The sequence below is a fragment of the Thamnophis sirtalis genome, unplaced genomic scaffold (assembly GCF_051295495.1).
Source record: "Thamnophis sirtalis isolate CommonGarterSnake01/CBP01778 unplaced genomic scaffold, rThaSir2_p1.2 scaffold_10, whole genome shotgun sequence".
In the NCBI taxonomy this organism is placed as follows: domain Eukaryota; kingdom Metazoa; phylum Chordata; class Lepidosauria; order Squamata; family Natricidae; genus Thamnophis; species Thamnophis sirtalis.
In genome coordinates this window covers 19,907,124-20,173,206 of record NW_028261390.1, presented here as the reverse complement: position 1 = coordinate 20,173,206, position 266,083 = coordinate 19,907,124, and the positions used below count along the sequence as shown (strand labels likewise).

Genomic DNA, 266,083 nt, shown 5'->3' with positions numbered 1-266,083 from the left:
TTCTATACCATTCATAGTCATTGAGTCCTCTTGATTTTTAAACTCTCTTTAAAATCAAAGAAAACATGCGTTGGGTTAATATGTCATGCTAAATCCTGATTTGTTTTGAACCTGATTCATTGAACAAGTTATATAGCCATGGTGGCAAACCTGGCACACAGAGCCATTCCGTGCAGGATACGTAGCCTCACTAGCTCCTGTTTGGCGGTCCTTTGCGCACACACACACCAGTCAGCTGGCATTCTTGTGCACGCATGCCATAACCCAAAAGAACAGCATTTCGGCATGCATGCGCGTGCCGGCACCCGAACTTCCGGGTTTCTGTCACGCATATGCGCAACGGGCAGCTGTTTGTCAGGCGCACACCTGCGCCAGAAACCAGAAGTTTGGGTGCCAGCGCATGTATGCTGCTCTTCCAGGTTTTAGCACTCTCGTGTGAGCAAAGGCCAGCAAGGCTGCACAGTCCAGGCAGGATGGTTTTGCATGTCATTTCCAGCACACAGGTTGACACACGGTGACGTAAAAGGTTAGCCATCACTGTGATAGAGGTCTTATAACCATATTTTAATTTTGATTTAGCCATGGTTTATTTGTCGGTTACTAAAATCGATAGAGCATAGACTACCTTGTGTCTCAGGAGCAAGGAATCTCTAAGTCATCCTTTCTTGCCCTTCAAACAAGTGGAAATCCACTTCCATAATCCCCAGTCGGCACAATTTTTCAATGGTCAATGGTTATCTGGGATTATGGAAATGACTACATAGAGCTGAGGCCACTTTAGATTCATTAGTCCACTTGTAATACATATAATAGAAAAGATCAAAGAACAAAATCAACCTTTGTCATTTTCTTTGTTCAAAAGTAATTCTATGATTTTGGAAACCAGCAGTTTATGCATGTCTTTATTAAGAGTAATTTTTGAAATCACCCAAGTAAAATGTCATAGTAGAATCATTATGACATACACTCCAGAGTAAAGTCTTTTGCCATTAGGAAACTACATAAGGGAGAGCTCAATTAAAAGCCCAAGTTTGCAGCTGTTCTTCCCCAAGTGCCTGCATAAGATACTTGAGTCCTTTTAATCTTTCCTTCCATGCCAAATATCAGTTGCCCTTTCATTAAATGACTGTAACCATCCACATTACATCTGTCTAAGTCCTAATGAATAGGCAAGTGTGAATGCCACCTAATCTGAAGAGAAATTTTCTCCTGGAAAATGTAATAACTAAGCATCAACAAACTTGGAGCAACTGAAAACACAACTCTCAAAACTCAAACTTTTTTCCATTCCTTAATGGAACACAATTATATGTTGTAGTCTTCCAAGACTTTTTTTTTGGGGGGGGGTGTTCAACTTAGTTTGTTTATATCACACTAGTTTAAGATTGATGGCCCTGTGCTAAATTAAAGTCTAACAGATCATATTAAGGGGAAACGGCCCCTTGTCAGTCAACAGGAGTGCTGATTTACCACCAGCTTATCAAGGACTTAGGAGGCCAGGGCTTGGTAACAGAAGCAAACAACAGCCAATGACTTACTAGCTAGCCATCAACACCTAAAAAGCCACATACAACAGGCATCATATAAATACCACACACAAAGCAGCCCAAAGCACACATTCTGCTACAGAGAAGTTCCCTGAAGATCGGCTCAAATCCAAAAGCTTGGAAGACAAAACCTCTGGTCCTGGTCACTGACCCAGATTGCATCCTGCAACACTACCCTGGGACAGGTATATGTACCTTCAATCATATTCAAGTTTAGCAGAACTGTGAGTATCCTCAGCTTATGACCGTTGTTTGGGATTCGTTTAATGATGAAACACACAGTGACCATGACTACTGTGTTTCCCCAAAATTAAGACAGGGTCTTATATTCTTTTGAGCACTTGGCCTTATTTTGGGGGAGGTCTTTTTTTTGAGGTGCAGGAGGAAGCGAGCATGGTCACCTCATGGCTGCTGTGTGCTACAATATTTTCGGGAAGGGCTTATTTTCAGGAAAACAGGGTATTGCTGCATTCTAGTCCTTTTTTTGTCTCATTGATAATTCCCTCCCTTGCCTTTGGGGAAAACAATTATCGTTTTCAAGTGTATGTGGGCTGTGTAAAAATTAATGATATTCTTCTACCCAATATAATCAGTTCATAATTATCCATGTTCCTGTATTTTATGGTGTGCTTCCAAAATAGATGAGAGGAAATTAGGTTGAACGTATACAACAAAAATAGCAAAGGGCTATAATCAACTCAACCCTTTATGGTATCTTTTCAAGGATGTTGGTGTTTTCTGCACAAAATTCAAAACTGCAACCAGGGAAATTAAGATCAAACCTTGAAACGTGGCTTCTTAGTGGCAATTGTAAATTCCTTAGTGGTCTATTAGAAAAAAATGGTAACCATGATTAAGCAATTGCTTGGATTCTTAATTAAAGCATAGCAACACTTAAACATTGTACTAAGCCATAATGTGGTTTGTGGAGTCTGCCCAAATGTATTATGTGTTTAACCATTGTGGTTTATAACTGTTTCTGGTTTTGCATGATTTTATGGATCCAGTAAACCTTCAACAAAGTTTAGCACAATATATGAAACCAACCACTTGACTCAAGCTGTATCACCTTGATAACATAATTTCCATAATAAGATGCTCACTGATGTAGTAATGCTGATGGTGATTTTTTTTGTCACTTTCTACAGCAAACACAATATAAGTTTAGGATTCAACTTAATTGTTTCTTTTTGACTAAACTTAAAACCCTTGCAGATAATTTTTGATTCTGTGATCAGATATGTCTCTTTCCTGGACTTTTAAATTCAGCATATTTTATGACATTCTTCCATAGAACAGCTCTGCATCTAGCAGTAATTTTTGGTAATGTTTTGGATTTGCAAAGATTTCCAATGAAAGAAGCCACAACTGAGCTCAGGGCTGCTTTAATCAGACAGATTCCAAAATTATGCATTCTGAATATAAACTTCCTAACCGTCTCAGGTGTCTGCCTAAAGCACCTAATCTCTTCAGAAAATATCCACTGAGCTACATAAGTGGACAAAGAGATTTTCCATTCCAAATATGAAGGAGAAAAAAAATATTCTCAGAGCTCTGTAAAAATGAAAAATGATATAAAAGAAATGGAAGTCTTTACTGCAGCAACCCCTTAACTTTTAACTTAAGGTAGAGCAATTTAAGCATACCTAGTTCTTTATTTACAATCTAAATCCTGTGACACACTAAACCTTCATGTTTTGTTCTGCTACAGCATATTGTATGAATCTTCCTGTGGTGGTTTATAAACAATGAGTAAGGTCTTCCACTGTCATGTAAACTCAGCCAACTGTGCTTTATTTATCAGGCTGTTGGTTTGAGCTCGGCAATTTGGTTGCAAACATTTCATCACCATTCAAGGAAACATTGTCAGTGCATTTTGAGTTGGGCACATCTGTCAGAACAGAGGTTTTTAAATACTTTTTATGAGGTGCAAATTAGTCTGCATCTCATAAAAAGGTATTTAAAGACCTGTGTTCTGACAGATGAACAAAACTCAAAATGCACTGATGATGTCTCCTTGAATGATGGCAAAACATTTGCAACCAAATTGCCAAGCTCAGAGCTCAAACCAACAGCCTAACTACCAACCCAAGCTACTAATATTCAAACACACTTCATTTATCACTCCATAGTTAGCCCAGGGAAGGTTTAGTGCAGCATGTGAACCCAGCATTAGTTTGGTGTGCATTTTCTTGCACTTACCTTTCATGTTAATTTCAATTAAATCTTCAGTCTGATGTATGCTACCAGTGGGATAGGATCTAAAACTTCAATTATCTGGATAGGCTTCTGATTATATTAATATTTGCTCAAAAAGTAAGTATCAATTTTTTCAGTGGATCTCTCTTCCCAAATGAGTTTTCATAGAATAGCCATCTGGATGCCAACTCAGTTGGTGGTCTAGAGACAAAAAAGAAAAGGGTAATCCACAGATAAATTAGATGTAGTCCTAATTAGCAAAACACACTGAACTATAGTTAACTATAAAATATGATATAAGTCACATTTGGCTAAATATTGATGAAAAATAGCACCTTAGAGATCACCTTTGGCTGGTTGTGCACCATACACAAAATAATGGTTTGCAAACCATAATGTATGGGTTGTAAAATTCCAGACCACCAAGCGCTGGTAGCAAAAAAAGGTCTATTGGTCATTTAGAATTTTGCAATCCAGGTATTCCTAAATATAGTATAATAAATGTTCTTCAATACAGCAGCTGGGGAAAAAGCTGTTATCACCCTGACTAGGCAATAGCAATAGCAGTGCTTTTACAGCCCTCTCTAAGCAGTTTACAGAAGCAACATATTGACCCCAACAATTTGGGCTCTCATTTTATCCACCTCGGAAGGATGGAAGGCTGAGTCAACTTTGAGCCTGGTGAGATTTGAACTGCCAAATAGCAGGCAGCCAGCTGTCAGCAAAAGTAGCCTGCAGTACTGCACTTTAACCACTGCACTACCATGGCTCTTACTAATCCATATGGTGATTTGTTTGATTTAATGTGTACAAACCTGATCATAGTGGTCTGTAAAGCAAGATGAATCCAATGAATGATGATTAAACAAATTATGGTGTGCTATAATGCCCTGTTTCCCTGAAAATAAAACCTCCCTGGATAATAAGCCCAATTGGGCTTTTGAGCGCATGGGCTAAAATAAGCCATCCCAAAAAATAAGCCCTCCCCAAAAATATTGCAGCACAGGAGCAGCCATGAGGTTACCACACTCACCGCTTCCTGCACCTCAAAATTAATAAGACCTGCAAAATAAAAAAAAACTTTATATATAAAATAAATAAATAAAATAATAAAATAATAATAATAAAAAGACCTCGCCGAAAATAAGGCCGGAGGTCAAAAGAAAATAAGAAAATAAAATAAAACATAATAACTTTCCTAATATAGTTATTTGCTCATTAAAAAAATAAACAGATGGCAAAGTTACTTCCCGCAGTTATATTTTAAAAGCTTTCTAACTTAAATGTGTGCATATACTCTATGCCTCTGAGACATTGTTTGCTGAATCCCTGCAGTTTTCTTGGCAAAATTTCAGAATTTGCCTTCATAAGACAAAGAGATTGGCTGACCCAAAGTCACCCCGCTATCTTCATGCCTAAGACAAAACTAAACTCCCAGTTTTCCAGTTTGTAGTCTGATATGTTAACCATTGCATCACATCTCTTAAAGTAAAGCATGCTACCTTAAAGCAGTATGAACTGTGCCTCCAGCCTCATCCTGAATATGAAATCCTGGACTCAACTTCATTTAAATTTCTCTTGAATTTAAATTCAAACTTAATTTTTAAGTTTTAACATATTTAAACTTAAATATCTCTTGAAGAATGCTCAGATCCAGAAACACTATATTTAAATATCTAAACAGTGCACGCTTTCTGATTGGATGTATGAACAAAAATGAAATTAGGGAAACTAAGAATCTGTGCTGCATATGAATTATTCTTAAGGCTGTTTTGCGTTTGCAATCGGATTTTTGTTCACTTTATTTTTCCACCATCAGTTTTAAGGAAGGTTATTTGCAAAAGTTTCCAGATCAAGGTATCTCTTTTTACATTTCTAAGTTGTTAGTGTTAAAAGAGAGGCATCAGCACTCAATGCGATTTGAGTAGTTAGATGAATGTAAAGGCAGCTTTGCTGTCAAGTTCCAGATCACTGGTAACTGCCATTTGCTAAATAAATAAATGAATGGTAACAAAGGAAGTCAGAACAACAGATTTCATCTGCTTAATCAGTGGTGGGTTCCGGCCGTACAGCGGTACCGGTAATAGTCAGGAGCAGCAGCCACCATACTGGTATGGTGGCTCGTTTGGCCCACCCGCCCGCCTGCATTCCATACCTGTTTTTGAAGCAACCAGGCCAATTGAGCACGGAGCCTGCATGACCTCCAACGAGCAGCTGGGTGTTGCAGGGGCAATGGCGTGCACATGCCTACGCAGTGCACGTTGGGCGCATGCACAGCGCATGTCCAGCATGTGCACAAACAGACCACGAGCAGCGTACTGTAGCGACTGTAAGAGCAACCCACCACTGTGCTTAATGCTGCTGTTGAGTAAAAGTGGAATCTTGAAAACTGCTAGTAAATTCCCAGCCTTCATTGTAGTGAGTTAATTAAGGAAGAGCCTTTGTGTAAAACTTGCTTCAAGTTTTTATTTTCCAACTTACTGTACATCTGATCAATCAAGCCATGTTTTGGCCAACCTCACTGTAAGCAGTTCTTGGGACAAAGAACTCATACAATGCCAGTGCCCCTCAGCTGGGTAATTCAGTTCATACTTCAATAACTTTTATAATTCAATTTTAATTGATTATATTATTTGAATAACAAGTATCAATCATTTCAAATATTCAGCATACTTCATTGACGGGATCCTAGGCAATCTCTTTAAAAAGGCCCTGCATCAGTTGAGCTTAAACATCCAAATAATGGTTTGTTATTCCATGAGTTTAATAAATTGCTACTCAGTGGATTCACACAATATACTAAATTACATATAGCCATACATAAGGCATGGCTTAGAAGACATGCTAGTTGTATCTACACATCCCCGGAGCCTTTTCAGTTAAAAAAAAAATGAAAAATAAAATTAATATGAGATTCAATCCAAGAAAACTGTGTGTTATGAGCATAGCAATTATAATTAATTATAATTATAACTTAACTGGCTGTAACATAGTTATCTTGGCATGGTATAGGGCAGGAATCCAGTTGTCTGAACAATTCTCTCTCCATTTCACATCCTGGGATAACAGTGAAATGGGAGGTTTTGAGGACTGCACAACAACACGGAGCAAGTTTGTCGTTCTATGTTGATCAAACCATGTGACAGGCATCTTTGTATGTGGGATGAGTTAAAGACTTGGGGAGATCCTTCTTCTGATGCAAGACCCCACCCTCTGTGGTGAGTTGGATGCCATAGCACCTATTATGTATACCCAATACCATGTAAAAATGAATCACATCAATTATCAGTTTCCTAAAAGTTTTTTTTCCAAAGCCATACTGTAGGAGGGATCCTTGGTGCTCTCTGAGCTTGCTTATTTTTTTACAGATATTTCATTACCCTAACTAAGTAACATCAGCAGTGCTAGAAAGGAGTGCTGTTTGCTCTCAGTTTATATTCTGGTCTTTGTTGGTGGGGGCAATCTTAGAGATTCTTTGGTCGGGCTGTTTACTATTTACTGGTGGCTCTTTGTCAGTTTCTTGATAGGGGTATTGTTTACCTGATTGTTGATCTGAAGTTAACCTTGGAGTTAATCCATCAGCATAGATCTATGATGATAGATCGATGTTCTGACCTAGGCTTCCTGAGAAAGCATAAATCACCTCCCAGGTGAAATCCTCTGGCCCATAACCCTTCCACTCAATGAGATAGCAGAACCGTCCTTTCAGCCACCAGAAGTCCCAAATGCTGGCAACCTCGTACTTGGGCAGTCCATCTCTGTCATGTGGTGCTGGCTGGGGAAGATCAGGTTGGCGGACCTTCTGGAACAAGGAGGGATCTATGGAAGACTGGATGGATGCGGATCAAGCATGGCAATGTCAGATGACCAGATTGATGATTGCTTCAATGAGGAATGAGCCGAGGTACTGGTAGTCTAGCTTTCTGATCAGCTGGTCTGACTGAAGGTGCCTGGTGAACAACCCCCTCACTGTCCAAATGGTGGGCCACAACAATTGACAGCAAACACCACTCTTTACTAGCACTGATGATGTTCCCTAGTTAGGGTAATGAAATGCCTGCAAGAAAACAAGCAAGGTCAGAGAGCACCAAGGACCCCTCATTTCAACCCTGAGCTACAAATATTCTCCTTTATTGGAGAATACATACTCTATGTTCTAAAATAAATTACAAAAAAATGCAGTCCATTAAATGAGCAAAGTTTGAGCAAAAATATTAACATCTTTGAGAACAAGTTTTGTCCATGTACAGGGGCTTACCTTGAATACTACAGTGAACTGTGTCACCTGGATATGATGGATGACTTTGGGAATCAGAGACAAGTTGCTTGATTTGTGTGTGTATCTTTTTATTGCATTGTTTGTTGGGATATTTGCTATCAAAAACTGAAGCACAGATGCCATTCCATCTTTTCACTGGAAAAGGTCACAGCTGGCTTCTTAAAATAGGAACAGCTTTGAATCCAATATAATTAGGTTGGCCAAATAAATACATCCTTAGCATTCTGCCCCAGTTCTTGTCTAGTAAACAGGTTGATTCATAACCAGTAAACTATGAAACTGAGATCAATAGGCACAATGCATCATTCAAAGATTTTTCAAAGCTAAAAGACCAATTCCATGATTCATATAATGATGTATTTAAAAGAACATTATGGTCTCATTATGATTTAATGCTACTGTTGTTTCCAATATATGTTGTCACAACAGAAGCAGCTATTTAAGAGGCGCTTATTTTAATTAATCCTGGATTTACATTCAGTTTCTATTCATTTTTCGCTGCTGGACCTCACTTTTAACTTTTGGTGTAAAAAGCAAAGCTTTTGAAGAATAAAATTATAGAAGAGAATGTCCTTGAAATGAATGGGAAAAGCACTTGTTTCTTTGGGGGTTAGAAAGCAATATTCATCTAGTTGAATAACCGATATATCAAGAAATGCCTGTAATTAACACTGAATTTGGCACTAGAATATTACTTGTCCATAATATAGGGATCAGTTATATTTTTTCCACTTGTGCCCAAGTAGCTTTCTCCATCCAATTTAACTCCATACAGTTCCATACAGCATGGTGAAAATACTATGTATAGAACATGGAAATGCTGTAGGAGTCTAACTATACAGGGCGGGGCATAACCTTTTCCTAGGGGGTCACAGCAACACTTGTAATAACAACACAAATAATTCATACACCATTCGAAAGCCCATCAAAAACTGAGTTTATTGACACGATTTAATAGTCAGTATGACCACCATTAGCCCTTCGAACAGCATTCAAACGAGGTGGATAAGAACACAACAAATCTTCAAACAGTTCCGTTCGATTTTCCAGATTTTCCAGAGGGCGGGGCATAACCTTTTCCTAGGGGGTCACAGCAAGATCGACAGCAGTTTACAACTTCCGCGACACCTCATTTTAAAGCCCATAAAAAACTGAATTGAATGAGCTATTAAATGTTAAATTTGTTTCGGTTGAAACTTTGAGAATGAATTTGGAAACTGTGTTGAAAAATCTGGAAAATCGAACGGAACTGTTTGAAGATTTGTTGTGTTCTTATCCACCTCGTTTGAATGCTGTTCGAAGGGCTAATGGTGGTCATACTGACTATTAAATCGTGTCAATAAACTCAGTTTTTGATGGGCTTTCGAATGGTGTATGAATTATTTGTGTTGTTATTACAAGTGTTGCTGTGACCCCCTAGGAAAAGGTTATGCCCCACCCTGTATATTATGTGGAATTGTTTCAGCAGCAATGTCATATGACCATTTCCCCACAATAAATAGTAAGTAGAAAATAACCCTTTGGGTTTGATATCAAAATGTGTGGAGGGGAACATCAACAAAACCAAAGGAGCAAACATTGAATTAGCAATTGGAGAATTCTTCCACTGATGCCAAGAATTGGAAAGAAATCAATGGAAGAGCACATAATACAAAGAAGAATAGAATTTAGAATGTTGCTTTTAATATTCTCAAAGTTGATCAGAACAGATCTTCAGAGATTCATCTAGGGGTGTTTTCAGTCTTACTAGCTTACTGCCATGGCCACCTCACTCAGAAGATGAAAAGGGATCATGGGAGGGTCATCAGCTTGAGAAGATTCAACTGGAAGAGTTGCAGGTAGGAAAAGCAGCATTTCCTAGCAATCAGGAGAAGCAGCAATCACTGGTCTCAGAAAAGGTAGAGCTAACACCTCTCCAAAGGAGGAGTCCACCAGGAAAAGAGGAAGATTGAAGAAAAGCAAGATCATAGACCACATCCCATCCAGCAAAGGAACAGATCAGGGTCACATTTCCCTATATAAGGGGACTCATACACCACACAAATCAGTTGGTAACAACTCTCCATTTACTTCAGAACAGAGGTGGGTCGAGCGAACTGGAAGTAGCAGTGGCAAGAGGCACCACCCACCCACCCAGACATTTCTGCGCATGCACAGAAGTGTCAAGAGCGCATCCGAACTGGTAGTAAAAAAATTTAGCAACCCACCTCTGCTTCATAAGTATGTTTCCCAACTCCTTAGCCTGCATCCTTAAGTAGTGAGTACCTTAAGTACCTTGTTTACAATCTGAATTCTATTCAGATATAATTTAAGCTAGTTGAGTTTTTGTGTGCTGGAAATTTTGGGTATGGTAGTCTATAATTGTTTATTTAAATCTTTCTGCAATTAGAATTCTATTTGATTTTTTAAAAAAAATAAAGATATAAGACTTTCCTGTGTGCATGTGATTTCTGTCGGCCAGGGCAGGACACTTATTTAAGTATGGCAGAGGATAACCTGAAATGTGAATCCTATGCTCCTTACTGTTTATCTTTCTTATAAACATGTTATTAAATGTTAGACATTTAGGATGTATTGGAATGATGCTTATACCCCACCCTTATTTTCACCCTTTGTTGTGGTCTAATTGCAATATGACTTTGACAGAGAAGTTATCAATTACATAAATTGGCATTCTGCCTTCAAAGCTGGATTTTAGCCAGCTCAAACTGTGCATGTACAGATTAGATTTTATTATTAAAATCTGGACTTGCTATTGAAGACCTGATATCTGAGCTATGTCTAAAATCTAAGATGACTCAAATACTATATTCATATGACACACAGAACCACAAATTAACTAACCATGTTTTTCTTAACATGTTGTGCAAACCCACCTATGGGATACATAGAGGATAAATGCAACCATTGCTATATAAACTCTGAGTGTCCAAGATACTTGAATCTTTTGTTAAATTAATTTTAAGATTTTTGGTACTAGTTTGACATTCTTGAAGGCCCTAACCCATTGATTTGTTACAGCAGTATATTCTATGTCATTATACCAAATTACCTGCAAATTATCTACAGTACATCTAACTTAATACAACTTAATTGTATTATAGGAACATCATTTTAATGACATTAATAGTTTAGGAACCTGATCTGCAATTAAAGCATCAAGCCCAAATTGAACAATGAAGAGAGGTTTTAATTGTATACATTATATTGCAACTGAGCAAGCTTAGATTGTCTAAATTGTTTGCAAAACTTCAAATATTTTTGGAAAGCAAAAAGCTAATGCTGATCTAAAGTATCACTGGCAATTTTAGTCCATGAATTTTTGAAAACTAGTTTACCAGCCACCATAAATATTGAATTATCCTATAGTATCAAATTCAATTGGATTTCAGATCAAATTTAACATTTTAAACATTTATTATTGTACGTGGTTATTGCTGTGTTTGCTTGGTCTTCTGTTATAAATTAAGAAGCATTTTAAATGCATATTTATTGCCTGTTTATCCTAATTCCCAGAACTTAGCAAGTCAAATTCATTAAACAAGAGGCAAGTAAAGGCTGGGCAGCCAGGCACAAATAACAATTAACCCTTAACATCTACCACTCTCTACCTTTCACTTTATTGCAATCTGTATAAAAGTAAAAATAATAGGGGAGATATTGACCTGATATTGGTGAGACATCATCCAAATGTTTCTTATCAGTGGGAATACTAGAATATTTTTCTTAGAGCAATAGTAAGGCTGAAATAAAATTGTTTCATTTCAAAGCAAATGGATAAAAAATATTGAAAAGGTTTTGGCTGATGCCGTTGTTCCATTTCTCAGCAGGAAACAATGAATGGGGTTGTGTGCCATATTATCTACCCATCACCGCATTTTGTATTACAATTTTAGTTATATCTCTACTCTAAACAGGCAATTGAATACAGTGTATCTAGATAGGAAACGTTTATCAAACGTTTATTTAGAGAGCCGAGATGGTGCAGTGGTTAGAGTGCAGTACTGCAGGCTACTTCAGCTGCAGTTCAGCAGTTCAAATCTCACCGACTCAAGGTTGACTCAGCCTTTCATTCTTCCTACATGGGTAAAATGAGGACCCAGATTGTTGGTGGGGGGGAATAGGCTGACTCTATAAACCGCTTAGAGAGGGCTGTAAAAGCACTGTGAAGCGGTATATACGGTAAGTGTTAAGTGCTATTGCTATCATTGAGACCCAAAAGGAGCAGATCAATTCAGGCTGAGAAAAGTTCCTACCAGTCCCTGTTCATATTATAAGGCTCAATCAGAGTTATTCAAACTTTACAGTGTCATATACCTTCAAATGATAAAATGGACCTCCACTCCCATGAATAAAACATGTCATTGCGTTGACGCTACATTCATTCATGATCAATATATTTTTAAAAAATTGTGGAACTCTATCAATTTGCAAAATAAAAGCACTTCATTGGAAATGAAAGAGATTAAAATCATGTATTTAAAGGAAAAGATGACCCTGCTTATTCTGCATAATTCCTGAAATGTGGGTTTCAATCTGAAGACAGCTTTCCACCAGAAATATTGGCGAGGGATGAGAGGGGGTGTTTCCTTGCCTTAGATCAGTTTTATCACTGATTTACTTTAAATGCTTTAAAGTTTAAAGCAGCACTTTAAATGCTGCTGCAACTATCTTATTGAAAGCTGTCTTTGGTCCTCGCTCCCGGTATAGTCCAATATATTAATTCCGCCCCTCAAACCTCCCCTCCATCGTATTTTACTCTGCAAAGCAAGGGGTTTTGTTAGATGATCAGACCCTCCCATGGGACCTATGCCCTCAGGGTGTGATTACCTGTCCTTTGAAAAGCAAATGCAGGGTGTGAAAATAAAAATAACTCTGACAACAACAAAAAATTGATGAGAGGCTCCAAGGATCAGCAGAGGGAAAATTTAGTTGTGGGCACCTATATTGCTCATTTATGGTTTAAAGAAATTAAGGGTCTGGATGTAGGATGGCTCTGACGTAAAACAAGAGCCATTTGCTGGGTAAATTTGCTGTCAAAACTGTAAGCCCCATAGCAGTTGTCTCTTCTTGCAAAATGGGAATTTTCTTTATATCTTTATTGTTATTCAGCTGCTGTGAATATATGGGAAGACAAACTAAACACGAAAGAGGAAGAAACTCTGAAACTTGTCTGTGTGTGAGAGAGAGAGAGACAGGGGGAGAGAGAGACTGAGTGAGCGAATGACAATTTTGACAAGTTTGCACCAAAACAAAAATATTTTGTTCTTTCAGTCTTTGAAGTTGAGCATGTGCTGCAGCTTGAAGAAAAACCTGATCCAAGAACAACCAACGACATTTTGAAGCGCTGTCAAAATATAAAGCTAAATTGGATACAAATGTTTCATGTTGCCTGAAGAGGGGTAACAGTTGAATGGAGCAACTTCTGAAATGGAACATCAATAAGTCCCAGAAGATTTTGTAATGTGTCAATATCCCTCCATCAATTTTCTGGCAGTGCTTCCAAGACAGAACACATTGGTATTTCTCAATCTGGAACCAATATTTGGGCTTTGGGTGGTTATTTGTTTGTTTCTATGTTAAATTTATGCCACATTTTTCGTGCAGAAGATCAAGACTTAGCAATAGCAATAGCAGTTAGACTTATATACCGCTTCATAGGGCTTTCAGCCCTCTCTAAGCGGTTTACAGAGTCAGCATATTGCCCCCACAGTCTGGGTCCTCATTTCACCCACCTCAGAAGGATGGAAGGCTGAGTCAACCTTGAGCCAGTGAGATTTGAACCGCTGAACTGCAGATAACAGTCAGCTGAAGTACTGCACTCTAACCACCGCGCCACCTCGGCTCTTCATACTTCAAACAGAACGTGCTCTTCTCCCATTTTTGCTCTCAAAAACAACCTGTGAAACAGACACAGTGACTGAACTTGTCTCCTAACAGTTTTAACTGTCTCAACACTACAGATACTTTGCACACAAATTCTGTCCCATGACAAAAATATTTCCTCAAAACTCAATGATTTTATGTATCTTAAATATTTAAGCCAACTTAGTGTAGGGAGAAGTATCTCAAGAATTAATCCAAATTCCAAGTGATCAACCAGGCATTTTCAAAATCAAACTTTGAAATTTCATCGATTTTTCCAAAAGAAGAGTGAAAGAATAGTCCTCTGCGAATTCAGATCTTCTCCAAGAGTGACTCAACACGCAACATAGTTAGATGTATTAAAATTAATGGAAATAAATCAGATGGGAAAGCAATATTATACATGTGTCATTCAGTTTCAGGAAAAGAATGGGCAGAACCTCAAGAGTCCCACTTAACAGCCACACCTTTACATTTCCAAACTCAAGAATTACAAATGTAAAGGTATAGCTTTCAAGCTGAGAAACCACTTCTCTTTCATATCCCTTTTTTTTCTGTGAAAAAAAAAGTAGATTAGTGAAAAGGAGAAATACCATATTTTGGAGTATAAGACGCACCTAGATTTTGGGGAGGAAAACAAGGGGGAAAATATCTACCTCTGCCTCCCAGCAATTTGCCTCCTTGCAACAAACAGCACAGACAATATACACTGTTTGTAGTGTTATATTTCAGACTATACTTGTACAGATGCTGTTAAAATGTGCTTTCTGGAAGTATAGTTATTCTCTGCTATTTAAAAGAATAGCACTTTTTAAAACAGTAGCACTGGGCCTCTTCAGATTTATTTTTAAAAGCTTCTTCATTTTGTTAGGTCGTCTAGACTCTAGAACAATAATAAAGCAGTCTTTTAAAAAAATCAGTCTAACAATTTCAACATTCTATAGGAATTTCTGGTTGTTGACTTACCTCCTTGCAGCAAACCTCTGGTTAGGGCAAAAAAAAAATCTGCCTCCCAGCAATTTGCCATGTGGAGCAAAAAGCTAGTTTCACTTTCAATTTCTCCCGATCATCAGCTGTTAGAGGCTGCAGGGATTACTATAGTTTATTGAAGCCTCGGTAAGCCCCCCCCCTTGCTGCAAAGAGGTAAATTGCTGTGACCAGAGGTCAAAGGGTGGGGGCTGGTGGGGCTACATTCGGTGTATAAGGCGCCCCCAAATTTTCACCCTCTTTTAGGGGGGGAGAAAGGTACGTCTTATACTCCGGAAAATACAGTAGGTAAGAAAGTTCAGCAGCATGAGTTCATAAGTGCTTCTATCTAACATTGAGGATCTCAACAGATGCCCAATTCTACCAATTTAGAAGCAGGATGCTTCTAAATTTGGTAGAATTGGGCATCTGTTGAGATGCAGGATGCTTCTAAATTTGGACACTGGAATTATGCTAAGTGGTGAACCCAGAAAGATCATCACTGTTAAGCAGTGACATGCGTTTAGGTTTATGGCTGGTGAGACAAAAAGAAAGAAAGCGGCTTTTGGCCGCCCCGCCGCTATGTCCGACATAGGGGCGTCCGCCCCTGGGCCTTGAGCATGACCCCCCTGGGCTAGACAGAGAAATAAAACATAAATCCTGAAAGAATGCATGGGTACTTACAGTATACACTGTTTGCAAGAAACCTGAAATGGCCTATCCTTAAGTCAGCATCAAAGCTGACTTAAAGGGTATTATTTCATTTATAATAATGAACAATACAATGGTTGAAACTTTTACATCTAGTTTAATGTAGTCTGAATTTTGCTTGGATCACCAATAGAATGCATTGAACAGTTTAGAGCAGTGTTTTTCAACCACTGTGCCGCGGCACACTAGTGTGCCGTGACATAGTGTAAGGTGTGCCGTGGGAGAATTACTTTATATATAGTCAATATAGGCACAGAGTTAATTTTTTTTAACATTTTCTAATGGTGGTGTGCCTCGTGATTTTTTTCATGAAAAAAGTGTGCCTTTGCACAAAAAAGGTTGAAAAACACTGGTTTAGAGACAGACTTTCAATGTAATATAAAAAGTTAATCCCAGATAAGAGTTCACATTATATTCAATAGAACAAAAGTACAGTCAACTTGCAGACTATCCTGTATGTATGTATATAGTCAGGAGGCTTCATTTAATGCCTTCTACCAGATAACAGGATGGCAACCAATAGTGAAACAGATTTTTTTTCCATTTCCATCACTCCAATCAATTCCATGGGTTTGTCATATGAGAACCTGAACCTGTTAACTGGAAACAGGGCATTTTAATGGATGTCAATTATATTGGTTCTCTCATATTTGTTCTCTCATAAATGTATAGGATTGCTAGTTTAGTGGGGATTTGATCCTTAAATACAGAGAGTCCCTGCCTTTAACAATCTTTACAATACCAAATTTAAGTCCTTGCAGCTTTACTTAACAAATATAATATTAATATTCTGGTCAGATTATCTTATTAAAGTCAAGTAAATTTTATTGCAGGCCTTGAATTAAAATTGAATACTTAACTTGCTTTGGTCACAGCACTGTCCATTAGATTGTTTTAACAGTATTTGAGCTCTTTCTGTGGAATAACTAATGTAATGTTATTTCACCCCAAGACCCGAGATGGAAGGTTCCTTATTTTGTATTAAATGCAAATCATTCTTCTCTCTCTCTTTCTGCAAAATTAATGCACTCAATTTTAAGGCAATTTTGTTTGCCTTACTTTGATTTCATTATCTTAATTGTCAGTGCCCACATGGTAAATTGCAGAGTTGATAAGGTCTTTGTGGGAAATGCTTTGGACCATGGCTGATACCACTGAAAGAGAATGTGGGAGGATACATCATTACCTACAGACAATGTTATCATTACTGGTTTGATCCTGAGACCATTAGGTCTGTTCTACTTACATCAACAGACCTTTTAACATCTATATGCTGCATATTTTGTGTTTTATTCACAGTTTTCATGTAACAGAATGCTAATAAAATGAGAGTTGGGAGATAATTAGTCAGAGGTCATCCAGATTGAGGACCCAAAAATATATTTCAACGCTTGCATATTTAGGAAGTCTGAAAGGCTGTGCATGATCAAAGACTTTTTATTAAGCACAGGAAATGAATCCAAAATCTTCCTGAATCGGTTTTCCTTGTTTTCCATATATATTAGATTCCACTGCCCATCATCCCCAATCAGCATGATGATTGGTTATAAATTAGGCCTGTGTGTTCTTGCTCATTAAAATAATTGAGTTAGTCCCATGAAAGCATATATTAGATTACATTTTCAGTCAACATGTTCATGCATTAATCCCACAGATTTAGACTAGAGTTATTCTATATTCTGTTTATTAACAGACAGAATAACAGAGTTGGAATTTGGAGAACTTCTAGTCCAACCCTCTGCTCAGGCAGGAAACCCTATACCATTTCAGACAAATGGCTGTCCAGTCTCTTCTGAAAAATGTCCAGTGTTGGAAGACCCACAACTTCTGAAGGCAAATCATTCCACTGATTAATTATTCTGTCAGGAAATTTCTCCTTCGTTCTAGGTTGCTTCTCTCCTTGATTAGTTCCCATCCATTACTTCTTGTCGTGCCTTGAGGTTCTTTGGAAAATAGGTTGAGCCCCTCTTTGTCGCATCCCTTATTGCCTCCTAAAATGGAATGAAGGCTGAATTTAAGTTGTTCTGTGGGTTACAAAGAAGTATGCTGAATTTTTTTTCACTTTTCTGAAATTATATTTAACTCAATCCCAAAAACATATACAAATGCCCAAAAAATCATATTCTGAAAAAAATGATTTTTCCATTGTCACAGAAAAATAATAATTGCAAAGGGCAGTTTAACAAATAGCACCTGTTTTTTTCTGCCATCATTTTTGGTGCAATGGAAATGATTATTTTTTTATTATGTTCATCCTCCCCTTCTCATTCCTCCTCCCCCAGGCTCTCCAACTCATTAGTAGTAGCCTTACACATATTGCAATCTAATTACTAGATTCCAATTTGATTTTTAATTCACCTACATTAATAACATGAAACTGCCTTTATGAGTTAACTTATGTCATTTACTGCTTCTTGTGATCAGTAAACTCTACTTATTTATTCATTAAAAGATATCTATTATATCTTACTAGATACTGCATGTTCCTGGCAACAATACCTAATGTATACATAAATCATCTAATAGAGATGCACAACATTTTTTTAGGCTGAGTGACACATTTGATTTTGGATGATGTGCCATGGGCTACATTATTATAAGCATGATTAGGATAAAAATATGATTTAATTTACATTTAATTTTGAGTATATTGTTCAAATACAATCAATATAATTACTCCCAGTGTATTTAATTCCCACATTCTACCAAATTTTTGTCACCAAAAATGACAATTTGAAGAGAACATTGAGAAGCTTTTCAAAAATCCGGTAAAGACCTAACTGAGAGGTGAAGTGTTAATATCATTTTACAATGCCTTGGTAATATTGGAATAATACCACACTTGGAATATTGCATCCAGTTTTTGTTGCCACGATATAAACAAGATATTGAGACTATAGGAAAGACTGCAAAAAAGAGTAACAAAGATGATTATAGGACGGGAGGATAAAACATACGAAGGATGGTTGCAAGAATTTGATATTTCCAGTTTAATGAAAAGGACTAAGGGTAACATGATAGCAATGTTCCAATATCTAAGGGGCTGCGGCGAAGAAGAGAATCTATTCTCCAAAGAACCTGAAGACAGGACAAGTAGCAGTGGATGGAAATAATAAAGGAGGCAAGCAACTTAGAACTACTGAGAAATCTCCTGACAGAACAATTAATCAGTAGAATGACTTGCCTCCAGAAGTCGTCAGTGCTCATATATTGGAGGTCTTTAAGAAGAGATTGGAAAATCGTTTGTCTGAAATGGTATAGGGTTTCCTGCTTGAGTTGGACTAGAAAATCTCCAAGGTCCTTCCAACTCTGTTATTAAGAAAAAATTGTGCAGGCATGGGACTTCAGATGGATCATCACTGTCCTAATAAGAAAGAACTTTATTCTCTGTGAAGTTTGCTTCTACAGCCTTACATTATCACATCCCTGATATATGGAAGTTATTAAGCCATAACTGTGAACATGGAACAGTGTAACACATCAGTGGTGGGATTTGATTTTTTTTTACTACTAGTTCTGTGGGCATGGCTTGGTGGGCATAGCTTGGTGGGCATGGCAGGGGAAGGATACTGAAAAATCTCCATTTCCATTCGACTCCAGGGGAAGGTTACTGCAAAATCCCATTTCCTCCCTATCAGCTGGGATTCGGGAGGCAGAGAATAAATGGGGGCAGGGCAGTCAGAGGTGGTATTTACCGGTTCTCCAATCTACTCAAAATATCTGCTATTGGTTCTCCAGAACTGGTCAGAACCTGCTGAATACCACCTCTGTAACACTGCCACTGTTAAGCCAACTAAGTGTTGAGAGAGATTCACTATTATTTACAACCATTTACAGTAAAAAAAATATTTTCCCTTACCATCTACTCTGGATCAGTGTAGAGGTTATACAAAGGTTACGTACAGGCATGAGCAGCAAACTGCCATGCGCCTTAGTAACCGATTACCTCAACTATCTATGAGCTCTCCTAGTTAGTAGAACCAGGCACTACCAGGAACTATTGTGTTATGTGAGATTCTACCCTGGCTGGGATGGTCTTAGAGATTGACAAGAAGAATAAGCCAATAGCGATGCTGTTGCTACCTATGCTCTTGCTTTTCTTGTTAAAACTGTATAAAAGCCAAATAAACTCTGCAGAGGCAGACAGACATTTTGGACACCTGCTATGATAGATTTCTGAGTCCTACAGATCAGTTTCCTTCTCCTTCTTATCTTGACCTAGATAGAACAAGTTTACATAGTATTGTTATATGAATTAAATTACCTAATCCAGTTCAATATTTCTTGTACAGAATAATATGGCATGCTGTCCACATCCTACCTAATATATATCTTATTCATGAGTTGTATATCTGAAATAATTCCATTCTTTCTTTCTTTTATTTTGTTCTTTGCCTTCTTTTTGCACAGCTTCTAGTACTATACATTTAGGAATATAGTATACTCCCCCCCTCCCGATCCATCCAATTCTCTGTTGTCAACATTTACCAGCAATGGCCTGTCTCTTTCAAGCATGGATTTTGTTCAGTTCAACATGCAGATCACAGTAGATTTGAGACTTTCTGCATGCAGATTATCAGCTTGGCCACTAAGCTACAGCTTTTCCCTTAAAACAAATGGATATGTCAGGTTGAAGGCATAACTACGGTAGAATTTCCTATATACAAATTCAAAAATTGCACATTACAGTCAACATTGACTCTTAAAAACATATTTCTTGAACAAAAAGCAACATTGTGGCTTGCTGAAAAATTTCATGAGATGATCTCACTGAAGAAATTAGTTTTCCCTAAGCTAATTAAGATCTTAATTATCTGCATACCTAAAAATAAATTTTTTTTTTAAATCAGCTCAAAGGCCAATGACTACATCTACAAATAAGCAGTTTTCGTGGCAGCATTATGGAACAGGTTCCCCATAAGCTTTTTCTAGAATATTTCCCATCTTTCCAATTTAATCTACAGCTATGGAATTTCCAACTGGTCTTTATCCATGTATTATCTTGGGCCAACCTATGTTTCTAAAATCAGCCAAGGTTGACTAGGAAATGGTCCTGCTGAAATGCTTAGATAAATGTGCTCTTAAGTCAAACTGATACCTATATAGACCAGTGTTTCTCAACATTAGCAACTTTAAGATATGTGGTCTTCACCTCCTCAAATTTTCAAGCCATCCAGGCTTACTAGGGAATCCAGAAAGCTGAAGTTCACACATCTTAAAGTTGCCAAGGTTGAGAAACACTGAGATAGACAGAATCATGCACATTTTTTAGGCAACGGCAAGGGAAAAGTTTGCCATGGTCTTCTTGATTTCCCATCCTAGCCTATCCTAACCAAACTTGTGTACACAGAAGAAACTCATCCAGGTATTAATGATACCCAATCCAGACAGGCATTTCTAACAACACTATTAAATTTTAAACCCCATATTTTACATTTGTGCAAATTCAAAAGAATGAGGAGTAGGAAAGCTTACCGTACTTCATTAAAGAAGTTACTCAAGGAAAAAAAGTTTATTATAATAATCATTGCAAAGTCCTTTCCAATCAGAATCCATGTATTTCCATCATGCAAACCAAATGGATTCACACTTCAGCTAATGGTGATCTGCACCCATATCTACTAAACTGGATTCAGTATGCTCAATCAAAGCTTGGAAGCTGGAAAGAGGAATATGTTCCAGAATTGTTCAACTGTTATTAAACAGTTTTAGTTATTATTAGTACAGTTTAACTTTTTGAATGTCCTGACATGATGTCATAATACAAAATCCCCATCTCTTTTTCCCAACTCACATATAAAATAGTCAGAGGTTTGATCAGACAAGTCCCATCTTGACTTTTTGATCCCTTTGCAAACTCCTGTGCATATATTTATTTATTAACCAAATTTATGTAGCCACCCATCTCACAAAAGGCAACTATACTGTATACAGTATACTATAAGGGCTGTGCAATTTTAATTGGGCAACCATTTGATTTACCTTGAATAAAGAGCCCAAGCCACATGAAAAACTGTTCAGAAGTGCACAGAGATGACAACTAAATTATATTTATTTTATTTGATGCAGTTAACCACTACATTTTCACACACTTACATCTTTATAGTGCGATCTTCATTTCCTGATAGCTGCATGATTCCCACAAAGATGGGTTCCTACTGGTTTGGACAGGTTCAGCTGTGTAGGTAATAACTCGGCCATCCACGCCCCTGAACTGGTCCTATCAGCATCACCATAGGCACCGCCATCTTGTTTTTTGCTTACTGCACATGCGCCAGAAGCATGTGTCCTGAGTGAACCAGCAGTAGAAGAAGCCGGAACTCTCCCCTGGATTCCCAGTTTTAAATTAAAGTAAGAAATATGTAAAGCTCAAAATTTATCCAAAGAGACAGATCCAGATCTCATAGATGGAGGAAATAGTAGAACAAGTGAGAAAGAAGGGAGAGTTTGTTGCAGATTGGCAACACAATGTGGGTCATCAGGGAGGAGTGCAGTTTTTTTTAAGTTTTTTTTTTTAATTTTCAAAACAAACACAACACATAAAATCTTCCTTTTTTACATACTGTAGAAAGTGTATCAGTTGGTTACAAAAGACTTTCGTGCATCTCTCCCACAGTCATCAAGCATAATTCATATTAACTCAAGTATTTTAACTCAGATATTTATACATGTTACCATCATCATACCTCCATTTTCATTTGACTATAGTTGTTTAAACGTTCCATCATAAAATATACTAAGATTTAATACATAACCACATACTGGCATTTCATATTTAATAACAAAGTTTTCTATCCTTCTTTCCAAATCACTGTTTACAATTTACATCCCATTTCCTTATGTTGTACCCATACACACACACACACACAGACACACACACACAGACTTATATATATATATATAATTATCATTATCCCTCCTTTATTTGACTATATCCTGCATCATATCATTTTCCCCCTAGTAATCAAGACTTAACTGAATCTAACTTAATTCTTTTTTTTATTATCATTAACTTTTATATATAATCCAAAAGGGTTTCTAATCTTCCTTTCATGGGTACCATTCAATATTCATATCCAGTTATTACTTATCATAACACTACACATTGTATACATTATTATCATTATCAATTATTTATTTAACTATATCTATTATCACTAAATTTCGCTAAGTTTAGCTAGTTTTAAATTATACTTTTCCATCTATCAACCTGTATCTTTCCAGTAACAAAACAGTGTCATATCTTCTGCCATTTGTGGCGTCAGTCCTCTAATTATCTCCTTAATCAACTTTGTATGGACTCCTCTTAGCAACTCTTTGCTTATAAAATCTTTCATGTAATTTCGATGCCCTTCTTCTATTTCCTTAATCAGCTTATCTTTGATTGTCGGTGGTGTTATCAAAACTATTGCTAATAAGATTCCTCCCTTTAAATCCATAAATTCTTTTACTTTTTCCTCTTCTGTATCTTCCCATCTGGGGTAGATTTCCTCTCCATTTAATTCCTCTTTCAGTATTCCACTCTTTCCATTATCAGAAACAAACCAATCACCATAAATATCAGCAATTTTAATTTTTTTATATTCATTTTCCTCTTCAATTTTTTGGATTTAACTGCCACTTTTTCCATTTGATGAACATATTCAACTTCTCCATCATATTTTGCTGTTAGATGCACTTAGTAATCCAACTTCTTCTCTATCCTCTCACTTGTATTTGATAATTTCTGTATTTCTGAGAATATATTTTGCAGACTTAAAACTTCTTTCTGGTGTTGAAATTGCACTATGATTTCCAGCTGACAAACACTGCTGCTCTAGCTTAGAAGATTTTAACAGAATTAAGCATCTCAATAACATTTCAGCTTTCTCTGGTTAAAAATCTACTTCAAATTAACATCTGTGTGCTTTTCTTCTTCTTATCATTCTCTATAAACAAGCTGTGAATCCTTGAAGTGCCAAGCCAGGATAATCAGTGAAAAAAGTATTTCGTTTCCAATACAAAAATTTCTAGCCTCTGAGTAGCAGTGTTACAATTTTACCATTTCTTTGTTTCTTTTTGTATCTTTTTGTATTTCAAGTTTTAAAAAAAGGTCCGATTCTTAAATGAGTTAGAAAAACACCCACAGTAATGAAAGAGGAGAATTTAGTCCATAGAGTACAGAGAATAGTCAAAGAAAAAAAATAGAAGGCAACTTAATCCATTCATTTTAAAAGGCTTACATAAATTCCATCCATAAAGATAGCATTTAAAAGGTAGGATAACCCACTGTTCAAAACCAGTCCAAATTTAATTCTGCTGTTTATTTCTTCTGTTCTCCAATTTAAATTAATTTTAAGGTTTTTTTATAGGCAGTCACTTTTAAAACAGTAAAAATTCCTCACCAGCTGAAAACACTTTCTCTTTCCATATCCTTCCATTTTGGAGCCGCCCCGACTTCATCAGCCATTTGGCTGGATTTTTGGTCACCGGCTTGAAGAGCTTCTCTTGGATCAATCAGAGACTTTGCGATGTCCCTGTGATCAGCAAGATGTATTCTTCCTGTCCACTGTTTCTGCGGGACCACCCAGGGGCAAAAGTATCAACTGCGATCTCAGAGCATTGAGATTGCATGTCGTGTCGTCGTGACTTCGGCTCCTCCTCCTCTGAGGAGTGCAGTTTTTGAATTTATGGTTTACAGATTGCAATCATAACGCAGAATCTTAATATTTGGCTATTCAAATAAAAATCTCAGTTCAATGAGACTTATTGTCTAGTGAGTAGGAATAGGATCGCTAACTCACTTTTTATATGAAATGTAGCAAAACACACATTTTTTTCCTGTTCAATACAAATTGTAATTTTTTAAAAAAAAAAACCCTATAAGTCTACAATTTATTCTAAATCAATTCCTGCTGAAAAAAACCAATTATTGTTTTAGAGTACATTTTTATGCTTGACAGTTAGAAAAGCCTTAGATTCCAGATTTAAAAGCCTACCCATGGCACAGGGAAATAATTGCTATGTATATGGTTATTTCCCCCTTCTGGTTGTGGTAGTGGATTTTACACATTTCAGAATGAGCTATAATGTTGTTGTTTTTTCGGGTTTTTTTACTGTTTCTCAAAAGACCAATCAAAGTGTTGCTGAAGCAATTTTTCACATTTCTGAATGGTTCGTAAGTTAATGGCCTCCTATTTCCTTCAAAAAGAACTCCCTTCTTTCTAATGAATGACTTGCAGGAATCTTCTTGAGATGATCAAGTGATTCCTTAATTAGGCTTGTCAGTGGTGACTCTTCCAGAAGAGTTGCTGCATGAAGAAAGGAATGGAGTCCTCTGAATTTCCCTTTGAAATGTAATAGTGATTGCATAGGATTCTTTTGTATTTTAATTATATTTTATAATGAATAATCTAAATGCTACAAACCAAAAGAAATAACTATAAAAGGACATAAATAATTCTAGAATTTATAAAACACTATGAAAATATACAACTTTGGTAACTTTGTTAGAAATTAAGACAATTGTGTTCCAGCCAATTATTCTAGAAGAAGCTTCACTTCTTCTGACCTTCCCTTTTAGGGATTGGATTTAGGGTGTCCATGAGCCAGTGGAAAACAATTTCTAGAATTTTGAAGACCTGAACTTAGTTTCTCAACACCATTATGACATTCACATTTGTCACCTGTGATTGCATCTAGAAAATTTCTTTGAAAATTTGTAGGGGGGGGAGGTTCCCTAATTAACAACTGAATCATTGTCTATGCAGTAGGAGGCAATTGATTTTAGGGCTTTCCTAAAAACTGAAAGATGTAGAAGTGATGGTCACATCAACTGCCTACAAGGGAAGTGCAGTAGATCTACTAACTAGGTTTGGAGGTTTTTATTTATTTAGAGGTTTTGCAGTATATGACTACCCACTCACTCTCAATCACTCTGGATAGCTTACAAACATAAATTAGGAAATAAAGAATGATGATCTAATTTCATAAATCTTGCCATCAAATCATTAATATAAAGTAGAAATTAAATAGTAAGGGAGCTAGAATGTGACCTCTAACCTTTATAAGCAGGTACCAGGTCAGAAAGATATCTTTGGTTGGTAACTCTTAATGGGATGTAAGTATTATTATGCTCACTGGTATGCGTGTGAGTGTGTGTGTGTGTGTGAGAGAGAGAGAGAGAGACAGACAGACAGACAGACAGACAGAGACAGAGACAGAGACAGAGACAGAGACAGAGAATATCAATTACAGTGAATAGAATAGAGACCAGACAAGACAAGACTAAACTAGACTAGACTAGGATAGGATAGGATAGGATAGGATAGGATAGGATAGGATAGGATAGGATAGGATAGGATAGGATAGGATAGGATAGGATAGAATAAATTCTTTATTGGCAAAGTGTGATTGGACACACAAGGAATTTGTCTTTGGTGCATATTGCTCTCAGTGTACATAAAAAGACAAGATACATTCGTCAAGAATCATAAGGTAAAGCACTTAATGATAGTCATAGAGTACAAATAAGCAATCAGGAAACAATATCAATATAAATCATAAGGATACAAGCAACAAAGTTAGTCATGCAGTCATAAGTGGGAGGAGATGTGTGATAGGAACGATGAGAAGACTAGTAATGCAGCCATAATGAATAGTTGACAGTGTTGAGAGAATTATTTGTTTAGCAGAGTGATGGCGTTCAGGAAAAAACTATTCTTGTGTCTAGTTGTCTTGGTGTGCAGGGCTTTATAGCATAGTTTGGAGGGTAGGAGTTGAAACAATTTATGTCCAGGATGTGATGGGTCTGTAAATATTTTCACGACCCTCTTTTTGACTCGTGCAGTATACCAGTCCTAGATGTTCTAGGACCAAGCCTCAGGTCCATGGTTGAGCTCTCTATCCTGAACCCAAGTTGCTTGTCTGTAAGAATGGTTCCCTCATCCAAGCAGACCATTAATTTCCAGTAAAGTCATCTTGTCAAGAGCTTACGGATAATTGGATAATTGGATGATAATTGGATGGATCAGACCTTTCTTCCTTTTTAAATATAGGGACAATAAAAGTGTTACATTCAAGGGACATTTTTAATGGACAATTTATAGCTGAAAGAGAACAGCTACAAATTGTATTAATGCTTATTTTAATCAGGTCTGGTGGGACAATGTCTGTTATGGGAGGGGAGTTTGCTATTTTTCAATCGTGCAATTAGTTTGGAGATTTTTGGCGATTATAAAATTATAACTTTCAGAAGCGTAAAGGGATCAGTAACAAACTTCCCACACAGAAGCTGTAATTGAAACTCAAATTTAGAGCTAGTTTCTCTAATGTGATCAAGATAATACATCAAAACCAGAGATGGTATTAAGCAGGTTCTGACTAGTCGTGGACAATGAGTAGTGAAAATTTTGAGTAGTTCAGAGAACCAGTAAATATCACCTCTCACTGGCCCCTCCCCCATCTATTCTCTGCTTCCCGAGTCCCAGATTATCTGGGGGGGATGGGGATTTTACAGTATCCTTCCCCTGCCTTGTCCACCAAGCCACGCCCACAGAACCAGTAGTAAAAAAAATTGAATCCCACCTCTGACAAAAACATGATATTATCCCTGATGTTGAGGTCTGAATCAATTTTTCCCAGAAAGCTTTCTACATGTCAATTATGTTAGTCATGTTAATCAATCATGTCATATCTCTTTCTCTCTCCCTCTCTCTCTCTCTCTCTTACTAGCTTTATTCTTCTCTCCATTTTACATGACTATAATTAGCAGTTTGATGGGAGTTCTATTTAGTAATATTTTTGCATTTACATATTTATCTTTTAAAGTTAGACACAGATTTAGAGGAAAGTAATCATCGCTCAAGAATATGCCTAATCAGGCATGGCTCAGCTGTTGTTAGCTGTCAGTCGTATGTCGAGGACTTGCGGCTGGTTGTAAGTCGAGGACTTAAGAGCAGTCGCAAGTTGTGGACATAACATGAACGAAGCAATTCAATTGCTCAGAGGAGTTCCCCATAAGTGAAATAAGTTGTTCTCCCAACTGCCACTTAAGGTTAGCAGGTCTAAATTATTAACTATCTGGGTCAGAGGACACTCTGCATAATTTATTTGTCTGCCTCTAAAATTGCACATTAATGGGAAACCGGCTCTTGGACTAAACCAGGGAGGCCACAATATTGTTCATAAAGAATGTAATCATTTTTGTCACTTGTTGCATTAAAGCCTCCAGGTAATATTGCTAAGGCCTTTGGCATGTTTTATATTAAGAATGTCTCATATAATTGCAGCATAAGCCAGTTTTCTTCCACTTGTTTTTGTGATCCTTGTAGGGAGAGACAGGTATTTATAACAAGAACATGGAGATGCCAACCCAAAGCCATCACAAATTGACTACAAGGATTGAGGCTGATCATCTGGATCTTGCATGAAACACCAATGCATAGAGACCATCACTTCTCTATAATACGCCTATTGATTTTGTTCTTCATGTTCACTTCCCAGTGATAAAGAATAATAGTGCATTATTCTAAACCATGGTTTAACTAAGCATGAGTTAGTCAATAAATTACAATTGAATGGTTTCACATAATGCACTAAGATGTAGATCAAATTTTGGTAAACATCAAACACAGCATATTATGATTTATCCAGGGATTTTGAAAAAAAATTCCAAACCTGTTATTCTATGATGCTAACTGCCCACCTTTTGAATAAAACAAATTATTTAATTAGGGTAGGGTTTGTAACAGTTGCAATTTAGCATATCTGGAAAGAAGCAGATTCAGAAGACAGAATGCAGATGCAACATAAGAAATGTATCTCTTATCCTCCATCCTTCTTTCCTTGACAGATAGGAGTATCACAGATATAACAGGTGCAAATTCAAAGCAATTTTTTATTGGCAACGAAATTAGGCTCATCTTAATCTTTGACCAAATGTTACAGTAGAAAGCAGAATCAAAACTAATGAACACTGCAAACACTGGTAATACTGAACAACTTTCAGCAAGGCATCTGCTATTTGGATCCAAACCAGGGGTGGTATTCAGCACGTTCTAACCAGTTCTGGAGAACCGATAGCGGAAATAGTTCGGAGAACCAGTAAATACCACCTCTGACTGGTCCCACCCCCATCTATTCTCTGGCTCCCAAATCCCAGCTGATTGGGAGGAAATGAGGATTTTGCAGTAACCTTCCCCTGGAATGGGGAGGGATGGAGATTTCACAGTATCCTTCCCCTGCCATGCCCACCATGCCAGACCTACCAAGCCACAGCCACAGAACGAGTAGTAAAATGTTTTGAATCTGACCACTGATCCAAACTTAAGAAGCCTTTTATGGTTATTCTACCAGCAGCATTACACATATTGAGAAATTTGGGTATAGAAGAATTATAAAATAACTTCCTGCTGCATCTGCATTAAATATTTGAAATACTATAATTATAGTAGGGAATGTCAAGAAATAACATTAGAACTGTTCTTTGTTGATTTAGCAGTGCACATAATACAAGTGACTATATTGATTCCAGCCATGAACTGAAATATAGAGACAGTGAAAGGTCTTCATTCAAAGAATCAAACGAAGGCACCTGAGGTATGAAGTCTGTATAGAGGAACTGTCCTCAATAATGCTGTGCACAGATACAAGCAAAAAATGAAAATCACAAAGAACGAGTAGTTGTCATAAATGGAAATGGTTTCCATTTCATTTAAATGTCTTGCAGAAATTAGAAATAAGAATGTTCTCTTGTGCTCCTTGTTAGATATATGTCCTTATTCTATGCCTTAGTCAGTCATAACTAATATGCAAGTTCATCTCTACCTTCATTCAGCCAATACGTGTGCCAAAATAGAGAATGAACTGAGGCAAAGATTTTTGGAATTAAATTAATAGACTGCTGTAGATCTCCCATATGGGCAAGACCTAGAAAACAAGTCAGATGATCATATCGGTGCCAATGAAGAGCACTCTATCTGAATAAACATGACCAGATATAGGCAATCCCCAGATGCTATGAGGGATCCATTCCAGGAACCTTCATGTAGGACAAATTTTCTGGATGATGGATTTTATGGACCATCTGCATATACAAAATGAAGTCTGCTGTATTAACATTCTTTGGCACTACTGATTATAGCATCTTCATAAGCATTGCTTAGCCATTTTAAAGCCTGTCCAGATTATGTTATTTTGGCACAATAATGGTTGAAAAATCTCTAGAAAACACTGTGAATTCAAATCATAGCAAAAGGCTGAACTGACAACTTCTGAGATATAACTTGGAAGAGGGCGAGGAGTTACCAACCCTGAGGAGTGACAACAAGAGCAAAACCAATCACGTAGAGCCTCCTAGTGATCAGAAGTGAGTATAATCACTGCAATATGAAGTGATGTAAACCCCTGTTGGAGAAAGAATTGTGCCTTCAAGTACGGAGCCCACATAAATTAACATTTATAACTCTAGAGGGTATAAACAAATAGAAAATGAGGTGCATTATTGATAGCATAGTTCATTAATAGTGGTGTTCTCTAGTGGGGAAACAACCTAAGTCAGGCCTATGGAGATTCTCAATCATCCAGGTCATGGTTGTCCCAAATGTGCTTTTCAAAAAGTAACTGGACTTTCTTGGTTTTTATTTGGGAAGATTTCACTTCTCATCCAAGAAGCCTCTTTAGTTCTGATTGAATCATTCTCCACCATTCAGTCCGAACTGAAAAAGCTTCTTGCTTGAGAAGCGTTTTCAGCAAAGTCCTTTTGAAAACTACCTTTTGGACAACCTAACTCAGTGTTTATATAGCCCAGGCATTGCCTATAAACATAACTTCCAATTAGGTACAGCACAAAAGAAATATATAAAGCTGTTTGAGATAGGAATTCCCTCCCAGTTTTCCAGTTCATTCTCATATATAGCTCTACAGCAGGGGTGGGTTTCTCGCCCCGTTCCAACCGGTTCGGTTGGAACGGGGCCGGCAGCGTCCTCGTGCACGCGCGCGGTGCACGCATGTGTACTAGCGTCTGTGCAATGCTCCAGCTGCTCCTGGAGGATCGTGCAGGCGCTGTATGCGTCCTGCGCATGCGTGGAAGCGCAGAACTCGTCAAAACCGGGTAAGGAGCGCAGGTGAGCGGGTGGGCCCTTCGCCGTTCCCAGAAGTTACTTACTTCCGGGTTCGCCAACCAACTAGTTCGCAGGGACCGCCGCAAACCGGTTGAAACCCACCCCTGCTCTACAGGGTACAAATATTCTCCAGGAATCATTTTTATGTGATGTGCTTTTCTCAACATAATTTTTGTGGTGGGCACACTCCACTGGAAATCTGGTCAGGGCCAGGGATCTGCTTAGCTGTTATTGGTTGCTAGAAATTGCTGTGGACATGCTCAATCCTGTCCAGTGGCTGGGCTTTGCTTTCCATACTCATATTGGTTTGAGCTGCAGAGAAGGACTGACACTAGTTTTCTGCAGAGGCATCTGTTGCAATAATCTCTAAGCAGGGCTTTCCAAACAACTTGTCAATGTGAATTTCTTATATAGGTGTAGTTAAGCATTAAAGCACTATTGGAACAGTTTTCAAAACTTGGATTTAACCTTTTCAAAGCTTTTTAGGTCTTTAAAAAGGGAGATGGGTTTCTCTTGAAAATGATGGTCCTGAGCTGTCCAGAAGATGGATTTAGGTTGGAGAAGATCAGCAGGTTATGCCAACTGTATGTTCCTGGTTCTGTCATTAGTGAACGTACTGCCGTTGTCCACTTCTGTCATTTCCTCTTCTGGCTCATGTCCACTGTTTTTATTACTTCGGGAAAGATGGCGTCATTATGACTACTCTTATGCCAATTTGTCTACTTCATGGACTACTTTCAGGTGTTTCCAGTCACATTCAGTTGTTGTTAAAATGCCATTTCCTTGCAGAAAGTAGAGCTCATTCATTATTAAGTATTATCTCCCACTTTTCCCTGCATCGCTTCTTCTCATCTATTGACAGATCTTAGTTACAGCAGACTGCCACAGAGAATAAAGCAGAAGGGACCTTTCTCCATGCCAATCAACTGACTATTTTGAGACATGAGTGTCATACTTTTGTTGATTCGGGGCTATCGGTTTATTGAATAACACATTATTTACTGAATTAATGCAATACATAAACCACAGTTTACAAAGCACAATAGAATTTGCACAATATGCTTATTCAAATTTAAGCACACCATAAGGCAGAGGTTTCCAGCATAAAAATAAATTCTGAGATTGTGTTTCAACCATATCTGGAATGCCTGTGCTGGTTTGATGCACTGTGTGAATCATAGTAGAATGTGCTTTTTCTCTCTATTAAATAGAAGACGTTTTCCCAAGTTTTCAACTGTGTTGCTAATTAAAATTACAAGACAACTAGATTAGTCATAACAAATTACTTCTGACAAAACTGCACTATATATGTCTGTCAGCAGCAGTTCAAGTTTAAGTAATTAATATCATCAAATTCAATTTTTAGGATCAAAGAGTTTCTCATGGCAGTTTTTATTTCATCTGGGCCAATAGAAAACAACAAGACATACCAAGGGTATGCCCATTAGCGGGGAAAAGAAATAACTTCATATTCTGAAAACTGAAATGAAAAACATCACTCATTTTGACTTTCTGGGCTAGAATCCTGAACAGAATTCAAGTAATTATAATACTCATACCACACATTGATATTGGTTTTAATATCATTTTAGTGTGTGTGTTTTTTAAAAAATGTGTTAAATCTTTTTATGGAATTCCTTTCTTGTCAATTTTTGGGAGTTTTGTAATTGATTTTTCATTTTTAAAGTTGACCTGTTGAAAATTAAATAGCTATAAAAACATTCCGCGACCACAATATTAAAATATGGAAACTTGGCTTTTTATACAACATGCTATTAAGCTGATCATTACATTTTGTCCCTAATAAAAATTCTGAGTTTGCTTCTATACGTTTTCATTATGGTAATCAAGATTGAATTTCCATCAAGCACCATCATATCCATATTTTTCACTCAGCTAGCCTCAGTTTGAAATAGATTTAAAACTCAATAAAATTACCGGTACCCTTCCATAAGGTGGTGCTTTTGGATGTGTTAAATCATAGCTGGGCTATGGCCACATTGATTGGGAACCCATGGAGTTATAGGCTCCCAAATACGAAGGGCACCAGTTTGAAGAATGCAGAAATTCAGTTTCATAATATCAAGTCTCTCTTTGCAACCATATTTTATATGCCGATCACTGATACATAGAGCAATTGACAGGCTATATTTTTCCATTCTTTCTGTGATAGCTGTTAGAATTTTACATTTGACTAGTATTTGCTATTTAAATATAATTGTTGGAATGTCAATTACTTATTGGTTTTTAATATCTCTTACTTTATATGTGACAATTATGAAATCTTGGGGGAAATGTATTATTCTTAGCACATAGGTTTTACCTTCCATGTTTCCTAACACATTAATGTTTAGTCCATGGATTATTATTTGTCATTAGTGGAGAACAATAACATGTAACAAAATGTTACTATACATTTGCTTCTTCCCAAACGTTCCAAATTATTCCACAGATCAATTAAATTTTCTTTTTCTTTTTTCTTCTCCAATGGCCATCAACATTTCCCCATTATGTGTTCTGACCTAGGCTTCCCAAGAGCAGGAAGCAAATTCCTTGTCCTGACAAAAACCCCTTTTATTAATTTACTGTGAATTCTGCTCATTCATATCCAGTAAAGTCTTTCAAGGGAGGATTTACATTTACAGACCTTATCTGGCTTGGAGAGCGGACAGGCTGATATCTGCAAAACCTGGCAAGGAGTCTCAGAAAGTCACGAACCAATTAAATGAACTAATTGTCTCCTGCAAACTCCACTCCCCTTTCAATCCTCTTTTATTTCCTCTGGGAGGGCGCATTCAACGTTCACCTGTGGCCTTACTCTCAAGTTGACCCTGTTCTTTAGCTGTTCCCTTCATATGGCAACTCTGTGTATATGCACATTGGGAATAGGCTCCAGCTGTTTGCCTGCTTCACTGATGTCTGACTCTGAAGGCAGATGATAACTGGCATATGGCTCTGGACCCCTCTCTGCCTCCAACACTGAGCCCTCATCAGAAACTTCCCCAGATTCCAGGACTGGTTCATGTTCCTCCCCAACCTCCTCACTGTGCGAATCTGCTGCCAGCTTCGCGGGCCACAACATTATGCATACTCAATATTGATTGATATTAAATCCCATGATTCATCTCAGAACTGTCTTAATCCTGTTGATAGGATGATCATTATAGATTGGTGCAATATTTTGTGTTATGATGAAAGTTTTACTTCTCATAGATGGTAGGAAAAAGTCACTGTATTATTCTAGAGGTATTAACATTATCTATGCTAATACCTTTGATAGGTTTCTCTCTTATTCCAAACATGAAACCTCAAAGATGTTGGCTTACTGTCCAAATGCATGTTAATTGAGTTTGTGCATCATTGTAAACCATGATATCTTCAACCATTGAATAAGTCACATTTGTCTGAATTTTGACATACTAATCATAAATTATCTTTCATGAATACTACAGGCTATGTTAACATAACACATTAAGACAAAATAAATTTCACTATGGCACCGGGCAATATATGTGAACCCAGTGAATTAATTCGGTAAGAACAGGCTTTTCCATGTGTCTCAATATTTGGCTTTATCTAGTTATAAATATTGTAAGATGAGCTTCCTGCAATAGCTTAAATTTTTATTTTTAAAGAATCAAACTGCATGCTCGCCTGAGGAGATCTGACAAGATACCTGTGTGAACAATTGGTTCTTTATAGTTGGTTCCAGAACTGAGATTTTATTCCTGATCTTTTCTTATTTCTCATAAAGGTTACTATGTAGAACTTTCAATATTTTTAACAGAATACTGTGTAATAGCTTCCTATGGGCTATACTGACAGTAAGAAGGGTATTTTTTTTCTGCGAAGGCTTTAGTAAGGATGTTTTCCTGTCTTTGTTCAGAGAAAGGTTAATATTATATAATAATTTTAACCTCTTCGTGAAATTGAGGGGACTTTTCCTTTTTCTTCACTTTTTGTGATAATAATTTCCAGATAGATAGAGTGAGATGTGCTGTTGAACCACAAATCATTTCATCTGCAATTTATACCCAAGGTGCTATGGGAATTCACATCCTTATCACCATCCACAGATCTGAAATGTGATCTATGGGTTTAAGACTTGCAAAATGGACTGCCTATCTAATGAGCCTTGAAAACCCAACCAATCAACCTGCACTCTCTCCGCTTCAACCCACCCAATCAGTTTATTCTCTTCCTGTCTCCTCTCACTGATCTTCCAATGAAACAAAAGGCTGAACAAAAAAAGGCTTTTAGCTCAGTGGAGCAATTCCACTGAGTTCTATAAAGTTATATTTTTCAGAGTATAAGACGCACCTTTTTCCCTCAAAAAAGAGGCTGAAAATCTGGGTGTATCTTATACACTGAATACAGCATTTTTGGCCTCCTGAAACCCCGCCCCCTTCACCAAAATGCTTGTAGGAGGCTTTCAGAGAGCTCCTGGGGCTGGGGAGGGCAGAAATGAGTGAAAAAGGGCCGTTTTTTGCTCAATTTTGCCACCACCCCCCAGCTCCCAGGAGCACTCTAAAAACCTCCTAAAGGCTATTCATGCCTCTCCTTTTTTTGAAAAAAACTGGGCCCTTTTTTGCAAAAAAAACGGCCGTTTTTGGGAGGCTTGCAGAATGCAAAAACTTTTTTAAAAAATTTGCCTCTTCAAAACCTTGGTGCATCTTATACGCCGGTGCATCTTATACTCCAAAAATATGGTAGTTGTCCTTACAAATCCTGAGTGTAACAAACCAGCAAAAGTGGTCACTTGAGCTGGGCTGACTGAAATAGACAAGGGGCTCCAGGGAGTGTGGCGAACAGCATATCCAGAGTGGATGAAAGTAGTCACCCATTCAAGGATATAAAATTCCCTAGCACAGCTCCCTAGAAATTCCAGCTGATCTGTTGCTCAACATTAGCATTTGTTTGAAATATTGAATCAGAAATTCTACCAAATTTGAGAAGACAGTTGAAACATTGGCTTGATTGTTCAGATTCAAAACCAATGCAATATTGATGCATTTTCAAGAAAGCTAGAAGATAGATCTATGTTCACTAAGGGAGAATTGTTAATATGCCTACTAAACAGCTGAGGAGCCTGCAAGCCAAAATGAATTGAGAACAAGATCAGAAATTGCAGGTGAGTACACAAGAATTCAGACAGCCTTTAAAAACAATTAATTCAAATCGCTTCCTTTACTACTTAGTTTCGCCCCTCCCTTTTTAAAGTTCTTTTGATTCACTTAGGGTAATACATGTAAATTGTTGGTGGTTTATTATCAAAACAAAAGCCAAATGATATTTTTAACATTTTTACATTTTTCATGTAATTGTACTACTCAGATAGTGTTATGTTGGCTCATGCACACAAAGCAGTTTTTTGTTCATTAGCAATTATGAACAATATAGATATTAGATTAGGTATTTGTTGATAACAATGGTATTTTTGAGATAAGATATAGAGCTCATAATCAGCCTTAAAATGAATGCAACTATTCTGATCCAGGCTTCCTTAAAAAGTAAGAAGCTTTTTGGTCCTGGTAAAACCCCTTTTATTTACATGACTGTGAATTCCTTTCATTCACCGTCAGCAAGGCTTAGCAAACAGTCTTTCAGAGGAATGTTTATCAACACAAACCTTATCTTGTTTGGAGAGCTGCCAAATAACTAGTTTCCAAATGCAGGGCAAGGCAAAACTTAGCAGAGTCTCTTATAGTCACAAACAGAACTTTCCACTCTTGAAATGACCGAATGAACAAATTGTTTCCTGCAAAATCCCACTCCCTGTTCGCTCCTCTTTTGTTTCCTATGGGAGGGGCCAATCACCTGTGACTCTACTCCTAAGTCGACCCTGCTTTCTTAGTTGTTCTTGTCTTCTGACAGCTCTGCGCATGCGCACACTGGGAACAGGCTCCAGCTGTTCCTCTGCCTCGCTGCTGTCTAGTTCCCTCTCTGCCTCTGACGCAGAGCCCTCGTCTGAACTTTCTTCAGCCCCCAGGATTGGCCCATGTTCCTTTCCAACCTCCTCACTGTCTGACTCTGCTGCCAGCGCCGCAGGCTGCCAACGGGCCACAACAACAAGAAGTATGACAGATGATGTGACAGGTTACATTTAGCATTTGGAGGTAAAAGATGGTGTCTGCCATTCTGCCTAACTTTGACATCACAAAAGCCACGTGTCCCCAAAATAACATATGAGACCAAAATACATTCTTTGTGTTAGCAAGGCCAGGGGGTACCTATGAATGCTGTACTAGGTAAAAAGGCAAATGATGTGTATTAACTAATGATTGGTTAACTAATGGTTATCATCTCCTTTTAATGATCCCATAATCCCTTGTGGGGTGGAGTCAGGATGCCCTTCCTGTCATCAATGGGGAGTTATATTCAGGAGATATATTCTCATTGTGCACAGGGAGAAATATCTGCCTCTATCAAGGATTGAACTCATAGCCTCCTGATTGTGAGGCAAGAGTTTCACCTAATAAATAGTACTAATAAATATAACCACTTTTGCAAATCTGACAGCTTAACATTATTTGGTTGCCAACAATGGCAGTTACAGGAAAATATAAACTGAAAGTGTTTAATGTTTACTTTAGGATTAGTCTAGGATTTTTTGTAAGTAAATAAAAAGCAGATCAGGGTAGGATAGGGTAGGTAGATGACATACAATGCAAAGCCACAGAAATAAATATTTTTTTCTAGCAGGAGAGAAACAGAGTCAATAACTGGTTTGAACTAAAATTGGTAGAACAGGCAAACAAATAGTAGAAATTGTTTTCCTGAAAAAGCAATTGCACACATTGAATCATTTATTTTTCCGGAAAACACAATGGTTAATTATTAAGAATAAATAATAAATTGCATGTAACAGAAGCTAAATCACTGCAGCCTAGTAAAGGTGTTATAAAATCCAGATCCGATCAATATCTCTCATCTTTTCTTCGCAGACTAATTTAGCAAGAGAGAAAACCCAGCCTATGAATAATTTTGTTGCTCTTGCTTCCAATCAAATGCAGTTCATTTTAAAATGAAAAGGAACAATATCATTATTCATAACTTTGCCCTAATCCCTGGCAACTTTTCATAGCAATCTAGTATCTTTCTTAATATAATTAAAAAAAATCTTTATCACCCACAAAAGTTTATATTATAAATGAGAGGAAAGGCTGAAAGGAGAGGAAAGGTATGGAAAAGCTATGAAATTTGTGTGCCACAGGCACAAAGAGAAAAACTGAAGAGTGAAGGGCAATTTCTGAAAGTGTAGCCATTAAAACAAAGATGGGCACATACGTCAGCGAGGCAGCACAAAGGGCCTACAAAGAGCATGGCGAAGATAGCACTAGACAAGGCAGGATAAAAGTAGTTGGGTTTCTGGTAGGTCAAACTAGAAGATGAGCAATAATTTTGTTTTTAAAAACCAATAACAGTGCGTTGTGTTTGCTTTGAAAAATCACAATTTTGATAGTAACATATGTTGGCATTTTTTAAAACTTACTGGTGATGCACCAATAAGTAACAACAGATACTTACTGTAACAACAAAATATAGTAACAAAAAAATATAGTGCATGTATGATTGTAAGAGAGCCTGCTCATTACAGTCACATGTTACTAAATGACCCCCATCCCTTGCTCTTCCTGGTGCATCCATTAAACAAACATGAGGGTCATTAAATGGAGCATAAAAGGTAAAGGTAAAGGTTCCCCTCGCACATATGTGCTAGTTGTTCCTTACTCTAGGGGGCAGTGCTCATCTCCGTTTCAAAGCCGAAGAGCCAGTGCTGTCCGAAGTTGCCTCCATGGTCATGTGGCCGGCATGACTAAATGCCGAAGGTGCACTGAACGCTGTTACCTTCCCACCAAAGTGGTCTCTATTTTTCTACTTGCATTTTTACGTGCTTTCAAACTCCTAGGTTGGCAGAAGCTGGGACAAGTAATGGGAGCTCACTCCGTTACATGGCGCTAGGGATTCGAACTGCCGACCTTTTTGATCGACAAGCTCAGCGTCTTAGTCACTGAGCTACCACGTCATAAATGGAGCATAGAATATCTTAAAGGGCGGGTCCTAGGAACCCTAGGCCCAGGGTTGCCTGTCTCTGGCCATAGTCCTTAAGCTTCCTACCCAATGAGCAAGGAGAGTTCGCAAACTGCAGCAAGCAAAGGGGGATCAGGCCACCTTGCCTGGGTGGGAAGGCAGCTGGAGGCTTGCAAGCACCATATGATTCATGCCAGCTACAACTGGCCTAGATGGATGAGTGGCTGAAGGGACCCACATGGGTGAGATGGATGGGTGGGTGGGTGCTGCAACATCCCTGTGGTTGGTCATTAGGGCTAATGAATCCACAGGTGCTGGCAGCTGCCATAACTTTGAAACCAGATGATAAATAGCTTTAGGGGAGTCTGTCATAACGTCAAACAGTCACTAATCAGACAGTCATAAGTCAAGCATTATCTGTGGGGGAGAAGAAAAGAAAGAGATCCTCAAACACACATGCACATACATTATTTATGTCTATGGAGTTTCTCAATCATCCAGGTCATGGTTGTCCCAAAAGTGCTTTTTCAAAGGCAATCGGACTTTCTTTCTTTGTTTTTTGAAGATGTTTTGCTTCTCATCCAAGAAGCTTCTTCAGTTCCGACTGAATAGTGGAGAATGGAAGGATTGATATTTTTTAAGTCATCTCGTTGTTAGCACTCTCTCTGAGAGTCGTTGAAGCCACTTGGAGGTTTTTCGGTGCCCTCAGGGTCACTTGAATACGGGTGTGCAAATGGGTGTGGTATCTTCTTGGAAGTTTTGAAAGGGCTATGTTTTAAACAGGAGATAGGGGGTGACATATCCCCCCCCCACATTCTGTTGAAAGAGGGCTGTTCAATTTTAATGTTTGCCCAGAATGTGGGCTTTGCCATCTTCAAGTAAAAGCAGAGAAAGTCCAATTGAAAAAGCACTTTTGGGATTGTCTGTCTGTCTGTCTGTCTGTCTGTCTGTCTGTCTGTCTCTATCTATCTATCTATCTATCTATCTATCTATCTATCTATCTATCTATCTATCTATCACACATACAGACCCAGATATAACCCTACATACAACAAATGTTGGCAACATCATTTTAGATGTTTCCAACCAAGAAAACAAGTGTAACTCCTGGATCATGTTAGGAGATATACCTTGCTTTAAAAGTTGTATGTTTCATTGGATGGTCCTGATGCACCATTATAGAGCCAATCTATAGAGTAAATGGACGGTAAACAAATTTAATAAATAAGTCAGATGGTCAGAGACCAAACACTGAAATGGACATTGGCTGTGGGCATGTGGGGACTCTAAATCCAAACCAAAGTCAGCTTTTGAAAAGTTTGGAGACTTTAAACTGGTGATTAAATGTTAGAATATTCATGACTGGGAGAGACATGGTAACAAGGTCAGCCAATGAATAGGCATAGCAACTACCATATTTTTTGGAGTATAAGATGCACCTTCCCCCACCCACAAAGAGCGTGGAAATGTTGGTGTGTTTTATACAATGAATACAGCCATTTTTGCCCACCCAAAGCCCCATCCCCTGCATCCTATTTTTGCAACAAAAAAAGGGGGGGGGCATTGTTTGCAAAAATGGAGGCTTTTTTTCCTTTCCTCAGCCTCCAGCAGCACTCTGCAGGCCTCAGCAAGGCTGAGGCAAGGCAAAAATGCCACTGTTTTTGCAAAAAACGGGCAAAATTGGGGCATTTTTTGCAAAAACAGAGGCTTTTTTGCCTTACCCCAGCCCTGCTGAAGCCTGTAGAGTGCTGTTGGTGGCTGAGGGAAGGCAAAAAAGCCTCCATTTTTGCAAAAAACGGCCCATTTTTTACAAAAACAGGAACATTTTTGCCTTGCCCCAGCCTTGCTGAAGCCTGCAAAGTGCTGCTAAGGGCTGAATACTTTTTTTTCTTACTTACTTCTTCGAAATTTTGGTGCATCTTATACACCGGTGCGTCTTATAGTTCGAAAAATACGGTAAGTCAGCCAATGGGAACTTAAACAGATCTGAGTCTGTGCTGAGAACCGAAACTGAAACTATTCTGTCTGCTCTGAACTCTGAGATGAAGCTGTTCTCTCCTGCTTGTTTTCTGCTTGTAACTTTTACCACATTGAAAGAATCTACTATTGGTATTGTACATTTATTCATCTGTTATTATGTAGATAAAGAAGTTAATGAATCCAACCGAATCAGTTATCTGTGTGTGCTTTCTGGATTTGATTTTTCTGCAACAAACTCTGATATTAATGGGTGCCTTGACAATTTACAAGCCTTGAGACAATCATTCGGTCTCTAAAATTCATCCTCAGCATCTCTTTCCCAAAAAGGGCAAAGAAAGGCCTCGCTTCCAAAGGCTTCTGAAGCGATATTGGTAGGCTACATCTCTGACCTCTTCTATTTCCACGTAATTTTCTATTTTAACATAGAATGATGCAAGTGTAATCACTGCCGGCACAGAGGAGCCCACGCTAGGCAAGATGGAAAGTAATTTGATGTGACATTGCACAGCTGTGCTCCCATATATTTGCACTGATTTTTGATTGCCTTCAAAAAAGAGACGTTATATTTCTCTTCCTGTCACTTTTTCACTGATGAGTTTCTGCCACGCTTGGAATAGGCCTTCTTGCCTGTGAGATAGAATCTTTTTCATTTTGAAATTGAGCTTTCACATTTTCCTTTTAAGGAATTGACCCACCTTTGGAAGGATATCAAGATTTCCTCCCAAATATTCCATAAATAGCACTCAAACTGTCCATGTGAGGAATTTTTGCCAGCCAGCCATAAAGCAGTTGGCATTTTGAAAATAGGGGCATGAATAAAGTGGCATGAATTCTCTGCAGCTGTTGGCCTTATGAACGAGAAATAGATCAAATGGAGCTTTTTGCTGGAATTATAATAATCCAATATCTACCCTATAATTAATCTTCTTCTGTCTTTGAAATACAATGATTGATCATTATTATGATTGAAAGCCAAATTTTCGCTAGGACAATTCTGGCACACATTCGTAGAACTATAATCTCAAAGAAAGACAAATTAATCAAATCTATAACTGTTGTGGCCCGGCAGGAGCCAATGGAGCTGCCACCAGACTCCAACAGCGAGGGGTCCTATGAGTCGGCCCTGGAGGATATGGAGGACCCTGGACAGGGTTTCGACTCCAAGCAGGGCACAGAGAGACTGGTTGGCCATCAGGTGGCGCCTGAGCCTTGGATCAGTGGGGAGGAAACAAGAGAGAGTGATCCAGAAACCAACAGTGAGTTGTTCCGGGATGCACACCGTAGAAGGGCTACTCGGCGTCAAGAACAACTACGTAATTACAGGAGGTAATTACGCTTAGCTGATGGTCATTAAGCTCCTCTCCAGACTATAAAAGAGACTGCTTGTGCCACGCCCTTCTTGCAAAAGTCAACGCTTGGACTAAAGAGAAACGAACTTGGCAGGCTGGATTGCTGCCAGAGTTAGTCTGAATTGCTGCCAAGGTTTGTTGGACTTGCTGCCAAGGCCCTTATCTGTTTGTTTATTTGGCTTTCAGCCACCGAGATTCTGGTCTTGTTATTAAAGGACATTCCATTTTACGCTTGTCTCGGCTTTCGTTACTGGACGGAGGAGGGGGTCAGAACAATAACTAATGGACTCTTACTGTTTGCTAGCTCACTTTTGGAACAGTGCAGGGGTGAAATACTCTGAAGTCTGCTACTGGATCGCTTTGCTACTGGTTTGCTTTCCGTGAGCAAGTGTGTCAAGTGCACGCTTCACGCGCATGAGCACCACAGGTGCTACTGCGCAGCAGAGAAAAAGGAGGATTAAGAAGCCTTTTCTGAGTCTGTAAATAGCAGAATGGGGATGGGGACAACTGTGCCGCAGGACTTCCTGCTTTCTAGTGAATATAAATCGTGCGGCACAACTGATTGTCACACAGCTGATTGTTGGAACTACCAGTTCACTGGAACGGTTCCAACGATCAGCTGTGCTGCTAAATTTCTAGCATTTTTTTACTAACCTATAGCATTTCACCCCTGGAACAGTGTCATAATTTCCAGATACTTGCTCTTTCTGAATAGTGAAACTTTGTTCTTTTATACACAATCAGGTTGTTATAAAAGTACCTTTGGCATTAGACAGCAAACAGATAGACACCCCTTGTTTGCGTGTTGTGGATCGTATTGGAAGGCTGTCAAGTCAAATGGCTATTGTAGGCAGGAAAGGTCAAGCATTTGCTAAGCAACTGTGTTTTTCAAAGAGGATAAAAATACCCAAGTGGGTGCAATAGTATTCTTGATGAGAAAAAATGGTAATTTAAAAAGAACAACTGAGGATACGCCCCTGAAACCTGGATTAGAGTGATCCTTTAATATTTGTTCATTTTGATCTACTAAACTAATATTAAAAGGCTAGTGAATAAAACCTAAAAGAAGAAAAAAAGCAGAATATTCAACATTTATATTTTCTGCATCTGGACAGGGTTAATATTATATTAATACTGACTAATATCAATTTACTTCAACATCTTCCAAAACAAATTAATTTTAATCAGCTATTGTCTTATAATTACATTGCTTATTTTGGTATATCTGGATAGTGTTCTTTCAAAAGAAAAAAAGTCAAAAAATTCAACTGGCCTACATATTTATTGAACTGGGCATAATAAAGAGTTGAATATATACTCCTTTAACAGGGAATAACATAGAACAACGTGATCTACCCTGATTTTCTCCAATAAGACAGAATAAGCTGAACAAAAGGAATATTTTGTTATCTTGCCTGGCATTAAATTGAGCCAGTTTGAAAGCCCTGAGAGTAATGTTAGGTTTATTTATTTTTATTTTTGTCAGATGGGAAAAGGTGTTGTTGTTGTTAAATGACAGGATTTAATTGACAGTAATGTTTTTTCTTTTCATCCCTCTAAACCTCCGTGGCTACCTACAGGGTGAGAAATGGCTTTTCTGTTGAAAGGCACATTTCCTTAGTGTGACTTAGAAATCATCAGAGTTAGAGTCAACAAACATTTCAAGTTTATGTGGCTTTCTGCCTGAGAAACTTCATATCCAGGAATCGTGAAACCAGTGGAACTCCGAAAACTGAAAGGTGGAACTATGGTCAGGCTGCCATGGACTAGTTCCCCACCATCAGAGGTGGGTTTCTACCAGTTCAGCTGAACCGGTAGTAACTTGGCGGCCTGGGTCCCTGGAACCAGCAGCGACCCAGGCCCGCCATGCCCCCAAACTGGTTCTCTCAGATGCACCATTGACACTGCCATTTTGCTTTTGCCTTCTGCGCATGCACAGAGCAATTTTTGTTGCACTGCGCTTGTGCACCGCATCCCTGAGCAAACCAGCAGTAGCGGCAGCTGGGACCCACCCCTGCCCACCCCCATGCATCCCTTGAGGACCCTAAATCAGGGGTCCTCAACCCCCAATCCATGGATAAGCACTAGGCTGCAGCATGCCAGAAACCAGGCCACACAAACAAAGCCCCATCCGCAAGATGCAGGCAAAACCACATCCCCTCCAGTCCATGGAAAATCATCTCTCCATGGAACTGGTCCTGGTGCTGAAAAGGTTGAGGGCAGCTGCCCTAAATGATCTTTGAGGGGGCCTCAGTATTTGAAACAAATAGTTCTCAACTATTACCACAATTGGGACCAGAATTTCCATTGCTAAGCAACCTTTGTTAAGCAAACCATTGCAGCTAAGGGAATCCTGGTCATTAAGCATATCTGACTTCCTCCATTGACTTTCCTTGTTGGAAGCCAGCTGGGAAGGCCACAAATGGTAATCACATGATCCCCAAACACTATAATCATTGTAAATACATGATGGTTGCCAAGGCCCAAATTTTGACTGGTGAAAAGACCACTCATCAGTTGCTCTCTTTTTTAAGTGTTGCTGTAACTTCAAATAGTCACTAAACAAATGACTGTAAGGACAACCGAGAACCAGTAGAATAGAGTCTGTGTCGGGGTTCCGAGTAACACCCCCAATGAAAGAAGGCTCCAAGTCTTGAATTTCCTCCAAGTTAAATTTTATTAGAGATGCCATATTGGCACATCTGGGAAAACCCGAATCTAAAAGCTTCCAGGTTTTCTCCACCGAAGTGAAAGTTCAAGTCCCTACCCATCACATGGTCCAATCAGGGACCGTCCCAACTGGAGATGCCTCCCAGTCACGCCACTCAAGGTGCAGGGCAAAATGTCCTTGACTCTCTGAGAAAGGAATATTATTTAGACTATATATCTCCCATACTCCATATTATCCCCCCTCCCATTTTCCCACAGTAGAAAATGTGGCAGACCTGAAGGCCCAATGTAAAAGATGGCTTCCAGGCCTGACTGGCTGTTTACCTCAGCAACCTGGACCATTTTGTAAAGTACTGATATCGTTTTATTATTTGTACGTCTAACATTTGTACATCAAAATCACATTTCTTTTGAAGTTGTATTGTATTGTACATCAAAATCACATTTCTTTTGAAGTTATAGCTTTAGGCAATCTAAAGGCCATTAAATCCTAACTAAGGGCCATGATCACTCTGACAGAATTTGGCCAGTGTTTTTCAAACTGTGGGACACGAGCAACTTGAAGGGTGCTGGAAAAAAATTGATCAGATTTGTGCAAACAAAACGGGAGTGCTGTCAAATCTCACTTTCAATTTTGCAAGCTAGTGGCAGGCAGTTGAAACCCCGTGAGAGAGGTTTTTTAAATTAAAGAAAAAAGCTGAACCATCTATTTTTTTTCTTCTTGCCAAGATTAACTTTAATGAAATTATTGGTTTTCTTCATGAGAAAGGGGTTTCACAGAAATTCATTTTAGGGCTTCAAAATAGCCTTGGTTTGAGAAGTGATGTATTAGTTCAAGGACAAAGAACATATATTTTCTGTTTTGTTTTTTCTGTATTACTTTGCCATTTAGGCCCTTTGTCAACAATCATTTTAAACTGTCCAGAATCAGTTGCTTGTTTCTCTAAATGACTTCTAACAGAAGCACTTCCAGCTGTGCTTGTATCTGCATATGCCCAGAAGCTGGGATCACATATGGCTGTTTACAATTGTGGTAACTTATAAAAAAAAAATCCACTATTTGCTTCAAGCTTCTAACTATTCCATGTTTCCTTTAATGAGATTATCTCTGTGCATGCCACCCACTATGTCAGAATTGCTAACATCCATAAGTCAAACTATTTTATTACCTTTCTGGTGGTATTCTAAATTGTTTAATAAAGTAGTTTGTTTTGCACATATTTTAAAAAACACACAGAAGGAACAATGACAATCAAGTTCCTGCCCTTAAATGAATCAGTAATGTGTGTAAATGTGCACCTTTTTAATAATGAAAAACAAGATTAAACAACTGTTTCATAAAAAATCAAGAAAAGGGCTCCCTGAGGCTTTTTAGCCTCTTAACTATATGCTAACAAAACATAATAAATGGACATGTCTGAAATAGAGAAAATAAAAATGGAAGCATGAAACCAATTGGAGCTAGATTTATAAATAAATCCCAGTGAAAGATACAACATCATTATTTGAAAAAGCTTATTTCATTACCCCTCTTGTTCCAGAATTTTCCTTGAGTCAAGGATTGGGTACTGCATATTGTCCTGGGGATTATTTTTAATGGAATAACTACTAAAATCATCAAGGGCACAGAAATCATTTGGGAATTTTAACCAGTATTTCTTAATCAGGATATGCCATCTCCATTCTCAGCTTTAATCATGATTCAGTTATTCCATGAATTGACCTTTCAACCAGTGTTAATACTATTCATCACATTCACTATCCTAGTTACAAGACTTCCCATTGTAACCTTTAAAATTAATATGAAATGTTAGTTGAGGTAAGGAAATACATCTCTATGAAAGATTGGGAGGAGAGAAATATATATGAAGCTAAATGGCCTGGGGAGGAGTTTTTTAATTACAGTAAAAATTGCACAACTTTATGACTGAATTCATGTGATGACTGAAAACTGGCCCAGAATGGAAGTCAACCATTTTGTTATGCAGAACAGCATCAGAGGAATGCAAATCATGGAACAGCAAATCATAGTAATATCATTACATACATACATACATACATGCTGGAATTGTAGCTTGTGAGTTGATGCAGGTCTGAAAGTCATTGTCCCCATTCTGCACAAATACCTCTGCCCTCTGGAGTATGCTCACAAATAACTCACAAATAACATATGAAGAACAGTTGCAGGAACTGGGTATGTCTAGTTTAATGAAAAGAAGGACTAGGGGAGACATGATAGCAGTGTTCCAATATGTCAGGGGCTGCCACAAAGAAGAGGGAGTCAAACTATTCTCCAAATCATCTGAAGGCAGGACAAGAAGTAATGGGTGGAAACAACTTAGAACTAAGGAGAAATTTCCTGACAGTTAGAACAATTAATCAGTGGAACAACTTGACTCCAGAAGTTGTCAATGCTCCAAGTTATTAAGATGTTGGATAACCATTTCTCTTAAGTGGCATAGGGTTTCCTGCCTAAGCAGGAGGTTGGACTAGAAGACCTCCAAGGTCCTTCCAACTCTGTTATTCTATTCTATTCTAACTTACAAAACATGATTGTATAACTCACTTTATAAAGAGGAAATAAGTAAGAAAGGAAATATGTTTACAAGTAATACAAAATATTTTTACATGTGATGTGTACAGGTAGTCCTTGACTTAAAACCACAATTGAGTCCAAGATTTCTGTTGCTAAGCAGATAGTTGTTAAGTGAATTCCTCCCCCCCATTTTACAATCTTGTTCACCACAGTTGTTAAGTGAATCACTAGTTGGTGAGTAGCACAGTTGTTAAGACAATCTGGCTTCCCCATTGATTTTGTTTAAATGATGAGCACAGAACACTACAACTATCATAAGTATGAACCAAAAATGGAGCTGAGGAGGGCCACACCTGGAGGCACCATGGGCTGGTCCTTCACTGTTTCCAGGGTGGTCCCATGGGCCACATCTAAGCACCCCGCGGGCCAGATTTGGCCTACAGGCCTTGAGTTTCACACAACTATTTTATATACTCACTATAGTAGCCAGCTTTCAAGCAACGTATACTATTGTTCTTTGAGCCCTTTTCTTGGTCTGGGTATGCAGCAGTGGTGGGATATGACTGGTACGGCCCTGTACAGGCGTACCTGGGAGCACCAGGTACCGTTCCGGTATGGTGCTCCGGAGGGCCTACCTGCCTGCCTGCCGTCCTTACCTGTATTTGAGCCAATCAGGACTTCTGTGCACGTGCACAGAGCATACGGTGCCAAACAGCAGGAGTGTCGCAGGCAGTAAGTACGCATGTGCATACTGCGTGCTGCGCATGTGCATGTGGAGGACATCCAGCCCCGTTGCACCGTACCGGTTGCAACGGGATCTGGAACCCATCACTGGTATGCAGTCACCATGCCAGATGAACAGATGTGGTTGAGACAGGGCACATGGGGGTCATTTTCTTAATTGGCTGCATGGATCACAATTCAGAAAAGATACAGTTGTTTCTATAGTATGATGATAGCTATCTATTAGACACAAACATAGAAAGCCAGTGAAATAAGTTGCTGAAATCTGAATAGCAAACCAGTTGATCATGGAGAGAGAGGTAAATTCAAATTCTGCCTGAGTCTGCATTGTTATGTGAAAGTAGGCAGGATAGCATTTTTCACCCTTGCATTGGGTGGGGGGGTGGGGGTAAAAAAGTGCCCTAAACATGGTCTGCCCCACAATATCTGGCTAGTTAACCATGGTTAGCAGATCATCTTATCCAGTGGTGGGATACAAATTTTTTTACTACCTGTTCTGTAGGTGTGGCTTGGTGGGCATGGCATGGCATGGCTTGGTGGGCGTGGCAGGGGAAGGATACTTTAAAATCTCCATTTCTCCCACACACACACACTTCAGGGGAAAGATACTGTAAATTTTCCATTCCACCACCCACCCACCCCCACTCCAAGGGAAGGTTACTGCAAAATCCCCATTTCCTCCCGATCAGCTGGGACTCAGGAGGCTGAGAAGATATGGGGCGGTGCCAGTCAGAGGTGGTATTTTCCGGTTCTCTGAACTACTCAAAATTTCTACTACCAGTTCTCCAGAACTGGTAAGAACCTGCTGTATTCCACCTCTGATCTCATCAGAAGTCAAGCCTCCAGAAAAACGAATAAAAAAAATTCATTTTCAGATGCTGGAATGTGATGTACCTTGTTGGATAGAGACTAGGTGTCAACACAGGATGGAGGAGAAACTTTCCAGAACAGATTTGAGGGTGGAGCAGGCTTGTTGGTCATAGTATTCTGTTGAGAATGGAAAAACAGAAGGACAAAAAAATGAAAGAAATATGCAAAGAAGGCATAACTGGCGGGAATGCTGAGCAAAAACACCCAATGCAGCAACATATTTTACAGAAGTATCTCCAAGCCTTGTCGTTACCAAGGTCACTTTTCTATTTGAAATGTCAACTTTTAATTTCCTGTTCCCACATGTTTAATTTTGATCATCCAGAGAGGAATAATGGTACAAAGATGTACCCTTTCATATAAAAACATTTCTAAATGCAGCGTTTAGAAGGTCATGTCCTTTTTTTTTCTTAGACCTGATTTACTGAGAAAAATAACTTTCGCCAATGAATGAAGCTAAATTAATGGAGTGCACTCAGTCTATATGAGGACCATAGTATCTAATTACTCCTATGTCAGGAAATATATATTCGTTTCTTGGAAACTTCTCACTTTCTCTCAAGATTAGTTTTGTTTTTGTAAGTACAGATGGATGCATGTACCGGGAGTAAAGTGCCAGGACTTAAATCTACATGTTGAACCCTATTCATTCTTTTACAGTGTGGGAAGTTATCATCCAGCCCTCTCCCAGAAAAATGAAATATCCTAGGAAATATTGAAAAGGCAGAATATTTCTCTGGATGTGAAAAGAAAGAAACATGTTTTAAAAGACAGAATAGTTGCCTGTAGCTTCCTGCCCATCCCCACTGTTAATGGGCCATTAAGATGGCCAAGCTAGTCCACTTTACATAATAAAGACTTCACCAGCAGCTACAGGAAAGCATGATAATATTGGACCTTTTACTTAACTGACCACATGGCATCTGAGAAGTCATCCATACCTGGATTCAAAACGCAGCCTAGAGAGTAGCCCCTGCATGGCCCCATGGGAGTCTGACAACCAATCAGAATACATTTCTTACACAGGAACAAGAAACAGAGAGGTGGGACTAAACAGGTTATAAAAAGCCTAGCAAGCCCCTCCTTCAGCCCTTCTCTTCTTCTCCACCAACATTGAAGCATGTGATCACCTTTTCTGTTCAGTGCTCAAGCCATGTGGCCCTGTCCAACAATAAACCATCTTTCCAAGCAGCCTCCATGTCTGCAGTGTCTTTTTCCCCACTTGGAGCTGAACCCAGAAGGACATTTCTTTCATCAACAGGAAAAAAGCAAACTTTACACACAATTTAGTAAAGTTTGTGGAGGCAGGTTTGTTTACTGTTGGAAACACATACGTTGAAACAGTTCCCCCCCCCTTTTTTTGTGGTATATTTTAAATGCAAACAATGAAGTTAAATGGCTATGATGGGGGGGGGGGAGATGCCAAACAGATTTTGACTCATTATACAAAGAACTAGCTCTCTTTTAGATGCCTAAATGCTGGGGAAGGCAGAAGGAAAAGATAAAGATGCTGGCAGCAATGTAGATAGACTTAATTACAATGACAATGGATGCACAGTTGAAAGACCTAAACGATAAGGTAGTTTTGGTTGCTAAAAGTTGATGCTGACCTGACAGCACCGAATCAGTCAAGACTTTTGTACAATGAAATTTCATAAACATGTTAGTTTCCTCTCTTCCTCCCCTTTAAACATTTAACTAAAACTGGACACAGGTTATTTTACATCTAATAAAGCCACAACTCATGCCATTCTACAATAAGAGTAGGAAACGATATTGAAGATCATCTCTGTATTATTTATGAATCTACTGCAAAAGCATTCTTTGCCTTTAAACAAATCACATGGAATGGAGTCCACACCTCACATTGCAGATTGTTCCATTGTTGAATAACCATGAGGAAAGATTATAACCAAAACTTATTTTCTTGTAATTTAAACTCATTGTCTATAACAGTGGTCTCTAACCTTGGCAACTTTAAGACCTGTGGACTTCAACTCCCAGAGTTCCTCAGCCAGCTTGCTGGCTGAGGAACTCTGGGAGTTGAAGTCCACAAGTCTTAAAGTTGCCAAGGTTGGAGACCACTGGTCTATAGAACTCTGGGAGTTGAAGTCCACAAGTCTTAAAGTTGCCAAGGTTGGAGACCACTGGTCTATAGAACTCTGGGAGTTGAAGTCCACAAGTCTTAAAGTTGCCAAGGTTGGAGACCACTGGTCTATAAGAACTCTGAACCACTTGAACTTCCAAATTGTCCAGACTTCTTATCTAAAAAGAACTGTTGGATGGGATTAAGGAAAGCGTAACAACCAAAGGAAAGGAAAGAAATGATAATGGGTCACCCAGCCATCATGAACAAAACCTTAATCTCTAAATCCAGCAATTATATCTGAGTTCTGAAAGCTCTGTTCAGTGAATCCCTCGGAAGCTGCTTTACTTTTATTTTCTGGAGCTGACAATTACTTCAATGTGCAAAGTGTGCTGGAGTCCTTGTGGCGAGGCACTGTCCACTCACAAGAACACGAGTAGCACCAGGACATCATGTGAATCAGGAAAATCCCAGGAACAGTTGCAAAGTTTTAACAACCATGTTACACGAACAGGACCAAAGCAGCTAAATAACACCCTTGATATTGGTTTAGGTCAGAGGTGGTATTCTGCTGATTCGCACTGGTGGCGCCTGGCTCCGCCCACTCACCCAGACGTTATCATGGACCTTCTGCGCACAGAAGGTTCCGTGCATGCCCAGACATGCCCAGGCACGCGCACTCCCGCTACTGAACTGATAGTGAAGAAAAGAGGATACCATTCCTGTTCTAGGTGACTGTAAAAGATGATTTGACAAAAGTACCCTTTTAGATAAATGGGTGTCTGTTTTCCAGAATTTTACAATTTCTGTCACAATTGAATTTTGTATGATTTGTAAAAATTCCGTTACAAAAATAGATTTTTTTTTGCATTTTTTTTTTTACAAAAAGTTCTATTCCTCCATAGCTTCCAAATCCAGTCGTCATCACCTTGCTCCAGCCACCTTCCTGTCCCAAAATGGCAAGAAACTAACATTCATTAATGCAGATAAAATTCTATATGCTGGCTGACTGGGAGCTGAAGTCTACACATCTTTAAATTGCCAATTTTGAAAAAACACAGATTTAATGCAAGAAATCAGCAACCTCGTGCTTTCACATTTCTGGTTGTATTGTCAATAGCCATGCTAACTGAGACTAGTAAGGGTTGCTCAAAACATCTAGAGACATCCGATTAAGTTAACAATTTGGTTAGAGTATACAGGAGTTTCCTCATCAAGGCTGAGCCACAGGAGCAGTTCAAGATGCTAGTGATAGAAGAGAATATTTGAAGCTCAGGCTGAACTGTGGGGCCCTTGGTGCTCTCTGTTTTGTGGTTTTGTTGCAGAGGTGGGTTCCTACCAGTTCGCACCTATTCGGTAGAACCGGTTCGTCAAATCTACCGAAGCGGTTAGAAGAGGTTCCACCAGTGGACCCGGAAAGCAGGCCACACCTACAGAAGAGGTTCCAAAAAATTTTGAAACCCACCACTGCCACACACACACACACACACACACACACACACACACACACACACACACACACAGACTGACACAGAGAGAGAGTAAAAGAGAAAGAAAGGAAGGAAGGAAGAAATAAACAAATACAGAAAGAAAAAAGAAAGAAAAAGAATGAGAGAGAGATGAAAGAAAAAAGAAAAAAGGGACAGAGAGACAAAAGAAAGGAGAGAGAGAGAGAACACATGGCCGGCAAGCCACTCCCACCAGGTCACATGGCTGGCAAGCCACTCCCACAAAGGAGGCCACACCCACAGAGTAGGTTCCAAAAAAATTTGAAACCCACCACTGTTTTGTTGTGTACTGATGATGTTAGCTAAATTGGCAATGGAGTGTCTTCCAAAAAAAAACCACCAAGCTTAGAAAGCCCCAAGGATTCCACAGTTCAAGGTAAGCTGTGAGTGTGGAACCATGATTTGTACCAAAATATGAGGAGAAAATACCATTAAAGGATGAAGAAAAAAAATCATACAAGAACAGTAATTCCAAACCTAGTTTTCATTTACAAACCATCATACACAGAGATCTTGTATAATCCCTGACCAAGACTAAAGTCAATGAGTGTCTGTCAAAAAAAGGGAATAATAAGGAAACTCTGAGCCTTCAAACATACCTGAACTAGATACCAAGTATTTCTTTCTATTACCCATGCTGTTTCATTAGAACTTGTGGTCATAAACATCCCTCCTAATTAGAGCAACACTGGATACTGACCACTGTTTCTCTACATGCAGGCATAACATTTAAAAATATAACTCCTAATTAGAGTGTTAAGAAATCAGAAAGCCAAATTCAGCATTAAATGCAAATATTTTTTCTTTCTTTTCAGATTCTTCTTTTGAATTTTAGAAAAATGAGAAATTGTGCTGCGTTTTAATCAAAGCTTATACCATTACATCATGATGAGGGTTTCTACTGGCCTTGAAAGAGTAGTCATGAAATAATTATTTACTGGAAGAAATGTATACATCAAGAGCTTTGGAAAGCAGCGGCTGCCTCTTCATGAACTGAGATGCTCTCTAAAGTTATTCAAAATTAGAAGTTGTATTTTGAATATAGATTTCTTTTTTTAAGAACTTATTTACAAAGTAATTATTTCCTGGATTAATTATGGTGCTTTCTTCTGTTCCTAGATGCACTGTGCTAATAATTCACCCAATACATATTGATGAGTGGCCTGTCGGTTCTTGTTTTCTCCATTCTAATTTTTTTAATTTCTAATCAGAAGTGGTTTAATTATATTTAAGTGAAATTGAAAATAAATTGCATCCTTCTACAGGAGAGAAATACAGAGTATGCAATGTTATGCAAATGTAGAGAAATACAAGAGTGTGACTCTCATTATAAAAATACTCATTTAATATTTGGCTCCCAATCTAATGTAGATAAATTTGAAGAACATATCATATTTTTCAGAATATAAGACGCACTGGAGTATAAGACACACCAAGATTTTGAAGAGGTAATTTTTTTAAAAACGTTTTTGCACTCTTCCAGCCTCCCAAACCCTCTGCACACCTCATTTTTTGTGAAAAATGGGGCATGCAGAGAGTTTGAGAGGCCTGCAAAGTTAAGGTGACCAATCAGCCTCCTTTAGGGAGGACAATCCTTCTTTTGTAAGTTCTGTCCTCCCACGAAAAGTGTTCTCCTACATGTCCTCCTTTTCGATATTTGAAGACTAATCTGTTGTGCATTATGTGATGTATTTATATTTGACATAACGATTCGTCAAGGCTCGGTATAGTGTAGTATAAGACGCTATTATGAGACGCATGCCCTCCGCACGTGGCTTTGTTTACTTCTTACCGAAACACGACACAGCACATACGCACGCAGTAGACTCACGGCACATCGGCAATTGAATGACTCACGGTAATTATTTCTTTCTCAGTGAATATTCAATTATACAGAGGGAAGTACAATTCATGTTTTATTAATTCATTATCTATTTAATAATTTCCAAATATGTATAATTTTATTTACACGTTTATACAACCCTGTTGTCAACAGAAGTGTAAAATAATTTAAATTTAAATTTTAGTGAAATTTATTCGCTTATGTTATTAAAGTTTCAGTTGTAATAATTAATTTTATTTATTCATAATGTGCTTGCATCGTTCGTGTAGCTTTATATTTTATTTTAAAATTTAAAATTTCATTTAAGGGATGGAAAAATCAAAAGGAAATGCCATTTCAACAATCAGTTGAAAAAGGAATTTCCATTCCTCATATCAAAGAAAGATGCCATTGTTTTCTGCAATATTTGCAGAGGAGAATGTTGTATTGCAGTTGGGGGCAGAGCAGCTATAACGAAACACTTGTCCACCAACAAACATAAGCAATCATTAGATGCATCAGCTTCCAGTCGTAAAGTAACAGGTTTTTTTAAAAACTTCAAATTATTCTGAAGATGAAAAACAGTTAGCTGCAATGGAGGGAACATTTGCATTTCATACCATAATTCACAATCAAAATTTTCGTAGTATGGATTGTACAACTAAATTATTGAAAAAGTTTCACAATGCTAAATTTTCATGCGCCAGGACAAAATGCTAGGCTATTATTAAATCAGTATTTAAAAATTACTGTGATAAAATACTTACAGCAGACTTGAAAATTGCAGCATTTGTAACGGTTTTATTTGATGCATCAAATCATAATGAAACCAAATTGTATCCAATACTAGTAAGTTATTTTAATGTTACCAAGGGGATTCAAGTAAAAATTTTAAATTTAGAATCCATTGAGGGTGAAACTGCTGAAATTTTGTCAAATCATCTATACAGAGTAATAAATGAAAACAATTTGAAATCCAAAGTTGTTGCACTAGCAGCTGATAATACAAACACAAATTTTGGTGGGTGAAGACGTAAAGGGGTGAATAATGTGTATGTAAAATTACAAGATTTACTCCAAAAGAAAATACTAGGAATAGGTTGTAATGCACATATTTTGTCAAATGCAATCAACACGGCATCATGTGCCATGCCAATTGATGTAGAAGTAATAAGGACATGCATAGCCTTTAGGAGGCTTATAGAGTGCTCCTGGGGGCTGGGGGGGGGCAAAATTGAGCAAAAAATGGCTCATTTTTCTCTCATTTTCTGCCTTCCCCCAAGGAGTCTTTGCAGGCCTCCCAAACCCTCTGCACATCCATTTTTGTGAACGGGGCAGAGTTTCGGGGGGCCAAAAATGCTGTAGTCAGTGTATAAGATGTACCCAGATTTTCTCCCTCTTTTGGGGGGGAAAAGGTGCCTCTTATACTCTGAAAAATATAGTATACAATTATAAAAATGAGATCATATTCCCTCCAAAAAGATAGTGCCCATGTTCACACGTAGTCTAAACCCCATGTAATGTAGCTCAATGGGATATAGTGGATTTAGTCCCACTGACACCCTCAAGTGAAGTGCCTTAATCCTTCCCCCAATCCCAATTGCTGCTTATTCCCAAAATCATGACATAGGGGGTCGATCTAGCCATTGTGATCACCCATTTGAGACGTTTTTCTACTAACTATTGATTTAGAGGTGACAAGTATGACCTCTTTTCTGGTCTCGGCTTTCTACGGGTAACAGATTGATTGGATAGCATGGCAGACTACATTCCCTTATCAAAATGATTTCAGAGGATACAAGTTATTCATATGAAAGATTAAGAATGAAATTGAGTATTGAAGACAATGAAAAAGGGACAAAATCTTTATGAGAGTTTAGGGCTTTTAATTCACAAGCAATTTTTCAGGAATGAAAACACCTCAGATTCAACCTACCATACAATTATTTAAAAAAAAAACACCAATAACAATACAAAGATCAGTTTGTGCCAATTCATATTCTAAATAAGCAAAAGTATCCCAATTCACATCATATTTCTCTGGATGGCTCTTAGCTTCTGAGTGTCCACATCTTATTCTGATTGGAGTACATTTCTTATCTGAAAGAAGGCAGACTGGGAAGCGGTGCCATTTCTCTCTCTGACAGAAGGCAAGACAAAATGGAGCTGCCCATTCAACTTTTAGGAGCTCACTTATGAAAACCTTCCTACTCTTGATTGGTTGGTTAGAGTTTGAGTTTCCCAGACTTTGTTGGACTCTGCCTACTATCTGTATAATTAACTCTCAGTTAATGAATAGAGGGCAGAGGAAGGAAGAGTTCCATATAACAAGGAGGTTCCAGATAAGGGAAGATGGAGGGTGGTGTGGAGATCACATAAGAATCCTTGGCTGTATCATCCCCTACTTTGCTTGCTTGCTATCGGCTGCCATAGAAACAGGGAGGGTGGGGGCTTAAGATATTTTTTGGGTGGGGGATTGCTGGTACTGGAGGAGTTATCATGAAGGGAGTTTTGTTCTCACCATCTTCTGCGCATGCTGATGGCTCGTGTTTGCACTTGGTCAAGGTCAACCGTCTCTGCATACCAACTGAATGAGGCCTCTTGAAGATGCACCCCACATGACACCTCTGGGAGTTGCAGATTGGACATTAGGTTGGGGTAATTGGGGAGAGGGTCCTGGGCAGTGATGAGTTTCAAAAAAAAATCTGCTTCTATTAATGGCAAAAAAAACCCCACAATCTTGTTGACTATGTGAATTTAGACTGCTGCAAGACATTTGATAATGGCTGCAGGAAATCATAGATAATTTGTTGCAGCAGGGTCTGCAGGAGGGCAAAGAGATCAGAATGGTACATGACTACCCTTACCCTTTTCTATCTGCATTACGTGCATGCCAAAAGGAGTTGAACCTAGAAAGACAGTTGTCACTGGAAGGACAAAATTAATAACTTCACCCCTCCTGCAATGGAATGAGCCAACTTGTTGTGGCCAACTTGCCAAGGGGCAATTCAACAATTCAATTTAATTATTTTAAATTATTTTAAAAAAATATTTTAATTTTGGTAATTTGTATTTGCACCTAATGTGTCCCTGGACCTGAGAAGATTATTCAACCAAGTTTAAAGGTTTACATATTGAAAAGGTTATTGCAGACCAGTGAGTATAGTTGCTGATACATTTAGAAGCATGACTTATTAAATTTATGATTTATTAAATCATTCCCTCCCTACAGTGCCCCATTCAGCTGCCATCTCAATTTTCCTTTTTGCAACATAGTTTCTTTAATTTTCTTGAATTTGATCAATTGCTGTATCTTCTCAGAGTAAATTAAGTTGGAATTCTACATCAATAGACTTCATAGCAACTAACTTTATTAACATAGATTTGGCTGGCTTTGGGATATTATCTTCTAAAATTTTACGTTAGGTTGCCACATTTTGAAAAAAACATACTTTTGACTTTATTTTATATAACTGTAACTCAGCTTATTATTTCTCTCATTTTATTATTTTTTTAAAAGACTAGAAGGGTGAATTCCAAGCCTGTACAATTTATATCCTCCCAAGATTTCTACTCAAAAGGAGGTTGATAAACGTTCTACTTTGCTGTCTATCAAATAAAGAAATTACCAAAAATATATACTCCAATGCCATATTTGCTTAATGAGGCAAATATTCAGAGCAGCAGTTATTTAAAAAGGGGGTTGGTTAATTCTACCTCACCATCATTGTTTCTTTTACTCAGTCCTTCTTTCCAGCCATTCAAAGATTTGGGGGCCATATTAGTTGGCTTTCTTTTTAAAAACCTTGAAGTTAGAAAAAAAGTAGACAAAAAAGTATAATATGAAACAAAAGCAAAGGAAAACCTCCCGACATAATATTTGTTTTATTACTACCTTGTTTCCCCGAAAATAAGACCTGCCCGGATAATAAGCCCAATCAAGCTTTTGAGTGCATGCGCTAAAATAAGCCCTCCCCCAAAAATAAGCCCTCCAAAAAATATTGCGACACAGCAGCAGCCATGATGTGACCAGGCTCACCACCTCCTGCACCTCAAAAATAATAAGACCTCCCCGAAAATAAGAGAGTGAAAAGAAAATCAGACCCTGTCTTATTTTCAAGGAAACATGGTATTATTAGGGCTATAAATATAGTAAAAGATGCATCAGAGACTATGAAAGCTACTTGTACTATTTCCAATTTGTTTCCCACAGCCATGTCTTCAAACACTCTGGTCAGTGTCTCTTCGCACTTCTACCATTGGGCAGAAGACATCAAAGCATAGCCAGGGGAACAAATAGGTTTAAAAATAGTTTCTATTCTTGGGCTGTCAGGCACTTAAACACAACCACTCCACGTACAACCGGAAACATATGACTAGTTTTTCTTTTGCTTTCTTTCTTCCCCCCCCCCCAATTACTTGCATAGGGATTATTCTTTGTACTATTCATGTTGTTTGTATTTGTTGTCATGGATTGCACCAGTGAGGCTAAAACCAATTTCATTGTATACATGATGTACAATGACAATAAACACTATATTATTAGCCGCATAAAGTAATTCAGATTAATATACTCATCAGATGAAGGAGACAGATTTAGGATAATAGACAAATAATCCAGGTGTCAGCGTTCCAAATATCATGCAGAATTAAATCAGAATCCAAGGCAGAGCTATCCTTAAAGTTCCAATTTAATAAGTCAGACATGTTGGCATCGTACTGTGGAATCCCAATTCTGGAAGTTACATCGGATTCTCACCCAGTTGAAAGTTCATGATCTTGTCCCCACACCCACAAATCCATCACATGGTCCAATCTTCTTCCACACTGGCATCTCCACCCAGCTGGTTCAGGTCAGGTGCAGAGGTGCGGAGAAAAAAGATGACCTTGGGCTTCTAGAAAAGAATGACAACAACACATTCCACAATTCTACTCCTATCTATTCCCCCCTCCCAACTACTACACTAATGAAACAGCATAATGAAATAAGAGAGAGTGTGGCAGGCCAAAGATCCTAAAAGGAATATAACTGCAGGCCTGACACCAGGTTTCTTATCAGTCAATAGATTCATTCTTTAGGGAAATATATTGGGATGGAGAATGAAGTTAATTATAATAGCAGTGCAATTAATTAGCGGCCAGGGCCATAATTTATGTATGGAAATATTAAATACGGTTTCTAATGTTCCTTTCATTTTTTTCCCTTCCTTCTCTGCCTTAGGGAATGTTTTGATATTCAGCATTTTCTCATGTATATGAAGACCTCTACTGTGAAGATGGATGATTCTCTTGTAGGTTACCCAGAGAGCACAAAACTAAACCAGGGCTGTAAACTAGACAAAGAGGCATCGCTGAAGGATGTCAGAGATAGTATTTATTCATTTATTTATTAGATGCATATCCTAGATTTCCCTCCAAAATGTCATTCAGAGCCACTAGAAATCCCTTGAACTGTGTTTTGACTCCTCAGGAGCACTTCAGTCTCATCAGGATTATGTATTAATATGCTTTCCTTCAAAATAAATATCAGGTACTATTATGACCCGTGTTCAGCTTTAAGCTTGGAACTTCTTATCAAGGATTTCCACAACCCTGAAGGCATGCTAAGGCCTGAATTTTATTTCTATCATTTCAACGTAAGAATCTTTAGGCCAAGCATCAGAGTTATCAGAATCCTGATCAATGGTATTTAGTATTTGTATAGTTAATGCTTATTTCTCACACAAATATATGATAACCCACTAACACATTCTTATTTTCTTTATAGCCTTAGTTTATGAATGATTTTAAAACCAGAGAGTTACTGCAATTCAAATGTAGACATTACTGACTTGGATGAACTAATGATTTACCATAAAACCAATTTTCCTGATCTTGCGGGTGGGGATCAGAGGTGGGTTGCTACCGGTTCGCATCCATTTGGGCGAACCAGTAGTGAAAATAGTGACTGGATCGCCAAACCGGTAGGGACGGCAGGCTTGCCATGCCCCCGAACCAGTTCCCAGGTCACCACAGCATGTTTGGGGGGGGCATTTTTAATGTTCTGCGCATGCACAGATCTATGTACAGGCTACTGCACACATGCACGGATTGCACACTCAAAGCGCACTTGCACTAAACCGGCAATAATGCTGGCAGCAACCCACCCCTAGTGGGGATAGTGTGTGTGTGAATTGTGGGGACTCAAAAAAGTCAAGTTTGTGTCCACACACTTGTGACTGAAACTCCATCTCCTTTTGCATGCATCGCAGCACTCATTTTTAAAAAGGAAGGCGCGTCCATTGCCGCTGCCTTTTTGACACGTTTAATCTCCCTGTGCAGACATCTCTGTCTGCTCCCATTTATAAAATGTTATATTTCCCGATGGAAAGCACTACACAATAACAGTACACTTACCAGAAAAATATAATATATTCCATGCCTAAATTAATAATATTACAACATTTCTTGTACAGCTCAGATAAATTCCAGTAGACAATTCACAACTTTTGTCAAAACTCTGATATTCTTCTCGTCAAATAGATACACAGAAATCCTTTTCAAATGCAGCCAGGCTACCACGCAGTCTGATTAAACCCATTTTTCTCATCAGGTAACCAAAGACTGTTCCCTTTTTGTATCTGGGATATTTGTGGCAGAACAATTTTTTTTAAAAAATGTATCTGGGATGTATGCGGAAGAACATTTTCAACCACTTTTTCGGCCTAAGCCAGGAGGAGACAATCTCCCCAGCTCAAATTCATTGTTAATTAGGATTTCCAGCATATCAGAGGTGTTCTGCATAATCCGTTTCCTCATGCTGCCTTTCTGTATTTAGGATATAAGCCACCCAGGCAGCCTCCTCTGTGAATAAATATTTTCAGAGCTGCATTATTAGTAATTTCATGAAAAATCATTAAACTCAGGGAAAGTTCTGGTCTTCAAAGAATAATGATTTGTGGTTGACTACATGCTCCCCACTCCCGACCAAGATTAATACCGGTAGCTAAAAAGCTTCACACAGCTAGAAGACATCCTGTGCTACAGCTTACAGAATCCTTTCACAGAAAGAGGGAAATATTGGTGAACTTCAAGTATTTTCCTGCATTGTTTTCTTTCTGTTTCAAAATAATCTCTCTCATCTATCTAGAGATCCAAAAGAGGATTAAGATGAATGCAGATGATTAGGGTGAAAGGAAGGTATTTGGTATTTTCTGGTATATGAGACAGCTACCTGACAAAAATAATTCATAAAGTAATTCATTCTTGATATCCCCTGAGTAAATTTATCCTCTTTAAATTATAAATCTTTGCACACTAATTTTTTTTTCCAAAGCTCTGAAAAGTTTATTAATGCTACCTCTACACAAGAATTGGATCAATTAACAGTGATGACGTTATCCATTTAGTCATGCCAAAGGTGGTTTTTTTCAAAAGGCAACTGAACTTTGTTTCTCTTTGAAGATATTTCACTTCTCATTCAAGAGGCTTCTTCAGTTCTGACTGACTGGTAAAAAAAATGGAAGGATTTATATCCCTTGAAAGCATCTGGTCATTGGTACTGTTTCTGACAGATTGTGCCTAATTCTTGGTGAATTTCTAGACCAGGTCTCTCCACACAGATACAGATTAACAGAGTTAGAATGGACCTGGTAGGTCATCTAGTCCAACCCTCCTACCCAAGCAGGAGACCCTACACCATATCTGACTGATAGTTTCTTCTTGAAAGCCTCCAGTGATGAAGCTCCCACAACTTCTGAAGGCAACTTCTGTTCCATGGGTTGATTGTTTTCATTGCCAGAATATTTCTCCTCATTTCCAGGTTGAACCTCTCCCCAGTCAGCCTCCATCCATTACTCCCTGCCCAGCCCCCAGGTGCTTAGGAGAACAGCCTGACCTCCTCCTCTCCAGTGCAGCCCCTCAAATATTGGAAGACTGCCATCCTGTCTCCCCTGGTCCCCCTCCCCACCAGACCAGCCACGCCCAGTTCCTGCAAATGTCCACCATGTGTTCCAGCCTCCAGGCCGCCCATCATCCCGGTCACTCCTCTCTGCACCCTCCCCAGAGTCTCCACATCTCTCCCACAGTGTAGTGACCAAAACTGGATGCAGGATTCCAGGCGTGATCTTACATCATCTGATCTTGCACTAATTCTTTGTTCTATGCTCTGGATGGTGTCAGCTTTGATGGTGGACCAACTAATGGTCAAAGCCAAATTGTCACCAGATAGGGGTCAACAGAACTCATGGGAGGGCCGGACCCAGGTTTCCCGGGAAATATTTTTGATATTAACCGTGCTTGCCATTCCAAGCCTTGAAATGAAATTCTAAATTCTGTATCTTGGTTCTTTGGTTGTTGAACATTACTAAAAATTATTGTGAATGTAGGAAAACATTGCGGTTTTTTCCAATCTGTCACCAACAATTAGGACCTTTGAGTGGGAATTCTGGGCACTGCAATTTTTTTATACTTCTGAGAGATGACTAATTGTTATGAAACATAGCAAACATCTTCCTGTAACAGAAAAAGTACAATAATAGGGTAAAGGAAAATATCTAAGCCTTAATATACAAGAAAAAAAGAGCTAAACATGCATTTTTAATTCATCAAGTTTTATTTAATTTGTGGGCGTATGTGTGTGTGCATGTCTTTATCATAAAGGGAATTGTCACAAGAAAACTCTAAAATTAAACATTTCATATCATAAATATTGCATATTGAAACTGAGTCAGAACATCATATATTATTAATTTGAAAAGTATTAAAATCTCCAGCTCTATTCATAAATATTCTTTCATTTATTTCATTGTATGTTAGGGCCTTGGATTACTTGGATTATTTTGCTGTCCATTGACACTAGAATACATATCTTTAAAAAACCTACCACCAGAGGTGGGTTCCTACCGGTTTGGACCAGTTCGGCCGAACCGGTAGTGGTTTGGCAGCCTAGGTCACTGGAACTGGCAGCGACCCAGGCCTGCCACATCCCCGAACCAGTTCTCATGGCAGTGCCATCTTGTTTCTTGCTTCTGCCCGTGTGCAGAGCAGTTTTTATTGTCCTGCCCATGCGCATGCGGCGCTGCCATGAGCAAACTAGCAGTAGTGACTGCCGGAACCCACCCGTGCCTACCACCACCACCTAGCTATCTGGCAGGCTACCAACCAATTAGTCTTTCAGAAGACCATTAAAACTTTATCTAGGCATTGGGATAGTGTGATGGAATCTCTGGAGAGTTATTGAGGCATCATGGGAGGCTGCTCAACACACTTTTTTAGTTTTAACACATGTCATGGTTTTTATAGTTGTATTGCTGTGACTCATTAAAGAGCTGCTTCAAAATGGAAGCCAATGCAATCTTTTGAAATAAACAAGTTTCCAATGATCATGGAATTAAAATGAATATTATCATGTTTTGGATATTTTATGGGAAGATCCAGTTTCCTTCGGAAATCTTTAATGCAGGAAAAATTGAAAGAAACAGAAGAGAACAAACTCGGCAAGGTAGATTAATTCAATTACCACGGTGATGGGTTCACCATTGTGAAACCTGAAGGGGTAGACCTGGGGCAGATCAATGGCAGAAGACCTATTTATCTTTGGCATTTATCTATGTTTGGTAAGAATTGACATTGACTTGAAGGCACCTAATTGATCATCAAATAAAATGCCACGTGGCACTAAACACCATTATTTCTGAGCTTAAAGAATATATTAGACCAATTGTGTAGCTATCTCACACATACCAGGCTGTTTATTGGAGTCATAGCTGCTGCTGAGGTAACAATAACAAATCAATACAGCACCTGCCAATTTGGAGGAAATATTCTGAAAATGAAATCTGTGTCAACATACGGCAAACCAGCATGAAAATATCTAAAGAAAAGGGCAAAACATACAAATACCATGGAGCTATCAATTATAACAATACTGGCTGCCTCCACAACCTACAGCATCAGTTTAATATTGGTCCTAGCAGGCAGCTCTTTTCTTGTGCAATAGTATGGGTTCTGTTCCCACAGAACATTCATAATGTCACTTTCTGTGTCCAATGAAATTTATATCCAAAGTATCATGATATGCCAGGGAAAGGCTGTTTTCTCTCTTGCTTCCAGCTTTTGGGGATGCTATAAATATTACAGCAAGGACAAAGGAAAATACTTCTAGCTTTCTTTTACAGATGCTACTCAACTATTATCTTATTCTTTCGTAGCACTGTTCCAACATTACTGACCAGTGGGATACCAAATCTCTCTTATTTGGTTGACATTTGGACACAGATTATGAAAAGCCCTCCATCACAGTAGCTTTCCTCTTCGTTGTTAAAAATAGAGGGATGGAAATTGGCCATGCCACTAAACTGAATTTATAGTTGCCAAATTACTGCAGAAACTGCAATGCAGTTAATAATCACACTTTGATAAAATTTGAGATGCAGTTCTCCAATCAAAATATGCTGATAGTACACGGAGATAGTCCCAGATTTGCAGCAATTTGTTTGACTGTTTGAAGTTACAACAGCATTGGGGGGAAAATCACTTTAGAATAACTTTATTGTTACTTTGAATGTACACTAATCGAAAATGAAATTCCGTTGCATACAGTTCTCACCTCCAATATACACTACATAAATATGACTAAATAACTAAATAAATACCCTGTTTCTCTGAAAATAAGACCTCCCTGGATAATAAGCCCAATCGGGTTTTTGAGCGCCTGTGCTAAAATAAACCTTCCCCTGAAAATAAGCCCGCTCCGAAAATATTGCAACACAGCAGCAGCCATGAGGTGACCATGCTTGCCGCCTCCTGCACCTCAAAAATAATAAGACCTCCCCAAAAATAAGGCCAAGTGCTTATTTCAGGGGTCAAAAGAAAATAAGCCCTTGTCTTATTTTGGGGGAAACACGGTACAAAATTATGCATATACCCACATATATTATCTGACAGAGAGAAACATCACAGTCTAGTTCGGATGTATACAAGTACATGAGGAGAAAAAGGAATCTTTTGAGTTTACCAAACAAATGGCATAGGAAACAAAGCTGTTACAGAATCTGGTAATCCTGCTAGAAATAACTCCGAAACCTCCTTCCAGAGCAGGGGTGGGTTGCTGCTGGCATTATTGCTCATTTGGTGCACAATTTTTTTTTGTGTGCTCCATGCACAGACGCATTTACACATAAATAGGTTTGCACATGTGCAAAACATTTAAAAGGGGGGGGGATTAAATTTGTGCCGTGAAAATTGTTCTGTGCATGCACAGAACCGAAAATCAAGATGGTGGCACTGTAAGAGAACCAGTTCGGGGGCGTGGCAGGCCTGGGTCACTGCCGGTTCCAGTGACCCAGGCCACCAAATTATTACCAGTTTGGCCAAACTGGTCCAAACTGGTAGGAACCCACTTCTGTCCCAGTGGGGAGCAACAAAATCAGAACTTAAAGGGTGTAAATGCTCTAACAATGCTTTGAGCTCTAAGCACATAGTGCTTATAAGCAGTATCTTCCTATAATCTTCTCATCTCACATCTTCAGATGTTGTGGCTGAAGATGCCAGCAAAAATTCTCTGAAACTTCAGGAAATCTGTTGTCTACACCCTGGTTACTAACCCCTGAAGCCCAACATGGCCTAATATATACTATGAAAGCCTACACCAGTATAATAAATTTATACTTATAACATTCAATCTTAATCATGCCACATTTCCTGCTAACAGTAATAGTATTGATTCCTTTGGGTATGTTTTGATCATTATGCCCCATGTATAATAAAACTCTAACTCCAAGTATTCTCATACTATTCTATGTATACCAGGATTTCTAATTTAGAGAATTCTTACCAGCCAACTCATTGTTCGTTGCATCTCCCCAACAAGAAGAGCTTGTGGTTTAGAGGTTAATACAACTGCCTAATATGTAAAAACAGCCCAAATTCAAATCCCACTAAGGGTATGGCTAGCTGATGAGAGCTAAATAGCTTGAAATAGATCTACACTAGTCTCCCTTCATTTATTTATGAGCAAAAATTATATATGTGTGTGTGTGTGTGTGTGTGTGTGTGTGTGTGTTTTATTTGTGCTGATAAATAAATAAAGGGAGACTAGTATAGATCTATTTCAAGCTATTTAGCTCTCATCAGCTAGCCATACCCTTACTGGGATTTGAACCTGGGCTATATTATATACTAGGCAGAAATCTTAGCCATTAGGCCACAGGCTCTTATCCGTTATCAGCGAAGCCAGGGTGAAAGGTATCTATTAGATTTTTTACAACCCCTGGTAAGCCCCAATTATGGGAGGAAGCTAACTGCTTCCATTATCTGTCAATCGGCTCGTCACAAGAGTCCATCACGACAGAAACCCAATATTTTTACTGTTGCCTTTGTTATATTATAAAAATATTGGGTTTCTGTCGTGATGGACTCTTGTGATGAGCCAATTGACAGATAATGGAAGCAGTTAGCTTCCTCCCATAATTGGGGCTTACCAGGGGTTGTAAAAAATCTAATAGATACCTTTCACCCTGGCTTCGCTGATAACGGATAAGAGCCTGCGGCCTAATGGCTAAGATTTCTGCCTAGTATGTAATATAGCCCAGGTTCAAATCCCAGTAAGGGTATGGCCAGCTGATGAGAGCTAAATAGCTTGAAATAGATCTATACTAGTCTCCCTTTATTTATTTATCAGCACAAATAAAAAAAACCACAAATATAACAAAGGCAACAGTAAAAATATTGGGTTTCTGTCGTGATGGACTCTTGTGACGAGCCGATTGACAGATAATGGAAGCAGTTAGCTTCCTCCCATAATTGGGGCTTACCAGGGGTTGTAAAAAATCTTATATATATATATATATATATATATATATATATATATATATATATATATATATATATATATATATATGTGTGTGTGTGTGTGTGTGTGTGTGTGTGTGTGTGTGTGTGTGTGTGTGTGTGTGTGTGTGTGTGTGTGTGTGTGTGTGTGTGTGTGTGTCTGTGTGTGTGTCTGTGTGTGTGTGTCTGTGTGTGTGTGTCTGTGTCTGTGTCTGTGTGTATATATGTATATATGTGTGTGTGTGTGTGTGTGTGTTGTATTTGTGCTGATAAATAAAATGGAATAAAATGGATAAATAAAATGGAATGGAAAAAGAATGGAAGCAGTAAACTTCCTCCCATATTTGGGCATACCAGGGGTTGTGACTCTAAATACATATATCTATATATCTATATATATATACATACATACATACACATACATATACATAAATACATACATACACTCAAAAGTCAAGGTGAGTCATCCCTTCTTGGAATGATGGTACTTCATATGTTGCTTAGCATTCTGTCAATTACCTGTGATCTTCAACCCATTCTGGGACATTTTCATTGTTTCTCTTTCACGAACTGAGGATTTTGTGTGCATGGAAATCAGGAGAATCAATGTGCACATCTTTTTTTTTTTCATTCTTGCTTCCGAGAATTGCTGCAATTTATTCAGCTGTGTTGAGTGCCATTCAGATTGCTGAAAGAGTGGTAAAGCAATGGGAGGTAAGGGAAAGAGTCCCTACCGCTAAAAAAAAAAAAAAAGCATTATCTGAAATGGATAGGCAACCTGCAGCTCTACTGTCCTTGCTGTCATGCCCCACTGAGAGGTTTCCAACCAAAAAACAAGATTCTCACAGATTGAAAGTAGTTTCATTGTAGGACAGGTTACAAAATCTTGGTAATTGGATAAAGGTAATGTGACCCTCATTTATCAGTGGATACATTAAGTTCAAGCCTCCCAATTACCTGTGATCTTTCTAACCTAACTTTAGGTTTAATGGAGAAGTTAGTCACCTGTTTGATACCAAATTTACAGGACTACTCCCAGATCAACTGCAACTCTGTACACTGTGTAGTATATAAAATTTAAAGCAATGCAGTCCTCATCAGAGCCAAGAGCCAAGGTGGCGCAGTGGTTAAATGCAGCACTGCAGGCAACTGCTAGATCAGCAGGTCAGCGGTTCAAATCTCACCGGCTCAGGGTTGACTCAGCCTTCCATCCTTCCGAGGTGGGTAAAATGAGGACCCAGATTGTTGGGGGCAATATGCTGACTCTCTGTAAACCGCTTAGAGAGGCCTGAAAGGCCTATGAAGCGGTATATAAGTCTACTGCTATTGCTACTGCTATTGCTATCATATAATAGAAAACATCTGGGGGGGGAAATAGCAACTATAGTTTCACAGATCAAGCAACCCATAAGAATCCAAACTTCCCCTTTAGACCATTTCTAACTGCTCTTGTTCTCAATATTTTGGAAACATTCAATTTTATTATCAGGATGAGTCAGAGAATTCTATCATATTTGCCCTGACTTCAAAAATCATCTGAAGGAAAATATTCTACATCACTTGGGAAATGATTCGGTTCTCTGATTTTTGCTGTTTAGAAGAGTTAGGGTGAGAAGGAAAAGGGTATCAAAGAATAAAGGGGTGTGGGGGAGGTGTCACAGGGAAAAAAATTAAGGTGGCGAGATCTTGGACACCCCATTCATATCCATGTTGCTGAATCTGTTTCTTCTGTTTCCTTGGGGATAATACCTATGATAGGGAATCATAAAAGTTTAAGAAAGGACTTTCTCGGTTTTTGCTATTGTGTAATAACAAAACTCAATTTGATTTCTTAGCTATGTAAAATTGGGGATAAAAGAAAATGGTTAAAAGATGAATAAGGGGGGGAAAGAGTTATATTAGTAGACGAAAGAGAATAGTAATAAGATTGTTACTGTTACATAACTAATGAAGAAATAAAAAATAATAGTATATTGTTAATGGTAGAAAAAATTTGAAAGAAATGCTCTCTGTGCTTACATTGAATTAGAAGATGTATGCTGTTTATAGCAAAATATACCAATGGAGAAAATAAGAAATGAAAAATTGGTGTAATTTTGAAGGGGCAATTAAAGACATTGTTTATGTATTAAGAAAAAAAACCTATAAAGATGAAAAATAATGGAAGAGAATAATTTGGCTGAAAGTGAAAACAAAACTATGGTGTGAAAAAGACTATGTAATTGAGAGGATGTAAAAGAAAAGACCAGGACAACTCCTTGTTTATATAATGTGAATAATTTGTATCAAAAAATAAAAAACCTTGAATGGAGAATAAAATTGGGGATAAGGAATTAAATGCAGTGGAAATCTGTGTTTCTTCTTTTATCTGAGATGAAGCATACTGGAAACAAACTTAATTTCCAATGCTTTTCAATGACAGTACCTTAACAAGAGCTTAAATCATGAAAGATGTTGTGATCATGACAACAACAACAACAAAATCAGCTGCCAGTTCAAAGACTGATAAACAAGATAGAGTAGTTCCTTTCACTTCTAGTAAGAGAATTCAAAGACAAACAAAAAAAGAGGAATAAAGAATTACATAAAAGAAAAACAATTTACTGAAAACTAAAAAGAAACTTATCTACTTGTTTGGGAATTAATATAAACATTTAAATAAAATAAATAGGATCAAATGAGTCTCAATGGTAGTAAGAGAATTGAAGATGGTCTAGATCAGGGGTATCAAACTGGATTTCACTGAGGGGCCCATCAGGGTTGTGTTTGACCTCAGGGGGTGGGCAAGGTGGCTATGGCCAGCTTGATGTCACTCATACACAATTCTTCTTCATCTGAATAATGGTATCAAATATTGCATTGAAAAGCATCACTTTGTGCTAGAAAACTAGCTAAAATCCAATAACCTCATAAAGCAAAATTTGTATGGCATGCAACACACAGCCTATAAAAATCACATTGAGCAATTTTTAACAAAAATCAAAATCTTTTCATATAACATTATGTTCAAGTAATCTAATTTAGCTGAGATTGAAATTTAGAAAGAGAGAGGAAAGGGATACAAAAGTTGGTGTCACAATTAATGATTGATGAACCTAGTCTCTGCACCCTAAATTAGATAATTGATGAAGTGCATGTTCCCAGTTAAGGGATCAAATTTTCAAATGTCACTTAGTAGTAAGAGCACATAGTTTTTCCTCAGCTGTTCTGAAGTATTTGTAGAAAGTAAAAATAGATGACCCTGCACAGATACGCAGGGTCCATTACCAAAACAATTAAGTGTGAAACATCTCTTAAGTGCACAGCAGACAAATAATATTTGGAAGAGGCTCACCCAGACACCTGTCTAATTCACTAAACCATAAGGAGGAGGAGGAGGATTGCATTATTGCAGGATTCTACTATTATAATTAATCTCAAGAAAAGCAGGGTTTTTTTTGTGGAGCAAATCCTCCTGGCCTGCTATATCTAGTGGGATTGACAACATTGTCACAGTTTTTTCTGAACATACAGAACTTTGAAATTAAAAAGTAACAATAAAAATTATATTTATCCATTCATGTAATAGCCATTCATAATAATTCATTCATCACACATCTGGGATTAGTTGCAGGACAGTCTTTCCAAGTTTAAGAGTTTAGCTGCCATGGAGACTTCTGTGGAATTGGGTAGGGTAGGGTAGGGTAGGGTAGGAAACGGAAGGGAACGGAAGGGAAGGGAAGGGGAAAAGGAAGAGAAGAAAAGAAAAGAAAAGAAAAGAGAATTTTAGGAATAGAATTAAATAGAATTAAAAACAGAATCTGAAGGACTACTTTTAAGATATTATTAGAGGCATCTGCAGACAAGTAGAATAAGCTAAGAGCACTATATTCTGAAGACAAGGACATGAATTATTCACTGCAACCATAAAAGTCATTGGTGAAAATTTGCTATGTTGTCTAATAAGTTACTATCTTTTCTATCATCTGAAGAGCACAGACTCTTGACTGATGAAGGAGCAACGTAGACATTCACTTTCTTTTAGGCCAGGCCACACTTGAATAATTACACTAACAATGCACAACTACCAAGATAATGTGTTCCATTGCACACAAGGCATATACTAATGCTGCAGGCAATCTGGCCCTCTGGTACCCTTCTAATATCTTTTACAACTCACTATCAGATGTTCCAACTGTACTTGGCCATCGTTTGCATTTTCCTGTTCTCTTAGGAATGGAATGGTTCTTAGAATGGTTACATAAGGTAGATGCCTCTTCACTAAATTAGATCTTGGGGGATATTCATATGAAGAATGGTAATTTAAACTTTGAAAACATAGTAATGGCTATGGTTATTTGGAGATGCCAATCATTTTCCAAAGTTCCATAAATCAATTTTTTTCATGATTTGCTAGACACATTTTAATAATTTATCAGAATGTTGTGCTTAAAGACTCTCTTTTCTACATGGAACATGTTTGCAGATCGAAGTTTTATAACATCTCTGAGACAACAGCCTACATAATAAATTGGAAAAATACATATTTTGATCTGCCTGTGTTGGACTACTTGGACACCATATTTCTTCAAAAAAAAGGTAGTTTTGTTCAGTTGCTAAGTGTTGTGTGACTCTTCATGAAACCAATGGACATGCCAGGCCCCTGTCCTTCACCGACTCCCAGCATTTGTCCAAATTCAAGTTCATTGTGTCAATGACACTATCTAACCATCTCATCTTGGGCTGATCCCTTCTCCTTTTGCTTTCTGTCTTTCCCAACATCAGGGCCTTTTCCAATGAGCCCTCTCTTCTCATTAGGTGGCCAAAGTTTTCAACTTCAGCTTCAGTATCTGTCCTTCCAAAGAACAGTAAGTGTGGTCTATGGAGATTCTCAGTCATCCAGGTCATGGTTGTCCCAAACTGAAGAAGTCAGGACTGAAGAAACTTCTTAGATGAGAATTGTCTTCAAGGGGGAAAGAAGTCCAGGTACCTTTTGAAAAAGTTCCTTTGGGAAAACAGTCAGGGTGATTTGACCTGAGCGTAGTATACAAAATTATCTGCTACAATGTCCTGTCAATGACTACTTCAGCTTCAACTGCAACAATACACAAGCACACAATAGATACAAATTTAAGGTAAACCACTCCAAACTCAATTGCAGAAAATACAAAATTGCAGACTTCAGCAACAGAGTGGTCAGCGCCTGGAATACACTACCTGACTGTTGTTATAGCCTCAAACCCCCATAACTTTAACCTTAAACTATCTACGGTTGCCCTCACCCCATTCCTAAGAGGGCTGTAAGAGGCATGCATAAGTGCACCAATGTGCCTACCGTCCAGGGGTGGGTTGCTAATCCCGTTCCAACCAGTTCGGTTGGAATGGGGCCGGCGGCGTCCTCATGCACGCGCGCAGTTCACGCATGCATCTTAGCGCCTGCGCGATGCTCCAGCTGCTCGCGGAGACTCGCGCAGGGGCTGTATGTGCCATCCAGCTGCTCGCGGAGAATCGCGCAGACGCTGTATGTGCCATGCGCCTGCGTGGAAGCGCAGAAGCCTTCAAAGACTGGTAAGGAGCGCGGGCGGGTGGGTGGGCCCTTCTCCGTTCCTGGAAGTTACTTACTTCCGGGTTCACTGACCAACCGGTTCACGGGGACCGCCGCGAACTGGTTGAAACCCACCCCTGCTACCGTCCCTGTCCTACTGTCCCCACTTATTCATACCCATTTCCTGTATTCATTATCATGTTTATACTTATAAATGCTTGACAAAATAAATAAAATAAAATAAATAAAAAAGACTGACTGATTTGATATTGTTGCAGTCGAAGGGAATCTCAAAAGTCTTCTTCAGAACCACATTACAAAAGCATCAGTTCTTCAGTGCTCAGTTTTCCTTATGGTCCAACTCTCACAGCCATACAATACTACTGGGAAAACCATAGTCTTGACTATACGGACTTTGTCAGCATCATGATATCTCTGCTTTTTAGTATCCTGTCTAGGTTTGCCATCGCTTTCCTCCCAAGGAGCGAGCATCTTTTAAATTCATGGCTGCAGTCACCATCTGCAGTGATCTTAAAGCTCAAGAAAATAAAATCTGTCACTGCTTCCATTTCTTCCTCTTCTGTTTGCCAGGAAGTGATGGCACCAGATGCCACAATCTTAGTTTTTTTTTTACTGTTGAGCTTCAAGACAACTTTTGCACTCTCCTCTTTCATTTTCATCAAAAGGCTTTTTAGTTTCTCTTCACTTTCTGCCATTAGGGAGTACAGGTAGCCTTCGACTTATGTCCTCAATTGAGCCCAAAATTTCTGTTGCTAAGTGAGACATTTGTTAAGTGAATTTTGCCCCACTCGACAACCTTTCTTGGCCAGAGTTGTTAAGTGAATTACTGCAGTTGTTAGGTCAGTAACATAGGTATTAAGTGAATGTGGCTTCCCCATTGACTTTGCTTGTGAGAAGATTGCAAAAAGTGACCACATAATCTTGGGACAGTGCAATTGTCATATAAACATAGGTCAGTGGCCAAGCATCTGAATGTTGATCATATGATGGGGGTGCTACAACGGTCGTACATGTGAAAAATGGTCATAGCAATGTCAGTGCCCTTGTAACTTTGAATGGTTACTAAACTCACTGTACCTGTAATTAGTTAGATAGAACAAAATTTCTATACCCAGTGTGTGTGAAGGAAATTTACGCAGGAGAAAGCAAAATCATAAGAACACTTTGATGGACATTTTTGGGGTGTTTACAATGATCCACCTTCTCTTTGACTTTTGGCAGCTTCGTGTCCATGCAGAATTTAAAAATTACATTTCATTCTGCCAGATTTGTCCACATGCCAAACTTTTAACTCAATTGTGTAGGGGCCTTGGGATACAGTTTTCCCCAGACTTCATAACTGAGCTACCACTGAGTTTGAGCCAGGGAACCTGACATCAACTGAATTATTACCTGAGCTCCATCCCTATTTCTAGATAATCATATTATCTGTCAACCTCTCTGCTCTAGATAAATGTGAAAAGGGTAACAAAGCATTTCGTATGCCACAAAGTGTTATTAAAATTACTTGAAATTATTTAAAGTGGCGCTGCTTTTTCCCAGTAGAATACTGCTGATGGTTTGTTTTGACTTCAGATTTCTTTCTTCATATTCAAATGCCTAATTAAATGCTAAACATGTCCTCATTGATGAAGCAAGTATTTGTCATTAGAGTTTCAGGGCTGTAAAACTCCTGACAGTAGTAATGACTAAGAAGACAATTAATCTTTCTTGAAGAAAGAGGAGCACATGTGAAGGTAATCAGATGATACTTTAAGTATAATTTTAATATCCTACAGTCAATCTAACCTTGAAATGCATATCAAGGCGGTGAAGTGAGTCCTTCTGTTGCACTGACTACCGGTGGTAAATTGGCAATACAGCATATCATTTTTACTTTTTTTATTCCATTCCTGCACATTCCCAATTAGTGAATCATTCTGCCAGAGATGGAAAAATCTGTGGCCTTTCAAATGTTACTGAACTGCAACTTTCAGCATTCCTCATTCCCCTTGCTAGGGCTGCTGGATTTGATATTCAACAACAACAGGTTGTTTGCAGAATTCTATTCCATAGTTTAATATTGGAAACAATTGGATTGGATTTTACAAATTCTATTATAATATATGCACAGATAGAGCATACACTGGCTCCAATAAAGGTCCTTCTTTAAGGTAGAAGAGCTTCTATCTCACATAAGACCACATTCAAGACAGAGTGCAGTCACTCCAATCAAGTCTTTATAGAAAAGAACAAAGGCAATTATCCTCTGTCCAAGACATGTAGGGAGCTTATCTTATCTAGAGTATATTTATGATTACAATGGGATATAAAAATGGTAAATAAATAAGATCAGAGGCCATTTGGACCATCTAATCCAACCTCCTGCTACATACAAGAATCCACACTAAATTATCCATTAGAGATGTCTGAATGAAAGCCCATATTTTTCATTATCACACTATTCTTACTATTAAAATGTTCCCCCCCCTTTTCAACAGGAATCTGAATCAACCATTTCATCAAAGGTGGTATTCAGCAGGTTCTGACCAGTTCTGGAGAACTAGTAGGAGAAATTTTGAGTAGTTCAGAGTACAGGTAAATATCTCTAATTGCCGCCACACCCATCTATTCTCTGCCTCCCAAGTCCCAGTTGATCAGGAGGGAATGGGGATTTTGCAGTACCCTTCCCTTGCCACGGGGGGGGGGGGTGTTCCTACTGTCATCATATAGATGGAAATCATAGACAGGATTAAAATGTGATCCCTGTTCTCTGGGTCTTGAATTGACACTCTATATGCTTCTAGGTACAACTCAAAATGTTGTTTCAACTTTGGGGGGACATTATTCTCTGACTGGTTTCAACCTGTTCAACTTGTCTATCCAGAATCTCCCAGGTTTTGTAGAACCTGCTCATCTACAAAATAAGAAACATGGAAACATTCAAGAACTGCTTTTCTGTTGCTGAACTTCTGCTTTGGGACAGCACACCCCACAATGAACAGTTCGCATATTGCTGGTCTTCTATTAGCTATTATAAACTAAAGTATTCTGGAAAGCATGTGCTATTAAGTCTTGCTATCAACGTTGCTTCTGCAATTGTTCATATATTACCTGCTGACTTCTTGTCTTCATTTTGTATTATGGATGTGTTATTGTACCACTTGTATTGTCATTCTTATTTTTATTTACTATACTACGGGCATATGAATAGATATATTGTAAACTACTAACAGTCCTATTGACATAAATCAAATAAATAAATGGTCCACCCTCCAATCCCTAAGTCAGCAGGAATATATACACACTGGTAAAATTGCACTGACCCAACTGCTTCAGGAATAAAGTTGCAAATGGTGCTATCTTTACAGTTTTAAGACAAGTTTCAGAAAGTGATTCTGGACTCCTCTGAGTTTAATCTCTCTCCTATCCAATAATTATCTGCAACAGGATAAGCAACCACCGGTTGTTCTCCTGATGGTACCTACTTGGGGAAGCTGGGCAAATACCTGGGGTAGTGGGTTTAGTCCCGTGATGGTGAACCTATGGCACACATACCACAAGTGGACACAGAGCCCTCTCTGCCGGCACGCTAGCCGTTGCCCCAGCTCAGCTCCACTCCACATGTGTGCGCACCTCCCGCCGGCCAACTGGTTTTTGATTCTCTGCCGCACATCGGCAGAGGGCAGCGTGCATGTGAGAAACGTATGTTCAGGGGGTTGGGGGGTGGTGTGGCCCTCCCCTCAGCCTGTCTTTGCTCCCAGGAGGCTGCAGGGAGACCTACTAGTCCCAAAACAGGGCATGGGGTGGTAGTGCCGCGTGTACATGTGCAGGGGCGTGGGGGGGGTTGCATGTGCATTATTTTCAGCATGCGATGACAAAAAGGTTAGCCATCACTGGTTTAGCCTCTCTGCAGGTTACCCAGGCGACAAGTCAGAGAGGTGCTTGTGACCCATCATTTGGATTATCTCTGAAGAGAAGCCCTGCCTTTTTGAAAAAGTGCTAAACCCATATCTGAAAGCAGTCAGTTCACAGGTTACAGGTGTTGAGAAAGGGCATACCTGAAGCGAGAGGACATTTTCCCAGCCCATCAGAAGAGTACTACCATCATATGTGCCACCATCTTGTTTTTGACTTCTGCGTATGCACAGAAGCATTTTATAGTCCTGCGCATGCATGCAATGCGCGCATCAAGCGTGCGCTGCACGACTATAAGTGAACCAGCAGTAGCGGCTGCCAGAACCCACCCCTGGTGGAGAGGAAATAGATTAGTTAAACAGCAACAAAAAAGTATCCAAATTCCTACAATTCAGTCAGTTCACAGAGACAGTGACTGAAATCCATAGGTGGCATCAGGGCCATAGACTTCCTGTCTGAGATCATTAGATTAATTATTGTATTAATTGTTGTAATCTGTTCAGATCTAAATAATTTGAAATGCTAAATTATTTTGACAGAGATTTTATAATACCTCATTTTGCAGCAACTTACCCATTAATAGCTCAAGAAAGCTGTCAGAACAACAGGTTGCAAAATGATTCCACTGATTCCAACCTTTAAAGAAAAGGATGAACTCAAAATAATAAAAACTACTTTTGATCTTACCAAAATTTTGCAGAAGACTTAGACAGGCCATTACTGGGTGAGTCAATATTCTAAAAAAAAAAAAGATGCATTTCCTTTCATCTTCCCAATTTTTTGAAAACGTTTTCTGCACATATCCTGTCAACAAACAGTTTTGAGGGGAAACATTCCAACAGCACTGTAAGTTATCAGAATCTTAAAAATGAGTGAATCTGATAAACCTGTTCACTGAGGTAAGGAAGCACCGTGTTGGAAGAAATATCCATCTGGTTCAGTTCCAAGCAGGGAGAAAGACACTGGAAACATGGAGGCAGGTTGAAAAAATGGTTTATTGATGGATAGGACCATATGGCTTTGAGGCCCTGGGCAGCTGGCCCCATGGAGTAGAGAGTGAGGGTTATTTATACCCTCTCTTGGGCTTTGCCTTTGAGTTTCCTGTTCCTGTGCAAGAAATGTATTCTATTGGCTATAGTCAGACTCCCATGTAGAGTCATGTTTGTCTGAATCAAGTTTGGTTGAAGCCTGGAGGGAGATGCAATGTTCTCAGGTGATTTTGTAATGCAGAGATAATCCTATTATGTCCTGTACGGTCATGTCTTAATCCTATCACCCTGGACCTGAAGGTATTTTGTCTTGTAGATAGGTTGGCCCAGTTCTTCACAATGGGCACCAAATATCTGCAGGGGGCAGGGAGGTGAAGTTCTGAGTTTCTGTCTCCCTTAAGATTTCTATTTCTCTTTTAGGGGAAATAAAGTATTCTGACTTTTTAATATTTCCTAATATTTTAAGAAATATTTCCTAAAATATTTCATTCTTTTAGGAGAGGTGGGTGCTAACCAGGGGTGGGTTCTGCCTGGCTTTACTGCCGGTCTGCTCGTGCATCTGTTTCATGCATGCATGCTGGATGCATGCTGCGTGTGCATGCACAGTTCAATTAAAATTGTTCTGTGCATGCGCACAGCTAAAAAACAAGATGGCAACGGCAGTGACAAGGGAATCGGTTTGGGGGCGTGGCAGGGCTGGGTCGCTGCTGGTTTCAGTGACCCAGGCTGCCATACCACTACGGTTCGGCTGAACCGGTAAAAACCAGTATGAACCCACCACTGGTACAAACTTTCTACACTTGGATTGATCAAAGATTGCCAACTCATAAAATAATAATAATTAAAAAGAGGGGGCTGCTAAGAGGTCTCTAAAATTGTGTGTGAAGGTGCAAGCTGTACATGCACACAGCTTATACATGTCCACAATCGTGACCCGACAAAAGGGCAAACAACAAAACCGTGCCGACTAAATCGCGTCGCTAAAACCGCGATGTCATCAACGCGCTAACAACAGTGCGCCGACAACAGCGCGTCGACAGAAGCGCGATTTAAGTTAAGGTAAGGGTTACGTTTAGGTTTAGGGTTAGGGTTAGGGTTAGGGTTAGGGTTAGGGTTAGGGTTAGGGTTAGGGTTAGGTTAGGGTTAGGGTTACAGCGCGCTTCTGTCAGCGCGCTGTTGTCGGCGCGCTTCAGCGCTCATTCGTCGGCGCGCTTTAGAACTCGCGGTTTTGTCACCGCGGTTTAGTCAGGCGCGCTTTTGTCGTTCGCCCTTTTGTCAGTGAACCGTCCACAATATACTGTACATTAGCAAAGAATAAATGGAAAATCAAGGAAGGTACAGACTGAAGAGTTTGAAGAAATTAATAGAACTGCCTACACAAGTGCTTTATTAAGGTCTCCCCTGAGCACCATGTATTATTTAATTGCATCCCATTAAATTGCCATGTATCTCCCTTTTCTCTAGGCCTCTAGGCAACTGGGTGTGAGCAGCAAGCTACTGAGGTGGAATAAAGAGTCCTTCAGATCTACTCTAACTGACCACAGGGAACTTCTTTTCAAACACAGACCGGCTCTTTAAATGCCGCTCAACCCTACGAACCATAGACAGCAGATAGTTAAAATTCTAGTAACAATTAAGCAAGTGAATTCCTGCCCTGAGAAACAAGTCTCCTTGTAATGGTTGATTTGTGAAAAAGATCCTCTTACTGAGTTGAAAAAAAACCGTTCTGGTGGCCACAACTAACTCTTAAAACTCCAGGAACCTATAAGGACTTTTAGAGCCATACCGCTGGTTTCTAGAGCAATGTTTATATGCAGTTAGTTAAGTTGACAATGGCAATTGGGAGCAGAATTTTTGTCATCAAGTCATGCAGCTGTAAAGTGCCACCATGGTAGAGAGGGTCAGATCCTCAGTAAAATGTGCAATAAAAGTTCAATTAAGTTTCAAGCTGTAGGAGAAGGCTATTAAACTCCTTAGCTTCTGAAATTGTAACCCCAAAAGTAAGACAAAGCACAAGTCATAAACAGGAAAGATTTGCACATCCTACAGCTAAAAATGTATCACTGAGACAAGAAGTGAATTGTCTAATGGCGACGTATTCTATTGCAGGGGTCTCCAACCTTGATAACTTTAAGCCTGGCAGACTTCAACTCCCAGAATTCCCCAGCCAGCAAAGCAAAGCTGGCTGGGGAATTCTGGGAGTTGAAGTCTGCCAAGGCTTAAAGTTGCCACGGTTGGAGACCTCTGTACTATTAGGAGCTATGCTGTAGCACTGCTGAAATGACCATTATGAAAATGTTGTGATTAATTTTATGTACAAGCTTGGAACATTGGTGCTACGTTGATGCTAATATTGTGAAAACATTATTGCAAGTGGCAGGGAAGAATATCTTGTGAGCCTGTGATGTTGAATATGATGTAACTTGTGGTAAATGCTGTACATAACCCACCAGTAAATACCGGGTGGGATTACACAGGGTCTAAGAGAGACCTGGGCCCTTCTGCGAAGAATAATGTGCAGGTAGTCCTCGACTTACGACTACAATGGAGCCCAACATTTCTGTTGCTAAATGAGACAGCGAAGTGAATTTTGCCCCATTTTATGACCTTTCTTGCCACAGTTGTTATGTGACTCATGGCAGCTGTTAAGTTAGAAACACAGTTGTTAAGTGAAGCGGGCTTCCACACTGATTTTGCTTAGCAGAAGATCAGAAAAGGGGATCATGTGATTCTGGGACAATGCAACCGTCATAAATATGAATCACTGGCTAAGCATTTGAATCTTGATCACATGATCAGAGGGATGCTGCAATGGTTGTAAGTTTGAAAAATGGACCTAAGTCACTTTTTTTCCAATGCCGTTGTAAATTTGAACGGCCATGAAATGAGCTGTCGTAAATCAAGGACAGCCTATAAAACATTGTACAATTTATCTCTTGTTCAAAGGGCACACTGGCAACAGAACCAGGTGGTATTCCCTTCCCTACCAGTTCGCAAATATGAGTGCATGCGTCACCTTCCGCACATGTGCATTCGGTGAAAAAATGGCCTAAATGGGATGCCATAGAGCCAGGGTGGATGGGCGAGCCACCCGCAATTTCCACTAGCGGTAGAATACCACCTGTGAATGGAACCAGTGGTGGATTTCTATTATTTTTACTACCAGTTCCCTTGTGCATGCACATTCGGGTGGGTCCCGCCGCCACTACTACCGGTTCACGCAATCCGGGCCGAACTGGAAGCAACCCACCTCTGAATGGGACCCAGTGTTGAGTAAGGACAGCAATCATGTCGCTTAACAACAACAGTTCCGGTAACCTCTAGTTTCCATTGTTAAGTGGATCAGAGCAGATAGTTAATCAAGGCCACAAGTGATTGCGACTTTCAACTTTCTGCCAGTTTCCCCATTCCTTTTGCTTAAGGGAAGCTGGCAAGAAATGTCGGAAATCACAATTACATGGCCACAGTTTGCTGTAACATCACCTGTGAGATCTTCACTGAGAGGCTGGACTGTGATCAGCTGATCATGGGGACACTAAATGGCCAGACCTTTTAGGACCAATTGTAACTATGGCCCATTCAGCACCGTTATAAATCTGAATGGTCACTGAATGGATGGTTGTTAAACTGTATTAGTTTCCTGTTATTTTTGCCTACCTTCCTCCTTCTTGTTAATCCACCAGATTAACCAGCTGTTAAGAATCAGATGGGGAAAAACAGCGAGATTGAATTGCTCCAGTGTGCAGTGGCTTTGGATTTGCAAGTCTTATGATTCAGGATTCTTTGTTTCGAAATGGAGCTGTACTCCCCCATTCAGAGTTTCATTGGGGGGGTTGCAACTTGGGGGGGAGGGTCTTCCTAGACTCACAGCTGCTGCTCCAACAACATGAGCCAGTTGTGGCTATGTGGGGCTTTTGCAAAGCTATATACATTGTGTGGAAGTTAAAGCCATTCCCGAATTCTCTAGGCCTTACTTACACTCACCCTTGTCACCTTGTTTGGACAGCTATAATGCTTGTGGGGCTGCTGCTGGAGAACATTCAGATACTACATCTGGAACAGAATGCAGTTTATGCAGTGATGTTTATATCCTCACATATTTGGAGCTACTGCACTGATCGCCAGGTGGCCTCCAGGTGCAAATGAAAGTGTTGTTTGTCATTATGGTAGGTACTATGTGGTTCTAGAACTGGTTATTTCAGGGATTGTCTTCTCCCATATTCATCAGCCTACCCTCCAGATCCCATCCTTCAGTTCAGTCCTGCCATTGGACAGGGTCTGGGAGTTTTCAATAGCCTTTTCCTCATTCTGGAATTGCTTTTCCATAAAGATTCAACCCTGTAGAAATCCATGGAGGTGGCCTTGAGGAAATATTCTAGACTCTAGAGACTCTAGAAAGAGTACAGAGAAGAGCAACAAAGATGATTATGGGACTGGAGGTGGATACTGATTAGGGATATGAAGAACGGTTGCAGGAATGTCTAGTTTAATGAAAAGAAGTACTAGGGGAGACATGATAGCAGTGTTCCAATATCTCAGGGGTTGCCACAAAGAAGAGGGAATGAAGCCATTCTCCAAAGTACCTAAAGGCAGGTCAAGAAGCAATGGATGGAAACTAATCAAGGAGAGAAACAACTTAAAATTAAGGAGGAATTTCCTGACAGTTAGAACAATTAATCAGTGGAACAAATTGCTTTCAGAAGTTGTGAATGCTCCAACACTGGAAGTTTTTAAGATGTTGGATAACCATTTGTCTGACGTGGTGTAGGGTTTTCTGCCTAAGCACGGGGTTGGACTAGAAGACCTCCAATGTCCCTTCCAACTCTATTATTCTATTCTATTTTCAGAAGCTTTTACCAAAAACAAAATCCCTTGATTCCTGGGAAAGTGGTAATATTCAGAAAACACCCAGGTAGAATGGGAAGAAAAACACACTCAAAATAGCAAGATGCTGTTCATTTAGCCTATCTCAGTAAAGCTGTATTCGAGTCTCCCTACAGAGTGTGTTTTCCGATATGGACAAACCTGAAAGGCTGATAGTCCCTCCTGAGATTTAGGAAAGCTGTACAGATTCACTTGTTCTATATAACATGGGGGGAAAGATCCTTTGATTAGAAATGGAGATATGAGTCACAATTATTATTTTGCCTAGTTTAAGTTTTTATTCTCACTGGTTTTCTTTTGTGTTTTTGTTTCCCTTTCCTGTTTTATACTAATGTTTTATTTTCATTTGGGATTGGGCCATATTCAAATTAAGTAAAAAAAATAAAAAATCTCAATCAATTTTTAAGTTATAGTTAGCACAGAGAAATACCATCTATTAAACAAAATTGACAACAGATTAAAAAGGCAAATCTCTGGATTAAGTTATAATACCCTGGCGAAGGTGTCAAATTGCTCATCCAGTATGCTGGTATCTGTCTTCTCGGTTGATTGAATATGGATCAAACCATGATATCTTTCAGAAACTGCAAGCTCTGAGCATAAATTTCTGAAATAATGATCCTTGTAACTTGCTTATTTATACAGAGAATTTTCAGAAAACTCAATACTCATTATTTTTTCTGAATAAAACAAAAAAAGATGAAGCACTTGGAACCAGAATTCAAGGATTTTTTCAGGTCAAAGGACTGGAGGATCTAATTTTGAGCCTTTGCTTTATTGCCATAGGTATAGCTGTAGATTAAAGAAAAATAAATAGCTGATATATAAACTCAAAGTAAATCAAATCTGCATTCTTCCAGTTTCAATACACCATGTTCTAGGGTTTTTTTTTTAAAATTCTACACTATTGACCAATTAATTGCTTCAGTGAAGATTAATTATACAGCATCACTGGGAAAATGCTTATCTTGTGGTTCGGCGGGGGGGGGGGAGACATATGGGTTTTTATAACATGGATTCTTATTTATCAAATTTATATGCTGCTTATCTCACAGTGCAAGATCTTTAATCTTGCAAGCTGCTCACAGTCACTTGTGAGTTGGTCAGCTATATACATTTGTGTAATAAATAAACTTTTGTTCCCAAACAAGCCCATTTCTCCATACCTTTTAGGAAATGTCAGTCCTATAAAACAGAGGTTGTTTACAGAGAATGAGTTATCTTTTTCATTCAGTTTGTCTACTGAGGACTGACATTCTTCATGATTCCAGATTCAATAATTTTGAAATGGGAAAAAGACACCCTATATAGGGAGGTATATAAATCCTGTTGAGAAGAGAATTCCCATGTGTGAAAGGCATTCAGAGAAGGCAGCAATACTTAGTCCCGCTGGAATATCATGCAACACAACAGTCTGTGTTTTAAATCACATCACTATACTCATTATTTCAGCATGGAGATTCATTTTGTTTACTGGCCATTGTAGATAGGAAGGCATTTCAGTTCTCTTCTCACAAATCCACGTTAAAATCTCAAGTGACCTGGATTTCATTTATTTGCTAACAAAAAAACCCTGCATAATTATGTGCAATAATGCAGCCAAATTCTTTTCAGTAAATAATTTCAAAGAGAATACGGTCATTCTCTAGGACTCCCTGTATCCATTATTGTTCTTTTTAAGGTTCCACGGTGAATTATAAATTTCACTCAATCTCACTCTTTTCATAGCCACAAGTAATGTTGTATTCTTTTCAATTAAAAACAGTTCATTTTCCAATTGTTCTCCTGCTACATTAATTTATTAGATCATGCCATTGCTATACTTGGTATGCTTTCAAATTGAAGGTGCTACAGATTTTGCTCTCAAGAAATTTACACCAGCTGTTCTGAAATAGATGATAAGGAGTAGTCAAGGGAGAGGGGATCTCTAACAGGATACTTGAGCCTATAGCCATGATGGCGAACCTATGGCACGCATGTCAGAGGTGACACGCAGCGCTTTCTCGGTGGGTACATGAGTCATCACCCCAGTTTAGCTCCACTGTGCATACGCATCTGCCTCCCATCGGCCAGCTGGTCTTCGGGTCTCTGCTATGCATGCAGGAAGGTGGGGTGCATGTGGGGGTGTGCACATGCACCAGGGCAGGGCACATGTGGGGGGCATAAGCATATGCGGGGGCACACGAATGTGCAAAGGGGTGCATGTATACACCAGGGCCAGGCACATATGGGGGGGCACATGCGCATGCAGGAGATGGGTGCATTCATGGGACCTCATGTGCATGCGTGGGGGTGGGGCACATTAACAGGGGATGTGCACGCATTGCATTTGGGGGGTTTGGGCATGATTTGGGCACTGGTCTGGAAAAGGTTAGCCATCACCAGCCTATAGGATCAAAGGTTGAAGGTTCAATGTCCTTTCCCACCCACTCCTTTGTGCATGTCCCATCTCTATGTCCTGCCTTTTAGTTAACGTTGCCTTCACCTACCTCACAGGGAGAGGCATATATTTGGAAAGGCATTTCCCTGGGGGAAAAAATGCAAACATGTAAAAATTTTCAATTTCAACTTACTGTAAAACATTCATTGGGAAAGGAGATAAAAATATAGAGCTCTTTCAAACGTAGCATCTGGCAAGGCTCTCCCACAGAGCAACTATAAAGGACAATGCAAGTACTGAGTATGTACGTGCCAGGATGGTAGATCAGTTAAACAGAAGCAACTTGGAGCCGTCAGCCAGTAACCTTTGCCTGGTATTAAAAGGAGAAAGTCTTTTTCTGATTAGCAGAGAATATGTCAAATTCTTGACAGTCAAGTGTGCCCAAAGAAAAGTCTTGTATAGAGGATTCTCTAACCAGATTGATTAAAGTGGTGGGGAGGATTAAGATACAGAAATCTTTACAGAATATCTTCATTATTACACCCAATTTATATTTTCCACTTTGATAGAGCTTCCTTCATCCTTTTAGTAACCATCCTTTGATAACCAGGACTGAGCTGGACATTCAATTTTCAAATACAGAAGAATGTGTAGATGACCAGATGGAGAATATTATGATGCAGTCTGCTAACTTTAAATCGAGGAACATTCCCAAATCGCCACCTATTTCTTCCACAGCTTTCAGTGAAAACAGCAAATTATTCCTGCTTTGACTCCATTGTTCCTGGAGAAATGAAACCCTTCATCTCATGTTCTGTTAAATGAAGAAATGTTTCTGTTTGCTTGTGCCCTCTTTTCTTTCTTTTCCCTGTACACATTTCACTGATTGTATGTTTAAAAAATCCTAGCAGTTCCTATGAAGGAGTGCCACAAAGCCATCGGTCCACCTTGCTAAACTGTTCATAGCTAGTGCAACAGGAAGAAGCTGAGTTCAATGCAGAGATGTTATTAACTTCTTTTTTTTTATTTCCTTTGTCTTAATATATTGTAGACTGTGTTTGTTAAAAATCTATACTGTTTACGGGCTCCCCTTCGGGGGGAGGGAGGTGGGGTGTTAGGGCGGAGGGGGGAGGGGGGATACATAGTATGTGTTAGATTTTAAGGTAACGTGACTGCTGTTGCTCTTTAATTCCACTGTAAAAATAGGACAAGCTGAATATATTAATAGATTGTAGAAATACACCGAAGGGAGTAGAGGGATAGAAGAAAGAGGGGTAGAGAGGGTGGGAGAGAGGACTGGAGGGAGGGGGAGAAGGAAGGGATGGAGTGTATCGGGAGAGAGGAGTGGTAGAGGGGGAGGGGAAGTAGGGTAGAGGGGAATGATGGAGGGAAGATGGAAAGTTGGAGGGGGGCGAAAGAAAGGGTGTATGGAGGGTCGAAGAGGTACATTGGGTTTTTATTTTGGGGGGTACTGCTGATAAGAGGAATGGCTGTGTTTATTGTTTAATGTTATATGGCCCCGGTTATGCACAGTATATATGTGACTGTACGAAAATGAAAATGGAAAATAAAAACACATTTATAAAAAAAAAGAAAAGAAAAATCTGCTAAGGCAGTGGAAGTTGGAGAGGCACAGTAATGCAAGAGTTTCTGCCATTTGGGAGGTTTGGGCATGATTTGGGCACCAGTCTGGAAAAGGTTAGCCATCACTGGCCTATAGGATCAAAGGTTGAAGGGTAACAGTTCATCACTACAAACCAGTGGTGGGATACAACCAGTACACTCCGGTACGGGCGTACCGGTGCCTGCTGGGAGCACCAGGTACCATTCCGGTACGGTGCTCTGGAGGGCCCACCCGCCCACCCATCCTCCTTGCCTGTATTTGAGCCGATCGGGGCTTCCGCGCACGCACACGGAGCGTACGGTGCCTGCGTGATGCTCCACCAAGCAGCTGGAGCGTCGTGCAGCATCACAGGTGGTAAGTAACTGCAGGGTGCATGTGCTGGGCGCCCGGCGCTGTTGCACTGTACCAGTTGCAACGGGATCCAGAACCCACCACTGCTACAAACATACATGCCAGCCTCATTCAGCTTTAAATAAACCAGAGAGTAATTTAAAAAAAGAAAAGCCTCAGCTCTGAAAACTCTAAATCGCCAAGACAGACAGCCAATATATGAAAATGCTTAAACACAGTTGCATGTTCATTTGAAATCAGCTGTGCGCCACACATCGCTGGAAGCTCTTTTTTTTCACTTTTTAAGGCATTTTTTTTTCCTGTCCATTCGTCTGAACCGGCAGGGGAAAAATGCTTTAAAAAGTAGGGGGAAAAAGGTTTCATGACAATCAGCTGTGCCATGTGATGGTGGGAACCTTTTTTTTTCACTTTTAAAAGAAATTTTTTACTACCTATTCGCCCAAACTTTAAAAAGTGAAAAAAAAGGTTCCCACCATCACATGGCACAGCTGAATCTTTTTTTCCACTTCTTCAAGCATTTTTTACTAACGGTTGAATAGTTAGTAAAAAATGCTTTAAAATTTGGTCACGCCCACCAAACTATGCCCAGAGAACCGGTGGCAAAAATTTGTACATTTCACCACTGCATTTGAATGCATCAGGATCATTTAGCACAAGCATGTCCAAAGGCTGGCCCGGGGGCCAATTGTGGCCCGTTTTCAAATTTCGAGCAGCCAGCAGCCTTTTCTCCCCACCGGAGTTATTTTTTTAGTCTTTCATAAAATAGTTCATTTGCATTTAATGTTAATGGTTCAAAGAATGTCAGGCTGAATAGTCGGCCCCAAACACATTTTCACCTCACCAAGGCCCTCCTTGCAAAAGGTTAGGATACTCCTGATTTAGCATAACCATACTTTACAATATAATTTTACAATATGTATTGGTTATCTTTTTTTCAGGACCTTCTTACCAGCTAACCATCCAGTTACACTGATTGAAGGAAGGTGAATATTGACAGAATTATGTTCTTTCTTTAGTGTAGTACAGTGGCTATTAGGGTGAGTCACCATTTGGATGATTTTCATTCAAATCCTAACTCAAGTTTATTTTCAGTTCAGCTCCTGTACCAAAGCAAATGCTGCAAGAATATTTTTATCTCCTTATGTTTTCAGGAGGAAATGAGACAATTTACTTTTGGCAAGAACTTTCTCGTCATTCTACCTGCAACTTCTTGGGACGATTTACCCTCTTACGATTGTACATTGGCTCTCTTTAGTCTTCAGGTGGGATGGTTTTATTGCTCCCTCGTAGCACTTTTTTTCCTCCTGTGAAAATAAGATGACAAAGATTGTTTTATTTTGCCTTTTCAATTCAAGAAGAGGGGCCCACTATTGTCATGTTAGATTAGATTAACAGAATTGGAAAGGACCTTGTAGGTCATCTAGTCCAACCCCCCGCCCAAGCAGGAGACCCTACACCATTTCTGACAAATAGAAGTCCAGACTCTTCTTGAAAGCTTCCAGTAATGAAGCTCCCACAACTTCGGAAAGCAAGCTGTTGCTGTTGGTTGGTTGTTCTCACTGTCAGAAAATTTCTCCTTATTTCCAGGTTGAATCTCTCCTTGTACAGTTTCCATCCATTATTCCTTGTCTGGCCTTCAGGTGCTTTGGAAAATAGCTTGACCCCTTCCTCTCTGTGGCAGCCCCTCAAATATTGGAACACTGCTATCATGTCTCCCCTGGTCCTTCTCTTCACTAGACTAGCCATGCCCAGTTCCCACAAACTTTCATCGTATGCTTTAGCCTCCAGTCCCCTAATCATCCTGGTTGCTCTTCTCTGTACTCTTTCTAGAGACTCAACATCTTTTTTTATAGTGTGGTGACTCAAACTGGATGCAGTACTCTAGGTGTATTTAAATCATTAAAGAAGACATTAAAATGACAAAAAACAATGAGAGCAAAGATGGAAGGTGAGAGACAAATTCTTCTAATATTGCCATCTTTCAGCTTTAGAGACCATTCTGGATTTCTTCCATGAAACCCGCGAGATGTTAGCATTCTTCAACCCTTATTTTATCTGAAACCTTGCAAGGATTTTGATTTTGTAAGATTGAATCCCTGGGGCCACTTTTCATGCCATCCCTTTCTGGAATGAAAGGGGACCATGCCTCCAGAGCATAGGGTGACAGGAGTTTCCCAAGCCTGTGTCAGTTGACGAGATGAAAGGGATGAAAAAGATGAAAGTGAAAGAGATGAAAGATGAAAGTGAACAATGAAGATGAAACTTCTGAGAACAAGGTGATCCTTCATTGAAATCTGTCAGATGTCCATCTACAGACTAAGGTGAAGAAAGGTCCTCTTTGAGTCATGGCTTTTATCTGCTGTTTCATCAGGAGCCATGAATCCAAAAGGTCTCTAGATCATGCATTCCTTCAGAAGGAGCACTACTCCATCAAGAGCATCTTATTGGGACCACTTTTAAAGAAGTTTTCCAATGCTTACTGGCAACAAGTAGCTCAGTCTTGGCAGAGTTGTGTTGCCTTGCTTGTTTCTTCTCATCCAGATTCTGATTCTCATCCAAGCACCAATTTAGGACTCCCGCAGCAGCATCTTAGCCTGGGGCAGCAACATATAATTGCATGTCATCAGCATATTGGCAACAACATCACCTGAACCAGCAGGCAGTCTCTCCCAGCACCACATGTAGGTGTTAAATAGTATGGGGGGAATCCAAACAACATCTTGTCTGCTCGTTTTCTTGGCCAACACATTGAATCTTCCCTTGAGTGTTAATCAGCTGGCCTTGCTAGCAGATGGTCCAACAGCTGTGGACTTATGTAGAACCCTTGCTATGTATCAGGGAAGGGGAGGGATGTTCTGTCTGGAATCAGAAGCCAAACGCAGAAGGGGGAGCGGAAAGACCAGTAGTGATAAATTGTCTCTATTCATAATCACTGGCAGTGAAGAGCAAAAGGCTCAGAGAGAGCTTTGTTGTAGATTGCTTCTGTCAGAGTTTGCCCAAATCTACAGTATATCCTACTATCTCTATTGAAAGGGTCAGTATGTTATAGCAAAGGTTTTCATAAGAAAAAAAGTATTTTGCAGAGCAGCTATAGTGGGGGAGGGCAGACTTTAAAGAGAGATTAGTCTAGAATTCTACTGTAAATAGCTACAAGTGGATTAAGTCGGGAATTCTAGACTGATCCCTCTTTTAACTCTGCCCCTAGGTTCTGCCACTACCTCTCCTATAGCAGTCCAATACTGGGCGGGCTCTGATTTGTTTTTGTTTTTTTTTACATTTAGAATATACTAAGATGCATTGTTTAAAAAAGAATCTGCTCTATCCCATTGGAGCCTATTATTGACTTGGCCAGTATTTGAAAACTGTCCACACATTTTTTTTTTTTTTACATACTCTGTAAAGTGTACCTAGGTAAATCCTACTCTTCTTTTCAGTGATGCAATATAATGGTTCAGGTTTGAACAAGGAATGCCATTTGGCTAAAGCTTATTTTTCACTAAGTATGACCATTTAAGAAACAGGCTCGGTTGATGTATAAATCTCATTAGTCTGTGATCAGCCATATCCACTGCTAATGTTTGGAGCTGTATCCCTACAACATTAGGGAATCTAAGAATGAGTACTACTTTTATGGCAGGATGGTACATTCTGCTAGAATCCCAATTTATATTCCATCCCTCCTGTATTTACTTTTTCTTTTAAAAAATAATTCAATTATTCTATTAATAATTCATCATTTGCAAGCTTAAGGAAACCATGAAAGTAGCACATAAAGCCAGTATATATACTGTTTAAGAGTAGATATTAAGTAAAAGTAAAGGTTCCCCTTGCACATACAGTATGCTTCCCATCAGACTCAGCTATGCTGCTAATGGTGCAAAATTTTCCACAAGACATCTGGAGATCAATGAGGCATTGATCTGTTTTTATTTATTTGTAATTGTTGCTATCCATTATTCCCTATTTTGCACCATGGACATTTTAATTTATATTGTGATTTTATTCTTCTTTTAATGTCAGATAGATTCAGCAGCATGCAAATCTAATAAACTGTCTAATAAAAGACAAAATAAAAACGGTAGTTAAGAATGCTAAACTTGCTGACACTCTAATGTGGTACACCACGGCAATATTTCAAAACATTGTGAAAGAGGTGCAGAGGAAAACATTAACCATCTTTCCAAAAAAAATGTCTAATTTATTTATGACTGTGATTTATTATAGGCCATTTTGTCACTTTTATGCCATAAGCAGATATTTGTGCCTCAGCAACTTTTTTACAAAAAGTACAGAGAATAAAGATGAGCTTGGAGTTCAACTACATAGCATATTAAACTACCGTATTTTTTGGAGTATAAGACGCAACTTTTTCCCTCAAAAAAGAGGCTGAAAATCTGGGTGCATCTTATACACTGAATACAGCATTTTTTGCCTCCCCAAACCCCATTCCTTCACCAAAATGGCTGTGCATTGCCTTTAGGAGGCTTATAGAGTGCTCCTGGGGGCTGGGGAGCGCAGAAATGAGCAAAAAATTGGTCATTCTTTGCTCATCCCCCCCCCCCAGTCCTCCAGGAGCACTCTACAAGCCTCCTAAAAGCTATTCGTGCCCTTTTTTGAAAAAAAAAACGGTCCCATTTTTGCGAACAATGGGCCATTTTTGGGAGGTATGCAAAGTGCAAAAACTTTTTTTTCTTAATTTGCCTCTTCAAAATCTTGGTTTGTCTTATACTCTGGTGTGTCTTATACTCCGAAAAATATGGTATATTAAACTTCTATTAAACTTCATATTAAACTTCTCAGCATAACCTCAGCAGGTTCTGTTGAGAAATGAATGATTTTCCCCTTTTCGACAGACAGACAGACAATATTGATTTCTGGAATATGATAGACACCTTTTGCCTTGGGATCCTGATAGAATTATCTTTTAGTATTGCCACTTTCTCACATATGGACAACCATGATTGCCTATCCCACGTATAAAAGAATTAAGGTTCCTTGCTCCCTATTGCATGCTACCTAATTACCTGATGATTTGACTTGACACTGTAACTAAAAAGAATAAAAAGAATTATACCTAGATGTTTTCAAGGGAAGAGAATTGACCTCTTCCTCTGCATTCTCTTCAACCAGAATGCTTCTCATACTTAAAGAAGAGAATATTTGTACCTTAGAGTTCAATTGTGGGGTCCTTGATACTTTCTGAGCTTGGTTTTTTTCTTCAAGTGTTTCATTACCCAACTAGGTAACAAAAATCACTGCTACCAGGAGAAATTTTGCATACACACTCTGATATATTATCTAGTTGGGTAATGACATGTCTGCAAGAAAATAACCAAATTCAGAGAGCATCAAGGACTGCAGGCATCTTATATTTATTGGCTACTCAGTTCCAGAGTAAAGCATCTTTCATACACACAGTTAGTATGGTTTCTCTTTCAGCATTTTGTGGAGTCCTTGGTGTCCTCTAAATGTGTTAAGACCCAGCTCTCAGAATTTTCCTAAGTAAAAGCCATGTCCCACATATCTAAAAGCATCTAAGTTGAGGATGATTGTTCTATGTAATACTGATGAGCTGTGAATTTACAGAATTGGAGAATAACATTTCCAATGGATGACGCCTTGCTCTGCAATCAAAAGATATTGTTAAGCTCTCACATTCTTTTTATAAAATGACTTCTTATTCTGATAAGAATTACAGAAAAACATAAGGAGGTTTCGGTCAAAGAGAACATCATCTGGCTCTCTTCTACAATTCCATAAATGAGAGTAGAGTATAACTGCATGCTAAAAAATTTTTTCCAGAGTATCCTTATATTTATTATTTATTGTATTGTATTATATTGTATTGTTGTGTTGGGATATTATATTATTATATTATATTATATTATATTGTATTATATTGTATTGTATTGTATTGTATTGTATTGTATTGTATTGTATTATATTATAATATTATTATTATTATATTATATTATATTATATTATATTATATTATATTATTGTATTGTATTGTATTGTATTGTATTATATTATTATATTATATTATATTATATTGTATTATATTATTATATTATGGGGGACGCGATGGTGGCTCAGTCACTCCATTGACTGAAGAGGAAGGGACATGCCTATAACAGCTGAAAGTGGCTGATGGGAACTAGGCAAATCTCAGAAGTGATTAGACTATCACCAAGAGCATCAACCTTGTAGAACAAGGGTGTCAAACTCAAGGCCTGGGGGCCAGATCAGGCCCACAGGGTGCTTAGGTCTGGCCTGTGAGACCACCCTAGAAACAGCAAAGGACCAGCCCACAGTTCCTCTGCCAGCAAAAACAGAGCTTGGGAGGGCAGCTGACAGAAGTTTGCAGGAGGACATCACAGCCAAAAACAGAGCTTGGGAGCCCACCCCCATCTATTCTCTGCCTCCCGAGTCCCAACTGATCGGGAAGAAATGGGGATTTTGCAGTAACCTTCCCCTGGAGTGGGGAGGGAATGGAGATTTTACAGTATCCTTCCCCTACCATGCCCACCAAGCCACTCCTACCAAGTCATACCATGCCCACTAAGCCACGCCCACAGAACCTGTAGTGAAAAAAATTGAATCCCATCATTGAACCCAACTATTTCTCTAAGTCTTGGGCTAGAGTAATTGGTGGAGTTTTTGTGGAACGTTAATTCTGATAATTTTGATTTATTGTTTTCCAGGGTATCTATTTTTTAGGACCTTTGTATTCTTCCATTTTTAACTGCCTCGTATTATTTTCCCATCCAGTCATCCCAACTCAGAGGGATCAGGACTAAATCAAGGACACTGTGAATGCCAATGTTGCCTAGAGAACCGATGCAAAAAGGCAGCATTCAGATCTATCTCCTTGCAAAGCCTCCTTTGTGTTCCATTAGGTTTGCAATAAAGTTAAATGGTTAATAAAAATAAATGTCTTTCCTAAACACACCCACATCTTCACAGGCTGCGTTCATGTTACAGACTTAACTGGGCTAAACAAGAAGTACTGTGTGATAGACTGAAAAGAGAATCATTTTAGCTCAGAACAGTTCTGCAATTATGTAGAGCCAAAATTATGCCTCCTGGCCACTTCTGTCATCCAAATAAGGATTAAAGGATGAGCAAGAGCATTAACCTTCTCTTCCTGCTGCCAAGTAGAGAGAAGAAGTGCTAGAGTAGTTTTACAAAAACATAGTCAATCTGGGGAAAAAAGGAAGAAAGGGGAAGATAACTTCACCAACATTGCCCACAAGGGTGCATATCCTGCATGGGCTTTATTATTTTTAATTTTTATTCCCCAAAATAAAAGAAAAAGAAAAAGCAGGAAGTGACATTTTTCCAGCTGTCTTCAAGTCATTAAAGCACAGAAGAATGTTTCCTGGGACACTTGTAGAGATGTGCATGGTTCAACTCAAGTTGTGGGTGCTCCATCACTGGAGATTTTCCAGAAAATATTGGACAACCATTTTCCCATGATAATACAAGGAGTCCTTCCTTGGGCAGGAGGTTGAACCAGAAGACTTCCAGAGTCCCTTCTGAGTCTCTCTCATCTCTTGCCAGCAGGCCAGAAACCCCAGAGTACTACGGTACTACTGAGCCCACCAAGTGGTTGGTACAATTGTTGTCATTAGGGGTAGTGTTATGCTTTATCAAGCATGAAAGACAGGGAAGGGCTTTTGACTATACAGGTAGTCCTCACTTGGGGACCTCTTGTTCAGCAACCATTTGAAGTTACAACAGTGTTCAATAAGAAGACTTTTGACCAGTCCTTGAGGTTGAGGCTGTCGCAGTATCCCCACAGTCACAGGATCATGATTGGGGCACTTGGCAACCAGCACACAGTTACAATGGTCACAGCTTCCCACAGTCATATCATCACCACTTGTGATCTTCACTGCCAGCTTCCAATAAGTCACCACCTGATGTGCTTAATGATTGCACATGATTCCTTAACAACCACAACCTGAACTTTCATTGTACACTGAAGAGTGTGTTTAATTTCATTGTACAAGGTGCAATGACAATAAAGTAAACTAAACTAAAGAGAAGTTGGGTTGCTTAATAAATAACAAAGATATGATGTGCTTGTGAACTATCTAAAAAGATTCTTCCCCAATCATTTTGGGAAGCGATCCGTAGCATCCATGCCTGCTAATGTGTTATTTGTTTTTGTAGGTTTAATTAGGAGAAACACCACCACATTCAACTGTATTCTTTCCATTGACCTTTTCTTTTTCTTTCAATCTTCTTCTTATTTTACAGTAAAAGAATAGCAAATGATGCAATGATTTTCCCTAATTCCCATGAATAAGTCCCATTGTTAGAGCTTATATTCAGGAGGCACTGGTAGGATTATGAGATGGTGAGGGATAAGAACTTCTTATAAGGTTCTTCTTTTGCTTTGCACATTGAACAAATTATTTGTGTTAATATTAATGATTAGGCATCTTAATAACATAACTAATAGGCAGTATTTGGGTTGCTGATTTGTCTGGCGGTTTTTCTTCAACAAAGAAAACAGTTTCTTCATTCACTCTCAAAAAAGCCCTGTTTTATGTTTCAGAGCCATAATACGTTGCCTTGGGAACAGCCTTATGTTGCTAACATCTGTTGGAAGCAGTTCCTACTGCTTCTAGAGCCCATTCATAATTTAATAAAGAGATTCTGCAGAATCTCAACTTCATTCTATAGAGTTGTAGGAAATTTTCAATTTTTTACTGCATTTTCTAGAACAAGCAGAGATAAATACAGCCTAATCTAGGTTGCCCAAATGATAGTCATCTATAGTTATATCTTCATATATCCATCCATTAAATTGATATAGTCACCCCTTAATGCATAATTCTAGGTGACTAACAGTCAATTAAAAACAACCATCAAAAACAGTTTAAAAACAACACATGGTACTTGGAGTGACTGAAAAACTATACTACCACCCTACCAAGAGAAAATCAGTCAACAGCCTAGCCCAATGCCCAGAGGAACAACTAGTTGTTCGGTAGCTTACAAAAGGCCAGCAAGATGACAACTATCCAAACCTATGGACTAATAATACCCAAAAACAATTGCTTTATTTGATTAAAAAATTTGGAGTTTATAATCATAACACATAAGCATGTATTATGGAAACCGTCCTAAGCAACTGATAATTTGCTTGAGATAATAATAGCAATAGCAATAGCAGTTAGACTTATATACCGCTTCATAGGGCTTTCAGCCCTCTCTAAGCGGTTTACAGAGTCAGCATATCGCCCCCACAGTCTGGGTCCTCATTTTACCCACCTCGGAAGGATGGAAGGCTGAGTCAACCTTGAGCCGGTGAGATTTGAACTGCCGAACTGCAGCTAGCAGTCAGCTGAAGTGGCTGCAGTACTGCACTCTACCCACTGTGCCACCTTGGCTCTATAATTTTTATAGATGAAAAGAATCATGATAATATTTGCTAGACAGGAAAAATGTGAATAGATATTAAACTTAGATATTGTATGCTTAAGACATATACATAAAAATATATACATCAGACTGTTCAATTTGGGTGAGGAAGTTATGCAAACAGCAGAAATACAATAAGTAGTAAGTCAAAGAAATTACCAGTACATCCACTAATTTAGACAGTGTCATAAATTTAGTATTTATTTGTATTTTTGTATTTCAACTGTAAGGATGTTTGGTTTGGCACTTGGGAGGGAAGAGTATGTTTTTAACTATGTTTTATGGATTTAGCCTTTTTTTCTTGAAATAGCTTTCACATCCTCATTCCTTTTCCCAATTTCCATTTGGTTATGAGATTAATCTACCTTGCAATACTTGTTCATACAAGACTTATACTCTCTCTTCTTAAAGTCATTCCATTTTCTATTTAGCTCTTTCCTTTCCTATCCTGTCCTGTCTTGCCCTTTTTTTTTCAAGATCCACTATTGACATTTTACCCCAAAATGCTTTGTTCTTCATTTAGAATTTCTCAGCATCCTTACATCCTTCACTAATCTTTCATCATAAACAATCGAGTGCTGGATATGATGCACATAGCAAATGAGATGAACGTAGCTAGAATCCGCATAGTTGAGTGCTGGCTATCTAGGCAGTCAATTCTCAACTATGGTTCATGGACCCAGGGGTGGATTCCTGCCAGTTCTATAGAAGAGGTTCCACAAATCCACAGTGCTGTTTAGAACCAGTTCCAGCTCCCTCCCCCCGCCCATCCGCACATCATCAAGATGAAGAGCGAGAGGAGGAATTCTGGGAGTTGAAGTCCACAAGTCTTAAAGCTGTCAAGTTTGAACACCCCTGGGTTTTTTTTCCCAACACCCCTGGGCGTGCAAGGGTCTTGTAACTTGACAGCTTTAAGACTTGCATATAAATGCAATAAACCTTTTAAACCTTTAAACTTACATGCTTCAAATGCCAGAGTTTCTGAGCCAACATTTTGGTTGCTAAGCAGGAGCGTTGTTAAGTGAGTTTTGCCACATTTTACAACTAGATGAAATACTAAATACATTAGAACTTAATTATTATTACCAATTGCAAAATTGGGGCTATAGCATGAAAAGGATGAGTTAAGCCTATAGCAGGACTGTCAAAAACTAACACAACTAAATTGTTATTTATTGAAGAAAGCTTCCATTAGTCCCAATGAAGCATTGTGGACTAGGTGCTGGACTAAATCAGGAAGAACTAGGTACAAGTACATTAGTGGTGGGATTCAAAAAAATTTATTACCGGTTCTGTGGGCATGGTTTGGTGGGCGTGGAAGGGGAAGGATGCTGTAAAAACTCCATTCCCTCCCTACTCCAGGGGAAGGTTACTGCAAAATCCCCATTTCCTCCTGATTCGGGAGGCAGAGAATAGATGGGGGCAGGGGCAGTCAGAAGTGGTATTTACTGGTTCTCTGAACTACTCAAAATTTCTGCTACCAGTTCTCCAGAACTGGTCAGAACCTGCTGAATACCACCTCTGAAGTACATTTAACCAGAGTGCTATTGGATGACCTATGCCAGTAATTCTTCTTCAGGCCAATCAGCTAGGGACAAAATATGAAGAAAATTCCATGTATACTGCCTTGGGATCTTGGAAAAAGGCAGTAATTAAATATAATAATGAATAACTTAAAAAATAATAATTTCTATCCAGTCACATCTAGCCATGATTGAAATAACTTCTGCATAAGTCTATCTAACAAAAATCAATATGGAATTTTTTTCTATTGAAATTAAGTTGAGTTCAAATAAAAGCTGTGTCTATATCTCTGGAACTCTATTCCAAAACTTCATTTCATAAAAATGAGGCTATGGCCATAGCAAGGTTGACCCTACCTAGAGATATCAGTCCTACTAGGTAGACAGATCAGGAAATTAACTCCATAGAAAGATTAGAACTATATTTTATTGAGATAGGCTATAATAATTTTTCAGGTCTGAGTGTGCCATACCTCTGCCCTTCTCATATTCCAGTGTAAAATAAAATAATCTGTATAGATATAGATGATATAGATATAGATGATATAGATAGATATAGATATAGATATAGATATAGATATAGATATAGATATAGATATAGATATAGATATAGATATAGATATAGATATAGATATAGATATAGATATATAGATATAGATATAGATATAGATATAGATATAGATATAGATATAGATATAGATATAGATATAGATATATACTTTATATATATTTAATACTACTTTTTATTATAAGCTTACAGTAATAGAATATTGCAAGTCTACAAGTGACTCACTCCTCTCTGCCTTAATCTACAAGAGAACTGATGATGTCCTGTTTTTCGTCTTCCTCCTGTTCCTCAAGGCTATTCTCACAGTCCATTGCATTATTGTTTTCCATGTTTCAAGAATATTTCAGCCCCTTTTGTTTGCATAGTCTGTCAAGGAAATCTTACTCTCAACAGACATGATTTCTTTACTGTGCAAATAATTTTGCATATAAATAGTATGCCCTTTATTTTCTTTATTTATTTATCCAATTTTAGAGGCCGCCTGATTCCTTAATGATTCTAAATGTCACAAGAGTGGGAGCTACACAAATCTCTGGGGGACATCATTTCAGAAGGCAGACATGGCAATAGAAAAGGCATGCTTCCCGTTCCACCAAGATGACATTGACAGAACCAAGATGCAGTATTCTGCCTGATCATATCAGAAACAAATGGAAATAAGCAACCTATCAGATGGTGAGACTCCATGAGTTGAAGGGTTTTAATCAAGGCAATAATGAGCACCTATCCATTTATTTTTTTTAACTGGGCTGCTGTTGAAGTACTGTACTCTTAGGAGTTTGTTTGTTTGGTTTATTTACATTAATTTCATTAATTTAATTAATTAATGTCAACAACTTCTTCAGCTTCAACCACAATAATACATGGGAAAGCAATCGAGACAAACTCATGGTAAACCGCTTCAAACTCGATTGCAGAAAATACGAGATTTCAGCAACAGAGTGGTCAATTCCTGGAATGCTCTACCCGACTCCATTGTTACATCCTCTAACCCTCATAGTTTTAATATCAAACTGTCTACCGTGGACCTCACCCCATTCTTAAGAGGTCCATAAAGGGGGCGTGCGCACCAGTGTGCCTACCACTGTCTTACTGTCCCTATTTTTACTTCCTTTGTTCATGTTTATGTTCATACCGATACTTGTTATCTTGTACATGTTTGACAAACAAACAAATAAATAGATTTTACATTCAGCTTCCTTTGTCCATTATTTTGCCTCCTGTACTGTAGAATGGTGAAGAACTTTCTTCTTTTACTTTCTTCAATGTGATGTCCTTCCAGGAACCATCATACCTCCCTTCTATCTGTTCTTCTCATTCCCATCTCATTGTTTTCTTCTCATTCCTTCAGTCGTCCTTCAAATACATTATCTTCTTTTACCTTAAACAACCTTCTTCCTGTTCTATCTTATTCTCCTTTTTTTAGGGGGGGGGGGACCTTAAGAAGACAATGTGTGAAAAAGACAGCTTACCAGACAGAGGAAATATTCTTCTAATAGTTTTACACATTGCTGGATTCCAGCTGTCTAATGAAATGGACACCCGGGGTGTTAGTGATATGCTGTGGTGCGATCCCACTGGTTTAACAACTGGTTCACTAACCGGTTCACTGGGCGTGTGCTTTGCACGCATGCACAGTTTACAAAATACTTACCTTCCGGATTGCTGCTTGGGAAGGAAAACAGCTGAGGTGCGGCAGAGAAAACACTCTGCCTCACAACTCAACTGAGGAGATAAAGGTAGGTAAAGTGCAGGGGCGGGTGGGAGGGCGGGCCCACTTGCTAGTAGGAGCAAACTGGTTCCCTCCAAAGTGATCTATGGAGTTACCGGTTCGCCAGAAGTGGGCTGAACCGGTAGAATCCCACCCCTGATAGGACCCCCTCCTAATAAGGATTTGAGTGTAATATACTTAATACACTTTTAGAGGTGCTGAATAAAACCCAAATGGATGAAGACAGAGCTAAGATTAGTTGTGGCATCTTTTAGGTCTATAGGTATAGACATAGATGTGGAAAGGGTAACTTTATTAACACCCACTTCTATCTAATTGATCTACAATCAGAACCCCAACTCAGAGTCCTATTGTTTTTTTAAGTGGGTCAGATTTTGATTTGTGTTTAATTTTTCCATTTAAGCTCATTAGGAAATCATGTTTTAATTTGTTTAGACACAATTGGTAGTATTTCTAAAGAGTTTTCTGTTCTGCAATATTAATGTTATTGGGCTAGAAGCAACCTCCCTCCTTTTGATAATTTATAAGGGCTCAAAATATATTTATTTTTTCCCCAGGCCTTTTAATGCCACCATTTTAGTATTTGTGTTTAATATCCATTCTCATTATTCCTCTTATTGTACATTTCATGGAGATCAGTGATGTTTTATTGCATCTTGTAAATCATCAAAAGTTGTTAAAGGAATAGCATTTTCTAAATATATAATGCTGATGAGATGCAAATGTATGCATCTAAAAATGTATTAAAAAGTAGACAGTTTGCTGGTGCATAATCTCTTTTAGTATCCCAAGTTGATGTGAAGCTCCTATCCTCCACTCAGAATCAATCCAGATTCTATCCTAAATGTGTTCTTTTGTTCTAAGCAGCAGCTGTGCTGACTATCAGCCCCCTGGAGAAGAATGGCTTCCTCCCTTAGTCCTAATAGCATTTCCACATGGGGAAGGGATTTTGAGTGGCTGCATTAGTTTTTTCTATGTTCAGCTGAACCACAGTTGCCATTTAATTTCATCAGCCATTGCAAGGTGTGTATATGTAAGGCTGAGCCTGCATCACACAAGACTATTCTTACAATAGGTAAGTTATGGATCATAGCAATTCATTTTCATTAAAGTTTAAGATTCTAATTGCATTTAAGTGTATCCTTCTTTAGCAGCCACACATTGTTTCTACAGCATCAGTAGCTCTAAGGTTTTTTTTCCTATGATCTCAGGAACATAACTGGCATAATTATTTCCCTTCATGGAAAGTGGAGAATAGATGGAAACTAACACAAGTCCTTTTATTTTTTTAAAAACCCTGCCTTGTATATCCTACTCACTTTGTGCTCCCCCCCAGCAGGCCTAAAATGGAAAACTAAAACTTTGCTTTTATGGGTTTTTTTAAAATGTCCAAAGCCTTTCAACCTATACCATGTTCTTCAGCAATTATAAATATGCCAACAGGAAGAACCCAAATCGAATGGATTGATGTCAGTTCTAAATATCTTAATTCAGTTTCTTTAGAGAATAATTTGGGCTTTTCACAAGCCGGGGTGAAGCAAGAATAAATAAAAGAAAATTGAAATCCAGACATATGATGCAAAAAGGAGATTTTATTCTCAAGAACAAAAGTTCTGCTCTTAAGGGTAGACTATGGAGAAAATGGGCTGCATGGACTTGGTTTTATAGGGGCACTGGTCCTTTGTGTGAACTTGGGGTATGGTTTGTGTATATGTTGGTCTCAATATGTTTTTCCAACCCGGGTGATTCAACTTACCCTTTCTACCAGTTTGGTAGCAATGTGAGCGCGCGCAGAGGGTCAAAACGGGAAGAGCCTGCTACCGAGCGCATCTGCAAAGTTAAGTAGAACAGCAAGGGGGGAATCTGCTGTGCCAGGTGATTGAGATTAGCTAGAAAGCAGAAAATCTGACGATTCTAGCTAATTTAAATCATGCGTCACAGCTGATAGTCTGGAATAGCAGTTTAGGCAAATCGGTAGCATTTTTACTACCGGTTTGGGCGAACCAGTCCGAACCGGTAGTATTTCACCCCTGTGTCAAACCCCTGCAGGAGTTTGCCATATCTAGGGGTGGGGGAAAGCAGCAATGGAAGCGAGAATCAGCGGCAGGGTTCCCAGCCACCGAACAGCTAGCCAGTGATGCATGCTTCAGCATTTCCCCAGTGGTGGCTGAAGGCAATAGCAGCATTTCCCCTTTGTTTCTTCCCCTTCGACCAGCTGATTGACAGTGGGCTGGAGGCCATGATCTGGCTGTCAAACAGCTGACTGGCAGCAGCTGTAGCAGCAGAAGCTCAATCAAACAGAGCTACATCATGGGATTCCAAGCTGACTGGGCTGTCCGATCGACTACTGGATGGTGGTTGAGTGGCTGGAGGCGTGTCTAGGCAGAAAGAGGGCATGGACCCCGCCTACATAAGGCGCTGGAAGGCAGAAGCTCCCAGCACTGACTTTGCAACAAACTTTCAACCAAAGGACTCAATGAGTGCCGAGTCTCAGACCTAAATAAACCTTATTTCTGTTTAATAGCAATAGCAATAGCAGTTAGACTTATATACCGCTTCATGGGGCTTTCAGCCCTCTCTAAGCGGTTTACAGAGTCAGCATATTGCCCCCACAGTCTGGGTCCTCATTTCACCCACCTTGGAAGGATGGAAGGCTGAGTCAACCTTGAGCCAGTGAGATTTGAACCGCTGAACTGCAGATAACAGTCAGCTGAAGTGGCCTGCAGTACTGCACCCTAACCACTGCACCACCTCGGCTTTAAGAGTTCCAGAGCAATTGAGCTTCTGTTTTGGCCAGGTCCAGAGCTTGGACCATTGAGACGTGTCCTTTCTATGCAGTTCTAGGTGCCCCTGGTTTGAGTTCTGATCATGTGTGAAATGCGGAAAAGGTAGGAACTTTGCCTTCAGATATGCAGACTCCATCTTTGAATGTCTATGGAGATTCTCAGTCATCCAGGTCATGGTTGTCCCAAAGATGCTTTTTCAAGAGGCAACTGGACTTTCTGATTTTATTCTGGAGATGTTTCGCTTCTCATCCAAGAAGCTTCTTCAGCTTTGACTGGATGGTGGCAAATGGAAGGATACCCCTTGCAATTGTCTGTACTTCTATAACAGAACACACTATTTTCAATTTAAAACTATCCTGCCACATTCAATCTTTTGTCCATGCTAGCAGTTAGATTATTTTGATACTTGTTTGAATTTCATACCAGAAAACATCATTGGAATACAGCTGCCATCTGCTGGATACATCTTGCTATATTTTTCTATCGTCTTCTGAGAATGTTCTCAAATCAACCTGGTGGCCACATCAACTGTATATTATGCCAACCTATCTTCATGTACATTGTCCTCCTTGAACTTGGAGTGCATTGGTCCCTTGTCAAATGATTAGACTTATCACCATTGGCTGGGAAATATTTATTTTTTATTTATTTATTTCATCAAGCATGAATTAGATAACAGATATATGTATAAACATGATTATGAATACATGAAATGGATACAAATAAAAGGGAATATTAGGACAGGGATGGTGGGCACTCTGGTGCGCTTATGCACACCCCTTAAAGACCTCTTAGGAATGGGGTGAGGTCAACAGTAGACAGTCTAAGGTTCTGGGAGTTGACATCACAAGTCTTAAAGTTGTCAAGATTGGGCACCCCTGTTGTAGAATATTTCCTTCCTGCTCCAGACTTTCAAGCAAAAGAGAAAACGCAATTTCTTCCATAAATTAAAAGTGCTGTGTTATAATAGAAAATAGATTAGTCTTTTCTAACATATTTAGACCTGGCAGGTAACTTAATACATTATTTTATAAAAATTCTCTTAAGTTTAGAGCACAACATAAAGTTCAATCCGTTTAGCCAGGTATTTTCTCATTGTTCCATTTGCATATTGTAAGCAAAGTTTTGGGCCCTTTTATCATACATTACTCTATTTGTTTTCCTCTCTCGTATGTCAACAAAAGTTCATACATTTTAGCAATAACAAAACTCATTAGTGTACCTGTAGTGCCTAATTCATCATTCGATTCATAGTTGACTGGAAACTCCTTGCAGGGTTTTTGCATGAAATGCGAAAATGCACTTGTAACTGATGGCTTTGATGATTAAAAAATGGACAATAGAAAACAGTGAGAGGGGCTTTTTGTAACCAGAATGTATAATTTTGCTATATTTGCTGCAGAAGAAATCAAAAGCTTCTTTCTATCTTTTTATTGTTTCTCTCTGCACTTTTTAAATTTTTCCTTCTCTCTTTGTTATATTTTATATTAGTGTTGTTTTTATGTTTTCTTTAAAACACATATTAAAAAAAGAGTTTGATGCCCAGTTAACGAAGCCATCTGGCTTATCCAGAGCACCGTGTCTGTCGCTCTGAGTCTCATTTTTTGGGGGGGGCAGGCAATAGACCGTGCTCACAAAACAGACTCAACGATCATGAGGGATCATGGGGGCTTGGACAACCTAGAGCTACACCGCTATAGTCAGACTTGAGCGTAGTACACAAAATTATCTTCTATAATATCCTAGCGGTCAACGACTACTTCAGCTTCAGCCTTAATGATACAAGAGCACACAACAGATACAAACTCAAAGTAAACCGCTCCAAACTCGATTGCAGAAAATACGACTTCAGCAACAGAGTGGTCAATGCCTGGAATGCACTACCTGACTCTGTTGTTAACATCTTTTAAACCCCCAAAACTTTAACCTTAAACTATCTACTCTTGACCTCACCCCATTCCGAAGAGGTCTGTAAAAGGGGGCGTGCATAAGCACACCATCGTGCTACTGTCCCTGTCCTACTATCCCCATTTATCCATCCCCATTTCATTCATATTCATGTTTATTCTTATACCTATTATCTTGTAAACCACTGACTAATTAAATAATTAAATAAAAAATTAAAAACCTGATCTGGCTTCACACCTTGGATAAGCCTAGCAACTGAATTTCAACACAGTGGGTGAACACTTTCTACGGGTTTAGGGCTATATTTTACTTATTTTATATCCATTTATTTGTGCCGTTTTTTCATGAGTCCATGTCTTATGTCTATACTGACAGTACTTGTTTCCTTGTACTTGTTGACAAATCCATAAATCAAGCAAGCAAGCAAGCAAGCAAGCAAGCAAGCAAGCAAGCAAGCAAGAAAGAAAGAAAGAAAGAAAGAAAGAAAGAAAGAAAGAAAGAAAGAAAGAAAGAAAGAAAGAAAGAAAGAAAGAAAGAAAGAAAGAAAGAAAGAAAGAAAGAAAGAAAGAAAGAGAAAGATGCCTGGCAGACCTGGCCAACAGTTTCCCGATGCGACCACTGGCGGCGTCCTTCTCCTCGCCTCCTTAGTTAGGAGCGTCGCAGCCAATCCGCTTTCCCTAGCAACGGCGCCCGGTTGACATTAGCAACGGTTCTCGCAAAGCGGTGAAGCGTCCCAGCAAAGGCGAAGCGGCGGCAAACCCCGCGCTCGCCACCTTTACCCAATGGCCGAACCCCCCGAAGAGCAGCCGGAGCCCCAAGATGAAACGCCCGGAGACTCCAACGTGCCCGATGCAGACGGGGTCCCCGAAGAGGGTCAGCCGCCGGGGCCGGACCAGGGTCAGATTCAGCCCCAGCAAAGCGCCGTCTACCAGCCCGAGCAGCCTCGGCTTAGCGTCTACGACCAGCAGCAGGAAGGCAAAGGCAACGTCTACCAGCCCCAGCAAGCCAGAGGCGCCCTCTTTCAAGCGAGGGGCACCACGCCGGATTCGAAGGGCGGCGTGTCTTGGCAGCAGCAGCCGACGGGGAGGGCGAACCCTCAGCAGCCTACCAGCTACGTGGATCAGAGGGCAGGGGGCAGTTTCCAAGCCACGACGTCCAGGAGCAGCCAGATGCTGCAGTCGGACACCCACGGCCCTTACCAACCCCATGAACCGGGCTTCCTCTCCCAGCTGAGGATGATGAATATGTACGAAGACCAGGTTCCAGATCCGGGTCCTCGGATACTGGCGATCAAGAATGCAAAAGCCTATCTGTTGCGGACCAGCGTCAAAACGGGCGTCAGCTTGTGAGTTAGCAGAGGGATAGGAGCAACAAAAAAAAACCCCTCGGCTAAGGAAACCTGCACCCGGAGGCGCCAGTTGGTTTGCCGGAGGGTGGGGGGGGGGAGAAATAAAAATTGCAGCGTTGGGTTCCCCTACCATGCTCCGTTTAAGTTTGGTGGTTGTGGGAAGCCAGCCATTGTGAGCTTTGCAGCAAACAGCAGTACTTAAACCAGAGTTTAAGGCAGAGGTCTTCAAACTTGCCAAACGTTTAAGACTTGTGGACTTCAACTCCCAGAATTCTCCAGCCAGCATACCGATAGGGATAGGGTTAGGGAATAAGGATAGCTGGCTGGAGAATTCTGGGAGTTGAAGTCCACAAGTCTTAAAGTTGCCAAATTTGGTGACCCCTGGTTTTAACATATGAACTAACGGGAAGCCACCAAAAAAAGTATAAGAAATCTGAAGTTATGTACTGCAGAAAGCCTGATAGGACACTAGATGGCAGTAAAGAGCTGGAGGAAACCAGCCTTTTCTGTCGAGACCTGATATTTGCAATCTGATAAATTTGAAAAAACCGGTAACTCCAAGTTACAGAAGTTGATCTCGTTTTATCTCCAAGCCCTTTATTTTAAAAAATATTGCTCCCTCCCAGCTTTAAAAATGATAAAGAAGCACTGAGCTTTTGAATACTTCCAAGCTGAATAATAGTTTCCAGAGGTTGTCTTTGGATTGGTTTGCTTGAGTAAAACCTCTGAGTTGTGTGGCCTGTTTTAAAAATGCATTTTATAAGTCTATTAATCTTGGTGGCAAATATTTGCATCGCTGCTAAATGACAGCAAATAATTTTCAATATTCTTTTACTGATATTTAGATTTTTGAAACCCTAAATTTATTATGGTGCATATGAGGATTGTGCCATAAGAAATTTAGCTCACTTTATTGGATGCATCAACTATTATCTTAAGATTTGGATCACAGACCATAAAGCAGGGGTGAAATTCAGCAGGCTCTGACAGGTTCTGGAGAACCAGTAGCGGAAATTTTGAGTAGTTAACTGGCAAATACCACCTCTGTCTGTTTTTTGCAGTATCCTTTTGCAGTAAGATTTTGCAATATCCTTTCCCTGCCACGCCTACCAGGCCACGACCATAGTACCAGTAGTAAAAAAAATGAATTTCACCACTGTCATAAAGCCTTGTAACATTTATTTACAATTACATATATATTATATGTTTTGTATGGGAGCTCAATGCAGTGTACATAATGCTCCCACTTATTTTTTTTCTCCCTTTGAGATCAATTGGACCGGGACAAAAATTTTGTCCAAAAGTCAACCCATGTTCCTGTGATGGAGGGTGAACTAAAACTGGTCCATGCTCTGAGCCCAGCATCTTAACTTAAACTTAATGGTTCCACCACAAAACCGTGTTCGACTAAAGCGCGCTCGACGAAACTGCGTACCTGACGTCATCACAGCGTGACGAAAAAAGCACGCTGTGAGCGCTAAACCTAAAATTAACCCCTAAACCTAAACCTAACCCCCCGAAACCTAACCCTAAACCTAACCCTAAACCTAACCCTTAACCTAACCCTAAACCTAACCCTAACCCTTAACCTAACGCTAAACCTAACGCTAACCCTTAACCTAACGCTAAACCTAACCCTAACCCTTAACCTAACCCTAAACCTAACCCTAACCCTAACCCTAACCCTTAACCTAAACCTAAACCTAAACCTAAACCTAACCCTTACCTTAACGTGAATCGGCTTGCTTTCAAAGCACTTTTTAAAGCGCCCTTTTTTCTCCGCGGTCACTGTTGTCACGCTGTTGATGACGTCAGCGACGCGCTTTAATCGGGTGCGCTTTAGTGGAACGCGGTTTTGTCGTGCCACGAAACTTAATAAACCTAATAAAGTTCATTATATCTCCAAGTTGTCATAGATTTTCTTCTTTGACAAATGGTTGGTTTTAAAGCTAACGAAGTAGCATGGGAGAGAAATGAGCCAGTGATGAGTGGTAGTAGCTGGTTAATAGCAATTTTTTTCATAATTGCATAGATATGACCATCTTTCTGACATGTTATCAAAGATTCTGGAAGAGCGGCCTGAAAATCCAGCAGATATAATCGAGAACATCAGTAAGGATATAAAGTGTGCTCGATTCCAAAAGAAATTGGACACCCTCCGGGATGAATTTGAAAAACATCCAACATTTGAATTGGCTGAAATATACAAAACTCTCTTCCAAAGGATTGGCGGTGGAGATGGCGCAGATCAAGAACCAGAAGAGGAATTGGTGAGTCAGTCCAATACAAATAGTCCTTCATTTACAACCAGAATGGAGCCCAAAATGTACATTGCTAAGTAAAACATTTGTTAAATTAATTTTGCCCCATTTTTGCCCTATTTTATGAAGGTACATGCTACAGTGTTGTAGAAAGGAGATTGATAAATAGACAAAAGACAGGCAAATGTTGTACAGGTATTCCTCGATTTAGAAACACAATTGAGCCAGGGGTGAAATCCAGCAGGTTCTGACAGGTTTTGGGGAACCGGTAGCGGAAATTTTGAGTAGTTCAGGGAACTGGCAAATGCCACCTCTGGCCGGCCCCAGAGTGGGGTGGGAATGGAGATTTTGCAGTATCCTTCTCCTGCAAGCCCAAGCCATACCCACCAAGCCACACCACGCCACCAAGCCACTCCCACAGAACCAGTAGTAAAAAAAAATTTGAATTTCACCACTGAATTGAGCCCAAAATTTCCGTTGTTAAGTGAGACGTTTGTTAAGTAAGTTTTGTCCCATTTTACGACCTTTCTTGCCACAGTGGTTAAGTGAATCATTGGAATTGTTAAATTAGTAACACAGTTGTTAAGACAATCTGGCTTCCCCATTGACTTTGTCAGAGGATTGCAGAAGATGGTTAGGGTTGCAACCATCATAAATCAAGCATATGAACCAGTTGCCAAGCATCCAAATTTTGATCATGAGCCTACAGGGATGCTACAATGGCCATAAGTGTGAAGAATGGTCATAAGTCACTTTTTTCAGTGCTGTTATAACTTCAGAAAGTCACTAAATGAACAATTGTAAGTCAAAAACTACTTCTATCAGTATATCTCAAGCAGATACATATTCATTCACAGATACGTTACATTAGGGATGGAGATAAATGTGGGATTTTCTCCATAATTTTCATCAACCATTTGATGGAGTTTGCATTATGGGTTGATCATAAGTTTCATAAACTATTTGGTATGTTTGTGCCATGCTGGTCAGCTTGATCAAAAGCAAATTATCCAATTAACACAATGAAATATTCAGGTAGCATTGTAGTCTTACACATAGTAATTTTTTAGACTGTTCACTGCAACAAACATTACATGGGAGGAAAATTTCAAGGCCACGTATTACTTGTGAGTGAATCCTATTAAATTCAGTGTTAAATTATAAATGTGTTGAGGATTGCTCCATTAAGAATAAATGCTTACATATAGTGAAAGACGATTCCTTTATTATGCTCCCTAATAGAAGGTTTTCCTCTTTAGCCAGAAACTCCTCTACCCAATGTAATGGAGACAGCCTACTATTTTGAACAGGCTGGGATTGGTTTGAGCTCAGAAGAATACTACCACATATTCCTTGCCCTCAAGCAACTGATTGCCACTCATCCAATCCAAACATGTCGCTTCTGGGGCAAACTCTTAGGTATTGAAGCCAACTATATTGTAGCTGAAGTTGAATTCCGTGAAGGAGAAGAAGAGGAAGAAGCAGAGGAAGAAGAAACTGCCGAGGAAGGACTAAAAGAGGGAATCGAGGGCAGGGATGAAGAAGATGAAGATGAAGAAGAAAAAGATGAGCCACCAAAACCCAACTACAAGCCGCCACCCGTAATACCAAAAGAAGATTATCGGACCGGTACTAATAAATTCTCTTACTTTGTTTGCAATGAACCAGGCAGACCTTGGGTGAAATTACCCCAGGTGACCCCTACTCAGATCGTGAATGCTAGGAAAGTTAAGAAGTTCTTAGTGGGAAAGTTAGATGCTCCTGTTGTGAGTTATCCACCTTTCCCAGGCAGTGAGGCTAATTATCTCAGGGCCCAGATTGCCCGCATTTCAGCAGCAACACAGGTCAGTCCACTTGGATTTTATCAGTTTGGAGAAGAAGAAGGGGATGAAGAGGAAGAAGGCGGAGCTGGGAGAGACAGTTATGAGGAAAATCCTGACTTTGAACCCATTCCTGTGCCAGAGTTGCTGGATACCCTTTCGAACTGGGTGCATCATGTACAGAATATTTTAAAACAGGTACGCTGAGCAAAATCTGCACTTATTGCTAAGTGATGTCAAAAAAATAATAATCAAAACCGCTGTACAGGTTTAGTGCCTATCAATTGCAACTCTAGTAATTTTTATTTTCTTAACACATTTTATAGGGGGGGGGGGGGGACTTCTACCGTAAATTTTTTCCATCGTTGAAATTAATGAACAAGCATGGAAAGTTTTATTGGTGGTATAAGTTCTCTACGTGATCAATAAAAACATAAGAAAACCAGTCCAAAATAACCTCTTTTCTGCTTATGTTTTTCAAGCATGCATACTAAAAATAGCAGTTAGAGCAAATAGCAGTTAGACTTATATACCGCTTCATAGGGCTTTCAGCCCTCTCTAAGCGGTTTACAGAGTCAGCATATCGCCCCCACAGTCTGGGTCCTCATTTTACCCACCTCGGAAGGATGGAAGGTTGAGTCAACCTTGAGCTGGTGAGATTTGAACTGCTGAACTGCAGATAACAGTTAGCTGAAGTGGCCTGCAGTACTGCACCCTAACCACTGTGCCACCTCGGCATCAGAGATGTTATAATAGTGCTGGAAATAATACATTTTTGTCAAAAAGCCACCAGTTCCCTAATCTCTCGGTATTTATGTATATACTGTAGATCCTTCTACTGATATGATCTGCATCTCACCTGTTACTTGCATTACACTGTTAATAATATGGAACAGGTGTAAAATTCTGCTAGGAAATAAGGACAGGACAATCAGTTTTTATTTAATTTAACTATGCTATGTAGTTTGTTTAAGTTCAGGGATTAGATAAATATTGATGTTCCTGGAAATTGACTATTTCTGCTCTATATTAAATCAATGAAAATATTATCAGAATGATGGCAATGGGATAATAATTATACATTGGGATAATAATTATACATCTACATAATGGTTTTATATAATTATCCTTAACGTAGATGACAAAGTATGCAATTAGATTTTTTTTCTTTGTTAAAATGTTTTTATTTTCCATTTTTCATTTTCATACAGTCACATATATACTGTGCATAACCAGGGCCATACAACATTAAACAATAATCACAGCAGGTTTTTGTAGTATTCAAAGTTAGGCAAAAATGTATGAGGGTCATAAATCTAAGCACCCACATTACCAGATCTGACTTTTGTGCAGCAATCATTACGTGAGCATTATGATCATTAAGTGAATCAATGCATTCCTATTAGTGCTTTTCGGCAGAAATCAGCCAAAAAGGATAGAAATCATTTTTTAAAAAAATTATAAATCACGGTCATGTGACTGAAGTGTGCTGCAACCAGCCACAATAGTGACCCTGTTGCTATATGACCACATGGGTGCAGCCATTAAAACTTCAGAACTAGTTCTTAATGGCTTGAGAGGGTTCCCGTTGTAACTTTGAAGTCGTTAAGTCAGGGGTGTCAAACTCAAGGCCAGGGGGCCGGATCAGGCCTGCAGGGTACTTAGCTCTGGCCCGCGGGACCACCCTGGAAACAGCAAAGGACCAACCCACAGTGCTTCTGCCAGCAAAAATGGGCTCCTAAGCTGCCACGGCCTCCTGCAACCCTCTGCCAGTGAAAATGGCCCTACCAAGCTCAGTTTTCGTTGGCAGAGGGTTGCAGGAAGCCGTGGCAGCCCAAAATGGAAGTTGGGAGCCTTCTTTTCTCTGGCAGAGCACTCGGGCCACCACAGGCGCCCCCCCACCCGACAGGAGTAACGTCAAGCTGCCAATGCCCACCCTGGCCCACTGAGGTTGAACACAACCCTGATGCGGCCCTCAATGAAATCGAGTTTGACACCCCTGCGTTAAGTGATCCATTGAGAGGGGATTACCCATATAACTGAAGGCAGTGAACATACCTTACACTCTTGCCTCTTATTCCCTCCCCCCCCAGTCACCACCCTGTGAGATGAAGTGGGCTGAGAGAGCCCAAAGTCACCCAGCCAGCCGCAATAAAAATGTGTCCACTTTGAAATAGGAAGTGTGATTGAAGATATTTCATAAATCTCGTATGCTTACCAAAACATTCCCGATTACATTTGTCATACATATATGACCAAAACTGTTCCACCCACTCAGGTATGGGGTGATTTTAAAATACCAGGCAGTTCACTGAAGGAGGAAAAGCCTGACAGAGGGGAGCTAAGATAATAGCGCAGGAGACATCCAGTGGAGAAACGGGTGACATATATGTGTCCTTGTAGGCAAATGAAAAAAGTCATTGACCTTGCTGACTCTGGTTTGTTTGGATGTAGGGGCGCTGTTCCTGGGTTAATCCCTATCAAAAATCAGAGGAAGAGGAGGAAGAGGAGGATGAAGAAGAGAAACAAGAGGAGCCTGAAGAGTTACAGGAAACAGGACCGCCTCTTCTCACACCACTCTCTGAAGATGCAGGTACTACAGCAAAAATCTCACCTGGCTGATTCTCTTTTCTTCTTAAGTTCTGGGAACATGGATTGTTTGGGCAGTGAGAAAGCAGACAATGGTTGGTGATGATTTTCTTAAATCAACTTATCACATGGTACATAATTAGACTTTTTAAATAGAAGGATGTATTTTGTCAGGGTTCCAAAAAACACCCCCCAACAAAATAAAACTCCGAGGCTTGTGGTTCCTCAAAGTTCCAATTTATTAGAGATGTGGCATGTTGTCACTTCTGGGAAAACTCGCATCTGAAAGCTTCCAGGTTTTCCCACCTAGTTGAAAGTTCAAGATCCTGCCCCAACACTCACAAGTCCATCACATGGTCCAATCTTCCACTGCCACAAAGACAGATTCCTCCCATTCACATCCGGACAGGTGCAGAGACAAAGGCGACCTTGACTTTCTAAAAAGAATGTTATTATGGCTACACATCACCCAACTCCATATAATCCCCCCTCCCATTTTCCCACAATAGAAAGTAAACAGTAGAAAGTGTGGCAGGCCTGAAATCTAAAAAGAAATGATGGCTTGCAGGACTGACATATTTTCCTACATACAGGACTATGGCTTCTGATCTTTTTTCTGTAAGTTTATCCTCACACCATAATTTGGTACAAAACATTTCTGATATCCCAAAATCGCTTTGTTCTTAACAGATATTCAAAATATCTCTCCATGGTCTTCTGATGCTTCAACACATTTAGTTCCTCAATATGCCCTCGCTGTCCTTCAATCTAACCTGTGGCCTGGAGGATACTCCTTTGCTATTGGAAGGTAGGCAATAAGGATCAATGTAATGTTCTGATTATTTCCAATTATAAAATCTCTGCTCTGTAATTTTCCATCTTAATCAATGGTTGATTTTACTTATTTATAGAGAAGTGACAAGACACTGTTTTTATACAGTTTTCACTAAACTCAAGCCAGTGGGATCTACTGAGAACTGCAAACGTTCATCTGTTCCACGACAAAATTTGGGATCGAGCCCCGCAATTTGTTATCCATGAATATAACACAATGCATCCTTTAGGCCTTTCTTTTTCAAGCTATAAATGGTAGCACTGATCAGTTAGAAACAAATTAAGAAACATGGGATTCACTCTCTGTCCCATCAGCAAGATAACTCTCTGAAAACAGAACAGGATGGGATGGAATTTGCTGTGGATGCAACCTTCAAAATAGGTTGCATCCAGTCAAGATTTACAGAGGAAAAAAATCCAGGGAAAAAACCTCCAGTAAACCTCCCTATGGGTTAAGGTAGAGAGCAGGGAAGATTACTTTGACAGAGATATGCAGAAGGTGTTGGCGGGTCAGAGCCTGGTGCCGAAGCCAATGATGGACGCCAGACACGAGATGCAAGTTTTCTGATTGCTTTTTATTGGAGTACTCCAAGGAAAAAGAGCACCTGGCCAAAAGGCCAAGAACCAAGGATTAAGAAAGCTTTATACATTTTCACTAAAGGAGAAGGTGGGAGAAGGTGAAATAATAAGAACTATCATCTAATAAACATTTTAGTAATAATTCTACAATTTGTTCTATTGGTCTCTAGCTGTCCTTATTCCTAAGCCTTGGCTAATGAATGCCCCAGGAGTTATCTAATACACATTTCATTTGCTGCCGGCTATCTCTATTCCTAACTTTTAGCCGAAGTCTGCAAGTTGACTAACTCCTTACTTTTTATCAGCTTTCTAACTATCCATAATTGCTACCAGAAAATATAGGCCAGTGTTTCTCAACTTTGGCATTCACTGGCTGGGGAATTCTGGGAGTTGAAGTCCAGACATCTCCAAGTTGCCAAGGTTGAGAAACACTGATATAGGCAGATCAATGCGCAAACTGGAAGTCCGTTCCCAAACTTCCGGTTTGCGCTTTGGGCGGTTTTTTGCCCTCTGGAGGCTTTAGGCAGATTCCCTGAAGCTTCTGGAGGGCGAAAAACAGCGGAAAATCATGGCCGAAATCAGCTGGAGCTGACAGGGCAACGCCTTGCATGCCCTCAGAAATTGCCACCTGTGCTACGCGTGCCACAAGGTTCGCCATCACGGTCCTAATTCATTGAACTATAAGGAGGAGGTTCAATGGAGACATACAAAATTCTGCTATCATGGCCAACCTCATTAAAAGTAATTTAGTCTTCCTGTGGAGTGGTTTCCTGGTCTAGTATTACCTCCTCCAGGCTTACCCCCTTCCCACCTTTTTTCTAATCATGACACAGAGGGGAGCACTGCCTATATTTTCCAATTACACTGACAAAACACCCTTAGATGTATCGTTATTAATTTATTTAGCGTGTGGCATGGATGTAACATTAGGGGAGATCTTGCATTTGTTGGTATGGAACTGGAAAGAATTGCAGAAGCCATGATTTTCCTACCTATTCTTTCCAACCGAACATAGTGCAGGGAACAAATGATATAAAATGGTCAGAAATTATTGCCTTGCATTCACCAGCACAACCACCTTCTGAAAACTGAACAGAGTGGGACCAAATTTGGTATGAAGCTGGCTAAAGAAAGTTTAGATTTTTAACGATCAGACTGAATTGAGGGAGTCAAGAAAGAATCCAGGAAAACAGAATTCAATGAATCGCAATGGAAGAGGGACACTTTTGTTCTAAGTCTCCCCCCTTCCCAGGCATGTGAATTAGCCTGGATGAAGTATTAAGATGTGGAGACTCTAGAAAAAGTGCAGAGAAGAGCAACAAAGATGATTAGGGGACTGGAGACTAAAACATATGAAGAACGGTTGCAGGAATTGGGTATGTCTAGTTTAATGGAAAGAAGGACTAGGAGAGAGATGATAACAGTGTTCCAATATCTCAGGGGTTGCCACAAAGAAGAGAGAGTCAAGCTATTCTCCAGGGCACCTGAGTGATATTGCAAAGAATCCTCAGAGCCATTTTCTTCACACTTTCTTCAACTTGTTCACACTAAGGTCAAACTAAATGTACACCAACATAACATGTTTTGTTGACAGCTGCCAGTTGTGTAGACAGGGGAATACCACTCTATGTAGCGTTTAAAAAACTATAATCATGCATCTATTTTCGGAAAAGGGGCTTCTTTGAACTGAAGAAAATTTGAATAGATGTTCTGCAGTGTACACAGAATAGGCAAAGGAGAAAACCTTGTAAATATATACAGAGGATTAATTTTTCCCATTCAGATGAATTCCAGAAGTAAGGGTCATGTTAGCTAGAAATTCTGAAGCTTGGAAGTCCCAACTTGATTGGGAAAGAGTGATATACATTGCTGGGAAAAGTAGAATGGAGGCTGCAGGAAAGAGGCATCACTAATTACCTGTAGATGTGCATTTTTAATAAAGTTTGAGTCTTCTGCTTTCTGTTTTAGGAAATTTGATAACATTTATATTGGCTGGGGTCACAAATACAGTCCAGAAAACTTCATCCCTTCATTGCCACCTCCAGTGCAGACCGAATATATTATTGGACCTGAAGTCAGTGAGGGACTTGATCCAACTGTGGAAGAAGAGCTGGCACTCAAGGTTGCACAGGAAGAGGCACTGGAAGCAGAAGAAATGGAGGAAGAGGAAGAGGAAGACGAGGATGAGGACGATTAAGCTCCAAAATACTGTTATAATAGTTTTTGTTAAGGATAAACTTTTCTAAAAATGTATTCTGATAAACACTGTATTGTATAATACATTGGTTATTTGTAGTACTTTTGATGAGTAAATCAAAAATAAAACACTAATAGCATTTTTTTAAAAGCAGTTTGGAATAGCAATAAATCTCAATTTTGAATTAAATTTGTTTCCAGCAGTTTTACTATATCACCAAAACAAAAAAGAGTAGTTTAATAGCTTATTAATTACTTTATTTCAATAAGGAAACAATTTCTTACATATGGAACTGGTGGCAATCTTAGATAACTCACAAACCTTGTTTAAAACAAGATGCAATACAACAAAACGGCGATACTGTATGTTCATAAGCCAGTTTTTCACAAAGATGAGATATCAATATCAGAGCTGCTTAGGCGAGAAGCAAAGAGAAAGTCCAGATGCCTCTTGAAAAAACACCTTTGGGACAATATAGTCCATATTATTCCAAAGAAAACATATTTTACACAAATCCTTGCCTTATTTTCCAAGCTCGTCATCTTGAACATATAAATCTTTGCCATTCCTTTCTTGCTTCCAAACATAATTCACAATCAAGTTAAATGTTTTGACTACCTTACAAGGTTACTTCTGATTACCCATCTAATTACAACAGCATTTCAGTCTGACCTGTTATGCTGATGTAACTGATTTGGCCTTCTGGTTCTCTGCATCACGCAATCCCAAACCATGCTAAATCAAACCATGATGCTTTACACTGACCATGGCTAAGCATGATCAATTGGAACACTTGGGAATACTGCATCCAGTTTTGGTTGCCATGATGTAGAAAAGATGTGGAGAGACTAGAAAGAGTGCAAAGAAGAGCAACAAAGATGGTTAGGGGACTGGAGGCTAAAATATATGAAGAATGGTTGCAGGAACTGGGTATGTCGTGTTTAATAATGTAGGAAGTTATCACCCAGCCGTCTCCCAGAAAAATGAAATATCCTAGGAAATATTGAAAAGGCAGAATATTTCTCTGGATGTGAAAAGGAAGAAACATGTTTTAAAAAACAGAATAGTTCCCTGCAGCTTCCTGCCTATTCCCCTTTGTCAATGAGCCATTAAAGAAGAACAATAGAAAGAAGGACTAGGGGAAACACGATAGCAGTGTTCCAATATCTCAGGGCTTGTCACAAAGAAGAGGGAGTCAAACTATTCTCCAAGGCACCTGAGATTAGACGAAGAAGCAATGGGTGGAAACTAATCAAGGAGAGAAGCAACTTAGAACTAAGGAGAAATTTCCTGGCAGTTAGAACAAGTAATCAGTGGAAAATTTGCCTCCAGAAGTTGTGAATGCTGCAACACTGGAAATTTTTAAGATGTTGGATAACTATTTTTCTGAAACGGTATAGGATTTCCTGTCTAGGCAGGGGGTTGGACTATAAGACCTCCAAGGTCCCTTCCAACTGATATTCTATTCTATTTTCTATGCTCTATTCTATTCTATTAATTAACAAAGCCATTGTTTGTAAATTGGCAGCTGACAAAAGGAGTGGAGACGCTATCTGAACCATCCCGCAAACTGGAGCATCATTAAGACTGAAAGATAACGAGCTGGAGTCCCAGGGATTTCCTGGCACTTCCTTGTTGCTTTCTGGTCAACGCGACAAAAGCGGCTCCCGCGCTGAAAACCATCAAAAGGGCTCCCGTTTTGCAGGGTTTAAACCCAAGTACTCCTTCGACCAATCAGCACCCGCCTTCCCGTTTCTTCGTCCTTCTAAGGCCCGCCTTTTTAACTCTATCCCTACCGCCGCTTTTTTTTATTTTTTAAAAAAAGGCAAATAATGCGAAATAGAAATGCATATATCATCACTCATTTTTCACACTTTTACTCACAGGAATAAAAGCGACCGGAATCCGTGAATCATGGATTTCTCATCTAATAAGGATGAATTACATCCCTTTTCTTCCTTACCACCCCTCAAGAGCTTGGATGCATTCGCCCTTTGCGACACGGACCCTCTATGGAATAATGGTTCAGTCCGCCTTGGGAGGAAATGAGTCTTGCCTCGCCAACCGACCAATCGGAAGAGCCCGAGGACAAAATTCAAATACTGAAGCACAATTTAAAAAGATACGTCCTAAGAAGCCAGGCGAGATGATGGAAGAAGGCGGCGTTACCGTTTGTGTGCGAGTGCGGCCACTTATTGCCAGGTGGTTTTATTTTTGTTACTATGTTTAGATGTGTTTAGATAACCAATTTCGTTGTATTTAAGTACAATGACAATAAAGATTATACTTATATGGGTTGCCGCTGGTTGCCTTTTTATATTTGCTATTTCGGGGTCTTTGATCGTCAGTTTTGTAGCCCCGGTTTTCCTCCAATTCAGTGTAGCATTTGTAGGATTCTTCTTTCCGATTTTCCCTTTTAATATGGAACTTATGAAAGTAAGTTAAACGGAGAGGCAGAGGAGGAAGGAACGGACTTTATCAAATATATACAGGGAGGGGATAAAATGGTGGGGGGGGGCAGCATCTCCCTTCCAGAGGTCAGTATTAATATTAACTATGATCTGGATGATTTGAATTCAGGTCTGACCTATCTGTTCCATCTAGTTTTCCTGAAAATGCTTCTCTGTTTGAAATGCACCCATTATGGAGAAAATATTATCTAGTTATTAAGAATCAGCACAGTCTTGAATGGCCCCTAATCAATCTAAAGTGCACCAGAAGACTCCTAATTATTCCCATTTATAATTGGGTAAAACTGTGCACATTTCCTCATGTTAATTTACATCCCAACTAAAGAGTGTAGTGTGTATTTTCCAGAAGCGTTGATGTCAGAAATTACAAACTTTGTACCTGGGTGAGATCCACCAACTTTTAAAGCTCATTAAGGGGCATATCAAGTTTTAGGGGAAACGTTTCTCTTTATTCCTGAAGTCATCAACTGACTTGAAAACCTGGAATCATTTTTTTAGGGAAAAGGAAGACCTGGATGAAAAAGGCCAAGTTTCATGGAAAAGTGAAGACTGCACAGTATCACAAACAGATGGAACCAGGTCATTTGTCTTTGGTAAGCCCTTGATAACTCCTGAAATGAGTATTTGTGTGGATTTCAGCATGAGTATATGTAAAGTAAGAGGAGAATTTACAAATGGAATGTCTTGATTAATTAAAAAAAGCCATATTAAATGTAGGAACTCACCCTCTTCATCTTTGTGCATTTTCTATGTGTGTAGCCAGGGGTGGGCTTCAAAAAGTTTAGCAAGGGCAACCCACCCCTGTGTTGCAAACTGATTATTATTATTTTTTTGTAGGAGAAGCATTGAATATGATTCATTGTTTCAGTAATCTGTAACCCAATCTGTTTCTCTGGTGGCTAAAGGTGGCATATATGATGGGAAGATGCCACTCTTCTTTCTGTGCTCAGAACAATGACTCTTGTAAATGTATGGATGAATAATAATACTTCGATTTGTTAAGTTGTGTTGCATGCACTGCTATATCTTCTGCTGCTATTGTTCATGCTACATTCAATAATTAACTTTCATTTTTACCTCCAAGAAGTAACTGGTTTTGGGGGGGGATCTATTAGCCCTAAAAACCAGGAGACTATGAATCCTAGATTTGATTTTGGCACAAAGGTTGTTTGGGTGCCACTGGCCTTTCTTAGCCCAATCCATCTCACAGTGTTGTCATTGTGGAGAAAAGAATGGTAGATAAGATAGGATCAGTAGGTTTGCCTACTGATGGCGAGACAAAAAGCTAATTAATAAAAAAGATGAGTTATTTTCCTTCTTGATGCTTAAACATCAGAACAGCCCTTCTTGGAAAATGGTAGATTTTTATAGAGACCATCATTTTGGTCAGAGGTCTTCAAACTTGGAAACTTTAAGAAGTTTGTGAACTTCAATTCCCAGAATTCTCCAGCCAGAGAACTTTGGGAGTTGAAGTTCACAGGTCTTAAAGTTGCCACGTTTGGTGACCCCTGATTTTGGTGATACATATATTACTTTTCTCCTTGCTGGGCAACCTAGTCCCTTGAGTTTTGCCAGTTAACATCATAACTTGCAATACTCATTGTTCTGTTCTCTTTTCAGCAAATTTTTAAACTTACAAATGAGATTTTCCTGTTTGTTCTTTACGTTTTTATCTCGTTTGGATTTTCTGCTCTGAAACTGCTTTCATTTTTCAGTAGTTCCTTTTCTGGAAATTTTCAGATCATATTTGTTGTTCTGTCTCTGGTGAATTTTCTTACATTTTCCTTTGTCCCCAGAAAGATGAATACAGTGCATTTCCTAGGTTATATTCAGAATAAAAAATTGAATGTATAATAATTAAACATGACACTGTATGGATAATACTCGTATTTAGCATAAATCAAATAAACTATATTTGCTATAGCTAATACCTATCATACAGGTCATTCACAATTGTTGCTCAATATTGGCATACTACATCCTCAAGCAATTGGTTTAGGAAGGTTGAATGTGCAAAAGCTGCTTCAGCTTACAAAGTACTGATGGTCCTTGACTTACCATAGTTGAGCCCAAAATTTGTTTTTAAGGAAGACAATTAAGTGAGTTTTGCTCTATTTTATGATGTTCCTTAAAACAGTTGAGTAAATAGTTGCAGTTGTTAAGTTAGTAACACAGGTGAATCTGGCTTCCCATTGACTTTGTTAGAAGATCACAAAAAGGGATCACATGACCTCAGGACACCGCAACTCTCTGTTCTGATGTAGGCTTCCTAAGAGCATGAAGCAAACTCCTTGTCCTGAGAAAAATCCCTTTTATTAATTTCCTGTAAATTCTGCTCGTTCACATCCAGCAAAGTGTCAAGGGAGGATTTATAGTCACAGTCCTTATCTGGCTTGGAGAGCTGACAGGCCGATATCTGCAAGGACTTGGCAAGGAGTCTCAGAGAGTCACAAACCAATTAAACGAACTAATTGTCTCCTGCAAACTCCACTCCCCTTTTGCTCCTCTTTTATTTCCTCTGGGAGGGCCATTCATCGTCCACCTGTGAGCTTACTCCCAAATCGACCTCTGTCCTTTAGGTGTTCCCTTCATCTGGCAACACTGCGCATGCGCACACTGGGAGCAGACTCCAGCTGTTCATCTGCCTTACTGATATCTGACTCTGAAGGCAGCTGATAACTGGCATATGGCTCTGGCCCCCTCTCCGCCTCCATACAGAGCCCTCTTCAGAGCCTTCCCCAGACTCCAGGACTGGCCCATGTTCCTCCCCAACCTCCTCACTGTCTGAATCTGCTGCCAGCTCCGTTGGCCACTGGGAGGCCATAACACTGTCATAAATATGAGTCAGTTGTCAAGTGTCCATACTTTTGATCTTGTGACTGGGGGGTATGCTGCAACGGTCGTAAGTGTGAAAAATGGTCATGTCATTTTTTTCCAGTGTCATTGTAACTTCAAATAGTCACTAAATGAAAGGTTGTAAATAGAAGAATGCCTGTATTAGCCTGATGATTCTTTAGGGAACTGGGCACAGTGTCTACAAATTAATTTAATTGCTTTTTTTTTTTTTTGAAGATCGTGTGTTCCACTCTAACAACAGCACAAAGGAAGTCTACCAAGGTGTGGCTGCTCCTATTATCAAGTCGGCCGTTCAAGGATATAATGGTACTTTAAATAATAATCCTTGGGCATATTTGTGCAGGTGGCTATTAATTTGAACTAATCATCCTGCTTATTTCTAGGGACTATTTTTGCTTATGGTCAGACCGCTTCAGGCAAAACGTACACAATATTGGGTACCAAAGATGGTCCAGGTATCTTAGCCATGGCAATTAACGATGTCTTCAATACGATCTGCAGAGTAAGTGATTCTACTGAGTGTTTATATTTCAGCTACCCAAGGCTTTTGCAGAAATGGAGATGACTGGTATTGAAACTGCAGCTGAGCTCTTAGCTTCTTGCGCCAGCATTTTTCAGGCTGTATGTCATGATTCCCATTCCAAAGACTACAAGAAAACGAATGGAGGGTTATCAGAGAGACCCCACTCCCTCTGGTTTTCCATCTCCATGCAAAAATATGCTGAGTTCAAAGCAGCTTTCCAGAGCCCATTGTAGAAGATGTGAATGTTCTTTCGATTTAACACTATCTTTTAAAGGCGTAATCTGGGAGGCTTCTGTGTAAAGGTCTGGCTATCTGACCCAATCCGCAGTGTGCATAAAGGATTACTGGGGAAGAGAAGAGAGGCTGCAGTATATCAAGGGGGCTGCCAGGACCAAAAGCAAACTACAATATGCTCAGAACATTTATTGGGATGTGTGCTCATCTGCTCACAAAAAGTGAGCATAATAGCAATAGCAGACTTACCGTATTTGTCGGAGTATAAGATGCAGCGGAGTATAAGACGCACCATGATTTTGAAGAGGTAATTTTTTTAAAAAAGTTTCGCACTCTGCAGGCTTTGTTTTTTTGGAAAACGGGGGGGGGGGCATGCAGAGCTTTGGGAGGCTGGGGGCAGCCCACTTTTCACAAAACGGGGGGCATGCAAAGGCTTTGGAAGGCTTGTAGAGTGCTCCAGGGGGCAAAAACGGCCCTCTGCACATCCACTTTTGCAAAGGGAGCAGGGTTTTGGTAGGCCAAAAATGCGGTATTCAATATATAAGATGCACCCAGATTTTCACCCTCTTTTGGGGGGGAAAAGGTGTGTCTTATAAACTTTAAACTTTAATAGAATTTGTATGCCGCCCACTCCCTAGGGACTCTGGGCGGCTCACAACAAGTAAAAAGCATTTAAAACATTTAAAATTACAGAATTAAAATCAATACAACATCCATTCCATCAAATGGGGCTGGAAATTAGTCAACAGCCCCAGGCCTGCCGGAACAGCCAGGTCTTGGTCGCTTTACGGAAGGCCGGGAGAATGGTGAGGGTCCGGATCTCTGCAGGTAGCTTGTTCCACAAGGCCAGTGCAGCTACAGAGAAGGCCCTCCCTCGAAAAATATGGTACATACCACTTCACAGTGCTTTACAGCCCCCTCTAAGCGATTTACAGAGTCAGCACATTGCCCCCAACAATCTGGGTCCTCATTTTACTGACCTCTTTTACCGAAGGATGAAAGACTGAGTCAATCTTGAGCCTGGTGATATTTGAACTGTTGACAGCCGGCAGTCAGTAGAAGTAGCCTACAGTACTGCACTTTACACTATGCCACCAAGGCTTATATATAGTGAACATATTGGAAGGCTAGATAAAGAAATTTGGAGTAAAATCATTGGCTTGCTTTCAGATGTAATTAGCCGTACCTGGAAAATAATTTTGCATGAGTGCCCACAATACAAGTTGTCCTTGACTTATAACCATAATTGGGACTGGAACTTCCATTGCTAAGCAAGGCAGTTAAGTGAGCTGCCTATGATTTTGTGACCATTTTTTGCTGCAGTTGGTAAGCAAATATGGCTTCCCTCGTTGACTTTGCTTGCTGGGAAAGTCACAGATAGTGATCATCTGACCCCATTTTAAACTGCCAATTGCCAAGAGCGGGATAATGATGACCCTGGGGATGCTGTGATGGTTATAAGTGTGAGAATAGTCATAAGTCATTTTGTTAAGGTAATTTTGAAAGGTCAAATCAAGGTGTCAGGGTTCCGGTGGATACCCTAATTAAATCATGAGCCTTGAGCCAAGCTTCAAAAGAAATCCAGTTATACAGTCCAGAAATACAGGACTATCTGTATGCTTTTAAAATTCAAAATAACAGCTAAAAGCTTCTTTCACCAGGATTTTTAGTCGCATAGAAAGTGTAGAGTTTAAGTTCACTATCTAGGGGAGCACATTCTTGGGACTGTCACAAGTTGAGTTAAAAGCCTTTTTGACCACTTATGAAGAAGACCCTGTTATCAATGTATAAATTTATCTTTCTTTAGCCATGAGTCCTCTGCTGTTGGACTGTCATCCTCACTGACAGATGACTTGATGTAATTAGAGTTGTAATTTAACAAATAAAACATGTCTGGGAATGCACATAGGAAAGATTTATGATTAATGGCATTGACAATACAAATGTATCTGTGGAACAAGGTATCTTGAAAAGTATTGATGAATGTAATATCTCATAATTTTTAGATTCCAGATAGGGAATTCCTGCTCCGTATATCCTACATGGAAATTCATAATGAAACTATACAAGACTTGCTATGCAGCAACAATAGGAAAAAGAAGTCACTGGTTGTTCGCGAAGACATCAATGTAAGTATATGAGGCTGGAGAAATCCACACCTCTAGTGCTGCCTCTCCAGCAAGCCTCCCCATGGCAGCCATTCCTTCACTAGTCTCAATTATTCTTGGTTGTTCCTGGGCTGACCAGGGTTTTTTGAAGGTTTTGTTCATGGTTAAGTCAAAGTCAAACATTGACCCCAACTCTATATCAAGTACAAGGCACAATACTCACAACTGATAATGAATGTTGATTGGTATAATAATAATTGAATGTTTCTCTTCTAGAGGAATATCTATGTTGAAGATCTGAATGAAGAAGTTGTGGTTTCTCCAGAAGAGGTTATAAGCTGGCTGAAGAAAGGAGAAAGTAAGATTTGCTATTCATTAATGTTTTAAACGCATCAAGCATTATATGCAAATCTCAGAGTTCTAAATCCGTTAAAAGTCAAGCCTCCATGTCTGCAAATGAATACATACTATCTTCAATACACTTTTCTTTATTGTCTCCTCCCTACAGATGAATACTTCCCCATTCATACAACTTGTCTTTCTTGTCCATGTAGGCAACATGCTCACGTATGCTCACATATGCAGTTATAGCATTACATTTATTTATTGCTCCATAGTGGTTTAGAGCACTCTCTCGGCAGTTTACAGAGTTAGCATATTGCCCCCAACAATCTGCATCCTCATTTTACCAACCTTGGAAAGATGGAATTAATCTTGAGCCCGTCAGGATCGAACTCCAGAGTGTGGTCAGAGTTTGCCTGCAATACTGCATTCTAACTACTGCACCATCAGGGCTCCTATATAACTTTCTTTCTCCGTGCCTCAGGCACACATGCAAACATGTGCAAGCACATAGCAATGAAACCACTATGCTGAATTAAACATTTGTGGTACAGTACGTGTTAGCCCTTTCCTTGAAAATAAAAGATGAAGAGCTTGCTGTGCTGCTACCCCTGTTCACAGCTGGAGTGGGGGTGATCTTCTGTTATTTGGGGGGTGGGGGAGAAAGGGCTGCTGTAAGAGTTCCCAGAAAAGAGGCGCAAAATAACAAGAGTTGGAAGGAGCGTTGGAGGCTATGAAGGCATTCAGTGGGAAAAGGGAACCAAGTGTGTTTATAGGCACCATCTGCTGAAGTCTATTTTATGGGAAACGAGAATAAGTCAGAAGAGAAAATCCAATATAAGAATAATCTGTATCTAATGTTTCTTCTAAAAAGAAAACAGGCACTACGGTGAGACAAAAATGAATGAAAGAAGCAGCCGCTCTCATACAATTTTTAGAATGGTAAGTGATTGCTAATTTTTGGATTCCTACCTTCATTTACTTCGTGCCACAGTGTACGCCAGCATCTGCCATGCAGCTACTAAATAAGCACATTATACAAAAGATTGAATGGCACATATCTTCCACCATATAGAGAATCATATCAATTGAGGCACTTCAGTTCTTAGTGACTCCTGTAGGACAAATGAGGCCACAGGTCTGTTGAAGAAAATCCTGACCTCAAGATTTGGGAATTTATGGTGATAAATATAATGCTCCCTTGGTGATTTTGAGGGCATGTTCTTTGTTTTTATTTGGCCAAACCATAAATCCTGTTCCCAAACAAATGGCTGTTCAGTTTTGCTTGAAAACTACACTGACAGAACAACCTTAATTCTAGGAAACAAGCTTGTTCAATTGATTGATAGCTCTCAAGATCAGAAAGTTATTTTGAGTTTGATTCTCTCTGTGTAAAGCTTTCATCCATTGGTTCTGGTCCTATCACTCTGAAGAATCAATCCACATTCCTGCTGATACTATTTCTATCATATCTTCCCTTACCCTCCTTCTTCAGACTTTGAATTGGGCTTTATCATCTAACAATATTCAGGGAAGAATATATTACAAATAGCTTCATCCAGTTGTGGTGGGAGTGAATTCCTAGACAACACGGCTTTGGTGTCAGGCTAGGAAAGGTTGTCTCCTGTCCAGGAGTGGGTTCCTGAACTGGTCAGTACCGGTTTGCTGCACATGTGCGCACGCTTTGCTTGCGCGTGCGCATTTGACTAAAAATTGCCCTGCGCATGCGCAGAACCATGCCAGTGACGGCAGAAGACACTGGAGAACCAGTTCAGGGGTGTGTCAGACCTGAGTCAATGCCAGTTCTGCGACCCAGGCCTGAATTCCACTACCAGTTCAGCCGAACCGTCAGCAACCCACCTCTGCTCCTGTCCCTTAAGGTAGGGGGAATTAACCTGGTACACATGCTGCACTAAAATTAATGTGATGTGTGATTCTATTTAAATGTTTGTCTAGCTCTGTTTTGTAATGTATAAAGGTATTTTTTAAATCTGGTTCATGATATTACCTTTTTTTAAAGATCATTGAAAGTAAAGAAAAGTATACTTCTGGCTCGAGCTATGAAGGAGCTGTAATGGTTTCCCATTTGGTGAGTTATTTGTAAGATTGCACGGGTTATAATAAGTGGGATATGATAGTACACTGGTGTAACTTTATAAACATGAAGTGACAGTTATATTTTGATTTATACTAATAATCTAATAAATTTCACCTGAATCAGACAAAAGAAATTGGGCCGGAGTACATGGAAAACCCCTCCCTAAGTCCCATCAACAGCTACTAGAACAAAGCAAGGGGGATAAAGGGTCCTGAAGCCCACCCACTCTTTATCATCTTTGGACCCAGATTTTGGGACTTCTGTCCCTTGGTGCCCGCCAGCCTAGTTGAGGATGTGGTTAAGTGCACATGGGTGAAACAGCAAATATATACATTGTAGCCAGTAAAGGTTTGCTATTATTTTAAATGGAGTATTCTAAACACCAGTTTGTGCTTTAGTGTTCGCTTGAAAGTGATTTGAGTGTGGCTATTTTCCAGCGCTGTGAATGTGTGAGCGAGTGACCATAAGCTGAATTTGGGAGCATGTGTGTAACACTTGCTTTTTTTATATATATATTGGTGCTTTCTGAATTTCAGTGAGTTTGAGTCATCAGTTCTAATGTTTAATTGTGCTCTTCAGCAAGTTTTACTGAAGGCAAAATTGTTCAAATAAAACTTAGCTTAACAAATTTCGTCTCAATTTTTCAGAATTTTGTAGATCTGGCAGGAAGTGAAAGAGCCAGTCAAACAGGGGCTGAAGGTATGTGTTTACTCCTCAGTGAAACTTTCTGTCTGTAATTCTGTAGTAACTTGTTCCTAATTTATTGCCTTAAGTAGACTGCATTCATATCCTGCCATTTTCAAAGCTGGCTGGGGAATTCTGGGAGTTGAAGTCCACAAGTCTTAAACTTCCCAAGTTTGGACACCCCTGCTCTAAAGTAAAAAAGATTCTTCCAGAGAAACTCCTGTTTTAAATTACAGGTAGTCCTCAACTTACAATAGTTTATTTAGTGACTGTTCGAAGTTACAATGGCACTGAAAAAAAAGGACTTGTGACCATTTCTTACTTATGACACTTGCAGGATCCCCATGGTGATGTAATCAAAATTCAGACATTTGGCAACTGTCTTGTGTTTATGATGGTTGAGTGTCCTCGGGTGATGTGATCACCTTTTGCAACCTTCTGATAAGAAAAGTCAATGGGGAAGCCATATTTACTTGACAACCATGTTACTAATTTAACAACTGTGGCGATTCGCATAACGACTGTGACAAGAAAGGTTGTAAAGCAGGGCAAAATTCACTTAAGCAAATGTCTCTCAGCACCAGAAATTTTGGGCTCAATTGTCGTATATCAAGGACTACTTATAAATGTAGTAATGTGGGAATATGGAGATAACACATAATTGCCCGCTCCTAAATGAACAATACTTAATAAAGGGCTCATACTGATCATTAGGAACTGTAATGGTATATCTGCATAAAGTTAAATAGCCATTGTTGGCTAGAAATGTAAGAATAAAATCACAATACAGCTATTTTTAACCTGTGCTAGATTGTGTTTTTACTTCTGTAATCATTAAAGGTTAGATATCCTAAACTACCCTGTTTCACCAAAAATAAGACCTCCCCGAATAATAAACCCTATCGGACTTTTGAGTGCATGTGCTAAAATAAGCCCTCCCTGAAAATATTGCAACACAACAGCAGCCATGAGGTGACCACGCTCATCGCCTCCTGCACCTCAAAAATAATAAGACTTCACCTAAAATAAGGCCAAGCGCTTATTTCAGGGGTCAAAAGAAAATAAAACCCTGTCTTATTTTTGGGGAAACACTATATTAATGCCCTGTTATCAGAATGAACAATTTTAAAAGGAAACTAGACAAATTCATGGAGTATAGGGCTGTGAATGACTTTCGGTTGTCGTGGCTGTGTCATCTTTATTGTTGAGGTCCATACTTCCCAGTTCCAGTTGTAGAAGAATCTGAATGGAGAATCGCATTCACCCTTAGCTTGTGGGATTTCAAAAGGATCCATTCAGTTACTTGTTTTGGTTTTTTTTTAATGCTGGATTGTGTAGACTGTGTATTTGATTCAGTACATCTTCCTATGTCATTAAAATGAGAACTGATTTATGATGCCGTAAATCCATACAGCAATAACTGAAATGATGTGTTTTATGTATGTGCTTAGGGATTCGACTTAAAGAAGGGTGTAATATTAACCGGAGCCTCTTCATCTTGGGCCAAGTTATCAAGAAACTTTGTGATGATCAGTCTGGGTAAGAAATAAGTAATTCTTCTTTCAATTAGAGCATCAAAAGGTGATGAATTCTGAATCTCTCTTTTTCCAACTTCAATTTTTTACATACATCTTTTCATATGTCTCATATAGATAGTTTTATCATTGCACTGATTAGTGTTCTCACTTTGTCTAAAGATAATGAGTGGGCTGTTGAACCAATTTTCCCTTAGCCTCGTCCATAATATTTTGTTGTTTCTCTCATCTCTTTGCACCAGCGGCTTTATCAACTACAGGGACAGTAAGTTAACAAGAATTCTCCAGAACTCCTTGGGTGGAAATGCCAAGACTGTTATTATATGTACAATTACACCAGCATCATTGGAAGAGACTCTTAGCACACTCCAGGTAATTTCTAATGTTCTTGCTAAAAGGCTATGGATATGCACAAGCAGAAGAGTGCAAACAGCAGTTGTCACTTCAAAACTATATACCGTAGTTACTCTTCATATGTGTGTGTGTGTGTGTTCTACTTTTATTTTGTTGATTTGTTGCATTTTTGTTTATCTTCCAACATCGGCCTCAGTACAAGTCATTTTTGAAACTTTGTCAAAGTGTAGTGCTACTCCTTAGAGACAGATAGCTAAAAAGTATTATTTGGGGTATCAGAGCTCAGTGTAAAGGATTTATTCACACATAGACCTAAGAGTGGTACCGAGTAGGAATTTGTGGCCTTCCAGGCCGGTCTATGAATTAGTCTACCCTGTTTCCCTGAAAATAAGACCTCCCCGGATAATAAGCCCAATCGGGCTTTTGAACGCATGCACTAAAATAATCCCTCCCCGAAAATATTGCAGCACAGCAGCAGCCATGAGGTGATCACGCTCACCGCCTCCTGCATCTCAAAAATAATAACACCTCCCTGAAAATAAGGCCAAGTGCTTATTTTGGGGCTCAAAAGAAAATAAAACCCTGTCTTATTTTTGGGGAAACACGATAATGAATTATATCCAATAAGAATAGTATGTTTTCAATTTATGAATGTAATCAAACAAGATTTTTTTTAAAAATATACTGATTTTTATTATATTACTGGCCTTCTCTACATGTTTTGTCTCTTCTAGTTTGCCAGTACAGCTAAAAAGATGAAGAATACCCCGAAAGTCAATGAAGTTCTTGATGATGATGCTCTTCTAAAGAGATACCGTAACGAAATAGAAGAATTGAAACGCCAACTGGAAGAAGTAAGTTGCCTAGTCTAAATGGATTGGGTGGATCATTTTCCAGCCCAACAGGCCAAATCCATCAGAGAGCATGCACTGTTCTAAAAACTCATTAATTGTCTGCCCAATTTCTTGAATGGTGCATATCACAAACTTACAAACTTTGAACATTGCCTTCCAAGAGAATCAATGATTCATTATGTATGTTTAGATGCTACCTACATTTCAGCTGAATCTGGCAAAAGTCTTAGGACAAATTGAAAAACTGGGAAAAAAAATGCATCTAGGATAGGAGCAGGAGTAAAATCTGAACAGAAATTTTAAGAACCAGTGAAGAAGCTGGACAGCTACTTAGTAGAACTCCAAAACGTCTGGACTCCTGACAGCCACAAGGGAAGCTTCTTATTACATTTTAGTAATCTGTAGCTAACTCTTTTTATTTCTCCTCTAGTGACTTTAATTTTATTTTTTTATTTAAAGTCACTAGTAATTTTTCCTCTTTGTTGGGGACACTGGGAAGCAGGAAAGTGTTGATCGACTCAACATTTGTATTGACTTACTAAGTGACTGATCTTTCTATGATCTCCATCTGAAGAAGTCAAAAATATTCTCTTTTTCCTTGGACATCCTGCCATAGATAATGTTTCCTAGTCTACCTTTTCAGAGATTGTATGAGTACTGTATTTTTCGGAGTATAAGATGCACCTTAGTTTTGGGGGAGGAAAATGAGAAGAAGAAAAATCCTGCCTCTGCCTACCAGCATCCATGGTATTCAGCTGGCTAACTTCCTGCCAGTGTGTGAGAGTTCATAACTTGGTCAGCCAATGAATAGGAACAGCAACTAAGTCAGCCAATGAGGGCTATTTGGACTCTGAAACAGTATTTGCTGTGTGAGCAACAAGGAGACAGGAAGGAGCCTGGCTTAGCTGAGAACTGAAAGTGAAGCTGCTTGTGTTTTGCTTGTATTTACTGCTACCTTGGAAAACCTGCTTTTGCTATTGTATTGTATATTATTATTATTATTATTTTGAATCCTGCTGAATCAGTTACTTGTGTGTACTTTCTGAATGTGATTGCTGCTACAAACTGACCAGCCAGATCAGCTTTAGTACTTATTGCAGCCTGATTCAGCACAGATCAGACTGCCGAAATACCCCCAATCAGCTGTTCCAGATTGCAGGGATTGCCACGGACCATCGCTGCCTCCATGCCTCATATTTTTGGGTGGGTGGGTGGGGGGTGCTACATTCAGTGTATAAGACACCCAAATTTTCACTCTCTTTTTTGGGGGGGCGGGGGGGAGTTAAGTCTTATAGTCTGAAAAATATGGTAAGTTACATCCTGTAATGTAAATGTTAATGTTCAAATTCTTCATGTTTATTTCCTTGCAGAACCAAAATTTCCATTTGATAAGCAGCCTTGGTATCTTCTGTTTTAGGTTTCGTCGTATTCCCAAACCAAAGATCAGTTAGCACAACTCTTGGAAGAGAAGAATTCCGTTCAGAATGAGCAGCAAGACAGAATAAGAGCACTCACTGAGATGTTGGTGACTTCATCCTCTTTTTTGCGAGAACGGGAGCGAAAGGTAAGTATAAAGATTAAATCTTGAAGAAAGTTGGAAAGCATTGCTTGTTTTGTTTTGGAATTGTTATTTTTGGGAGGATGGGAAACATTTTTGTAAACATAAAGAACCCTCATTCTCTTAGCCCAGAGGTCAGCAACCTGCAGCCCTGGAGCCACATGTAGCTCTTTCATCCCTCTGCTGCGGCTCCCTGTCGCCACTTGGCTCCACAATTGATAGGGCTTTCGATTAGGACAGGTAGAGGAAAAAGGACACCACGCTAGGAGGAGACTCTATGGTGGGAGAACCGGACTTCCGGTCAGCTTCAGAATTGAACGGTGGGCTTCCAGTTAGGACCTTTATGGCTCTTTGAGTATTTAAGGTTGCCGACCAAGGTCTTAGCCTTTCAGAAGGCCATTAAGATTTAGATTTTTACCCAGACGCTGGAATGCAGTATGTCTGGAGTAAGTTTTTGGACATCCCAAGGGGTAATGAAGAAGGCAGGTTTTGTTTAGATTTTAGTAGTAATGGCTTTTATTTTTGTGATGATACAAGAAATATGAAAAATCTCAAAACCAATAGCATGTCTTAAATTCTAGATCTTTTAAATTCTAATAATGCCACCAATGTAAGTTCAGGGTAAATCAAAAATTGATACATAAAACATGATATATATTTTTAAGGCACAGTTGATCTAGACCGGTGTGTCAAACCCGATTTCATTGAGGGCCACATCAATGACCGGGGGGGAGGGGGGCGGGAGAGTGGGGGGGGTTGCTTTTAGTTTCTTTTATTAGCCCTCTTCCAGCACAAATGGAGCTTGTGTGAGTTTGGATTCAGCCCGCGGGCCTTGAGTTTGACATCCCTTTCTCATCTTGGTGATAGATTGAATAGTTGCAGTTGTATGAAATGGTATTTTCGTGGTTTTGCAACTGTTTGAGAAAACAGTAAAGACTTGTCTTCTGCTGTCTTCATATAAACAGTCTTCAGTTGACAATTTTTGTTTGTCAGAACTCTTACCTGTTTCTCAAGCTTATACTAATAGCATATATCACAAAACTTTAGCATTGCTTGTCGGGCTGCTCTGTATTAAGACTTTTGTTGTTATTGCGAAGTTGTGTCCAATCCATCACAACCCCCTGGACAACATTCCTCCAGGCCTTCCTGTCCTCTACCATCATCCAGAGTCCATTTAAGCTCAAGCTGACTGCTTCAGTGACTCCATCCAGCCACCTCATTCTCTGTTGTCCCCTTCTTCTTTTGCCCTCAATCTTTCCCAGCATTAGGCTCTTCTCCAATGAGTCCTTCCTTCTCATTAGGTGGCCAAAGTATTTGAGTTTCATCTTCAGGATCTGGCCTTCTAAGAGCAGTCAGGGTTGATCTCCTCTAGGACTGAATTAGTGGGTCATAATGTCAGGTGCTGTTACATTTACATCTGCTCTACTCCTTCCCTGTCAAAGATTTTTCAAAATCAACATTGCCTATATTTTTGCCACTAACAGTTTCTGCTAGAGTTCCTGACTCTATGGAGAACAAAGTTTAAGTCCTTTTATTTATCATAGGTATAATGTAATCTATCATATCAAGTCCTTTCTCAGATCGATACAAGTGTATTAAGGCTTCACGTCCCAGAATTCCTCAGTCCGTATGCTGGCTAAGAAACCATGTTTGAAGTGTGGAAAAGCTTGGCCAACATATTATGTATGTGTGTGCTTATTTTTATTTTATTCTTAATTTAAGGATAAAAAGAAGAGGCGTGTGACCTGGGCCCCCGGGGCTTTAAGCCAAGATGGGGGAATCCCTTTCCTGGAAGACATTCCTGGAAGAGCTAAGCGCTTCAAAAGTTCTTTGCCTTGTGTGACAGAGATGGAAGAATGTAAGTTCTTTTCCTAAGAAAATGTTTCAATTGACTCCTAAATCTGAAAAGGAATATACCAGTTAATTGTGGCTTGTAGCAATTCAAGACTTGTCATTCGTAAAAAATTGCTAATAGTAAATGCCATCATATGGCTCTTTAGAAGGTGTGCTTAACATACATGTTATTTGTCTGATACTGTTGATGTCAGGGTTCCAAATAGCATCCAAAAGTAAATCAGAGCCCAAGGTAAAGTATTGTTCAAAGTTCCAATTTATTAAGAGAGCCATGTTGGCACATCTGGGAAAACCTGAATCTGAAATCTTCCCAGTTTCCAACTCAATTGAAAGTTCAAGATCTTGCCCCCACACCCACAAAATCCATCACATGGACCAATCTTCCATTGCCATGCTGGAAGCTTCCACCCATCCAATTCTGGTCAGGTGCAGAGACAAAGGATGACCTTGGTTTTCTAGAAAGAATTTTGTTGTGGCTACATACCATCTAACTCCGTACAATCCCCCCTCCCATTTTCCCACAATAGAAAATGCGTAGTAGAATAATAGAAAGTGTGGCAGGCCTAAGATCCACAAGAAAATATGGCTGCAGACCTGACAGTTGAATTTTGTTATATATGAGATGGACTGTGAAGAGTGACATTCCAGCCTTAAACAACAGGTGGTCCTCCTTTAACAATCATTTATTCAGTTACTGTACTTATAGGAGGTTGTTACAACCAGACCATGTACTTATGGCCATTGCAACATCTCCACAGTCACATGATCATGATTTGCGACCTTCCTTGCTGGCTTCCTACAAACAGTTGTTTGGGAAAGCAGCAGGAAGTTGGAAGTTGAGGTCAAGTATGGTCTTCACTTAACCATCTGGGTAGTCTTCACTCAACAGCAACTGTGGGGCTTCCAGAACTGCTGTCACTGAGCAGCACAGTCACACTGCTTTTGACTTACCGTATTTTTCAGAGTATAAGACGCACCAGAGTATAACACGCACCAAGATTTTGAAGAGGCAAATTTTTTAAAAAAATGTTTTTGCCCCTTCAGACCTTGCAAAAACAGGTCCATTTTTTGTCCAAAACAGGGCATGCATAGCCTTTAGAAGGCTTATAGAGTGCTTCTGGGGCCTGGGGGGCAATAATGAGCAAAAAACAGCCCATTTTTTGCTTATTTTTGCCCTCCCCACCCACCCCCAAGAGCCTTCTGGAAGCTTCCTAAAGGCTATGCACCACCTATTTCACAGAATTTCCATTTAATTTTATATGCTTCGGGGTTGGGGGTGTTTTTATTTTTTTTCCTTTTACAAGTTTTTTTATTTTTATTTTCATATAAATATCCATAAGTATACCATTACATCTTAGCAAGCACTTTTATGTATTATCCAATATTATATTATATCTATTCCTCTTATCATCCACCCACAACTCCTCTCATTTGCTCTTCTACTTTCCATACACCATATTATACCCTATTCCACCTCAGCCCTACCTTCTCTCCCTCTCTCCTCCTCCCTACCTCCTTCCTTCCCTCTACCATCCCTCCCTTCCTTTCTATTTCTATCTCCCCTTTTCTCTCCTCTCTCCTGTTTTTGCTCCTCTCTCTCCTACTCTTTTCTTCACCTCTTCTTCCCTCTCTCTTATATCCCCACTCTTACCCTCCTTCCCTCTCCCCTCTTCCCTTCCACTCTCTCCACTAGGCTTTACATGGTATATTTCAGCATCAGAGCAAACTCAATGTAATATTGGTGGTATTAATCACATTTCATATTAATAATTTTACATAACATCCTCCTTTTAAGTGTATACATATATAATAATTCCATTATTGTTCCCCTGGTTCGGGGTGTTTTTAATTCTTAGCTGTATCCTCGGACGTCTCCGACTATGAAGATCCACCCAGTGTTATGCCTGAGGAGGAATGGATCCCGGGATCGAAAATAAGCTTTGTAAGTATTGGGGGCCGATTAAAAAAACATGCAGAATTTGCAGAGAGGGTTGGATATATTGTTGAACCATTTTTTCCAATGCAGTGGGCAAACATTCTTCAGTGGGTTGTAGAATTGCACATTAAGGGGAAATACAGCTTAGCAAAAATTCTTCCCCAATGCCTCTGTTTTATGCCAGCAGTGTCTTGATCTGCCTGTAAAGGAAGAAAGGGAACAGGTTCTCTTTTCTTATTATCTTTATTCCTAACTAGATCTATATTATTACAAATCCAATAAAATAAATGTTATTTGCATATTATTATGTGTTAAAAAAGAGTTTTTCTTCCAGCTGAGAACATAATTTGATGATGAAGCAGAATGGTTTTAAACAACAATCCCTTTTAAGTTTCCTTACATTTGATATTTTGCAAAGTAGAAGAATGTTTGTTGCCCACTGAAATGTCTTTTGTTCTAGACTTCTAGGAGAGAGTCGATTCAGCTTTGCCAAAGCCTCTTGGAAGAAAGGGTGAGTCATTTTTGTAGATTGCAGGATATTCAACCAGAGGTTATGGGTAAAAGATGTAATTTCCTCCATTCCTTTCTTGGCTAGGATAATGCCGTCACTGAACAGCAAACTATAAAAGCAAAATTTGATAGTGTGTGCTTGGAGAAAGAACAGCTGACCTATGAACTCACAGAGCTGCATGAGAAAATATCAACCCATGAGTTTATGGCCCTTGAGAAACAGGCTTCTGAAGAGCAGGAGGTGAGAAAAAAGAAGAGTTTGCAAATGAAACATTTGTATGCAAATGAAACATTTCCATAAGCTTTAAAGACTTTCATTGTGAAGTGCAAACAGACTAAATGCCACTGCAGTTCTTTCAAAACATGTAAAGTTGTAAGGATTTTTTACCCCAACTATTTTATACAGGTAATCCTCGAGTTATGATAGTTCACTTATTGACCGTTCGAAATTATGTGATAACACCCCCTGAGTATTTACAACACAGCCCCTAAATTACAAATGTTGCAGCACCACAGCAATAATTCACACTCATGTACGACTGCAGAGGCCCTGCTTATTCACCCTGCTTATTCTCCCCACCTGGCTCACCACAATTACTCCCCACCCCCCACCCCAATCCTGCCGTGCCGGACTCACTTACCTTGCGAAGATCACCTTTCTCTCTTTTGCGGTTTCTTTGAGAGTGGGACAATTTTGCTTCCACTTATCCGAAAAACGCTTTTTGCACACCAAGAGTAAAATATTCGGGGGGGGGATTATCTCATGTGACTTCAGACCGCCATTCTCTGCGAAAGCAGATGTGTGCCTGAAGTCACACGAGATCACAGGCCCCAGAAGCTTCCAGTCTCCATGCAAAACGTTTGCAAGCCGACTTCCAATGCATCCCAATTGTTTAGGACTTCAGTTCCCAGATTTCCTGACCAACGCATCTGAAGACAGTGCTGGATAGGAAATCTAGGAGTGAAAGTGTTATCCTGGAGGACATAGATTAGGGCAAAGTGTTTGGGGCACATGGCACTATAACTTTGCGCAGCATCTTGCCCAACGATCACCTGGGAATAATGCGTTTTCTCTCTCAATGTCCATTATGAAAGGAAGATGGGACATAAATGCACTAATTTTAATGGGATATAAATTACTGAAGTAGAATTAAACTTCTTGTGTCCAACCATGAAATATTAATTTTGCAACCAAGGCATTCTACTTTGAAAGACTGAGAAGTAATAACAATTACTGGATTTACACGTCTTACAAAGCTCAGCTTTGCTTTTGACTATATACATAATATATTGAGCCATGGTTCCACAACCAACCACAATGATTACGTTTGAGATGAGCCAAAACATGGCTTATTTGATTTTAGCTTAGTGTTATGTATAAACCAAGTCATCATTGCACAGTGCCATGTACAAATCTAGCCACTCTAATATTGAGGTTGAAATTTTGTTTCCTAGAATTTTTCTCCTGGTTAAGATATGCAAAAACATTATTTCCTGCAGTAACAACTAGATCAGGGGTGTCAAACTCAAAGCCGGCAGGCTGGATCCGGCCTGCAAGATGTTTAAATCTGGCCCATAGTGCCGGTCTGGAAATACCAAAGGCCCTTTTTGGTGGGTAGAGTGTTGCTGGAAGCCAAAAACAGGCCACACGGGGCCTCCAGCGGCCTGTTTTTGGTCGGAAGGCTGTTGCAGGAGGCCATGGAGGCAAAAAAGGAGGCGTCGCAGGTGATTTTGGCCAGCAAAGTGCTGCAGAGGCAGCCATCCTGTGTCTCCCACCCTCACCCCGCCAGCCCTCAGAGGAGCACTACAATGCTGATCTGGCCCTCGAAGAAATCCAGTTTGACATCCCTGAACTAGATGCTTATCTAAAATTGAATGGTTCTAACAGAATCTTTTAATGCAAAGGCTGCTTATCTTTCTTATGGTGATGGCAGGTAAACTAAACCAATGGGTGCTTCATAACTGCTTTGCTATTTGCTTCACTTGCTCCACAGATGCAACTAATGCATGAAATTACCAACTTAAAGGCTATAATTTCAAATGCAGAAATATACAATCAAGACCTTCAGGTGAGCTGGTGGTGATTGCCGGGCTTCTCTATTTATTTATTTTTAAATGAAATGGCGATATGAATGGGGGTGATTCCTTTGTATTTAGTATAGCATGTACTGAATGTGTTTGAGGTACACCTTTTTGTTTGTTTTATAGCAAGAAATAAACTCAAAAGACATGCAATGCAAGAAACAAGAGGAAAGAATCACAGCGTTGGAAGAGCACAATAAGAAACTTAAAAGCCTTGTAGAAGAGTTTAAAAAAGACAAAAATGATTCAACCATTTTAGTAGTAAGTCTGAAACATCTTAATTAATTGTGTATTTAGTAAGTGAACCATGAAAAGCATAAAAGGTAAAGGTTCCCCCTAACACATATGTGCTAGTCGTTCCAGACTCTAGGAGGCGGTGCTAATCTCTGTTTCAAAGCTGAAGAGTCAGCTCTGTCCAAAAACATTGTGGCCACGTGACCAGCATGACTAAATGCCGAAGGCGCACTGTTACCTTCCCACCAAAGATGGTTCCTATTTTTTTACTTGCATTTTCACATGCTTTCAAACTGATAGGTTGGCAGAAGCTGGGGCAAGTAACGGGAGCTCACTCCATTACGTGGCGCTAGGGATTCAAACTGCCAACCTTCTGATTGACAAGCTCAGCATCTTAGTCACTGAGCCACCACGTCCCTCTCATGAAAAGCATATTTTTGTGTATTTGATTCCTTTGTTATTAGTTGAAGTTCTTATGAATAGCTACATAGAATAGTAGTTACTCTAGACTATCACATAGAGCAGGGGTGTCAAACTCGGGGCCCAGTGCTGGATGCATCACTCACTGGCCATGGCCACCCCCAGTTGAGCGAATGGGGGGGGGGGGGGAGTCTCATGATATGGCATGTGATGACAACGTGACGCTGCAAGTTTGACACCCCTGAAGTAAATTTATCAAGTTTTCTAGGCAAAGCAAATAATTTGTAGAAGTTACAAAAGTTGAAATAAGTTGTTAATAAGAGGTCTTGTCAGTTGATGTATTTTCACAATTTCCAGTGAGTGGTTGGAGAATGAATGATATTTCCATGTGGCTAAACCATGTCCGAAGGTTTGGTTTGCTACATGGAGAGAGAGAGATGCAAATTCTCATCGTGTTATTATCGCATTGGCCTGATTCACAAGGAGGGAGAATTTTAAGCTATAATATGATTTCTTTGGTTTGGGTTTAACATATTGTGTGAAGCTAGCAAATTGTTTCTTATTTAACAAAACTTGATTTTAATAAAAATCAAGTCTGTCAAAAATCAAGTTTGTTATCATGTCTAAACCCAATCACATAGAAACTTGTACTGCATTTTCCAAGTAATCATTAGAGCCAATATTCCAATAATTAGCATTCATTGTCCATTTAGCAGTCTTGGAACAATTTGATAAATACAATTAGTCCTCAACTTACAAACACAGTTGAGGTCGATGTTTCTGTTCCTAAGTGAGACATTTGTTAAGTGAATTTTGCCCCATGTTACAATCTATCTTGTCACAGTTGTTAAGTGAATCTCTGCAGGTGTTAAATTAATGACCCAATTGTTAAATGAATCTGGCTTCCCCATTGGCTTTGCTTGTTAGAAAGGGTACAAAAGGTGATCATAATGACCCTTGGACATTGCCAAGCATCTGGTTTTTGATCACATGAGTATGGGGATGCAGTAATAGCCATAAGTATGAAAAACAGTGATGAGTCTTTTTTCAGTGCCATTGTAACTTTGGTCACTAAATGAACTGTTGTAAGTTGAGGACTACCTGTATACAAATTTTCTATAAATCGGTGTGATTTTTTTTTCATATAAATATAATAGCATGGGTTAGCATATTATTATGACTGAGGATGCATTTCTAAAGTGATTTCAATTTTCAGTGCTATAGAAGTGATCATAATTTCTCCAAGGAGTGAACATTTTGCTGATATTTTTGTCCTGTTTTGTGATAACCGAAGCAGCAAATAGAGCCAGTAAAGGATAATACTGTGGTGTCAAATTCATGGCCCATGGGCTGGATGTATCATGTGAATTTAAGAATTTAAAAACAATCAACAGCCACACAATTCAAGCGGGGACAGGAACTCGTCAGCCCCAGGCCTGTCGGAACAGCCAGGTTTTAAGGGCTTTGCGGAAAGCCTGAAGGGTGGTGAAGGTTCGAATCTCCACGGGGGAGCTCGTTCCAGAGGGCCGGAGCAGCCACAGAGAAGGCCCTCCTCCGGGTGGTAGACAATCGGCATTGGCCGGTAGATGGAATTCGGAGGAGGCCTAGTCTGTGGGATCTAATAGGTCTGTTGGAGGTAATTGGTAGCAGGCGGTCTCTCAAGTACCCAGGTCCAATACCATGAAGGGCTTTATAAGTGACGACTAGCACCTTGAAGCGTATCCGGAGACCAATAGGCAGCCAGTGCAGCTCGTGGAGGATTGGTGTAACGTGGGTGTACCAGGGTGCACCCACAATTGCTCACGCGGCTGCATTCTGGACAAGCTGAAGTCTCCGAATGCTCTTCAACTCATGGCCCATGGGCTGGATGCATCATGTGCTGGCCATGCCCCCGCACCAATTTAGCAAAGGGGGGAAGATGCAATATGTCGCGTGATGACTCAAGTTTGACACCCCTGGTATATAGGCTTTACCTCTGTTTTTTTAAATTGAAATTCATCATGATGTGGCGATTGCGAAAATAAATTTATGAATCATCTGTTTTAACTTTACTGACCACAACCTATCAGCCATACCACAAAAAAATAGTTTTCATTTTTCCTTGATAGAATATTTATCTCTGCTTAAACCACACTATCACAATCTTCATGCTTGCAGCAAACTCCAAGGAAAAACCGGGACGAAGTGCAAGAGTTAAAGCAGTCCCTCAGAGATGCTGAAGCAGTTGCCCTGGATGCTAAGAAAGAATCTGCATTCCTCCAAAGTGAAAATGTAACATTGAAAGAAAAAATGGTAAGAAAACAAAAATTAACTGATGAAAATCTGTTCTATTTAAAACAGGGCTAGTCGACCTTTTTATACCTACCGCCCACTTTTGTATTTCTGTTAGTAGTAAAATTTTCTAACCGCCCACCGGTTCCACAGTAATGGTGATTTATAAAGTAGGGAAGTAACTTTACTTTATAAAATTTATAAAGCAGAGTTACAGCAAATCCCTACCGCCCACCATGAAAGCTGGAACGTCCACTAGTGGGCAGTAGGGACCAGGTTTAAAAAATACCACTGATTTAAAAAAAAAACTTTCAAAACTCTAGAACATGTTTGTTTGTAAAATAGTTATTAGTTTCTCATTAGAAGACTGTTATGTAAATGGTAAGCGAAATGATAAAAAAACTTGAAGCATCTTTTCCCAGGATCCGATGTACATTTAGAAGATAACATTAAGGAGCCTACCACAATAGAGATTTAAGTTTAAGATCTCATATCCTCTTGTAGATTATGTTGCTTATAATTCCTAGAATGAATCTAGTGACAATTCGGAGGGGTGTGTGTGAGACAATGCTGCCTAAGATGGTTTTCTTGTAAGCCAGAAAGCGGAAATCACAGAGCAAACTGTGTTTGTTGTACATTGCCAATTTTTACTTGGATGTTCATACTATACTAACCAATGGTCGGCTGCTGCCGGTTTGGACCGGTTCACTCAAACCGATAGTTCTGAGCACCGGCTGGCCCTGCCCCGATGCTATCTGGTCCTAGATATTTCATTTTCCAGCTCGCTCTCCCTGCCCCACAACCCAGCTGATTTGTGCGTCTCACCTGTTCTACTAACCATGGCTGACCTACCAGGTGTGCAAGAAACCTTCCCCATCGGAAAAGCCTTGTTTTAGGTGTTGCGCACACAAAGCGTGTGTGTGAAGCGTGCATGCATGAAACGTGCGTGTGCAAAGTGCGGGCGTAAAGCGTGCATGCACTCTCATTATTGGTGAACCGATTGTTAAAGTATGTGCGGCCCACCTCTGATGCTAACTCATTCCCATATAGAACCAGCTCTCAGATACTTGCAATCAAATTGAAAAAGATCTTGGAAGCTACAAGACCCAATTAGAAAGAGGAAAAGCCAACTATAAAAAAATGCAGTCTGATCTCCAGAAAGAGCTACAGTATTACATGCAAGAAAATGCAAAGCTGACATCACTGGTGGAAGTTAACAATTCAAAAGGTATTCCTTTGTCCTTGATGAAACCCTAAATGCTGAGAAAAAGTTTTATAACTTAAAGTCAGTAGAATGCTGGTAGGAATACTAGGAGTTGTAAATTCCGGTACATGTGGGTTGGGAAAGGCTGCATTAAATTAAATCTGCAGTGTTTCAGGAAGGCTTTTGAGAAGTCAGAATGGGAAGGTGTCTTATTTTTTTCTATCATGTTGCTTTATTTATTTATTTATTTTTTAGGTTTTGCTTATTTTTTTATGTGGCTTGGTTTGCTTTTATTTCTTGTGCACAGTTTGAGCCTCCTCTCCCTTTCCAAAAGCTTAACAAATATACTTTAGGTTTTCGTTCACCGCATAGGCATTTGATGAGACGTTTAATTTAGTTGCAGGATCTCTTTTAACAAAACTATTGCAGCTACAATGAAAAAAATATACTCAGTTATTTTTCCTCTTAAAATGGGTTGCCTGGAATCCAATGTGTAGTTGCCTTTCCTATATTTAAGAAAAAGGATATAAATGCTGCTCGGGAGTTTCAAAGTTAAAGATTGTTCTGAAAATCAGAAGACATATCAGTAGACTTCTGTAGATATGGAGAAAGGAAACTGCATAACTAAGAAAAAGAACAAATAAACCAAACTGTAGGAGCAGCAAAGTTTTATTTTTTAGGGATGTAAGGGAGAGTGGCCTTTGTTGTTATGTCACTGTTTTTCTGTTTCCGTCAGCAATGTCATTTGCAAAACTCAGGATATAAATTACTCTGCATTTTAACAAGAAATTTCACCCTACCTAAAATGTATAAAAATAAGAACTGGGGCTGTAGCTCAAAGATATACAGTATTCTTTATGTATAGTCCAAGATTTAATCTCCAGTATTTATAGGTAAGACAGCAAAAGTTGATGAAAACCAAAGAACCATTGATGATATGGACTCCCCATGATGTAGCTTCCTATGTATAGAGCAATCCAGTCAACATAGCACAGTTGTCATTCATTTCTGTGATACGTTTTGCCCTCTCTTTTCCAGACTTGCTACCATATATGGAAGGGAAAATGGAGGATTTAAAAAATCAGCTTAATAAAGCCTTGGACGAGAACATGGATTTAAAGGAAAAGTTGGCTGGTTTATCAGAAGTAAACTGTGGATCAGATCTTGAAATCTTACATAAAGAAGTAAATAATATTGCATGAATCACTGGAAATTATTCAATGCCATTTTATATAGCAATACTTACATTTTCAAGTGAAATGTTTTCTCTTTTCAGAATAAATTTTATTTTCTTCACTGTTTCCTAAAACAGACTTCTAGCACTAGTGATCTATTTCAGCATTGTAAACAATTTTATTGACCTTTAGCAGAAAGTCAATGATTAGTTGCAAGGGCTTTACACAGTGACTTTGGAATATGCTCCTAGCAAAATAAATAGTTGTTTCTTGGAGTAGCTTCCAAATCAGTTACCCAATCCTGAAAAAAGAGGCAGCTACTTTATTGATTCAAAAGCATTTGAAAATTGAATTAGAAATCACAGTGTTATTTTGTTGCTTTAACTTCCGGTTTCCTTCATATTTAGAGAATGGAATTTTGGGTATTAGATTGTTAAAATTGGGGAATACAGAATTTGTTAGAAGAAAGGATTGATTGGCAAAGTGTGATAAGCAGTAATAGACTTCAGCTAGGAAAATAGAGCAAGTCCCTACAAGATTAAAGCAAGATTACGATAATCTTTTGGTTAGTTTTGGAATAATGACAGACATCAAATTGATTCCCGTTAGAGAAGCAAACCTAGAATCCCAAACAATTATCTTCCATTATTATCTAGTTAATTTTTAAAACATAATGAAAACACTATAAGAGCTGTTCTCCTGTATTTTGTTCATAATATATGCTTTTGGTTTTATTAACAGATTGTTGAAAAAAACGACACAATTGCTTTGCTGATGTCAGAAAAAGAAATGTTGTGGTCTCAAGTTGCTGAAAAAGAGAGAAAGCTTCATGAAGCAACTCAAGCGTTGGCATCCAAAATGGATTTAGCCAATGATGAAGTGATAAGAGGACACACCGTAGCTTTTGAAGCACTCAGACAGCCATGTGATAAATTGGAGCAGAAATCCTTGGATGTGGCTGAAGAAGACAAATCCATGAAAACACAAATAGATTCTTGTTCCAATGGAAGTCTCAATACTTCCATCAGTTATAATACCCAAGAGGTAAGTGCCCATTTTATAATATGATAAGTCAGTAGATACATTGACACATGCGCGGCGGAGCTGAGCTGGGGCGACAGCTTGCGTGCCCTCTGTGGCATGCGTGCCATAGGTTAGCCATCACGGACATAGACGATTCTTTTAGACAAGGCATGTTACGTGAATATAGGAACTAGAGCATGTTTGGTTAAATCTAGATTTAGGACTTGGGAGCATTGTATGAATCTGTACATTGTATCCAATTTACAGGCCATATTAGACCCATTATACTGTGTGCATCAAATTGCATCTGGGAGCTCAGCCTACAGTGTTGGAGCCTAGGCGCCTCTTGGTTATTACTGTTGTTATTGCTTTGTTTAATTTTCCAATTTCACAGAGAAAGTGGAATGGAATTATCTGCTGTTGCTTTAAAGGAAATGATTTAGCAGGAAATTTCCTACGCCACTGTACTGAAAATTCATTAATCATGGATACAAAACAGACTGATGCATAAGTTGACCTGTGAAATACCTTCCTTGTGATCTCAGTATCTCTAAACCTAGTAATAACCCCATAAATATCCCCTGGCTCTGCTATGCATCTACTATTTTTTATACTAAAAGTCCAAGCAGAGATTATCGCTCTAGGGCACAGGTGTTAAACACACCGCATCATGTGACATATCGTGATGTTTTTTCGCAGAGCTGGAGTGGGCATGGCCTGCATGTGATGCATCTGGCCCACAGGCCACCAGTTTGACCCCCCTGCTCTAGGGTATATCCAAGGCTGCTAGTACTCCTGAATCTTTGTCTCCCCATAGTCTTGGCCATTATATTACACTGATGTTGTGGCCCAGCAGGATCTGGTTGAGCTGCTGATGGACTCGGATAGCGAGGAAGCATATGAGTCTCCCATGGAAGATGTGGAAGATCCTGGGCAGAGTTCAGACTCAGAGCAGGGACCAAAGAGGCTGGTTGGCCACCAGGAGGCGCCTGAGGCATGGAGCAGTGGGGAGGATCAAAGGCAGTTTCTCCCTGATGCTAGATTGAGACGGGCAGCAACTCCGTAGGCAGTCTCACAGAAAATGATTAAGCCCAGGTGGTTGTTGATTGGCCCCTCCCAAGAGAGATTATAGGTGAGGCGTTGGGAGAGGACATTTGCAGGAAACAACCGTTCGAATTAGTAGTGAATAAAATCTATCCGTGTATTCTAGCCGTGTCCATTTGGATTCTCTGGGTTGCTTTGTTTGGATTATCTGGGTTGCAGCAGAGCTACTGTTTTGAACGTGAGTTGCCTGAGCCCTCAGCCAAAGGATTAGTTATCTCAATAATTGAGTAGTGGCAAATAGCCAGGCCTGCATTCTGGTTTATTCACAGGCTGAGTGGGGTCAGAACACACTGACTATCCATTCAAAGGGATCATTGTTTAAGAGACTATTGTTACAATACACTTAGAATGTCTTTTTGGTAGCAGCATCAGTTTTACATATATTTACATATTTTCAAGTTATTTGATGGTGGAAGGAGAATGTGGAGGAAGGGAAATGATTCTTAAGTATTTGCAAGGAATTCATTAAGATTATTGCAAAACAATGTTAAAAGCGATTACAACATTTGACAACTTTTGATGCTGCATTTTCAGTATATTAAACTGTGTTTCACTTATATGCTCTAATTTCCTGAAAAATCAAAGCAATGTACCAAAAAGGAAGAATTAGAGAAGGACTTGGAGCAAGAGGAGCTGCTCACACTTAAAAAACAACTGGATGAAGCGCATGAAAAGCTGAGTGAAATGGAAGAGCTCAAAGATCAGTTGAAGGCTTGGGAGTCCAAAATGGAAGCCGAGGAGGCACAAAAGTCAGACATGATGGAAAGACTTCAGGAGGATAAAGAAAAAATAAGAACCTTGACCCAAGAAAGAAATGACTTCAAACAAAAACAGGAAGCCCTTGAGAAGGAGAGAGATCAGCTCAAAGAAGATATACAAGATACCCTCTCAATGGTAAGTTGAACATGGCAGAGAAACAGTAGGCAAAGAGCAGGTGACTTTATCATTGTGGACCATATTTATTCTTTTGGAACTTTTAATTGATTGGGTATGGTTCGGAGTCAGCAAGGATTGTATTCAGTGATATCACTAAGTGAAGCCAAAAATATTGTTCTTTTGGGGAAGTTAAGAGTGATAACAGGCACATCGCGCCTCAGAAATGCTGAGTACGGCTATTTCCATCCTTACATTCATTTTACATGTGCGTTTCAGAAAAATGCAACTAAACCATCATAGGATTTTTGGGAGAAAAATTAGGCAATTAAATCAGTGGAACGACTTGCCTGCAGTATTTGTGAGTGCTCCAACACTGGAGGTTTTCAAGAAGAGACTGGACAACTATTGGTCTGAAATGGTATAGGGCCTCCTGCTTGACCAGGGGTTGAACTAGACGACCTCCAATTCTGTTATCTTCCAACTCTGTTGTGCTTTTCTGTTCTGCTACCACGTGTAACATCAAATTGTCCTTCCCTGTATTAAGAAAACAACCATATGTAGGAGAAAATATTATTTGAACAGTCACTAAATGAACTGTTGTAGGTCAAGGATTACCCCTACTGCAACATATGGCACCCAGGTCTTAGCTGGAATCATTAAACTGTTTTGTCTTAGCCTTTAATATCTAGGATGTCATTCCAGAAAGAGTTGTACTCTTAAATTGCTCAGCATGCTGCCTATTTCAACAGCGGTAGAAGTGCATGCAGCCTTGCCTACAGCAACAGAAATAAGCTGGAGTAGAATAATATGTGATGCTTAGCCAGGGATGGGATTCAGCTGGTTTGCACTGGTTTGGGCGAACCAGATGTTAATTTTGCATCCCGTTCAGCAAACCAGTTGTTGCAAGGACCGTCTGGGCCCGCCCTTCCCAGGACTCTACTATGTGGCCCATTCATCATGCCAGGTAAAGTGCAGGCCCCACACAGAGGCTCTGGAAGGGCAAAAAATGGGCCTCCTGGAAGTCTGGAAATGGGCCCTTTTCTAGCCTCCAGAGCCTGACATTCGACCTCCTGGAGGCTAGGGAAAAGCCTCCAGAGCCTGGGAAGGGCAAAAAACAGGCCTGTTTCCGGCCTCTGGAGGGCCTCCGGGGCCTGGATAGGGCGAAACACACACACACACCACCGTGCTGAAGCAGGCCAAGTAGGTCACACCCAGTAGCAACCAAGCCGATTACCGGTTATTAACATTTTTCAATCCCAGCCCATTGCTTAGCTAACATGAAACTGCTAATTGTGTTGTCTTGATCTAATTCATACTTGCTATCATGGTAAACTATAACATAGACATTTGTTTTAGACATGGCATGTTATGGGAATATAGGAAATACAGCATGTTTGGTTAAATCTAGATTTAGGACTTGGAGCATTGTATGAATCTGTACATTGTATAAAAGTGACAGCAAGTATTAGACCCGTTATATTTTGTCTATCAAATTACATCTCGGTACTCAGCCTACTGTGTTGGAACTTGTTATTGCTTCGTCTAATTTTCCAATTTCACACTGAAAGTGGAATGGAATTATCTGCTGCTGCTTTAAAAGAAAAGATTTAGCAGGTTATTTCCTATGACAAACCAATTGCCTTTTATAGCCAAGGTACTGAGAATTCATTAATCATGAATACAAAACAGACTGATGCATAAGTTGACTTATCACCTGTGAAATACCTTCCCTGTGATCTCAGTATCTCTAAACCCATAAATATTCCCTGGCTCTGCTATGCATCTACTATTTTTTATACTAAAAGTCCAAGCAGAGATTATCGCTCTAGGGCACAGGTGTTAAACACACCACATCATGTGACATATCGTGATGTTTTTTTGCGGAGCTGGAGTGGGCGTGGCCTGCATGTGATGCATCTGGCCCACAGGCCGCCAGTTTGACGCCCCTGCTCTAGGGTATATCCAAGGCTGCTAGTACTCTTGAATCTTTGTCTCCCCATAGTCTCAGCAATTATATTACACTGACTATCCATTCAAAGGGATCATTGTTTAAGAGAATATTGTTACAATACATTTAGAATGTCTTTTCGGTAGCAGCATCAGTTTTACATATATTTACATATTTTCAAGTTATTTGATGGTGGAAGGAGAATGTGGAGGAGGGGAAATGATTCTTAAGTATTTGCAAGGAATTCATTAAGATTATTGCAAAACAAAGTTAAAAGCAATTACAACATTTGACAACTTTTGATGCTGCATTTTCAATATATTAAATTGTGTTTCACTTATATGCTATAATTTCCTGAAAAATCAAAGCAATCTACCAAAAAGGAAGAATTAGAGGAGGACGGCTTGAAGCAAGAGGAGCTGCTCACACTTAAAAAACAACTGGATGAAGCGCATGAAAAGCTGAGTGAAATGGAAGAGCTCAAAGATCAGTTGAAGGCTTGGGAGTCCAAAATGGAAGCCGAGGAGGCACAAAAGTCAGACATGATGGAAAGACTTCAGGAGGATAAAGAAAAAATAAGAACCTTGACCCAAGAAAGAAATGACTTCAAACAAAAACAGGAAGCCCTTGAGAAGGAGAGAGATCAGCTCAAAGAAGATATACAAGATACCGTCTCGATGGTAAGTTGAACATGGCAGAGAAACAATAGGCAAAGAGCAGGTGACTTTATCATTATAGGCCATATTTATTCTTTTGGAACTTTTAATTGATTGGGTATGGTTCGGAGTCAGCAAGGATTGTATTCATTGATATCACTAAGTGCAGCCAAAAATATTGTCCTTTTAGGGACATTAAGAGTGATAGCAGGCACATCACGCCTCATAAATGCTGAGTACGGTTATTTCCATCCTTACATTCATTTTACATGTGCGTTTCAGAAAAATGCAACTAAACCATCATAGGATTTTTTGGAGAAAATTAGGCAATTTATCAGTGGAATGACTTGCCTGCAGTATTTGTGAGTGCTCCAACACTGGATGTTTTCAAGAAGAGACTGGACAACTATTGGTCTGAAATAGTATAGGGCAGTGATGGCGAATTTTTTTCCCTTGGGTGCTGAAAGTGCCTGCATGTCCTTGCCCACATCCATAATTTAATCTCCCCCATGCCTTGCCCTGTGCACATGTGGGCGTGAAATCCCCCCCCCTCCCGCTGTCCTGTGCATGTGAGCATGGCTTTTGGAGCCTGGGGAGGGTGAAAACGACCTTCCCTGCCACCTGTACATTGTATACAAGTTACAGCAAGTATTAGACCCATTGTATTTTGTGTATCAAATTGCATCTCGGTACTCAGCCTACTGTGTTGGAACTTGTTATTGCTTTGTCTAATTTTCCAATTTCACATCAAAAGTGGAATGGAATTATCTGCTGCTGCTTTAAAAGAAAAGATTTAGCAGGTTATTTCCTATGGCAAAACAATTGCCTTTTATAGCTAAGGTACTGAGAATTCATTAATCAGGGATACAAAACAGACTGATGCATAAGTTGATTTATCACCTGTGAAATACCTTTCCTGTGACCTCGGTATCTCTAAACCTAGTAATAGCCCCATGAATATTCCTTGGCTCTGCTATGCATCTACTATTTTTAATACTAAAAGTTTAAGCAGGGATTAAGTATTGCTTAATCCCTGCTTGGACTTTTCCCTGGCTCTGCTATGCATCTACTATTTTTTATACTAAAAGTCCAAGCAGATTAAGTATTGCTCTAGGGCACAGGTGTCAAACACACCACATCACGTGACGTATTGTGATGTTTTTTTCGCGGAGCTGGAGTGGGGGTGGCCTGCATGTGATGCATCTGGCCCACAGGCCGCCAGTTTGATCCCCCTGCTCTAGGGTATATCCAAGGGTTCTAGTACTCTTGAATCTGTTTCCCCATAGTCTCGGCCATTATACTACATTGACTATCCATTCAAAGGGATCTTTCCTTAAGAGACTATTGTTACAATACACTTAGAATGTCTTTTTGGTAGCAGCATCAATTTTACATATATTTACATATTTTCAAGTTGTTTGATGGTGGAAGGAGAATGTGGAGGAAGGGAAATGATTCTTAAGTATTTGCAAGGAATTCATTAAGATTTCAAAACAAAGTTAAAAGCGATTACAACATTTGACAACTTTTGATGCTGCATATTCAGTATATTAAATTGTGTTTCACTTATATGCTCTAATTTCCTGAAAAATCACAGCAATCTACCAAAGAGGAAGAATTAGAGGAGAAAGACTTGGAGCAAGAGGAGCTGTTCACACTTAAAAAACAACTGGATGAAGCGCATGAAAAGCTGAGTGAAATGGAAGAGCTCAAAGATCAGTTGAAGGCTTGGGAGTCCAAAATGGAAGCCGAGGAGGCACAAAAGTCAGACATGATGGAAAGACTTCAGGAGGATAAAGAAAAAATAAGAGCCTTGACCCAAGAAAGAAATGACTTCAAACAAAAACAGGAAGCCCTTGAGAAGGAGAGAGATCAGCTCAAAGAAGATATACAAGATACCCTCTCGATGGTAAGTTGAACATGGCAGAGAAACAGTAGGCAAAGAGCAGGTGACTTTATCATTATGGACCATATTTATTCTTTTGGAATTTTTAATTGATTGGGTATGGTTTGGAGTCAGCAAGGATTCGTCTGAAATGGTATAGGGCAGCGATGGCGAATCTTTTTCACTTGGGTGCCAAAAGCGCCCGCATGTGCATGCCCACATCCATAATTTTACACCCCCACCCCCATGACTTGCCCTCTGCACATTTGGGCGTGACACCACACCTACCCCCCGCTGCCTTGTGCAAGTGTGCACGGCTTTTGGAGCCTGGGGTGGTGGTGAAAACAGCCTTCCCTGCCCCCTGGAGCTGGAAATGCCCCCCTAGAGACTCCAAAGGAGCCCTGTACTTATCTGTCATCCAAATTGGGCCACATAGAAACTCCTAGGAGGGGAGGAGCAGCGTGGGTGGGGCAGCTGAAAATCAGCTGGCCAGCACGCACATCCATGCTGGAGCGAAGTTAGGGCAACGGTCCGCATGCCACCTGTGGCCCGCATGCCACAGGTTCGCCATTATGGGTATAGGGTCTCCTGCTTGAGCAGGGGGTTGAACTAGAAGACCTCCAACTCTGGTGCCTTCCAACTCCATTGTGCTTTTCTGTTCTGCTACCACATGTAACATCAAATTGTCCATCCCTGTATTAAGAAAACAACAATATGTTGGAGAAAATATTATTTGAATGGTCACTAAATGAACTGTTGTAGGTCAAGGATATGGCACCCAGGTCTTAGCTGGAATCATTAAACTGTTTTGTCTTAGCCTTTAATATGTAGGATGTCATTCCAGAAAGAGTTGTACTGTTAAATTGCTCAGCATGCTGCCTATTTCAACAGCGGTAGAAGTGCATGCATCAACAGAAATAAGCTGGAGTAGAATAGTATGTGATGCTTAGCCAGGGGTGGGATTCAGCTGGTTTGCATTGGTTTGGGCAGCATCACTTTTACATATATTTACATATTTTCAAGTTATTTGATGGTGGAAGGAAAATGTGGAGGAGGGGAGATGATTCTTAAGTATTTGCAAGGAATTCATTAAGATTATTGCAAAACAAAGTTAAAAACGATTACAACATTTGACAACTTTTGATGCTGCATTTTCAGTATATTAAATTGTGTTTCACTTATATGCTATAATTTCCTGAAAAATCAAAGCAATCTACCAAAAATGAAGAATTAGAGGAGAAGAGCTTGGAGCAAGAGGAGCTGTTCACACTTAAAAAACAACTGGATGAAGCGCATGAAAAGCTGAGTGAAATGGAAGAGCTCAAAGATCAGTTGAAGGCTTGGGAGTCCAAAATGGAAGCCGAGGAGGCACAAAAGTCAGACATGATGGAAAGACTTCAGGAGGATAAAGAAAAAATAAGAGCCTTGACCCAAGAAAGAAATGACTTCATACAAAAACAGGAAGCCCTTGAGAAGGAGAGAGATCAGCTCAAAGAAGATATACAAGATACCGTCTCGATGGTAAGTTGAACATGGCAGAGAAACAGTAGGCAAAGAGCAGGTGACTTTATCATTATGGACCATATTTATTCTTTTGGAATTTTTAATTGATTGGGTATGGTTTGGAGTCAGCAAGGATTCATCTGAAATGGTATAGGGCAGTGGTGGTGAATCCTTTTTCCCTTGGGTGCCAAAAGCACCCGTGTGCTTGCCCACATCCATAATTTAATCCCCCCCATGTCTTGCCCTCTGCATATGTGACACCACACCTACCCCCCGCTGCCCTGTGCATTATGTGCATGGCTTTTGGATCCTGGGGAGGGTGAAAACGGCCTTCCCTGCCCCCTGGAGCTGGAAATACTCCCCTAGAGCCTCCATACGAGCTGTGTTCTTACCTGCCATCCAAAATGGGCCGCATAGAAACTCCTAGGAGAGGAGGGGCAGCCTGGGCGGGGCAGCTGAAAATCAGCTGGCCAGCACGCACATCCATGCAGGAGCCAAGTTCGGGCAACAGCTCGCGTGCCACGTCTTCGCCATTATGGGTATAGGGCCTCCTGCTTGACCAGGGGTTGAACTAGAAGACCTCCAACTCTGGTGCCTTCCAACCAGAGGTGGGTTCCTACCAGTTCGCACCTATTCGGTAGAACCGGTTCGTCAAATCTACTGAACTGGTTAGAAGAGGTTCCACCAGTGGACCCGGAAAGCAGGCCACACCTACAGAAGAGGTTCCAAAAAATTCTACCACTGCTTCCAACTCTGTTGTGCTTTTCTGTTCTGCTACCACATGTAACATCAAATTGTCCATTCCTGTATTAAGAAAACAACCATATGTGGGAGAAAATATTATTTGCACCCCACAATGTATTTTGTGTTATTTCTAATGCATGAATGTGTCTATTTTTCAATCTTTTTATGAAAGAATATTGAAGCCCAGGAGGGCTTCATGAGTGCCCAGAATTCTTTGAAGCAGTGTCAGAAGCGCATCGAAGAACTTAAAGAAACCATTGCAGAGAAAGACAAACAGATTTCAAGAGTTAAGGAAACTTTAGAGATCACAATTGATGATCAAAAACAACAGGTAAGAGATATCTGTAACCATAATGCATCGACGGAATGAAATTTCTTGATCTGGGATGTAGATTTTCTTTTAGATCAAAGGCTGCTTATTTATTTCCTTCAAAGAACTTACGGAATAATATATTCATTGCAGATATTACAGATACTGCAGATTCTGAAATTAACAGACGACTTGAAAGACATCTCGGTAAACCAAATTCAAAATGAAGACGTCAACAATGAACTTCAGTGGATTAAGGAGCAGATTGCCACTCTCCAGCAAGAGAAGGTGGCGTTGCAACATCAACTGGAGGATTTGGAAAAGGAAAAGAATCAGTATCTAGAAAGCAACCAAGTGGTACATATCAATCAATGTTTTTGATTTTTGATTTTTTGATTTTACTTTATTTATATGCCGCCCTTTTCCCTGAGGGGACTCAGGGTGGCTCACAATCCAGGGGGAGGGAAGTACAAGACAAAGTACACACATGAAGACAATACATCGTTAAAAAACGCAACAGTCATACTATTCGGGTGGGGTTGAAGTCTTTAGCCCCAGGCTTGTCGGGACAGCCAGGTTTTAAGGGCTATGCGGAAGGTCTGGAGGGTGGTGAGGGTACGAATCTCCACGGGGATTCATTGTTTTGTCCTGTGGCAACAAATAAGATCAAATCTACACCAAAATGCCCAAACATTAATAAAATATTTTAAAATGTACCAAAATCAATAAACACATTGAACAGTATTATTACAGCAAAGAAAATATTAGAAAACTTTAATAAGAACATTGTCTCTGTTTAGTAGCATTCCATGCAAAACTGGCTAATATGAATAAATGCTTGGAGGTTGTAGACTGGGATAAAAAAAACATCAGCTATGCTGATATCTGTGGCATTGCCAGTTCATTTTTCACAACTAGTCTGCTGTAAAGATTATATATAGCAATAACACTTCCTGTATTTTTCGGACTTCACCAATGATGCCCATTTGGCGCCGATACTCATTCAGTGTGCCCATTCACCAATGCCCATTTGGTGGGGCCCGTTTGCCACCGCAGCCCGTTTGCTGCAGTCTATTCACCACCAATGCCTGTTTGCCACGGACTGTTCACTGATGCACCTTTGCTGTGGCCCATTTGCCTCCTCCCATTCGCGGCAGCCCATTAGCCGCCGCCACAACCCTTTATAGAACAGCTTATCAGCATTGCAGCAACCCCCCTCCCCTCCCGCTACAATAGTCAGAGTATAAGACATACACACCTTTGCACCCACTTTGGGGATGGAGGGGTGCGTCTTATACTCCGAAAAATACGGTATATATCGCTTCATGGTGCTTTACAGCCCTCTCTAAGCAGTTTACAGAGTCAGCATATTGCCCCTAACAATCTGGGTCCTCATTTTACTGATCTTTGAAGGATGGAAGGCGGAGTCAACCTTGAGCTGGACATAATGCACAGGGCAGCGGGGGGTAGGTGTGGTGTCACATATGCAGAGGGCAAGACATGGGGGGGATTAAATTATGGATGTGGGCAAGCACACGGGTGCTTTTGGCACCCAAGGGAAAAAGGATTCACCACTCCTGGCAGTCGGCAGAGTTAGCTCTCAGTACTGCATTCTAAACACCGCCACCACACAATTAATTGCTTCTAACAATCAAAAGACTGCTAGTCCCTTATCTGAAAGAATACACCATTCTTTCCTACTTTTCATAGAAAATTAAAAAACCAGAGACATTTGATAGGTTCGATTTCATAAACATTCTTTCTCAAATCCAACAGCTACAAACAAAGTCCGTTGACCTGCAGCAGTTGCTCCAGACGAATCAGAATGCAGAAAGTTTTGATGACGCAGAGCAGCTAAAAATTAGTCTTGAGTCTCAAGTGGAAGTCCTGCAGAAGGAGAACGCTGAGCTGGTTCAGAAGCTTCACAGCACTGAAGAAGACATTAAAAACATCGGCCAAGAAAAAGAGCATCTGAGAATAGAGGTAGAGGTTCTTCAAGCCGAGAAGGATACCATGACTCAAACTGTCTACCATCTAGGTGAGACTCTAGAGAAGCTGGTTCCAATGGTAAGAATTCAATTGCTGCCACCTTTGGGGAGATACTTTTTGTTGGATTAGCATTTAATTTAAATGTGGTTTTATTTCATATGGCTTTATTTTTCATTGAAGAATTTGGAACTGCAGGAACAATTGAATGAAGCTAATAATTCTCTCAGAGAACATAAAGAAATGGTAAAAGAACTGAAAGGAAAAACCATAGCCACAGATTCTCAGACTTCAAAAATTGATGAGGAATTGAAACAAAAGGTAGGAAAATGTGTGACACTTAAAAAGCATCATTATTATTTATTAGATGTAAAGGCCACCTGGTTCCAGAATAATTTTGTTCAGCTTTAATTTTTAAAACAGAAAACATCTGAAGCATTTGGAAAACTATACCCCATATATTCCACCACCACCCCCAAACAAAAAATATTTCACTACCGACAAGCCTTCTCAAATCTCCTACTGTAAGGCCTTTAAAAATTCTTGGAATATCATCAGGGAAGGAGCTCCACTGATCTCGGAAAAAATAGGCAGAAACCCTGAGAGATATGCAGATAAAGCTTTATAGATTATAAACAACACCTTGAATTGCAGCTGGAAACTCATTGACAATTAGTGTAGCTTAGTTAGCATCAGTGTTCAATGGACTTTCCAAGGAATTCTCAGCAATGCCCCACTGCTGCATTCTGAACCAACTATACCAGTGATGGCTAACCTTTTTGTCAAGGCATGCCAAAAGCAGGGGAAGTGGGGGTGGGTGGGTGTTATGCATGTGTGCCCACACCCATAATGTAATGCCCTCCCCCCCACGCATGTGCGCACAACACCCCCCATATGTGCGCAGGCCTCACTGAAGCCTCCTGATTTTCGGGAGGCACGTTGGGCTGTTTTTTGCCCTCTGCAGGCTTCAGGAAAGCCTCCGGAGGGAGGAAAACGGCCCAATGGGCAACCCAGAAGTTTGTTCCCGAACTCCTCATGAAGCCTCCTGAAGCCTGGGGAGGGTGAAAAATTGCCCAACATGCAAACTGGAAGTTCGGGAACGGACTTCCCGGTTGCCCGTTGGGCGGTTTTTCCCCTTCAGGAGGCTTCCCTGAAGCCTCCGGAGGGCAAAAAACGGCTGAAAATCAGCTGGCATGCGCACTGGAGCTGACACGGCATCGTCTTGTGTGCCCTCAGAAATGGCTCACGTGCTATAGGTTCGCCATCACAGAACTATACCTTCTGATTGGTCTTCAAAGGCAGCCTGACCTAGACTGCATTGCTGTAATTCTACCTTTAGGTGACTAGAACTTGAGAAACCATCTGAAGTGTTTCCTGATCTAGCGGTGGATGCAACGGGTAACCCCAGATGAAGCTATCCAAAGGTCCTCTTTATCACAGTTGCTACCTGCTCTTCAAGTTGGAGCAACATGTACCAAATAACCCATAGATTAAACACCAGTCGTGAACAGGGGAGTATAGCCTCATCCAAGACTAAAGATGGAATGAATCCAGATCTGGGGTGCTCAAAAGTCCACAGCCACCTGGTTTTGACAGGATTGAGCATGATGCTTTCAACATCTGCCGTTTTGTCAGAGTTTGCTGCAGAAAAATCAAGTCCAGAAAGCACATACAGATAACTGATTCAGGTGGATTCATTAACTTCTTTATGTAACAGATGAATAAATGTACAATACCAATAGTAGAGCCTTTCAACGTGGTAGAAGTTGCAAGTAAAACATAAGCAGCAGTTCAGCAGAGAGTAGTTTTCAGAGCAGAGTAGTCTTGTTTTAGTTTCAATTCTCAGCACAGACTCAGTTCTGTTTCAGCTCCCATTGGCTGACATAGTTGCCTATTCATTGGCTGATCTTGTTACTAGGTCTCTCCCAGTCATGAATATTCTAACATGTTTAAAGTTCTCTAGTGCCCTAGTCAATCATTTTTATTTTAAAGTTCACAATAATTCTAAAGTTCAGTTATTGAAACGCTTGATATTTTCTTCAAATTGCATAATAGAAACTGATGTGCCAACTGATTTTATTTCATGATGTAATGAGCTTTTTTTTCTCAATCTATATTTTAGGCTGAGGATACTCAATTAGAACTGGAGAAGTTGTTAGCATATGTAAAATTACAAGAAGATGAGGTTAATACACAGAAGAATTTAGTTATTGAGAAACAACAGATGTTTCAGAGACTTGAAGAGGAATTTAAAGAAGAAACAAAAAAACTAAAAGAAAAGGTAAGTAAATGAAAAGTAGAATTATGTTCATAAATATGGCCTAAAATTTTAAATGATTTTTTTTAAAGTAAGCTCAGGATGTTGTTGTTTTTTTGACAGTATGTCCCTTTTATATTTCAAATTATTTCTAAAAGCCTCTAATTTTTAAAAAATCAAGATAGTATAGATGAAAAGGAACTCTTTTGCCAAAATTACACAGAACACATATAGAAAATAGAATTGATTATTAGTTGCAATGGTGATAGCTTTGAAAATGGGATTAACCAAATTAATAGAGGAATTTCTAAATACCTTGTTTTTCAGAGTATAAGACGCACCTTTTTCCCCCAAAAAAAGAGGGTGAAAATTTGGGTGTGTCTGATACACTGAATACAGCATTTTTGCCCTCCCAAAACCCAGCTCTTGCATCCCGTTTTTCACAAAAGTGGACGCTGCAGTGGGTTTGGGAAGCCTGCAAAGTGCTGCTTCAGACTCGAAAGGCCAAAAACAGGCGAAAAATGGGCCCATTTTTCACAAAAATCAGGCTGGTTTTTTCTTCCCAAGCCCCCAGGAGTACTTTGCAGGCCTTCCAAACTCTGCACGTCCAGTTTTTTGTTAAAAAAAAATACTGGGCCATTTTTTGCTCATTGTTTTGCCCTTTTGCAGCCCCCAGGAGCACTCTACAGGCCTCCCAAACATTCTGCAAGCCCAATTTTTTGCACAAAAAGGGAGGGCGTTTTCCTGAAAAACGAGGCTTTTTGCTCGGTTTTTTGCCCTTCCCAGCCCTCAGGAGCACTTTGCAGCCCTCAAACTCTCTGCAGCCCCCTTTTTCACAAAAAGGGGGTGTGCAGAGGGTTTGGGAAGCCTGCAGAGTGCTCCTGGGGGCTGAGGAGGGCAAAAACTTTTGTTTTAATTTACCTGTTAAAAATCTTGCTGCGTATTATACTCTGGTGCATCTTATAGTCCGGAAAATACAGTAATCAGGCGTTTTGGAATGCAAAATGCAAAATAGCCCAATTCTTCTTCATAAAAATCATGTTTCAGCTCCAATACCTAGAAAACAATTCTCTCGAGCTGCGGCAACTGCTCTGCCTGAAAGAAGAAGAGAGTCAGCAGAATGTAGAGAAGACGAAGGATGATGAACAGCTAAGTATCTCTGAGTCTCAAATGGAAGCCTTGCAGAGGGAGAAAACCGAGCTTGTTCAGACACTTCAGAGCAGTGAAGAAAACGTCAAATACCTCAGCCAAGAAAAAGAGAATCTAAGAACAGAAATAGAGGTTCTTCAAGCTGAGAAGGATAACATGATTCAAACAGTCCATCGTCTGAGTGAGACTATAGAGAGGCTTGTTCCAGTGGTAAGAATTCATTCATTCCATTCATTCAATTTATTTGCTGCCATCTTATTTCAAAGCAACTTAATTTGCTGCCTCTTTTGTGGGAAATCCTTTTTATTGGATTAAGACTTTCTTTAAATGTGGTGGTCAGCTTGATTGCATGTGAATTTATTTTCTTTATTTTTGTTGTTAAAGAATTTGGAACTGCAGCAAGAACTGAGGGAGGCTAACAATTCTCTCAGAGAACATAAGGAAATGGTAGAAGAACTAAAAGAAAAAATCGTAACTACAGATTTTCAGACTTTAAAAGTTCATGAGGAGCTGAAGAAAAAAGTAAGAAAGATACCATTTTAAGTGTTTTAATACTAAAGAGTGTCTGCTGTTTTAAACTCTCCTCCGCCCCCTTTCCCCTGGTCAATATTTCTTATTTAACCTAAAAGAATTGGTGGAATCGCTATTGTACGAATTCTTAATATTGCAACTGATGTCCTGAATAATTGTATCTCATGACATTCTCCCCCCCCCCTTCTCTCTTCACACACACACATTAAGAGTGAGCATAGTCAACTTGAACTGGATAAATTGTTGATATATGTAAAATCACAAGAAGATGAGGTAAATACCCAGAAGAATTTGGTTCTTGAGCAACAACAGATGTTTCAGAAATTAGAAGAAGAGATTAAAGAAGAAACAAAGCACCTAAAAGAAAAAGTAAGAAAATTACAAGTTGTTTTTTAATGAAGCCTAGACAGATAAAAAGGAACTATTATAAAAAGCAGGATTAACTAAATTTGGAGCAATCAGCATTCAACAGCTCTTAGAATTTTGTGCCACCTCCCCTTTCAACAGTAGCATCATTCTGAAGACCAGTGTCAATGGAACATATTGTCCTGGTCATGTCCTTCTTATAGGCTTGCAATCACAGTCTAATTGGTTTCCAAGACAATGGATTTGAGTTTGATTTGATTAGGCTGGATTCTTTGGCTCTTAGAAATTAGACCAAATTATAAAATATATAAATTACATTAAAACTAATTTACATTTTTGTCCTGAATTTGGATCATGCAACTTGAAAAATCAAGTGAGATCCTTATCTTACGAATGTTTTTGGTCCTGATCCATGCCCAACATTCTTCCCCAGAGGGGTATTTATCTTCTAGGATGTCAAACAACATTATTTATTTCCTCCACTCCTCTTTTAACTTTTTCATAAAGTTCAAGCTGGGCCACTAGGGGGACCTGGACTTTCACACATGCATAAACAAGCACACACCATGTTGTCAGAAAAACACATGGCTATTCTGCTTTATGCAGACAACTCTCTAATACACTTACTGCAGGTTAGACATTCCTGTAGGAATCAAAAGATGACTAGTGGCCCTTACTTAGTATCGCAGGGATGATACTGGGAAATAAAATATCCTAAAACAAAATCATAGTCCTTAGCAGGAGATCTAGAATATACTTCAATTGTTTCCACTCTCACCCTGCCAGTAGCTGTGAACTAAAATTAAAGGATTTGTTCATTTTCTTTATTTTAAAGTTACCCTTTTCTGGGCAATTTAGAATTGCTTCTTTATTTGAGTTCCTGTGATTTTAAGGGAACTTCAGTCAGAATTCTTTAATACTGACTACATTCATACTAAGCCATGATTTGTTTTAATTATAAATTATAAAATGAAGCAGACTAGGATAATTTACACAGCATGCTAAATTGAAATGGGTATAACTGCGCAGGACAATAAAACAGAAAAAAAATGTATTATGGAATAGAATTATCTGGAAATGTGGGTTAAATACCTGCGCCAGATCAGTGCAAGTGAGGTTTAACATAAGAGTTAATTTTTAATGATTAAAATGGAAGGAGGACTATTTCAGATATTCACTAGCCATTATTTAAAGACTGTCTAATTGAAATGTGACTTCTTGTTTAGGGAAAGTCTTAAGAAAGTAGAACAAAAGCAAAGCTTATTCTGATTATACAGGTGTGTCTAGTGGAGGATGTGGTCAAACATGGTGGGTGCAATTGTGCAATCATGGCACACACACAAAATGTAAATCTTTAATTGCATAGTCACAGTTCCCATCTTGACTTTTAAGAACCTCTGTCAATAACCCAGAAGGACTGAGTTGCAGAAGAGGAAAATTTAGAAATTCTCCAAATTTAGAATACCTAGAAACACATTGGTATGGAACGTACAGTGTAATCTAATTAGACAAGAGATTACATTTTGAAAGTTGCCAATTAAGTGATTATAGTCATGTTTAGATTTGTACATCAGTACAGTAATACCGCGTACTACTTTAAATATTTTTATACTTTAAATGTTTACTGCACTGCAGTTAAAAATAATTTAATTTTTTTTAAAGGACTTCACTGTTTAGTGGAAACACAAATTTTAATTTCCTTAGTACTGTTTACTATTAATCTTGACTTTGATTTAGTTTTCCCTAACTGCATCCTCCATATTTTGACCTTGAATGATGGGGTTTTAAAAAAAAAACTGCATTTATTCTCAAAGGGGTTAGCTGTACTAATGGTGTAACATTTAATTCCTTAGATAATAAAATCAAATGAAGAGGTAAGAGGTCTTACTGAGGAAAAGAAACAATTGACAGCCGAATTGAGGGAGCAGGAGAAATGTGTCCAACAGCTACTGAAAGAAAAAACTTTGCTTCAAAAAGAGAGAGATGACCTTCAGCAGGTTACGGAGAACATTAAGGAAGAAATTCAAAGCCAGCTTCAGGAGACCTCCTCTGAAAACGCTGCAAAGGTATGTGATGCTTTCCGATGAATGGTATTATGTTTGTACATAAGTATTTGAAATATGTACTGAACTGGAAAGTTGGGAATCTAAAATAATTTGAAATGTTTAAACAGAGTACTCAAAGGTTTAGGGAAAGAAGCAAATTTTAATTTCCTTAGTATTCCGTTGCCTTCCATTGAGGACCTGAATACTACATGGGTCAGAAAGAGAGCTGAGTAGTTACCTACAGACTCCTCACATCATGAACATAAACTATTTCAACTGCTCCCGTCTAGATATTGTTATAGGGCATTTCATGCCAAAACATCTAGGCACATAGACAATTTCCCTCTGTCTGCTGAATACCTAATCTTCACAGGACTGTCTTATGTCTAAGGATATTTACCCATGTAGAAAGTCTTTATTATTATTATTATTATTATTATTATTATTATTATTATTATTATCCTTTTCATCTTTCCTGCTACCTCCTCTTATTGGTATCTTATGATTATATTACTTTGTTGTTTTTATGTACGAGAGCTTATGCGCCAGAGACAAATTCCTTGTGTGTCCAATCACATTTGGCCAATATATTCTGTTCTGCTCTTTAGACAAAACTTGATGCTACACAGGCTTTCATTTAGTTTTCCCTAACCGTGCATCTTCCATATTTTCACCCTGAAATATAAGGGTTCGAAACTCTTGTTATCTCTCTAAGGCACTTGCTGAGAAAGGCTACTGTAGTAATGGTGTAACATTTAATTCCTTAGATAATAAAATTAAACAAAGAGGCCAGCAGCCTTAATGAGGAAAAGAAACAATTGACAGCAGAATTGCGGGAGCAGGAGAAATGTATTCAACAGCTATTGAAAGAGAAGGCATTGCTTCAAAAAGAGAGAGATGACCTTCAGCAGGTTATGGAGAATATTAGGGAGGAAACTCAAAGTCAACTTCAGGAGACCATATCTGAAAACGCTGCAAAGGTACATGATACTTTCCGATGAATGGTATTATGTTTGTACATAAGTATTTTAAATATGTACTGAACTGGAAAGTTGGGAAAATAGCATTTGTGACTCTAAAATGATTTGAAATGTTTAAACAGTACTCTAAGGAATTTAGATGTTTAGGGAAAGAAGCAAATTTTAATTTTTTAGTATTCCATTGCCTTCCATTGAGGACCTGAATACCACATGGGTCAGAAAGAGAGCTGAGAAGTTACCTACAGACCAGTGGTGAAATTCAATTTTTTTTGCTACCAGTTCTGTGAGCGGGGCAGGGGAAGGATACTGCAAAATTCCCACTCCCACTCTGGGGCCAGCCAGAGGTGGCATTTGCTGGTTCTCCGGACTACTCGAAATTTCTGCTACCGGTTCTCTAGAACCTGTCAGAACCTGCTGGATTTCATCCCTGCTACAGAACCTTCACATCATGGACTAAACTGTTTCCCATCTAGATAGGGTTATAGGGCATTGCATGCCAAAACAACTAGACACAGAGACATTTCCCCCCCTCTCTCTTTGCTGAATACCTAATCTTCACAGGACTGTCTTATGTCTAAGGATATTTACCCATGTAGTAAGTCTGTATTACTATTATCCTTTTCATCTTTCCCACTACCTTCTCCTATTGGTATCTTATGGTTACTTTGTTATTTTTAATGTACACTGAGAGCTTATGTGCCAGAGACAAATTCCTTGGGTGTCCAATCACATTTGGCCAATATGTTCTGCTCTGTTCTTTAGATAAAACTTGATGCTACACAGGCTTTGATTTAGTTTTCCCTAACCTTGCATCTTCCATATTTTCACCCTGAAACATAAGGGTCCAAAACTGTTGTTATCTCTCAAAGGCACTATCTGAGAAAGGCTGCTGCAGTAATGGTGTAACATTTAATTCCTTAGATAATAAAATTAAACAAAGAGGCAAGCAGCCTTAATGAGGAAAAGAAACAGTTGACAGCCGAATTGCGGGAGCAGGAGAAATGTGTTCAACAGCTATTGAAAGAGAAGGCATTGCTTCAAAAAGAGAGAGATGACCTTCAGCAGGTTACGGAGAACATTAAGGAAGAAACTCAAAGCCGACTTCAGGAGACCTTCTCTCAAAATGCTAGAAAGGTACAGGATGCTTTCCAGTGAATGGAATTTCACTGATATATTGTTTCTTATTCTGTAAAACCATTGGTGATAGATGTGGAGGTCTAGTTTTCAACCCAAACATCACATTGTAATTTCCTTTAGGTAAAGGTAAAGGTTCCCCTTGCACATATGTGCTAGTTGTTCCCGACTCTAGGTGCTCATCTCCATTTCAAAGCCGAAGATGTCTGAAGACATCTCCGTGGTCATGTGGCCGGCATGACTACTTGCCTTTTTTACATGCTTTTCAACTGCTAGGTTAGCAGAAGCTGGGACAAGTAACCGGAGAGAAGGGGGATAGGAGAGGAGAGGCTTCTGTGGGGCAAGTCTGAGAGAGAGGAGAGGAGCCCGATCATTTAGTTTCATGGTGAAGCACAGGTATCCAACTAGTAATATATACTAGCCACGAGATGTGATGGTTCCGCAGTTAAAGATGCTGAGTTTGTCAACTGGAAAGCTGATTGCCCGGATTCAAGACCTGAGCAACGGGGTGAGCTGCAATTACTTGCTCCAGCAACTGACCACTTAGCAATTCAAAAGGGAATGCCAATGCAAGTAGATAAATAGGTACCACTTTGGTGGGAAAGTAACATTATGTGTGTCTCAGCCATACGGTTGTGCTGACCACATGACCATGGAAGGGCCTTCAGACAATGTTGGCTTCTTCAGCTTAGAAACAAAGATGAGCACTGCCTCCTAGACTTGGACTTGATTGGACCCAGGAAACCTGGAGCTTTTTATACAGCACTAGCCATTTCTATAACAACAAACCTATCTAATCAGCAAAACCCAAAGTCAACGTTTCATTGTTTTTTTTCCATTGCAAGCACAAAATCCAAAAGCGGTTTCCAAATGGAAACGAAACTGATCGTATTCATTTATTTAATCAAAGCAGTCAATTTAGCCATCTCAGATGACTCCATCCATTTTTTGGCAGCCATTCATCCCTTGCAGGAATCAAAGTGTGTTTCCATCTTTACAGTTCTATTAAGTATTCTATTTAGTTGGACATAATCTACTCATATTGAGATAATAGTTTACCACCAAGTATATATATTCTTTTTTCCAGGAGTCTGAAATGAGTGTCCAGCGAAAGATGCAAGACTGCTTTGAAATCTTGGAAGCAAAAATATTCAGAATAATGGTAAATGCTATCACCATTTTACTCTATTTCCCATTGATTGAATCTGCATTAAATGGAGTTCTAATGTCTACCATTTATTTATTTGTTTATTTATTTATTTATTTATCAAACTTGAACAAGATAGCAAGTTTAGGTATGAATATAAACATGAACAAAGAAAGTAAATACAGATAAATGGAGACAGTAGGACAGGGATGATGGTGACCTTATGCACGCCCCCTTTACGGGGCGTGAATAGGGTGGGGTCCATATTAGACAGTTTGAGATTGAAGTTGTGAAGGTTTGATGATGTAACAACAGAGTCAAGTAGAGCATTCCAGGCATTGACCACTCTGTTGCTGAAGTCGTATTTTCTGCAATCAAGTTTGAAGCAATTTACCTTGTGTTTGTATCGATTGTTTGCCCCTATATTATTGTGGTTGAAGCTGAAGAAGTCGTTAACAGGCAAGACGTTGTAGCAGACAATTTTGTGTACTGTGCTTAGATCGAACCACAGGCGGCGCGGTTCCAGATTATCCAAAATTTCAAGCCTGGTGCCATAGGGAATTCTATTGTGAGTAGAGGAGTGGAGGATTCTTTTATCCTGCTTGTTCTCACACAATGACTGAAGTCAATTTCCAATTATACCCAATCTATCTGTGAACTTGTATATTATGCCAGAAAACAGAGGAACATCCATTGCAATGCAGGAGCTCTTGATATAGAAAGATGATGTGTAAATCTAGTGGTTTCCTCAGAGTAATTGCTACCCCAAGAACTCTTCCCTTGTGCTGCTGTTATCAGGGGTGTCTTCAGATTATGGTGTAAAAAAAAAAAAACTCAGCCCACACCTCACAATGGCAATGGTAACAGTGTGATCAAAACTCCATATTTTTTTTAATATTGCACTTAAAAGATGGACCGTGTTGTGCCCCATTGTGGCTGCCATTTTGATATATATATTTTTTAAATCACACTCTGCAGATCTCTCCCACAGCTACTTTTCCTCAGCTGTCTGTGAATGTATTATGCAGTGATGGCGAACCTTTTTCACCTCGGGTGCCAAAAGCATGCACGCTATTGCGCATACTCGTGTGCCCACCCCCGTAACTTAATGGGGGGGCACACCGTGCCCCCTGTGCATGCACGTGTGACACACACACACACACACACACTGCATATGCGCACAGCTTTCTTAGAGCCTAGGGAGGGTGAAAATGGCCTCCCCTACCCCCTGGAGGGCCTCTGGAGGCTTGAAATGGCCTATTTTCCGACTTCCAATGGACCTAGTAGGTCCGTTTTTGCCCTCTCCAGACTCCAGAGGATTTCTAGGAGCCTGAGGAAGGGGGAAACAGCCACCCCCAAAGGCCCGCCAGAGACTGGAAACGTTTTCTGACTTGCGGTTTGCACATTGGGTGGGTTTTCGCCTTCAGGAGGCTTTCCTGAAGCCTCCGGAGGGTGAAAAACTGCCGAAAATCAAGGCCAAAATCAGCTGGCCAGCACGCGCTGGAGCTGACAGGGCAACGCCTTATGTGCCCTCAGAAATGGTTCCACGCGCCACCTGTGGCATGCTTGCTATAGGTTCGCCATCACAGGTATAATATATGTTTTGGTGAGGGGGAGGATTACAGCAAGGACAAACCTAATATTCAACAATGGGTGCGGTAGCTTGTTCACATGAAAGCAATTCAAAAAACGCACTCCGGTTGATCAAAACGTGTTTCTTAATAGCACAAGATTGTGATCTTTTTGACTATGAAACTTTATTTTATTCCTGCTATGACGTTTGTGATTTTTGAGAAAACCACTGATTTTAAAAGGTGAAAACCTTGGTTAATTTCAGCCTGTTTCATTTTTTTTATTTCAGGAGGCTCCAAAGAAATTTCCAGAGCTGGAAAAAAGATCTGAATATTTCATAAAAATCTCTCTTCAGATCAAGAATCTGTATGATAGCAAGAAAGCCTTAATAACCAAGGGGCTTCCTGACATTTCTCGCCAGGAAGCCAATAACATCAAAAGGCTTCAAATAGAAAATGAGCGCATAAGTAACAGCCTCTACAGCTTGTTGAACAAACTTCAGGTACTAGCTTTAAATAGTATTTTGTATCACATGCTAAACTATTAAGTGGTTTGTTTAGTTTTAACTTTGAGTGTAAATTTTGTTCAGTTTTGGAAGTCGAGTGGATCTCGACTTACAACTATAATGAGGTCTGCCCATTGATGTCATAAATTGTGACTGCCATAAAACAGATGATCACATGAGTGACCCAATTTTATAACATTTTGGGGGCAATTCAGTAACTCACCATGGTCATTAAGTGAATCTGTGGTCAATAAGTGGACTCACTTTTGTTAAGTGATCCCATTGTTCATTAAGTATAAGTATAATCTTTATTGTCATTGTACTGAAATACAACGAAATTGGTTATAGGGCATTTTTGCCCAAACCCAGAAGTTAATGCTGATTTTCAGCACAAAATGTGATAAATCCCAGTCATATGACCATGTAACACTGGAAATGTCTGCAAGCATCTGAAATGTGGCCACACAACTGCAGGGGGGCCACAGCCAGCAGAAGTTCACAACAAGTTTGTAAGTACCATTGGGTTTTGTCTGTGGTAACTTTCATCACTATGACCTAAATCTATCCTTGGGAGTTAAACTATAATTCATGGCTTAGTGGGCCTTACAAACTCAGTAAGTCACATGTGAATCTGTTAGCTTCTGTTAGTTCTTTTGTACAGTTTACATTACAGGCAATCCTCGACTTGCAACAATTGAGCCCAAAGTTTCTGTTGCTAAGCAAGATAGTGGTTAAATGAGTTTTGTTCCTTTCCTGCCATAGACAGTGTATCACTGCAGTTGTTAAGTTCGTATCACAGTGGTTAAGTGAATTTGGCTTCCCCGTTGACTTTGCTTGTCAGAGATGATCACATGACCCTGAAACACTGTAACCGTGATAAATATAGCTAGTTGCCAAGGTTCTTAATTTTGATCACATGACTATGGGGATACTGCAATGGCCATAAATATATTGTAACTTTAAACGGTCACTAAATGTGAATACGTTCAAATTTTAAGGAAGATCTCTCTTGTATCAGAGCAGAGGTCTATCTAGTTCATCCTTCCCCAGCTTGAGACTCCTCCAAAGAGGAGCACTTCAGCTTCCAAAATTCCCTAGCCAGCAATCCTTTGTTGAGAATTTCAGACAATTGTCTATATATCCAAGTGGGGAAAGATTGATCCAGTCTACAATTCTGTTGTTTGTAGACTAAGTTGTTTTTTTGGGGAACAGTCAATTCTGAACCTCCGGAACAAGACAGCACAAACTCTCTTCAACAATGGGTAGCATAAGATTCAATAGAAAAACAGGCTAATAGGAATGTTAAAGGTTTCCCTCGCACATTCGTGCTAGTCATTCCCGACTCTAGGGGGCGGTGCTCATCTCCGTTTCAAAGCTGAAGAGCCAGCGCTGTCCAAGGACATCTCCATGGTCATGTGGCTGGTATGACTAAATGCCGAAGGTGCATGGAACGCTGTTACCTTCCCACCAAAGGTGGTTTCCTATTTTTCTACTTGCATTTTTACATGCTTTCGATCGGCTAGGTTGGCAGAAGCTGGGACAAGTAACAGGGGCTCACTCCATTATGCGGTGCTAGGAATTCGAACTGCCGACCTTTCTGATCAACAAGCTCAGCCACTGAACCACTGCGTCCCTAGAGATGGTAGCCCATGTTAAACAAGCCAGGTTTTGTGCGACCTTTGAGAGCTGACCAAATTTATCGTAAAGTTAAAGTTTGCTTACAGAGTAAAGCTAAAGTGGTCTACTTATCCCAAGATAAATGACTCAACTAGATTTTGAGCACTTATGTTCTTTTAGTAATAGTGATAGCACTTAGACTTATATACCACTTCACAATGCTTTACAGCTCCTCAATTCGCAGTTTACAGAGTCAGCCTATTGTACCCAACAATTTGGCTCCTCATTTTACCCACCTCAGAAGGATGGAAGATTGTGTCAACCTTGAACCAGCAGGATCAAACTCCTGGCTATGGGCAGATCAGCCTCCTAATACTGCAGTTTCACCACTGTACCACCACAGCTGTTAATTAACTTCTTCATCTTCAACAGTACTTTTTTGCCTGCTTGTGTGACAAAAGAAAAGAATACTACACGAACGTCAGCCAGTACACAAGGGAGCTGCTTGATGAGCGAAGAAATCAACATGCACTGCTAATGCAAATGCAGCAACTTGGAAAGCCTCACTTGGAACAGCAGGGAGATGCATCCCAGCAGTTTGGTGTCTCTGGACTGATCCAGAGCTTGGATGGTCTCACAGAGGTAATGCTTTTCCAAAGGTTGCCTGCCTGGGGCTGGGCCTGGGGCAAGCGACATTGCTATATCTCCAAGCACCATTTCCAAACCCTTCCCTCACTTAAACTACAGTTCAAAATAGCCCAAATAGCATGTGTTTGGAAAATCTCACACAGCTTCACAACATTTGGATAGGGAAGCATCTACGCCATTACATAACAGAACCTGAAACATTTGCTATCCTGTGTTGTGGGCTGTGGTAATAATTTCCATCATCTGCTAATTAATTTTTTTTAATTTTTATTTAATTAGAAAATGTACATTTGTTGGTTATCTATATATACTGTATAGAAAAATGTGTGTGTGTTTGTTTGTTTTCTGGAGCGCCTCGAGCAATTTCAACCAAATTTGGTACACAGATGACTTACTCTCTGAAACAAATACTGTGGGTGTAAGACACCCCTCGGGGTGTCTGTATCTGTGTGTTCCAGCATAACTCTGGAATGCCTGGGCCGCTGAAATCAAAAGGAAATGAATTATATCTATAGTTTCAAATCACAGTACTTTTGACAGTGATAGTGTGCATTTTGGATTCAAGTTCGGGTATGTGTCTGTGTGTGTGTATGTTCCAGCATTACTTTGACTTGGCATTATAGGTATAATTTATTCCTTTTCCTGCCTAAAACAAGATTAGCTGGGTAATGCCGGGTTATCAGCTAGTACAATAAAAACAATAACCCTGCAGCCCCCTGGCAACAGCAATCAGTCAAACAAGCCACTTGACGGGATCTATCCCACTCCGGGTTCCCCAGGCCCATTGGAAAAACCAAGGACTTCAGAGCCTTGTGAAACAGTGTCAAAGTGGAGGCCAGTCTAATCTCTGCAGAGATGATAATAGCAATAGCATTTGTTTTAGACTTATATACTGCTTCACAGTGCTTTACAGCCCTCTAAGCAGCTTACAGAGTCAGCATATTGCCCCCAACAATTTGGGGTCCTCATTTTACAAACCTCCGAAGGATGGGAGGTTGAATTAACCTGGAGCCTGGTGAGATTTGAACTGCCAAATTGCAGGCAGCTGGCAGGCAGCAGAAGTAACCTGCCGTACTGCACTCTAGCCACTGTGGCTCCGAGTTACGGTTAGTCTTTAGAGCCATTTCCTGGAGACTCATGTTCCAGAAGCCAATAGACTACTAAGGTTGATACCTAAAGATTCTGCCTTTGATCCACCATAATACTGTATAATGCCATTCAAGGTCTTTCGGAAGTCAGTGAAGGACTAGCAGTCACTGGCTTTATTTATTTATTTATTTGCTATTACTTTCTCATCTGGATTCGAAAGGAAAAATACTTAGACTTCATGGAAGACAGGTTATTAACGAGGTCAAATATTTTTACCTTGATGTAATAATAGATGCTGTCAATGCTGCTTTTCTTTTCAAGAGAGCTCAGGGCAGTTTCTGAGAGAAGAACTAAAAAAAATGTACCGTATTTTTTAGAGTATAAGACACACCTTTTTCCCTCAAAAAAGAGGCTGAAAATTTGGGTGTGTTTATACATTGAATGCAGCATTTTTGGCCTCCCGAAACCCTGCCCCTTCACCAAAATGGATGTGCAGAGCCTCTAAGAAACTTTCAGAGTGCTCCTGGGGGCTGGGGAGGGCAGAAATGAGCATAAAACAGTCCAGTTTTTCTCACTTTTAACCCCAGCCCCTAGGAGCATTCTATAAGCCCCCTAAAGGCTATCCATGCCCTTAAAAAAAAAAAAAGGCCCATTTTCATGAAAAATGGGTCGTTTTTGGGAGGTCTGTAGAGTGCAAAAACTTTTTTTTTTTAATTTGCCTCTTCAAAACCTTGGTGCGTCTTATACTCCGAAAAATACGGTAAATGAAATCATCATAGAAAAAGTTGCATATTCCGTTTGACAAAACCAAAGATGCGCATTGTACATAATTCAGCAGGTGGCCTACTTTGCCTATTATATTTGAGATGGCATAGCAGAAGAGGGAATACTAAACCAGAGTTAAGAGTTTTTCCTAAAAGCTGTAATACAAAGTACAGCACTTTTCAAAGTCAGTCCTTGGCATGTCCAATTAAAACTTGTAGGAAGAAAAGAATGTATCTCTTGGAATTTCATTCCTGCTATGATGCCCTTTTGAACAGGTGGGAAGATAAATCAGATTAAAGGTTTCCTTTCAGTGCTGTTAACTGAGCTGGAAGGGTTAATACTGTTTCTGTGTTAAGAGGTTTCTGCATACATTTCTTGCCAGTTACCGTGCTGCAAAATAAAAATAAAAAAAATAAGTCATGTTACATGTCTTGACAAACCAGATCATTTTTATGAATTTCTTGGCACAGCAAATTTCAAAAGAAGTTTCTGAAATGGAAGAAGAACTCAGTAGCACAGAGGTTATGTTACAAGAGTTGGAACGTGAGAACGTAGAGATGGAACAGTATTTGGAACGGTGTTCAAACCATTTTGATTTGCAAGGCTTTAAGGCAACAATAAAGCAAAATACTGAAAAGTTTCGGTCCATCAATCAATTTCTACAGCCCAAAGCTGAGGTACGAAATGCAGGTTTAAAATGTGTAGCAAAAATATTACTGTTCGTGTTTTTTTAAGATTGCCCACGGAGATAAGGCTGTATATGTAGTTGCATATGTTTCTTTTAGTTTTAATAATCCAAAGCAACTTAGATTATTGGGCATGTTGATCTAGAGCATGATGGGGAACACTCGTGCCACGGGTAGCATGTGGAGCCATACCTGAAGGCACATGTAGCATTGCCCTATGTCAGCTCCAGCAAACGTGCATGTAGGCCAGCTGATTTTCGGCCTTCCGGAGAGCGGGAAAAAGGTGGTTTTCACTCTCCCCAGGCTTCCAAAAAGCCTCCGGAGCCTGTGGATGGTGAAAAAAGGCCCAACGGAGCTACTGGAAGTCCAGAGGCTTCAATGAGGCATGCACGTGGGGGGGGGGGGGTTGTGCGCACATTCACCCTGTGGGAGGGCATTGCATTGTGGGTGTGGGCACACACATGCACGCTATCACACACGCACACGCCCACGCCCTTTTGGCACCTGAGCAGTAAACCGCTCACCATCATCTAGAATACTGATGGTTAACCTTTTTGGTGCTGAGTGCCAAAAGCGCGCATGAATGCATGTACGTGTGCCCCAATCCCCAAACTGCAATGTGAGAGCCCCCTGCAAAGGCGCCCCATCCCCACGCATGTGCACGCATCCCTCGCTCTTGCACTCTGTGCCCCCCCCCCCGTGCATGCAACATTCTCCCCCCTCCCCCCGTGCTCCATTTTGGCTTCCAGTTTGGTGCAATAGGCTTTCCAGGTCCAAAACAGGGCAGGGGGGGGGGGCTCACATGGCACCCCTGTACCCTGTTTTAGCTTCCAGGTTGGTGCACGCAGCAGAAATGGAGTAAAGGCAGGGCGCTGGGAGGGGAACCTGTGGAGATCAGGGAAGGCTCCACCCTCCACGCATGCATGGCAGAGACCCAAAGACCAGCTGGGCGGTAGGAGACGCATGCACGGTGGAGGTGGGCTGGGATGACGGCTGGCGTGCTAGCAGAGAGGGCTCTGCGTGCCACCTGTGGCATGCGTGCCATAGGTTCACCATCATGGATCTAGAGTTTGCAGAAACTGTGTTCTGATGTAATTGGATGACTCTATGTTAGAGATAGCAATGTAACATACCTGCCCCAACATCTATTGTTGCCTTTATATTACAGCCCTATTTTCAAGCTAGATCTGCGGTGGAAGCCATAAACGCCAACTACTGCAAAGAGATCGATGCTACTCTGAAAGCATGTAAAGAAGAAACAAAGGAACTGATTCTACAGTTAGATGTGTTAAAGAAAGGGCAAAAGTCCTGTTCTGTTCTTAATATGGCAGTAAAAGAAGAAAACCATAACCTAGGGTGTAATCTGAAAGCAACAGAACAAGATACAAAGGTGTGTTTTTTGTTAAACTCTGTTTAGCACCTTAGTCTGATGTCTCTTTGTTTGCCTAATTTGATTAATGCTTAGTTATTTTCTTTGCAACTTTTCCTGGTATGCCATTTATTCAATTTCTATTTAGTCTCTGCTTTCCCAAATGGAGTAGAATAGAATTCTTTATTGGCCAAATGTGATTGGAGACACAAGGAATTTGTCTTTGGTGTATATGTTCTCAGTGTACATAAAAAGACAAGATACATTCATCAAGAATCGTAAGGTACAACACTTAATAATAGTCATAGGGTACAAATAAGCAAACAAATCATACTAGGAAACAATCAATATAAATCGTAAGGATAAAAGCAACAAACTTATAGTCATAGAATCGTAAGTGGGAGGAGATGGGTGATAGGAACGATGAGAAGATTAATAGTAATGCAGACATAGTGAATAGTTTGACAATGGTGAGGGAATTATTTGTTTAGCAGAGTGATGGCGTTGGGGAAAAAACTTCTTTTTTTAAAAACAATTTTTATTTGTTTTTGAACAAGGACAAACAAACATAAAAATAAATTAAAAAAAACATCTTCCATTACAAATTGTAGAAAGTGTGTCAGTTGGTTACAGTATTTCCATGCATCTCTTCCATAGTCATCGCCTTCTTTTCATATCAAATCGCATATTTTAAATTCTCCTATATTCATGTATATCACAATTATTGTATCTCAACCTTAATTTGACTATAATTATTTTTACATCCTTTTATATATAATATTCAAAATCTAGAATAGGATTATATGATAACGTTCTATTAAATCATCCTAAGATCATCCAATCACAATACATCTTTATAACATATTCTAGATAAAGCTTTTAAATCTCCTCTCATAATCTCCATGTGTTGTTTATATAAAATTTCATATTATCAAACTAATATATCTATCTGTAATGTTATCATTATTGTTATCATTATTAACTATAGCTATTACTTCATTTTATACATAGTACTAGTAAACTACATTTAGCTTAGTTTTTGTTATACATTTTCATTGCATCAACCTGTATCTTTCCAGTAATAGTACAGTCTTATATCTCTTGCCATTTGTAGCATTAATGTTCTAGTTACTTTCTTAATAAATCTTGTATAAAGTTCTCTTGGGAACATGTTGTTCCTTTCATATCTCATAAAAGCTTGAAACTCAACATCTGTTCTTTCCATCAGCTTATCTTTGATTATCGCTAGTGCTTCTATCAAGATTTCTCTTTTCTTCTTCTGTGCTTTGAAGTCTGGGATAGAGTTCCAATCCATCTATCTCCCCTTTCCATATTCCACTCTTGCCATTACCAACCACGCTCACTTTGTTGTCAGTATCCACAGTTTTCTTATCTCTTTGCTCATTTTTTTTCTTCCATCTTTTGAACTCTGTCCTCCACTTTCTTTATTTGGTAAACATCCTCAGTTTCTCCATCAGATTTTGCTGTTTTGTATTCCATATTCTCCTATCTCTTTTCAATTCTCTCTGTCACAACTAATAGATTTTGAATTTCAAATATAATCATTTGCAATGTTGCACTTTCTTTTTCCTGCTGAGCCATTCTTTCAATTTTGCAGACACTGCCACTATAGGGTTCAAGGCTATTTTAATAAGCTTCAAACAGGTTCATTTATTATCTTTCAAGTCAAAATGTCTTCCGTTCAATAGCTAGTGATAGAACTCCCAAAAGGCACCTGTATAAACAACTTGTGCTCTTCCTACTATCACTGTCAGTAAACAAACTGAAAGAACCTTGAATCTCAAGTGATTAAAGAGAAATAAGAAAAAACAATGCCTCCAGCCTCTAAGTGGCAGTGTAACTGCTTTTCCTCCTGTTGTTAAAACCCTCTTTATAATCCTTCTTATTATCTTCTTTATATTCCAAGCTTAAGAAAGGGAAAAAAACCCTTAAATGGAGATAAAAAAACAATCCAATCAATCCAATCAAGCATTAAAAAAGAAGGATAATTTTAATCAATAGGTGTAAGCAAAAGTGAAAAAAGAAGAAAGAATTAAGCCATTCAGTTTAAAAAATAGGGAGCCCCTGCAAAAGTTCCATCCATGAAAAAAAAATTAGAACCAGGATAACACTAACACTAAATTCAATGCAGATCAATCTCGCCACCTACAATCTTCTGTCTTCAATCTTAACTTAACTTAATTTTTGGAGGGGTAGTCTCTTCCTCTAATAATAAAATTTCCTCACCAATTCGACACACTTTCTCTTTCCGCTCTCTTCCAATTCCGGAGCTGTCCCAAATTCAGCAGCTTCATTAGCTGCGTTTCTGTCGCCGGACAAAAAAGGCTATTCCTGGATCTTTCAGGGACTTTGCAGTGTCCCTGAGATCAGCAGGAAGTACCCTTGTCAATCACCGTCTCTACGGGACAGTTTAGATCCAAATGGACCGTCCAGCGGCACCAAGATCGCACAGTGTGCCGTCACGACGTCAGCTCTCCACCCGGGAAAAACCTGTTCTTGTGTCTAGTTGTTCTGGTGTGCAGTGCCCTATAGCATCATTTTGAGGGTAGAAGTTGAAACAATTTATGTCCAGGATGTGAGGGTCTGTATATATTTTCACATCCCTCTTTTTGACTTGTGCAGTATACAGGTCTTCAATGGAAGGCAGGTTGGCACTAATCGTTTTTTCTGCAGTTCTGATTATCCTCTGAAGTCTGGGTCTATCTTGTTGGGTTGCAGAACCAAACCAGATAGTTATAGAGGTGCAGATGACAGACTCAATAGAAGATGTTCCCATATCCAAATCTAGTTCTTAAACAGGTTTCCTGACAGAATAAGTTTCATCCAACTTTTCTAATTGAAAAGGGCAGATGGTAGAAAATTTGGTTCATTAGTGTGGTAGATTTTGATAAATCATGACAGTTCGATTTAAAAGAGATCTATAGAATGATGCTTTTAAATCTATGGTTGCAGGAAACATGACATTGGTCATTCTGCCATGTGAAAACAAAAAAAGAGTGTTTTCCCAATAGATGTATAAAATGGCACCGGGTTACTTCTTATAAATGAGGAAGCATCGTTTTGCAATTAGTTTTGTTTATATTCATCCTCCTCTTTGATGCTATGGCTCTTACTATTCTAATAGAAACAGTCTGTTTTTCTGACCATTTTCACTGTTTTCAGACCACATTCTTCTTATAAAAAGCCCAGCATTCAAAATATTGGAGTTCTTATGAATGATCTTTAGAGCTTCTGTTCCAATTAACTCTGCAAGTTTCAGAGTTATCGCCAAGAACAGCTAAACCTTTTCTCCATGTTTAAAAATAAAATCTGGAAGAGCTGTGTTCCATTTTCTAAAAACACAACTTTCTTTGTTCAAAGAATCTACAGTTGAAAATACAAGATCTAGAAAGCATAATAAATGAAGAAAGAAAAAATCTCCAGGAAAAGGAGAAAACAATAGCCATACTAGAAATGAAACTTAAAGTGAGAGGTTCCAGGAGCGAAGTCATCAAGCTTCAAGCTGCATTAGAAGAAAAAGAAAATTGCTTAAGAAATGCATTAAGTGAGAGAGAAACACTCAAGGTATTGTATGGATTAACATAAGTGACTTCTTTGCTTTGATGTTTCATGTTGGGAGCAAAATATTTATTCATGGGATTCACATGACACCAGTAATGTTTTCCTCTTATCTTTGTTACCGCTTTGAAACCGGGAGTGGCTCGCGGTGCTTCTGCGCATGGGCAGAACATCCGCGACGGTGGGTGGGCAGGGCCTTCCGCCGCTGCTGCTACTGGTTCTCCCGAATAGGGGCGAACCGGCAGAACACTACCTCTGCTTCACACCTTCTCTCTGCAATTCCTATATAAAACTCATGTAATATTTTTCTGGGCTGCTGGACACTGAAGGCAAGTTTACACAAAAGGAGCCATCAGCTCACAATGCTATACTTCCTCCAAGCCTTGCCCTGCCCCGCTGCATGCGGCTAAAAACACTCCTCCTTAAAGAAATGAAAGTGCTCTACAACTTTGGCCTCTAGTTTTATGCAGTTCAGTCATTTTTGCAGAATGAAACCATAGAAGCACAATTTCCTGCAGATCAGTTAGGGCACCAACTGATTTGACAGGGTGATAACTCTGATCTCTTACTAGATCCAAACCTCCTTTTGACAATGGTCCTGACATTATTACTTTGATCCGAAGCGAGATGTAATGTTCTTATTAAAAAGTCCATTATCTAATCTGTAAATACGATTTCATTTTTCTAAAGTGCCTATTGGGCACTTGGAAATATGCAACTGTTGTTTTCCCCTTCTCACAAGATCATGTTTTGTTCCCTTGCTAGGCCCAGGTGGATAAAGGTGTTGGATTATATAAGGAGAAAATTGAAGACCTGACAACTCAGCTTGCTAAAGCTGATATGGCAAGAATGAAGCAATCCAAATTGTTTGATCGAGAGTAAGTTCCATTTCATTGAAAGAAAATTTTATGAAGCAATAGTCTCCACATTCAGACAGACCATTACCTAAGAAATGGAGCATTAATCCAATACCTCTTTGCACCCTGGAGAGCTCCCTTGAGATGGCATCTCTAGAACTTCAAGGTGTTGTTTTTTTTTAAAGAAGAATGCCGATATTTTTTCATGATGTTGGTCTACTCACCTGAAATTCTTCAGGTGAACTTCCCAAATCTCATAACATCTCAGCTATTTTAAAGGTTCCTTTTAATTTCTGAACCTGAGCCACTAAGTAGAAGACCTTTGCAGACCAGGTGTTGGGAATCAAGAACTTAGGACTTACCTGTTCAAGAGTGCAGGAACAGCTTAGGAGAAGTATTGTGCTACTGCGCTTTAAAAAAAATAATTCACAGTCCCAAATTGTTCTGCATCCTCCATTCACAATCATTGTAGACTATTACGATTGTATAACTGTAGACTAAGATCATTGATTAATTCAATTTAAAACTGAATCTTCACTATTCTAGAATGGCAAATGCCAAAGCTCTGGCAGATCATCGGGAAGAGCAGTTAAGAAAGTTGAAGGAAGAACTTCGTAAAGCTCAACAAGAACAGGATATAACAGGTAAATGCAAACCAGAGTGTTATCTCTTGGCTGTATGACAGTGGTTCCCAAACTTGGCAACTTTAAGACTTGTGGACTGGCTGGAGAATTCTGGGAGTTGAAGTCCACAAGTCTTAAAGTTGCCAAGTTTGGGAACCACTGCTGTATGACATGGGCTTTTAAGGTACAACGTTACACAAATGATAGCCAAGCAGGAAAATACTTTCATTTTTCAAACTCATTCTTTCATGTATTCCAAAAGTGCAAAGAAATACTTTCAGGGCTATTTTGACAAAATCTTGCTTGAATATATTTCTGTAGATACATTTCCATCAGTGCTATCTCCTTTTAATCACCTCAGTCATTTAAAATCATAAAAGCTGGAAGCCTCAAATCCTGTGATAAAATCCCCAACCCGAACCACAGTCTCTTGAATATGTGATCCCAAATTATACCATGTCATGAAATGAGGTGATTTTGAAAAAAGTTGCGAAAGATGTTTGGATAGTGATGTTGTCATTGGCAAAAGGCTCACTATGCTGGACCTTCTCCTTTTCAGTGACGTCTAACAAAGACCTTCCTCAGTCATTTCTACCAATTACTTGTGGTGGCGGTAGTGGAATTGTACAGAATACCCATATGCTAGTGTTAAAATCTGAGCATGCAAAGCTGGAAAAAGAATACGCTCAATTCAAGAAAGAACATGACCTGCTGTTGTCGTAAGTCATCATATTCTGCCCGGAAACAAAGCTTACAATGATTGTGCATGTATGAATTTTTCATAGAGAACAGATAGATACAGTATATCTAAAACAGGTAGGTTTCTGCCGGTTCGCCCCAGATCGGGCGAACCGGTAGTGACGGCGGCAAGAGGCTCCGCCCACCGTGCACAGAAGTGAGCATGAGCACAAGGGAACTGGTAATAAAATAAATTAAAACCCATCACTGCTGTAAAAGATAAATAAGCTGTCCACACATTTGAAGATATTGGCCTGGCAAGATTGTGGGATTGATGATTAGCTTTGTCTTGCGTCCCAGTTTTATCAGACCTTTGGGGTTGTTTTGAACTGTTGGCTTCTGTTGTGTGTGTGGGGGGGGGGGGGGTACTTGTTTATTTTTTCCCCGGTGTTCACATTTAGAAAGCTGATGTTCTAGATGTCTCCTGGTGAGATTCTATCCATTAAAAGAAAGCTAGCATTGGTGATGGCAAGGAAAATGTCTGCGGGTACATTGCTGCCTGTGAGGGACAACCATCACTTTTTTTAGGATGACATCATAATTAGTGTTTATTAAGCCCTGGGAATTGGGGGGGGATTAAACAGTTACTGATAATAGCAATAGCATTTAGATTTATATACCGCTTCATAGTCCTCTCTAAGCGGTTTACAGAGTCAGCATATTGCCTTCAACAATCTGGGTCCTCATTTTACCAATTTTGGAAAGATGGAAGGCTGAGTCAACCTTGAGCCAGTGAGATTTGAACTGCCGAACTGCAGCTAACAGTCAGCTGAAGTTGTCTGCACTACTGCATTCTAACCACTGTGCCACCTTGGCTCTTATGACAATATTTGCCCCAGATTCATGATCTAATTCAGAATGGCTTTTCCTGGCATTCACGTTTCTGACTTGCCAGCTATCCATATTCTGAAAACAGACAGTTAATTCACTTCACAACCAAGTTACTAACTGTTGTGATTCAGTTAGCAACTGTGGCAAGAAAGGTTGTAAAATGGGGCGAAATTCACTTAACAACATTCTGTCTTAGCATCACAAATTTGGGGATCAGGTGTGGCCTTAGGCCAAAACTACCTGTAGCTGTATTTTTTTGGCTCCAAATGGTGGGAAATTATTCTACCTTTTTTTTTTTAACAATTACACCAAGGATTGGCACTGACGTTCACAAAAAGGGTTTTGGAGGTCACAGGTTGCCCATCGTGTTATAAGTCATGAATGCATAGACAATAAAAGGAAAAGCATGCAAGTTTTGCAAAAAGCCATGTATAAGCATTTGTGTTGTGGTCTGTCGGCCACCGGCCCCTCCAGCATCCGAATCCGAGGAGGTGTGGGAGTCAGGGTCAGCTCCCAGGGAGAAGAGGAAATGGAGCTGGCAGAGAGAGAAACAGGTGGAGCCTGGGCCATCCGTCAGCCCTTAGATGGAGAGTCAACAGCTCCCAGGTCTGGAGGTGGTTGATGAAGAAGAGGAACACCTGGGCCAGTGCCTGATGCGCAGAAGGCAGAGGAGAGGAGAGCATGGAAATCTGTGGGCTGATCCTTGGGAAGGAAGAGCCACCACTGCTAGCGAGGTCCTCCCCTAGTTTTGGCGATAAAAAAGACAGGGGGCAGAGATGAATAGATGTGGCAGACAACTATTCATCTTTCAGCCGGACTTGTTAGCCTGCGTTGAGAGAGAAACTTTTGCCAGGGCTTCCAGAAGTCCTAGTAAAGGAATTTTTTGAGTTCACTTCAGAGCATTTGTCATGTTTGGGGAGCTGGGTCAGAACAATTTGTTAGGGGGGGAAAAATGAATGGGCTCTGTAGAATAAGAAAAAAAACATTATCTGGACACCAGGTGATTAAATATTTCTAATGTATATTTTAAGAAACGTGCATCACTTGAAAGAAGAAGTTAAGAAATGGAAGGAGCGAGCTATGAAGAGGAGGGAGCGTGTCTTGGGAGACACCATTGAGGAGCATAAAATAAAATCTCCAAAGAAAGCGCCAGCTTCTTCTCATTTGGCATTGCCAGCCTCTCCCTGCAAGGAGAGCTCCATGCAGCCAATCTTGCCTTTGGACACACCACACTTGATGCCATCGAACAGCCAATCAAATTTCTTTGATAACTCATGCTTGGGGATTACTGCAAGTAAGTAACAGCATGATGCATTCTTAGATGCTAAGACGAAGAGCCTATTTTAGAGTAAAACTGTGTTGGGATCACACACACACACACACAGACGCAAACCTCTGTGTTTACCAGCTTGTTTTCTGATCCATTTGCTTTTTCTATAGATTGCACACGTAAAACAAGTCCTACAAAATGTAATGATCAGCAGGAAAAATGTTTCAAAACATTGTAGGATTAGTTATTGTTTATTCACTGCATGAGATAGCCAAGAGTGTTGTGGCCTGTAAGGCCACCAGCCTCTCCAGCAGCTGACTCAGAAAAGGATGAGGTGTGGGAATCAGGATCAGCATCATGGTAATCTGAGAGCTCGAGGGGGAAGAGGGAGTGGAGCTGGTAGAGAGAGAGAAACAGAGGCAGACCCTGGGCCGTCTGTCAGCCCTCAGATGGAGAGTTAGCAGCCCCCAGTTCTGGAGGTGGCTGATGAGGAAGAGGAGGAATAGCCAGGTCCAGTGCTTGATGCGCAGAAGGCAGAGAAAGGGAGAGCAGTGGAAAGCCATGGGCCTATCCTGGGGAAGGAAGAGCCACCACTGCTAACTAGGCTCCAACCTAACTCTGGGGATAAAAGGCAGGGGCGGAGATGAATAGGTGTGGCAGACAACTACCGTATTTTTCAGAGTATAAGATGCGCCCAAGTATAAGATGCACCAAGGTTTTGAAAAGGCAAATTTTTTAAAAAAAGGTTTTGCACTCTGCAAACCTCCCAAAAACGGCCCGTTTTTCATGAAAACAGGCCCGTTTTTTTAAAGGGCATGAATACCCTCTAGGAGGCTTGTACAGTGTTCCTGGGGAGGCCTCCCAAAATGAGCAAAAAATGATCCATTTTTGCAAAAACCGGCCCATTTTTTGTCAAAAAAAGGGCATGCATAGCCTTTAGGAGGCTTATTGAGTGCTCCTGTGGGCTGGGGGGGGGGGGAAATTGAGCAAAAAAATGTCCTATTTTTGCTCATTTCTGCACTCCTCAGGCCCCAGGAGCACTCTGCAAGGCTCCTAAAGGCTATGCAAGGCCATTTTGGTGAAGGGGGCAGGGTTTCGGGCAGCAAAAAATGCTGTATTCAGTGTATAAGACGCACCCAGATTTTCAGACTCTTTTTTTCTTATACTCCGAAAAATATAGTATTCATATTCCGGACGGACGGATTTGTTGGCCTGTGAGATGAACTTTTTTTCCGGGGCTGCTGGGATTCCTAATAAAGGAATCTTTTGTGTTCACGTCAGAGGGTTTGTTGTGTTTGGGTAGCTGGGCAAAACAAAGAGTTACTGATTTTATGAAATAAGGCACTGGATTTTTATGTGAGGTTTAGAGGCTGTCCTGTCCTGTCCTGACATCCCTCACCCAATAACTGGTGTACCTACTTCAGCTAACTTTGTGTAGCTGAAAGCAATAGAAAAAACATACAGTACAAGACAATTCTTGCACATAGAAAGATTGGATCCTCATAGTCCTCCTGAACAACTTAGGTGGTGGTTCGGACGCTGGGCTGACAATTGTCAGGTTCACGTTCAAGAACTGGTTGCTACTGCGTGATGGAGTGCGTTCCCATCATACTGCCAACCCAGCAGTTTGAAAGCAGGTGACCATAAGTAGATGGATGGATATCACTTTGGTGAGAAACTTAACAGGGACACGAAAGGAGTCCCCATCAGGATGCCCCCCAGGCAACAGTGATGTCACCATTCAATCCTTTCAACATTGAAGCACTTTAGTGCTCCCAACATGAATATATAGTAGGTCTAAGACAGAGGTCTTCAAACGTGGCAACTTTAAGACTTGTGGACTTCAACTCTCAGAATACTCCAGCCATTTATGCTGGCTGGAGAATTATGGGAGTTGAAGTCCACAAGTCTTAAAATTGCCAAGTTTGGGGACCCCTGATCTAAGAGCACCATAGTTTAATTTGCCATTTAGTATATTACATATCCAGGAAGTAGTTTACCACCATGTTATTTAAACAATCTGCTCATCTAGTAAGGTAATTAATCTCAAATTCATGAGAATAGTGTGATGAAATAAAAAGTTCCAAACATCTATGATCTCTTCCCTTGCGGTTATATTGGGTTACTCAAATATTTGTAGTTATTTTTATTAACTTAATAATATGTTCTTTCTGTTCTTTCTAATAGATGCAAAATTTGGCAAAACAGAATCCGAAGAAAACAACTTTAAGGATTGGCTTTCATCAGACGATAGAGGAGATGTTTCTAATTGCAAGACTCAGTGATTGTCAGATTCTGGGCAAGACTGACAGATGCCACTTCATTTTTCCTCTTCTGGCAAGATGAAACTGATAGCCTACAACATATGTTCCATCATACCCATATGTGTTTTTTACTCTTGTTTGTACATCTCCATTAGAAAATTCATTTTGTATCGTGTTTTGTATTGTATTTTTAAATGTATAAATAAAGTATCTTTATAAAAATATTTCTACTGGTTAGTGTAATTTTCAGTTTGTTTGATTATAAGTGAGTTTTGTTTATTTGCTTTGGTAAAATAAAGTCTATCAATTTAATACTTTCCATTTGACCCCTAGAATTCTCCCCAAAATCCAAATAAGGTCAATGTTATTAGATTTCCACAGTTGGTAACATCTCTGAGATAGGCACATGTCTATATGTACAAAGATATATATGCATTGATATGCGCCCCCAAAATGAAAACTGCCTGATCATGACTATAGCTGAAATAATCTTGATAAAAAATGAACAAGAGATTCATGATTCTAAGCAGACATTTCACTGGAACGATAGGTTAGGAGTATGGAGTCCTTAGTGCTCTCTGAGTTTGGTTGTTTTCTTGTGGATGTTTCATTACTCAACTAGGTAACCCCTTCAGTACTAAAATGGGGTTTGCTCTCTGTTTATATATAGTGTTTGCCCTGTCATTGTGGTTTTCTAGGTAGTTTCTTGTTTGGGAGTGATTTACTCCCAACTCTGCTATTGTATTACTTTCATTAAGCCAGTGGTTTTCAACCTTTTTTGTGCAAAGGCACACTTTTTTCATGAAAAAAATCACGAGGCACACCACCATTAGAAAATGTTTAAAAAATTTAACTCTGTGCCTATATTGACTATATATAAAGTGTTTTTCCCACGGCACACCTTACACTATGTCACGGCACACTAGTGTGCCATGGCACAGTGGTTGAAAAACACTGCATTAAGCAACAGCTTTCCTCAAACAATTAACTTCGACGCAGCCGAATAAGTTTGAAACCAGCTCCTCGCTAGATGGCAGTATAAACACTTGCCGTGCGGGAACACTAAAATAATCTGCACTACAAATCCCACCATGCTTCAGAAAACAGAAACCCGCCTACTGGTAAAAGTCCTTGCTGGGTTCCTGCGGTGAGTTTCTTACTTGCAGTCATGTTTATTTTATTTTTTAGTGCTAAGAAACTGTATGAGAAGCATGCGAGAGTAAATTAGGCTGCAAGATTGTTGTTCTTTTGTAGGCAAAAAGAAATTTGAAAGAATTTTAATTGCATTAGGCTTTGTCATGTAAAATATTGGAAGTGAAAGCAAATCGCTCCACCCATACTTCCCTATGCCTAAGCTACCCGTTTTCTCCGAAGAGCTAATGGAAACCTTGTTTCCAGTCTTGTGAGAAAGGTCCCAAAAGGTTTAAGTTCCATAATGAATTGTGTCAATGTCATCAAAGTCTAGTAGATATTTTAAATCCCCATGTGATCTTTCAAAGGGGCAAGCAGAATGCAAGCAATTTAGAGCTGTGGTTGCTCAACGCATTGCCCCAGTGGGTTAAGCTTGGTTAACAGTTTGTTAAACCAAACTGTGCTCCATTCAATCCAATTTACTGTGTCTGCTGATTTAATCAGTTAAAGGAGGAGGATTAACCAGAATTAGCATGAAACTTTAGTACTAGTTTTGTTCAGCTCCCTTCAGCCTGGTCCCATCAGATTTCCATTCCTACATTCATTCTTTTAGGGATTCATGAGATGGGAAATGTGGAGAACCTCAGATTGGAGAAGATTGTTTCAGAAAATATTGTCACATGAGTTTGCATTTCTTGGCTGGTCCTGGGATATGTGAACTTGAGTGTTTGAGAGAGTTAATATTTATTATTTTATAAGCATTGATTCATTAATGCCTTTAATTAATGATATTGTGAATCAGCCAGATTCACAAAATAACAAGTATCTGAAGCAAAAGCAAAAATGGGAGAGGAATGACTTTTGTCATATGAAGCAAAGGTGTTAAGTCCAACCCTTCCCTCTCCAGGATAGGAAATGGGTTTGTTCTTTTAAAACCAGGGACAGAATTTAAGAGAAGTAGATGTCTCTTCATTATGAAAAATAATTCCATTCACAGTTTATCTTGCAGTGCCTCATTCTTTGAACTAATAAATCCTCATCCTTTCATAGATGAAGAATAGCACTCCTTTGACTTTTTTATCAATAACTGCCACAAATATTTGAAAAGTTGCTTCGGTCAGGAAGATTAACATACCATAATGCCAAAGATCACCGTTATGTATGTGGTCCACAAACTGGAGGACATGTTGTCACAGGGTCCACAAAGATTTGAAGAAATGTTATGATTTAAATCTTAAGTGTTGGTGATCCATGGTCTGTGGACACAGAAGTTATTGAAAGGAAGTCTGTTTTGAAGAAAAGGTTGATATATATTATTTGAGTTCAGTTTTGTTTCTGAGGGAACGCCATGGAAAATATTGGATTGTATTTCTTTTTGTTCCCTTTTCAAGGCCTCAAGTCAAGTACAAACCAGTGGTGGGATTCATTTACCTTCCCTACCAGTTCATAAATGTGAGCCACTTTCTACACCGCACATTATGTTGGGACGGGTGGGCGGAGCCTCCTGCAGCCGCCACTACCAGTTCACCAGAACTGGAGAGAACTGGCTGAATACCACCACTGGTACAAACCCTTCAGAGCATGTTTTCAAACTTAGCAACTTTAAAATGTGAGGATTTCAACTCCTAGAATTCCCCAGCTGGCATGTTATTATTTGTTAGAAATCCCCCTCCTTGCCAAATATAAAATTCAAAATCAGTGACCATAGAAGAGGTTTTTGGAGATAACTACAAATTAAGGAGTGGGGTGATCTGCTTCATATGAAAAAGAAGAGGCTATGCAATTAGATACTTAAGTAAACCATTCTCAAAACATTCAAATAATGTGCAGATAAATGAGGATCTGGATTGCTAATAAGGATGTTGTCTTACCATAATAGACTTCTAATAAATCTGCTTGTAAATTAAGTTCTAAAATCTAAAATTTATAACCAGAAGTACAAAAGCATGGAGATCTCTTGGGCTACTATATAAATGGCAACATAATGAACATATGTTACCTTGCAGCTGTAATGAACACTAATCCATAAGGCCCTAAATACAATTGATCGGAGCTGCTTCTAAAATGGGGCGGCTCGAAGGGAAGGTAATACTGCTCTCTGCCGCAGCCCAAGGAATTGGCCAAGCGGTGGCTAAAGTAAGTGCAGAATTATTTGTTGGATATCATCATGGGATTGTGCAATTGATTTTATAAGTTTCAGGTACAAAAGTACCTTCCTTTTAAGTGTTAAAGGATATGTGCTGAAAGAAGTGGTGAAAATAAAAACATGAAGAGAAAGGATTTAATATTATCAGAATAATAGTCATGCTGCCTATGTTTCATCACAATCAGGTTCCAACATTTCATGACTGACTGATCTTGAAGAAGCTAAACAGTATCAGTCATGGTTACATCTTGGATGGGAGACTCCCAGGAAATCCTTGGCAGATTTTCTTGGCCAAGGAAATCCTTGGCTGGAATCCAAGTTCTGAAGAAGAAGAAAGCAATGGCAAATCACTTTCATATTATTGCAAAAAAAAAAAAAAACCTGTGCCCAGGTCTATAGATAGGCACCATAAGTAATCTTCATTTAGTGACGTAACATTTATAAGTTCATTCTTTTTGAAATGTATTGTGTATGCATTTCTGTTCTTTTATTTAAGAGGTGGGTATTTCAAGCTACCATAGGCATAATGTTCATAACTATAAAAAGTAAACTTTAAGGGCCAATTTTAGAGTATATACAGAATCGTTTACTGAGGTGGGCGGCTAAAGAAATTGAACAAATAATAATAATTGCAAAATGCAGCTTTACTCAGAACAACTTATACCCTGCAATGATACTTCCAACATCACAAAACACCAACATCTGCCTATCTCAGATTCTTGGGAAGGACTCTATAGGTGGATAAAAATTCAAAATCCAGTCTGAACATCTGATTGTGTAGCAAACCATAATAATATAAAATCATGCAAGATAAAAGTCAGTCCTAATTTTAAAAACAGGGCAACTTACACAGGGGAAAATATTATGATCTTGGTTTGTTCCATTTATGCATATTCCTTTTCCATTAAGGCAAAGACTTGCATTAATCTTTAAAATAAATACTATTTATACTAAGGAATTATATTTAAGATATATTTAGCTGGAATTTGCAATAAAAATCCATGAGCTAGCTTGCCAGCTACAGTTTCTTCTGGAAAACTCCATTCCATTCCTACTTCCAAGTTTTCCCTTTTTTATCCCTTCATAGATACATAGTGATCAGGAGAAATGGTAAGATTTTTTATTGTGCATTTTTCCAATTTTTGCAAACCATCAGTATCCTGCAAATGTTCAATCTCTGTGACTCCCACCTCAACAAGTAAATCAGGATGGCAAGAAATCTTAAATTAAAAATAATTCCCATCATAAATACAAAGATTAAAATACACAGTAACCAAGGAAGATGTTACACTCAACAATTCTTGACACAACCAGTAGATGGAATCCTTTTCACATATGGGGCCTCAGGCCTGGAACATACACAAATAGACTAATACTTTCCAGTTCATGGGTTAAAGATCTCATCTCAAATCTGATTTTAGTATATCGTGATTTTTTTTTCAGCCAATATATTTTGATTGGTCTTCTGAATATAAAAGTTAAAGTATAAAAAGTCTTTTCATTCGATGTGAAAACTCATTTTCCCAAGTAGATTGTTAGTTTACAGGATGGCTTGCAAAAGACTTGTTTTTTTTTCTATCAAGTCATTTTTTTCAGCAGTTTCCGAACTTTTCATTGTCTCTGAAGATTCTCTGGTATTTCAGAACATATATCAAAAATAGCAGTTTCAGAGTTGCCAGAAAAGATCTGGGAAAAATTAGTTCCTAATCAATTTTGTAGGCATAAAATCTATACAATTTCTGTAATCTTTGATGGTGATACTATGGTTATCTTATTGTTATTGTGGTTGGTTGTTAGCCATTTTTCCAGTGGAAGCAGAGTAATGCACAGAAGAACATGATAATAACAATTTAAAATAAACACAACTATTAAAAACACAAGAAAAATAATGTGCTGCTTTTATCTGTTTGGCTATAGTTTGTAAAAATGAACACGTATGCGTATTTTTGTTTTTAAAGGCTTTTGCAAAAGAAGGAGCTCAAGTTATTGCTACAGATATCAATGAGTCCAAACTTCGAGAACTGGAAAGTTATCCAGGTATTCCTTGAATTACTTTGAACCAAAGCTTAGCGAAGTGTATTATGTGATCCCTCATTCTTGTCATGATCCCATCTCCAGTCCACCACCTACAGAAGACAAGTAGAGAAACAAGTCTGTTATGTTTTATCCCCATGGCTTATCTTTAGTAAGTACCACTTGCTCTTTCTCGTATTGTATGGGGTAGTGCAGTAATGGCGAACCTTTTTTAGCTCGTGTGCCACAAGTGGGGGGAGCACAGGGGGGATCGTGCGTGGGCATGCCACACCCATAATGCAATGCGCACCACCAGCGCTCCCCCCCCCCAATTTTTGGCATGGTTTTTTCGCCCTCCCCAGGCTCCAGAGGCTTTATAGGAGCCTGGGAGGGTGAAAAAAGCCTTTCCCCCCCCCCCCACGGAGGCCCTCCCGAGGCTTCAGGAACTTTCCTGAAGCCTCTGGAGCGCAAAAAAACTGGCCCTACAGGCAAATCAGAAATTCGGGAATAGACTTCCAGTTTGTTCGTAGGGTGGGTTTTAGCCCTCTGGAGCCTTCAGGGTCCTTCCGGAGGCTTCCCTGAAGGCTCTGGAGGGCAAAAAACGACTCTACGAGCAAACTGGAAATCACTTCCGGTTTGTCTGTAGGGCCGTTCTTAGTCCTCCGGAGCCTTCAGGGTCCTTCCGGAGGCTTCCCTGAAGGTTCTGGAGGGCGAAAAACGACTCTATGAGCAAACTGGAAGTCACTTCCGGTTTGTCTGTAGGGCCGTTCTTAGTCCTCCAGAGCCTTCAGGAACCTTCAGGAGGCTTCCCTGAAGGCTTGCTCGTAGGGTTGTTTTTTGTTCTCCAGAGCAAAGGCTGTTTTCGCCCTCCACAGGCTCCTATAAAGCCTCTGGAGCCTGGGGAGTGGCCATTGGAGTTGGTGGCAGACTCAGACAGTGAGGAGGTTGGGGAGGAACATGGCCAGTTCTGGAGTCTGGGGAAGGTTCTGATGAGGCAAAGATGGGGCCAGGGCTGTCCGACAGTTATCAGCTGCCATTTGGAGTCGGATATCAGTGGGGCAGAAGAACAGCTGGAGCCTGTTCCCAATGTGCACATCCGCAGAGCTGCCAGGAGAAGGGAACAGCTATGGAACAACGGCTGACTCGGGAGTAAAGGCACAGGTGGACAGTGAATGGCCCCTCCCATAGGGAATAAAGAGGAGCTAAAGGGAAGGGGAGTTTGCAGGAGACAATTACTTCAATTTATTAGGGTGAAGATCTGTTCCTGACTTCTTGCCAAGTAATTGCTGCTACAGTGTGGCATTTGGAAGATATAGGGCATTTGGAAGATATAGGCCTAGCAACTCTCCAGGCCAGATAAAGGTCTGTAGTTGTGAACTCTCATGAAAGACTGTTTGCCAGGATTTTGCTAGAGAGGAATTCCCTTTAACCTAAATAAAAGAGATTTTATCGGCACGAGGCGTCTGCTTCATGATCTTGGGAAGTCTATGTCAGAACAGGATTCAGGGTAGCTCTGGGCTACGAGCAAATCATTAAGCAGAGAAAACAAAGGAGCTATCATGGCCTTCACATTTGCTATCTCCTCTCTCTTATAGCTCTAATATAAGCAGCAAGGTTGTGGCCTAGAAGGCCTACCCCAAAGTCTGCCATGCAGATAAGAACCTCTGGCAGCTTCTGCTCATGGGCCTCCCGGCTACTTTGAGAGGATAAATGAGCAAATCATAAAGCAGCTGTCAAAAGTTCTGAGGGTGTTCTGCCCTCTTTAACTGGCACATTCCAGATGCGTAGATGTGACATCCTAGTTGTCTCAGCAGAATTAATGTTGACTGAGAATTCTGGGAGTTGAAGCCCAAATATTTGGATAGTAGGTGGAGAAGATTGGACACTAGACTGAAGAAGGCCTCCATAAACGACTCTCCCAAAGTCCTAGTTCTCGGTAATTGCAGATATCATTTGTTTAGAATTGTCAGGTCAAGTTCAGGTTTTCTTCATTCCATTAGATCATTTTAATTTAAATTTCCAATCTGATGCTTATTTAGCAGTGGTGCCAAGGCTTGCTTTTAGCTATGTAGGTCAACTGTATCTCTACCACGAATCTTTCTTCATTTGCCTTTGATTTCTCCAGAGATTCCTTTACTTTCCTAGATCCTCAAGGAAGTTCCAGAGTAGTTAACCTGAATGGACTCAGAGCTGACTTCAACTGACTTTAAGTTTAATATCCTATTCTTCATCGGTGTTATTGTTAAAAAGATTTTATTCAGGCAGCTGAGTGTGGTCCAATTATTTCTGAATTTGATTTTCAGTTCCACATTTTCCAAATAACTCAGAAAATTATTCAGTGATTCAGTGGAAGATATAAATGTGTCTATGATTCTGGGTTATAACTGCTGGAACATAAAATGTTACTCAGCAAACAGAAATAACTTGTAACTGAAACATTAATAATGTAAATTTGTTACTGCGAGCAGAACAATTTTAACATTTATGATGTTTTGTGTATGCTTTCGAAGAAGCTGACACAGGCAGTTGACTTTCAAACATGGTTGGGAGGAGGATTTCCATTGCTAAGCCGGGGGATTGTTGAGTCATGCCCAGTCTTGCCATCTTTTTGTCATGGTCGTTAAGTGAGTTGTTTGGTCATTAAGTGAATCCAATTAGTCTCACTGGCTTTGCTTGTTGGAAGTCAGCTGGGAAGATCACAAATAGCAATACGTAACCCTGGGATGCTGCAATTCTCATAAATATATGCCAATTGCCAAGCGCCCAAATTTTGATCACATAATTGTGGAGATGCTGAGATGATGATGTGCAAGGACCAATCATAAGTAACGTTTTTTCAGTGCCGTAGTAACTTTGAGTGGTTGCTAAATGAATGGTTGTAGGTGGAGGACTATCTGTATCACATGTAGGCAATATCATAAAATATACATAGTAATGTTTTACCTGTAAATGACTTCTTTTCTTTTAATCGCAATAATATGTGCTGAAACAACCTCTTTAAACTCAATGTAAATCGTTCTAAACTTGACTGTAAAAAAATATGATTTCTCTAATAGAGTTGTCAAAGTCTGGAATTCCCTTCCTGATTCAGTTGTCTCAGCTACAAATTTTCACAGTTTCAGTCACAAATTAACTTCCATGGACTTTACTTCATACTTAAGTGGTCAGTAGAGGGGGTGTGTATAAATGCACTAATGTACCTATTGTTTCTGTCATTGCATTTTTATTCTCTTGTTCTTGTTCTTATTTTTTGTTTGACAAAATCGAGAACACAAAAAATTGTTTCCAATAAATAAATAAAAGAAATAAATAGATCGGTGTAAAAGAAAACTTTCCATGGATAAATGAATGTTGAGGACTATGTCAGGCAAAAGCTTATAGGTTGCTATTTCTTCATAGAAGAAGGAGAATCAGCATCAGTAGCATTTGGATTCCCTGTGCAGAGCTACTCCATATGATTAGAAAGCATCGTAAATTCTGCTCTACATTCATTCATTCCTCCATCCATCCATTCCAACATCATACAGAGTGCTGATGTCAAAAGACATCTTTTTTTTCTTCTTGCTTCAGGAGATTGTCTAAACATGTATTTATTTATTTATTTATTTATTTAACGATTTACATTGAGTTTAAAGAGGTTGTTCAGCACATATTATTGCAACTAAAAGAGAAGTCATTTACAGGTAAAACATGTGAGTACCAAATAGGAATAGGTGTGCAAAGGCTGGTCCAAATTCTTATGTCTTCAGAACATACCAGCCTCCAAGAGTTCTCTTTCATTGGAGAAAGCAAACATCTGGGTTGCTAAATGTTGGAGGGCAGGAGTGACATCTCCCCCTCTGTTGCCCTCTTGAGGGAGAGAAAGAGAAGCAGGTCATGTTTTGCATTTCTGAACCATTCCTAGGAATCTTCTGGGTTCTGCAAGAAGAAAATCAAGTGGGTGCCATCTTGTTTTTCTCTCTCAGGCAGCAGGATATTTTGAATTGGTTCTGTCTGTCCCCCTTCTTCTTTGACTTTGCCTTGCTAAGATAACATGGGCCAAAATGTATGGAAGTTGAACTCGTGAAATGGTGTTTGTTTTTGGAAGTACTCTATGGTCCCTTTACTTGTATGGCTCTCTATTTTCACCTTTGTAATACGGCTGCTTTTTTAATTTTGAGAACATAACAGGCACTCATCACAGCATAGAGTATGTCGATTTCTTTTAACAGGAATTCAGATCCGGGTGCTTGATGTCACCAACAAAGAACAAATTGAAAAATTGGCCAAGGAGGTGAAGAGAATCGATGTTTTGTGCAATATTGCAGGGTAAGATGTTGCCAGATTTTAACTGTTTTTCTAATCTTTCTCCTTTCTGAAATCTGGCTTTTGTTTCCACTTAGATTATTAGTAATCTAAATCAAAGATGATTTGGCAATGCAAGATTTAATGAGTAACAGCAAGTTGATGCCTTCTATAATAATCTTCTTGATTCTGCCTATCAGATGGGCATAAACCTACTAATATTATAAATACTAGAATATTAAAATATAAACTTTTTTAAAAAATTACCTCTTCAAAAAACATGGTGTGTCTTATACTCCGGTGTGTCTTATAGTCCGAAGTACTTCATTCAAAAATCTTGTTGAATTGAAATATCACTCCAAAGCTCAGAACAACCTGCATAAAAATAAGAACAAGTGTCAGTTTGATTAATAGCATAGGAAAAGAGACTATCAAACCCTTCTTTATTGCCATAGCCTCAAAGCTTCCTATGATTAATTATATATCCTCCTGTAATTAATTATATGTATTAGAGACTATGACACCTCTGGAATTCCAATTTTGTGCCAGTGTGTTTGCCAATGCATACAGATTCACTTCTCAGAAAATGTAAATGTGATTGTCCGCTTTGTGGATCATACATATTGTGCAAACTCATCATCTTTGCAGTTCTGAAACAACCGTCATAATTTCAGCATACTAGGGCTTGTCCTGAATCTTTAATTTATGGTTTTATTCTGCCACCTTGACATTTTATGTGCTTCAGAAAGTAAAATAAAAGAGTTGTGTCTTCTGCTGTAGTTTTGTTCATCATGGGACTATTTTGGACTGTGAGGAAGAAGACTGGGCCTACACAATGGATGTCAATGTTCGTAGCATGTATCTCATGATCAAAACATTCCTGCCTAAGGTAAGATTGAGACTTCCCATGTTTGTAGAGCAACTGGGTAAGATGAAAAGAAATTCGGAAGCTGAAAAGTTCTCAAGCCACCTAATATATGTTATCTTTTAAAGAGGTAGGCAACCATGGTACTTTAGAAGATTATCTGGAATCCTTATAATAATCCTGTAGGCACAGCAGCTGATAACTTTCATTGTTGGCACAAAAGCCAACAATACACAAAAGGTATTAGGCCAAAAACATATACCGTAATTTTCAGAGTATAAGACGCACCGGAGTATAAGGTGCACCAAGATTTTGAAGAGGCAAATTAAAAAAAAAGTAGGTAGGTAGATAGTAGGTAGGGATAGAGAGGGAGAGAAAGAGAGAGAAATACAGTAGGTACGTAGGGAGAGAGAGAGAGAGACATTTAGTAGATAGGAAGAGAGAGAGTAGGTAGGTACATAGGTAGATAGAGGAGGGGGAGAGAGAAATACAGTGGATAGGTAGGGGGGGAGAGAGAGAGAGAGAGAGAGAGAGAGAGAGAGAGAGTAGGGAGGTAGGTAGATGTTTCCAGGTGTATTTATCCATGTGCTGGAGAAGGGAATTGCTGACAATCTGCAGCACCTAAGACTTTGTTTCTGCTGGCACATCACTTGATCAATGTAATTCTCATCAATCAGTTAAAGAGCTTTTCAAAAAGAAAAAAAAGTTTTTGCACTCTGCAAACTTCCCAAAAATGGCCTGTTTTTCACAAAAACGGGGTGGTTTTTTAAAAAAAGGGGGGGGGCTTGCAGAGTGCTCCGGGGGGGGGGCAAAAATGAGCAAAAAAATGGCCAGTTTTTCACAAAAATAGCCCCATTTTTTTTCAAAAAAATTGCATGAATAGCCTTATGGAGGCTTATAAAGTGCTCCTGTGGGCTGGGGGGAGCAAAAACAGCCATTTTTTTTTGCTCATTTCTGCCCTCCCCAGCCTCCAGGAGTTCTCTGAAAGCCTCCATAAGGATATGCACGACCATTTTGGTGAAGCGAGTGGGGCTTCAGGAGGCAAAAAATGCTGTATTCGGTGTATAATACACACCCAGATTTTCAGCCTCTTTTAAGAAGAAGAAAGGTGCATCTTATACTCTGAAAAACACAGTAGGTTAGTCATTCTGAATCTGGAATCTCAATATGTTTTCAACTTCTTGATCAAATTATCAACCAAATTATATTTATTGATAATTATCAACCAAAATGCTGGCTGAGAATTATGTAATTTGTTATTGAAAATTACAGGGTATACCAAGTTGGGAAAAGTTTGCATTTTTTAAATACTTAATAGATCACAGTATTTAACATTTCAATTTTTGAACAGATGCTTGAGCAGAAATCTGGTAACATTATCAACATGTCTTCTGTGGCATCCAGTATCAAAGGTTAGTAGCTGATAACAACTGGTTCCAGCTAGCATGAAAGGCAGTGAATATATGTGCTTAAAAAGATGGACAATGAAGACTGCAGCTAACACTTGTTTATGTACTGAATGCTTCCGTTCCTTAAAAAAGGAAAAATTAAAAACAAATAGGAATGTGTCCATACAATTAAAATTGAGAAATTTGTATAAAGCAAAGAATTGCTCCATCTACCACAGGCCTGTCAAATTGGCAACCTGCAAGCCAGATCAGCCGATGCAGGCCATGCCCATCCCGTCTCTGCAAAGGCAAAAAACATTGTGATATGTCACATTACAGCCCATGATCTGAGCAGGTTTGATACCCCTGATCTACAAAATACTCCTTGTAAAAAAAAATAACCAAACAGAAGTCTGGAGCAGCTATTCGAAAGAGCCATTATGGAGATGGAGGCCAATACAGAATGGAACCTAATCACTCTTCTTTTAATATGTTTCACTTACCTACCTGATTGCTAATCCTTTCTACCTCAGGGGTTCCCAATAGATGTGTCTACAGTACTTCAAAAGCAGCAGTTATTGGCCTCACCAAATCTGTAGCTGCTGACTTCATTGAAAAAGGAATCAGATGCAACTGTGTTTGTCCTGGTATGTAATATTCTATAATCTCTGTTTTGGTTTTTTTGTCCTTCAGAATTGTTCAAAATAATTCAAACTGTAGCTCAAAGTTGAAGAACTTTACTATCTAAGGGATTATGTGCTTACAATACATCAGCTACATTTGATTTATAGTACTATGTTAAAAAATGCCCCATCTCTGTTTGTGAAGCGAATGGCATCATTTTAAATTAAGGTTTGCATATGTTTTACAGGCACTGTTGACACTCCTTCTCTGAGGGAAAGAATCCAAGCAAGACCTGATCCAGAACAGGTACCATATTTTTGGTCTATAAGATGCACTTGAGTATAAGATGCACCAAGATTTTGAAGTAAATTTTGAAGTAAATTTTTTTTAAAAAGTTTTTGCACTATGCAGGCCTCCCAAACCCTCTGCACACCTCATTTTTTGCAAAAAACAGGGCATGCATAGGCTTTGGGAGGCTTGTAGAGTGCTCCTGGGGGCTGGGGGGCAAAAATGAGCAAAAAATGGTCCACATTTAGCTCATTTTTGCCCTCCCCAGCCCCCAGAAGCAATTGCAGGACTCCTAAGCCCTCCGCACATCCATTTTTGTGAAAAACGGGATGTGTAGGAGTGAGGTTTTGGGAGGCCAGAAATGCTGTATTTAGTGTAAAGACGCACCTAGATTTTCACCCTCTTTTTTGAGGGGGGGTAAAGGTGTGTTTTATATTCTGAAAAATACAGTATATAATGCATTTTATTAAAATAAACAAGTGTGCAATGAAGGAACACATATATAGCAGCTAGTTCTATAAGACTTTCCCAAATATTTATAGGAACCTTTGCTGGGAAGTTCCTATGCAAAGACACCATGTTACCATCCAAAGTGGGACATTTGAAAAGGCTAACAAAGTGGAATTAGAAAGATAAACAGGACACTTAAAATGTTTTCCTTAATTATATGCCTGTTTATGAGCTGCCATGAGCCCACATGTACTTGGTAGCATACAAAACATAATAAAGAAATGAAACTTCAGACGGAAATCTACTTTAGACTCTTCCTGGTGTTTTCTTCTAGATTTTCTAATAAGCCAAATATATAGGTAGTTATTGTTGTTGACAATCAGCCTTTCAATGGCCAAAGAGGAGGACCACAACAAAGGGGAATGTGTGTGTTGCCTTTCATGGTATGAAAAAAGGCAAAGGGAGTCCTTGCAGATTTTACTCCGCTAATCTGTAGACTTGACTGTAGGGGATGGTGCTCATCTCTGTTTCAAGACCATTGAGCCTGCGCTGTCTGAAGACATTTCCATGGTCATGTGGCTAGCATAACATCACAGAGCACTGTTGGGTGGTTCAATGGTTAAGAGGCTGGGCTTGTTGGCTGGAAAAACGGCAGCCCGGGTTCAAGACCCAAGATCCACACAACGGGATGAGCTCTGGTCCTTGCCCAGGCTCCTACCAACCTAGCAGCTCAAAAGCATACAAATGCAAGTAGATAAATAGGTACCACTTTGGTGGGAAGGTAACAGCACTCTTATTGTTATAAATGAAAACATAATTGATTTGCTTGAAGTGCCATTCCATATCATTACAGAATTACAGCATGTTTGTAAGAATACTGTCTTCAACCGTGATCAAATTCCTAAAATAGGATGGCGGTAGAGAGACCTTCTTCTGTTATAGGATTTTATGGAGTCCTACTAGACTAATTGCACTATTAGAAAGAAGGGGCTCCTTTAGTAGGCTGACTTTGAGATATCATGAAAAGCTCAGCAAATTATTACTACAGTCTTCTCAAGTAACTGTGCTAATGGCACATCTTCCCTCAAGTGTCAAATTAGATAACTTTTTAAAAGTATCAAAGGATGTATGATTAGCCCTTTTAGTCTTTTTGGATGTACAGAATGGGCACGAGAGACCTGTTCCATTTAAATAAGTTTTTAATTTATGTGGGTTTCATTGGTTATGCTAATTATTTGCTGCTGTGCCAGGTGATAACATTGTACCCTGGTACTTTTTAGACCTTGCAGTACTTATCTGTGCAGCATTGATGTATAGTATTACATGCTTGAGAAGATGTTTCAGAAAGACAGCTGGATAATGTTTAAAATATATCTTGAATTTTGAAGGATGCAACTGTTACTTTCTATGCTATTTCAGTTAGCAAATTATTTCAGCTGATATTGTTTATTCTTTTAACCAAAGAACAAATGTATCAAATGTCCCATTCAATATTTTACCATAATTAAACTTTGTTAATTTGCATTCTAGGTTTGTAGGTGTCCTACTCTTTTTGAATTATATCTTGGAAACAACGTAAGATTTTGACACATATCAAATCATTTGTAGGGAGTGTTAGAATGCTGATCTGTGACGTCTGATGATGAAAAATCCTAACTCCAGGGCTGAATATTTACTGCCAATGGCATTTTCCCCCTAGGCACTAAAAGATTTTCTCGCCAGGCAGAAGATGGGCAGATTGGCTACCGCTGGGGAAATTGCCCACCTCTTTGTATATCTGGCTTCTGATGAAGTAAGTTTCTTGGATCAGCTATATGGTGTGTTTTTTTAAAAAAAAAAAAATAGAACTTTCCTGTTGCTTAAGAGATTGTTGGTAAAATGGGAATTTTAGAAGAAGAAACATATATGTAAAATATATAGATGATATTTTATAGGTAGTTATAGGTAAGGGCCATGCAGTGATTAGAATGCAGCACTGCAGGCTAAGTAACTGCTCACTTCAGGAGTTCAATTCTGACCTGCTCAAGGTTGACTCAGCCTTCCATCCTTCCAAGGTGGATAAAATGAGGACCCAGATTGGTGGGGGCAATATGCTGACTCTGTAAACCGCTTAGAGAGGGCTGTAAAGCACTATGAAGCTGTATGTAAGTCTAAGTGCTACTACTATTGGTTAATGACAGGTAGCTTAATCACTTTTGGGCGTTGTTCTTTACAACAGAGCCCCCAAAAGGTACCTATGACCCAATTTTGAAGTTCTGAGGGCGGTCCCCAGAAGTCATGTGACATTTTGGGTGATTGACAACCAGCCCACCACATCATCCCATGGTCACATGACCATGGTTCCCCCCCCCCTTTCTTTTCTTTCTTTGCTGGTTTCTGGTAAAAAAATGTTCATTGGATAAAATGTATTTGATTAACACCCACCATGTTCACTTAAAGACTACCATTAAAAAAGTAATAAAATTGGAAATGGTCACATGGTGACCTATCTAATGACTCAGTGATTTATCATCATAATTCCAGGCTTAATTACAGTCATAAGATGAGATCTATCTGTATAGATAACTGCAAATATATGCAATGGAATCTGAATCTCAAATTATCATTGTACCATTTGTTTAGTGTTTCTTTCTTAAATATTTACTTTTATTATCCTGATTTGGGTAGGTCAAGGAATAGGGATTCAAGAATAGGGAATCTGAAGCCATCTACTTCCAGACATTGCAGAGTTCTAGCTTCTGGCAGTCTCAGATTATATGGCCAGTTGTGAAACCATTACAATGTGAAGCTCCATTTGGTTTATGTTGATTTTTTTGACCATAACCTACAGACGTCTTGGAACGGTACTTTATTGCAGTCATCAAGTATCACAAGTTTCCCACTCCTAATTTAATGCCAAATTTAAAACTCAGAAGATGGTTCATGCAATTAGCAGTTTTAATGGTAATAAAACTTTAATAGTAGCACAAAGTCACCAGTTCAGTCTGAGGCCCCTAATAGCATAATGATTAGCAGAGCAATCTTGTTCCGCACCAATGTCCTTCTGTATTATTGCATTACAGTCCCATTTAAGAAATGCATTAGTCTGCGTGACTAATAATCCCCCTCCCCCCAAAAAATCTGAAAACAGTTCCAAATTTCTTTCAGAAGATTAAAAAAGTACGATATGTGCAAGAATTATTCTAATAGAAATAATCATGTGCTGTATGGGACATTATGGTTATTGTGAACTTCAGCCCTTATTTCCTTGAAATATAAATCAAGATATGTGTGGTAAATGTACCACTGGAAAGATGTCATGCACATATTTATTGCCACAATAAATACCATGCAAAATGGATTAGTAAAGAAAGGGGATGTGTCCTTCAGTCAAATAGTAGTTTTAATTCTGGCACCAACTGCACTGTGTATTTCAATTGAGAAAATGTATTTTAACCTTTGACAATCTAAATCTTATCTGACATGCAAAATAATTCATCTGTAAAATTTTGGATTATATGACTACATCCCATAATCAACCAAGGTGGCATTACAATATTTTGAGCTTTATGTGTAGGATTTCAACACCATTAAAAATAACTTTATAACAAAAATTGCGTGGTGTTTAATTATATAAGGAGATTCAACTGGCAAATAGATTTCCTTAAACATGAAATTGTTTTCGCAGTGAAACCAAGTATTTTCCTTCAAATATTTCTTCTTCTTTTTTATTTTTTTTTATTTTTAAACAAACACAAACAAACAGAACAAAAAACATAAAACCATCTTCTATTACAAATTATAGAAAGTGTGTCAATTGGTTACAACATTTATGTGCATCCCTTCCATAGTCATCACTTACAATTCTTATCAGATCACATATTTTAAAATCAAATATATTTACATACATTACTATTATTGTACCTCAACCTTCATTTGACTATAATTGTTTTTGCATCCTTTTATATGAAATATTCTATATTTAAAATAAAACTATATAATGGCATTACGTTAGATCCTCCTAAAATCATCCAATGACATTACATCTTTATAACATGTCCTAAATGAAAATTAATTATATTTAATAACAAAGCTTTTAAACCTCCTCTCATAGTCTCCATTTGCAGTTTATATAAAATATAAAACTAGTATACATATATGCATTATCATTATTAATCATTTATTTGACTATAACTATTATCACTTCATTTTATACATAATCCTCTAGATTTAACTAAATTTAACATAATTTTTATTATAAACTTTTATTACATCAACCTGTATCTTTCCAGTAATAGTGCAGTCTTATGTCTATTGCCATTTGTAGCATTAGTATTCTGATTACTTTCTTGGTAGGTCTTGTATGGACTTCTCTTCGCACCTTGTTGCTCATTTCGTATCTTATGAAAACTTGAAACTCTAAATCTGCTCCTTCCATCAGCTTGTCTTTGGTTATCACTGGTGCTTCTGTCAAGATTTCACTCCTTACTTCCATCAATTTTTCTCTCTTTTCTTCTTCTATGCTTTGAAATCTGGGGTAGAGTTCCAGTCCATCTATCTCCCCTTTCCATGTTCCACTCTTGCCATTTCCAACCACACTCAGTTTACTGTTGATATCAACAATTTTCTTGTCTCTTTGCTCATTTTTTTCTTCAATTTTTAGAACTCTGTCCTCCATTTTCTTCATTTGATAAACATCCTCAATTTTTCCATCAAATTTTACTGTTCTGTATTCTATATTTCCCGTTCTCTTCTCAATTTTCTCTGTTACTACTAATATTTTTTGACTTTCAAACATAATCATTTACAATGTTAAGATTTCTTTTTCATGTTGCGCCGTTCTTCCTATTTGTAAACACTGCCACTATAGCATTCAAGGCTTTTTGTTAGATTTCAAGCAAGTTCATTATAATCTTTAAAGTCAAGGCTTTATCTTCACTCCAGTCCAGCTGTTGATAGAACTCCTGAAGAACACCTGTGTAAACAATCTGTGTTCTTCCTATTATCACTCTCCATAAACAAACTAAAAAGCCTTGAAATGTAAATCAAATGATCAAAGGAAAAAAAGAAAAACAATGTTTCCAAACCTCCAGCCTCTAAGTGGCAATGTTACTTCTTTTCCCTCTGTTGTTACAGTCCTCTTTATATTCCTCTTTATATCCTCTTTATATTCCAAACTTAAGGGGAAAAAATTATAAATGGAAAGAAAAACAGTCCAATCAAGCATTGTAAAAAAAAGAAGTTTTTAATGCATAGGTATAAAAAAGAAGAAAAAATAGAAGAAGAAAAACTAACCCATTCAGTTTAAAAAATAGGAAACATTTGCAAAAATTCCATCCATAATAAGAAACATTTAAAAAAGATAACACACTAAGTTTAATGTGGCTTAATCTCACCGCTTGCTTTCTTCTGTCTTCAATTTTAATTTGACTTTGATTTTTTTCTTGTAATAATAAATTTTCCTCACCAATTCAACACACTTTCTCTTTCTGCTTTCCTTCCATTCCGGAGCTATCCCAACTTCAGCAGCTTCAATGGCTGGATTTCTGTTGTCAGAAAAAAAGAGCTTTTCCTGGATCAATCAGGGACTTTGCAGTGTCCTTGAGATCTGCAGGATGTACTCTTCTCTATCACTGTCTCTACGGGATGGTTTAGGTCCAAAAGGACCATCCAGTGGCAGAAATATCAACTTGGATCTCCAAGATCGCACATTGTGTTGTTGTGATATCAGCTCCTCTTCCTTCAAATATTTCTAATGCTTTCCTACCCAATATAGAAATATTCCTTCAAATATTTCTAATGCTTTCCTACCCAGTCTATCACAATGAAACAGATAAAGTGTTCCTCCTCTGCTCCTTATTCCACCTACTGCCATTGGCTTCTAGACTGAATAGTAACACAGAATAAGTAAATGACAACTAGCTATGTTTTGTAGGTCTCTGCTTGAAGCTTCCTAATGTTTTTCTCTATGCTTGAAGTTTCAAAGCACATCCACAGCACAGTTTGTGCCCCATAACTAGCAGCTTGCTTCAAAATCTGGTTGGCATCTCCTTTATCATATGCTACATTCTATGTGGCTCTCGAGTGCTTCAAACTAACTTTGTGCCCTTGAATTCAAAAATGCTAAACAGCTTTAACTAGGAGGCATTCATCAATTCTACAATTCTATCTGCACTAAAACAGCTTGTTCCACTGGCAGGAGGTGCTTTGAGTCTCACCTGTGTAACAGCTCCAGGTGCAGATATTTGCCAGAGATTCTACTGCTTGGGTGGTCTCTGTTAATTTTAGTAAAAATCGCAATAAATATTGCTGGTCCCAGTTATTTGAAATTCTAGTTGAGCTGTCAGTAGACATCAAGATTGGACCCCACCAATCAAGATTTATTCAGCCCACCCAGTGGAAATGGAAACAGTGCTAGGTGTTTTACCAGTTTTCAGCTGGTTGATCAGTTTAGATATCTTGGAGCCATAACCAATGGCCATAGCGCTAATAGCTCAAAGCTGGGGAGCCCCCTGTTGCCTTTTCAAGGGCCCTCCCATATTGCTGCTGGCATAGGACTCTTTGCCAGTGATGATTCATTGTTCATATAAGCCAAAACCAACCTCAGTAAGAAGGTGGAATCAGCAAATTAATTGCTGCAGTGAATCCTTTGATGTTCTCTTTTGTGTGGCCTACAGTCTTTTTTTTTGCGTTTTAAGCTGGATGATCCCCCTGATTGGGAGTGTATATGGAGTCTGCCATATCGGCATAAACTCTACTTCTGTATGCTTATTTGTGAACATTTTTCTGGTTTGACAAAAATTGCCAGAAGAAATTTAAGAGTGAAGAGATTGATCGTTAAATATGTACCATGTTTTCCCGAAAATAAGACAGGGTCTTATTTTCTTTTGACCCCCCCAAAAAAATTAGCACTTGGCCTTATTTTTGGAGAGGTCTTATTATTTTTGAGGTGCAGGAGGTGGTGAGCGTGGTCACCTCATGGCTGCTACTGTGTTGCAATATTTTCGGGGAGGTCTTATTTTCAGGGGAGAGCTTATTTTAGCGCAAGCGCTCAAAAGCCTGATTGGGCTTATTATCCAGGGAGGTCTTAATTTTAGGGAAACAGAGTAAACAAATGCAGTTAAAAACCCTCAACAATCCTCAAGATTGTTATGCATTTGGGGGAGGTTTCCAAACTCTTATTATTCTTAGTGTTCTGCATGAGGATACAGAATGTATGTAACACACTTGGGCATATTTGTTTTCTATGTTGTGCTTCTGGCTAGTTCCTGGAATTACTAGCCCAGCAGTTTTTATCTCTTGGTAAATTGTGCCAATACTGTCCTTCTACTGGTGTAGAATGTGGCCATGTAGGCAATTGTGGATGCCCAAAGAAGGATGCATCTAACACTTTTTCTGCATTGAACTGCATTGAGTGCCAATTTGCTTCCAAATTCAAATGGTTATGACCTACATGGCATAGCCAAGCTCCTACTGGACAGTTTTTGTCCCATTACATCTGCCCATACCACGCTGTCAAGACAGGAATGTTGCAGCCCCTGGAATCAATGATTCCAATTGATGGGCTTCAGGAAGACAACTTCCCCTGCCATTGTCCTTGCCCTGTGGAACATTCTTCCTCCTCCGGACATGAAACAGGCCCCCATCTTGCTGGCCTTGTGAAAACATGGCTCTGTGGTCTTGCATGTGGAGCCCAGAGGAGAACATAAGAATGGGGCTAGTTGCCACCTTGAGAGTCCTTCCGCCGTCTTTCAGTTAATTTTTAATATGTGTTTTAAGTATCCTTCCCTCTTTTAATTTTTTTATATTATGTATTGTTTTTATATTTCACTATTTTATTGTACATCACCCAGAGTCCTTCTGTGAGGGAGATAGGCAGTTTAGAAATTTGCTAAATAAATAAAATAAATATAGAAAGAGAGACAGTTTGGTTGTGTGGTTAAGGCATTAGGTTAGAAACCAGGAGACCAGGAGTTCTAGTCTTGCCTTAGGCATAAAGCCAATGGGTTACCATAAACCAGTCACTCTCTCTCAGCCCAAAGAATCAGGCACTGGCAAACCACTTCTAAAAATCTTCCTAAGAAAACTGCAGGAACTGGTCCAGATAGTTGACCGACACTGATTTGAAGCTACCCCCTCACAAAAAGCCCACTTTTTAAAAGATTTTTATCCCATCCTTTTTTTTCATATACAACACAAGGCAGTGAACATACCAATACTTATTTCTCCTTCCATTTGCCCTATAACAAAAACCCTGTGAGGTAAGTTGGCCCAAAAATCACCCAGCTGTTTTTCATGCCTAAGGCAGGACTAGAACTCCCAGTCTCCTGGTTTCTAGGCCAACACCTTAACAACCTACACCAAGTGAATCAAACATCAATTTATATCCCAAGCCAGTCTGGTTTTGTAATAAGGAACTGTGTGAATAGGAAAACAGAGGTAAAATAAAATGTTATCAATTATCAACATAATTTATTTCACTTCCTTTTCTATTTCCAAATTGATCCCTAGGAACTTTTTCCCACAGATGACTTTATGACGTAGGACAGAATAGTGGGACGCAGTGAAAATTGACTTCCTCTTTTATTTAAAATAAGTATTTACAGAAGCAAGGTGAAAATCATTTCAAAATTACTGTGCAAGATGATCAAAGCGTATTTTAATTTCTTTCAGAAATTTCAATCTCCAGTTACAGATTTTCATTAAATGCTTAGTTTGATTAAAGATCCAGGCAAATATGAAGAGAAGCGAGGGCAGGGAAACTTGCAACATTTGGACTCAAGTCACAACATCTGGGTGCTGATGAGGACCCTTGAAACTTGAGAGGAAATGCCCAGTTTTGTACCCTCAGGGTCCATACTGGAGATGTCATTTTCTTTTCTTTTTTCTTTGATTGGTCAGTTCCCTTAATTTTGATTGGGCCATTTCAATAATCTGGAACATTCTAGCATGTGCCATCATCCTCACCTTGGTTTCAGTACATGACCATCAGTGGTCATGATTACTGGCTTGAACACAAAGTTGACACTTTATTAGCATATCTTCTCAACCCTCAAACTCATCTGCTCTTCTCTGATGAAGCATCATTGATGTCCCAAGATGTTAAAGTAACCAATCTTCTTGAAGCTGGGGTTCGTACATACTAAACCATGGTTTGTTTAAATCACAACTGACTTGATTCATATAGTAATAAAACTTGTGAAAGTTATGCAACAAATTGAACATTTGTTGCCATAACCTGCAGAGGTCATTTCAGAGACCTGTAACATCTATTAAAGTTGTGCCTAAGTGAAAGGAGAATGAACACAAACAATACATCAATGATGATCTGGTGATGCTACAAAGATGCTGTAGTTTGTTACTAAGTTCAAAACCAGTTAAGCCACATTATCAATGTGTGTATTAAATCTTGTTAGTATTTCCTATTGTATTAGAAATCACATGCATTTCTGAAGCATGTTATCATTTGAATGCCAGGTTTGTTTTTATTTTCTAACTTATTTTCTTTTTCTCTCCTAAATTTCAGTCAGCCTACATGACTGGCAATGAATGCATCATTGATGGGGGATGGAGCATATGACCAGCTTCTCAAGGCATTCCACCTGCAGATTGGTGTCCTTGCTATCCCAGAAGATAAAAAAGGACAAAACTACATGCACATGTAACAATCCTATCAAATTAATTACCATAATAAAAATTCATACACTTCGTTAAGTATTTGATAAAGGCTAACCCATCCATTTATAAAAGTCTGTTCACACAATAGATTTATTGCTCATTTGTTTAGCAGTTGTGTCCCACTTCATTTGAGCCAGTTCTTCTATTGTTGGACTGGCAGTTTGGTATAGAGAGACAGTCTGACCTAATGCTTAAGGCACTGGGCTAGAAATCAGGAAACTGTAAGTTCTCATTCCACTTTAGGCATGAAAGATTGCTAGGTGACTTTGAGCCAGTTATTCTCTCAGCCGTTGTGGGGAAAATAGGAAGAAAAAGGAGTATTAGGTATATTAGCCACCTTGAATTTTATCAAGATAATAAAGGAAATAAATAATAAGTAGAATAAAATAAAATATATACTACTTCATAATGAAAATAATGTAGTTTCCTTCAATACATTTGACTTCTGATGAGTTGGTAATTTCTATACTGTTTTTCAGATAAATTTCCACTGTCATCCTCTAGGATTATTATTATTATTATTATTATTACTTCCAAATCTAGTCTATAGCCAGAGTATTCCTTAGGTGCTATTTTGTTTCTAAGATCATTCAGATGTTGCCAGCCGCAAGAGTTCTCTGAAATGTGAAAAACATTTATCAACCTTTTCTCTTTGCTTTTTTCAAATCTCCTTTCAGTTGTCAAACAAATGTTAAGGCTGGAATACTCACCTAGATTTCACTTTTTATTTTTAAATGGCAAGCAACATGCCTTTCTCTCTGCTTACAATAGACAAACAGGTACACAGCAATGTTTTACAATAAATACAAACACTGAAGGGGATGAACATGATCTAACCCTAACTAAATCTAACCCTAACTGTCAAGGATCTTGGAGTACTCATGTCAAACGCTCTAAATGCCAAAGCTCACTGTAACAGCATTGCCAACAAGGCATTAAGAGTTGTAGGAGGGCATACAAAACTTTTGCAAGACCAATTCTTGAATACAGTTCATCCGTCTGGAACCTGCCCTGCATATCAGACAAAAATACAATCAAACAAGTCCAGAGATATTTCATGAGAAGAATCCTCCACCCCTCTGTTTGCTACAGAATACCTTATGCCACCAGACTTGAAATTTTGGGCTTAGACAACTTAGAACTTTGCCGTCTTCAATCCGACCTAAGCGTAGTACATAAAATTATCTGCTACAATGTCCTACCTATCAATGCATACTTCAGCTTCAACCATAACACATGAGCTCACAATAGATGCAAACTTATGGTAAAGTGCTCCAAACCTGATTGTAGAAAATACAACTTCAGTAACAGAGTTGTCAATGCCTGGAATGCACTACATGATATTGTGGTTTCTTCCTCAAACCCCAAAAACTTTAACCTTAAGACTGTCTACCGTTGACCTCACCCCATTCCTAAGAGGTCTTTCAGGGGCATGCATAAGCGCACCAGCATGCCTACCGTCCCTGTTCTAATATTCCCTTGTATTCATATTCATTTCCTGTATTCATAATCATGTCTATATTTGTATCTGTTGTCTAATTCATACATGATAGAATGAATAAATAAATAAATAAATAAATAAAAATACATTACAGAGTAAAAAAAAATGATATTTCCATTTAGGGAAAAGGTAACATGGTGATATATTTATAGTGTTTTAATGTAAGCACTTTGCTGGAGTATTCAATCATACATATGGATGTATTAATAGAAGTTCATTTTGAAAAAAATGTGTATATGAGATACACTTTCAATTGGCTCTCCTATACCATCCATGCCTGTCTTCTGCTGATTATGTACAGTTCTGGGACACCACTGTTTCCTGCTAGAAGTGTATAAATAAATTTAAAATAAAGATTTGTTTTCTTAGCATAGGGTTTTCAAAGACCAATTATTAAAGACATACTAGTATTAGCCATGGGCTATTCTAACCATATAATGGTAACAATACAAGAAAAGGAGCCAAAGTGTAAAAAGCACTTTGAAGATACCAAGGTGAATTTCAAGAAGACAACGGGCACCTGGAATTTCAGTATCAAATAAAACAGGGGAAAATAATTACATTCTCTAGCGCAGTGTTTTTCAACCACTGTGCCACGGCACACTAGTGTGCCGTGACATAGTGTAAGGTGTGCCGTGGGAAAAACACCCACCTATAGTCAATATAGGCACAGAGTTAAAAAAATTTAACATTTTCTAATGGTGGTGTGCCTCATGATTTTTTTCATGAAAAAAGTGTGCCTTTGCACAAAAAAGGTTGAAAAACACTGCTCTAGCAGAATTGGGAGAAAATATGACTTTGTTATGGACATAAAGGACAGGCTTCAAGTAAGACTGACAAGGGTCTATAGATCAGTGCGGTTTAACAAAGGATGCAACAGTTTGCTCTGGGGGTGGATGCCTGATTCGTTTAAGCTAAATGAATAGCTATACAATACAAATTCAGGCTTTCAAGAAACAATTAGATGTGAACTCTAGTACATCCAGGGCACCTGTAGCAAGGGATGCTTTAACCTGGTGAGGATACTTTGAGATCAGGTGATGTTTCTGTCCTGCCGGGGCTTTGCCTTGGCAGCTGGATCAGGATTATAAGAAGTCAGAAAAATATTCTGATTTATTTGCAGTTCTCAACTTTGCCCACTGCAGCCATGAGAAGTGTTTCGTGACTAGTAATAAGGTGGTTGTAATGGACCATTGGATATTATGTTCATGGCCTTACATGTTATCTGAAAGCAAACATACCAACCTGAAGTATGAAAAACTTTTTGGAGTTTATATTTTCTCCCTACCTATCCATACCATAAGCTTCACTGGCTCTTGCTCCATTTGTATCCAGTCCCAATGTAGGAAAATTAACAGGCACAAATGAAAAGCCCACGATTTTGGGCAGCAGACCTCCAGGCGTGACCAAGCATAGGTGAAAAAGACACTAAGCATCTTTACAAATAATACACCCGCAGTAGTCATCTCTAACGCAGCTTATATTTGCACTACAGCGGCTCGGTATTATGCAAAAACGTTTAATTTTGGCCTGGATCGTGGCTAAACGGTAGTTTATCAATATCCGCCTACTGTATGATTCCCATTGCCAACTCAGAGAGGGTGGCTCGTGCCACAAACCACGCTGTGCAGGCCTGCTCGAGAACGCCATGTGGGTATTCTCGTTGCGTTTTCCCTCATCCGTTTTTGATCGTCCCGTGTACAATAATGTCATTTTTTTTTTGGACTCTCAACCCCGGTGGAGCAACCCGCTGGCTGGCGCCCCCGAAACCACGTGGTCTAAAATGACACCGTCCGCCGGGAGTCTCTCATTTTTGGATCCTCCGGGAGGATGGGCGGATCTCCTTGATCCCGGGTGAGGGAAGATCTCCTTCTTGACGCGGAGTTGCCGCCATGGCTCGTACAGCTAATGTTTTCCTCGCCAGCAGAGAGGCTCTTCCCAGCCGCTCCTCCTCCCTTTGCCACACAGAAAGGGAGGGGAGCGTTATTAATATCGGCGCCTCGACCTCGGACCGCGGAAACCAGGCGAAGGGTTAGTTGGGAGGCAGCGGCGCCGAGTACTTAAAGCTGCAACCTGCGGCTGCGTTTTTCACCCGCCCGGCTTGAATAGGTTGACAGTCGGGACGGTTGATCTACTCTCGACAAAGTGGGATAGCCAGGGCACCCGCTTCCGTTGTAATCTCTGAAGGTTTCCTACAGAGGATCAGTCGCTCTCCGGGATCTGCTTTGGACTAGGTAGGTTTTAATCTCAGCGCTTTTCTTGCTATCCGGACTGGGCGGATACATTCGCATTGGTGCATCACTGAACTCCTTACCCCGCTGTTTCCATCCTTGCTCGTGAATCGATCTGTAGCACCGAGATGGAGAGCAAGGTGTTGGAGACGCGCCCACTCCTCTCGCCCGTCCCGCGAGTGGGAAGACGTATTTGGTCACTTCCCACCGTCCAAGACTTCAGATGTGCCTTCTTAAGAGTGCCTAGATTACAGGTAGCCCTCGACTGACCAACTCAATTGAGCCCAACATTTCTGGTGCTTAAGCGAGGCAGTTGTTAAGGGAGTTTCGCCCGATTTGACAACCTTTCTTGCTCAGCTGTTAAGCGAATCACTGCAGTTGTTAAGTTAGTAACATGGTTGCTAAGTGAATCTGGCTTCCCCATTGACTTTCCTCAGAAGGCTGCAAAAGGTGATCACATGACCTGGGACACAGTCATAAGTATGAACAGGTTGCCAATTGTTTGAATTTTGATTACAGAACCATGGGGGATGCTGCAATGGATGTACATGTGAAAAATGGTCATGTCACTTTTTTCAAGTGTTACTGTAACTTCCAACGGCCACTACGAATGGTTGTAAGTCGAGGACTGCCTGTATCGTAACTTGTTAGCTCTTACTGTATATATTTCTTGTCTTAACTTGCCAGAAGAATCAGCTTCCTTCTTCCACTCTGCCAGGCATCATTTATTCAGCTTGCCGGTAGCTATCTGGTTAATATTTTTAATTATAAACTTTTGTTTCTGTGTCTTGACACTAATAAAGAACTCACACTTTAGAAAAGGAACTTTGAAGTATATTAGGAATAGCACTGACACAAATGCTTGTAGTTTGAGGGAAAATAATAAACTTCTAGTAGGTACTCTCTAGCCCATTCCTACAGGTCTTCATTAGATGCACATAATGACAAATTAAATGAAGGTAGATGATTTTTACACTGTTCCCTAGAAGTGAGTCGTGTTCAAGAGTGTTTAATGTTATGCCAGTGCTGATAGGGACCGTGTCCGTGACCCGACAAATGCGTGAACGTCAAAAGCGCGCCAACAAAACCGCGGCGCTAAAACCACGATGTCAAAAGCGCGCCGACAACAGCGCGCCGACAAAACCGCGCCGACAGAAGCACGATTTAAGTTAAGGTAAGGTTTAGGGTTAGGGTTAGGGTTAGGGTTAGGGTTAGGTTTAGGGTTTGGTTTAGGGTTAGGGTTACAGCGTGCTTCTGTCGGCGCGGTTCAGCGCTCATTCGTCGGCGTGGTTTTGTCACCGCGGTTTTGTCACCGCGGTTTAGTCAGGCGCGCTTTTGTCATTCGCGCATTTGTGGTGGAACCACCGTGTCAAGCTTCCTTTCTAAATATGATTGAATTTGGAAGCAAAGTTTGAATTCAAATGAGGCTCTAAGCACTAAACTTCATTCCTTGCATAGATGTCTACATGGGGAGGAGAGAGGAGAAGGTGGGCACAAAGACAGGAAAATAGCAAAAAAAAATTGCAGGGATTGGTCAACACAAATCACATCCACACCTGTGGCCACAGCTTGCACTAAGACATAATACAAACGTTGGCATCATGGCTAGGAATTCCAAAATGTTCACACACACATACAGTTACACTTAATCATACACAGGTACACATGTACCCATACAATTGCTAGAACATTGTATATCTGATCCTGACTTTCCTACAACTAGGATCAAAAGAGTATCCTTAAGTGAGTCAAAAAAAAAGTTTAAAAAAGTTAGGAAGACAGCTACACCTTTTAAAATTATATATTGTATATATTCTGTGTATGTGTGTGTATTGTATATGTGTGTATGTATCATTACAATATAATTTGTTCTTGGTTAATCCATAATGGTAAAGGATCCTGTCTTGAGGGGTCCTTGGTGCTCTCTGAGCTTGCTTGTTTTCTTGCAGACATCATCATCATCATCATGTTATCTGCAAGAAAACAAGCAAGCTCAGAGAGCACCAAGGACCCCTCATTTCAACCCGAGCTATACATATTCTCCTTTATTGGATTCTGTGTTCTCCCAAGTAATATTTGCAAAATATAATCCATTTCTTCATTTTTGGAACACCTTATTTTAAAATCCCTATGATACACAATTTTAAACAACTGCACCGTGTTGAGACACAATTAAGCAAACAATTCAAGTGCTTAAACTATGGAAATCTGCTGAGTTGAAGATACTTTGTTCTAAACTTTAATTGATAACAAAAATATCCCTAGAAGTAAATTTTAGCTAGCAGATCTTTATATTATTTAATACCACAAGCCAACTTTCCAATCCATTACATTGTTACAATTCCATTCTGCTATTGGATGTCACCTCTGTATCATTCTCTCCATGTCAATCAGCTCTGGAGTTTAGCTTTGAACTACAAGTTTCATGTCACGCCTGTTACACTAAAAGCAAAAACTGAACCCATCTGCCTTTGTAGAAGTCTTCACTGAAGCTTCCTGGCTGCAGATGAACAAGCTGGTGGATATTTGCAAAAGCTTTATTTGCCTTCCATTGCCTGTCTCTTCATATTATTATATTTTTTTAGAAACCCATGTACTACATTTTACATTAGTTGTAATTAGCACAAATATGTACCAAACAGGCATGCTTTTCAGGAAATTAGGTTTAGCCATTTCTCCCTGACACGAGCCTTGAAAAGGAAATGTTCTTTTGATTTTGCATGCTACACAAAGCAGAATAGCCACTAATGCTCGCTTGATTGTATGCTTTTACACCTGTTTCAGCACTTGACGTGGTAAAGCAAACGTCATTATCAGTCCAACTAACAAAACCACCTTGTTCTTTATGATGAGATGAAAAGATTTTTTCCTCCAATGTACACATAAAAGGAACAATTCTAGGCTTAGACATATCATTGCTTCTACCAAGCATTAGTAAAGGTGGCAATAATGTTAGTAGCTAAATTGGCATTTGGAAAAAACTTCTTTGTACTATTATTATTTTTTTAAAATCAAAACTGGTAAAGAAACTGCTAATGAAAGTAATTGAGTTTCAAGTTGTAAATGTACATAATTGTATTTTGGGGGTCTCACGCTCCTATATGGAAAGGATTTAACATTATTTTAATCAGCTAGAACAAATCTAGTCTGAACATTTTCCAGAATCCATGCACAAATCGGTGTTAGTCAGCTTGATCATATGGACAGATTCACTACACAGTCATTGGGCTTGTGACCATTTTTGCACCCAGTTCTAGCATCTTCATCAAGAATGCATTCATGTGACTAGTGATTCAGTATAAGCTGACCCAGAAGTAACCCCAGCGAAAAATACCAAATCAGTTGAAATAAGCCTCATCTACTATCATCAACAGGTTAATCTTTAGAATTGGCCTTAGGAAGAGTTTTGATAGAGGTCTACCCAAGGTAAGTGCAATTGCTCACATTCTTTGCATCCTCAGTCATTTATTTCCCCAATCAGTGGTTCACTCCTCAAAATAATTTGTGTTATCTCTGCACGTGGCAGGAGCAGTTGTAGAAAACTGGGAAGAGAAATTAACTTACAAATATATTCTGACGACCAACGTACATGTGCACATATAATGCATGTATGTGAGGAATGTAAGAAAGAGGGAAAGGAAGATAAAATGCTTAGATGAATTTTATATTGGAAGCCATTTAAAAGTATTATTTCAGAGATCATAACAATCAAAAATAGTCTTTTGATTTATGTTGACCACATCACATATGTAGGCCCTCACTAGACGTTGTAATGATGATCATGTATCTATGAATGTTACTTCATTGCTGGAGATGCTATCTTTTTTAAACTTTTTTTTTTTTTGCTTTATTTGCTTTACAGTTAGGTTGATCAAAATGGCAGAAGACCCAGTATCAGGGAGTTGGAAACCAACAACACTATCCGAAAATGCTAGCAATAATGTAATTCCCATGCATGAAGCGGCTCAGGTATTTTTTAATTGCTGTTGTTGTTATTGTTGTTGTTATTTTACAACACTGTATGTGATTTAGTTACTTTCATATACCCTAACAATCTTCCCCAGTCTGGTGAATCTTCCATAAATATTGGACTTGAAATCCAGTAGAACATTCTAAAATATGGAACTATTGTGGGAATTTATGAACTACAACTCTCACCATCCCTCACTACGGATTATGCTAAGTAGAGTTGTAGTTTTCTAAGCCACTAAATTCCCCACCCAATTTAATCTACAGTGACCAACCCAATGTATTGTTGTTTTATTATTTTTTTGTAAAAAAAAATTTCTTTGTAGAAAAGAAGAGTTGAGCTTGATCTCTGTAACTCCATGAACACTTCTGTATAGTTTCTTGGGAGGTGGAAAGAAATATGTAGCGCTTTTAAAGGAGGCAAATTTAATGCTTTGGATCATTAGAAAAGATTGACCCTAACCTAGTTCTGATAACATAATGGCCTCATATAACTCTATGGAGTTGTTACATCTAGAAAAGGGTGTACAGTACGATATTCTAGTCACCATATCTCGTTGGGAAGATGGGGAAAAGATAATCTAGGACATGAGGGGTTTGAACGACTTCCCTGTGAGGATAGGATGCAGTGATTGGGACTGTTTAGCTCCGAGAAATGGCACAAGAAGATATGACTAAGGGGCGTAAAAGTGTGCATGGTTGAGAGAAAGAAGTACTCCATATCCTATAACATTAGTCTAGAGACTACTCTATGAAAATGCCTAGCAGAGGATTTAAAATAGATGCTTTTCTATACAATGTACGTATAATCAACTTTTAGAATGTACTGCTTCTGGACATGTTATTGGCTGCTAGTTTAGAAGTCCTTAAAAGCAGCTTTAATTATTGGCTGCTGCCTGTTAACATACTAGACTCATGGAACTGACAGTGGGAGAAGAGACTTGATGCTCTATTTGTGGGCTTGCTAGATGCTTCTTGTGAATCATTCCTGAAATGGAATATTCACTAGATCAGGCGTCTCCAACCTTGGCAACTTTAAGGCTTGTGGACTACAACTCCCAGAATTACTCAGCCAGCAAAGCTCCCAGAATTCTGGAGTTGACGTCCACAAGTCTTAAAGTTGCCAAGGTTGGAGACCTTGGGACAGATGGTTCTAGTGATGAAAGATTGCCATTCTCCAGGATGCTTTTTCAACTTCCCAGTCTGCTACGGAACCCTATTATTCCCATCTGTCTCACTTCTACGAGGTTAGACTATGTACTGTTAGTGATTGGTTTATTTTTGAGTTATGAGTTACTCCAGGGTAATATATACACTATGAGCTGTGGTGGTGTAGTGCAGGGGTGGATTCCAGCCACCATTACTACCAGTTTGGCGCCCGAAGTGCGCATTCGCACTTAAAACAATCTGCGCAGGCGCACATTAAAAATGGAATAAAAATTACATTTTTTCAATGAAGATTGCTCTGCGCATGTGCAGAACAGAAAATCAAGATGGTACTGCCAAGGATAGAACCGGTACAGTTACGTGTCCGCAGGAGTTACTACCTATTCGGCCGAACCCAACCAAATAGGTAGGAACCCACCTCTGGCGCGGTGGTTAGAATGCAGTACTGCAGGCTAATTCTGCTCTACTGCCAATTGCCAGCAGTTTGGCAATTCGATTCTGCTCGGTTCAAGCAAGACTCAGCCTTCCATCCTTCTGAAGTTGGTAAAATGAGGATCCAGACTGAGAGTCAGATGTGCTGACTCTGTAAACTTGTTTATAGAGGGCTGAAAAGCACTGTGGATGGCATATAAGTCTAAGTGCTATTGCTATTGTAGCAGTTTAATACACACAGTCCTCAACTTACAACCACAATTGGTACTAGAATTTCTGTTGCTAAGTGATGTGGTCATTAAATGATGTTATGGCCATTTTTACCACTGACATTAAGCAAATCACACATTTAAATGAATCCTATGATTATTAAATGACTCAAGTGTTAAACAAAGCTGGCTTCCCCAATGGACTTTGATTATCAGAAGCCACCTGAGAACGTTGCAAATTACAATTATGTGACTACAAGACTTTGCAAGCATCAAAAGCATGAGCTGCCAGGCTCCTGAATTGTATATCCATCCTGAAATTGGGAAATTCACAGCTTGTGGGTTACCTACCTCTATCTTGAATGGAAAGAGGCAAAGTGATCTTCATGTTAAACTTCAACATCAAAAATAGTACAACAATAACACTGTATTTCCTGAAGCTAGCTGTGAAACAGATTAGTGATAAACCCAATCCTGTTCCATGTTTTTAAGCAGGGGTAAATAGTATCAAGACAAACTCTTAAATTGCAGTTATAAACCACAAAACTTTCTTCTACTATCACTCTTCAAAGAAATTGGATTACAGCTTATTTTATCTGTCATATGGGCATAGAACAGAAGTAAGCATAAGTCAGATTAATGTATCTAAAAACAATTAGAACTAAATCATAAAGAACCTCAGACTTCATAAACCAGCATATTTATCAACCGCTGTTCTTGTCCGGACATAATTCAACTGTTAAACTACTCTTGCTCAATTTGGTGCCATTATTAGAATTAAATTATGGAACAATTTCCTCCAGATTGATACCCATCAGACAAAATTTTACTTAGAATTAAATCTCACTGAGTTCATAACTTTTGAAAATTGAAAAGAAATTAGGACAGATGGTTGTTACTAATATTATTTCTTGATTTCTCCTCAGGATGTTTTAGATTCCGGAGCCACCAGTGGCATTGTACAAACAAAAGAAACAGCTCCATTGAACAGATGTGAGGAACACACTCAGGGACCTCTGGCTGAGTTAAAAACTTCAGGAAGACGAATATGTGCTTGTCCTCCTCAAGGCATCCTTGCCAGAATAGCAACAAACGGTGAGGGGGCGGGGGAATGAAGGAAAAAAGTCCCCGTTTTCTGTAGAGCATATTTATTTGATGTATTTTAATCTGTTCTAGAATAGTCAGCATGGGAAAGTTGCTCTGAAGAAAATGTGACTTGCCCTTCGGCCTTCTTACCATTCATGCTGGGTGTGCATGCAGAAAATTGTAGGAGTAATAGAATATATCATTCCAGTCCCTTTCTTCCACACCCACTTCTTGTCAGCCTTATCTTCCTATTAGCTGTTTGACTTACTCATAAGTTAATGAGTGACTAGTGAAATTGCAAATTCTACCCTATAGGAAAGTATTGATTATTCACAATGCTGGTTCCTTGGGCGATGAAAATAGTCTCTAATAAGTCGGACTCTCTTGAGTCTGAGTAGAAGGGGTTATTTAGGCTACTGAGTCCAACTAGTCTTGGAGTTCCATTTTTGCAGCTCCCTGCCTCTGCCCAACTATTCTGCAAAGGTTGATAATCTGACTAATGAAAATCAACAGCATATATTCTTGCAATTTGAGGATGGAGTTTTATAACATATTGGTTCTGTGAACTCTAAAATTAGCACAATACTATTAAAGCAAGGGGGTGAAAGCTGGGATTAATTGTCAACCTTTCCCAAAGCAAAGCTTGCAAAATCATATCTCTTATTTCACATTATCGTTCCACACCCTTTGTGTCATTGCTAGATATACTGCAGCCTTTACCCACCCCCCTTAATATATTCAATACATATAGCAGTCATCATCATCTTTCCCCAATCTTCTGTATTACATATTCTGATTCATTTGCTTGGGTAGACATGCACTGGGTATTCTAGACCAAGGCAAGAGTGTCAGGGTAGAGTGTTAAAAAATCTTCACCCATGAAGCCCTGCCTTCTTTTTGTGTGTGTCACATGGTCACATCATGATCTTTTGACTCCCTTCCCATGGATGCCTTGGCCAAGGGCAATACTTTTAATTTTATGATGAAGAAATAATGGATGATTAACACAATTACTCCTCAGTCATACATTTAATTACTTTTGCCACTTTGAAAATTACAATTTGATAAAAGTTACATTTACTCTATGCTCCAATTTCTCCAACTTACTGGATTGTGCAGATTATAACCACAAAAGGGAACATTTAGCAAAATTAGATTGGTTTTAGAAGCGCAAGTTTGCTTTTTCCAATTTTTTGTTTATAAATCATAATCTACATGCAGTTTAGCAATAAATAATTAAAAATAAATAATCATCCTTTACACATTAATATAAATTCTGAGCAATGTTTTCAATATGTTTACATAGTTTACACTTTTTTCTTCTTCCAGTGGTAGCAGTAGCATTGATCTGGGCTGTGATCTGGTCTATTACAACCAACGAAAGTCTTCCTGGTGGGAGCCTCTTTGGATTTTTAGTCCTCTATTTTTTTGCTGTAATTGGTGGTAAAATTATGGGATTAATTAAATTTCCTGGTCTGCCTCCCCTCCCTCCTCTTTTGGGTAAGTATGTTTTTAGACAGGCTGTCTCTTTTCACATTTAGATTGGTTGTTGAAATAAAGAATCCATTGTGAAATTGCCATATAGTACAAATTTATACCATTAAGCTATAATTTATTGCAAAATGCAATATTATTTGGTGAAGATATTTTAATTACTGAGAAAGTACTTGTTTTTATTTATTTTTTATGTATTCATTAAATTTATACACTGCCCATATCATTATCCAAAGGAATGGGTGGTTTTTGGTTGCTGTTTGATTTTGTGTTTTGGGATGAAATTAATTGGAATAACTCCTATAATAGGGAATTTAAAATAAATAATTATAAGTGGACTTTAAAATGATAAATCTTTGTAGTACAAATTAAAAAGCAACAGCTCAATTTACAAAAATGTTTCAATTACTAAAATAAGTATTCATCCTGATCTTTAAATAATTTGATTATTGATTATACTCTTTAAAGGTTATCAACTAATATATTTTTTCAGTTTACAGCTTCAATCTGTGCCCGTTCCCCTAACAAATTTCTGTGGGGAGCCATCATGGGCATGCAGCTTGCAAATTATTTAAATTAATTTGTGTTTTTAATTATTCCTTTGTCTGATTTCATTTCGTTCTGGGCCTGGGGGTGGTTCAACTTACAATGCAGCAAGTACTTCACTTTTCAAAAGTTTTTGAATCCCATTTGGTGTTTTAACCCTAACTGTAACCCAGAAATAAATAAAATAACAAAATAATGACCCATAAGCTAAACACATGTTTGCATGTGAATTAGACATACACCAAAAACAATTCAAAACAAACCCCCTAAGAGCAGCTTAGTGGGTGGTGTGCTATTCTAGTTTAGCCTGTTGTGTGAATGCAGTCATCATCATTCAGTCTATCCTGTGACAGCAGCTTAAAAATTTTGAGATTACAACTCTGTGTGATTGATTTATAATTTTTGATGATTAGGCTCTAATCATCAAAGAAATGTATGTTCACACAACATGCAAATGCATGCTGCTAACCATAGTTTTCTGAATAATACAACTATATTTTGGCTTATCATGATTAGATTTAGCACATTTGCTACCTCTCAGAATGTGGATGATGTCCCACATCATGCTAAATAATAACTTATTTAACCATAGTGCATAAACTTATATTTTATAAAGTCTCAATGGCTAGTTTTACATAATATGTAGTACAAACCAATTATTGTGTAGCACAGAGTCTAGATCAGACAAACATGGTTTAATGCTCAGTATCTTTTCATCTAATTAGCCATATGGAATTGTTAAATTTATGAAAGAAATTTGGTGGAATGCAAATTTGTACATATTTATTCAGGAGGAAAGCATTTTCTATGCCGTTCATAGATCAAGAAATGGGACTCTTTATAAGGTTGCAGGAGTATGACTCTTTGACTGTATGATCACAGGACAACTGTTCTTAAATGTTTGGTTCAAGCAGTGTACAGGAAAATATCTTTGAAGGCTCTGGACTTCAGAGCAAACGTTTCAGACTTTGGAACTGCCAATTGTGTCAATTAATAAAATGCACCTTTTGCCTCCTGTTTAGGAATGTTGCTTGTTGGATTTCTTCTAAGAAATATCCCATGGGTCACTGACATAGTCCTGATCAATGTGAAATGGGGAGCCATCCTTAGAAGTATTGCTCTCGCGATCATCTTGGCCCGGGCTGGCCTTGGCCTTGATCCAAAGGTGGAGTATCAAAGCGTCCTTGCTTAACAAATGCATAGCTAGGTGATAAAGTTGTGACTAAATTCTGATTCATTTATTGAACCAGGTCACCATTTGGTTAACCCTGGCTTATTGAGAAACAAAAGTGGCTCAAGCTGCAAAATAATTTAAGGCATAGAGCATCCCTAAATTGCATTTTTCAAAATCTCTGTAGTCCTCTCGTAACATACTGTATTTTCAGAGTATAAGGCGCACCTTTTTCCCTCAAAAAAGGGGGTGAAAATCTGGGTGCATCTTATACACTGAATACAGCATTTTTGGCCTCCCAAAACCCCGCCTCCTTCACCAAAATGACTGTGCATAGCCTTTAGGAGGCTGCTCCTAGGGGCTATGGAGGGCAAAAATAAGTGAAAAATGGGCTGGGTTTTTTGCTCGTTCCCCCCCCCCCCAGCAGCACTCTATAAGCTTCCTAAAGGCTATGCATGCAATTTTTTGACAAAAACAGGCTGTTTTTGCTTGTTTTTGCACCCCACCCCACCTCCAGCCCCTAGGAGCACTCCACAAGCCTTCTAAAGGCTATGCATGCCCTTTTTTGACAAAAAACGGGCTCGTTTTCACAAAAAATGGGCCTTTTTTGGGAGGTCTGCAGAGTGCAAATTTTTTTCTAATTTGCCTATTCATAATCTTAATGCATCTTATACTCCAGTGCGTCTTATACTCCGAAAAATATGGTAAACACCCACTGGCTTGGTTCCCAATGAAAACAATGATGCCAGGTCTCAAATTGCCTTAAAATTGTTTTAAGAAACAAAATACACCCTCTTTCTTTAGAAAGCCTCACCCAATACTAAAAGTCCTAGGTTCTCTTATGTATATTTGATAAGGCTCTACCCTCTTTTGCCTGGTTTCCTACTCAATGCAATTCAAATTCTCCCAAAAATTCACATACATTTTAGCTACCAAGTCCACATTCAGATAACTGGAAATTATAATTTACAACTCTACCAATTGGAGTTATATGACACACATGGTGATTTAACTAATGAGATATTCATATAAGGTGTGACCCATGTCCTCAGCTCAGATTAGTTTGGAACCACTTTTCCTCTAGTGCAATGGCCAAATGCTCCTTCCAACCAAACTTTCTTTGTGACATTTGGTATTTTTTTTTCCCTTTAAATGTGGAAGGAATATTTTGTGGAGAACATTTAACTGCAAGGAGAACATAAATGCCTCAATATTCCCCATGTAGTGTTTTCCTGAAATGTCAGGTATGATTTCCAGAATTTCAAGCCCAGTGTATGTAGTCCCAGGACATGCATAAGAAGAATACTGTATCAATCCTGACCCTGTTTATCAGTGGGTTGAGAACTATAATGCCTCTTCTAGAGCAGGGATATTATCCTTAAGTGCAAGAAGTGAACTGTTTCTCTTATAAAAGGTTTATTTGGGAATTTTGACCTAAAATGTGAGGTCTTGGAAAAACTTTGTAAAGAAAACAAAATTAGGTTTCCTTTCAGTGGATCTTGACACCTGACACATCCATGTGGGTTTCTTGGCAACAGATTGCTATTATCCTCTTCTGATAGAGTAGCTATCTGTTATGTTCTGGGATTTGTCCAACATTACTTACTTTCTGAGATCAGCCAGAAATATCAAAACTGTTTGGTCATATGTATTGATATTCAGGGTAATGATCAGTTTTGCTTTTAACTGAATTTAGTCTATTTCTAATCCCTATTCACATAGAAATTTTTAATTTCATTCAGAGGACACACAAGGTTTGATTTACAGTAATGAAACATGATTAGTTTGATGATTAGATATTCCTACCATTTCTTCTTTTCCTAGATGAGTGTGAAAAATCAGAAACTTCTGCTTTTCACTGAGATTAGTAACATTATCTGAACCCTGAACTGTGGCAACCTCTACTATATTTAGCTCATAACACTATATTTAACTCCACTATATTTGGCTCATATCTCAGTTTTATAAATTTATAAATTAAAATTGATTTCCTTCAGTCAGTGATAAGTAATCTATTTTAGAACTTTAGCAATGTAGTGGATCTAAAGCTCAAGCATTTTCTTCGAAACTCCATCTGTTAGTCATGCAAACAAGTAGGAGCATACCTTCGCCTTTTTAAGGTTCAGTATTGCCACAATACTAAGGCTGTGCAATATACTATGTCACTTTATTGATAAACTCATGTAGTATATTATCTGAATCTAGACCATGGATCCAGCTGTAGAGGCCCTAACTATAACCTGTAACCAAATTTTCAATTAATGCATCTTAATCTAGGCTCCTCATGTCAATTAGGCCAATTAATCTGTACTGACCTTTTCTTTTCTGGCCAAAAAGATTGGAACTAGAATAAATGTAAAATGTTGGGGTCCTTTTTCCTGATTAAGACCATATGCCAGATTTTACTTAATGCATTATGCAAATACATTACTGTGGCATGCTAAATATTATAGTTCTTAGCAGCCTGAGCCAGCATTTGCAATGGTGAAGGAAGATGAAAACTGTAGTTCAGCTATGTCTGTAGTACTACAGTTTACCTGTTCCTGCTTTTTGCAAAAGCAAAAGCATTGCAAATTGAGCACATAAGAGAAAATCCTGAGTTCTACCACCTTTTATAAAGCAGCATGCTCACTAGGTAGGGATTTCATATACAGATGGGAAAAAACCAGTTGGGATCCCTGTGTTTATTTGTGGCCACCTAGTAGATACCCAGATTTTTTTATGGCATCCCCATCACTGTGTAGAGCCAGTTTGGTGCAGTGGTTAAGGCATCAGGATAGAAACTGTTCTAGTTTTGCTTTAGGCACGAAGCAAGCTGGGTGATCTTAGGAGAGTCACTTCATTTTATCCCCAAGAAGGATGCAATGACAAACCACTTCTGAAATCTTGCCAGGAAAACTTCAGGGATTTAGCCATTAAATCTCCAGAGGTCAGGAGTGACTCCAAGGCATACATTAATAATAAAATAAAATAATAAATAAAATAAAATGTAATATATTGATCGCAATACCTTAACACAGCTTGACCAAGAGGAAACATAGATGCTGATCCCAAGGTTTCTGGTCTCTAGATCCTTAGTTCCATGCACCCTTTTTCTATCTGCCAATTACCTCCAATAGATCAATTAGATTCCACAGATTAGGCCTCCTCTGAATTCCATCCGCCGGCCAATGCCGACTGCCGACTACCCGGAGGAGGGCCTTCTCTGTGGCTGCTCCGACCCTCTGGAACGAGCTCCCCGTGGAGATTCGAACCCTCCAGGCCTTCCGCAAAGCCCTTAAAACCTGGCTGTTCCGACAGGCCTGGGGCTAAAGAGCTTTGCCCCCCTTCTTGAATGGTATGGTTGTTGTGTGCCTTTTAAATTTTTGTACTGTTATGTCCGTCTTTTATCCCCCTGTCTGTACTCCCTTCCCTGACTGAATTGTGAGCCGCCCTGAGTCCCCTTTGGGGAAAAGGGCGGCATATAAATGTAATAAATCTAATCTAATCTAATCTATCTTCATTGCTTCTTATTTGAGTAATTCAATTATACGCCCTCCATTAGATATGTGCCCCAGTGCAGTGTACATAATTTAAAGTAACAAATAACCAACAGACATACACAGCAGAAAAGAAATTATTAAAACGTAGTCCTTAAGAGACTATTCAGATAACCAGAACAATCAAAAACTGTCTCATAAAACCTGCTGGAGCAAGTCCTGGGTAATTGCCAAATAGAGCAAATCTCATAGGCCCTACATAAGGTTTTCTTCCGTGGTCTTCAAAACATTTAAAAATCAATTCCACTGACTTGCAAATGCATTTATCTTGCAGGCGCTGAAAAAACTAAAGGCTGTCTGCTTTAGATTAAGCTTGGGACCCTGCCTAATAGAAGCATGTACAGCGGCAGTCATATCTCATTTTCTCATGCACCTGCCATGGCAATGGGGATTTATGCTTGGGTAAGTTCCTCTTCCAACTCAAAAATTGCATTTTGTTTTTCTTTCCTTTTATGGGCCGAAACTGTCTTTCCTATTCCATGAAGCCATGGGTACAGTGCAGGTGTCACATCTGATTTAGTTTGATTATGCTGTAAAACATATGTTCTTGTCATACCGCAGAGGATTAGAGTAGAATTTGAAGCCCTGATCCATAAATAGATCTGGAATTTGCGAAGTTGCATATTTAGTGAGAGAGAAAACCTATGTTAAATCATCATTAATTCAAAGGAAAATTTTAATCCTCTTCAGAAGTCTTTAAAAACATCTCGCTATGATGTATATTTAGCAACAATTTCTTAATAACCATGACTGGATGGTTCACGTAACATGCGGAACCACAAACTAGTGTAGTTTAACCTTGAAGTGCTTAGATTAGAATCAGAAAGATTCAGCTTCTAGTTCATTCTCAGCCCCAAAAGCACTCTGGGTAGTCATCTTTCAACTCAATTTATCTCACAGAGCTATTTTTCTGTGGGAAAATAGAAGAATGGATTGTTATGTATAGCACTTTAAGGTCCTGGATCAAAGGTAGATTACAAATAATCAACAACTACTTTGGTTTACAAAATCCAATAGCTGGGCTCATACATTAAACCAGAATAAACAGTTATGATCTACAGTGCTATATTATGTCAATCCAAGGTGCTTCAAGGAATCAGTCTATATTCTTAACATAAAACAGTTCTTACCTTCCATCTTGACTATTGCAATAGTTTCTGCATGGAGTGGCCTTGAAAACTATCTGAAAGTTTCATTTGGTTAAAAATGCAGGAGCCCACGTGGTTTTGTGCAGGCCTACACTTGCAGATGCATCATTTCCCTTGCGGGAGCTGCATTGGCTACCGATTTGGTTCCAGATCCAAGTCCATGTGCTAGTTGTCACCTTCAAAGACCTAAATGGCTTGGGATCAGATCTACCCAACCCATTAGAGCAGGGTGGCAGGGAATACTTCCTAAGGAGAGCCATCTGATGGCAGCAGGAAGGGCTTTCTCTGTGATGGCTCCCTTCCTGTGGAACATCCTTGCAGAGATAAGATTGGTCCCCACCTTGGCACTCTTTCCCAAGGCCCTGAACATATAGTTCTGCCAACTGGCCTGGGGATCCAGAATAGCATGGTTCGTTTAATTTTTGTCAGGAGGGTAGGGGTTCTTGCTGTTTGTATTGTTTATGTGTTGGGATTTTATCCTTGTAACTTGCCTGGAGTCACTGGAAGGTGAGTTGGGCAACCATATACACTTTCATAAATAAAATTAGTACTTTTATACTGTGTTTTTTCAACTCACAACACAGTTCTTCAGTTTTCTTTTTTTCTTGTAAATTGCAAATCCTACTCTGACTGTGAAAAGTGGAAGAGATAACTACAAATTGATGTAACTAAAAGTTGATTTGTGTGTTCAGGTTTGTCTTAGGTGCTGTGTCTCCTGCAGTTGTAGTCCCCTCAATGTTGGTTTTACAAGCAGGGGGATATGGTGTTGACAAAGGTGTCCCAACTTTACTAATGGCTGCAGGAAGTTTTGATGACATTCTGGCTATCACAGGCTTCAACACCTGCTTAGGGATAGCATTTGCTTCAGGTACCTGTCTATTCTATTGATAAGTCACATCCAAGCCACCTGTCTTTTTTGTCATAATGCTAGTTTTTCCAAAACAAGCAATATCCTTTGTATATATATATAAAAAAAACCTTTCATGCTGATTTTATGCCAAAATCTTTATTTGTCACACAATAAAATTCATAAAATGGGAAAATTGTACCTGTGGTCAGGATGAACCTGAGACCTTAGTGCACATTTCTTTACTATGTTCCACATATACTTCACTGCCTAGTAGAGATCAAGCTTTCAATGAAGAAATGGTTTGTATTACAAATTGCGTTACCAAGTTCTTATTGACAGCTATTGCCGTTGAAAGGCATAATGCAATAATTGTGAATCTATAATAAGCATGTTATAATACACCATGCCATTTTGGTAACACTCGAGGCCTCTGAATTGTCTAGAATAGAGTTTCCCAACCTTTGTGGCTTTGCGGACCGGTGTAGGGGGGAGAGAGAGGATGGTTCCACTCAAGTGGCGGACAAGCATGCACATGCACATAGCTCCACTTGCGCGAGTGGTGGGCATGCATGCCCGCCGCTTGTGCAAATGAAGAGCGTGTGCAGGCGCTCGCTCACTGCTCACATAAGGGGGATGCCAGCCATGCTTATAAATGTTAGCTGCGGGATTATCCAACAATCCATTTGAATCCTCTTTTTCTGCTTTGCCAAAACAGGCTCCACCCTTGCAAATGTCTTTCGAGGTATATTAGAAGTTGCAGTGGGTATAGCAGCTGGTGGACTTTTGGGAATTTTTATTCGTTACTTTCCAAGCAAGGATCAGGTAAGAAGAGAAAATGTAGCAGTACTTTTGAAATGTAGCAGTCTGCTGTCTGTTGAAGCATGAGAAGGAACAACACATTTAAAACCAACTCCCTGTCACACTTTAGCTGGAATAATAGGTATAATAATAATGTATCTGGCAGAGTTGCAAATGCTTTGATCAGAAGAGTGCTTTGGACCTTGTGCAAATAACAGCACAACATCACTTCACTATTCATTGAAGTTGTTGATCTTTGTTCAAATGTTTGAAGAAAATCACACTACAGAGTTAACTCTTTAAAACAGTGGTATCTTTTTACAGATTCAGACACCTGGAAAAAATTGGGCTGCTTCAATAAATAGAAGAGAGGTGTTATAGAGGTAGGTCCTCAACTTGCAACCATTCGTTTAGTGATTGTTCAAAGCTACAATGGCTCTATAGTGACTTATGACCAGTTTTTAAACTTACAGCTGTTGCAGCATTCCCATGGTCACACAATCAAACTTTGGATGTTTGGCAACTGGCATGGATTTACGATGGTTGCAGCATCCCAAGATTCTGGGATTGTCATTTGCCCTTCTTAGGAAGCTTCTGGCAAGCCAAGTCAATGGGGGAAAACAGATTCGCTTAAAATCTGCCTGATTCACTTAACAACTAGGGGCAAAAAGGCCATGGGTCACGACTCATTAACTGTCTTGCTTTTGGGACAATTTTGGACTCAATTATGGTTGTACGTTGAGGGCTACCTGTATTTGTATGAGTTTCAAATTAGTTTTTCTTTTTGAAGCAATTTCTTTTTGAAGCAAGTACAACAGATTTCTAGTATATTAATTTTAAAGAAAAAGTAAAGATTGCTTGAACTGAACTGAGGACCTATACAGTTTCTTTGCAGCATTCTGAAAGTAGTTTGCTGTTGTTTTAATTCAACATTTTTTTCCCAACCACTTCCCTATCCAGAGGTAACCCTACTTAACTTTATATATTAGACAAGGTCTACAAAATTTCCCAAGTATTACATGACCATACAATTCCAAAATATTGTATTCTTTTCAAAGTTTCTTGTCAAGTTTGGATTGACATTTATGAATCATGTCTCTTGCTTTCTCCAATTTCTTTCCCTAGACATATCTTGTATGGAAGAGAGCATTCTTTATTATAGGCTTATCAGTGTTTGCAATTTTTAGCAGTATGTATTTTGAGTTCCCTGGATCTGGAGGACTGTGCACAATTGTCTTGGCATTTCTGGCTGGTTTATCATGGTCTGATGAAAAAGTAAGTATTTAATTATCATGTAACCAAAAAGTCACCTTGATTCCATAATATGAGAGTTTATAAAATATTCTGGGCAAGTTGAAAGTGTAAAAAATACTTCAACTTTGGTTCCATTCTATGATTTATGGGTATTTAAAAAAAAATTCTACAGATTTGAGGGTTTCTTTGACTCTGCCATCTTCTTCCTTTAAATGTATCCTCCTGACATAAGCAGTGACATTCAGTTTTTGATTTAAAAAAAAAGAGGAAATGGTGCTAATATTGCATCACAGTATACAATGATTCTTAACTTAGTAGATTATTTTTTATCTCCATTCAACCAAAGCAAATGTTCTGGAAAAAAATTATGAAGCTAGTGTATGTCTCTACTGAATACCTTGTTTCCTGAAAATAAGACCTCCCGGATAATAAGCCTAATTGGGCTTTTGAGCGCATGTGCTAAAATAAGCCCTCCCCCGAAAATAAGCTCTCCCTGAAAACATTGCAACACAGCAGCGACCATGAAGTGACCACACTTGCTGCCTCTTGCACCTCAAAAATAATAAGACCTCCCCAAAAATAAGGCCAAGTGCTTTTTGGGAGGATCAAAAGATAATAAGACCCTTTCTTATTTTCAGGGAAATGCGTTATTATGGTATTATGAATAAAAGTGAACGGGATTAGGTGAGAAAAGGATGGAAAAGAACTACCATCTTTTTACTTCTATAGTATGCTATAAAAATAACTAAAAGATGGTATTGCCTTAAATTGTGTTTGTGGTGAGGGTATTCCCCCTAAAAGGAGGAATATTTATAATTTCAAAGCTCCTATTAAATTATTAGAACAGTCCTTAATATCTTAATATTTGAAAGATGTGATGTCATCTTTATAATGATAGAATCACTCTTCCTAAGATGAGAGCAAGAACATGGCACATTTGATTGGATCACTTAATTTTTTGAAAATCTTATTTAATAATATGAAAATAATGAAGTATGTGTTATATATGTTCTGCGTGAATGTACAATACTGTGCAACAAAATGCATTGCTTTTTTTGCAGAAAGAGGTAGAAAAAATTATTAAGGTTGCATGGGAGATTTTCCAACCTTTTCTTTTTGGTTTGATTGGCGCTGAAATATCTGTCGCATCTCTTGATCCTCAAACAGTTGGTAAGTCTTCCACTAACAAGTTGGCATTTATGCATATTGTCTTTGGAGGGGTTCGTTATCAGAAGGAAAATTATGCCATTTAGGTGTTGAAAGGATTCTTTTCTTAATACCAGAAATAATCAAATCTATTTCTTTGTTGCAGGATTTTGCATTGCCATACTGGCTGTTGGATTGATAGCCCGAGTTACAGCAACATTTGTATTGGTCTTTTGTGCTGGTTTTGAGCTGAAAGAGAGAATATTTATTGCATTGGCTTGGATTCCCAAAGCTACTGTGCAGGTATACTGTATTTTTATGGCAGATTTCTGTCTTCTGGAAATAAAATTATTTGAATACACCGATCCTCCCAAGAAGTTAGTAAGACCACACCTAGAGTACTGCATCTTGTTTTGGTCACCACACTATAAAAAAGATGTGGAGACTCTAGAAAGTGCAGAGAAGATCAACCAAGATGATTAGGGGACTGGAGGCCAAAACATACGATGAACAGTTACAAGAACTGGGCATGGCTAGTCTAGTGAAGAGAAGGGTCAAGGGAGACATGATAGCAGTCTATCAATATTTGAGGGGCTGCCACAGAGAGGAAAGCGGTCAAGCTATTTTCCAAGGCACCTGAAGGCCAGACAAAGAATAATGGATGGAAACTGATCAAGATTCAACCTGGAAATAAGGAGAAATTTTCTGACAATGGAACAGAAGTTGCCTTCAGAAGTTGTGGGAGCTTCATCACTAGAAACTTTCAAGAAGAGACTGGACTTCCATCTGTCAGAAATGGTGTAGGGTCTCCTGCTTGGATGGGAGGTTGGACTAGATGACCTACAAGGTCCTTCCAATTCTCTTAATCTGTTAAAAAGTTGAATGGAACAGAATGGAATTGGGTTAAGTTGAATACTTTATTTGGCCAAGTGTGATTAGCCACATAAGGAAGCTTTTCCCAGTATGGAAGCATTCAGTGTACATGCAAATACAGGTAGTCCTCGACTTACAACCTAAGACCAAAATTTTTGTAGCTAAGTGAAACATTTGTCAAGGGAGTGTTGCCTCATTTTATGACTTTTCTTACCATATTTGTTAAGTGAATCACTGTAGTTGTTATTAATATGGTTGTTAAGTGAATCAGGCTTCCCCATTGACTTTGCTTGTCAGAAGGCTGCAGAAGGTGATCACATGACCCTGGGACACTGCAACTGTCATAAATATGAGTCAGTTGCCAAGCATCCAAATGTAAATCATATGATTATGGAGATACTGCAACGGTCATAAGTGTGAAAAATGATCATTAAGTCACTTTTTGCAGTGCTGTTGTAACTTCAAATGGTCACTGAACAAACTGTTGTAAGTTGTGAACTACCTGGAAACATCATGATCATTATACCAATAATAAGGGGGAAGTAAAGAAGATAATAAGGATTAATAATAATAGTACAGCCACACCACTTTGTTGTCCAATAAAAGCTCCCCATCTTTTATCCAGAGCTATGAAATGGGTAATGTTGTTACAAGCATTTTATCTTTTATTTCAATGCAAGCCAAATCATTCGTAGTCAGAATTTGCAATCCCATTTTCAAATTTCCCCTTAGGAACACAGTTTTCGATAGTACTAATGCAACAGTTATACTACAGCATCATAAACATCTCCCTAAATGTAGTGAGATGATCCACCTAGATTAGAAAAGTGTATGAAACCCTAGCACTGTTGAGATGATCACAAGGCTAGATCTTCCGTGGTGACACAGTGGTTGGAATGCAGTACTGCAGCCTACTTCTGCTTCAGTTTGATTCTCACCAGCTCAAGGTTGACTCAGCCTTCCATCCTTCTGAGGTCGGTAAAATGAGGACCCAGATTGTTGGGGGCAATGTGACCCTGTATACCGCTTAGAGAGGGCTGTAAAGCACTGTGAAGCAGTGCTGTTGCTATTGCTATTTAGATATAAGATTTTCCAGAAGCAATAAGAGACTATTTGTCTGATATTGTAACTGTAGCCAAGTTCAAGACTGACTTTGGATTGTGAACTTCATCATCCTCAACCTAAGGTAAAGGCTCTTTGTAACTCTATGATGTTTTAAGGGTTGTCATTATGAATGTTAAGTCACTGCAAACAAATTTTGCTTGTGTGTATAAGTGAGAGAAAGAGAGTAGGCTGACAAGAAAGAAACTGGCCTTCACACTTATCCTCTACTATTACCATTCTCTATCTTAACCTGAGGCAGGAAAGTCCAATCCAGTTGAACTTCAAAAATATGAACAGTGGTTAATAAGGCCCTTAGTAAGGCTCTTAAAGAAACATATTCTAAACCATTGCTTTACTATAAATATAATCCTAGATTTGCTACTATACTCATCAAATATAGCACTCAAATTCTTACTGACTACAGTAAATCAAAATTTGAAAATATTATATGAAGGAAGAGCTAATCCCAACCAAAACAGTAACTTACAATGTAGTCCTCTTCCAAAGCAACAGTAAATAACAGAATAACAGTTGGAAGGGACCTTGGAGATCTTCCAGTCAAACCCCCTGCACAATCAGGAGACCCTATACCATTCCAGACGATGGAGCACCCACAACTTCTGAAGGCAAGGCGTTCCACTGGTTAATTGTTCCTGTTAGGAAATTTCTCCTTAGTTCTAGGTTGTTTCTCTCCTTGATTGTTTCTTGTCTTGCTTTTTGATGCTTTGAAAAATAGGTTGAACCTCTCTCCATTGTGGCAGCCCCTCAATTATTGCAACACTGCTATCATGTCACCGATAGTCCTTCTTTTCACTACAGTAGACAAACCCAATTCCGATCTTCATATATTTTCGCTTCCAGTCCCCTAATCAGCTTTGTTGCTCTTTTCTACACTCTTTCCAGAATCTCTACAACTTTTTTATAATATGGTACCAAAACTGGATGCAGTATTCTAAATGTGGTCTGACTAAGGCTTTATAAAGTGGTACTAATATTTCACGTGATCTTAATTTTATCCCTCTGTTAATGCAACCTAAGATTGTGTTGGCTTTTTTGACTGCTGTCGCACACTGCTGGCTCATATTTAAGTGACTGTTGACTTAAATCTAGGACTCCAAGTTCTCTCTCACAGTCACTGCTATTGAGCCAGGTTTCATCTAATCTGTACCTGTTAAAATTATTTTTTCTTGCCTAAGTGTAAATACTTTGAATTTCATGTAATCACTTAAAATAAGTCATAAAATCCATTTTATTAAATGGATACCAATTTAGATGCTTTTGAAAGGAGCAATGCATATTCAGTGAGAACTGGTCTCTTAATAGTTGTAGTCTTAATATCTAGGAGCTATCAATAGCTGTTGGGGAACAACAGCAGGAAGGGCTTCTTATCCACTAGTTAGCTTTTTTGGATCCAGTGCCAAAAGCGGAGGGAGCGCAGAGGGGTCATGCACAGGTGTGCCACACCCATAATGCTATGCACGTGACAACCTCCCCCCTTGCTTTTGGCATGGTTTTTTCACCCTCCCCAGGCTCCAGAGACTTTCTAGGAGCCTGGGGAGGGCAAAAACAGCCCCCCCCCCAGGACGCCCTTCGAAGGCCTCAGGAGCTTCCCTGAAGCCTCCGGAGGGCAATAAACAGACCTATAGGGAACCCGGAAGTTCGGGAATGGTGACTTCTGGTTTATCGGTAGGACTGGTTTTTGCCTTCAAGGAAGCTTCCAGAGATCGAAAAATGCCCTAAAAAAAAGGCCGAAATCAGCTAGCCAGCGCACACATGTGCGCTGGCCAGCTAACAGGGCAACGCTTTCCGTGCACTGACAAATGGCTCCGCGTGCCACCAGTGGTACGCGTGCCATAGGTTCGCCATCACAGTATACTGTGTTTGATGAAACAAGCTTTTGTGCTGTATTTTTTAAATGTTTTTGATGTGTTATCTATTCTTCATTTTCTCTCGACAGGCTGCAATTGGCTCAGTTGCCTTAGATACAGCACGGGAGCAGGGAAATGAACAATCACAGAAATATGGAATGGATATTTTGACAGTTGCTTTCCTGGCAATCTTAATCACAGCTCCAATTGGAGCTCTAATAATTGGACTGGCAGGGCCCCTACTTCTCCACAAAACTTCTGATACCAACAGAGAAAGTCATATATATGAAGAAAGAGAAGAAGTAGAAATACGTGGGCCAGCATAGGGAGAGATGACATGCAGCCCACAGATCACCTGAATTGAGACTGCTTATGAATCATGTAACATACCACAAGTAACATACAGAAGTTTAAAGGCCTATGAGATACACTGCAGATCTTCCAGATATATGTTCATATTTTTAAGATGACATCGGTTGGAGCTGTTTAGAGCCCATGTTAGCTATTAGTGGCTGGTAGCTTTTCTTTTAGTGGTTAACAGTTTATTAGGTGAAAAGATTAGTGGCTGCTGAATTAGAGTATATTTAAAGTACTGAATAATAAATGAAGCTGTTGAGGATTAACAGAAACCTTTTAGATGCACTTCCTGGGTAAGAACTAGGGATTCTGATAAAGACTTCTACTCCTTCCTCTTGTGGTGGGAAAATTGTTAGGACTGAGATATAACCTGAAATTTTCTCTGAAAGACTCTGGTAGCCTGAAGTCTTCTCTGAGGGATAGGTTGGGAAGAGTGAATTAGTATAGTTAAAGTAAATTTTATACAAATAGTTTTGTAGAGAATTGGAGTGTTAGATGTGTAAAGAGCGGATGACAGGCTAGAAGTGTCCTTAAGAGATAACTTATGTTTGTGGTATGCAGGTTGAATGAGATAATGGCCAGATCAATAGAGGAAAAGAATGTTGTGATGGGGACCCACTGTGGATTATGACAGGTAGAGATAGGTATTGCAGGAAGCACCAGCTTGACTACTACAGGAAAAGGGAGACCCATATATTTGTATGGATCTCTTCTAAACCAGATATTCCAGATCAGGTGGATGAACTGCTGGGCATACTGGCCTCCAGTTACTACTTGGTACAAAATAAGACCACGTTCATTTTACAACATCTGGTAGATGAATGTGGTGATTTGATGTAAGTTACTGAAACATGAATGGGGGAAAATGAGGATGTAGCCCTGTTGCAAATTTGCCCTGCCAGTTATGCAACAGCTATAGCATCTTGAGGTTGAGAAGAAGGGGTTGCTATGATGTACAAGACCCTTTTGCAGTGATGAAGAGGCTGTTATGACTGGAAAAGAATGTCTTAAAGGGTATTATAGAGAGCCCTCCATGAATATCTGGATGTCATCTTAGAGATAATGTTGGGCCATCCCAAGATTGAATGTTTGAGAAGACTTTAATCTTTATTCCCTGGAAAAGAGGCTCAGTGTGTTGCATGAATTTAGGGTAACTTTGGGCCTGCCAGAAATAATCTGTGTCAATAGACCATAGCAAACACCTATTATACTTGGAGCGAATAAGACAAAACTGGAAATGGAGGACAATGGACAATGATACCTATCATCTGCTATGATCAGTTTACTTCCTCTTCAGATTCATAGACAACCAAGGATTCCATATGAATACTGAATTTTTTCAACTGATATTCTTCAGGACCTGGATGAATTCAAGTGGATTTCAGAGGACAACCTAGTGGATTATTCTGTTTTGTGTCTGTCTGATTTATGGATCCAACTGTTTCTGACAACTGGGGGGGAGGGTACTAATATTTTATATGTTCCTTTTTATGTCCTGCACTGTTTTACATTGCCCAGAATATACATATTGAAATAGGCTATACAAATTTAAAATAATTAATATAAAATAAAATATGATTTTATTGAATCAATATCCAAATGTGCCTTAATCCATCTCCTACCATGCAGTCTCAACTGTCAGTACCTATCCTTCCATCACAACTGATGAAGTTTCTTGGGTGAGAAAGGAAACATTTTGTTGTTCTTCAAAGAAAAAGAAAAAAAGTCCAGTTGCCTTTTGAAAAAGCACCTTTGAGACCTAGATGACTGAGAATCTCCACATTTATCTTTTCATATATTTCTATTATATAGCTCATCTTTTCTCAAGGTTAAGCTTCTTCACAGGGTGCATTCTCTACTCCCCTTCTCTGAACTGGCTTTTACTTCTCAAAATTACTATGCTGCACAGGCTTGGATAGAATATTATAATAGTACAGATGAGAACTGACCAAAGTGCAGTGAAATAAAACAATACTTTCTATGTTTTGAGAAATATACTAGTATTGATCCAGTTCTTTGACCCCAAGATTTTTTCACAAGTAGTTATTAAGCATCGATCTATGTATTGTGTTTCCAAAATAAACATCTTTGTACTTGTCTCTCTTAATTTGTATGGTGTAACTTCCACCCCATTTCACCAACCTGTCAAGATAATTTTGGATTTTGTTTTCTAGAGACCTGTCTCAACTTCAGAGACTTTTAAGATGTGCGAACTTCAGATATGTGGCAGCTGCAAGCCCATGCATTTTAAAGTCCCTAAGATTGAGAAACATTGTCAGCATGCACCACCCCACCACTTCATTTTATATCATCCAGAAATCAAAACGCACCCCTCCCATTCTCCAAATAATTCATGAAGGAAGGGGAGAGGACCTAGGACTGCTGGGGCCCATTTGATACTTTTCGATCTGCAAATCACCGATAAGCCCCTTCTGAGTACAATGTTTGAAGTGACTGCAATATTCACTTATTGATACAGGTATAATGTTGGAAGGGACCTTGTAGGTCATCTAGTCCAACCCCCTGCCCAAGCAGACCCTACACCATTTTTGACAGATGGTCGTCTAGTCTCTTCTTGAAAGCCTCCAGTGATGAAGCTCCCACAACTTCCAAAGGCACGCTGTTCCATTGGTTGATTGCTCTTGCTGTCAGAAAATTCCTCCTTATTTCCAGGTTGAATCTTTCCTTGTTCAGTTTGCATCCATTATTCCTTGTGTGGCCTTCGGGTGCTTTGGAAAATAGCTTGACCCCTTCCTCTCTTGTGGCAGCCCCTCAAATATTGTGCCTCTATCATTATCACTCCTGGTCCTTGTCTTCACTAGACTAGCCATGTTCAGTTCCTGCAACTGTTATTCATACATTTTAGCCCCCATTTCCGTAATCATCCTGGTTGCTCTCCTCTGCACTCTTTCTAGAGGTCCAACTGTCTTTTTTATAGTGTGACCAAAACTGGATGCAGTACTCTAGGTGTGGTCTTACTAAGGCTTTAGAGGGAAGTATTAGTACCTCCCTTGATCTTGATTGTATCCCACTGTTAATGCAATTTAGGACTGCATTGGCTTTTTTGGCTGTCCCCAGCTTATATTTAATGTATTTTACTTACATTTCTCTCTCCCTTGTACCTGTATCCTTGCAACTATTTCAGCCCTCTGGGTCCCCAGAGGGGGGCGGGTGAGCTCAGGATCGCCTCCAAGGATTTCCTTGCGCGGAAATACAGAGGAAAGCAAAGCGGGGCAATTCTTCCTGCAGGGCAATTACGGACCCTCCCTCCCCTCCCTTCCCCTCACCCTCGCTGAGCAACGCAGCAGCGCCGTTGAACCTGATGCCCTTCGGCGGCTGGCAGGCAGGCACGACCGTTATTTCAGAACCGTTATTTTCTCTCACATTCTCTCTGGTTTGGAGAGCGGCGGGCCGGGAAGTGGAGCTTGTACTCCTCGGCCGTCCCTGCGCCCTCTCACCTTTCCCCGGCTGCGGACCAGCCTTAACGAGCGGCTTCCTCAGTTTAACCGCGGTTTTCTGCCCTATAGTGGCTCGTGGACGTTGAACGGGTCAGTGGCGCTATCCTCGCCTTTGGTAACCGACACTCCGAGAGGCAGAGCCCTGGAGGGGGATTTAGAAGCCAATTTCAAAAGTTCAAAAATCGCGTGCCATGGTTCAGGATACTATAAAGGCTAATTTCGTGTAACGTGCGAAGCCCAGGCCAAACGAGCCCCGAGGCTGTTTAGCGAGATGAGTCCAAATCCAGTCCACCACATGCTATTTCTGAAGAGGAGCCTATAGTCTTGTGAACGCCCCGATGAGAATACAGCCAGCTTGTTTTTCTGAGAAGTATAAATCCTCCCACACCCCAGATTTCCTTCCCCCAAATCCACAGATCTATGTTGCTATGGAGATTCTTAGCCATCCAGGACATGGTTGTCCCAAAAGCACTTTTCCAAAAGGCCACTGAACTTTCTTGGTTGTTTTCTTGAAAACTTTTAACTTCTCATCCAAGAACTGAAGAAGCTTCCTGGATGGAAAAACAAACCCTTTTCAAAGCAAAAAACAACAAAGGAATCCCAGTTGCCTTTTGGAAAAGCATCTTTGCACCCACGGATCTAGGCGTGATTTCACCATAATCCCCAGCCAGAGCTCTAAAATATAGGAGTCTGTCTTAAACCAGGAATAAATTGAGGGCAGATGTCATTTTAGGAGTGGCAGCTTCTCTATCCCCAAAAATGTGAATACCAAACTGAGGGTGAAGTCAGGAGGAGTTAATTCCAATCTGTGTAAGTATCATCCTCTGTTCCCAATCATAAGCATGTTAACTCTACTGGGAATAAGATGAAATATGTAAGTATGATTATTTTATTTCAATGGGATTTCTGTTCCAAGATAATGAGCATAGGTATTCACCCAGACAATGCAGTCCTATTATTCATCTTTCAGAAGAAATGTGCCCTCAGTTTATTGAGGCTATTCTCAAGGAAATATATTTAGGAATGTTAATTGTGGCGGAGGTGTTACTATATAACCTTTTTATTTTTTTAAAAATAGCAAAGAATGTGTACTAAAACAGATAATTACTCTTGACGTCCAGAATTTCTTGCCTTGTCTGCTCTAATAGCTTGAATATTGCATAAAAATAGAAGTTCCCCATTTATTAAAAGAGTGATTCAGTTTTGGTGGTTCATATTAAAATTGTGTGCAAAAAGTTAAGCAAAACCAAGTTATTTTGCAACTCATTTGTAGCACTACATGAACTCTGACACATACTTTTCTTGGCTAATGATTTAGAGGATATTACTGATGGTGATATTTTTCTAATTCATGTTTTTTTTCTAAACAATCCAATTTTATTTGAGAAGTAAAAATTAAGAATGATGGCTTAAAATTTAAAAATAAAAGTTCCTTTAAAAAAAAAGAGATAGCTTGGATAACACCCAAAAGTCAATAAAATAAATATATATATATTTTAAAATAAAATACAATTTATTTTACAAAATTAGATTGTGAACTATGTCAGACAGAATACCTGCGGCAGACAAGAAAAACATATCTTCAGAAGCAAGAAATGAAACTTATCCAATTCAGGTAATAGTAATCACAGTTTTATAGTTGTATGGATAGTTTGGGAATTAATAAAAAATAAGAAATGTCTTTCCTCTACATAGGGTTGAATGGTCAAACTTTAAGGTAAGTATTGTCATGTTTTCTTTCTTCATGATATAGTTATGACAAGTAAAGTTAGAGAAATGAAATAACACTGAATCTAGATGTATAATTTCTGTTAAGCCAAATAAGTGAAACTTCTAGTGAAGGAGACCAAACATTATTTTTGAGAATTTGTGTGATTTAAATAGAGGACAGTTCACATGCAACTTTATTGCTTAAAGAGCACCTATTTACAGTGGTGGGATTCAGCCAATTCGCAACTCTTCGGGAAAACCAGTTGTTAACCTTCTGAGCAATTTGGTGAACTGGTTGTTGGAAGAAATCATTAGGGCAGAGAACTGGTTGTTAAATTATTTGAATCCTACCACTGCCTATTTAGGGGCAATACACTGCATTGGGTTTTTTAATGTCAATAACAGTGCTTGTCCCAATGTTCAAAGACCTCAATGTTTGTTTTTCTTTGAACCAAAAGGCTTATGATTTTTATTTATGTACAAATAATCACATTGAGATGAGGGACAGTTTGAAAGTTCCAACAAATAACCAAGTCCTTTCTTCCTTTAATTACGAGATTTATCTCAATCTATGGGGACTCTGGGAAAGTTATTTTTTAAAAGGTAGAATAATAATAAATATTAAATCACAATGGAAACCAGAATAAATTACAGATTCTTTAGGAATAGGAATATAGGAATATTCTTTATTGGCCAATGTAATTGGACACAAAAGGAATTTGTCTCCTGTGCTAAATACTCAGCGTACACACAAACAATAAAGTGCTAAGTCACAAATCATAAGATGCTATCATAAATTATAAGATACAAATAACAAGTGATAAATCATAAGATACCAAGTAGCAGGAAAGAGCAGATGATGAGAATGATAAAGATGAGATAATGAGAATGATAATAGCAATACAGCCATACTATGTGGGTAAATATCTTTAGTCATAAGACAGTTCTTTGGGAATTAAATGCTTAGCAGAGTGATAAGGGGGGGGGAATGTTTTTATGACTAGTTGATTTGGCACGCAGTGCCCTGTAGTGACATTCTGAGGGGGAAAGTTGAAACAGTTTATATCCAGGATATTAGGAGTCTGCAGATATTTTTTCAGCCCTCTTTCTGGCTCATATAGTATACAGGTCCTCAATGGAAGGCAATTGTTTTTTCTGCAATCCTAACTATTTATTAAAGTTTTAGAAGTACAAATGATTGACTTAATCATTTCTCTGTAGAATTGTATCAGTAGCTTAACTGTATTAAACAGATTTTTTAAATATCTATTATTTAGATTGATTAGTGTAAGTGCCAATAGTTCTATAACTAATCCCCAAAAGCTAGGTTTTTGCCAGATTGCAAAAGACCATAAAGTGGGACCCATCCTTGTCTCAAAGCTAGCTATTCCACAGAAGGGATATTCCCATGGAGAATACCTGCATGGAGCTTCCTTTGACTGCCTCTCCTAGTAAGTTCTATGGAATCAGTAGGCTTCTAAACTGACAGCCATTGCATCTTGCTTGCTAATCCTTTTCTTCCCCATCCAGGCCTGAAAACCGGCAGGCTACAAGTCAGAATTCCTGTTGCATTCCCCACTGATCATAGGGTGAAAAAGTACCGCTAACTATTATCATTTTGTGGGTGATAGTTTATTCTAAACTAACCAATTCTGTAACAAAATCATATAAATATTAAATAGATATTATTTGATTTTTTTTTACTGTATGCCATTTAGAATCACATTGTTTGAACTGGTGGCCTATAATTCCATTAAATAAACATATAAAAACCAACAGAAAAACCTTCCAGCAATGCCTCTATAAAAGATGTTTGTGACATTTTGCAACCAACAACTGAGAATATTGTAGCAGTTTTTCTATGGAATTTAATTTTGTGGAGAATGTTTCTACATTTCATTTCAGGAAGCTGGTGTTTTGGATTCAAGTGGAGAGCAAGGACAGACAAAGGCCAAGATTCAAGAGAAACTGAAGGAACTGTGTGCTTGTCCTCCTCAAGGTGTCCTTGCCAGAGTAATAACAAAGGGTATGTAAAACACAAGTCAAAGGCAAAAATAGTTCACCCCCTCATTAGTTTCCATTAGTTGCATTAATTTTAGAGCTTTCTTTTTACTTACAGTAAAAGTTCTTAAAAATAGACTTTATAGTTTAAAATTTTCATCTTATTTTTCAGTAGGGAATATGATTTCCATGTTTGTTTTTAGGAAATTGAATAAAATAATAAAAAATAATTTGAATTATTTTGCTCTGACGCCGATTAATCCTATAATACTTAAGGTTTTATATAGGCTAATGAAGGGATAATTGGCTGATGGAACCTTCTGAAAAATTACTCTGGAAAAATGTAAGAGAAATCCCAAATTCACTCTAGGAGAAACAGATGATAGAGGCGAATGGGATTTGTTAGGACTGAATTAGTGGGGGGAAAGATGAAATCAAGTGTCTCTCACTGGTTCAAAATTCTATCTAGTTTTGGCTTCGCATGAACTGTGCTCTTGTGAGCTGAACATCATGGCTTAATAACATTATTGCATAATAACAAAATAAGAATCAGCATAGTATGATGTGTGAATCTGTATTGTGTGAGTCTTCAGACTATATATTGAAATGGTCAACACAGATTTATGTGTCTTACTTAAATACATTAACTATTAGCACAGAAAAAAGAAATCTAATTACCCTAAAGCACGGGTCCCCAACTTCTGAGCTGCAACCCACTAGTGGGCAGTGAATTGCTTGCACTTGGGCTACAGAAATGTTGGCTGAGTGCACACACAGTCATGTGCCACTACCATGTGCATGAGCAGTGGGTGCACCAGCATGCCACTTGCACAAATAGAGCTATGCAGGCACGTATATGTGTGCTTGCTAGTCATGACATCATGATGCAAACTGTCCAATTGATTTATGTACATTCAACTCTAGAATGCAATAATGAAAGGACTAAATTTGTTGTGTGAGGTTGTGCCTGTCATTTTGTCATTTTGTCATTATCACAATTTCTACTGACACCTAGTGTACTGACCACCTAGTCGTAACTGAATTATCTGAATCTGGGAAAGGTGAAAGTCAAATTATTGCATAGTTCAAGTGATAACATTACCGCCCAAGAGGTGGATAGATTCCTGCTATAGTCCTGCTACAGTCCTTTCCTTTTGTAATAATTTTAAAAGCAAGTCAGGGATATGCAACATTTTAAACTTCAGAATAATGTTATGAATAAATAATGTTTATGATATTACAATTAGTGTTTTAATATATGTTGATAATAAATCCATTTGATATATACATTTTAGTGACAGAATGGAATAAGGAATAGGAGATTCATGCTTGGTTAAACAAAGGAAAGTGCCTTAACATCTATCAAAAAATTCAATAGATTTTTGTTGAATAAGGTGATTACACCTTATTCAACAAAATGTTTCAGCCACACTGGACTTCATTATACTCGTACAGAAAAGGAATCAGTATATCATTTTGTTCAAAGTGTAATGATTCATACAAGTTTTTTAAATCTTCTAAAATTGTAACATTCTGGGGAAAAGCCACTATATACCATATGTTAATTTTACTTTGAGGTACAGTTTAATTTAATTTGTTCATATTCATATTCTGAATTACAAAACTACTATACAGAAATTGGCAACTGGACAACAGAAATGAATTCCCTGGATATTTCATATTTTCTAAGAGATTAATATTTGTGTAAGCCACTCAGAATCATTTAGATAGTGAGACAGGTGGTGCATAAATTTGATCAATCAAAAAATAAGTTCAAGATTCAAAAGAAAAAATTATAAACTCTATTCTGTGAAATAAAGTTCTGACGTTACATATGTCTTCTTCACATTTCTTCCAATATTGTAAGAAAATATGGCAATTCTTTGCTGAAACCCTACTGTAAAGCACTATCTCTACATGGAGATATGCATGAATTGCCCTTACATTTTTTTAAATTTGAATTTATTTTTCATTCCCCCCCGCCATTTCTACTTTTCAAATAAATACTCCCTTCCCCCCAGAGGAAATAAACAATAACATTTGAAAAAAATTAAGTGACGGTAAGACAGAACATGTATAACAATATTAAAAAATAGTATCACAAATAGGGAAAAGTACAAGAATAAATTTTGCTTCCATATCCTGCAGATTATTTTTCTCTTTTCTGAATATCTGAATAAGGCTCAAACTTAACATTTATTTATTTCCTTCCTTCCCACCCCACTTTTATTTCCTAGTGGCAACAGGAGCCCTGATCTGGGGCCTAATTTGGAGTCTTACAGGCAAAGAGAGTCTGCCTGGTGGGAGCATCTTCGGAATTGTATGCCTCTATTTTTGTTCAGTAATTGGTGGCAAAATTGTGCAGCTAATTAAAATACCAGGATTGCCTCCTCTCCCTCCTTTTCTTGGTAAGTATCATGTCAACAAATAGTGTGCTAATTTCATTTTCATTAGGTAGGCTGGGTTCTTCCAGACTAGTATTTCAAATGATTAAACATTACTTTCAATTTATAAAGAAGTGTTAACCATTGTTATGAAAGCTTCCTCCGTGGATCATTCATGTACTCAATCTATCAGAAGGCTGCCTGTGAGGGCAATAGATGTTGAGAATTATGGATCGATTCTGCTTTTTGCAGTTGGTTCTGGGTTGTAATGAGTAGACTGTCAAATAAGCCTGGCCTATGGAATTGCCATCTTAGGCCCTCAAAGCCAACTCTTGTGACCAACTGCAGAAAGGGGAACAAGAGCAGGGGTTTCTAACCAGTGGTGGGTTGCAGGCAGTACGCCCCGGTATGGGCATACCGGAGTCTGCCCGGAACACTGGATACCGTTCCGGTACAGTGCTCCAGAGGGCCCACCCGCCTGCTCGAACTCCTACCGGTCTTTTAAGTCTTCTGCACTTCCGTGCACGGTGTGTACAGCGCCTGCGCGATGCTCTGCTGAGCAGCTACAGCATCGCGGCGGCGCTAAGACGCATGCGCGTGCTGCACATATGTGTGTGCGTGCCACGTGCGCCCATGTGGACACCGCTGGGCCCAAACGGGATCCAGAACCCACCACTGTTTCTAACACAGTGGTATGAAGTTGCTTATCAAGCTCAGTATTATTAAGTTGACCTTTGCTTCTCTACTTTATTGGATCACGTTGACATATGAGAGGGTACAACTTCAGCTTTAGAATGGGATCCCCAAAGGGAAACAGGTCTAGTTTTATTCTTGAACCTGGAATCTTGATTCTTTTTCTTGGTTTGTTGCATTAATTTTTCCTGCAATATTCTCCGTCTGTTCCTCTCCTTCCCTCCCTCCCCATTAAACTTTTGTGAAAGATATTTATTTGTATAAACAAAGAAAATGAAGCATCATTGTCAGATTTTATGTGGGTCTCTAAAAGAGTTAACCAGGTGGTTATCACTGTTCCATTTAGGTATGTTGATTGCTGGATTTCTCATCAGAAATATTGAATACGTCAGTAAGGTGATCGTGATCAAAGTACAGTGGGGAGTTATATTCAGAAATGTTGCCCTCTCGATTATTTTGTCTCTAGCTGGTCTTGGCCTTGACGCAAAGGTGGAGTATTAAAGGCTTCTTAAGAAATTCAAAAGTCTCTGTTACAAATAGCAAAACACTGTGAAAACCTGTAACATGTAGTACATAGCTCAATTTTTTACTTTGAGTCATAAAGGACACAGATGTGGGGAGAAATGGAACAGAATATGAAGAAAGAGGAAGATTCGTATTTCCTAGTGTGATTAGCATTAATTATCTTTGGAATGGTTCTCAGTGTCACCTAGGAGGAATTTCTTTCCTACCTGCTATGCCTGTGAACGAAGAGAAAATTTTAGATCGGATCATACTGTGCGGAGGAGGGATATGTTCCCATCATGCTTATAAAAACTTAAAATAAAAACTGACATAGCTAGATTGGGTATAAGTGTGTAGAGTGTATACGTTTGCATACCTAAACACACACATTTAGAAACAGTCCTTAGGGCTTATTTAAGTGTTATCATCAATTGATTAATTTCCCTTCCCAATCACCTCATTTTTTTTTTAAAAAAAGAGAAAGTGCTTTCATTAATACTATTGCACCTTTTTCCTACTTTTAATAGGCATGACTGGAAGCCTTTGAAAGGGCCTTGAAAGCATGGAGAATAAAGACAGATTGCTTCCCTGTTGAAATAATCCTGAAAATGATTTATAGCCTAGTGCAAGGGGGTTACTTTAGAAATAGTGGATTTAGTGCAGAAAACACGGTTTATTGCAAGAGTAAATTCAGTCAATGTATTAACAAATCTTGAAATATTTTTTTCCTAGCCCCAAAGATGAGTAATATTAATTGTAGAATATTTTTGTATTTCAGGCTCTGAACAAGTTAAAAACTGTCTGTTTCAGACTATGCATGGGACCTTGCATCACTGAAGCATGTTCAGCAGCAGTTATATCTCACTTTCTAATGAAATTCCCCTGGGTATGGGGGTTTATGTTAGGGTAAGAGGTGACCTTGCTTCTTTTTGTGCCAAATATTTTTCCCCTTTTTACTATACATACTTCTTCTTATCTTCCATTCATAAATACAATTGATATAAACCAGAACCCAGTACTCACCATTTCCTTGTTAACACACCCAAAACCACTTTAATGTTGGGACGAAACAGGCAAAAGATGTTCTCTTGCTTGCACTGTTGCATCTGGAAACTTTAGATCTTTTACAGTTTTAAGACCCCATTTCCCCACTCTGCCTCCCATCCAGTCATATTGGGCTACAACTCCTTTAATCCTCACCAAATAGAAGTTGGGAAAGGCCTATCATAATCATTGGGCATCATAACAATGCTTGGAATGTTCAGAGCAGGGGTGGGATTCTACCAGTTTGGACTAGTTCCGGCGAGCCAGTAGCTCTGACGATCAGCTGTGAGCGAACCGGTTTGCTCCAACGATCAAGTGGGCCTGCCCGCCCCTGCACTTTACTGACCTTTATCTTCTCAGTTGTGTCACGCGGCGAACCGGATTGCGGCTCCTCAGCTGTTTTCCTCCTCAACAGAAATGCGGAAGGTAATTTTTCTCTAAACTGCGCACACACATGCAGCAAAGCACATGATCACTGAAGCCATTGTTAAACCAGTAGGATCCCACCACTGGTTCAGTATTTAGTGAATAGTGCAGTCGTGATAGGAAACCATATCCACCACATTTTTGTTTATTGCGTGTTTGTTTTCTAACATTCTAAACTGTTGAGTGAAAGAGACTGATCTTTCTACTAATACACTATTTAACCATCTACATTCTGCTGTCTCCCACAAACCTTGACATATTTAACAATGGCTGAATATTATTTCTTGAATTGATGAGCGCCAATAGTGTGTACATTTTTCAGTTTTGTTCTAGGTGCTGTATCTCCAGCTGTTGTAGTCCTTTCGATGCTGATGTTACAGAGACAAGGTCTTGGTGTAGATCAAGGAATTCCAACGTTACTAATCGCTGCTGCCAGTATGGATGACATTGTAGCCATCACAGGCTTTAACATTTTCTTAGGCATGGCTTTTTCCTCAGGTAATATCCCTATGCTCTAGAACTGATGAAACAGGACATGTCCCACTGAAAGATGGGAGGTGAATTTTTAAAAGCCAACATTGGCAGTAAGGTTTATTTGTAGCATCCTTATTTCTTAGGGGAAGGCAAAACAATCATAACTGAATAAAATAAATCAGTAGAATATTAAAATCCTAAGACAGATACTACTTTTTTTAATATTGTGGTGATATTTAGATGTAACATATGCCAAATCAGAAATGCAAATAATCATGCACACATAATTCAGTGATGTTTACAAGTCCTTACAACTCCTTTTTGCAGTCTCTGGAACCCCCAAATTTTCATGATATAATTTTTCAGGATTGGTTTATAAAAATTAGAAAATAAAATGGTCTCTTGTGTACAGTACTTAACTGACATCTTTTTTTTTTACACACAAACAAAATGGCTGATCTCTATTATGATAGATTCAGGAATTTATAGTCTGTCCCAAAATGTAGATGCAAATATGAACTTTTGCAGCTTGATTTCATTGGTTTTCTGCTTTCTGTTTATCCGCTCTTATTTGTTTTTGTTGAGTGACTGTAAATAGATGGGTCATAATGCTCAGAAGCTGGCTCTTGCAAAACTCAGCAGCCCCACCATGATAAAATGGGAGAGTCTTCCTCAAAATCTAACAGAATGTCTCCTGCTTTGCTGTGCATTTGAACAATTGTTTAGCCAGCTCATGTTGACAGTGTTTTTAATTGTCATTCAGATTTTCAATTCTGAAAGCTCAATAAACCCACATTCACAAGAAAACTATAGAATATGATCAACAGCTGGGGACTAACTATGTAATAAAGCAGAGGAATGCCCTGCAGAGCTGAAGGGATTTCCCCATACTACAGCACTGGCAGTTCTGCCCAGTTGTTTCCCCCCGGGGGGGGGGGTATAAAAACACCAATAATAGCAGAGAAAAGTATCCAAGAACCAAGAAACTGGTCCATGGCTGTACAACTGGCCAGGTTGTCCTTCCCAAATGGGGTGAGGATGAGAAGGCGACAATCTAATGGAAATGTGTTACAATCCAAAAGGTTGCCAGAGCATATTCAATATCATGATTAGAAATCAGTGGGGAAATATTTTTAATGACAAAATATCTCTTAAGCCACATTATTATTGGATTTGAAAAAACACAAAACAGCATTTCTTCAAGTCTGAACTTCAAAACTTTTCTTCAAATCTTTTGAGCCCTTTGATGCTGATTGTTTTACTTGTCATGCATCTGGTTTTCAGATGCTGATTAGAGGCAATGCTGCCATATCTTATGGAGTTGTAATTTGATTACTTGATTATTTAATTATTTTTACTATGTATATAGTCACCCATTTCAGTTGCATGACACAACCTTTGGTGGTCAATATTTTTCCTTTTTTTTTTTCAGAAATTGTTTACTTATATTTTAAAAATCACTTAAAAATTACATTAAAATATCTCCTTGACTTTTTTCCCATTTCTTTTTCATAGGGTCCACCCTTCATAGCATCTTGCATAGTGTGGTGGAAGTTGTTATTGGTGCAGGTGCTGGTTGCCTTTTAGGATTTTTTATTACATATTTTCCAAACAAGAATGAGGTAAAAACAATACTGTTGGGAAAATAATTTGTGACAAAGCCCACATTTTTGTAGGCTGCATTTACAGTAAAAGCATCTGATAAACTGAGCACATTCTGAGAAACTGGAACAGAAGAAATTCAGTTATTCCTTCCGAAATGTGTTGTAATCAAATGCAGAATTGGTGCAAAGTAAACAAAAAGTTCCCATTCAAGCGAGGATTGGAAAGTAGATTTAGCACCGAGTTAAACTATTATCCCAGTTAGGTAAAGGTAAAGGTTCCCCCCGCACATATGTGTTAGTCGTTCCCAACTCCAGGAGACAGTGCTCATGTCCGTTTCAAAGCCGAAGAGCCAGCGCTGTCTGAAGACATATCAGTGATCATGTGGCGGACATGACTCAACGCCAAAGGTGCATGGAATGCTGTTATCTTCCCACCAAAGTGCTCCCTATTTTTCTACTTGCGTTTTTACATGCTTTCGAACTGCTAGGTTGGCAGAAACTGGGACAAGTAACAAGAGCTCACTCCGTTATGCAGCACTAGGGATTTGAACCACTGAACTGCCAATCTTTCTGATCTACAAGCTAAGCGTCTTAGCCACTGAGCCACCGCATCTCTGTTAGACCTAGGATATTAGAGATGGGATATTGTTTTTGAAGGGGCAAAGCAATAGTAAGTCCCTACAAAGTGGCTAACATCCTGAATAAAACGGGATGAGTATAAGAGGGAGAGAAAAACAAAGAGAAGGAAGAACAAAAAAGACCTTTCTCCCTAAAAGAGATCCAGATGATCACTCTTCAGAGAGCTGCTCTGCAATGAATATGTCCTGAAACCTAAGACCTTATTTTATTATGTAGTAATTGGTCCTTCAATTGAGCAGTGTGGTGGCCTAGTGGTAAGACACTCACCTCCCACTTGGAAGGTTGAGAGTTCAATCTAGGTAGCATTTTTCTCCTAGGGTGCTAAGAAAAAATATCTGCTGTGAACTCCACATGGTGCAGAAAGGGCATCTGACCAGTAAATGCAGAGTTCCATCCAGGGGTGGGTTTCAACCGGTTCGCAGCGGTCCCTGCGAACCGGTTGGTCGGCGAACCCGGAAGTAAGTAACTTCCAGGAATGGTGAAAGGCCCAGCCGCCCGCCCGCGCTTCTTACCCGGTTTTGACGGGTTCTGTGCTTCCACGCATGCGCAGGACACATACAGCACCTGCGCGATCCTCCAGGAGCAGCTGGAGCATCGCACAGACGCTAGTACGCATGTGTGCACCGCGCGCGTGCACGAGGACGCCGCCGGCCCCGTTCCAACCGAACCGGTTGGAACGGGGCGAGAAACCCACCCCTGGTTCCATCCAAACACCCCAACTTTATCCGGAATTAAGGGATTACAGGGTCATAAAAAGGCAGGTTTTTTTAAAGCAGTCATTCAATGGGATGATTGTATTGGTTTATATAAATGAAGTATGCATATGTATGTTGCCTTCACTGATATTCCATGTTACATTTTTTTTAAAGAACTTCATTTTATAGATTTGTCATGAGTAATTTTTAAGGGAATTTTTCATTAAAACATTCCCTACATGCAAGACTACAGTTACATAGCTACCTGTTCTGACCCCTCCTCATCCGTCGAGACAAAGATACTGCAAGGATTTATTAACACACAGACAGGACCTTGGCAGCAAGCCAGTACAGACAAGACGTTGGCAGCAATTCAGCACAGACTAACCTTGGCAGCAAGCCAGTCTTCCAAGATAGCCACAAGAGTTCTCCAACTTTAGTGAATACATTGACTCCTACAAAGGGCATGTGCACATTCATTTCTTTTATAGTCTTGAGAGGAGCCTGATTACCACCAGCTAAGTGCAATTATCTTCTGTAACTGTGTAACTGCTCCTTCCGCCTATTAGCTCTTCGTTGCCGGGCATCCAGGAACAACTCCCTTGTCTCCTCCCCACTGGTCCAAGGCTCAGGCGCCTCCTAGTGGCCAACCAGCCTCTCTGCGCCCTGCTCAGAGTTGGAACCCTGTCCAGGATCCTCCACATCCTCCAAACCGACTCATAGGGCCCCTCGCTGTCGGAGTCTGGTGGCAGCTCCAACGGCTCCTGCTGGGCCACAACCGCTACCCTTCAGGTTCAGGATTGGCACAAAACTGTATTAAATATGATATTTCGGAACATTGGCTAGAAAAAATATCCTTTTTTTCCCCTACACCTGGGATCAAGAGTAAGAGGGCTAAGAATCTCCCAGCTGGGCAGACTGAGAGACTCAGAAGGCCTTAGCCTGACTAATGGCAGGCTATTATTATTATTATCATTTATTGGGCAACTTTGGTAGAAAGGTTTAAAATTATCCAACTTCCTGATTTGTAGATACAGATATATTTCTTATGAAGTAGGAATTGGTAGGATTGAAGATTGGTAAAATGGAAATTATCTGTGTCCTAGAGCAGTGTTTCTCAAGTGTTTCTTATACTGGTACATTCCTTGGATATTACTGTATATGCTTTACTTGACCACCAGGAGGCAGTGTACAACATGTTTTGTCCTGCTGCACACCAGCAATTATACATTTTTCCATTTTTTTTCTTTCAGAAATCCATTGCAGGGAAAAGAGCCTTCTTTGTGATTGGCTTGTCAGCATTTTCTCTTTTAAGCTGCAAACGTTTTGGCTTTCCAGGATCTGGAGGACTCTGTGTCATTGTTTTGTCATTTCTCGCTGGAATGGCGTGGTCTAATGAAAAGGTGAGAATTCTCTTACCACACATCAAAGTCCCAATTCTGATTCTGGAAAATAGATACTTTACTTGCCAGTAATTTTTAACACAAATGATCAGTCTCAGTTTTGGACAAAGGTAGGTAATGTGATGCCCATGGGTATCAGTGTGGGGATCGAGGTATAGTTCTTCAGATTCTTGCAGTTAAAAAACTGAATGGAAGTTGACAGTTTCCTAGTAGTGTGCCAACCCAATATTTCTAGGAATCCCTTTGGGGCTCATGTAGGAGTTATAGTTATACTGAGAAAATAATCGTGGTAAGTGGCCTAGCCCACTGCTTTGTGGTGATGGGGACAGAAAAAAAAGATAAAGTATCCTGTTATACATCACATCCTGGAGGTTGTAAAGAGCAAATTTACAGTTTGCCTTCTAGTGATTGGCCATGCATGTGATTGGCCATGCCTTTTGTGAGAGCAAATCTTCCAAATGTGTGTACACTCCAAAAGTTGGGGTTAAAACAAAGTTGCCTTTTTCTTATTTAACTTGTAGCAGGTAAAACCTGGGCACATAAATGCCTCAGTCTAAATGACATAGAGCACACAAATAATTTTGTTAAGCCAACTTTATTGGTTACATTATAGCGAGGCATCACACACACCATTCTAACTCATTCTCCAAGTTTTACCAGAATAGCTGTTCAGTCTAGGGACTGGAAAAGATTAATTGAAGACCAGGCTAATTTGAAGGTAGATAAATTTAATGACAACAGCGAAAGACTTAAAAACCAAGTTAACAGAAAATCATTTGCAGAAAGTCTATCCATATAATTACTAGGAAGTGGCACATGATTTGATAGCAATCAAACAATTTCTCTTTTTACTGATTTAGACCAAATAGGTACTGTCAGTTTATTTCATGACACGCACACACATTTTATTCATGATCTTATTTAATCTTTAAACAATTTCAGCATTGTTTTATTTCAATTGATAATGAATGGCAGGTCAGGTAACAGTTATAAGTTTTTTTTTCCTAATTACATATAGTGTCCTTATGGTCCATAGCGATGTTTGGTATTTGTTTGCTACCATGACAACTGACCAAAAATGTAACTAAAGCAGAAACTTACCTGGTGTTTTTTTTAAAAACAAGAGAACACAGAAGAATAGTCCAAATCCATTCCAGGATTCTGAGAACCATGTCAGGACAGTTTAGAAATCAGAGCTTCAAGATTTCTTATACCCTACCCAAATAGGATTTACCGGAACATTACACAAAAGACTCCCCCTTATCCCCATGTAAACAGTTGAAACCATTTGCTATAATAAGGCAACATAGGTTGTTTTTTTTTTTGTAGAAGTGAGGTTTTATTTATTTATTCAGTTTCTGTAGCTGCACAACTCAACTAAATGACTTATAATTCTAAAATTATAAAACAACAATTCAAAAAATATCAAACCAATAAAAATAGCCACAAAATAAATAAGCTCAAATAGTAGCTCTAATGATCAATAAACTAATCGTAAAGCCAAGTATCTGGGCCCTTAATACATTCTGAGCCCCAGGCACAGGTACATAACCAAGTGTTTAAGCTTTGCAAAAAGCCAACAGGGTTGGGAACCATTCTAATCTTCGAGAGCAGAATATTACATAAGGCAGGGGCTACAGCGCTGGCTGGCTGGGCTGGTTGATGCAGATGAAATCATTTGTTAAAATTGGAGAATTCCAAATTGAAGAGATGAAATGTATTTAATTAAAAATTGATATATAGACAAAGGCAATTTATTTCAAACATAATAACTTACTTTGGCCTATGAGATATTGAAATATTTTTTCTAGTGCTACATTTTTAATATTCTTGTTAATTACCATAATGGTTTCTTTTAAGTCCTTGAAAGATGATGGTACTTCTTCATAATTAATGGCAGAATCCAATTTCTAGCATTAGAAAAAGGAAAGTGGCATCTTGCTTGGACAAATCAAATTTAAGATATGCCATTTTTCTGCACAAGTACTATCAACATGTATTGGTGTAAAACTGTTTTTTTTGTTATATCTTATAGAAAGCAGTGCAAGATATTGTTACTTTTGCATGGCAAGTGTCCCAACCATTTCTATTTGGACTAATTGGAGCTGAAATCTCTGTTTCTTCCATTGGATTAAATACTGTTGGTAAGTTTGCATACAAGAGGTATAGCATTTCTAAAGATTGTGCCTGGCTTCCTTATAAGAACAAGAATCTTAGTCAGAATTGATTGCATTCATAGAACACAATGGGTCATGAACCATGATTTAAAATTATATTATGATTTATAGCAATATATTGTATAAACTGGCAGTTGAGTGCCCTTTCCAAACCAGAACATGCTTATGTTTCTCCATGCAGAAAATTTAATTTTTTTTTAAAATCCAGAACATTTTTATTTATTTTTAATTCTTTTACATACCATTTTAAGTATACATTCACATAATTATTTTTCTTCTTTACATTTATCATTCTTATACATTTGTTATTCCATTTTATAGGTTATAATATACATATACAGTTTGGGTTGCTTTGTTCACCATCCCTTCTGCCTGTTGTAAAACCATTGTATTTTCCCTTTCTTTTCTCCCTCCCTTCTCTACTTTCCTCCTTCTCTCCCTTCCTTCTTCCCTTCCCTTTCTCCTACTCCTACTCTTCCTCTTGACCTACCTATCCTCTCTCCTTCTCTTCCTCTCCCTTCCATCCTCCTCTCCTTACCTCTTTCTTCTTTCCCCCACCCTTTCATTCTCTCCTCTCTCTCTCTTTCTTTTCTATTATTACAGGTGTCTCTTTTGGGTCTCAGTTTATATTTCCTTGGAATGGTATTTAGGCAAACCCAAATATAATTGGTATCTTTCCTTGTTCCCTTACTTTCACTAGTCTATCCTAATTATATCCCCCCTCTTTGTATCTCTCTAGTATATATATATACTTATGTGTTTACTCTTTCCTTTTCTGATTTCCCCTTCTTCCCTTCCTTTTCCATAACAGTGCATCGCCTGGGTTCTGTATCGTCTTCCTACTTTCTTTTCTAGTTTCCTTTCTCTAGCCAATCATAAAATCTTCCCCATGTCTTGAAGTAGTCCGATTCCTCTTTATCCTTTATTTTCATTGTCAATCTGTTCATCTTTGCACAATCTAGTATCTTTTTTACTATGTCTTCATCTGTTGCTAGCTTATTTAATTTCCAATTTTGGGCAAATACGATTCTTGCTGCTGTAGTTACATGTATAATCAAATAGGTATCCTCTTTCTTAAATTTCTCTGGGATAATACCTAGTAAAAATATCTCTGGTCTAAATTCTATTTCTTGTTGTAACATTTTCTTTAACCACACTCTTACCTTAGCCCAGTATTTCCTTGCTTCTGCACATGTCCACCACATATGATAATAGGAACCTATTGCTTGCTGACACTTCCAACATTTCGCTGATTTATCTTTAAACATCTTTGCTAATTTTTCCGGTGACATGTGCCATCTATAAAACATTTTGTACAAGTTTTCTTTGTAAACTGTTGACATGGTTAATTTATAGTTCCTTTCCCATAGCTTTTGCCACTTTTCTAGCTCCACTTTGTAACCAAAATTCCTTGCCCAAGTTACCATTGTCTCTTTAACCACTTCTAATCTAATTTTTAGTAGGTAGCTATATAGTTTCTTAATTATTTTTTCTTCCATTCCCATAAATATATTTTTTTCTATTTTTTAAAAATATATATATACTTTTTTGTTTTCCATTTTCATAACATATAATCACATGTATACTATTACATAGCCAATATCCTATTGTATTAAGTAGTAATTACATCAGTTCCTCTTGTCATCAACACCCAGAAAGATAAAAACCCGTTATTAGCTCTTCTGCTCTCCATACACCTCTTTCTTCTACCTCTCTCCTACCTCCTTTCTTCCCTCCATCACCCTTTTCTACTCTACTTCCCCTTCCTTTCTCCTTCTCCTCTCTCTTCATTCCACTCCTCCTTATCCTCCTCATCTTCCCCCCTTACCCTCTCCCCTATCCCTCTCTTTCTATCTTTCTTCTCTCCTCTGTTTCCCACTCTTCCTCTTATTGGTGTATTTCAGCTTCTTAGCAAACTCCATTCTATGTTGATGGTATTTATGCTATAAGTATCTTATCCAATTCCGAACTTCCTAAATTAAAACCGTATCCCCTTTTATCTTTTTCATATCTTGATTGTATTTGCAATTGTGAAAACCATCCTATATTGATCCCTTGTTTTTCTAATTCTTGTTTTTGTTTTAGTTCCCCCTTTTCTGTTAAGATATTTTTTTATCTAATGATATTTTTCATATTACTAATATTTGGATGTGTCAGTGCTTCCATCGTTGAAAGCCACTTTGGTATTTCTAAATAGTGTTTCCCTTTCACTCTTTCCCATATTGTTAACAATCCATTCCTTACATAATGTCTTTGATAATAACCATGTGCCTCGCTTTTACCATACCACAAAAAAGCATGCCAACCTAGTTGCAAATCATGGCCTTCCAGTGTCAATAATCTTGTGTTACTCAGTAAGATCCATTCTTTCATCCAAGCTAATCCTGCTGCTTGATAATACAATTCCCAATTTGGTAATCCAAATCCACCTCGAACTCTTGCATCTTGCAACATTTGTATATTAATTCTTGCTTTTTCCCCCCTGTCATATATATTTCCCCACTATTTTATTCATGCTTTCCAAGTATTTTTTCTCCGTTTTATCGGTATTGTTTGAAATAAGTATAGCAGACTTGGTAATATATTCATCTTTACTACTGCTATTCTTCCCATCAGTGATAATTGCAGGTTTTTCCATCTTTCTAGATCTATTTCTATTAGTTTTCTCACCTTATAATAGTTATCCTCCTTTAGTGTTACACATCTTGATGTCAATTGAATACCCAAATACTTCACTTTTTTCACCATCTGTATGTCCAGTTTCCCCATCAACTCTCTTTTCTGTTTTACAATCATATTTTTCACCAGAATCTTTGTTTTATCTTTATTAATCTTCAATCCCACTATTTCTCCATATTCTATTATTTTGACTAGTTTTGGCCCCGTTTCTATTGGATTTTCCATAATAAACACAAAATCATCTGCAAATGCCTATAATTTATATTCTTCTTTCTTGACCCTCATCTCTTTTATCTCTTTATTTTGTCTCTATTCAAAATCTCTAGTGTCAGTATAAATAACAATGGGGATACTGGACATCGTTGTCTAGTTCCTTTCGTGATCTCTATCTTCCCTGTCATCTTACCCTGTCATCTTTAATTTTTTTAAAATGTTATTGGCCATGCAACTAAAAATCTTGCATTCAGATGATTAACCAGTTACAATTATATATAATATAATCATATATATATAACATTGTGAATATTTTAGCTGAGGCAACTAAGAATCCCAAGATGAATGTATGTATAAATATTATTGCTCAAGTAGTTTTCAGTAAATGAAATAGGTTTCCAAGACAGGTATGATGAAGGAGATTCTCATTGCCTGGCATTTGCTCATACAAACATTATCCCAATCCAAGTGGAACAATAAAGTCTTTCTCCACTACAGGGCTTTGTTTGTCCACTATGTTTTTAGCTTTAATGGTTCGAATTGTGGCTACGTTTTTGTTGGTGAGTGGCTCTGGCTTTAATTGGAAGGAAAAATTATTTATTGCACTGGCGTGGATCCCCAAAGCAACTGTCCAGGTAGAGTATTTTTGCTTATTCGACCCGAACCTTATGTAAAAAAGGGAGTTGCACCAATGAAGAACATGTAAACATATTTAAATAGGGGGTGGGGTGCGATGGTGTGAGATAGAGATAAAATGTGAGAACGTCTCTCTTCTACTCAGAAGTACCGACTTCTGACTGATGATGAAACTTTAAAAGCTTATAGGCCTTCAGTTGATTTTGACATTAAAGTCAGAGTAGACAGTCTCTGCTCCTCCAAATGCTGCTGAACTAAACTTCAACTATCTTACACTTCTGGCTACGCTGGGTACAAATCTATTGGCAGGTTTATAGTTCAATAAGATCTGGAAGGTCAACTGCTGCGCATTCCTGATCTCCAGAACAAAGTGGTGAAAAATTCTTATCTCAGATTGAAAGATAACAGCTTTTCCTTGCCTGGGATGTTTTGGCAGCACTGCAGTGTGTGTATGTTGTGAATGCTGGGTGCTTGTAAAGAAAATGGTCCACAGAGAACTCATTGGTATGTGGTCAACGTGCTGTCTTATATTTTCTGCCTGGCCACAATATATCCCCCGGCCCTGCTTTGGGATGCAAATGTTTCTTTGCACCTGTTCCAGTGTAGTGGTCTTCCTTTTGAATTCCTGTGCTTGAGTCAGGTAAGGCTGACTGGTATCGAGGAGGCCCTTTGGATTATGGCAAGGACATTCTTGGGAAACTTCACACAGACTGTTCCCTACCTGTTTTATATACCACCTGTGACAGAACAGTTATTTCTTCCAATGTTTCAATGCTTAACATTTGTAACAGTTAATCCTTTACTGTTTTAGGGTGTTTTATAGCATTTTTTCATGCAAATATGGGGGTCATGTTATTTGTCTATCGTTTTTATCTAACTGTTTATCAATGCTATTAAGAAAATACATTTAAATACAAATGCATCAATACATTTCATCCACAGTACTGCTTAGAAAAGGAAATTCACAAGAAATATAGAAATTCAATTTCAAGGAAATTAATTTATCATGCAGTACTCAGAGAGGAAAGTGGCATACCCTTTGAACTGGAAAACAATAACAGAAACAACTACACCCTTCAGTCCTAGATATAGGCAAGAAGAAATAATAGTTATAAGATAGATGGTTAAAGCTCTTTTTCACTATGATCGATAAACAGTAACATGACTCTTTCTACTAAAAACTGAGGTTGTATACATATTTATTTGGAATACATACCATTGATCTTTGTAGTTTAAAATTTTTGAGTAGGCCTAAAAACCAAAGAAGTCTCAAAGCCTCCTGTAGCCAATCAATTTTTTTTGAAGACTTCCAAGTAGATTTAAACATCCTCAAAATGTATTCACATAAGGGCATTTGGGAGTCTGATATAGTCATTATGAACTTTAGCTAACTGAGTTCTTGTGGAGAAAAACCCAAAAGGTATGCCTTTAAGAACATATCATTTTGTCCATAGTGTAAGAACACTAACTGATCACTCTTATTTTTTTCAAATAAAGACATGTCCATTATAGCTTTTTTTTATTTTATAACTAAGGCAACCAGAAATACAATACTTCTCAGAAGTAAAAACATAACATTTATAAGGTTTTCCTTTGGGTTGAAGCATCAGAATACTGAGAATATTCTCTGCAACAATATTTTCCAATTTGGATGCCCTCCAATCTGTGGAGTTTAATTCGTAAAATTCTCAGAAATGGCCATGCTGCTTGGAGTATTATGGAAGTCAAAGCATACACAAAGGTATACACTCCAATTGTGAAATGATGTGCTAGAATAATATAGGAGACAAATAAGCAATGAGATGCTGTCTGAGAAAAATCTTAACTGAGCAAGCAAGATTTGAGGCATGGGTCTCCAAATAGGAGAACTTTGAGGAATGTGGCTGGCTGCTGATAGAAAGGAAAAAAGGAAAGTTCTCCCATAAACTTAAGGTGCAATAGAGGAACCTGCTTTACATGTGCTGGTCTATTTTGCCTAGGTTTCTGTTAGCATAGTAGGTGAACTCAAATATTGTGATTTCTCTTTATGCCGTAATGTGATGTTTGAATCCTAACAACTGTGCTTTCTTCAACTATAGAAACCATGATTTAGTGCAATATATGAGCCCAGATCATTGACTTTTTTTAAAAAAATCTGTCTGCAGGCTGCAATTGGTTCCGTTGCCTTAGATACAGCACGAGGTTATAAAGACAAAATGCTAGAAAAATATGGCCTGTACATCTTGACAATAGCTTTCCTTGCAATCTTGATCACAGCTCCTGTTGGAGCTGTGATAATTGGACTGGCTGGACCCAGACTTCTCCGCAAGACTACCAAAAGCAATGAAGATGAGCTAGCAATAGACAGTTTTTCATCAGAAGAGATAACTTAGACTTTATTTTAAATTCAGATTATTTAACTCTCTGATGTTTGAGATTAAACAGAAAAGAAATGGAAATATAATTATGGATCAAATTAAACATTTATTCCTTGTGTGAACAACAATGAAATCATAGTACTGCATGATGCTTTGTTTTCAAACCTGTGATCAATCCTGTATTTTATATAATAAAAATATACTTTGTTCTCTCAGCATTTCTGGCCAGTATCTGTGGACTCTCCTGGTGGATGAAAAAAAACCAATTTCAAAACAGAAGGCTTGGATCTTAACTTTGCTTTCCCAAGCAAAATAAGTAATATTCTTGCTACTGGGTTTTCTTGGGTATGTTATTTATCCGTCTCCCAGAATTCTCAAAGCTTTGTTCTGGTGGTTTAAGAAAATTTACAGTTAGCACTGAAGGTGACCTTTGTTGAAATTATTCTCTCTTTCAAAGGAAAGGAAAAGTATCTTGGGACCTTTTTTATGAGACAATTCACAACTCAGTTCTACATTATTATGTATTACCGTATAACTACAGTACTTGATTTCCTGTTGGAGGAGAACATTTTCAGTGATAGTAAAAATCATAGTCTGTTACATAGCTTATTTTCCCCCCCACATAGATATATCAAGTCTGTGTTTTCAGCCTTGGCATTTTTTTTTATTTTTTTTTTTCAAATTTAAACATTTTAATGGATTATAGGAAAGCAAATAGTAAGACCTTGGCAATTTTAAGATGTGTGGACAAGTTGGAGAACTCTGAGCATTGGTACATATTTGTTTACCTTATTTGCCATTTTGTGGGCTCCTGAAATTTCCTCCACCTCATAGTTCATATCATTGTATTGTATCATACATTTCAGGAAAGAGCCTTGGTCTCCCTGACCAGAAATACAAAAAACACAAACATTGCTTCTTAAAAAACAAAGTGATCATAAAAAAGAATACACAGTTGTGCTATTTTCCATAAGAAGGAATGCATTTTTTTTCTCTAGAAACAAACTGATAATACCTCTACATTTCTAGCAACAGTGCATCGGTGGTTAAGTATACAGACAAGGGTCTTATAGAATTAATGGAAATATTTGGGGCCACCAAATGCGGAATTTAAGTTTTACCAACAACCCTTTCAACAGATAGGAAACTAAAAAAGTAAACTTTGTTAAAAAAAACTGGATTCTGTTCATGGAGAAATCTCTGAGATTCAGGAGGATGGAAAAAAGGAATCTATTTTTTCTTTGACTGAGGATTGGAAAATATGGGCAAAAATATTAGAATGTAGCATAAGCAGATTGGTTTGAGGGGAACAGCAAGTTCCTTAGCAAATAGTAGCAAATTTACTGTAGTTCGTTTAATGCATCCAGTAATTACTCAACATAATGAACTGTGCAAATAAACAGTTCTCGAACTGAACTGTTCTATATTTCAAAATATCAATACATAATGCCATAATTTCTAAATCACAGACCAGCGAAATGATATACAATCTGTATCACTTTCGAGAAGCAGAATCACTTTGCTCCTAGTTTGTAGATCTCTAAGGCTATCTGGAGTTCTATATAAAAGTGATTCCTGTACACACTCAATGTTTAAACTGAGCTACCAGCTTGCATACAAATTCCTAAACCCACTTAAGACCAAACTCATGACTTTCTTTCACAACCTCCCAAAATCACTTCCCAGTTTTCTGGCAATCTTGCACGGCCGCTGATATAAAATCTGTTAAATCTGTAGTATAGATGGCACCTGTAGTTACAATAGAGGTGCCTGTCATCTAACTAATATTTGTTACAATTCCTGCAGTTTTGAGGAAAATAGCAGTAGTTCTCGCAAAAGTTAAAGTATTAATTCTTCACTGATAAACAGCAGGAACATTCTACTTATCCTGACTTTTAAAAGAAGTGAACCACTCTATCATAAGAAGAAACAAGAATGACCTTAAGTAAAAAGAATACCACAAATAAAATAACTTCAATAAAATAACTCACTGTTTTAGAGCAGTGTTTTTCAACCACTGTGCCGTGGCACACTAGTGTGCCGTGACATAGTGTAAGGTGTGCCGTGGGAAAAACACCTTATATATAGTCAATATAGGCACAGAGTTAAATTTTTTTAACATTTTCTAATGGTGGTGTGCCTTGTGATTTTTTTCATGAAAAAAGTGTGCCTTTGCACAAAAAAGGTTGAAAAACACTGTTTTAGAGCGCCAGCATCTGCAATACACTGCCTTAGTGTGACAGAGATCCTCGATGTTGATTTCGTTTACTACTTTGAGATTATCCTGGATGTTGAGATTAATCAAGTTGTCCTTCTGCTATTTCTTCTTGGGAAGGAATGAGCAAATAGCAAGATATACCAGCATAGCAAGGACACCCAGGAAAAGCAATAACCGCAGCCATTCTGAAACTGAGCACATGCCACAACCATATTATAGAGCAATATTCTGCAGGAACACATTTCAACCTCATCCTTCATCACCAAGTGCTTTTGTTTTAAGAACAGATTACAAACTCATGCAGCAGTTTCACACTATTCTGATAAGATGTATGTAATTGGCAGTACTAAATGCAAAACAGTGACACCCAATAGAAAGCAAGAAGGCTATGATGACAGGAAGCCTTGCTGTTATGGTCACTCCATGGATTATTTGTAATGTGTAATGTGGATTTATTATTTTGTTAAATCATCCACTTATTAGTGTTTCCTTCCTAGATGGGTTTACATAATAAAGGAACATAAAAGACTAAAATGTATTGGGGAATTCGGGGTTGAACATGTTAAGGGAAAATACACCTTAACATGTTGTGTTAACCAGACTATCCACACCAATGTTTATTAGTATAAACCATACCAGACCTTATATTCTGATGTAACCTTAATCAATTTTAATCACGATTACCGCCAGTACATGTTGTCATGCTTGATTTGGCTTTTTTTTCTTCCCTCCCCCAATTTACAGAATGAAAGATTGGAGGGGAAAGGATTACAAGAGAGTAAACTACAAGGTGGGAAATACATTGGGATGTTTTTATAGCATGCTTGTGGCTGTTGGAACCGGTGCATTGCTTTCGATGTATATTCTCCATTGTGTTCCATGTTTATTCCCTTGTGATCTCTTCCTCTCCAATTAATGTATATACAAACATTAATTCCATTCTTGATTCTCCCAGTACCAGGATTAGCATTCCAAAGGATATGGGGAGTGGCTAGGAGGAAACAAAACAATGTGTGAAACAGATTAATCTTGTCAGTTTTGAGCCAGAAAGCACAATTTTGGTCACATAACTATATGCATCTACTATACAAACTGCTTTGCTTAATAACAAAGGTGCTGGTCCCAATTGTGGCCACGAAACAAGGACTTCATGTACAGTACTTCTAGTACAGCATTTTGAATTGAGACAGATATTTCCCTCTGTCAGACAGTCACATATCCTCTGCAGAGAACAGATACAAATTGCAAAATGATAGCCCAATTTAAGTATGAAAAGCAGAGTCATTTGGGGATGATATGGTAAATTGTAGTAGAATTCTTTGGAATAGAAACAGGAAATGAGAGCAGGAAAATATAACTATAACACAATGCAATGCCAAAACTAGCAAGTGTTTCCTGCTTCTTCATCTTGCATCAAATGAAGTGGAAATCAATTTTTCCATTTTCTGCTGAAGCCCAACATTAATTAACAAGGAAGAAATAAGAAAGGAAAATATAAAAACAGATCATCAAAGTTGCTTGCTGTACAAAGACACTCTATATAATATGTCAAAAAAAGATGCAGTATATTCTTCCAAGTTGTATTTTGCTGCTGTTTTCTTTTGTCCACATAACAAGCTAAAAGGGGGCCAAATAATTTGTAATTTAGCATATTTTTGTTTCATTACTTTAATGTGTAAACAAAATGGGGAAAAAGCCAAATGAAAAGTCAAAAACAGATCAGAAACAAGAAAAGAAACAAAAGCATGTTACATTTACATAATAAATCATTCCACTTAGATTTTAAACGTATTACACCCTAACCTCACAGAATAAATATTAAGATTTTCCAATAAATTGATAAAAATCAAGTTTATAAATAGAAAGGGAACATAGCATCTTTCCAATAATGTCATCTTCACCCTTGTTCAATAATCTGTAATTCTTTTTATAAAAATACATTCCAAGTTTTTGGCATGATTTAAAAGTAGGTTTACTCCTTTAAACCATAACAATTTCCCAAAAACTCACTTACTGATAATAAAACCATAACTGGGCTAAAGTGAGTCAAGCCCAATAAGATGGCAGCTAGACACAGAAGAAAGCTAGATTTTTTGTTTCTTTTATTTGAGGTACAGAATTGTGAGATAATGCAGGGACTATTTTAGGAAAGGAAAGTAGAATGGAAAATCATCTGGAGCCAGGTTGCCTACCACATTTCTATTGAATACATAATCATCAGCCCAAAATAGTTCTGCTGAAGTTGATCAGAAATATTCTCCTTTGATGATTATATGTCATATCATGGGTCAAAGTATCATAAATAAAAACCATAAATTTAATCAAACCTTTTGTACCATTCTACTAGTATTGATACGCTACTGATTTTATACTTACTGAAGAACCAGAAGCAATTTTATGAAACCACATCTAACATGAATACACAAAGGGGTCACTCTAGAGTGAGAGCAAAGGATTGATCCACCTGCTTCTAGAATGCGCAGATCTTCCTCTGGCATTGCCAGAGCTGATTATATTAGAGTTTTACAGGAAAATATTTTATATGTGATACCCCTTCTTACTGTACCTTGAAATTTTCTACTGTTACCCAAAAATCTGTTATTGCAAAGTAACTGCACAATGCTTTTTGAGCAATAGCCTTTCATGGAAGTATCATTTTACCTCATGGCCAATTTGCTAGACTAACGTAAGAAAACATTGTCTTCTGGGAGCAGCATCTCAGGCAGGGATAGGCTTCTCTATCTACTGTAACTGTGCCAGCAACAAATATCTAGCCTGATGCAAGAGCACATATGAATGGAACAGGAAGAAGAGGCAAATAAGACAATAAACTTATGGACCTGAAGGTAAAATTTCCATATGAAATTGCTACAGGAGAGTCTTCTGTTCTTCACAAACTGATAGATAGAATTTCCAAAGTTGTTCCACATTCAAGCTTTGGATCATGAAAGCCACAAACAAACCACAATGATGACACCACAACACTATGATTCAAATCCTAACCTTTTGTATTTGCATGTTGGATGCAGGTAGATTAAGTCATGTGTTTCTATCAAAAAAAGCACATTTTGACATTCTCCCTTCAGCATGGAAGCCTAAAAGACAACCTGCCATCACTCAGGTGTGGATTTCTTCACCATAAGTAAATCAGTGGTTCACCAGGGACCCCCTTTAAATACCATGGCCACAGACACCCCCCCGCCCGCAGATTTAAGATTTAAATCATAACATTTCCTCAAGCCTGTGATGATATTGTGGCCTCCAGAGATCCATGGACCACAGATTGAGAACCACTATGGTAAATCACTGTATTTCAATTTGTGACTTCATGTCTTGTTTCAAGCCAGCCATAAGGTTTAAATTAAAAAAAATAGGCATTAAGAAACTGTGTGGACCAACTGTTCCAACTATTAAAAAATTACCTGAATGAGATGACCTACTTTTAAATAAAATTATTAAAATATCTCAAAAGAGATATTAGACAAACATTAGTCGGTAATTGATTATAATTAATAATTACTAATGCATCTTATAATCAGATTCTAAAATACTATTTATATTATTTCTATTCTTAGCAAACAATTGTATTTTCCAGATCATGCATTGCTGATCCTGAAAAAAATCCACAGAGCTATAGTTTGTTTAAATAATAATATGTGGTTTATTTAATGACCACAAAGTTATAAACCACCCACAAATTATATTGACACAACATGCTAAACCACAAGCCATTACTTCATTTTATCAATAGAAAATAATAGTTGTAATTCAGGGCTTTTTCAGGGTTCAGGATACTATAAAGGCTAATTTGGAGTAACGTGCGAAGCCCAGGCCAAACGAGCCCCGAGGCTGTTTAGCGAGATGAGTCCAAATCCAGTCCACCATATGCTATTTCTGAAGAGAAGCCTATAGTCTTGTGAACGCCCGACGAGAATACAGCCAGCTTGTTTTTCTGAGAAGTATAAATCCTCCCCCACCTGAGATTTCCTTCCCTCAAATCCACAGATTTATGATGCGATGGAGATTCTTAGCCATCCAGGACATGGTTGTCCCAAAAGCGCTTTTCCAAAAGGCCACTGACCTTTCTTGGTTGTTTTCTTGAAAACTTTTAACTTCTCATCCAACTGAAGAAGCTTCTTGGATGGAAAAACAAACCATTTTCAAAGCAAAAAACAACAACAAAGGAATGCCAGTTGCCTTTTGGAAAAGCATCTTTGCACCCACAGATCTAGGCTTGATTTCACCATAATCCCCAGCCAGAGCTCTAAATTATAGGAGTCTGTCTTAAACCAGGAACAAATTAAGAGCAGATGTCATTTTAGGAGTGGAAGTTTGTCTATCCCAAAAACATAAATATCAAACTGAGGGTGAAGTCAGGAGGAGTTAATTCCAATATGTATAAGTATGATTTCATTGAGATTTGTTCCAAGATAATGAGCATAGGGGTTCAGCTAGAGTTCTACAATTCCATCATTCAGAAGAAACTTGCCCTCGGTTTCTTGATTTCTCAAGAAAATATATTTAGGAAAGTTAGTTTTCTATTTTTCTTTTTCTTTTGAAGTATTGTACAACTCCTTCATAGCACTTCATGAACTCTGGCACATACTCTCTGGACTAATGATTTAGAGGATATCATTAATGGTGATATTTTTTTAAAAAAATTGTGTTATCATGTTTCCTTCCTTCATGAAATAGTTATGAAAAGCAAAGTTGGAGAAATAAAATGATCTTGCATCTAGGTGTATGGTTTCTGTTAAGCCAAAATCAAAACTTATAGTAAAGGGGACAAAATGTTATCTTTGGAAATCTGTGGGATTAAAATAGAAGATAATTCCAATGCAGCTTTATTGCTTAAAGAGCACCTGTTGTTTTAAGGACAACACATTGCTTATTTTTTAATGTCAATAATAGTGTTTGTCTCAACATTTAAAGAGCTCAATGTTCATTTTTGTTTAGACAAAAGGCTTATGACTTTTATCTATTTAGTAAAAAAAACACTGAAATGAATAAGAATTTAAAAGTTCCAACAAACAACGAAGTCCTTTAATTTTCCTTTAATTATAAGATTTATCTCTGCCTCAATCTATGATTTAGATGGGAGTCCCCAATCTATGGATATTCTAGGAATTTTTTAAAAGATGGATTAATAATAAATAATACTTTTAATTGGCTTGACTGGAAATGACAAGAAACAAGTCTGTGGTTTTATCCTTGAATCTATGAATCTGAACAATAATTCTTTTTATTGGTTTGTTGCATTTGTTTTTCCTGCAGTGTCATGCTTTATTCATTAATTCTTCATCTCTCTTTCTTTTTTCTCTCTCTTAAACTCTTGCTGGTCTTGACACAAAGGTAGAGTATCAAAGGCTTCTTAAAAAATTCAAAATACAAATTGCAAGATACCATGACAACCTGTAACGCGTAGTTATGTAACTCCTTTTTGTCCTTCCTGTTATGCCTGTGAAAGAGATCATACTGTGCTGGCAGAAAAATAA

At 39.0% G+C, this 266,083-nt stretch overlaps 5 protein-coding genes across 5 annotated transcripts; all 5 read left to right on the top strand.

The window, feature by feature from the left end:
• The first annotated feature begins 105,411 nt into the window (after positions 1-105,411).
• RSPH6A (radial spoke head 6 homolog A) lies at positions 105,412-116,513 on the top strand. The gene is made up of 6 exons (XM_014064911.2): positions 105,412-106,041; positions 108,077-108,314; positions 109,565-110,323; positions 112,580-112,718; positions 113,405-113,522; positions 116,096-116,513. Exons 1-6 carry the CDS (start codon positions 105,479-105,481, stop codon positions 116,322-116,324), a joined length of 2,046 nt encoding a protein of 681 aa, XP_013920386.2. The 5' UTR covers positions 105,412-105,478; the 3' UTR covers positions 116,325-116,513.
• A 1,831-nt stretch (positions 116,514-118,344) lies between these two features.
• On the top strand, positions 118,345-183,717 carry CENPE (centromere protein E). Its single transcript, XM_087723909.1, has 49 exons — positions 118,345-118,494; positions 119,256-119,388; positions 121,868-121,957; positions 122,035-122,153; positions 124,415-124,537; positions 124,793-124,874; positions 125,733-125,800; positions 126,879-126,947; positions 127,604-127,655; positions 129,092-129,179; positions 129,418-129,547; positions 130,264-130,383; positions 131,801-131,947; positions 133,664-133,799; positions 135,652-135,737; positions 136,192-136,242; positions 136,327-136,482; positions 138,236-138,310; positions 138,450-138,584; positions 141,135-141,269; positions 142,299-142,476; positions 143,491-143,636; positions 144,369-144,671; positions 146,340-146,648; positions 148,947-149,258; positions 150,832-151,147; positions 152,354-152,640; positions 153,539-153,697; positions 153,830-154,033; positions 155,453-155,743; positions 155,846-155,983; positions 157,785-157,943; positions 158,967-159,278; positions 159,453-159,590; positions 159,810-159,968; positions 161,819-162,031; positions 162,778-162,990; positions 163,912-164,124; positions 165,212-165,286; positions 167,133-167,345; positions 169,398-169,607; positions 171,938-172,144; positions 173,322-173,543; positions 176,904-177,107; positions 177,867-177,979; positions 178,505-178,602; positions 179,141-179,300; positions 181,182-181,444; positions 183,608-183,717. Exons 1-49 carry the CDS (start codon positions 118,345-118,347, stop codon positions 183,703-183,705), a joined length of 8,058 nt encoding a protein of 2,685 aa, XP_087580035.1. The 3' UTR covers positions 183,706-183,717.
• A 1,058-nt stretch (positions 183,718-184,775) lies between these two features.
• Positions 184,776-206,560, top strand: BDH2 (3-hydroxybutyrate dehydrogenase 2). The gene is made up of 10 exons (XM_014064908.2): positions 184,776-184,831; positions 186,822-186,951; positions 188,920-188,998; positions 193,186-193,282; positions 194,039-194,147; positions 195,475-195,535; positions 196,045-196,158; positions 196,383-196,441; positions 198,573-198,665; positions 206,379-206,560. The coding sequence occupies exons 2-10, from the start codon at positions 186,880-186,882 to the stop codon at positions 206,430-206,432; spliced, it is 738 nt and encodes a 245-aa protein (XP_013920383.2). The 5' UTR covers positions 184,776-184,831; positions 186,822-186,879; the 3' UTR covers positions 206,433-206,560.
• A 3,213-nt stretch (positions 206,561-209,773) lies between these two features.
• Positions 209,774-235,372, top strand: LOC106547675 (sodium/hydrogen exchanger 9B2). Its single transcript, XM_014064910.2, has 12 exons — positions 209,774-210,265; positions 214,125-214,231; positions 216,966-217,134; positions 218,455-218,625; positions 220,188-220,330; positions 224,150-224,277; positions 225,716-225,891; positions 226,589-226,695; positions 227,797-227,946; positions 228,987-229,095; positions 229,238-229,374; positions 233,006-235,372. The coding sequence occupies exons 2-12, from the start codon at positions 214,139-214,141 to the stop codon at positions 233,240-233,242; spliced, it is 1,620 nt and encodes a 539-aa protein (XP_013920385.2). The 5' UTR covers positions 209,774-210,265; positions 214,125-214,138; the 3' UTR covers positions 233,243-235,372.
• A 2,899-nt stretch (positions 235,373-238,271) lies between these two features.
• LOC106547671 (sodium/hydrogen exchanger 9B2) lies at positions 238,272-258,385 on the top strand. The gene is made up of 11 exons (XM_087723908.1): positions 238,272-238,346; positions 240,347-240,467; positions 242,680-242,850; positions 243,866-244,008; positions 244,802-244,929; positions 245,816-245,991; positions 247,483-247,589; positions 250,159-250,308; positions 252,344-252,452; positions 255,876-256,012; positions 258,158-258,385. The coding sequence occupies exons 1-11, from the start codon at positions 238,272-238,274 to the stop codon at positions 258,383-258,385; spliced, it is 1,545 nt and encodes a 514-aa protein (XP_087580034.1).
• Positions 258,386-266,083: the final 7,698 nt, after the last annotated feature.

What these genes read in the sequence shown, in the direction of transcription:
- LOC106547675 (XM_014064910.2), top strand. Translation starts at nt 214,139, where the DNA reads ATGGCAGAAGACCCAGTATCAGGGAGTTGGAAACCAACAACACTATCC. An exon ending in CAATGGGGATTTATGCTTGG is followed by an intron (nt 224,278 to 225,715) that starts GTAAGTTCCTCT and finishes TTGTGTGTTCAG; the next exon opens with GTTTGTCTTAGGTGCTGTGT. An exon ending in ACTTTCCAAGCAAGGATCAG is followed by an intron (nt 226,696 to 227,796) that starts GTAAGAAGAGAA and finishes TTCTTTCCCTAG; the next exon opens with ACATATCTTGTATGGAAGAG.
- RSPH6A (XM_014064911.2), top strand. Translation starts at nt 105,479, where the DNA reads ATGGCCGAACCCCCCGAAGAGCAGCCGGAGCCCCAAGATGAAACGCCC. An exon ending in AAGAACCAGAAGAGGAATTG is followed by an intron (nt 108,315 to 109,564) that starts GTGAGTCAGTCC and finishes TTTCCTCTTTAG; the next exon opens with CCAGAAACTCCTCTACCCAA. An exon ending in ACCACTCTCTGAAGATGCAG is followed by an intron (nt 112,719 to 113,404) that starts GTACTACAGCAA and finishes TGTTCTTAACAG; the next exon opens with ATATTCAAAATATCTCTCCA.
- CENPE (XM_087723909.1), top strand. Translation starts at nt 118,345, where the DNA reads ATGGTTCAGTCCGCCTTGGGAGGAAATGAGTCTTGCCTCGCCAACCGA. An exon ending in AGGCTTCTGAAGAGCAGGAG is followed by an intron (nt 136,483 to 138,235) that starts GTGAGAAAAAAG and finishes CTTGCTCCACAG; the next exon opens with ATGCAACTAATGCATGAAAT. An exon ending in TACAAGATACCGTCTCGATG is followed by an intron (nt 149,259 to 150,831) that starts GTAAGTTGAACA and finishes GAAAAATCACAG; the next exon opens with CAATCTACCAAAGAGGAAGA.
- LOC106547671 (XM_087723908.1), top strand. Translation starts at nt 238,272, where the DNA reads ATGTCAGACAGAATACCTGCGGCAGACAAGAAAAACATATCTTCAGAA. An exon ending in ATTTTCCAAACAAGAATGAG is followed by an intron (nt 247,590 to 250,158) that starts GTAAAAACAATA and finishes TTTTTCTTTCAG; the next exon opens with AAATCCATTGCAGGGAAAAG. An exon ending in TGGCGTGGTCTAATGAAAAG is followed by an intron (nt 250,309 to 252,343) that starts GTGAGAATTCTC and finishes TATATCTTATAG; the next exon opens with AAAGCAGTGCAAGATATTGT.
- BDH2 (XM_014064908.2), top strand. Translation starts at nt 186,880, where the DNA reads ATGGGGCGGCTCGAAGGGAAGGTAATACTGCTCTCTGCCGCAGCCCAA. An exon ending in GTTTTGTGCAATATTGCAGG is followed by an intron (nt 193,283 to 194,038) that starts GTAAGATGTTGC and finishes CTTCTGCTGTAG; the next exon opens with TTTTGTTCATCATGGGACTA. An exon ending in TGTGGCATCCAGTATCAAAG is followed by an intron (nt 195,536 to 196,044) that starts GTTAGTAGCTGA and finishes TTTCTACCTCAG; the next exon opens with GGGTTCCCAATAGATGTGTC.